Source organism: Somniosus microcephalus, chromosome 12, assembly GCF_052327205.1.
Source record: "Somniosus microcephalus isolate GS21.2 chromosome 12, FLI_Smic_1.0, whole genome shotgun sequence".
NCBI classification, from domain to species: Eukaryota; Metazoa; Chordata; class Chondrichthyes; order Squaliformes; family Somniosidae; genus Somniosus; species Somniosus microcephalus.
This window is the reverse complement of record NC_140998.1, coordinates 226,579,059-226,867,416: the sequence shown is the minus strand read 5'-3', so window position 1 is coordinate 226,867,416 and position 288,358 is coordinate 226,579,059. Positions and strand designations below refer to the sequence as shown.

Below are 288,358 nucleotides of genomic sequence, written 5' to 3'. Positions count from 1 at the left end.
GGGAGGCCGCTTCGGGAAACGAGGCGAGGCGAATCGGGGAGGCCGCACGGAGACGCAGCGGCAGCCGGAGCGAGGTGACTCGGGGAGCCCGAGCGGCGAAAGAGACACGGCCCGATCGGCGGCCGCAGTCCAGCACCCGAGCGACGGCCGCAGTCCAGCACCCGAGCGACGGCCGCAGTCCAGCACCCGAGCGACGGCCGCAGTCCAGCACCCGAGCGACGGCCGCAGTCCAGCACCCGAGCGACGGCCGCAGTCCAGCACCCGAGCGACGGCCGCAGTCCAGCACCCGAGCGACGGCCGCAGTCCAGCACCAGAGCGACGGCCGCAGTCCAGCACCCGAGCGACGGCCGCAGTCCAGCACCCGAACGGCGAACGAGGCACAGCCTGAGCGGCGGCTGGGATAGAAAGCCCGGAAAAGGCCCGAGGAGCCAGGCCCAGAGACATCGGAGGAGAAGGGGAGCAACCAGAAGGCTCCCAGAAGCAATCCAAGACTGTGAGTACAGGGCCCAGGGAGGGAGACTGAAGCCAGGGAAAGGCCCGAGGAGCCAGGCCGAGACAGAGGCCCAGAGACCTCTGAGGGGGAGGGGAACAGCCCGAAGGCACCGGGAAACAGCAGCTCACAGACTCAGACCTGAGAAGGGTGAACTCAGGAGCCGAGGCTCAGGGACCACGGGGTCGGAGAGGGGGACCGGGAAAGTTCGCGAACTGGGAGAGGGAAACACCAAACCCGGGGCCCCAGAAAAGCTTATTCTAAGATCAACAATACTTTACCAAAAATGAGCGAATCAGAAGATCCACAACAGCCCCGCTTCCAGATTCCCCCCAACACCGCAAAAAAAGCTATAAAAGCGATCAAGCATGATCAGATGAGAGAAAAACCAGAAACTCTTTTTGCTGACTGTTACAACAATGGGACAAAAAGTAACCTCATTTTCTACTCACATCAGCCAGCGGCTTGGATCACAGCAATAAAATCACACTATACCAATGTTAAGCTAGAAAATACCGCAAATGCGTCCATAATGAAAATTAACACACCAGGAGACAGTTCAACCACGACGGTCAACGCGTACAATACCGGAACAATATTAGTGCAAGGCAACCTCGACAGATTTGCAACGACCTTCAGGACACTGAAAAGATTAACTAAGGGGGGAAGGAACAGCCCCAGAGTGGCCCGCACTCCCCCCAACATTGACAACTTACCAGGAGAAAATCTGCCTGGTCAGGAGGTGAACGAGCCACACAGTTCAAACCAACACTAACCCCGGGGAACCACAGCCACACGATACAACTGACAAACCCCAGCATAACTACCAGGGAGGAAGCCACACATAGTCCCCCTAACATTCCCAGCTCACCAAGAGAAGAGCAGCATAGCCAGGAAGTGAGTGAGCCTTCCAGGGCCGACCAGCCTAGCCAGGAAGTGAGTGAGCCTTCCAGGGCCGACCAGACACATACCCCGGGATCACACAGACAGATACAACCAAAAGATAAATTTAATCAATTAGAGATAGAGATGGTTAAACTTAGAGAGGAGTTCCTCAAAATGAATGACGAACAAAATCAGGAGAGGGAGAGACACAAGAGAGAGCTGAATCTACTTGAGAACCAGGTGAATCTACTTAGGAATCAGGTGAAAGAGCTGCAGGAAAAAGAAGAGAGCCATAGAGGAGAGATAACACCATTAGACCAGCAACCAGAGGCTAGAGATAAGACAAGACAGAGCCGGACGGAACGGCTGCATTCCCACACGGAACAAAAGCAACAGACACACAATACAAGGGGTGCCACACAGACCGACCAGCATACTGATTCGCAATCTTCCCCCACCACCGTGAAACCACAAGCGAGCCGCTCACAAGAGATACGCACACACCAGACACCCCAGCCCAGCACACACACTATGAGTCCAAGCGAAAGCCACCAGACAGTAAACACAAACAAGGCTGACGTCGTAATACTCATAGACTCAAATGGGAAATTTCTATGGGAGAAAAAGCTTTTCCCTAGAAGTAAAGTAGAAAAGATCTGGTGCCCAACAACAAACAGAGCCATGGGATGGCTGACCAAAGCCAGATTAGGCTCCCCCCAACACATAATAATACACACGGGCACAAATGACCTAAAGGCCCAACAGAAAGAGGTAGCAACATCGCTCAGAGCAATGATTAGGAAGGCAAGCAGTACATTTCCAAACACTAGAATCACTGTTTCCACAATATTGCCGAGAACAGACTTCAACAACAACACAATTCATGAGATAAATGCCAGCATAGCAAGAGACTGCGAATCAAATCACAACGTACACCTGGCCCAACACCCCACCCTCGATGAGGAATGTCTTTACGACCACGTCCACATCCAAAGGCAAAGAATATCGATCTTTGCTAAAGCCCTGAAGGACGTCGCTTTTAACCGGGTCCATACCCAGACTCCAAGAGGACCCCCCCCCCGACCACCAGAGATCAGCGGGGTACATATCAGGAACACTACAAAGACCACCAACACACCAACCGAGACCAGAGAGGATCCCCATGCAAAACAACAATATCAGACCTGCACCACTCCTGTCCCACAGGGGAATAGGACCGCTCCCAGCCAGACAGAGGGAGAGATGCACAGGACGTACGCAATACCTCAGACAGAAACAATCCATTAAGAGACAATAAGCAGATGTGCAGCAGCATCTACTTCCGCCTTATGGATCAAGGACTAATTAATAGAAAGAACTGTAACCAAATTGTATTAACTTTTATAGACAACTGAAGTGATCTTTTTTTCCCCACACTTAGACACGACAAACACGTACCACTCTTTAACCTATCATAGTAAAAGATCAAACTTAACATGAAATCCTTATATATTTCGACCTGGAATATCCAAGGTCTACGCTCTTCAGTGCGAGACGTGAAGAGTAGGACCCCAGAGTTCATAGATGAAACTAAAGACCTAGATATTATCATTTTACAGGAAACTTGGTATAAAGGAAAAGGACACACTGGCTGTCCCCAAGGGTACACTGAGCTGGTGGTCCCCTCCAATAAATTACCAAGTGTAACCCAAGGCAGAGACTCCGGAGGCATACTGATCTGGTTTAAAACAGAACTTAAGAATTACATCAAATTTATAAAAAAGGGCGAAAACCATATGTGGCTCAAACTTGAGAGGGAGATTATCTCAAACACCCAAGATGTTTACATTTGCGCACTTTATATCCCCCCAATCGATTCCCCGTACTTTAAAGAGGACACCTTCTCCAACATGGAGGGGGAAATTATCCAATACCAGGCCCAGGGGAACGTGTTGATCTGTGGGGACCTCAATTCAAGAACGGGCGAAGAACCAGACTTCACCAATAATCAGGGAAACAATTACGTTTTCGGGAATAACCACTTTGACATCCCTTCCCTTCCATACAGGCATAACTGCGACAAGCAGTCAAATACCAATGGAAAACAGCTACTACAGCTCTGTCGAAACCTGGGTCTGTACATTGTCAATGGTAGGTTCATAGGAGACCTCCTAGGAAGATCGACCTATTGCTCACCTCTTGGCTGTAGCACAGTAGACTATATGATTACAGACTTAGACCCATCCTCTTTCAGAGCATTCACAGTCAAACCACAAACAACACTGTCAGATCACAGTCAAATTACTATGTTCCTCAAAAAGACAGAAACAAACAACATAGAAACACAACCCAGTAAACTGTACAACACCAAAAAATCGTACAGATGGGCCAAAAACGACACGGAAAAATACCAGAAAACAATTAGCAATGCATCAACTCAAGCTCTCTTAGACACCTTTCTGGATAACATATACACTCACAATAAAGAAGGCGTAAACCGGGCAGTTATTAAACTAAACAATATTTTTGATAATTTGGCAACAAATGCAAACTTGAAAGCTTGCAAGAACAAACCCAAAACAAAAAACTATGAAAAATGGTTTGACCGAGATTGCCATAACATGAGGAAAAAACTTAGAAAAATATCAAACCAAAAACACAGACATCCAGAAAACAAGGAATTACACCTTATTTATTGTCAGACACTAACACAATACAGAAACACACTCAGAACCAAAAAAGAGCAATATATTAAGAATACACTCAGCTCCATGGAGGAATCCATTGATTCCAATTGTTTCTGGGAAAACTTGAAAACACTACACAAAAAACAACACGACGATTTGGCCATTCAAAATGGGGACACATGGGTAAACCACTTTGAAAAATTATACCAGAAAAACACACTAAGACCAGAGCAACACCAAATATGCCAAAAACTGGAAAAGCTAGAAATGGCCATAAAAGATAACCAAAACCCGCTAGACGCCATAATAACAGAAAAAGAACTTTTTGAAAAACTCAAGGACCTGCGACCAGGAAAAGCCTGCGGGACAGACGGCATACTAAACGAGATGATTAAACACACAGACAACAAAATGAAACTGGCTATCCTAAAACTCTTCAACTTGGTTCTGAGTGTCGGTTATTTCCCTGATATCTGGAACAAAGGACTCATAACGCCCATATACAAAAGTGGGGACAAAATCGACCCAAACAACTATCGAGGCGTCTGTGTAAACAGTAACCTGGGGAAGGTATTCTGTAGCATCATAAACAAAAGACTTATAAACTTCCTTGAGGAGCACAATGTCTTGAGTAAAAGCCAAATTGGATTCCTGCCAAACTATAGAACATCCGATCATATCTTCACCCTACAGACCCTAATTGACAAACACGTTCACCATAACAAAAGCAAAATCTACGCATGCTTTGTAGATTTCCAGAAGGCTTTCGACTCCATCTGGCATGACGGTTTATTCCTGAAACTTATTGAAAGCGGGGTAGGAGGGAAAACATATGATGTAATTAAATCAATGTATACAAACAACAAATGTGCAGTTAAAATTGGAGACAAACAAACAAAATACTTCCCACAGGGGCGGGGGGTGACGCAGGGCTCGCCAATCTCACCGACACTCTTTAATATTTACATAAATGGATTGGCAAAACTACTTGAACAATCTACAGCACCCGGCCTCACCCTATATGAATCCAAGGTTAAATTCCTCCTCTATGCAGACGACCTGGTTCTGCTGTCACCAACTAAAGAGGGTCTACAGCAGAACCTGGACCTGCTGGAGTTGTACTGCCAGACTTGGGCCCTGACAATAAATCCCCAAAAAACCAAAGTCCTTGTGTTCCAGCAAAGATCCAAACATCAGGGACCCAAAATAAATTTCACAGTAGGAACAACCAAAATTGAACAAACCACTAACCACACATACTTGGGCTTAAAAATCAGTTCTACGGGAAACTTCAAACTGGCTGTGAATGAACTGAAAGAGAAAGCAAGAAGGGCTTTCTATGCCATCAAAAAATCAATCCAAATAGAAATCCCAATTAGCATTTGGCTCAAAATTTTCAAATCAGTAATTGAACCAATTGCACTCTATGGCAGTGAGGTATGGGGACCGCTAACTCAGCAAGAATTCGCAAAATGGGACAAACACCGAATTGAGATCCTACATGCAGAATTCTGTAAAAGTATCCTCCGGACTCAAAGGAAAACAGTAAACAATGCATGCAGGGCGGAACTAGGCCAATATCCATTAATAATCACTATCCAAAAAAGAGCCACCAAATTTTGGAATCGCCTACAAATGCGCAACCCCCAATGCTATCACTACGACGCCCTGAAATGCCAAGAGCTGACCATAAAGAAGAATACCCTCACTCAACTAGTCCTGGGACTCAGTGAAGTAACTTCTAACACTACTAACAATAACCAGCCACAGGACAGTGACAGCGTAACACAAAGAATTCGACCCAACACAATCGTCGCTAAGCAAAAGGAAAAATATCTGACATATTGGGCAGAAAGAACAAAAACCCAAAGCAAACTCAATTGCTACTTGGCCCTAAACAGACAATACAACATAGCTGATTACCTGACCATGGTAAAGGATAACAAACTGAGAAGAACCTTGACAAGGTACAGACTTAGCGAACATAGCCCAGCGATCGAAAAAGGCAGACCAGGCTGCCAAGAGAAGACAGGATATGCTCTCACTGCAGTCAGGGAGTAGTGGAGACAGAGATGCACTTCCTCACAGCCTGTGGAAAATATCAGGACATCAGGGAGAATTTCTACCAAAAATTCTCACAAATATGCCCTGAATTCAGAAATCTGAATGACAACCAAAAACTCCCATTCCTACTGGGAGAGGAGAGAAGCTGTGTAACACTGGCGGCACACTATGTTACAGCTTGCCATGAACAGAGGGACAACCAGTAAACTAAGAAATGAATATATATAAACAATGCGAATGTATATTTATACACTCAGGGATATACCTGTTTATACACTGTATGAATAGAACTGCGTTTATGTGCTCAACCATAAATGTATTTTGATGCTTTGGCAACATAAGATGTAACTTATCATGCCAATAAAGCGATTTGAATTGTGAATTGTGAATTGAGAGGTGTGACTGAGTACAGTGATACAGAGAGACACCAACAGAGGGAGATAGAGAGAGGTGTGACTGAGTACAGTGAGTGATACAGAGAGACACCAACAGAGGGCGATAGTGAGAGGTGTGACTGAGTATAGTGAGTGATACAGAGAGACACCAACAGAGGGCGATAGTGAGAAGTGTGACTGAGTATAGTGAGTGATACAGAGAGACACCAACAGAGGGAGATAGTGAGAGGTGTGACTGAGTACAGTGAGTGATACAGAGAGACACCAGCAGAGGGAGATAGAGGTGTGACTGAGTACAGTGAGTGATACAGAGAGACACCAGCAGAGGGAGATAGTGAGCGGTGTGACTGAGTACAGTGAGTGATACAGAGAGACACCAGCAGAGGGAGATAGTGAGCGGTGTGACTGAGTACAGTGAGTGATACAGAGAGACACCAGCAGAGGGAGATAGAGAGAGGTGTGACTGAGTACAGTGAGTGATACAGAGAGACACCAGCAGAGGGAGATAGTGAGCGGTGTGACTGAGTACAGTGAGTGATACAGAGAGACACCAACAGAGGGAGATAGAGAGAGGTGTGACTAGAATTAAAATGGGGGGATGGAGCTGTAGAATCCAGGACGGGAGTGAAACGTTCCCTGTTATCCTTTGTGTACTGGGTTCAGGGCGTGGAGAAGTGGTGCAGGGCATGGAAAAGTGGAGAAGGGGTTCAGGGGTGGGGAAGGGTTTGGGAATGGAGAAGGGGTTCAGGGGTGGGAAAGGGTTCAGGGGGTGAGGAAGAGATTCAGGGGGTGGGGAAGGGGTTCAAGGAATGGGGAAGAGATTCAGAGGGTGGGAAGGGGGTGGGGAAGGGTTCAGGAGTGGAGAAGGTGTTCAGGGGTGGGGAAATTGATCCATGGGGTGGGGAAATGGATTCAAGGGGTGGTGAAGTGGTTCAGGGGTTCAGTAATGTGGTTGACTCTGAACTGCACTCTGAAATGGCCGAGCAAGTCACTCAGTTGTAATCTTATTGTACAAAAAGATACAATAAGAATGAAATAAACAGACAGACCACCCGGCATCGACCTAGGCATCAGGTTAGGACACAACAAAGGCACACCCAGCCCAGTCGATCCTACAAAGTCCTCCTCATTAATATCTGGGGACTTGTGCTAAAATTGGGAGAGCTGTCCCACAGGCTAGTCAAGCAACAGCCTGACGTAGTCATACTCACAGAATCATACCTTTCAGCCAACGTCCCAGATTCCTCCATCACCACAGGGACTGCAGCGGTTCAAGAAGGAGGCTCACCACCACCTTCTCGAGGGCAACTAGGGATGGGCAATAAATGCTGGCCTTGCCAGCGATGCCCAGATCCCAGGAATTAATAAAAGAAAAATTAAAGCTATCCAGAGATAGTTCTGGTGGCCGTATTAAAAAAAAACTGCCAGTTTTGCTCCAGAATCCTGGATGGAAGACTTGTGGTTGTGGGAGATCCCTCTCATTCATCTGGTACTTGCCACAGTGGCCTTTGAAACTTTCAATTGGATGCCTGGCTCTTGAACACGCAGCGACTGGTGGTAGAGATATCGGCAGCAAAGGAAATTTGTATCTAGCATGGCTGTACTGGGCTTTATGGAGCTGTTTTGCCCACTACATCCTTGTTGCAGTTTGATCTAATTGTAGGTGATGTGCCTTGTCCTGTAATCTTGGTCTGGTGAAACACGACTGTCACCAAGTTTCCTCAGAATATGGGTTTCAGGGTGAGGCAGCAGGGCAGCATGTGATCTCAATGAAGGAGAGTGTCGTCAAATGCACATCCGTTATTTGCACTTTCCCAAGCATGTTGGTAATGACACTTTGAATCACATGAGCTCCTGTGAGGTTTATTTTATTTTTTCAAGACAGCAACTTCTGTGAGCAGGACTCAGTGAGTTGCAGGCCTTAATGGCAGATTTCTATCATCTTCTATGTCGTGTGGATAGGGAATGCCTTAGGCTTCACTGCCTTGTTTTGTTTAAGATTGTATTTGGTTCTCACTTGTCTGAGATTACGGCATGAAGGTTCCATCTGGACATCGCTGCAGGAGTTATTCAGGATGCAGGATCCTTGGCCCAGATGTTTCGCCAACAACCTCGCTTCTGTCATAAGGTCTTGAGTGGGGCCATTGTTTTGTTGTATTCATTCACGGGATGTGGGCATCACTGGCAAGGCCCGCATTAATTGCCCTTGAGTGGCTTGCTGGGCCATTAAGAGTCAACCACATTGCTGAGGGTCTGGACTCACATACAGGCCAGACCGGGTAAGGGCGGCAGATTTTCTTCCCTAAAGGACATTAGTGAACAAGCTGAGTTTTTACGACAATCCGGTAGCTTCATGGTCACAATTACTGATTGTAGAGTCCGCGCCTTAATAACACACGGACTGGACTGCAGGAGAACGATAATAATAGATGTTTACTGCACAGAGAGTCTGCTGAACTGAAAGTACAGAAGCCTGCTACTGCTTTATATACAGGTGTGGTCACTGCTGGTACTACAGCATAAAAGCAGTTCTCTCTTAAAGGTACATACACAACAATTCTTCCCCTTTTAGATAACCAGTACATAACATTCATTTAACAATTGAATAATAACTAATTACAATTACAATTTTCTTTGTACTATATACATCAGCTGAAAGTAAACATTTATAAATTCAGTCTTTGAGGAGGCTTCCTGATCCTGTCTGGATAGCGCCTTTCTCGAGTATACTGTTCTTGCGGCGGAGTCGATTCTGGCTCATTGTCATTGGTTGGTTCGTCAGCTTCCAATACCACTGATTCTGAGATAGACTTCGGTTTCATCACCAGGTGCGCATGCTCGTGGTATGGGTTTGACTTTTTCCTGTGACTCTAGAATCTGGTCAGCATGGCGTCTCACGATGCTCTCTCCAACGTCCACTGTGTACATTAGTGGTCCCTGCCGTGTGCATATCGTTCCTGGCTGCCATTTTTCTGTTCGGTAGTCACGGGCCAAGACTGGTTGCCCTATCTTGAAGCTCCTGGTTGGCCTTTCATTGACGTGCTGGAATTGCTTATTCTCAACATCTCGTCTTATGTTTGGTTTGAGCAAGTCCAGGCGACATCGTAACCCGCGGTTAAAGAACATCATGGCTGGAGATTGGTTGGTGACTGCATGTGTCGCATTTCGGTAAGCGAACAAGAAATTACCCACCTTGTGTTGCAGTGGTATGTTGTCGTTATACATCGCCTTTACTGCTTTTTTAAAGGTTTGAACAAACCTCTCGGCCAATCCATTTGTGGCTGGATGATATGGGGCGGATGTGTAATGTTTCACCCCATTATTCCTCAAAAACATCCGGAAATCCTCGAACACAAACTGTGGTCCATTGTCGGAGCAAATCTGTTCTGGCAAGCCATTCCTGGTGAAGATGATCCATAGGACTGCAATAGTTTTCTCCGTGGTGGTGGAGGACATTTTGATGACCTCTGGCCATTTCGAATGTGCATCCACGGCAATTAAAAACATTGAGTCCATAAATGGACCAGCAAAATCAATGTGTACCTGTTGCCATGGAGATGAGGGCCACTCCCATGGGTGTAGCGGGGCCTGTGGTGGAGCGTTTTGGACTTTCTGGCATCCTGTGCATCTCTTGGTCATTTCCTCGATTTCTTTATCGATTCCCGGCCACCACACAAACGCCCTGGCTAGGCTCTTAATTTTTACCCCTCCCAGATGACCCTCATGAAGCTCATTGAGCACTCTATCTCTCAACTTGGGTGGAATTACCACTCGGGATCCGCACATCAAGGTCCCACGGCACACTGACAGCTGTTCTCTCTTTGGCGAGAATGCTGGCAACAGTGAGTCACCATGTGCTGGCCATCCCTTCACCGTCAAATCATAGATCCGAGAGAGTGTCGGGTCATTTAGGGTTTCCTTCTCTATACTTGAGTTTGTAACAGGTAGACATTCGACTATGGTCGAATGGAATATCTCAACAGGGTCCACTGCAGGTGCTTCCTCCACCGTAGGCAGCGGCAGGCGCGACAGCCCATCAGCGTTTCCATGCTGTTTCGTGCCCTTATACTCTATGTCGTATTGATGTGCTCCTAGAAAAAGGGACCATCTTTGCAGCTGTTGCGCCGTCATCACCGGAACGCCCTTCTTTGGGTTAAAAATGGAGACAAGAGGCTGGTGATCAGTCAGTAAGGTGAATTTCTGCCCGTGCAGGTAGTGATTGAACTTCTTCACCCCCCACACCAGGCTGAGGGCCTCCCTGTCAATCTGGGCCTAGTTATGCTCGGCTGATGTTAACGAGCGTGACGCAAAGGCTATTGGCTTCTCTGAACCGTCAAGGAATTTGTGCGACAGCACCGCTCCAATGCCGTAGGGAAATGCATCACATGCCAACCGAATCAGTAGTGATGGATTGTAGTGAGCCAATACTTCTTTTGAAGTAATTAGGCATTTACATTTCTGAAAGGCACGCCTACACTCATCACTCCACTTCCATGCTACTCCAGTTTGCAGCAGGGCGTTCAGCGGGTGCAGAATTGTAGACAAATTTGGCAAGAACTTATGGTAGTAGTTCACCAACCTGAGGAACGACCTCAGTTGTGACACATTTTCCGGCGCTGGAGCCTTGACTACTGCCTCAATCTTGTCTGGGGACTTATGCAACCCCTCTTCATCAATCACGTGGCCACAATACGAGATGTGTTTCCTGAAAAACTCGCATTTGGGGCGGTTGGCTCGTAGTCCATATTCTTGTAATCTAGTGAGCACCTGCTCCAGGTTGGCAAGGTGTTCACTGTCATTTCCGCCCATAACCAGGATGTCGTCCAAATAACACTGGGTCCCCGAGATCCCTTGCAGGACTTGTTCCATCGCCCTCTGCCAAATAGCCGGAGCTGATGCTACCCCAAATACCAGTCGATTGTACTGGTAAAGACCTCTGTGAGTGTTTATCGTGAGGTATTTTCTAGATGATTCATCTACCTCCATTTGTAGATAAGCTTGGGCCAGATCAATCTTCGTAAAGCATTTCCCCCCAGCTGGTGAGGTGAAAATATCCTCTATCCGCGGAAGTGGATATTGTACCGTGTGAAGGACTGGGTTCACAGTAACCTTAAAGTCCCCACAGATGTGAATCTTCTTCGGTTCCCCAGGCGTGCTGCTCAATGATTTCTTCATTACAGGGACGATGGGTGTGTCCCACTCGCTCCAGTCCACCTTGGACAGCACACCCGAACACTCCAGACTCTCCAGCTCTGCTTCAACGGCTGGGCAGATCGCATACGGTACCGGTCTGGCCTTAAAAAAATTTGGGTTTACATTATCTTCAATTTTTATCATTGCCGTTACGCCTTTTAGAGTCCCAAGTCCTTGCTGGAACACCTCTTTCGCATCAGTTAGAATTTTTGACCATCGTCCAGGTGTGGCGTCGTCAACTTTTTTGTCAGCCACAGTTAGTGCCTGAATGGAATGCCAATCCAATTGTATTTTTCGGATCCATTCACGTCCCAATAATGGTGGTCCTCCATCTTGTAGTATATATAGATACAGTTCCTGTGTATCCTTGCCGTTGTATTTAACGGGCACCCTTATTTTTCCTCTGGGGTAGACTTTTTTGCCCCGTATAAGTCTTCAAGAGAATGGATATATCCTTCAAAGGAATGTGTGAGAATAGCCGCTCGTAGTCTCGTCGACTCATGACTGTTAGGGCTGATCCTGTGTCCAATTCCAACTTTACTTGGGACCCTGCTATCACGAGGGTGATCCAAATGGTTTGGTGATCCTCCTTTGCGATCACGTTGTGTAGCTTTAGACAACTTAGTCCCCTGCTCCCGGAGTCATTGTCACTACTCTGGTCTTCTGAACTACCGTCCGTCATCTTTTCTACTTTCTTGTACTTTTCCTTAGTAGTTCTTTTAGTGTTGGTTTTCGTTCCCGACCTGCAGACTCGTGCTATGTGTCCCATTTTTCCACATTGCCTGCATACTTTGTCCTTAGCCCAGCAATCCTTCTGGTCATGGGTTGTTCTGCCGCAGCGATAGCACTTTTCTGCTCCATATGCCATTTCATTAGTGCTATATTCTTGCGGTTTCTGTTGTATTTCCGCAGCTCCCCGTGATGCTGCTTCGTAGGATACTGCAACGCTGAAAGCTTTTTCTAGCGTAAGGTCCTTTTCCGAAAGTAGTCGTTTCTGGGTTCCTTCACTCTGGAGCCCGCAGACAAACTTATCCCTTAAGGTATCTGCCAGTCCTGTTCCGAACTGGCAGTGTGTCGATAACTTGCGTAGTTCCGTAAGATAGTCAGCATTACTCTCGTCTTTGTGCTGGTTTTGTTTATGGAACTTGAACCTTTCTGCTATCAGCAGCGGTGTAGGGTTTAGATGTTCCTGTAAGATATTGACAATCTCTTCAAAATTTTTCTCCATTGGTTTAGCTGGGGTAATTAAATTTTGCAATAGGCCGTACGTTCTCGCGACCATCAAATTTAATAATATCGACGCCTTCTTTTCAGCGGCCACCTCATTTGCCCTGCAGTTCACTTCAACTCTTTCCACATACGTGGTCCAGTCTTCTATTTCGTTATCGAAAACAGTGATGCTGCCACTCTTCGGCATCTTGGGTGGTTTAAAATGGCGCCTCCCGTGCTTTCCTTCTTCCCCAATGGATTAAAATGGTGCCTCCGCGCTTTTCCTTCTTCCCCAAAGGATTAAAATGGCGGCTCCTGCACTTTTCCTTCTTCCCCTTGCTGCCAATGCTGCTCCTCGCGTTCTAACAGGTAATGGCGGCGCCCCACGGCTTTCTGCGCGTCTCTTTTTCAACGCTGCCCGACTCTTCAGCACCGGCCGCGCCCTGTGCGCTCCACCCTCTCTCTCTCTGTCTTCCCGATGACGCTGCTCGGCCCCCTTACAGAGCCGCTCGCCCGAGCTCTAGCCCGCCGTAGTCCGGGGAGGGTCAGCGCACGACCTGCTACCAGTCCGATTTGCTGGGACACCTTGATTGGAGAACCAGGCCCAGCTCGCCACAGCTTCCCCTGCAACTCTCTGGACTCCGATGGATCACTGGGCGGTTGCCCCCGGTCGACGCCCATTGCTCTGGCTTCGACCTCCAAGAAGCTTCTTCCCAGGGATGGATCCCCGTGAGGTGATGCAGTACTGCAGGTGAGTTCAAACCTGCTCGTTGCCACTGTAGTGTCCGCGCCTTAATAACACACGGACTGCAGGAGAACGATAATAATAGATGTTTACTGCACAGAGAGTCTGCTGAACTGAAAGTACAGAAGCCTGCTACTGCTTTATATACAGGTGTGGTCACTGCCGGTACTACAGCATAAAAGCAGTTCTCTCTTAAAGGTACATACACAACACTGATACTAGTTTTTTATTCCAGATTTCTTTACTTAGCTGCCGAGGTGGGATTTGAACTCTTGTCCCCTGTGTTATTAGTCCAGGCCGACAGGATTACTGGTCCAGTAACATTACCAGTATAACACCGTTACCATTAGCTGACAATCTCCAAATGTTCAGCTCCATTCACATCTTCTAAGATATTGTTGCACCCTGTGCCAGCCTACAGCAGGAGCTCGGCAACATCCAGGCCTGGGCTGACAAGTGGCAGCTAACAGTCAAGCTTATCAATGCCAAGCAATGACCAACTCCACTGAGAAAGGACCAGCTACCTCCTGATATTCAACGGTACAGCCATTGCCAAGTTCGCCCGCCATCAGTATCCTGGGAGTTACCATTGCCCAGAAGCTTAACTGGACCTACATATCAACAATGTGGCTACAAGAGCAGGGCAGATGCCGGGTGCTCTGTGATGAGTGACTCATAGCCTGACTCCTCAAAGCCTCTCCACCTTCTACAAGGTGCAAGTCAGGTGGGATTTCAAAATGTTAACATAAGAACATAAGAAATAGGAGCAGGAGTAGGCCATATGGCCCCTTGGGCCTGCTCCGCCATTCAATAGGATCATGGCTGATCTGAATCTAGACTCACGTCCACTTCCCTGCCCTCTCCCCGTAACCCCTAATTCCCTTATCTGCTAGGAAAATGTCTATCTCCATTTTAAATTTATTTAATGTTGCAGCTTCCACAGCTCTCTGGGGTAGCAAATTCCATAGATTTACTACCCTCTGAGTGAAGAAGTTTCTCCTCATCTCAGTTTTGAAAGGGCAGCCCCTTATTCTAAGATTATGCCCCCTAGTTCTAATCTCACCCATCAGTGGAAACATCCTCACCGCATCCACCCGATCAAGCCCCCTCACAATCTTATATGTTTCGATAAGATCGCCTCATTCTTCTGAACTCCAATGAGTAGAGTCCCAACCTACTCAACCTTTCCTCATACGTCAACCTCCTCATCTCTGGAATCAACCGAGTGAACCTTCTCTGAACCGCCTCGAGAGCAAGTATATCTTTTCTTAAATATGGAAACCAAAACTGCACGCAGTATTCCAGGTGTGGCCTCACCAATACCCTGTATAACAGCAGCAAGACTTCCCTGTTTTTATACTCCATCCCCCTCGCAATAAAAGCCAAGATTCCATTGGCCTTCCTGATCACCTGCTGCACCTGCATACTAACTTTTTGTGTTTCATGCACCAGGACCCCCAGATCCCTTTGTACTGTAGCACTTTGCAGTTTCTCTCCATTTAGATAATAACTTGCTCTTTGATTTTTTTTCTGCCAAAGTGCATAACCTCACACTTTCGAACATTATATTGCATCTGCCAAATCTCTGCCCACTCACTTAGCCTGTCTATGTCCTTTTCAGGTTTTTTATGTCCTCCTCACTCACTGCTTTCCCTCCCATCTTTGTATCATTGGCAAACTTGGATATGTTGCACTCGGTCCCTTCCTCCAAATCGTTAATATAGATTGTAAAGAGTTGGGGTCCCAGCACTGACCCCTGCAGAACACCACTAGTTACTGATTGCCAGCCCGAGAATGAACCATTTATCCCAACTCTTTGTTTTCTGTTAGATAGCCAATCTTCCACCCATGCCAGTATATTACCCCCAATCCCGTGATTTTTTATCTTGATCAGTAATCTTTTGTGTGGAACCTTGTCAATTGCCTTTTGGAAGTCCAAATACACTACATCCACTGGTTCCCCTTTATCCACCCTGTATGTTACATCCTCAAAGAATTCGAGCAAATTTGTCAAACATTACTTCCCCTTCGTAAAACCATGCTGACTCTGTCCTATTAAATTATGTTTATCCAAATGCTTTGTTACTGTTTCCTTAATAATGGACTCCAACATTTTGCCAACCACAGATGTTAGGCTAACTGGTCTATAGTTTCCAGCTTTTTGTCTACTTCCCTTCTTAAATAAGGGTGTTACATTAGCAGTTTTCCAATCTGCCGGGACCTTTCCTGAGTCCAGGGAGTTCTGGAAAATGATCACCAATGCATCTACAATCCCTACCGCCACTTCTCTCAAGACCCTAGGATGTAGGCCATCAGGTCCGGGGGATTTATCCACCTTAAGTCCCATTATTTTACTAAGTACCATCTCCTTAGTGATTTTAATCGTGTTTAGCTCCTCCCCCCCCCCCCCATTGCCCCCTGTTTGTCCAGTGTTGGGATATTTTTAGTGTCCTCTACTGTAAAGACTGATACAAAATATTTGTTCAGCGTCTTTGCCATCTCCATGTTCCCCACCACTAGTTTCCCAGTCCCATCCTCTAAGGGACCAACGTTCACTTTAGCCACCCTTTTTCTTTTTATATAGCTGTAGAAACTCTTGCTATCTGTTTTTATATTTTTTGCTAGTTTACTTTCATGATCTATCTTCCCTTTCTTAATTAATCTTTTAGTTATTGTTTGCTGGCTTTTAAATGCTTCCCAATCTTCTATCCTCCCACTAGATTTGGCTAATTTATATGCCCTTGTTTTCAGTCGAATACTATCCTTTATTACTTTACTAAGCCACGGATGGCTGTCTTTTCTTTTACTTCCCTTTTTCCTCAGTGGAATATATTTATCTTGAAAGATGTGAAATATCTCCTTGAATGTAGACCACTGCTCTTGTACCGTCTTACACTTTCATCTGTTTTCCCAGTCCACTTTAGTCAATTCTACTCTCATACCTTCATAATCTCCTTTATTTAAGCTTAGTACGCTGGTTTGAGATCCAACTCTCTCACCCTCAAACTGAATTTGGAATTCAACCATATTATGGTCACTCATTCCAAGGGGATCCTTTACTAGGACATTTTTTATTAATCCTGTCTCATTACACAGGACCAGATCTAAGATTGCCTGCCCCCTGGTTGGTTCAGTTACATACTGCTCAAGGAACCCATCCCTAATACACTCTATGAACTCTTCCTCAATGCTGCCATGCCCAATTTGATTAGTCCAGTCAATATGAAAGTTAAAATCCCCCATGATTATAGCTGTTCCCTTATTACAAGCCCCAACTATTTCCTGATTTATACTCTGACCAACAGAGTTGCAACTGTTAGCAGGCCTATAGACTACGCCCACTAGTGACTTTTTCCCCTTATTATTCCTTATCTCCACCCAAACTGTTTCACTATCCTGATCCTTTGACCCAATATCATTTCTGACTATTGCAGTGATTCCATCCTTGATTAACATAGCAACCCCACCTCCCTTTCCTTCCTGTCTGTCCTTCCTAATTGTCAAATACCCTGGTATGTTTAGTTCCCATTCATGATTATCTTGCAGCCATGTTTCCGTAATGGCCACCAGATCATACCCATGTGTAGTTATTTGCACCGTCAACTCGTCAATTTTGTTACGAATGCTGCGTGCATTCAGATAAAGAACTTTCAAATATGTTTTCTGACAATTTATTCCTGCTTTTACCCCTTTTACTACTTTACCTTCATCATTATACATTCTGTCCCTTCCTGACACGCTCTGGTTTTTAATTCCCCCACTGCTACCTTGCTCTATTGCCTTCTCCGCTGTCATTTTTATTTTTCGCTCTCTTAAAACCTCCCCCCCCCCCCACTAATTAGTTTAAAGCCCTCTCTACAGCCCTAGTTATTCGATTCACCAGGATTCTAGTCCCAGCACTGGCCAAGTGAAGTCCGTCCCAACAGAACATCTCTCTCCCGTCCCAGTACTGATGCCAGTGTCCCAGGAAGCAAAACCCATTTCTCCCACACCAGTCTTTGAGCCACGCATTTAACTCTCTAATTTTATTTACCCTAGCCAAATTTGCACGTGGCTCAGGTAGTAATCCAGAGATTATTACCCTTGTGGTTCTGCTTTTTAATTTGGCCCCTAGCTGCTCAAACTCCCTCAGCAGAACCTCCTTCCTTGTCCTATCTATGTCATTGGTACCAACGTGGACCACGACAACTGGATCCTCCCCCTCCCACTCCAAGTTTCTCTCCAGCCCAGAGGAGATGTCCTTAACCCTGGCACCGGGCAGGCAACACAGCCTTCGGGACTCTCGCTCTCGGCTGCAAAGAACACTAACGATACTATCCCCTACCACTACAACATTTCTTTTAACTCCCCCCACTTGACTGGCCCCCCGCTCCACGGTGCTGTGGCCAGGTTGCTCATCCTCCCCGCAGTCCCTGTTCCCATCCTCACAGGGAGTAAGAGCCTCAAACCTGTTGGACAAGAGCAAGGTCTGCGGCTCCTCCAACACTACCTCCTGGATCCCCGTACCTGCCTCACTTCTAGTCACACCATCCTGACCCTGGCCACGGACTACATCTGCATTAATTAATCTAATTGGTGTGACTACCTCGTGATACACAGAGTCCAGGTAACTCTCCCCCTCCCTGATGTGTCTCAGTGTTTGAAGCTCGGACTCCAGTTCTTCAACACGGAGCCGGAATTCCTCAAGCAGCCAACACTTACTGCAAATGTGATCACCGTGAGCATCAATGGTGTCCACCAGCTCCCACATATTGCAGCAGCAACACATCACCTGATCTCCCATTCTATGTAATTAATTAAATTTATTAATATTATTTTTAAATACCCTCTGCCCCGATTCTAGATGATGAATATCGCACCTTAGAAACTATAAACCACAGAGTTTAAGCTTAAAAAAGAGAGAAATACCTACCAACCAATCACTTACCCGCTTTCTGGTGACGTCACACTTGGATTACTTTTTACCTCTCTCCTTCCCTCTGACTTCGGAGACTGGAGATTGGTAAAAGAGGACAAATGGATGATCCCACTGCAGATAAATGGAGCATTAGTTACATTGAAACTGGACACTGGCAAAAGCAAACTTAATCAGTATGAGTGACATTAAAAACATGAAAGAAAAGCCCAAAATACAGAAAAAGTCAGTACTACTGAAGGACTATAATGGACAGAAAATAGATAGCTTAGGTGTATGCAGACTTAAAGTGACAGTCAAAGACAAAGTGCATCATCTCATGTTTTCTGTTGTGGCTGAAGGACTTGATTCACTACTGGGTGACAAAGCTTGTGAGGACTTAGAACTGGTCAAGAGAGTATACCGTATAAACTGTGCCATAAGCAGACCAGATGACTCGGTGGATTCTGTAGTAAATAATTTCCAGAATGTGTTCAAAGGTTTTGGAGTTCTACCATTCACTTACAAGATCCAGCTAAAGGAGGATGCTCAGCCAGTGGTACATGCTCCACGAAGAGTTCCAGCGCCCCTGCGTGACCAGCTCAAGAATGAACTGGACAGAATGACCACACTAGGAGTCATCAGGAAAGTCGAAGAGCCAACTCCATGGTATGTGTAAAGAAAAAGAACAATGATCTAAGAATATGCATGGATCCAAAGGACTTAAATGCAAACATAAAATGTGAACACTACCAGATTCCCAAGCGAGAAGAAATCACCAGTGAAATGTCAGGTGCCAGATAATTTACAAAGCTCGATGCCTCACGAGGATTTTGGCAACTAAAACTGGATGAAGAGAGCACCAAATACTGTACCTTCAACACACCATTTGGCAGGTATTGTTTCCTCAGAATGCCTTTTGGGATAATATCTGCATCTGAAATCTTTCATAGAGTGATGGAACACGCAATTGAAGGTCTGGAAGGAGTTCGTGTCTATGTTGATGACATCATCATCTGGGGCTCTACACTGAAAGAACACAGTGAGAGACTGACTAAAGTGCTACAGAGCATACGCCGGAATGGACTGAAGCTCAACAAAGCCAAGTGTCAGTTTGGCGTCCAGGAAGTCACTTTCCTAGGAGATAATCTATCTGGTAATGGAATAGAGCCAGATATGGAAAAAGTAAACGCCATACTCAAAATGCCCCGACCCACTGACAAAAAAGGAGTGCTACACATCATGGGGATGATAAACTTCATTGGAAAGTTCATTCCTAACTTGTCAGCCAAGACAGCCTGTCTGCGAGATCTGCTACGCAAAACAAATGAGTTCGCATGGACAGAAAGACATGAACAAGAGTGGATAAACCTCAAAACAGTGCTGACAACCACACCTGTACTCACCTTCTTTGACCCAACAAAAAGAATCAAAGTGTCAACGGATGCATCAATAGATGGCCTAGGTGCGGTCTTGCTACAAGCAGAGGGTGAAGATTGGAAGCCTGTTGCCTATGCCTCCAGGTCTATGACTGATACTGAGTGTCGATACGCCCAGATTGAAAAGGAATGTCTAGGCTTGGTAGATGGACTGGAAAAGTTTCATGGCTACATATATGGACTTCCCACCTTCACAGTTGAGACAGACCACAGACCACTGGTTGCCATCATAAAAAAGAACCTGAATGAGATGTCTCCAAGGATTCAATGACTCATGATGAAGCTGCAAAGATATGACTTTGAACTGATCTACACACCAGGCAAATACATAGTGTTAGCAGATGCACTATCCCGAGTACCCACAATGAGTCATGTGAGCTCTACTGAAGAAGACGTGGATGTTCATGTGAGTATGGTCACTGCTGCGCTGCCCGTGTCAGACACAAAATCAAAGCAAATAGCAGAAGAAACAGTAAAAGATACAGTATTACAAACAGTAATAGAGAACATTCATCATGGTTGGCCAAAAGGTTCCTGTCCAAAATATTTTCACATAAGGTCAGAATTGAGTGTCGCAAGTGGACTATTACTAAAACAGAACAGAATAGTAATTCCACAGGCTCTACGTCAAGACATGCTCAAAAGGATTCATGAGGGACACCTCGGAATTGAAAAATGCAAAAGGAGAGCAAGAGACACTGTTTATTGGCCTGGCATAAATAAGGACATTGAGAACATGATAGGCAAATGTGAGACATGTCAGAAACACCAAAACAAACAAGCAAAGGAACCAATGATAGTAGCTGACATACCAACAGCACCATGGCAAAAGGTTGGTATGGACCTTTTTCATTTAAATGGTAAAGACTATCTAATAGTGATTGACTACTATTCTAACTATCCTGAGATGGCGCTGCTCTCAAGCACCACAGCAAGCAGTGTCATAATGCATGTGAAATCCATCTTCGCCAGACATGGAATTCCCAGGATTGCCGTTAGCAACAATGGTCCGTGCTTCAACTGTAAGGAGTGGCAACAGTTTGCAGCACATTATGACTTTCAACACATCACATCCAGTCCTTTGTATGCTCAGTCAAATGGTAAGGCAGAGAAAGGTGTTCAAGTTCTCAAGCAGCTACTGAAGAAAGCGACAGAAAACAAGTCTGATCCTTATCTCGCCCTGCTGAGCTACTGAGCCTCACCTTTAGACTCTGGTTCTTCACCTGCTGAACTCCTAATGGGTCGCAAGTTGCGTACCATGCTACCCTGCTGTGCAAAAGAAAAGCAGAGTAAGGAACTGAGACAGAGACTTCAACTGTTAAAGCTGAAACAGAAATCATACTATGGCAAGTCATCCAAAACTCTTAAACCATTGACAAGGGATGATGTTGTCAGGATTGAGGATCCAGATGCATGGAACAGGAAAGCTACAGTTCTTGAGGAAGTAGGACCAAGGTCATACACTGTTAGAACTGAGGAAGGACAGATTCTCAGGAGGAACCGCCGTTCCCTCCTAAAAACACAAGAGACTATCGAAGAGCAAATCGATGACAATGCCGCAACTGAATCTTGTCACTCACCACCAGAACAATCTAACACAAAAACACATATAGGCTCTCATGAAAACACATCAGACTTACCTGTGCTGAGAAGATCCACACGTGAAGTAAAAAAGCCTGATAGACTTAATCTTTGAGTACAAAGAAAACTACATTGAAAATGTATTGACTGTTGAAGATGTTTATGTTGTTATTGATTGATATTGATTGATACTGATTTTGTTTAACCGCAAAGAAGGGGGATGTAATGATCAGTAACCTGTCATTCTGGAATGGTACACTAGGTGGTGCTGTATGTATATAAGAGTGGGCTACCCACAATGCACTAGGCTACCCACAAGGCAGCAGTCAAGATGGAGGCCTCTACAGATACTGTACCTAGTCCACATGTGCTCAATAAAGTGTCTAGCAAAAGCTAGCTGTTCTTTATAAAAATGACTAGTTATTAATGAACATAACACAGATGATCAGTAAAATGCAGTTATGGTAGTTTTCAAAGTTTAAGAAAGTATCGACGAAAGTTTAAGCAGAAGCTGAATTTGAAAATTGAAAAGTTGTAAGTGTTGAAATGTGTAATTTATTTGACTCAGGCTCGACAGACCAAAATGTATTTTAATTTGTATTATTCAGTGTTGTATTTAAAATATTTCCATGCAAACTGATTGATGTGTGTCTACATTGTCCAAGTAAAATCTATGTTGATGTACAGTGTTATTCAAACATTATTAAACAAGCAAATTGTGTCTGATTCATTGTCATTGAGCAGTTTATTTAACATATTTTAGTCTTTAGCCGGTTATAGATAGCAGCCGAGGGCACAAAATTGTGCTTTGTAAATCTGAGGCAGTGTTAAAGTGATGAGACGGTTGTGTAATACAATGGCCGGAAATGATATACCGTCCGAATAAATTCTGAAAGATCAGTGCAACTTAATGGCCTCCGATGTCATTTTAAACTCAAGTGAAATGTGAGCGATTTAGGTCGAGCATTTGATCACTGCCTTAAATTCACTAAATACAACCAAATAAAGTCAGTAATGAGCATCAGTGGCCAAGCCCGGGGTCCCAGAACACCACTCCCCAAATACAGACAGTGCTGAGTAAACGGAGGGTGGAAACATAAGATCCCAGAAGAATCGAATGTCACTGGTACAAAAGCGAAGCTCGAACCCGAGCTTGGAAATACCCGAACAGGACGGTGAGTTTTCGTGTCAAAGAAACACTGAACAAAACTCAAAGTAACAGCGACTGTTTCACTCAGGTCCAACTGGCGTCACCTCACTCCAAGTAACACTATTGGCGGGGAGTTTGAGGAAATGACTATCGTCTTATGAATTACATATAAATATTCTATATATATAAAGCGGCTCTTCTGTCTGTCTGTCTGTCTGTCCGCCTGGTCTCTATACGTTTGGAAGTTACAGAGCGTACCGACGCGCGCGTCGCCTCAAAAGAAAGCTTGCGATTCCGGACCGGTCATAGGCGTATTTACGTTTTGGCCGGACAAAAATCCCACCCGCGGTATCCCAAAAACGTTCAGCGTTCCGCTCATTAACATCTCATTAGCGACCGTGTGACATCGAGGGCTTCCTACAGTTGAGTGTCGAGTGACTCGACGATTGACCAATCCTACACTTCGGTGACCTGACCGGTCGACCAATGCGTGTGTGGGCGGGCCTTATCCTTCTGAACCGAGGTGAGTGGCCGCCATCTTGATTTTCCACGGTTTTTCCCCCACACTTTCTGTGTGTTAGGGAACTAAGGTAAATATTTCAATTATGTGTTAGGCAATTAATTAACAATTTATTTGAGTTTTATATTGTGTTTAGCAACCCCCCCCCTCCTCCTCACCCTCGCGCAGGGGGGACTCGGGGCCTGAAGCTGAAAAAATTTCTCTCTCTCTCTCTCTCTTTCTTCCCTCTCTCTCTCTCCTTCTCCTCTTCCCTCTCTCTCCTTCTCCTCTTCCCTCTCTCCTCTTCCCTCTCTCTCCTCCTCTTCCCTCTCTGTCTCTCTCTACTTCCCCCTCTCAGGTGTCGCGGACGGAGCGCGGGCGCGCCGCCCGAAGTTTCCCGCTCGCTAATGGCCTTGCCGGCTCCCGCGGGCCGCTTGCACTGACCGCGCATGTGCCGCCCGCACTCACCGCGCATGCGCCGCCCGCCCGCCCGCCCGCAGCGGCCGTCCATCAGCCGCGCGATACGCGGGGGACCTCAGCAACGGCACCGGACCTCAGGCGCTAGGCAGGGGGAGGGGCCGGAGAGAGGGACAGGTGGGAGGGGGGGAGTGGGAGACAGGGGAGGGGAGGGAGGGAGAGGGAGTCAGGGGAGGGGAGGGAGGGAGAGAGGGGAGGGGAGGGAGAGAGGGGAGGGAGGGATAGGACAGGGAGAGGACATGACAGGGAGAGGGGGGACACACGGGCAGGGAGACCAAACGCCCCAAAATTGCCCTCGCGCCCCAAAATTGCCCTCGCAACGCGGGGCTCCCCAGCTAGTATCTATATATATAAAGCGGCTCTTCTGTCTGTCTGTCCGCCTGGTCTCTATATGTTTGGAAGTTACAGAGCGTACCGACGCGCGCGTCACCTCAAAAGAAAGCTTGCGATTCCGGACCGGTCATAGGCGTATTTACGTTTCGGCCGGACAAAAATCCCGCCCGCGGTATCCCAAAAACGTTCAGCGTTCCGCTCATTAGCATCTCATTAGCGACCGTGTGACGTCGAGGTCTTCCTACAGTTGAGTGTCGAGTGACTCGACGATTGACCAATCCTACGCTTCGGTGACCTGACTGGTCGACCAATCGGTGCATGTGTGGGCGGGCCTTATCCTTCTGAACCGAGGTGAGTGGCCGCCATCTTGATTTTCCACGATTTTTTCCCCCACACTTTCTGTGTGTTAGGGAACTAAGGTAAATATTTCAATTATGTGTTAGGCAATTAATTAACAATTTATTTGAGTTTTATATTGTGTTTAGCAACCCCCCCCCCTCCTCCTCACCCTCGCGCAGGGGGGACTCGGGGCCTGAAGCTGAAAAAATTTCTCTCTCTCTCTCCTTCTCCTCTTCCCTCTCTCTCCTTCTCCTCTTCCCTCTCTCCTCTTCCCTCTCTCTCCTTCTCCTCTTCCCTCTCTGTCTCTCTCTACTTCCCCCTCTCAGGTGTCGCGGACGGAGCGCGGGCGCGCCGCCCGAAGTTTCCCGCTCGCTAACGGCCTTGCCGGCTCCCGCGGGCCGCTCGCACTGACCGCGCATGCACCGCCCGCACTGACCGCGCATGCGCCGCCCGCACTCACCGCGCATGCGCCGCCCGCCCGCACGCAGCGGCCGTCCATCAGCCGCGCGATACGCGGGGGACCTCAGCAACGGCACCGGACCTCAGGCGCTAGGCAGGGGGAGGGGCCGGAGAGAGGGACAGAGGGGAGTGGGGGAGGAGAGGGAGACAGGGGAGGGGAGGGAGAGAGGGGAGGGAGAGGAGGGAGGGAGGGATAGGACAGGGAGAGGACATGACAGGGAGAGGGGGGACACACAGGGGCAGGGAGACCAAATGCCCCAAAATTGCCCTCGCGCCCCAAAATTGCCCTGGCAACGCGGGGCTCGCTAGGCAGGGGGAGGGGCCGGAGAGAGGGACAGAGGGGAGTGGGGGAGCAGGGGAGTGGGGGAGCGGGGGAGTGGGGGAGGGGTGGGGGGAGAGAGGGAGACAGGGGAGGGGAGGGAGGGAGAGAGGGGAGGGGAGGGAGAGAGGGGAGGGGAGGGAGGGAGAGAGGGGAGGGGAGGGAGGGAGAGGGGAGGGAGGGAGAGAGGGGAGGGAGAGAGAGAGGGGAGGGGAGGGAGAGAGGGGAGGGAGGGATAGTCACCTAAAGGACATCGAAAGGGATCAAAGAAGGAATCTCATCCTGTGCCTGATCGAAGCATCGCAGCAAACAAAGGAACCAGGTCCCGGAACAGAGACGCACCCAGGGCTCAGTGCAGGAGTGTCCTGGAGGATCCCTGCAGGAGTGTCCAGGGACTGACCAGGGATGGGACGCTATTGTTCCATAGACAACAAAGAGATTCGCAATTATATAGCGACTTTCACATCCTCGGGACATCCCAAAGCTCTTCACAGCAAATGATGTACTTTTTCAAGTGTGGTCACTGTTGTAATGTAGGTAACAGAGCAGCCAATTTGCGCACAGCAAGCTCCCACAAACAGCAATATGTTGGGAACACCACCACCTCCAAGTTTCCCCTCCAAGTCACACACCATCCTGACTTGGAGATATATCGCCGTTTATTCATCGTCGCTGGGTCAAACTCCTGGAACTCCCTACCTAACAGCACTGTGGGAGTACCTTCACCACACGGACTGCAGCGGTTCAAGAAGGCGGCTCACCACCACCTTCCCAAGGGCAGTTAGGGAAGGGCAATAAATGCTGGCCTTACCAGCGACGGCCACATCCCATGAATGGATTAAAAATAAGACCAGACCATTTGTTTTTAGTGATTATTGGTTGAGGGGTAAATATTGGCCCAGGACACCTGGGATAACTTCCCCTGCTCTTGTTCCAATAGAGGCTGCAGAGTCTTCTACGTTCACCTGAGAGGGCAGATGGGGCCTCGGTTTAAAGTCTCATCCGAAAGACAGCACCTATGAAGTTCAGCGCCCCCTCAGTGCTGCCCCTCTGACAGTGCGGCGCTCCCTCAGTGCTGCCCCTCTGACAGTGCGGCGCTCCCTCAGTGCTGCCCCTCCGACAGTGCGGCGCTCCCTCAGTACTGCCCTCCGACAGTGCAGCACGCCCTCAGTGCTGCCCCTCCGACAGTGCGGCGCTCCCTCAGTGCTGCCCCTCCGACAGTGCGGCGCTCCCTCAGTGCTGCCCCTCCGACAGTGCGGCGCTCCCTCAGTGCTGCCCCTCCGACAGTGCGGCGCTCCCTCAGTGCTGCCCCTCCGACAGTGTGGCGCTCCCTCAGTGCTGCCCTCCGACAGTGCAGCACTCCCTCAGTACTGCTCCTCATTTACTCGATCAAAACCCCTCATGATTTTGAACGCCGCTCTTTAGGAGAATGGTTCCAGGGATGAGGGACTTCAGTTATGTGCAGAGACTGGAGGAGCTGGGATTCTTCTCCTTAGAGCAGAGAAGGTTAAGGGGAAGATTGTGTTCAAAATCATAAATGGTTTTGAGAGTAAATGAGGAGAAACTGTGTCCAGTGGTAGAAGGGTCGGTAACCAGAGGACACAGATTGAAGGTGATTGGTTAAAGAACCAGAGGGGAGATGAGATTAATTTTTTTTACACAGCGAGTTGTTGTGATCTGGAATGTGCTGCCCGAAAGGCCGGTGGAAGCAGATTCAATAATAACTTTCAAAAGGGAATTGGATAAATACTTGAAAAGGAAACATTTTCCGGGCTCTGGGAAAGGGCAGGGGAGTGGGTCCAAAGAGCCAGCACAGGCACGATGGGCCGAATGGCCTCCTCCTGCGCTGTATCATTCTATGATTCTGTTAAATCTGCCCTAAACCTTCTCTGCTCGAAGAACAATCCCAGCTTCTCCAATCCTCCACCTCACTGAAGCCATGGGGAGGAGGTTGAGGCCGAGACCATGGCTTCTGTGAAAGGGGGAATTTGGGATCAATATTTGTCAATGGAGAGAGTGGGGCAGTGGGATGGGTTTGGGGATTGCTCGCGTACAGAAGGAGGGCAGGCTGGAGGGGCCGACTGGCCTCTGTCTGTGCTGGGAAGGAGCCTGCGGGTTTGACTGATCGGCCCTTGCTTTCCAGCTGGTGGAGAGGGGGGGCTGCGGGGTCTTCGGGGTCGGCCTGCGTCGCGAGCGTCACTCCGCCACGCCCGCGATCTCACCGCGCTGCCCATCGCAAAGCGCCTTGGCGACGCTGCAGTTTGACTGGGGCCCTCCCTGGGCTGTGTGAGACGGGAGCGTCGACCGGGCATCCTGATCCCGACTGCGATCCAGTGACCTCCTTTGTCCTCCCCTCACCCCTTTCCACCCCCCTCCTCCCTCCCGGCATGGTTTGAAAGGCCCGCCCGTGTGCGAATGGACACACATGCTGCACCGGTTGCGATGGCCCACATGGTGGATCAGCCCGCTGGATTAAATGGACACCTTGGCATCAGATTTACAAACGCCCTTTCGGCTCTTCTCTTCCCACTCTTGTTCTAAATACCCAGTTGTGAGTGGTTTTTGTACAGAGCTCACTCCCCGACCCCCCACCCCACCAGTCCTGCAACCCTGGGCTCCAGGCTACTGACCAATCAGGCGGCTCCGCACAGACCGGGAACTTTCAATCTGCTGCACAGCAAGTCACTGATCCAACTCGCCCCGAGTGAGCCTTTGATTGAAGAAAGAAAGACTTGCATTTCTATAGCGCCTTTCACTACCTCAGGACGTCCCACAGCTCCTTACAGCCAATGAATACTTTTTTTTGAAGTGTAGTCACTGTTGTAATGTAGGAAACCCGGCAGCCATTTTGTGCACAGCAAGCTCCCACAAACAGAAATGTGATCATCACCAGATGTTGGTTGAGGGATAAATATTGGCCTTAGGACAGCGGGGAGAACTGCCCTGCTCCTCTTTGAAATAGTGGCTGCGGGATCTTTTATATCCACCTGAGAGGGCAGATGGGGCCTCGGGTTTAACCTCTCATCTGAAAGATGACACCTCTGACAGTGCGACGTTCCCTCATTACTGCCCCTCTGACAGTGCGGCGCTCCCTCAGTACTGCCCCTCCGACAGTGCGGCACTCCCTCAGTACTGCCCCTCCGACAGTGCGATGCTCCCTCAATAGTGCCCCTCCGACTGTACGTCGCTCACTCAGTACTGCCCCTCCGACAGTGCGGCACTCCCTCAGTACCGCCCCTCCTATAGTTGCACCCTGCTCTCCTTGACCATTGTCTGTATAGAACCGAGCCCCCGTCATTCAACTCTACTCTACACGAACTTTATTCTTTACCTTTCCCCTTTCAAGGTGCAGTATGCATGTGGTGGGGCCACTGAATCCAGTGGCACGGGTGCAGACCGAAAAAACATGGTGCTTCATTGTTTTGAACATTGTGTGGGCTGTCTAGGCTGCACCTATTCAAGTGAGTGGGAAGTATACACCATGCTCCTGAAGAGAACTTTGTAAATGGTGGAGAGACATTGAGGGGGAAAGTGGTGAGTCAATCCTTGCAGAGTACCCAGCCTCTGCCCTGCTCTTTAGTCACTGTGTTGTTACACTTGATACAGTTAAGCTTCTCCGCAATGTTGTCTTTCAAGATGCTGTTGGGTCATTCGACAATGTTGGTGCTGTTGAGGGCCCGGGATGGTCGCTGGGCTTATTCTTGTTCGAGACGGTGATAATCTAGGAATTAAGCACCGTGAATGTTGTCTACCCCTATTGATGGTGAAGCCAAGTCTTGATGTTGAATCTAACGATTGAAGTTAGTGACTGAGGAAATTCTAACCAATAATCACGTGACCGAGCCTGATAAATATTTTTAACAGAAGGAAACGAGAACTTCCTCTTGCTTCGCTAACTAACACGTTCGGTCATTTCTCTCTGTCCAGTTCAGACTCAACAGCAGCAAGTATGAGGTGTTCCGTTCTCGAGGTCTCCCTTCTACTGGCCGTTCTAAATCCAGGTATGATCTATAATCACATTCAATTTTATTTTCAGTCGAGTATTGACAATCATAGTCTCCAGCACTGTTGCTTGTGTAGATATATCTGTCCCCATCGGTCTAATGCCTCCGTGTTGTGGTCTCCAAACGGTAGCTGCATTTCAAAGTGGACTTTGCTTATATTCCGTGCGGTATTGGCAAACGTGTAGCAAGAATTATCAAATTAATCACAAAGTTATTTTGAATGTAACAATGACTGACGATATCACTTGTTTGATAAGATTGAGGATCTGTGTAGAAGCGGCATTTGAAACAGCGCGAGGCACAAACAGTTCATGACCCCGCCATTTTCCTTATTCGCTAAGTTTACTAAAACAACACCATCGTTAATAATGGATCAGCAATTCAAACTACCGTAAATTATGCCCAGAAATGGCCATCAGTCTCCATGTTAGATTCACTTGCTCCCGCTGGGTGATCGTCTGCTGTTGAAACACGAGAATGAGCAACAGTATTCGACAAAAGACAAGACTGTAGAGAGGGCTTTAAACTAAATACTGGGGGGGGGGATCAGGTGAGCGGGAATTAAAAAATTCAAAGAGAAAGGAGAAGGCAATAGAGCGGGGTATTGATGGGGTAATGGTGGCCAGAGTGTGACAGGAAGGGACAGAACGTATAAACATAAGAGTGCATCAGAAAGTGGGGTCAAAGCACAGGAAAATAATAAAAAGACAAAATTAAAAGCTCTTTATCTGAATGCACAGCATTCGTAACCAGATAGATGAGTTGATGGCACAAATAGATATACATGGGTATAACCTGATTGCCATTACAGAGACGTGGTTGCAAGGTGACCAAGGCTGGGAACTGAATATTCAGGGGTATTTGACATTTCGGATGGATAGACAGAAGGGAAAAGGAGGTGGGTGGCTCTGTTAATAAAGGATGAGATCAGTGCAGTAGTGAGAAATGAAAGTGGCTCAGAAGAGCAAGATGTAGAATCAGTTTGGGTGGAGATAAGAAATAATAAGGGAAAGAAGTCACTGGTGGGCCTAATCTATAGGCCCCCTAACAGCAGCTATACTGTTGGACAGAGTATAAATCAAGAAATAATGGAGGCTTGTAAGAAAGGTACAGCAACAATCATGGGCGATTTTAACCTTCCTATTGATTGGACAAATCAAATTGGCCAAGGCAGCCTCAAGGAAGAGTTCATAGAGTGTATCCGAGATGGTTTCCTAGAACAATACGTTGTGGAACCAACCAGGGAGCAGCCTATCTTAGATCTGGTACTGTGTAATGAGACAGGATTAATAAATTATCTCATAGTAAAGGATCCTTTAGGAAAGAGTGATCATAGCATGGTTGAATTTCAAATTCAATTGGAGGGTGAGAAAGTTGGGTCTCAAACCAGTGTCCTGATCTTAAATAAAGGCAATTACAATGGCATGAGGGCAGAACTGGCTAAAGTGGACTGGGAAAATAGATTAAAGGGTAAGATGGTTGATAAGCAATGGTAGACATTTAAGGAGATATTTCATAACTCTCAACAAAAATATGTTCCAGTGAGAAGGAAAGACTTTAAGAGAAGGGAGAACCACTTGTGGCTAACTAAGGAAGTAAAGGATGGTGTCAAATTGAAAACAAAGGCATACAATGTTGCCGAGATTAGGGGAAGGCCAGAGGATTGGGACATTTTTAAAAAACAGCAAAGGATGACTAAAAAAGTAATAAAGAGAGAGAAGCTGGATTATGAGAGTAAACTAGCAAAAAAATATAAACAGATAGTAAGAGCTTCTACAGGTATATAAAAAGGAAGAGAATAGCTAAAGTAAATGTTGGTTCCTTAGAGGATGAGACTGGGGAATTAATAATGGGGAACAGGGAAATGGCAGAGACTTTGAACAAATATTTTGCATCAGTCTTCACGGTAGAAGACACTAAAACCATCCCAATAACACATAATCAAGGGGCTATAGAGAGGGGGAACTTAAAACAATCATTATCACTAATGAAAAAGTACTCGGTAAAATAATGGGACTAAAGGTGGACAAGTCCCCTGGACCTGACGGCCTACATCCTAGGGTCTTAAAAGAAGTGGCTGCAGAGAAAGTGGATGCTTTGGTTGCAATCTACCAAAATTCCCTGGATTCTGGAGAGGTCCCAGCGGATTGGAAAACCGCAAATGTGACGTCCCTATTTAAGAAGGGTGGGAGACAGAAAGCAGGAAACTGTAGACCAGTTAGGCTGGGCCTATACTCATTGGAGTTTAGAAGAATGAGAAGTGATCTTATTGAAACATATAAGATACTGAGGGGGCTCGACAAGGTAGATGCAGAGAAGATGTTTCCCCTCATGGGGGAATCTAGAACTAGGGGGCATAGTTTCAGAATAAGGGGTCACCCATTTAAAACTGAGGTGAGGAGGTATTTCTTCTCTCAGAGGGTCGTGAATCTGTGGAATTCTCTGCCCCAGAGAGCTGTGGAGGCTGGGCCATTGAATATATTCAAGGTGGAGAGAGACAGATTTTTGAACAATAAGGGAGTGAAGGGTTATGGGGAGCGGGCAGGGAAGTGGAGCTGAGCCCAAGATCAGATCAGCCATGATCTCATTAAATTGCGGAGCAGGCTTTAGGGGCCAAATGGCCGGCTCCTGCTCCTATTTCTTATGTTCTTATGTTAAGACACAGTTTCAGAGCTCCTGTGATACTGCTGTCTTCAGTGTGCAATCGCTGTATCGGGTCGCTGTGGTTCCGGGCTCCGTTCAGTGAAATGCGGGGGCAATTTATAATTTAAATATTGACATAGATAGAATGATCTGAAAAGTTTCAGCTCACGTTGGACAAGGCTGCACATTGTGCAAAGCGATCTTAGTCCGTGAGGCTCCGCAATATTTACTGAAAAAAGGGAAAAATGGCGTCGAGATGGATTTAAGGAAGTAACTTCTTTACCCAGAGAGTGGTGAGCATGTGGAACTCGCTACCGCAGGGAGTGATTGAGTCTAGATGAATTTAAGGGGAGGCTAGATAAGAATATGAGGGAGAACGGAATAGAGGGTTATGCTGATACACTTAGATGAGGAAGGATGGGAGAAGGCTCAAGTGAAGTATAACCGCTGGCATGGTCTGGTTGGGCCAAATGGCCTGTTTCTCTGCTGTACATTCTATGTAATTCTATGTTGTGGCAACACGCCACCATTGGACATAATCCGCTCGCGGCAGCACGGACAGTTTACGCAAGCGCACTGCCGGCAGCAGCCGCCCCCAGCCGGGGGCCCTTTCCTCCGGCAACTTGTTTCCCGCAGGGACAGGCTGCCGGGAGCACTTCCTGTCTGGGGAGTATTTAAGTGGTTGCGCGGGCTTTTCAAGCTCTCTCTTTGCCATGATGTGAATTAAAGCAGTTGTGTTCCACCAACTCTGGTCTCGACTCCCACGTTTGCCGCGATATCTCAACACTGGTGACCCCGATGCTCAGGACGAATCCTAAGCTAGCATGGCGGATACAAACGCAGTCACGGTTAAACTACCGGACTTTTGGGAGAACCTGGCCGAGGCCTGGTTCATTCAAGCCGAGTCCAGATTCCGGCTGAGAAGCATCACAGTCGACGCCACGAAGTACGACTACCTCGTCGCCTCGCTCACCTACGCCACAGTCCCCAAGGTTTGGGCAGCGCTGCAGGATCCACCAGTGGAAGGCAAGTACAAACATCTGAAGGCAGCGCTTCTTAAAAAATTTCAGGCGCCCTCTTACCAGCGCAACTGCCAACTCCTCGACCTCCCAGGCCTTGGTGATGCTTCACTGTCGGACCTGCTTTCCCACATGCTGTCCCTCTCGGACGACAAAAACTCCGGCGCCCTCTTTCGCACGCTTTTCATTCGGCAGCTCCCCGCCAGCATCCACCCGCTCATTGTGGAGTCTGGCTCCACGGACCTGAATGAGATAGCTGAAAAGGCCGACCGGCTGCTCTCCGCGCAGACCGCCCGCGACGTCGCGCCCGACCTCACGGCAATGACCACGCGGTCTCCCCGGCCCACTAGGCCCGACCACCCTTCCACTCTGGGTCACTGCTACTACCACACCCGTTTTGGCACTAGGGCCCAACGCTGCAAGCCACCGTGCACTTTCAAACCCCCCCCCCGCACCGGCCCCCACGATGGCCGCGGGGCAAAAGGGGCCCCTACTGTACGTCACCGACGACAGCACCAACCGCCGATTCCTGTGCGACACAGGAGCCCAGCACAGCATCACCCCCGCCTCCGCCCTCGAAATCCAACGCGGCGCACGGGGTATCACGCTGGCCGCAGCCAATGGCTCTGACATCCGCACATACGGCACCCGCATGGTCACGCTCGACCTCACAGGCCGCCGCTACCACTGGGAGTTCCTCACAGCCAAGGTCCTCTGCCCACTCATCGGCGCCAACTTCCTACGCGCCCACGGCCTCCTTGTCGACATTCCGAGGCACCGCCTCATCGACATCAACACTATGGCCCCCATCCCTGGCGCATTCACCCCGGCCCGTTCGGCCGGCCTGACGACCTACTGCCTCGCCAGTGCCACGGACGACTACTCGGCACTTCTAGCCGAGTTTCCCGCCCTCACTAACCCGACCTTTTCGGCCAAAGCCGCCAAACATGGTGTGGAGCACTATATCCCCACCACCGGCCCCCCGGTCTCTGCCCACGCCCGCAGACTCAACCCGGCCAAGCTGGAAATCGCGCGGGCCGAGTTCACCACCATGGAGCAACTCGGCATCATCCGCCGCTCCAGCAGCCCTTGGGCCTTGCCCCTCCACATCGCCCCCAAGCCCGGCGGAGGCTGGCGCCCCTGCGGGGACTACCGCCGCCTCAACGGCGCCACCACCCCCGACCGATACCCGATGCTGCACATCCAGGACTTCTCGGCCCGACTGGCCGGACGAACCGTCTTTTCCAAGGTCGACCTGGTGCGCGGTTACCACCAAGTCCCCGTACACCCCGCGGACATCCCCAAAACGGCCGTCATCACCCCATTCGGCCTGTTCAAGTTCCTGAGGATGCCCTTCGGCCTCAAGAATGCAGCCCAGGCTTTCCAGCGCCTTATGGACTCAGTCCTCCGGGACCTGAACTTCCTATTCATCTATCTAGACGACATTCTCGTGGCCAGCTCCACCAAACAGGAACACCTCGAACACCTTCGCATCCTGTTCGGGCGCCTAGCCCAACACGGGCTCATCCTCAGCCCGGCGAAGTGCCAATTCGGCCTAGCCGAGATCGATTTTCTCGGCCACCACATCAACCCTGCTGGGGCCGTCCCCCTGCCCGACAAGGTGCAGGCCATCCAGCAATTCCCCCGCCCCAAAACCATCAAGGGCCTCCAGGAGTTCCTCGGGATGGTGAACTTCTACAACAGGTTCATCCCCAGAGCTGCAGCCCTCATGAAGCCCCTATACGACTCCCTCCGAGGTAAATCCGGCAAGATGGCCATAGCCTGGACCACTGACACGTCAGCCACCTTCGACGCCACCAAAAACGCGCTCGCCGACGCCACCCTGCTCGCGCACCCGAGGGCCGATGCCCGGGTCGCGCTCACCACCGACGCCTCCGACCATGCGGTCGGAGCCGTGTTCAAGCAGTGGGTCAATGGCGCGTGGCAGCCACTTGCCTTCTACAGCCGCCAACTGCGCCCCCCGGAGGTCAAATACTCTACTTTCGACCGCGAGCTCCTCGCGCTCCACCTGTCGGTCCGCCATTTCAGGTTCCTCCTGGAGGGCCGCCCCTTTACCACGTACGTGGACCACAAGCCGCTCACATACGCGATGGCCAAGCACACCAACCCTGGTCTGCTAGGCAGCAACGCCAGCTCGCGGCCGTGTCCGAGTTTACCACGGACATCCAGCACGTCTCCGGTAGAGACAACATTGTCGCCAACTGCCTTTCCCGTCCCGCCATCTGCGCGAATCACCTAGCAGTCGACTACGCGCAACTAGCAGCGGCCCAGCTCACGGACCCAGACCTCCTCTCGGCGGCTACCAGCCTGCCAGGGCTACGCCTAGCCAAGGTCGCGCACGGGCCCGAAGCCACGGCAGTCACTTGCGACGTCTCACTCGGCCAACCCAGGCCGGTCATCCCTGCAACCTGGCGCCGCCGCATCTTCGACGCGCTCCACGGGCTCTCCCATCCGGGTTCCCGCGCATCTGTCAAACTCCTCTCCCAGCGCTTTGTCTGGCGTGGCCTCAGCAAAGATGTTCAGACTTGGGCCAACACCTGCCTCGCCTGCCAATGGGCTAAGGCACAGCTGCACACAAAAGCACCCCTGGGAGACTTCGAGGTACCCAGCCGCCGCTTCGACCACGTACACGTCAACATCGTCGGTCCTCTGCCGCCATCGCAAGGCCGAAATTATCTCCGCACGATGGTCGACCGCTGCACACGCTGGCCTGAGGCAGTGCCGCTGACCTCCACCACCACAGCCGACATCGCCAGGGCGTTCGTTAACACCTGGGTCGCGAGGTTCGGCGTACCGGCCGACATAACCTCCGACAGAGGCGCCCAGTTCACCTCCGAACTCTGGACGGCCACAGCACGCAACCTCGGGGTGACGCTCCACCGAACCACGGCGTACCACCCGCAGGCCAACGGGCTGTGTGAACGCTTCCACAGGTCACTCAAGGCCTCACTCCGCGCCGGCCTGCAGGACAGTACCTGGACTGACCGACTACCGTGGGTGCTACTAGGCCTATGCACCGCGGTCAAGGAAGACCTCCAGTCCTCAGCAGCGGAGTTAGTCTACGGACAACCGCTGCGCATACCAGGCGAATTCCTCCCGGAGGCTACCACACCTTGGTCGGCCGAATAGCAGCGGATCAACTCTTTCTCTTCCGCTCAACAGTTCGCCCCACTTCCGGTCAACCGACACGGCGAACTCGCACCTCACGTCCCGCCAAACTTACAGCAGGCACGCTTCGTCTTCGTGCGACACGACGCGCACCGCGGACCCCTGCGACCCCCGTACGATGGACCGTACGAGGTACTACAAACCGGAGACAAGGTTTTCAAGCTGCGACTCGGCGACAGGGTCGAAACAGTCTCCATCGACCGACTCAAACCAGCACACACAGAACCAGGGGAACAGGTCCCCGTGGCCCGACCTCCAATTAGAGGCCGTCCCGCCAGCAAGCCAGCACAGCCGGCGGCGAACCGCCCGGCCCCACCAACTAGACCGGTGACCACTCAGAGCCGCTCCGGCAGAACCATTAGACCACCGTCACGACTCGTCCACTCCTCCTAAGCGGATTCTGGATGGAGCTCTGTGGCGACACGCCACCATTGGACATAATCCGCTCACGGCGGCACGGACAGTTTACGCAGGCACACTGCCGGCAGCAGCCGCCCCCAGCCGGGGGCCCTTTCCTCCGGCAACTTGTTTCCCGCAGGGACAGGCTGCCTGGAGCACTTCCTGTCTGGGGAGTATTTAAGTGGTTGCGCGGGCTTTTCAAGCTCTCTCTTTGCCATGATGTGAATTAAAGCAGTTGTGTTCCACCAACTCTGGTCTCGACTCCCACGTTTGCCGCGGTATCTCAACAATGTAACATTTTCAGCCAATAGTCCTGCTTCCTGGTTCGAGCCAAGACCCGCTATTCTCATGCGAGTGGAATCGCATTATGTGATAACACATCAACATTAATTGTAAGATAGCATCGGGGTAACATAGTGGCCAGGGCTGGGGGAGGGGAGCTGACACCAAGCGACTGTCAGCCCCTTAGTTCCGCCTCCTCTGACCACACAGGACACAGCTCTCTGCATCTGAAAGGCTCGCAGTGAAGCACAAAGTGTAACAGATGGTTGAATGAGCAACGACTAAGGAAATAAACTGGATGAGGAGACACTGGGATCCGCTCGATGCGAGTGTGGGGAGGGGGTGTGGTGGCGGGGGGATAGTGGCGGGGGGAGGGGCGGTGCAAACAAGTCAAAATTTGCCCGGGAATTTGGCTCCTTCCATCAAAAGGGCAGCACTTCACCGACGGGGCGGCGCATTGCTCCAAATATGTGAGAGCAACAAAACAAAGGCCCCTCTGGAAGGCAGGGCCGGGGCTGGGAAAGCAGCGGGAAATTTGAAAGCAGGAAATTATTGCGTCAAGTTTAACACCGTCACGTTTACCTGTTTGTTTGGCGTTAATGCATCCACTATTTTAACTGAACATTGATCCCTTTTTCTCCTTGTTTTTTTATTGGTGTAAAGGCTCGGTTTAATTATTGGACACAGTAATGTCACATCGATGAGCTGAGTGCCTCTACGATAACATATTCAGTTTTCTGCGAGTTAGAGGTCGGCCGGGGGAGAAGTGGAATAAATGGGTTTGGAGGTAACAAAGGCCTGGCTGACGGTTTCAGCAGCAGGTGAGGTGAGGCAGGGCGGAGTCGAGTAACGTTACAGAGGTGGGTGTTGGCGGCCTTGGCGATGGTGAGAATATGGGGCGGGAAACTCAGCTCAGGGTCCAATAGGACGCAAAGGTTGTGAAAAGTCAGCTTCAGACTCGGGCAGTGGCCAAGGAGAGGGATGGTGTTGGTGCCCAGGGAACAGAGTTTGTGGGTAAAGGTGGATATTTATCAGGCAGTGGCCAGGGAGAGGGATGGTGTTGGTGCCCAGGGAACAGAGTTTGTGGGTAAAGGTGGATATTTATCGGGCAGTGGCCAGGGAGAGGGATGGTGTTGGTGCCCAGGGAACAGAGTTTGTGGGTAAAGGTGGATATTTATCGGGCAGTGGCCAGGGAGAGGGATGGTGTTGGTGCCCAGGGAACAGAGTTTGTGGGTAAAGGTGGATATTTATCAGGCAGTGGCCAAGGAGAGGGATGGTGTTGGTGCCCAGGGAACAGAGTTTGTGGGTAAAGGTGGATATTTATCGGGCAGTGGCCAGGGAGAGGGATGGTGTTGGTGCCCAGGGAACAGAGATTGTGGGTAAAGGTGGAGGTTTATCGGGCAGTGGCCAGGGAGAGGGATGGTGTTGGTGCCCAGGGAACAGAGTTTGTGGGTAAAGGTGGAGGTTTATCGGGCAGTGGCCAGGGAGAGGGATGGTGTTGGTGCCCAGAGAACAGAGTTTGTGGGTAAAGGTGGATATTTGTTGGGCAGTGGCCAAGGAGAGGGATGGTGTTGGTGCCCAGGGAACAGAGTTTGTGGGTAAAGGTGGATATTTATCAGGCAGTGGCCAGGGAGAGGGATGGTGTTGGTGCCCAGGGAACAGAGTTTGTGGGTAAAGGTGGATATTTGTTGGGCAGTGGCCAGGGAGAGGGATGGTGTTGGTGCCCAGGGAACAGAGTTTGTGGGTAAAGGTGGATATTTATCGGGCAGTGGCCAGGGAGAGGGATGGTGTTGGTGCCCAGGGAACAGAGTTTGTGGGTAAAGGTGGATATTTATCGGGCAGTGGCCAGGGAGAGGGATGGTGTTGGTGCCCAGGGAACAGAGTTTGTGGGTAAAGGTGGATATTTATCGGGCAGTGGCCAAGGAGAGGGATGGTGTTGGTGCCCTGGGAACAGAGTTTGTGGGTAAAGGTGGATATTTATCGGGCAGTGGCCAGGGAGAGGGATGGTGTTGGTGCCCAGGGAACAGAGTTTGTGGGTAAAGGTGGATATTTATCGGGCAGTGGCCAGGGAGAGGGATGGTGTTGGTGCCCAGGGAACAGAGTTTGTGGGTAAAGGTGGATATTTATCGGGCAGTGACCAGGGAGAGGGATGTTGTTGGTGCCCAGGGAACAGAGTTTGTGGGTAAAGGTGGATATTTATCGGGCAGTGGCCAGGGAGAGGGATGGTGTTGGTGCCCAGGGAACAGAGTTTGTGGGTAAAGGTGGATATTTATCGGGCAGTGACCAGGGAGAGGGATGGTGTTGGTGCCCAGGGAACAGAGTTTGTGGGTAACGGTGGATATTTATCCAATCTCATACAGTCCGGTTTAATATCACACTTTGCTCCCTGTGCAGGTACCACGGGGGATGGAGATGATGGAGATATTCCGGAACTGGTTCTTTCGAACGGGTCCAGCCCGGTTTTGCTGCCTTGTTTCTCCCGGTCTCCGACTCAAATTGATGCGATTCAGTGGACATTTCAACCTGCCTCAGGAGACAAAGGGATGGCACTTTGTGCAATTGATAAGAACAACACTGAGTGCAGCTCCCCGCGGTTCCCACATATAACACTGGCTGAGACTGAGGGTTTCAGGACGGGGAATTATTCTCTCTTGTTCACGGCGACAATGGAAGATGCCGGAAATTACGACTGTTTGCTGTATTCTGGACACAAGGAGAAGAAGATGTTAATCCGCCTCATAGTGATTAATGGTGAGTTACTGAAAGCAGTTTCTGCTGTAGTTATATGTGTATGATAGTCTCACACAAACTGTTTCACCATTTTCCGTATATCCGCCACTGCTCCATTAAATTCCGTGCCTTTAAATGCCAACATCTTGACAATTTGTGATGTGGAAAAACGCAGCATTAAAACAGTGTTGCTTTCTTGCTGGGCAGGTTATTGTAGGCCTCGAAAACACTTTCTTGTTCAGTAAATGTAAATTCTCAGCAATTTATTTATCTTTATTGTGAAAACTATGGGAAATCCCGCAGTAAAGTTTCAACCGGTAAAGATCAGATCCATTTCCGGAAAATTCCCTCAGCACTTCTGCTCAAATCTCATTGAGGTAGAAACTGACTTCAGTGGAGCTGAATATCGGGCGGCGGGTGTAACAGGCGGACAATACATGACCACACGTTCTACACTGTCGGTTAAAATGAATTTCCAGCCCACAGGCTCGGACTAGTAAGGTCCCAATATGGCGGGCAGGAAATGTGTACATTTGCGACTGAAAGTGCGCCTCCTGACATATTGGGTGAGAACAGGCGAGGGGCATCCTTTGCCAATGCCTGAAACAGGCGTTAGGCTCTTTGCATTTGCTAATTTGAGGCCAATTCTGTAAGATTGGTTTATCATGAGGCGGCCAGGCCCCTCTCCAGATGCACTCTTGGAAACCAGCTCTAGGAATTGCCTGCTACAAAGAAGCAAACTAATGTAAGATCACATATTAAAGGGCCCCATTGCACCTCCCAACACCCCCTCCACGTTGCTCCAAACACGACCTGCTTATCCCGGGACCCCAACATTGAACCCCGCAAATCCTGATCCAGGCCCTGAACCCTGACTCGGCTCAATCCCTGATCCCTGGCTCAGACATCTATCATCAACCCCCAACCATGGCTGTGAACCCGATCCCCGACACATGCCCCCATCCCCGATTCTCGAGTCCGGCCCCAATCTCTGACACTTGAAACAGGCCATGTTCACCGAACGCTGAATCCCGTCCCCAGCTCCGACCCGAGACCCCAGTCTCATCCCCGACCCAGGCACCGACCCCTGAAGCCCGACCAAGGCAGTGATTCCTGAACCTGGTCTTCACCGGCGAGCTGCCTCTGGACGCCCAGCATGTGCCTGCAGCACATTGGTCTGACATTAATGAGGCCCAAGGCCCGATAGGCCTGCCTGTTTTGAGGCTATGCCTTTCTTGATAGAATAGTGATTCTGCACTGTGTAATAGTGGTGAGTTTGAGGAGAAGGAGCCAAAGTGGTTTGCTGCATTGATTTGCGGAGAATGAAGGGAAGCGGGGTGGTTGTAATTGTGAGTATTTTGAATAATGATCTTGTTAGTGGTAGAGCTGTGAGCAGGGAGAAAGAGCAGTATCGCTACCTTGACAACTCTCCTGAGGTCATTGAACGTCTTTCAGTGTGGCAGCCATGTGCTGGGATGAACGTTCCTTGCCTTGCTCTCCTCACTGGCGGTGGAGGTGTTTCGGGAACAGGATGTCCCCCCTCCCGTCCACTGTCTGCATTAATGCCACCAACGTGACAATGAAGCAACTTGGGGCCCTAATTGGATCTTTTGCAGCAACGTTATCCCTCTGACAACGTTTCCCGCTGTCTGTAGACAAAGTGCACCTCCCCTTTAAGAGTTGCTGTCTCCCGTTAAGGGTCGGGAGACACACCCGATTTCCGGACCTAACCCGAAACAGGAAAAATGCCACTGCACAGCGAGGGAAGGGCTGGCGGCACGTGTATCATTTTAATGAGTTTCAAGCAGGAATTTAAGGTGGTGCCTGGGACTATGTGACATGACGTGTGCAGCATATGCGCCTGACCCTGTGCGCAAGTATTCGGCCGCGAATGTAGTTCTAGGCCATAATTTAATCTATGGTGTCTTTTGTCAGTTTAACCAGTTATCCTCTTCCCACAGTGTCTGTGATCCCAGCCGGCCCGATTCCCCTGGGAAGCTCCGTAAATCTGACCTGTGAGATGCCCAGGCTGTCCTATTTCAACAGTGTCGATTGGAGCATTGAAAATACCCGAGTAACTTGGAAAGGGATTGAAATCCTGTGGAAACTGAACAATGCGCTGATTCATAAAGACAAGCGGCACAAGTTCGATTTCATAAGTTTAATCATCAATAATTTTCAACTCCCTGATGCGGGATGCTACACATATACTGTAAGATTGAAGAGTGGAAAGATTTGCTCTTATAGTCGTCTCTTGGAGATATCAGGTTGGCCCGCATCTCAAACAAAACTTCCATTTGCCCGCATGATTGATGTCAATATCTCGCCAGTATCACTTGTAGAAAGTGGAGTTGGCAGGCTGCTCTGTCCTGCTTGGTGCTGAGCTGCCCGAGTGCTGTTGTGACTGCACACAGCCGGTCAGCTGGTGAGTCTTTCATTGAACTCTCGACTTGAGCAATGAAGGCAGTGAAAAGGCTTCAAACAGTCAGGAGGTGATCCAAATCACCGCACAGTAACCAGCCTCTGCTGTCCTCCTGGATCCAGAGTGCTCTGTTTAAGCTTCTGGCCAGGATTCTATTAGTTGGTTCGGAAGTTGCAGCACTGCTGAAGGTCATGGGGAGGCGGTGGTCTTTCTGTTGCTTGAGATGGTCGTCAACAGGCACTCCTGTGGTATCAATCGTACCAGCCATTGTCCTGCTTTAAGTGTGAAAGGAGCTGGCCACGGCAGAATGGTCAGCGAATAACCCCACTCCCTATCTTATGACAGAGAAAATGTTACTGACAGAACATCTGGATGGTGGTTGGGCCAAGGATGCCTGCCTGAGTTACCCCAGATGTGAAGTCCTAACGCTGTGATGATTGGCCTCGACACCAGCTGCCATCTTCCTGTGTGTCATCCAAAACTCACTCAGTAGAGTGTTACACCTGACTCCCATTGACATTAGATTTTTTTTCTATGAGGATTTGATGTTATTCTCAATAGAATGTTGCATCCTGAAGATTGACAGTGCAGCAGCACATGGTGAATGTGGGTTTTTGTACCTTCATACACTTCCCTTGGAGAACAGTGTGCAGCAGTGGAAGGATTCGCAGGCAGATTAACAGTCTGATAGGCCATCACCTGAACATTCCTTCCATGGCTGTAACCATCCTTACACCAGCCAATAGGGAGGTTCGTTCCAGAGGGCGAACTCTTATGGGCTTCCTAATGGAGGTCACTCACACCCACCGGACCCGTGTATCCTACTGGATGTCAAACTAGTGATCCTCTCGCATTGTTCAATCCCATACCACTTCTGACTCAGAGGTGGGAACGCTCCGACCAAAGTCTAGTAACTGCAGGAATGAATCAGGAGATGAGACATTGTAAACCATTCAATGTTGGTATGTATGTGTGAGGCGGGGGTCGGTGAGCTGTAAATACGGTGAAATTTGTACCAGAATTATGGATCCTTTCAACAAATGGGCAACAGTTGATTGCGGGTATTGTGCAATGTTCCAAATCTGTTAGCAATAAACCCAAATGCTCTGTGTAAAGTAGCAGTGGGTGGGAGACTGTTTCTACAGAATCCATTTACACACTGACAGTACCTGACTTATACTTGGGGAGATCCCTGTCCATACATAATCTTGCTGAACTTCGCTCCAAGCAGGTATTTGAAAGCAGGGAGTGAATGTGTCATGTTTATCCCAATGACATTTACCTTCTTTGTAAAACATTGCTATGTCCAGTACTTTAATTGCCGTTTGAGCAGGTCGAAACATCTCCGTGATATTATTGGACAGGGTAATGACAATTAATGAGTTTTCCACCCGTACTTTAACATGGCTGTTTTATGTTGAAACTTTTTCAGTGTTAGTATAACCCTAAGCACATTTCAAAATCTATCCAGAACCTATTGGAAATTTCCTACCAAATCTTCACATGCATTGAACCCCAATCACTACCTCCAGAAACACCTAATTGTTCAGTTTGTTCTTAAGCTGCAAATGATGTTGGTAAGACCGTGTTTATTGTCCATCCGTGGTTGCTTCAGGGCAGTAAGATTGAGCCAAGTAGTGTGGGACGGGAGTCCCCTGTAGCCCAGGTCCCTCCCTGAAGGACATGAGTCAACCATTGGGGTCGTTTTTGCAACGACCTTCATCGATAATTTTCAGCCTCAGTATCTATTTTGATCAAATTCTTTTATTTATGTTAATTTGTTGTCATTTTCTGTAGGAACTGCACCTACTTCTCTCGTTACAGATAATCCACTGACAGCAACATCAGGTGAAACTTTAATCTCATGAACTCCACGGTTACTGTTTGTTTACATAAGAAACAGGAGCAGGAGTCGGCCAATCAGCCCCTCGAGCCTGCTCCGCCATTCAATAAGATCTTGGCTGATCCAATCTTGGCCTCAACACCACTTTCCCGCCCGCTCCCCGTACCCCTCGACTCCCTTGTAGTTCAAATGTCTGTCAATCTCCGCCTTGAATATGTTCAGTGACTCCGCCTCCACAGCTCTCCAGGGTCGAGAATTCCAAAGATTCACGACCCTCTGAGAGAAGAAATTCCTCCTCATCTCCGTCTTAAATGGGCGACCCCTTATTCTGAAACTGTGCTCCCCTAGTTCTAGATACCCCCACTAGGGGAAACATCCTCTCAGCATCCGCACTGTCAATCCCCCTCAGAATCTTATATGTTTCAATAAGATCACTTCTCATTCTTCTAAACTCCAATGAGTATAGGCCCAGCCTGCTCAACCTTTCATCATACGTCAACCCCTTCATCCCAGGAATCAACCTCATGAACCTCCAGTGCAAGTATATCCTTCCTTAAATATGGAGACCAAAACTGTACGCAGTACTCCAGGTGCAGTCTCACTAGCGCCCTGTGAAGTTACATCAACCTTCCCTCAACCTTTTTATACTCCATACCCCTTGCAATAAAGGCCAACACTCCATTAGCCTTCCTAATTACCTGCTGTACCTGCATGCTAACTTTGTGTTTCATGTACTAGGACCCTCAGATCCCGCTGTACCGCAGCATTTTGTAGTCTCGCTCCATTTAAATAATAATTTGCTTTTTCATTCTTCCTTCCAAAGTGGATAACCTCACATTTTCCCACATTATACTCCATCTGCCAAATGTTTGCCCACTCACTTAACCTCTCTATACCCCTTTCCAGACTCCTTGTGTCCTCCTCAAGACTTGCTCACCCACCTATCTTTGTACCATCAGTAAATTTGGCTACAGTACACTCGGCCTCTTCATCCAAGTCATTAATGTAGATTGTAAATAGTTGAGGCCCCAGCACTGATCCCTGTGGCACCCCACTAGTTACTGATTGCCAACTGGAAAATGACCCATTTATCCCGACTCTCTGTTTTCTGTTAGTTAGCCAATCCCCTAACCCTGCTAATATATTATCCCCAACCTGTGCACTCTTATCTTGTGCAGTAACCTTTTATGTGGCACCTTATCAAATGCCTTCTGGAAATCCAAATACACTACATCTACTGGTTCCCCTTTATCCACCCTGTTTTTTACATCCTCAAAGAACTCTAGCAAATTTGTCAAACACGATTTCCCTTTCATAAAACTATGCTGACTTTTCTTGATTGTCTTATGATTTTCTAAATGTCCTGCTATTAGCTCCTTAATAATGGATTCCAGCATTTTCCCAATGACAGAAGTTAGGCTAACTGGCCTATAGTTTCCTGCTTTCTGTCTCCCTCCTTTCTTGAATAGGGGCATTACATTTGCAGTTTTCCAATCCGCTGGGACCTCTCCAGAGTCCAGGGAATTTTGATAGATTACAACCAACGCATTCACTATCTCTGCAGCCACTTCTTTAAGACCCTAGGATGCAGGCCATCAGGTCCAGGGGACTTGTCGACCATTAGCACCATTAGTTTGCCTAGTACTTTTTCTCTAGTGATAGAGATTGTTTAGGTTCCTCTCTCTCTATAGCCCCTTGATTATCTATTCTTATTGGGATGTTTTTAGTGTCTTCTACCGTGAAGACCGAGCCTAAATAATTGTTTAAAGTCTCTGCCACTTCTCTATTTCCCATTATTAATTCCCCAGTCTCCTCCTCGAAAGGACCAACGTTTACTTTAGCTACTCTATTCCTTTTTATATACCTGTAGAAGCTCTTACAATCTGTTTTTATATTATTTGGTAGTTTAATCTCGTATTCTAACTTCTCCCACTTAATTTTTTTTAGCCTCTGGCCTACCACTAATCTTCGCAACATTGTATGCCTTTTCTTTCAATTTGATACCATCCTTAACTCCCTTAGTTAGCTCCCACAGCCCATCTGAGGGGGGGGGGGCCACCCACACCCACGGACGCAAGTATCCCGCTGGATGTCCACCCAGAATTTATAGTTGGAGCTCCGACTCCACTTGCCGGGACTGTCTGGAGTGGGGTTCGAAACCCTACTCCTTCTGGCCCAGCGGCGGGGATGCTTACTGCTACGCAAAAGGCCCACTCCGCACAAAAGGTGACACCCATACGTTTCCTGCGCCTTTTCCCTCCCCGTGACTGGAGCCCTATGCTGCCACTTGAAAGACCAAGCTATCATCTGCCCTTTTTGCGGCGCCTTTGACTTCTCATTACCAATGATGAGCAGGCGCTGCGCCTCCACCTCCTTGAGGAGATTGCTGAGGTCATCATCAGTTCAATTGTGAGTTCTTTTAATGCCGTGAATTGTGCTCATTCCAGCCATTTCACGTTGCTAATTGGATTGGGCCTTTGGCATAGCTGTAGGATCCCCGCCGCTGGGCCAGATCAGGGTCGGGTTTCGAACCCCGCTCCAGACAGTCCCGGCAAGTGGAGTCAGAGCTCCGGCTCTAAATTCTGGGTTGACATCCAGTGGGATATTTGCGTCCGTGGGTGTGGGTGGCCCCCCCTCCTTGTATAGCGTGTGGGAGCCCGTAAAACCCTCCCGCCATAGGACTAACCGCCCTAATGGCTGGTTCAAAGATGGTTACGGTCACGGAATGAGCGTTAATCATGGCCATAAATCCTTCCACCACTTCATACAGTTCCCCAAAGGGAACACTGTGAAGACACGTATGACGACGACATTGCTAAATAAATAAATGGAATTAAAAAAATTCTTTTAGGGCTTTTAAAAGTCTTTAAATTGCTTTAATTCTGTTTAAAACTACTTCAGATTCTTCAAAATAATGTAAACGTTTTTAAAAGTTTATAAAAGTTACCAAAAGCTTCAAAAAACTTCCAAAAACCTATTTAAACTGCTGCTTTGCATGTAAAAATGCTTAGCAGCTTGGCAGAAACATTGGGGGCGTGTCCTGTTAAACTGAGACCTCAAGGGGCGTGTCTCAGTTGCACAGCGCGCTACAGGCTTCGCGCTGGCTGCACTCCTGGGCGGCGTGACGTCAGACGCTGCCCGGGAGTCAACATTTTAAAACAGCAATTCCAGGCGTCCCTGAAGCTCAATGGCCGGCGCGTCGAGTAAGTGCAGATCGGGGGCTTACACGCGCGGCAAGCCCCCGACTCAAATTTCTGGGCCAATGTATGCCTTTTCTTTCAATTTGATACCATCCTTAACTCCCTTAGTTAGCCATGGTTAGTACATCCTTCTTGTGGAGTCTTTCTTTCTCACTGGAATACACCTTTGCTGTGATTTATGAAATATCTCGTTAAATGTCTGCCACTGCTGATCTACCGTCTTACTCTTTAATCAATTTTCCCAGTCCACTTTAGCCAACTCTGTCCTCATACCATTGTAATTGCCTTTATTTAACTTGAGAACACTTGTTTCAGTCCCAAGTTTCTCACCTTCAAACTGAATTTGAAATTCTACCATGCGATGATCACTCTTTCCTAGGGGATCCTTCACTATGAGATCATTAATTAATCCTGTCTCATTACACATTACCAGATCTAAAATCACCTTCTCCCTGGTTGGTTCCTCAACGTATTGCTCTAAGAAACCATCCCGAATACATTCTATGAACTCATCCTCAAGGCTATCCTTGCCAATTTGATTTGTCCAATCTATATGATGATTAAAATCACCCATGATTATTTCAGTACCTTTCTTACAAGCCCCCATTATTTCTTGATTTATACTCTGCCCTACAGTATAGCTACTGTTAGGGGGCCTATAGACTACTCCCACCAATGACTTCTTACCCTTGATATTTCTTACCTCCACCCAAACTGACTCTACATGTTGAGCTTCTGAGCCAATATAATTCCTCACCACTGCAGTGATCTCATCCTTTATTAACAGAGCTACCCCACCTCCTTTTCCTTTCTGCCTGTCCTTCCGAAATGTTAAATACCCCTGAATATTCAGTTCCCAGCCTTGGTCACCTTGCAACCACATCTCTGTAATGGCTATCAGATCATACCCATTTATTTCTATTTGTACCGTCAACTCATCTATCTTGTTATGAATGCTGCATGCATTGAGATAAAGAGCCTTTAATTTTATCTTATCATTTTTCCTTACTCTGACTCTATTTTCTAGTGCACTCTTACGCATGTACGCTCTGCCCCTTCCTGATGCATTCTGGTTATCGTTACCCCTGTCGTTGCCCTGCACTATTGCCTTCTCCTTTCTATTTGCCTTCCTAAATACCCCTTCACCTGAACCCCTATCATCTATTTCCAGCTTAGCTTTTCTCCCTTCTGCTTGTACCCTCAGGTTCCCATCCCCCTGCCAAGCTAGTTTAAACCCTCCCCAACAGCACTAGCAAAATCCCCCGCGAGGACATTGGGCCCTTTCCCGTTGAGGTTCTACCTGTCTGGCTTGTAGAGGTCCCACCTCCCCCAGAAACGGTTCCAATTCCTCAGGAATCTAAAGCCCCCCCTCTGACACCATCTCTCCAGCCACGCATTCATCTGCTCTATCTTCCTATATCTGTACTCACTAGCACGTGGCACTGGTAGTAATCTGGAGATTGTTTGTTACCATCTGGCAGTCAATTACACCTGGGGAAAGATGGGTGAAAAGTCTAACATGATTTGCATTCAACCAAGATTTGCATTCACGTACCGTCCTGAAGGAAGTTTGTGTTAGAAATGAAGTGTGCAGAAAAGGAGGGAAATTCAACAATAGCGCGCCCCCTAGAGGCCGGAGCAGGGGTGAAGTGGAGGTTAGAAATAAACACTATAATCTTATGCTTTTTTTTAACTACCAATGGCTTGGCACCAGTTTGCCCGAGTGAGCCTTGACTTACTGGTAGCATTGTGGCCTCTGAGCCCAAAGGAGTCGGTTTCCAGCCCAGTTTCCAACAATACTGGAGAGTGGAAATTTGAGATCTGGCTCACAATTCTAGGTTGATTCCAGCCGAATACTCTTTTCTGCTGGGTGTGGGCGTCAGACCCATAAGACTCTCCGGCCTCATCGACTGGAATAAAGATGTTTACGGCCATGGAAAGAATAGACACGTGGCGGCCCGTCAGACTCATAATCCGCCGCCGACAAATCCTTCCACAATGACACACTATTCTACTAGGGAAGAGTGGGGAAAATCTCATTTGTTTCCAACAAGTTTTCATCCAAAGTCAGTCTGTAAAAACACACGTCAAAACTGGCAGAAACCCCGGAGATAAGCTTTAAGCACGAGCCTTATTTCATCCTTCACTGCTACAATCTGTAAAGTGGAGCATTTGATCAGAAAGAGAATGCAGTTCAAATTAAACATGACTGTAAATTTTCGATGATGCATATGAAAGTTGCAATATTTAGTGTAAGCATAAGGACTTCCATTATTAGCCATCTCTGCAGACCACCCCACCCCACCCCAGCACACCCCCCCAGCAGACACCCCACCCCCCAGCACACACCACACCCCAACCCCAGCACACACCCCACCCCACCCTCAGCACACACCCCCCCACCCCCCAGCACACACCCCCCACCCCAGCACACACCCCCCCACCCCAGCACACACCCCACCCCACCCCCAGCACACCTCCCCCCCAGCACACCCCCCCAGTACACACCCCACCCCCCAGCACACACCCCACCCCACCCCCAGCACACACCCCCCAGCACACACCCCCCGCACACACCCCACCCCCCCAGCACACACCCCACCGCCCCCCAGCACACACCCCACCCGCCCAGCACACACCCCACCCCCCCAGCACACACCCCACCCCCCCAGCACACACCCCACCCCACCCCCAGCACACACCCCACCCCCCAGCACACGCCACCCCACCCCCCAGCACACGCCACCCCACCCCCAGCACACACCACACCCACGCCCATCACACACCCCACCCCACCCCCCAGCACACGCCACCCCACCCCAGCACACACCCCACCCCACCCCAGCACACACCCCACCCCACCCCAGCACACACCCCACCCCACCCCCAGCACACACCCCACCCCACCCCCAGCACACACCCCACCCCACCCCAGCACACACCCCACCCCACCCCCAGCACACACCCCACCCCACCCCCAGCACACACCCCACCCCACTCCCAGCACACACCCCACCCCACCCCCAGCACACACCACACCCCACCCCACCTCCATGGTGTTGCTCACCAAGTGTCAGTGGATACAGTGATACAGGACGCTGGGACGTTGAAACACGACCAACTAGCTGTAAAATGCAACTACTGCATTTCAGCACATCCTTACACTGAGAATTCACATTCTGACGTGACGTGACGGTGGGGAGGAGGTCAGGAAGTTGGGTGGGGAGGTCAGGAAGTTGTTTGGGGGTTGGGAGATGGTCTTCCCCCGCGAGGGTGAGCCCTGTCTGTTCCAAGTGAGCTCTGTTCTGTCTGGAGTAAGTAGTCAGAATGGCTCGAATTACACTTTGCAAAGTAACTGATTACGTCGGCTGGGAGGATCTAATTACACATTCCAGAGAAACTGCTGGGTGTGTCTTGTCCTCCAAGGGGACCAACCAGCAATCAGGACTTGTCATCCAAGGGAACCAATCAGAGCTTCTTTAGTCTCTATACATAACATAAGGACATAAGAGTTCTTACGAAGGGTCATCGACCTGAAACGTTAACTCTGTTTCTCTCTCCACAGATGCTGTCTGACCTGCTGAGCATTGCCAGCATTTTCTGTTTTTATGTTATACTATATAAGACATAATAAGAATTAGGAGCAGGAGTCGGCCATACGGCCCCTCGAGCCTTCTCCACCATTCAATAAGATCATGACTGATCTTCAACCTCAACTCCACTTTCCCGCCCGATCTCCATATCCCTTGGTTCCCCTAGATTCCAAAAATCTATCTGTCTCAGCATTGAATATACTCAATTACTCAGCATCCATAGCCCTTTGGGGCAGAGAATTCTAAAGATTCACAACTCCCTGAGTGAAGAAATTGCTCCTCATCTCAGTCTTAAATGGCCGACCCCTTATCCTGAGACTATGCCCCCTAGTTCTCGACTGTCCAGCCAGGGGAAGCAGCCTCTCAGTCTACCCTACAATCACCCTCAGAATCTTATATGTTTCAATGAGATCACCCCTCATTCTTCTAAACTCCAGTGTATGGGCTCAATCTACTCAATCTCTCCTCATAGGATAACCTGCTCATCCCAGGAATCAATCCAGTGAACCTTTGTTGCACCGCCTCTAAGGCAAGTATATCCTTCCTCAGATAAGGTGACCAAAACTGTGCACAGTACTCCAGGTGTGGTCTCACCAAAGCCCTGCACAATTGTAGCGAGACTTCCTTAATCTTGTACTACAGCCCCCTTGCAATAAAGACCGTCTTGCCATTTGCCATCCTAATGGCTTGCTGTACCTGCTTGCTAACTCTGTGCTTCCTGTATGAGGACACCTAAATCTTTCTGAACACCAACATTTAATAGTTTCTCACCATTTAAAATATTTTCTGTTTTTCTATTCTTCCTACCAAACTGAATAACCTCAGATTTCCTCACATTATACTCCATCTGCCACCTTATTGCCCACTCACTTAACCTGCCGATACCCCTTTACAGGCTCTTTGTGCCCTCCTCACAGCTCACTTTCCCACCTAGTTTTGTAACGTCAGCAAACCTGGATACATTACACTCGGTCCCTTCATCTAAGTTATTAATATAAATTGTGAATAACTGAGGCCCAAGTACTGATCCTTGCGGCACCCCACTAGTTACAGCCTGCCAACCCGAAAATGATGCGTTTATCCCTACTCTCTGTTTTCTGTCCGTCAACCAATCCTCTATCCATGCTGATAAATTACCCTCAACCACATGAGCCCTTATCTTGCATAACAACCTTTTATGTGGCACCTTATCGAATGCCTTTTGGAAATCCAAATTTACTATCTACCCTGCGAGTTACATCCTCAAAAAACTCTAATAAATTTGTTAAACACGATTTCTCTTTCATAAAACCATGTTGACTCTGCCTAATGATATTACGATTTTCTAAATGCCCTGTTACCACTTCCTTAATAATGGATTCCAGCATTTTCTCGACAATTGATGTCAAGCTAATTGGACGGTAGTTCTATGTTTTCTCTCTCCCTCCTTTCTTGAATAGCGGTGTTACATTTGCTACCTTCCAATCCGCTGGGACTGTTCTAGAATCTGGGGAATTGTGGAAAATCACAACCAATGCACCCACTATCTCTGCAGTTATCTCTTGTAGAACCCGAGGATGTAGGGGTCCAGGGGATGTGGTGGCTTTTAGTCCCATTATTTTCTCAAGTACTTTTTCTCTACTGTTCTTAATCATTTCCCTTCCTTTCATTTGCCCCTTGGTGCCCCACTATTTTTGGTATGTTTTTGTGTCTTCTACTGTGAAAACAGATACAAAATATTTGTTTAAGGTCTCTGCCATTTCCTTATTCCCCATTATAATTTCTCCTGTCTCAGCTCCTAAGGGATCAATGCTTACTTTTGCTCCTCTCTTCCGTTCTACATACTTGTAGATACTCTTACAATCTGTTCTTATATTTCTTGCTACTTTACTCTCCTATTCTATTTTGTCCCTTTTTATCAATGTTTTGGTCATTCTTTGATGGTCTCTAAAGCTTATTACTATTCTTTGCAACATTATAAGCCTCTTTTAATCTAATACTATCCTTAACTTCTTCAGTTAGCCAAGGATGGATCAGTTTTCAACAGGAGTTTTTAATTCTCAATGGAATGTATATTCACTGAGAATATTGGAATATGTTTTTAAATGTTTGCCACTGCTTATCTACCATCAGATCTTCTAATCTAATTTCCCAATCTACCATAGCCAACACACCACTCATACCTATGTAATTGGCTTTATTTAAGTTTAAGACACTAGTTCAGACATAAGTATTTCACTCTCAAGCCCAATGTGATATTCTATCACATTATGATCACTCTTTCCCAGAGGATCCTTTACTATGAGATAACTGAAGTCTCCCATCCCTGGTATGATTCTGGTAAATCTCCTTTGCAACTTCTCTAAGGCTTCTACATTCCTTCTAAAGTGTAGTGCACAGATTTGGGCACAATACGCTAGCTGAGGCCTAAACAGTGATTTATAAAGGTTTACCATAATTTCCTTGTGTTGGTACTCCATGCCGCTATTGATAAAGCCTAGGGTCCCAAATGATTTATTAGTAGCCTTAACAATATGCCCTGCCACCTTCAAAGATTTGAGTATGTGAATCCCAAGGTGTCTGTTCCTGCACCCACTTTGAAATGTTATCATTTAATTTATGTTGCTTCTCCTCAGTTTTCCTTCCAAAATGCATCACTTCACACTGTTCTGCATTAAATTTCATCTGCCATGTGCCTTCGCATTTCATTACTCTATCTACATCTTCCTGAAAACTTCTACTATCCTTTTCACTGTTTACTATGTTTCCAAGCTTTATGTCATCTGCAAACATTGAAATTATGCCCCCAATTGTCAAAGTCCAGATCATAAATATATATGAGAAAGAGCAGGGGTCCTAATACTGACCCCTGGGGGATACCACTGTATACTTCCCTCTAGTCTCAAACAACCATTCAGCACTACTCTTTGCTTTCTGTCTCATGGCCAATTTTGAATCAACGCTAACATTCCCCCTTTGATCCCATGGGCTTCAATTTTGCTAATAAGTTTATTACGTCACACTTTATCAAACACCTTTGAGACTGTAACAGAAAACAAATGATACTTTGGCTACAGTTCCCAATTTTGGTCAGAATCCGTACATTTTGATTCTTGTTATGACACCGACATTGTGGTCCATTTGATACCGAGTTCCTTGGCATATTCATCACCATACCAGACCAGCAGCTCGCACCGAGGAGGAACAGGCTTGCAGGTCCGGTAATAAATTTTGCCACAGTGCTGAAAGGCTACCAGGTTCTGCTCCTCCTCCTTTCTGGCACAGTTAACAAACCTGGAAGATAACACACAAATATTTAAGTGTCCAAAAATAAGTTAATATTGTTAAATGAATACAGAATGTTTCGCGAGTTAGAATGAGAGAACATGCCCCCAGCCATGGACAAATTTCAATTTCAAACATACTGTCAGGAGAGGACACTCAGTGGGGACCAATCACTTCAGTGTAGATACGAAAGATAATGGCCCCAATATTTCTAAGGAGGGAGTGTCTGACGGGGGGGTGGGGGAGGTGCAGCGATCCAGAAATACAGGTTTCCCGGAGTTCCTGCTGAATTTAATGCCTAGAGCTGATTTTAAAAATTGGCTCGTTTTTCCAGCCACAGCCACCTAGAATGAAAGGCTGACTGGCTGTTGGGTGGGATATTGTACTGGATGGATCATATAAAATGGGACAAATGATCTTCTTCATCCGTTACTATCTTGTGATCCTCACAATATGGTATCAGTCTTCCCTCACCTCATCCAATTTGATGTAGATTCATCCTTCGCATCAATGTATTCAAAATCCTTGTTGGATTTGCTGATCTGCAGAAAGGTATTTTGATAATGGATTAATAAAAATTTTAAAAGCAACTTTATCTTTATATTAGACTGTCATAAGGCTTAACACGTATTGCAAGATTCTATTACATCGCCTCCCACGTCTTTGAGTAAAAATTGACCTTCCTCTTACCTGTGTTCTGTGATTATACCTTTTTATCTGAGTGCCCAGTTCAACAGGATGGCTGGGACTGAAATGATGCAGCATCGGAGCTCGAAAAATAGTATAATGGTGCTGAACAGTTTCAGGAAGCTTTGTAAAGTCAGGAAAGGTCCCTGAATTACTGTATTGTCAGAGCGCCCAGGATTTGGCAACTGCTGTTCAATGCATTCTAAAACTAGGAATGATGAGAGTTTGTTGAGGTGATGCCTGACTCACCTCTGTCCATAAATACAATGACAGCAGGCTCTGGGAATCTCCTGGAACTGCTTTAATAGGATAATACCTGAATTAGAGCAGCAGCACTAAATTAATCAGAAGATGAACAAAGTACAAGGGACTGGAATGTAGGCTCATTCTTAGTTGACCTTGGCTCCAGTACAAAGCCATTGGATTAAAATGATAACAGCTACAAGGTCACCCAATACCAACAGGCTCTATTCCTCAAAAACAGGAGTGGGGAATCAAGCTAAGAATGCAATAGACAGAGGCCTAGAAATTGGATAAGGCCCAAAAACAGGCGCGGACAGCACGATGTGCCCACGCCCGTTCAAAGTAGTGCAGGCAGCACATAAAATTCATGCTGCCTGCTCATTATAATGATTGTAGCGCTGAAATGTGCTGCTGATTGTCTTAGTGCTGATTCAGGGGCTAATATTGGGTGGAGTCTTGTGGCCACTAAAGTTTGTTCAAGGCTCTAATACAGGGGAAGTGCTTTTTTGCACAAACACCTCATTGTCATTGTGGAGAAAACCATGGCCCAATAGCCAAGAAAAAGGGCAAGGAGATTTTCTGATGTGGCACTGGAGGCCTTGGTCCTGGAGGTTCTATGACATCCTCAGGTCCTCTACCAACAGGGGGCAGGAGGCCCGCGGACACAAGAAGGCTGTGGGTGGAGACTGCTGAAGCCGTCAGTATGATGAGTGTTCTCCGCAGAACCTGGATCCAGTGCTGCAAAATGTTTATTGACCTCACACGACTGGTCAAGGTGAGTAAATGCATCTTCAAATACCATATCCCACTATCTGTGCCATGAATCGCAAACACTGTTCAATGCACCACACCCCCATCAGTCACCTACCAACAATCTCTAGCCAGCACCACTCATACCTCACACACTTACCACTGCTGCAAGACTTACACCCACATCTCACACCTTGCACAAATTGCCAGCTATTCAACCATGGCAGGCACATCACCCAAACATATTGTACCACACTCACTGACACTTCCCTTTCTCTTGCAGGCCAACTTGCCGCACAACCTCCGGGAGCACCAGCAGATGGGTGAAGGGTCATCGGGTGGCAGTTCTGTCAACAAGGGCAAACGGCGATGACAAAGTCCAGCACCGCCTTCAGTGTGCCAGTGCAGCCTTCGGTCGCCTCAGGAAGAGAGTGTTTGAAGACCAGGACCTCAAACCCAGCACCAAGCTCATGGTCTACAGAGCAGTAGTGATACCCGTCCTCCTGTATACCTCAGAGATATGGACCATTTACAGCAGGCACCTTAAATCACTGGAGAGGTACCACCAATGCTGCCTCCGCAAGATCCTGTAAATCCATTGGCAGGATAGGCGCAGCAACGTTAGTGTTCTCGCTCAGGCCAACATCCCCAGCATCGAAGCTTTGACCACGCTCGATCAGCTCCAATGGACAGGTCACATCGTCCACATGCCCGATACGAGACTCCCAAAACAAGCGCTCTACTCGGAGCTCCGACACGGCAAGAGAGCCCCAGGCGGGCAGAGGAAATGCTTCGAGGACACCCTCAAAGTCTCCTTGAAAAAGTGCAATGTCCCCACCGACAGCTGGGAATCCCTGGCCCAAGACCACACAAAATGGAGGAGACGCATCCGGGAAGGTGCTGAACACTTAGAATCTCTTCGCCGGGAGCAAGCGGAAGCCAAGCGCAAGCAACGCAAGGAGTGTACGTCAACCCAAGCACCCCACCCACCTGCCCGCCCCTGCAACCACCATCTGCCCCACCTGTGACACAGACTGTCGGTCCTGCATTGGACTGATCAGTCACCTGAGAACTCATGTTTAATGTGGAAGCAAGTCATCCTCGGTTCCCAGGGACTGCCTAAGAAGTAAGAAGAAGGGCAAGTCAGAATTGAGAACCTCATGGACTTGAGGGAAGTACTGCTCGCAATAATTGTTGGGGCAGTGACAGAGTCCGTGGAGTGCGGGGAAGTGAAAAACATTGCTGATGATGACGGTATGCTTATACCTAATCCTTCTTCTCTCAGCCCACTATCCCTCATCCCACAATCTCTTTTCACTTGCACGCTGCTGATGGTGTATGCATGGATATCTGGCTTTCCCTCCTACCTCAACACAACCCGACCCTTGTGCATTTCTCCTTTCAGATACCCAAGCACTTTCAGCAGCCCAGCCTGACTCTGAAGTTCTGGAGGAGGAGAGTGATGGAGGAGAAGCAAATGGCACTGTAAAGTAGCAGAAGTGCCAGGAGGCGGGAAGATGTGCTGCTTCGGGTCCCGTCTCCTGGAGGCGGGAAAGGCATTAAATACTTTTAACTGCCTGTTAACAGGCAGAAGAAAGGATTAGTGCCATTTTACCTTCACAGCTGAAGGCTTCCCGACCTCGGAGAACCCCGCCGGGTTGGAGGTGACGTGGAGGAGGTCTTCGGCAGTCGGAGGTACCTGGAAATATGATGTAGAGGTGAGTGATGGGTGCAAGTGTGGAGTGGTAAGTATGTAAGGTGAGTGACAAGTGTAAAAAAATGGTCACTTACCTTGTTTTCTTCCTACAGCCTTCATCCTCTCTGGATCGGGAGACCCGACATCCTCCTTGTCGATTTCACAGACTGGCTGTTGGATCCTCCGAACCAACAGCCATGTGAAATCTACAAATTGAAAGGTTTGATGAGTATTGAACACAAGCACTCATCAAACTAGAGAATGTCAGTGTTTGACAGCCTCACAGAGCTGTCAAACACTGTCAATTCTTCTTTCAAGTCTTGACAGATAGCACGTCTGACGATGACGTGCTGTCAGTGACTTCCTCGCTAATTGGCCTGCTGAGCCAGCAGGGCAGGCTTAACAAGGTCAATCAGGGGAAAATCCCTCTGGTTGGTCAGACGAGGGTAGAGACGGGACATTGACACAAGCAACAGTCCCGCCTCCAACTTGTCTCCATTGAGAAAATCCATCCCATTGATGTGACGATCTGTCTCATCTAACTATCTGGGGCATGCGCAGGCAACGGCAGCACTACCGACCTCGCAAAATGGCGGCCACCGCAGGACCCACCGAAAGCAAGGCAGCCACCATTTCTCAGCAAAACCAGCCTGACCGGCCAGCGCTGAAACTTCAGAATTCGCGGTCACGGAGTTCAATAATTGCCTCAGCTGGCAGGGGGGTGGGGAGGAATTCTAGTGAGGGATTTTGTTTCAGAGTGTGAACATGCTGCCTCAGCTGGGGGCGGGGTGGGTGGCAGAGTTTTTATAAATAGTTGGGAGTCTGCTATGGCCTCAGTGGTGTGAGGGGATTTTTCTCTCAGCACTGACACTATCAGCTGTGGGGAAGGTGCTGTGAACTTTGATACACCTTTGGTCTCAGTGGGGTGAATTGCAATTGTTTCCTCTGTGGTGGTGTTTGGTGGGTTTCAGTCAGATAGAAGCATGTTTGCTTTCTTGCTTCCTGATGGTGGTGAGTCATGTTCGGGTAGTTCCGTGGCTGCTCCCAGCCCTACAATAAACACACCCAGTAATCCATTCTTCATTTGTGAACATTTCCATGTGTTGACAGGCTAGTTGAACACAAGAGGCCTCACAGCAAAGACTAATTCTGTCTTCACTCGCTGTCTACTTACCAGTAGGACTCACTGAATAGCAACCAGGAATGGGAACCTTGGATAATTTATAGAAAATAAATTCCAGTAAGTCCTGAACTTTATTATAAAATAAGGAACTTGATAACGACAGTAGTCACTTACCGCCCATGAATACCCACTGACAGCCTCTGCTTCTTCATTTGATACTACTCCTTCATAGGGTCCAAAGTGAACGCCTTTGGGAATAACCTGCCTTTCATTCCATACACCAAGACCAGCTTTTCGAACTTTTGAAGTCGCTATGCTGAGACCCTCCGGAAGGGTTAAACGTGCTCTGTCTGGCTGACCGAATTCCACCACCGTGTCCTTTAGGAACACTGCAGGACCATGCACAGGGCATTCTTCAATAAAAAATGTCTCGCAGTCTTCACAAACTAACACATAAAATACAAATTAAACATGGATCAGGATCTCAATTCATTATTCAGTGTTCATGAAGGTAAAAGGTGCTAGTACTGAGAAAGGATAGATTACCTATCGTAGATTGATTTGCCTCATTGTTTGATTGCAATTCAGTCTACACACACGATATTTCCATGATCTATCAGCTGGTGAAAACACTTGGGGCATCTTCCCTCTATGAAAATTACACCCAGTGCCAGTCAGATCTTCCCCCACTCTGTTGTATACAAGGGCTTGTTCTGGGCGACATGTTCGGTTCTTTACTCCAAGAAGGCAGTACTGACCACAATTAATAACAGCATTGCAAAAACTGTCAACAGTATCTCCAGGCTGTGCCGCACCAGATAAGATTGGAGTGGGCAGGAAGGGAATTTTGCACAAGGAGGCTGAATTACCTCCTATAGCTACCTCATTCTTTGCATGAAGTTCAACCTGCATATCCAGTAACAAAAGTCCCTGTAAACTATCAGGCAAATCACACTAGGGGACAGTGGCACTTCTCAAATTTGCCCTTTCAGTTATGCCATCATCTTCTTCCCACACCCCTTCCCAAACCATGCTGACTCCCAACTTAATTCTGGCTGCACCGTCAATTCTTCGGAGATGGTCATTGCTTGCTGTTCATAAGTTTGAATGCTAGCTGCCGCTTGTCAGCCCAAGCCTGGATTTTGTCCAGGTCCTGCTGCAGGCTGGCATAGGATGCTTCAATATCTTAGACAAGGGGGCTGCTATTCCCTGTAATCAGGGGCCATTAGTTTATAATTACTGAAAGTCCTATTCTATTTTATTACAAGATTCCAGAATTATTATCAATAGTTTGGGGATCATATTTGTGATTGTTTTTCCTCAGTGAAAAAGAACAATCGGTGCCTGTTTGTGGGCAAACACAGGCCTGCACTCCTGTCCCACCACTCTGACATGCTGTATTGCTCCACCAATCCCCCGGCCTACCAAGGCCATGTGTCATCACACCAAAACGCCCAATAAATTATTCCTGCCCTGAGGAAATGGATAGGTTACTTTGCACATACACAGGTAATCATCGTCACAAAGTTCCCTTTCTTCAGTATCAACTTTTCTCTCTCTATTTCTGAAACTGTATCTTCTGCTTTCAGTCTTTTTGGTTGTTTCTTCATTTGCTGACCCCAAGATCTTTCCAGTACAGACAACTATGAAATAAATCAAAAATATCATGAAGAAAAATTGAACCAATTAATTTTAATATTCTTGCATGTAAGGTTTGTTTCTGGTTGCACAGAAGATGCTGTAGACATTTACATAATAATGCAAGACACTGTGTTAATCTGATTTGAATGACTACGGTAGTGGTCACATTATCAACATAGAGCATCTCTTCCTCATTAAAAAAAAAAATTATTCAAAATAGTAATACTTAACTGAAATCCTTTATTCCAGGACAAATACCTTTATTGGATTTGCTACAAGATTCATTTTCACAAAGCAAGGTGCTCGTTTCTCTTTTGATCTTTTTAACTGGAGCTGTCTCTTCCATCGCTGAGGCATTGTCCTCAGTGAAGCCCCTGGAAACTTCAGCTTTATCCTCTTCTGAATGGGATGCAATCTGTGATGGGGCTTTTTGGTTCTGAAATGCAGAATTTGACGGTAAAACTGTCTCTCACCGCTTCTGAATGAAAGAATAGCTGCCTCAAGACTGCCTGTATTACTAAAGAGATTGTGTACAAGTCAAAGTGTTTGTCTATTTTTCCTCTCCATTAGTTGTTTTCGAATATTTAATAAACAAACCTACCCAACTACCCGTTGGATAAATGCAGCTGCTCCCCAGTGTAGTACTGACCACACATATCAGAAAGTTCCCATGTTTGATACTGTACTCCTCTGTTAAGTTTGCTGATCTCAGCAAATGTGGTAAACTTAATAGAATCATAGAATGGTTACAGCACAGAAGTAGGCGATTTGGCCTGTCGAGCCCATGCTGGCTCTCTGCAAGAGCACTTCAGCTAGTCCCACTCCCTGCCCTTTCCCCAGAGCCCTGCACATTTATTTTCCATCAGGTACTTATCCAATTCCCTATTGAAAGCCACAATGAATCTGCCTCCACCACCCTTTCAGGCAGTGAATTCCAGATCCTAACCACTCGCTGCGTAAAACAGTTTTCCTCATGTCGCCTTTGGTTCTTTTGCCAATCACCTTACATCTGTGTCCTCTGATTCTCGACCCTTCCGCCAATGGGAACAGTTTCTATCTTCTATGTTTCTATGTTTCTCTCTATCTACTCTGTTTAAACCTCTCATGATTTTGAACTCTTCTATCAAATCTCATCTCAACCATCTCTGGAATGAGAAGAACAACCCCAGCTTCTCCAGTCTATCCACATAACTGAAGTCCTTCATCCCTGGAACCATTCTCTAAGGCTTTCGCATCCTTCCTAAAGTGCGGTGCCCAGAATTGGACTCAATACTCCAGTTGAGGCCGAACCAGTGTTTTATAAAGGTTCATCATAACTTCCTTGCTTTTGTACTCTATGCCTCTATTTATGAAGCCCAGGATCCCTTATGCTTTTTTAACCACGTTCTCAACCTGCCCTGCCACCTTCAACGATTTGTGTACATATACCCCCAGGTCTCTGTTCATGCACCCCCTTTAGAATTGTACCCTTTACATTATATTGCCTCTCCTTGTTCTTCCTTCCAAAATGTATCACTTCGCACTTTTCTGCATTAAATTTCATCTGCCACGTGTCCGCCCATTCCACCAGACTGTCTATCTTCTTGAAGTCTATCACTATCCTCCTTACTGTTCAGTATACTTCCAAGTTCTGTGTCATCTGCAAATTGTGCCCTGTACACCCAAGTCTAATTACAATTTACCTCAGCACCCTTTTGCAAGGGAGGGAATAAAATTAGCCAGGATTCCCACTAAATACTAACTAATAATCAGTTGTGGAAAGGGTCTCTGCGTGTATACAAAAAAGGGACAGATCTACTCCAACAATGATGAGTCTAACACATGAAGAACAGCCATTTAGGAAATGCCATCAGGGCTGCACATTAAGTCAGCCTAGACATAGGAAGCATGAATCAGTGCATTCAGGAAAATGAGAGAGGAGGTTAGATGCATAGTTTTACTACTTCAGCTTTGGTCTTCACAAACCACCCACAATCCCTAAAAGAGAGGTAGGGCTCAAAATTCGGTAGCCTCCAAAAATGGGTGGTTGGATTGCGCAGTGGAGTCACGAACCAGGTGGTCAAGAGATAGCCCTTGTCGCCCAGTAGTCACCCACTGGTTTGTCTTGGTGTCTCAAAGACCGAAGGAGTAGCGGACTGGCGCAGAATAAAAGCATCATGACTGCTGCCAGGATACTGGGCATTCACCATCATGATATGCTGAGCATGGTCACACACCAACTGCACATTTAGCGAGTGGTAACCTCTGCGGTTGTGGTATAACTCAGCATTATACAGATTAAGTTAATGGCCAAAACTGTGGCAAATGGATTTCAATGTAGGCAAGTGAGAGGTTATCCTCTTTGGACCTAAAAAGGATAGACCAGGATACTTTCTAAATGATGAAAAGCTAAAAACAATGGCGGTCCAAAGAGACTTGGGGGTCCAGGTACAAACATCATTAAAATGTCATGAACAGGTGCAGAAAATAATGAAAAAGGCTAATGGAATGCTGGCCTTTATATCTAGAGGACTAGAGTACAGGGGGTAGAAGTCATGCTGCAGCGATACAAAACCCTGGTTAGACCACACTTGGAGTACTGTGAGCAGTTCTGGGCACCACATCTTAGGAAGGATATATTGGCCTTGGAAGGAGGGCAGCATAGGTTTACCAGAATGATACCCAGACTTCAAGGGGTAAGTTACGAGGAGAGATTACACAAATTAGGGTGGTATTCCCTAGAATTTAGAAGGTTAAGGGGTGATCTGATCAAAGTTTTCAAAGTATTAAGGGGAACAGATAGGGTAGATAGAGAGAAACTATTTCTCCTGGTTGGGGATTCAAGGACTGGGGGCATAGTCTAAAAATCCACTCACCACCACTTTTAAAAATTATTCTTCCTCTCTTTCTTTAAGCGCACACGCACATTCCACAGCCAATTGCAACCAAATAACCTACAGCAGGATTTCGGTACTTGTTTTTGAGCGATTTAAGGACACCCAGTGAATGCCTCCGATTCCTCTCAGCTCAGTACAACATTATTCACACTCACCTGAACGTCATGGTCGAGATCAGTCTCGTAACTTCAGGGAACACAGGAACAGGAATCGTCCACTGAACATGTTGTTAAGTATGTTAGATAAAACCCTTTAACCCCATTCATGTTTTGCCACCATCACCATTCACTTAATATCCTGACAACCCAAGAATCTATCACCTTTTAAATAACTGAATTAAATCTGCATCAATGGCCTCCTGTGGTAGTGCATTTCACATTCCCATAACATTTTGCTTTAAGAATGTTTTCCTGGATTACCTTTTCAATAGCTTAGTTTTAAATTTATGTCCCTTTCTTACAGATTTCACGATCAGCAAAATTACTTTTGGAAATCATCTATCTTGTCAATTCCCTTTTTAATTATTACACAGGATGTGGTCAATGCTAACAAGACCATCTTTAATGTCCATCCCTAGTTGCCTTGAGAAGATGGTGGTGGACCTTCTTTTGAAACACCTCGATCAGATCACTCACGTTTCGGGAGATTTGCTCAGTCTCTGATCAGACCTAAGGTAATACATGGAACAGGAAAGACAAATCCACAGCAGTACTTTCAGTTAAATTGTAACTACAAGACTAGGATAAACCTGGTAAGAGAGAAGTTCAGAACGAAGGTCACAGCAGGAATTATCAGTACCTGAAATGGTCGCCTGGGGAGGGTAGTAGAGGCAAAAAACAAAAATGAATTAATTTAAGCAGTTCGATATTGTGATAAGGGAATCTTAAGTTTCGACTGGAAGGATAAGTTCGATGGGCCAAATGGTCTCACTGCTCAATACTAATGTTAGTGATCCAATCTAAACACTGGGGAACTCAGCCACTCCCTACTGACAGTATTAATGTGATTGGTATCTTTTGGGACTGAGCAACTGAATCTTCCCCATCTCAAGTTGTAAACAATACATTTCTCCAGCATTTTCTTTCTGGTTTCCATTTGAAATCTGCCCTCATCTCACCTCCGATTTGCTCTTCTCAGACATGGCCTTGCCCTCTTCACTATCTTCCTTGTCACTCTGAGTTTTGCCCATCCCTTCCTGAGGTTGGCCACCTTATTTACTCAACTTTTCTCTCGACTTTTTGTGCCCTTCTCGATCCCTCGGTCTTTTCAATGGTTTTGCCCCCGGGTCTACTTTTTTCTTCCTTTTTTCTGTCACCTCACGGGGCTAAAATGAAGCCCAATGTGAGTGAAAGGCTTTCCTGTCAGCAGCAGTGTTTAGTTTATGTGGCACTAATATCTGAGGCGGTCTTTTCTTCTGACTTTCCCTCAGACTAACACGACCTGAGTCTCTTTCTCACTAAAAGTAACCCTGCCAGCTCCTGGGTTTTCTTCAGGATATTTTTTCTTCCTTTGCTGGTCAGAAATAATGTTTGACCAGATTATTTTTTGTTCAGCTGCAATCCCTCAGCATTTGCCCTAAAACATGTGAAGTGAGTGAGAATGTGCTTTCCCCGCCCAGTCCTCCTCCTCCTCCTCCCCCCCTTTGAACCAAGATGGCAGCGCGGGGACGTCCCACATTCCTTCACCAAGATGGCGGCGGGTTGCCGGAGTAACCCGGGTTTGTAGCTGGGGAGAAATCCTTCAGCAAGATGGCGGACACCGCCCCGCTCACCCGGGGGCGGGGCCGGGCCTGGCGCTGCGACGCAAACACGAGGCCCCGCGGGGTCTTATTCCCGCCCTTTGTCTTTGGGCCTTGGTTCAAAGGGCGCGCGCTCGGCCTCCCTGGGCGCGTGAGGCGGGCTGTCTCGTCACGCCGGCACTCGCGCCTTGCTCAACCCTCAGCCGCAGCGCTCTGATTGGCCGCAGCGCTGCTCACATGTCGCCCTTCTGTTGGCCCCGCCCCGGGGGAGGCGGGGCTATAAATAGAGGCGGCGTCGCCTGACAACGGGCAGAAAGCGGGAGGTTGCAGGAGGGGGAGGAAGCGTGTGGTTGGGCGGGCCTTTCACAGGGCGGGCGGGGAAAGCACATTCTCACGTTTTAGGGCAAATGCTGAGGGATTGCAGCTAAAAAATAATCCGGTCACAAATTATTTCTCAAGAAAAGGAACAAAAATATTCTGAGGAAAAACCAGGAGCTGGCAGGGTTACTTTTAGTCAGAAAGAGACTCAGGGTGTTAGTCTGAGGGAAAGTCAGAAGAAAGGACCGCTTCAGATATTAGTGTCACATAAACTAAACACTGCTGCTGACAGGAAAGTCTTTCACTCACATTGAGCTTCATTTTAGCCCCGTGAGGTGACAGAAAAAAGGAAGAAATAATCGTCCCGGGGGCAAAACCATTGAAAAGACTGAGGGATCGAGAAGGGCACAAAAATTGGAGGGAAAAGTTGAGTAAATAAGGTGGCCAACCTCAGGAAGGGATGGGCAAAACTCAGAGTGACAGGGAAGATACTGAAGAAGGCAAGGCCATGTCTGAGAAGAGCAAATCGGAGGTGAGATGAGGGCAGATTTCAAATGGAAACCAGAAAGAAAATGCTGCAGAAATGTATTGTTTACAACTTGAGATGGGGAAGATTCAGCTGCTCAGTCCCAAAAGATACCAATCACATTAATACTGTCAGTAGGGAGTGGCTGAGTTCCCCAGTGTTTAGATTGGATCACTAACATTAGTATTGAGCAGTGAGACCATTTGGCCCATCGAACTTATCCTTCCAGTGGAAACTTAAGATTCCCTTATCACAATATCTAACTGCTTAAATTAATTCATTTTTGTTTTTTGCCTCTACTACCCTCCCCAGGCGACCATTTCAGGTACTGATAATTCCTGCTGTGACCGTCGTTCTGAACTTCTCTCTTACCAGGTTTATCATAGTCTTGTAGTTACAATTTAACTGAAAGTACTGCTGTGGATTTGTCTTTCCTGTTCCATTTAGTACCTTGGGTCTGATCAGAGACTGAGCAAATCTTCCGAAACACGAGGAGTGATCTGATCGAGGTGTTTCAAAAGAAGGTCCACCACCAGCTCCTCAAGGCTACTGGGGATGGACATTAAAGATGGTCAAGTTAGCACTGACCACATCCTGTGTAATAATTAAAAAGGGAATTGACAGGATAGATGATTTCCAAAAGTAATTTTGCTGATTGTGAAATCTGTAAGAAAGGGACATAAATTTAAAACTAAAAGTAAGCTATTGAAAAGTTAATCCAGGAAAACATTCTTAAAGCAAAATGTTATGGGAATGTGAAACGCACTACCACAGGAGGCCATTGATGCAGATTTAATTCAGGTATTTAAAAGGTGATAGATTCTTGGGTTGTCAGGATATTAAGTGAATGGTGATAGTGGCGAAACATGAATGAGGTTAAAGGGTTGGATCTAACATACTTAACAACATGCTCAGTGGACTGTTCCTGTATTCCTTGAAATTACGAGACTGATCTCGACCATGACGTTCAGGTGAGTGTGAATAATGTCGCACTGAGCTGAGAGGAATCTGAGGCATTCACTATGGGTGTCCTTGAACTCGCTTAAAAACAGAGGTACCAAAATCCTGCTGTAGGTTATTTGGTTACAATTGGCTGTGGAATGCGCATGTGCGCATAAAGAAAGAGGAAGAATAATTTTAAAAAGTGGTGGTGAGTGGAAGCATTTTTAGCCATTTTGTTTTGCCTCTCCAGGCATTCTCTGGCGCATGTTAACACCACAATTAGTTGTAGAAGGTCTTGTGAGGCAACTTCCCTTCAAGACATTTCAACATCATGATGCCATAATAATTACTCTGCTCGTAATAAAGATTGACTGTGCCCTTGGAGCAAATGTCAATGGCCCAGAAATTAGGTTCCCAATGCGTGAGTACGCACGGGGTATTCACGCTTAGACCCAACGACAGTGCCAGTTTTGTGCATGCACTGCGAACGCGCGGGAAACCGGCACTTCCATTCCCCTGAAAGAAGGGGTTGACAGGTGGAACGCGTGTGCTGGAGGGCAGCGCTTACGCATCGAACTTACGTTTTTTTTGCAGGTTTCTCCGGGAGGGTAAGTCTCCAGCGGTTACACTTTTAAAAAGCAGGCGCAAGACCTGCTTTTAACAAGGCAAGTGGTGAATTAATTAAAATTAAAACATTTTTTCTACAGGTTTATTATTTTTAAATACTTTAAAGAAAGGTAAGTTTATTTTTAGCCCCGTTAGAAAAAGTAATTAATTTTTTCAAAAATTTAAATTATTGTTTAAAATAGTTATTTCATGTAATTTATAGTTTATTTTAAAAATGTGATTAAAAAAAAAAAAAATTATTTGAGATTTTAGTGATGTTTTGGGGCTTATAGTATTTATAGGTTTGACAGCTCTTCCTGTCAAACTTATGAATGAAGCATTCCCTGCTACCATTGGCACTCCATGGCCCACGTGATCCCAGGGGGCGCATCGAACTAACTTCGCCCCTGGGATATGCAAGCACTGCGCGCTGGCAGTTGGAGGAGGCCTAGGATCAGAATCCCACGCGGGCCCACAGCTCAATGGGCAGCGCGCTAGCTAAGTGCAGGTTGGGGGCTTGCACCCGCGGGAAGCCCCCGACCCGAATTTCTGGGCCATTGTCTTCACTGGACAAAAAAGACGCCAGTGGATTTGTTGTTAATTATGTTTTCAAGAACCAAGCTCAAAGAATGATAGAATTGTACAAAGACTTTGACCCCAGCAGATCTTCCATCAACACAGTGCCCTTAAATAAACAATCACTCTTTTGGTCTCATCCTGAGGAGGTCATATCTGCAAATCTTGACTGTAAATGATTCTCCCCGGTGCCATAGATATTCAAGGCTGGGCCTTTGATTGCCCCCAGAGAGCTCCACATTGTCAAACTGACCAATGTTGAGCCATTGGATCCCAGCAGAAGCTTGTGACTTGGGAACACATCTCGTTCAACTCTCAGGTCCTACTGAGTGGTTTCTTCTACTGAATGGTGAACTCTGCACTGTTGGTGAAGTGCAAGATCCTCACAAGTTTACTTCCTTTCTGTGTCTTGTATTGCCATTTCATGGGCACCTTTTGTCAGTCTGCTCTTTACAACTCCTGAGGGCCATCTGTGCTTTCATGATCTAGAGTCTGTGGGGGATTGAGTGCTCTCATAGTACATTCTGAATGACGGGAGCTGATTTTGGTGGGTGTGGGAGTTATTCTATCAACACCTTTATTTATGAGTGTGCAGCAAGCATTGTTAACCTGGTTCCTACTCTGAACTAATTTCAAACATCTCTGAGGCAGCATTCGCTATGACAATACTGGTGGCCTAGATACCAGCACACAATGGTGTTTTTTAACCTTTATTTAGCTATGCTTGTGTGAAATGCCTGTCTGTCTTGTATAGTCCTTATAAAGCTGTTACTAGCACCTTATCAACAGGTGAACAAGTTCCTGGAATTTCAGATTCTCTATTAATTGAGACATTGTCGAACTAATACAGAGCCCTAATGTTTGTAGCTGCCTTGTATCAGACAGCCCCAGGAAAGTTCTTGTCTCCATAACTGCACAGTTACTTAGATACTGATGTACCTTTTGCGTGAAGAGACTCAGATTACACCAGAGCTTCCTTTATGTTCTTGGACTGAAGATGTTCTATTTGTCATTCTAAGTGATTGACTATGACAAAAGTAAACTATCACACCTTGTCCTTCCCGACCTGTCTCCAGCCTTTGACACGGTTGACCATAGCATCCTCCTCCAGCGCCTCTCCACCGTTGTCCAGCTGGGTGGGTCTGCACTCGCCTAGATCCATTCTTATCTATCTAATCATAGCCAGAGAATCACCTGCAATGGCTTTTCTTCCCGCTGCCGCGCCATTACCTCTGGTGGCCGCCCAAGGATCTATCCTTGGCCCCCCTCCTATTTCTCATCTTCAAGCTGCCCCAAGGCAACATCATCTGAAAACACAGCGTCAGTTTCCAAATGTACACTAACAACACCCAGCTCGACGTCACCACCACCTCTTTCGACCCCTCCACAGCCTTTAAATTGTCAGTCCGCTCGTCCAATATCCAGTACTGGATGAGCAGTACTTTCCTCTCACTAAATATGGGGAGGACCGAAGCCATTATCTTCAGTCCACGAAACAAACTCCATTCCCTAGCCACTGACTCCATCCCTCTCCCTGGCAATTGTCTGAGGCTGAATCAGACTGTTCGCAATCTTGGTTTCATATTTGACCCCGAGATGAGCATCTGATCACATATCTGCACCATCACCAAGACCGCCTATTTCCACCTCTGGAAGATCGCCCGACTCGGCCCCTGCCTCAGTTCATCCGCTGCTGAAACCCTCATCCATGCCTTTGTTACCTCTAGACTTGATTATTCAACGTACGCCTGGCCAGCCTTGCACTTTCTACTCTCCTCAAACTTGAGGTCATCCAAAACTCTGCTGCCTGTGTCCTAACTTGCACCAAGTCCCGGTGACCCATCACCCCTGTGTTCGCTGACCTACATTGGCTCCCCGTTAAGCAACGCCAAAAATTCTCATGCTTATTTTCAAATCCCTACATGGCCTCACCCCTCTCTATCTCTGTAATCTCCTCCAGCAATGTGGAAATATGATTTTGCCCTTACTAGTGCATGATGGGATACTTGACATCTAATGTATTTTTGTACTATTGCCTGTGGACTAAAACCGAGTCAGCAGCAACTAACGTAATCTTCTGACCTATTGCAATTAAGTTAATCACAACCTGCCAGAACAATACATTGCAGAACTATTGGGTAACCGCACTGCTAATGACATCTGGCCAAAGAATGAAAACAATTCTGTTAAAGGTCAATCTCGTTTCTCTTTATCTGCATGAATACTGAAATAGCTTTGTACAGAGTTGACTAGCTAACTTTTATACATGATCATATTGAACTTGTGTTCTTCACTGTATAAATATGATAATCAGACATGAGTGAGCAAATCATTTTTTTGGTAACAAGATTCAGACAAAACCTCCTGACAGAATATAATTAACTAACTTTGTCTGAAGACATTTCTGTCCTGCTGACCTTTTGATTGTCCTTGTTTAAACTCTTAATGTGTTTAAGATGATACAATACCATTACATGTGATCGATGGAACGCTTGCTTGTTTGAGTGTATAAATATGCTGGATTCGCTGATGTCCTTTAGAGATGTTGGCCTAGCCTTTGTCCAGGCAGCTCTCTCCTTGTATACACTTGTATGCAAGTAAAATAAAGCTTTGCTTATCTGACGGTACAGTTTGTTTCAGAGTCTTACTCGGAGTCGAGACTTCGACAAGCCCCACAAAATTCCGAAATATCTACACTCCTCTAATTCTGGCCATCCCCAATTTTAATTGCTCCACCGTTGGCGGCTGTGCATTCAGCTACCAAAGCTTTAAGCTCTGGATTTCCCTCCCTAAACCCCTCTGTTTCTCTACCGCTCTTTCCACATTTAAGAAGCTCCTTAAAACCTACCTCTTTGACCAAGCTCTGCCCTCATATCTGTTTATGTGTCTCGGTGTCAAATTTTGATTAAAAATGCTCCTGTGAAGCACCTTGGGATGTTTAACTACATTAAATGAGCTATATAAATACAATTTTGTTGTTGTGATACCTCTTCAGCAGAACTTGTGTTGTCAATGGTCTCTTCATCCGCCTCCATTGGGCCAGCTGGTAGAGGTGGGCTGGGCCTCTGCTCTGGAGTTGAAGATGATTGGAGCATCAAAACCTTCTCTAAAGGTTTCTGCTGTAGTCACTTCCTTCTCAAATATAGCTGGTGACAGATGCTTCCCTTTCGAAGATGGCTACTGAAGATTCATCCTGGCATATGAGCTGGCTACTACTCTGTTCCCTCAGAGTCTGGCATGAAAGAAGTGTATCATATCCTTCTCTACTAGGCAGGCTTTTTGGGTGAAATGAACTGATAGTTGGGCTTGTCCAGCTTTATTTTTAGTGTACCATAGTACAAAGATCATATGGACAACAACCACACCATCATGACATTGATGTGTTTTGTAGGGAGGCTGCCCTTTATGTGATTTTCTACCAGCGATTAGTGCCAGCCCACTCTAGTGATGGCAGGATAGTCTTGTAAAGAATGGCAGATCTGACTGGGCAGCTAATCCCACATTTGTAGAACTTTAGTTTGTGGAGATTACAGATTTTGATGCCTAGATGTAACAGGAATCACATTCATTTTATTTTTTCAGATTATAGACAAGTTTAAAGACATTGCCGTTCATTTTTCCAAAGATGAATGGGCAGAGCTGAGTGAATGGGAAAAGATTCGTTATAAGAATGTGAAGCGGAACTATGAAGCCATGCTTGCAATAGGTTTGTACAGAATCCATTTTTAAAATTCCTTTCTACATTTCTCCCTTCCTCTCCTGAACACTTTGATACGTACTGGCATACGTTCCTTCCAATATTGCACCCAAGTAGATATTCTCCTCATGTGAGGTCAGACATTTTGTCTGGGATTTTCCATTTCACCATTGCTTGCACACATTAGGAACACATATCAGGAAATCCTCGGCCTGTGATACTCTGAATATTAATTTAATGGCTGTAAAGTTACTGGCTGATGTTCAGAATTTCCCAATATATGCTCCTTTATGAGGGTCAGGAGTGCTGAAGCAAAAAATCCTGTCTGAGAGTTGGTGGACAGCAAAGCTGATCCTGAACCTGCCTTCATCTGACCAGCACACATGTATTTTTCATCAGAAAAACTGGATAGTGACCAAGGGTGAAACTCCTGACTGATATTTTTACCCCTTCCTAACCTGAAGTGAGGCCACTTTTAACATTTCTGTTGTCACTGTGGCTGAGATGAGCTAACTGCACAGGTCAGGCATCAAACCTGGGTCTTTCTGGTCTTTCTGACCCTGTTCCATTCTTAGACAGTACATTTTACCAAATAAGTTATTTGGAGAGCCTGATAGTATTCAGCTTCTGGGATTCATTCCAATCCTACTAATTCTCCCAGGCAAGCACTGAATGTTGCTAAAATGGCAATTGAGTGCCATTCTATGCACCAGTCGTTGCTGTTTTGAACCAGGCGATAGAATACGTACACTTTTTCCTTTAATTTTCCCTTCCCTGAGAGAACAGTTTCCAAACCAACCCTGCAACACAATCTCCATTAACTGATTTCCAATAGATATTGGAGATTTTACACTGCAATCAAAAGCAATGACTTATCTCAATGAGATGATGGTGTTCATAGATAGCACAAAGCCACATTCAGTGGCCCCCGGTTACCCCTTATTAGCATGAGTTTAAACTTTAGAACTAGTTGCTAGACACAGCCTGGCAACATATTTGTGTGGAAATTGCCCTGAATGGAGAATGTGCCCACAACTCAATGCTCCTATTCATATAGGGAGGGATTGCCCTGGTTAAGGTTATGGTTGCATAGTGGTTCTGTTACTGGACTAGTAATCCAGAGGCCTGGACTAATGATCCAGCGACATGAATTCAAATCACACGATGGCAGCTGGAGAATTTAAATTCAATTAATTAAATAAATCTGGAATAAAAAGCTAGTGTCAGTAATGGTGACCATGAAACTACCGGATTGTCATAAAAACCCATCTGGTTCACTAATGTCCTTTAGGGAAGGAAATCTGCCATCCTTACCCGGTCTGGCCTATATGTGACTGCAGACCTACAACAATGTGGTTGACTCTTAACTGCCCTCTGAAATGACAGCTCACCACCACCTTCTGAAGGGCCATTAGGGATGGGCAAAACATGCGGGCCTTGCCAGCGACACCCACATCCCGTGAATCAATTAAAAAAGGGTTGCTATATGTAGTGGCATCAGAAGCACATTGATGTTCAATGCATTTACAGTATCGCACAGTGACACTGTCACTGGAGGTAGCAAAAGCAGAGTTATTGTGTGAAACCAGTAGCAGTGGAAAGAAGTGTACTGTTCTGTTTTACTTTATGTAGAAATGAGTGAAACTGGAAGGAAAATAAGGATTGCATTTTTGTTCCCTTTAAAAAAAATTTGACTGGTCTCCATCCAGTGTGGCTTTTCCCCCATTCTTTGTGCTAAACCATTACATTATTATCATTAAATACTAAACCATGAATAAAATCAATAAATATTGGAATAAGGGAGGTGAACTCTGCATCTCAGATGCTATCACTGCCCTGCCTTTCCCTTGGTCCTGTGAGTGACCATCAGCTGTCACAAATGTAAAGCTCCTTCCTTCGGACTCTCCAATGGGTGCAACAGGGATCAGTGACATACTACTAAAGAAGAACTGTGAAAAGATGACTCTTCGAGGTCCAGGGTCTGAGTGCTGTGCTCCCAGCACCCCAGCATAACATAAAAGCTCCTTTTCATCTGATGAGTCCGAGTTGGATTTAAATCCAGATGCCATCAATGAAAGGAAAGCCTCTGTACTGCTCTTACCTGATATTATTCTAAAGTGGTTAGATTCAACAGATGCCTTACATCAGTAAGTTAAATACAGGCAATTACCAACTGTAGATGATTGGAATATTTTAATTTTCACAGGATTGAATGTACCAAAGCCAGCATTCATGTCAAGACGTAGCAGGGGGTGCCAACCCCGTGTGTATGAATCGAGTGACTCGGATGAGGATTGGACGCCTAAACCTCTTGTGAAAAACCCACCACGTAAATTGAATGTGTTTTCTTCATTAAAATATTAAGTGTTTCTTTTTTTAAACCTGATTGCAACCAGTTTGGCCAGGAGCTCGTACAAATTTGTTGTCAGGAGGCAGTTACTTTTAGGTTTTGCCTAACTGGAAAGATAAGTAAATTGACTTATATTTTTCCTGGCTGAAATATATACTTAATGCAAGTTTTCTTTTTCTAATTTTTATCTGCATAATGTGTTGATTCTTCTTTGGGCTGGAATACACTCGATATTTTTAGAATCATCATGCTGTTAACTTAACTAAACTAAATTCGATTATCCAAATCACTGACATTACTTTTTTTTAAAGAGGTGAGAATCTTTAAGCCTCCCTTTAAGAATGAAGATACCAAGAAGACTAAGAAAGAGAGCACCAGAAAGGTAATTCAGTGTGAACAGAAATTCTTATCAGACTAATGTGTCAAGGTGGAAACAAACTGCTAGAAAGTCACAGCAGGCCTGTCAGCATCTGAAAGATATATTGATACAGGGTCCTCCTCAAACATTAACCAGTCTTTCTCCTTCAGACACGAATTTACCTGCTACACACTTCCAGCATTTTCTGTCTTTATCTCTCATTTCCAGCAATTAATTTTCTTTATAATTCTGTTGGATGAGTGCCCAATCTGTGGCCGATGACCTTGGCAACTTGACTCTATTGGTAATTATATTTCTTACTTTCTTTCTTTTCCTATTTGAATTTCATGACTTGGAGATTTGGAAATGAACTATCCTTAACACTGTTTGTGGATAAATCCTCCATCAGCATCTCAAAATATGTGAACAGCAGCAGCTTGAAATATTGGCAAATTAATTGGAACTTGGATTAAACTTTATGGGGGAGAAATTCAGTTGTTAGCGCCAGCCGCTAGCGCCTTAAGAGGGCGATAAGTGGGGCGCGAAACGGCTAGCGCCTGGGCGCGGTGTGACCTGTGCCTCTCGCGAAATTGAGCGGACATTTAGCAGCGGCGCAAAACCGCAACGCCCGCTCAGCTGCGCGCGCAGATCCTGACGTCATTTCATGGTGCAACGCCCTTGGTGCGCCCCGAACCGGAACTTCAGTGGCGCCCCCTTCTTTCCGCCTGGCGCTCCCAGCGATTGGTTGACTGGAACGGTTCCCAGTTGCTGTGGGGCTGGGGGGGGTTGCTATTTAAAGGGAGCTCTTCCTGGCTTCTTAGTGGTAGCCATTTTTGGACCACTCCTTCTGTGTGACAGAGAGAGAGATTTGCAGAGAGACAAAGGGAGAGAGCTTTCTGCATTGACTCAGCGCTCGCACAGGTACTTCTGGCTTCAGCCCAGAACTTTGCAGTTGGATTGATTTTTCAGTGCCACAGCCTTGAGTGGCCACATATTATGGGGGCTGCAATGGGTGGAAACATTGGGTTTCTCCATTGCATTGAGAGGGCTCAGAGACGCCGAGAGAGAGTGCCAATCATGGCCAGATGGAGGAGGGCCAACAGGCGTCGGCACAGGAGGCCTTACCCTCCCAGGGTATACCGCCAGCAGTTCTCATACCTCAACATGTCTGAGGAGCAGTGTATTCGGAGGCTTCGATTCAGAAGGGAGGTGGTCACTGAACTCCGTCACCTGCTTCAGACAGATCTGCAGCCTCAGCTGAGGAGCAGGACATCTCTGTCGGTGGCAGTGAAGGTGACAGTGGCTCTCAACTTCTATGCCACCGGCTCCTTCCAATCCGCTACTGGGGACATTGCCAATGTCTCCCAGTTCGCGGTGCATTGCTGCATCCGCCAAGTCACGAATGCCCTCTTCAAAAGGAGACGTCAGTACATTTCCTTCCCCATCACCCTGGACAAGCAGCAAGAGCGCGCAATGGGATTTGCAAGGATAGCGGCTTCCCCATGGTCCAGGGCGCCATTGACTGCACGCATATGGCTTTGCGGGCGCCTCTAGAGAATGCTGAGGATTACCGCAACCGGCAGGGGTTCCATCGTTGAATGTGCAGTTGGTGTGTGACCACAGACAGCTGATACTAGCTGTCAATGCCCGCTTTCCAGGCAGCAGCCAGGACGCCTTCATTCTGCGCCAGACTTCTGTGGCAGACCTTTTCAAAGCCCTGGCTCACCTAGGAGGTTGGCTTCTCGGGGACAAGGGCTATCCTTTGTGCACCTGGCTGATGACCCCGCTCCGTGCGCCCAGCACCCCTGCTGAAGAACGATACAATGAGAGCCATCAAGCAACCAGGAACATCATTGAGCACACAATCGGCATGCAAAAGTAATGGTTCCGCTGTCTGGACCATTCTGGGGGAGCCCTTCAGTACTCGCCTGAGCGAGTCTCCCATTTCGTTGTAGTGTGCATGCTACACAACCTGGCTATCCTCAGGACTCAGCCACTGCCAGCAGACATTGGAGGTCCACCAGAGGAGGAGGAGGAGGAGGAGCACCAAGACGGGAGGGAGGCACAAAGTGCAAGGGCCGTCCGTCAGCGGCTTATTGCAAGTCGGTTCTAGGCCCCCTCTGAGGGAATGGCTTGTGCCATTGAAAGAACATGAATGGAACCGTTCCGCAAACCTTGAGCCGGTCAAGGCAACAAATTGTTCAAAGAGCAAACATGCACAATCTGAATAAAGACAATTATTTATTTAACAAACTCTGTGCCCTTCCTGCATGACAAACAAATACAGAGAAACCCCCCAAAAAACAGTCAGACTCATAACTGGCTCTCACAACCTGGAGACAATGAACAAAAGAGTTAACCAAAAATGATCCTCGGCCTTCACTAAAAAAAATCACACCATTTTGCCACACCTCCTACTTTTTGGTCTGCGAGGGTGATCTGCCTCGCTTGCGAGATTGGCCCCTTCCCACCCTGCAGCTCCTCCGCAATGGGACCCCAGTGGCTGCAGCAAGGCTGGGGGAAGGCTGCCGAGTGTCAGATAGTGAGTCGGCAGATGCCCTTGGGGGACGGCCTGGACCAGCTCTGGGCCTGGAGGGCTCGGCTGCTGACTGCTCCAACTCTGCATGGGCGGCAGCAGTCTGTCCTACGGGTGGTGGCAGCTGCAGTGGAGGAGTGACAGTGTTGGCAGCAGGAATGCTGCCATCCTGACAGAGCACAGGCACTCTCTGGTCGGACGACACACTGGCACTCGCATGGGGCAGCGCTGAAGCATGCGCAGCAATCTGCTGAAGCACAGACTGCTGGCCTGCTGCGGCGCGGCGAGGGCCCCGGCGAATCCTGCCCGATCTGGCGAGGGTGGCAGCAGTCAGTGCTCGTGTAGCCCTAATCTGTGTCTGCATCAGACCAGCCACTGACTGCATGGCACCACTAAGCACTTGTGTGGAAGCCGCCTGTGCTGCACCGAAGTCCTGCAGACTCCTTGCCTGTGCTGACCCGAATTCCTGTACACTCCTTGCCAGTGACTCTATGGAGTCAGGCATCCTTGCCACTGCAGCCATGAGCTCAGTGTGCCTGTGCTCCGCCTGGGCACCCATTTTAGCGAGGAGCCGCACCTCCTCTGCGCTCACTGTAGCAGGACTGGAGGCCAGACTCTCCCTCCGGGGAGAAGGCCGCCGAGCTTCCCTACCACCCCCCCGCATTGCTGCAGCCCGCTGGCCCCGGAGCTTCACCCTCCTCAGACCCTTCCCCCCCTGCTCCCCTCTAGGGAAGACGTGTCCCCATTATGGCCATGGGCTGCCTTGGCTGAGGGTGGCACTGATGGTCCGGCTTCCTCTTCCTCCTCCTCGCCTTCTGAATCACTCACAGTGGCACCTTGAGGGCCTGCCTCCTCACCTGGCAAATCAGCATCTGAAAGCATGAAGGTACAAGAGTTGCTTTAGCGTGAGGACAGGGCGGCAGCGAGGGAGGCATGAGTGCTGCAATGCACTGCATTGGTTCGATAGTGGCAAAGGATGCTGGTGTGAGGCACAAGTGGAAGGGGAGAGGTCAAAAAGGTGATGACCTTACCATTGCTGTCCACAACAGGGTCGGCATCTCCAGTGGCGACGGGGCCAATCATCCGGCCTGCCATAATCCGTTCCACTCGCTGCTCCAGATCGCTGAGGTCTTTAATTTCAGGACGGCCTCCCCCGGTCCATTGCTGCTGCCTCCTATTGTGCGCCAGCTTGCCCTGCAAGAGAAAGGACGGGCTCTCAGTACAGTGTGAAGCCCTGATCTTGGCTGCACTGCCTCCCATGGTGGAATAGCCCTGACAGTGTCAAGCCCTGATCTTGCCTGCACTGTCTCCCATGGTGGAATAGCCCTGACAGTGTCAAGCCCTGATCTTGTCTGCACTGCCTCTCATGGTGGAATAGCCCTGACAGTGTCAAGCCCTGATCTTGGCTGCACTGCCTCCCATGGTGGAATAGCCCTTACAGTGTGTAAAGTGGTGAATGTGCATGTGAGTTTCATGAAAGGCCCATAGGTGTTGGATGAGGGCTGTGCATTGGGGCTTTCAGGACCCTTTGGCCATAAAGTGATGTGCACATGCAGGGATGAAGAGGATACTGGAAAGGGTACTCACCCTGACAACCCGAGTGAGGTCGTTGAACTTCTTCCTGCATTGCACAGGGGTCCTAGGTACCATGCTGCTGGAGGTCACTCTGTGTGCCACCTCCCTCCAAGCTTTTCGATATTTGTTGGGCAACGGCCTCCTATCACTGTCCGGAAACAGGATAGATCACCTGCGCTCCACTGCGCCAACCGGAACCTTCAGGGCCCCCTCACTGAACCGCTGCGCTCGCTCCCTGGCCCTCTCGATAGTTGTAGGCGTAACAATGTCGCAGCAGGTCTGTCCAGGCCAAGAATCAGGGCTCCAATGTGCAGGGCGTGGCTGCAAGCCAAATCGACCCTCCCCCTTTAAGAGGTGACCGGCGCCAGCGTGTCTGCCTGCAATCGCTAACTAGCCGCACCTGCGCTGCGCCCGCCCTCGGTGGTAGTGCCTCGCCTCTCCGGCTTAGCGCCTTAGGATAGTCGTGCTGCGCCTGCTTTAGCGCACCAAGAACCTCTTGGGACGAAGCAAGTCAATTTCGCTGAAGGTGGCGATAATTTGCGCCGGGCGCTAAATTTATCGCACGCTCGACTATAGCGCCCCAAACGTGGCGATACTGAATTACTATGTTAAAAAATCAAAAGGTTAAATTATGAGAATAGGTTGCATAGACTAGACATATTCCCTTGAGTATAGAAGATTAAAAGGTGATCTAGTTGAGGGGTTTAAGATGATTAAAGGATTTAATAAGGTAGATAGAAATAAATTATTTCCTGTGGTGGGGGGAGTCTAGAAGAGGTGGGCATAACGCTAACATTAGAGTGAGGCTGTTCAGTGGTGCTGTCAGGAAGCATTCCTTCACACAAAGGGTAATGGAATACGGAACTCTCCCCTCCTTCACACAAAGGGTAATGGAATACGGAACTCTCCCCTCCTTCACACAAAGGGTAATGGAATACGGAACTCTCCCCTCAAAAAACTGTTGTGGTCAATTTGAAAAATGCAAAACTGAGATAGACTTTTCTTAAGCAAGCATATTAAGGGATACGGCGCAAAGGTGAGTGCATTTGAGGTACAGACCAGCCATGGTCTAACTGAATGGCATAACAGGCTCATGGGGTTGAATGGCTGCCTCTTGTTGCTATGTTGCTTGTTCCTAAAAGAAAAATACAGCGGCATTTGGACATTATGAATGAATTGTTTATTTTGCTGTAGTGTGTATTCATTTGTTCCAAGTACCGTGTCATGTAAGCAAGAATTGAAATAGTGTTTCATTATCACCAAGTTACTTGTGCAGAGCATTCATAAAGCTGATTATTTTGATGATCTCCGGGTGCTCCGGTTTCCTCCCACAGTCCAAAGATGTGCAGGTTAGGTTGATTGGCTATGATAAATTGACCCTTAGTGTTAGGGGGGTTACAGGGATAGGGTGGGATATGTGTTGGTGTAGGGGTTACGGTGATCGGGTGGGATATGTGTCGGTGCAGGCTCGATGGGCTGAAATGGCCTCTATCTGCACTGTGGGGATTCTGTGATTCTTCTGTGATTCTGTGATACATGAATCATGGAGCAAAAGACCCTGTAATGATGTCTTTGAGAGACATTCAGAAAGTGTATTAAACCAAGGGACACATTAGATAGTATTTTATGTGGTTTCGCTATTAAGGTGAAAGCGATAAACGTGTATTAAATCTTGAGGATATGCTACTCTATATTAGTGGAATAGTGAGAGGACATTGTTACAATTTCTGAAAATACTCATAACATGTCATGTGAATGACTCCTGATAACCTGCAGAAATACATGTAAATATGCTTGCAGATGGTTTAGTTCATTAACATGAAACAACTATCTGCGAGTCGTATCGGTAAGATGCTGTGCTCAATTGGACATGTGTTACACTCATGGTATCTTCGCTGATCGTCTTGGTCCTTTTAAGTTTAGGCTAAATATATTTGATATATATTTTATATATTATAGTTAAAATATCAAAAGATTAAATTATGAGAATAGGTTGCATAGACTAGACTTGTATTCCCTTGAGTATAGAAGATTAAAAGGTGATCTAGTTGAGGGGTTTAAGATGATTAAAGGATTTAATAAGGTAGATAGAAATAAACTATTTCCTGTGGTGGGGGGGAGTCTAGAAGAGGTGGGCATAACGCTAACATTAGAGTGAGGCTGTTCAGTGGTGCTGTCAGGAAGCATTCCTTCACACACTTCAATTCAATTCAATTCAAATCGCTTTATTGGCATGACAAGTTACATCTTATGTTGCCAAAGCATCGGAAAACATTCATGTTTGTTCACAAAAATACAGATCTATCCATACAGTGTATAAACAGATATATCCCTGAGTGTATAAATATACATTCATATAATTTATATATACTCTTTTCTTATATTTAGTGGTTGTCCCTCTGTTTATGGCAAGCTGTAACATAGTGTGCCGCTAGTGTTACGCAATTTCTCTCTTCCCCTAGTAGGTATGGGAGTTTTTGGTCGTCATTCAAATTTCTGAATTCCGGGCATATTTTTGTGAATTTTGGGTAGAAATTCTCCCTTATGCCCTGATATTTTCTACAAGCTGTGAGGAAGTGCATCTCTGTCTCCACCACTCCCTGACTGCAGTGAGAGCATATCCTGTCCTCTCTTGGTAGCCGGGTCTGTGTCCAACTTTTTCGATCGCCAGGTTATGTTCACTAAGTCTGTACATTGTCAAAGTTTTTCTCAGTTTGTTATCCTTTACCATGGTCAGGTAATCAGCCATGTTGTATTGTCTGTTTAGGGCCAAGTAGCAATTGAGTTTGCTTTGGGTTTTTGTTGTTTCTGCCCAATATGACAGATATTTTTCCTTTTGCTTAGCGACGATTGTGTTGGGTCGAATTCTTTGTGTTACGCTGTCACTGTCCTGGGGCTGGTTATTGTTAGTAGTGTTAGTAGTTACTTCACTGAGTCCCAGGACTAGTTGACTGAGGGTATTCTTCTTTATGGTCCTCTCTTGGCATTTCAGGGCTTCGTAATGATAGCATTGGGGGTTGCTCATTTCTAGGTGTTTCCAAAATTTGGTGGCTCTTTTTCGGATAGTGATTATTAATGGATATTGGCCTAGTTCTGCCCTGCATACGGAACTCTCCCCTCCTTCACACAAAGGGTAATGGAATACGGAACTCTCCCCTCCTTCACACAAAGGGTAATGGAATACGGAACTCTCCCCTCCTTCACACAAAGGGTAATGGAATACGGAACTCTCCCCTCCTTCACACAAAGGGTAATGGAATACGGAACTCTCCCCTCATAAAAACTGTTGTGGTCAATTTGAAAAATGCAAAACTGAGAGAGACTTTTCTTAAGCAAGCATATTAAGGGAAACGGCGCAAAGGTGAGTGCATTTGAGGTACAGACCAGCCATGGTCTAACTGAATGGCATAACGGGCTCATGGGGTTGAATGGCTGCCTCTTGTTGCTATGTTCCTTGTTCCTAAAAGAAAAATACAGCGGCATTTGGACATTATGAATGAATTGTTTATTTTGCTGTAGTGTGTATTCATTTGTTTCAAGTACCGTGTCATGTAAGCAAGAATTGAAATAGTGTTTCATTATCACCAAGTTACTTGTGCAGAGCATTCATGAAGCTGATTATTTTGATGATCTACATGAATCATGGAGCAAAAGACCCTGTAATGATGTCTTTGAGAGACATTCAGAAAGTGTATTAAACCAAGGGACACATTAGATAGTATTTTATGTGGTTTTGCTATTAAGGTGAAAGCGATAAACGTGTATTGAATCTTGAGGATATGCTACTCTATATTAGTGGAATAGTGAGAGGACATTGTTACAATTTCTGAAAATACTCATAACATGTCATGTGAATGACTCCTGATAACCTGCAGAAATACATGTAAATATGCTTGCAGATGGTTTAGTTCATTAACATGAAACAACTATCTGCGAGTCGTATCGGTAAGATGCTGTGCTCAATTGGACATGTGTTACGCTCATGGTATCTTCGCTGATCGTCTTGGTCCTTTTAAGTTTAGGCTAAATATGTTTGATATATATTTTATATATTATAGTTAAAATATCAAAAGATTAAATTATGAGAATAGGTTGCATAGAGTAGACTTGTATTCCCTTGAGTATAGAAGATTAAAAGGTGATCTAGTTGAGGGGTTTAAGATGATTAAAGGATTTAATAAGGTAGATAGAAATAAACTATTTCCTGTGGTGGGGGGAGTCTAGAAGAGGTGGGCATAACGCTAACATTAGAGTGAGGCTGTTCAGTGGTGCTGTCAGGAAGCATTCCTTCACACAAAGGGTAATGGAATACGGAACTCTCCCCTCCTTCACACAAAGGGTAATGGAATACGGAACTCTCCCCTCCTTCACACAAAGGGTAATGGAATACGGAACTCTCCCCTCCTTCACACAAAGGGTAATGGAATACGGAACTCGCCCTCAAAAAAAACTGTTGTGGTCAATTTGAAAAATGCAAAACTGAGATAGACTTTTGTTAAGCAAGCATATTAAGGGATACGGCGCAAAGGTGAGTGCAGTTGAGGTACAGACCAACCATGGTCTAACTGAATGGCATAACGGGCTCATGGGGTTGAATGGCTGCCTCTTGTTGCTATGTTTCTTGTTCCTAAAAGAAAAATACAGCGGCATTTGGACATTATGATGAATTGTTTATTTTGCTGTAGTGTGTATTCATTTGTTTCAAGTACCGTGTCATGTAAGCAAGAATTGAAATAGTGTTTGTTTATCACCAAGTTACTTGTGCATAGCATTAATGAAGCTGATCATTTTGATGATCTACATAAGTCATGGAGCAAAAGACCCTGTAATGATGTCTTTGAGAGACATTCAGAAAGTATATTAAACCAAGGGACACATTAGATAGTATTTTATGTGGTTTTGCTATTAAGGTGAAAGTGATAAACGTGTATTAAATCTTGAGGCCATGCTACTCTATATTAGTTGAATAGTGAGAGGACATTGTTACAATTTCTGAAAATACTCATAACGTGTCATGTGAATGACTCCTGATAACCTGCAGAAATACATGTAAATATGCTTGCAGATGGTTTAGTTCATTAACATGAAACAACTATCTGCGAGTCGTATCGGTAAGATGCTGTGCTCAGTTGGACATGTGTTACGCTCACGGTATCTTCTCTGATCATCCTGTTCCTTTTAAGTTTAGGCTAAATATATTTGAATGTGTTGCTTTACTTTTTGGGTCTTTTGATGGTACCTAGCTCTTTGTGTTAGTATAGCCCATACATCTTTAACTATAGCCTTGCACGCATGCCACAATGGATCAGGTCAAAGCTGTGTAGTCCTGTTACATCCAGTCTTGAATGGTGAAGAACAGTTAAGCAACTAACGGGGGAGGAGTGAACATCCATGCACATTCCTATCCTCAGTGATGGCGAAGCCGAGCATGTGAGTGCAAAAGACAAGGCTGAATTGTTGGCAACCACATTCACCCAGAAGTGCCGAGTGGATGATATTTTTCGCCCTCCTCCTGTGGTCCCCAGCATCACAGATGCCAGTCTCCAGCCAATTCAATTTACTCCACATGATATCAAGAAATGTCTGAGTGCACTGGACACTGCAAAGGTCCCAGCAACATCCCGGCTGTTGGGCGGAAGACCTGTGCTCCAGAACTAGCCACGTCTCTCGCCAAGCTGTTCCAGTACAACCACAACACTGGCATCTACCCGACAGTGTGGAAATTTGCCTGTCAACAAAAAGCAGGACAAATCCCAAACTGGCCAATGACCGTCCTATCAGCCTACTCTCAATCATCAGCAAAGTGATGGAAAGAGTCGTCAACGGTGCTCTTAGGCAGCACTTACTCACCAATAACCTGCTCACCGACGCTCAGTTTGGTTTCTGCCGAAATCACTCAGCTCCAGACCTCATTACAGCCTTTTGTCCAAACGAACTGAATTCCAGAGGTGAGGTGAGAGTGACTGCTCTTGAGATAAAGGCAGCATTTGACTTAGTGTGGCACCAAGGAGCCCTGAAGTCAATTGGGATCAGGGGGAAACCTCGCCAGTGGCTGGAGTCGCAGCTAATACAAAGGAAGATGATTGTGGTTGGTGGAGGCCAATCATCACAGCCCCAGGACATCGCTGCAGTGGTTCCACAGGGCAGCGTCCTAGGCCCAACCATCTTCAGTTGTTTCATCAATGACCTTTCGTCCAAAATAAGATCAGAAGTGGGGCTGTCCACTGATGATTGCAGAGTGCTAAGTTCCATTCACAATTCCTCAGATAATGAAGCAGTCTGTGCCTGCATGCAGCAAGACCTGGACAATATCCAGGCTTGGGCTAATGAGTTGCAAGTAACATTTGCGTAACACAATTGCCAGGCAATGACCATCTCCAGCCAGAGAGCGCCTAAGCTATTCACAATATATATAAATGACCTAGACGAGGGAACTAGATGTAATATCTCCAAGTTTGCAGATGACACAAAGCTGGGTGGGCGTGTGTGCTGTGAGGAGGATGCCGAGAAACTCCAGTTTGATTTGGACAGGTTGGGTGATTGGGCAGAAGCATGGCAGATGCAGTATAATGTGGATAACTGTGAGGTTATCCACTTTGGTGGCAAAAACAGGAAAGCAGATTATTATCTGAACGGCAATAGATTGGGAGAAGGGGAAGTGCAACGAGACCTGGGTGTCCTTGTGCACCAGTCGCTGAAGGTAAGCATGCAGCAGGAGTTTAGAAGAATGAGAGGGGATCTCATTGAAACTTATAAAATTCTGACAGGACTGGACAGACTAGATGCAGGAAGGATGTTCCCGGTGGTCGGGGAGTCCAAAACCAGGGGTCACAGTCTAAGGATAGGGGGTAAGCCATTTAGGACTGAGATGAGAAGGAATTTCTTCACCCAGAGAGTGGTGAACCTGTGGAATTCTCTACCACAGAAGGCAGTTGAGGCCAATTCATTAAATATATTCAAGAAGGAGTTGGATATATTTCTTAAGGCTAAAGGGATCAAGGGATATGGGGAGAAGGCAGGGACAGGGTACAGAATTTGGATGATCAGCCATGATCTCATTGAATGGCGGAGCAGGCTCGAGGGGCCGAATGGCCTACTCCTGCTCCTATCTTCTATGTTAACCACTTCCCCATGACATTTAATGGCATCATCATCGCCGAATCCTCCACCATCAACATCCTGGGGGTTGCCATTGACCAGAAACTCAACCGGATAAGTCACATAAATGCCGTAGCTACAAGAGCAGGTCAGAGGTTGTGTATTCTGTTGCACGTGACTCACCTCCTGTCTCACCAAAGCCTCTCCACCACCTACAAGGCATCTCAGGAGTGTGATGGATTACTCTTCTTGCTTCAATTGGTGCAACTGCAACAACACTCCAGAAGCTCAACACCATCCAGGGCAAAGCAGTCCCCTTAATCGGCAGCCCATCCACCACCTCAACCATCCACTCCCTCCACCACTGACGCACCGTGGTTGCAGCGTTTACTACCAATAAGATGCACTGCAGCAGCTTGCCATGGCTTCTTCGACAGCATCTCCCAAACCCGTGACCTTCACCACTTAGAAGGACAAGTGCAGCAGGTGCATGGGAACACAATCACCTCCAGATTCCCCTCCAAGTCACACACCATCCAAACCTGGACATATGTGGCCATTCCTTCATCGTTACTGAGTCTAAATCCTGGATCTCCCTATCTAACAGCATTGTGGAAGTGCCTTCACCACATGGACTGCAGTTGTTCAAGAAGGCTCACCACCACTTTCTTGAGAGCAACTAGGGATGGGCAATAAAAGCTGGCCTTGCCACCGACGCCCATGCCCCAAGAATGAATAAAAGAAAAAAATTAACATCCATGTCTGCAGTGTCTTGACAAATTGAACAATGTTGGATCACTGAAGTACAAGTCAGTCAGTCTTCCAAGCTAGTCTCAATTGGAAAGATTATGCAGACAAAGTGTTTCATTCATCATATTTTATGAAACTTCTACAGTTTCTGCACTCCCTTTCCATGTACGTATGTAGTTGAGCCTGGCTGGAACACTGAAACTGGCATTGTCAAATTTTCTTCACTTAGCCCAGTTGCTTGAGGAATTTTAATGTTTAAAAGGAGTACAGCTTCAATTGTATACAGTCAAGGTAATGTGTGATCATTATTCCAGTAAAACCCTGTTGTATAACTTCCTGAGATCATTTGATCAATTAAACTTGGTTTGAGTTATTATCAGTTGTAATTTGGACATAGTTTTTAGTGAACTATTCAAATTCCAAGTTACATGTTATAGTTACTTTCATGGAGGAATCTTGTATTCCAATAAAAGTTAAACCATGTTTAAAGCAAAAATGGTGTGAATTTGATGTGGAATTATTAATGTTTTTATACTTCCTGTTACAGCATTTTCATAAATCTAATTTTACTTTCTCATGCAGGAAATAGATTGCCTCATTTATTTTGACACTTAATTTGCAATGCATGAAAATGTGTGTACACCTTGGGGTGACTATGATAGAAAATACCAGGAAAAACAAAACAAACACGAAGGAACTTCAGAAATTGTGCACATTTTGGTTGCCAAAAACCACACTGAATAAATTCCAAAATACACATTTCCAGCGTGCCATTGATTTTCAATACCCTGTTCAAAACAAAAATGTAATTTATTGACTACACATCTAATTTATAATATTACATTTTCTAGATGGCACTCCCTGTGTTTACAGGAAAGTCACATCCAACATTCCCACTCTGTCGGTCCCACGCAGCCCAGGACCGGCTTTTCAAATGTGAAATTTCACGCATGCGCGAACCTTTGAATGGGCCACGCAACCCCTTAAAGGGACCGCGCACCCAAAAAAAATTTGGGGTAACATTGGTCACATCACACTACTTCTGTCATTCTGTCACACCTGGGTGTCATGCTATTTCTCTCATGCTTGGGAGTTAATTTAAAAATGTATGGTATGTATGTTTATCCGTGTATTTGCGTTTGAGTTGTCCAAGTGCTGGGGGTGCTGCTGCTGCTTCTCCCAGCTCTATTCCTCCAGATGGTGCTGCAGCTATGTTGTATTGTATTTTATGTTTATTTTTTCCTTTCCTGCACTGCTTCCTGTAGGTAAATCTTATTTTAAATGTATTTACCTTTTAACTTTTATATTTGCTGTCTTCCTAACTTCTATTACCTGTCTCCCGGTCCTCATTGTCACAGAGCTCCTCCGCCGTCCCCAGTCCTGCTGCCTTCTCTTCCCACTGCCACCGGGCCTGTTAAAGGGGAAGTTGTTGAACAACGCTTCAGTTAAAGTGGAGTGACACAGCGTTTAAGGTATAATGCTGAGCAAGCAGGATAAGTACATGGGAGAACAGCCAGCCTCCCATCTTCTACCCTCCATAAACTTGGGCTCATCCAAAACTCTGCTGCCCGTATGCCCTGGAATTCCCTCCCTAAACCTCTCTGCTTCTCCATCTCTCTCCTCCTTTAAGACCCTCCTGAAAAACCTACCACTTTGACCAAGCTTTTAGTCACTTGTCCTAATATCTCCTCCTTTGACTTCTGTAGATTTTTGTCTGATTATGCTACAAGAAGTGGCGTGGGATTTTTTTTATGTTAAAGGCTCTATATAAATGCAAGTTGTTGTTGAGAGGAGGGAAAAATAGAAAAAATCTTAAGTAATTACTGCAAACCACTGTTGGAGACAGGGTTGGATAATTGAAGAACAAACAGCTATTCGCATTTTAAGGAAGTTCTGTGATGTGTTGGGTAAATATTATAACAAATATGTCTGTGAGCCCTTTATCTTTCAGTATTTTAGGGCATGTAATAATTTGATCTTGTCCTGAGTCAAGTTTCAGTAAATTTGCTGTGTTGCATTTATCTACTGTGTGACTGTAATGCACGACCCAGACAACCTGTGAACAATGCCGAGGGAAACCTTCTAGTTTTTATTTATTTATTTTTAAAGTTTGTATTTTTCCCTTTTATCATAATTTAAAGTGATCTTGTATTGAGAATTGCTGCATTAAAGATGAGCACTAAGGTTTTAAATATACACAATGGCCCAGAAATTCGGGTCTCCACGGGTGAGTACGCACGGGGCACTCACCCGTAGGCCCGATGGAAGTGCCGGTTTCCTGCATGCACTGCGCGTGCGCGGGAAACTGGCACTTCCGTTCCTCTAAACGAAGGGGCTCAGAGGTTGAACGCGTGCGCAGGAGGGGCTGCACGTGCGCATCGAACTTCGGTCTTTTTTACAGGTTTTCCCGGGAACGTAAGCCTGCAGAATTTAGAAATGTAAAAAGCAGGCATAAGGCCTGCTTTTTACAAGGTAAGTGGTGAATTAATTAAAATTAAAACATTTTTTCCACAGGTTTATTATTTTTAAATACTTTAAAGCAAGGTAAGTTTATTTTTAGCCCCGTTAGAAAATAAAATTATTTTTTTCAAAATTTAAATTATTGTTTAAAATAGTTATTTCATGTAATTGATAGTTTATTTAAAAAATGTGAATTAAAAAAATAAACTATTTGAAGATTTAGTGCTATTTTGGGGCCGTAGTATTTATAAGTCTTGGCAGCACTTCCTGTCAGACTTATGAATGGAGCATTCCCTGCTCCGATTGGCTCCCCATGGCCCACGTGATCCCAGGGGACGCATCGAACTAACTGCGCCCCTGGGATACGCAAGCACTGCGCGCCGGCAGCTGGACCAGGCCCTGGATCGGAATTCCACGGGGGCCCACAGCTTAACGGCCGGCGCGCAAGGTAAGTGCAGGTCGGGGGCTTGCACCCGCGGGAAGCCCCCGACCCGAATTTCTGGGCCAATGTTTTGAATTTTAAACGTTAGCTTTAATTGGGAACTCATCAGTGTCAAAATTATTAAAGTACAATATCAGCTTGGGGATAGAATTCATAATCCAAAATTAATTCTCCTAAAAGCATTGAAGTTCCTGGAAATGTAGTTAGGTGCTTATCGAGATTCACCTACATTGTGTTAATTGTCAACAACACTGTAGGTAATTCATATCGAATTCAGTTTATGTTAACACTGATTGAACTCTTCTGTAGAAATTGTATATTGTCTTAGTGTGCTTATCTGAGCTGGTTATTCCTTTTGCACAGTTATTTTCTGGCCAGCAGCAAATCAGGCATGATCAAATTAAAATGAAGAACAGGGGACTGCATGATGAGTAAGTTATAACACCTCGGTGAATTGGGTTTAAATCTAGCCCAGACAGATGGAACGAAATTCTCCCTTATGTGAGACCTGTTAAGACTCCTAAGCGAAATGAAGCCCGATAGCTTCCAGTTCTATACAGCACAAAACCCAGTGGATGAGAGTTCTCCACAGAAAAGTGTCTTCAAACTCAGCACAATCAACACCATTTTAACCCAGTGATGATGAAGGAACAGCGATACACTTCTATGCCAGGATGGTGTGTGACTTGGAGGGGAACTTGGAGGTGGTGGTGTTCCCATGCGCCTGACACCCGTGTGCTTCCAGGTGGTAGAGTTTGCGGGTTTGGGAGGTGTTGTCAAAATAGCTTTGGCGAATTGCGGCAGTGAATCTTGTAGATGGTACACATTACAGCCACGTTGTGCCGGTGGTGGAGAGACTGGATGTTTAAGGTGGATGGAGTGCCAATCAAACGGACTGCATTGTCTTGGATGGTGTCGAGCTTCTTGAAAGTTGGAGCTGCACTAATCCAGGTAAGTGGAGAGTATTCCATCACACCCCTGACTTGTGCCTTGTAGGTGATGGAAAAGTTTTGGGGAGTCAGGAGGTGAGTCATTCGCTGCAGAATACCCAGCCTCTGTCCTGCTCTTGTAGCCACAGTATTTATGTGGCTGGTCAAGCTAAGTTTCTGATCAATGGAGACCCCCAGGATGTGGATGTTGGTGGAGGATTCGGCGATGATAATCCCGATGAATGTCATGGGGAGGTGGCTAGACTCTCTCTTGATGGAGAGGATTATTGCCTGGCACTTGTGTGGCGCCAATGTTACTTGCCACTTATTAGCCCAAGCCTGGATGTTATCCAGATCTTGCTGCATGTGGGCACGCACTGTTTAATTATTTGAGAAATTGCGAATACAACAAAATACTACAATCATCAGTGGACATCACTACTTCTGACCTTATGATGAAGGGAAGGTTATTGATGAAGTTGATGAAGCAGTTGAAGATGGTTGGGCATAGGGCACTGCCCTGAGGAACTCCTACAGTGATGTCCTGGGGCTGAGATAATTGGCCTCCAAAAATCACAAACATCTTCCTTTGCTATGTATGACTCCAGCCAGTGGAGAGTTTTCCACCCTGATTCCCATTGACTTCAATTTTACTAGGGCTCCTTGATGTCACACTTGGTCAAATGCTGCCTTGATGGCAAGGGTAGTCACTCTCACCTTACCTCTGGAATTCAGCTCTTTTGTCCATGTTTGGACCAAGGCTATAATGAGGCCTGGAAGCCGAGTGGTCCTGGCAGAACCCAGACTGAGCATTGGGGAGCAGGTTATTGGTGTGAGTGCTGCTTAATAGCGCTGTCAATGACATCTTCCATCACTTTGCTCATGATTGAGAGTAGACTGATTGGGTGGCAATTGGCCGGATTGGATTTGTCCTGCTTTTCATGGACAGGACATACCTGGGCAGGGCAATTTTCCACTTTGTCAAGTAGATGCCAGTGCTGTAGCTGTACTGGATCAGCTTGGCTAGAGGCGCGGCTAGTTCTGGAGCTCAAGTCTTCAGCACTACAGCTGGGATGTTGTCGGGGCCCATAGCCTTCACTATATGCAGCGCGCTTAGCCATTTCTTGATTGGCTGAAGTCTGGCTTCTGTGATGGTGGGGACCTCAGGAGGAGGCCGAGATGAATCATCCACTCGACACTTTTGGCTGAAGATGGTTGCGGACACTTCAGCCTTGTCTTTTGCACTCATATGCTGGGCTCCACCATCGTTGAGGATAGAGATGTTCGTGGAGCCTCCTTCTGCTGTTAGTTGTTTAATTGTCCTCCACCATTCACGACTGGATGTGGCAGGACTGCTGAGCTTTTTTGATCCTTTGGTTGTGGGATCGCTCGGCTCTATCTATAGCATGCTGCTTTCATTGTTTAGCAGCATGTAGTCCTGTGTTATAGCTTCACCAGGTGAACACCTCATTTTTAGGTCCACCTGGTGCTGCTCTTGGCATGCCCATTGAAGCAGGGTTGGTCCCCTTGCTTGATGGTAATGGTAGAGTGAGGGCTATGCCAGGCCATGAGCTTACAGATTGTGGTGGAATATCATTCCGCTGCCGCTGATGGCCCACAGTGCCTCATGGTTGCCCAGTTTTGAATGGCTAGATCTGTTCCGAATCTATCCCATTTAGCACAGTGGTAGTGCAAACAATACAATGGAAGGTCTCCCCAGTTTGAAGACGGGACTTAGTTTCCACAAGGACTGTGCAGTGGCCACTCTGACCAATACTATCATGGACAGATGCATCTGCGGCAGGTTAATTGGTGAGGATAAGGTCAAGTAGGTTTTTGCCTTCGTGTTGGTTCTCTCACCACCTGCCACAAGCCCATTCTAGCAGCTGTGTCCTTCAGGACTTGGGCAGCTCGGTCAGTAGTGGTGCTACCGGGTCACTCTTGGTGATGGACATTGAAGTCCCCCACCCAAAGTATATTCTGTGCCCTTGCTACCCTCAGTGCTTTTTCCAAGTGGTGTTCAGCATGGAGGAGTACTGATTCATCAGCTGAGGGAAGGCGGTAGATGGTAATCAGCAGGAGGACTCCCAGGGCCACTCCCTCCACACTGTATACCTCTGTGCCGCCACCTCTGGTTTTGTCTGTCTTGCCAGTGGGACAGGGCACATTCAGAGATGATGATGGAGCAGTCTGGGACGTTAGCTGATAGGTATGATTCTGTGAGTATGACTATGTCAGGGCATTGCTTGTCTAGTCTATGGGACAGCTCTCCTAATTTTGGTATAAATCGTCAGATATTAGTGAGGAGGACTTTGCAGGGTCGACTGTACCATGTCCGAATCCGATACCGGATTGTCCATCTGGTTTTATTCTTACTGTAACTTTTTGTAGTGGTTTGATACAACTGAGTGGCTTGTTAGGCCATTTCAGAGGGCAATTAAGAGTCAACCACATTGCTGTGGGTCTGAAGTCACATATCGATCGGACCGGGTAAGGATGGCAGGTTCCCTTTAGTGAACCAGTTGGGTTTTTACGACAATCCGATAGCTTCATGGTCACCATTATTTTTAGTCCAGATTTTTCGAATTAGCTGAATTAAAATTCACTGCCATGGTGAGATTTGAACTTGCGTCTCTGGATTATTAGTGCAGGCCTCTGGATTACTCGTCCGGTAACAACTAGTAAGCTGCCGTACCTCGTTCCAGGGAAATCGACCCGTTGTGCAAATCAAGCATAATGGAGCTGATTGGTTGATAGAATATATGCTGTGTATGTTATTTACAGAATATGAGATATGTACAAGATATTTATGGAAAGCTTTCCTTTGGAGATTAAATCATTGAAAGATTGCTTCACTGTTTGATTAATTGCCTATCAAGGAAACATAGATTCAGGATTATCAGTGGGAAAACGAAGGGAAGTTGGAATGAATTGTTTTTACACTGTGATATTGGAACATGGAATGCTTTAGCACAAGTGACTGTTGAGGCAGAATCGATAACATCATTTAATAAGGAACTGGAGAAGTACTTGAAAGGAATTGTATAAAAGATGTAAAAATAGTATAAAACTTAGCCGTGGCGCAGTTTGTAGCACTCTCGTCTGTAAGTCAGAAGATTGTGGGTTCAAGTCTCACATCAGTGACTTCAGCACAAAATCCAGGCTGGCATTCCAGTGAAGTACTGAGGGAGTGCTGGACTGTCGGAGGTGCTGTCTTTCAGATGAGACTGTAACAGGCTCCCTCCTCAGGTGGATGTAAAAGATCCCATGGCACTATTTTGACTAAGAGCAGTTCTACCCGGTGTACTGGCCAATATTTATCCCTCAACCAACATCACTAAAACAGATTATCTAGTCATCATGAAATTGCTGTTCGTGGGAGTTTGCTGTGTGCAGAATGGCTGCCGCGTTGCCTACATTACAACAGTGACTATACTTCAAAAGTACATCATTGACTGTAAAGCGCTTTGTGATGTCCTGAGGTCATGAAAGGCGCTATATAAATATCTAGCTTATAGGGAGAAAAGGCAGGAAAATGGAATCAGATAGCTGTAGTTACAGAACTAGCTGAGGGACAGGCACAATGGTCCGAATAGCTACCTCCTATCCTGTAATTTCTGAATCTATAAGCAGTACAATAAATGATAAAGCAGATGTTATGTGCTCTTCGGAAGGAATAGGCTTGATGGCCCGAATGGTTTTTCCATGCTTTTTTGTGTTTTGTTTACTGGATGGTTTCCAGGTAAATATGCACATTCAAAATGACTTGCCTATAGTAAGGTAATGGTTCCTCTAGACACGACTATCCCAATGCTATCCTCGCCAGGCTCCCCAAAATGACTTGCCTATAGTAAGGTAATGGTTCCTCTAGACACGACTGTCCCAATGCTATCCTCGCCAGTCTCCCCAAAATGACTTGCCTATAGTAAGGTAATGGTTCCTCTAGACACGACTATCCCAATGCTATCCTCGCCAGGCTCCCCAAAATGACTTGCCTCTAGTAAGGTAATGGTTCCTCTAGACACGACTATCCCAATGCTATCCTCGCCAGTCTCCCCAAAATGACTTGCCTACAGTAAGGTAATGGTTCCTCTAGACACGCCTATTCCAATGCTATCCTCGCCAGTCTCCCCAAAATGACTTGCCTATAGTAAGGTAATGGTTCCTCTAGACACGACTATTCCAATGCTATCCTCGCCAGTCTCCCCAAAATGACTTGCCTATAGTAAGGTAATGGTTCCTCTAGACACGACTATCCCAATGCTATCCTCGCCAGTCTCCCCAAAATGACTTGCCTACAGTAAGGTAATGGTTCCTCTAGATATGACTATTCCAATGCTATCCTCGCCAGTCTCCCCAAAACGCTGTTCAGGCTAGTTCATTTGAAAATCTCAAAACTGAGATTGATAGATTTTTGTTAGGCAAGCGTATTAAGGGTTACGGAATCAAGGCGAGTCAATGGAGTTACGATACAGATCAGCCAGGATCTAATTGATTGGCAGAACAGGCTCAAGTGAGTGAATGGCCTTCTCCTGTTCTGGTGTTTCCACCTTGCAGCCTCTGTAAATTTGAGCTCATCCAAGACTCTGCTGCCCAAGTCCTAACTCACACCGAGTCCTGTTCACCCATCACCCCTCTGTTCGCTGACCTACATTGGCTCCCGGTCCGGCAACACCTTGATTTTAAAATTCTCATCCTTGTTTTCAAATCCCTCTATGGCCTCACCCCTCCCTATCTCTGGAATCTCCTCCAGCTGTACAACCCTCAGCTCTCTGTGCTCCTCCAATTGTGGCCCCTTGCGCATCCCTGATTTTCATCACTCCACTGTTGTAGGCTGTGCCTTCAGCTGCCTAGGCCGAAAGCTCTTGAATGCCTTCCCTAAACCTCTCCTCCTCTCTACCTCTCCTCCTCCCTACCTCTCTTTCCTCCTTTAAGATGCTCCTTTAAAACCTACATCTTTGACCAAGCTTTTGGTCATCTGTCCTAATATCTTGTTATGTGGCTCGGTGTCAAATTTTGTTTGATAATGCTCCTGTGAAGTGCCTTGGGACATTTTACTATGTTAAAGGCACTATAAAAACACAAGTTCTTTTTGTTATATAACCTCTATTCACTGGAATCCTAATGTACCTCAAATCAAGGGGTTTTGTTCCTAATTGCAAACAACATTGCTTTGTGTGTTTAATGCAACAAGATTTACAAACCTGTTCTTTTCTGTGCAATATCTTTATTAAAACAAGTAATTCAAATGCTTTGAAGCATCCTTTGTGGTAAAAGCCAACTGTATTGGAGCACATTACAGGACCCTTCATGTTACCATTTTCTTTCATTAATGCAGCATCTGTATTTTTTGATTTTTAAGCTTTATTTTCTGTACTGAATTTGGTATGATTTCATGCAGAATTTGCATATTAATCACAAATGATAAATTAATCAACTTGAATACAAACACTAATACGATAGCAAAATACTGTGGACGCTGGAAATCCAAAATAACAACAGAAAATGCTGGAAAGACTCAGCAGGCCAGGCAACATCCGTGGAGAGAGAAACAGAGTTAACGGCCCAGAAATTCGGGTCGGGGGCTTCCCGCTGGTGCAAGCCCCCGACCTGCACTTACCTAGCGCGCCGGCCATTGAGGCCTGGGCCTGCGTGCATTTCCGGTCTGTGGCCCGCTCCAGCTCCCAGCACGCTGTGCTTGCGTGATCCAGCGGCCTGTTTCTGTGCTGCAGACTCCATGTAATTCTATTGTGATAGATCTAACAATGTGTTTGTATTAAAGGTGTTGCTATGGGTACCCGCATGAGTCCCAGCTATGCCTGTCTTTTCGTGGGATAGAACTTCAAGATCTTAAAACAAACAGTGCTAAGTTATATTGCCAGATACAGGTCAAGCCTGAGGCTGTCATGCTGAAACTAGAACGTGCTCTGCTAGGCCACACATTAAAATTCTGCTTTTAGTTCTAGCCACTGAGGCACAAGGGAGCCATCTGAGCTCTGGAAGGGGGGCAAAGAATGGCAATAAGGCTGATCCCTAATGTCACAGTGTTAGGAGGAATGGTTAGAAAATGTGGACTCTAGCCTTTAAAGAGGGTGTATGAGAGACAACCGTATAAAGGTATGGAAAGCACTAAGTGGAATTGAAAAGGTTAATATTGAGCACTTTCAAATTATACCACAAATCCACAACATTGGAGCCTAGCTACAAAATGGTAAAAGAGGATTGATACTAGGAAGCAATTCTCCACACGAGCACTGATTAATAAGATGCCAGGTTAGTCTAGTTGGTAGTACTCTTGTCTGAGTCAGAAGGTTCTGTGTTCAAGCCCCACTCCAGACTTGAGCAAATAATAAAGGCTGATACTTAAGGGCCATACTGAGGGAGCGCTGCATTATTGGAGGTGCTGACTTTCAGATGCAACATTAAATTGAGGCCTTGTCTGCCTGCTTGGATGAATTTAAAAAGTGTCTCAGTATGCAGATACACAGATCATTAAAGGTGGCAACACAAGTATACACAGCCGTAAGGACGACAACCTGAATTGTTTGTTTTGTACCTAGAGGCACAGATTACAAAAGCAAGTAAATTATGTTGAATATGTATAAGATTATAATTTAGCTGCAGTTGGAGTATTGTATGCAGTTTTGGGCAATTATAGGGAGGATATAAAACCAATGTAAAAGTTACAGTATAGATTCACTGGAATGTTATTGGGAATGAGCAGATATGGTTACTTGAGAAGTTAAGGCTTTTTTCACCCCACTAAAGCTGAGAAGGTTAAGAAGTGATCTGATAGAGGATTTCCAGATCATGAAGGGCTATGATGCGGTAGATCATAAACATTGTTTCTACTGGTTAGAGAGTTTAAGATAATCCAACAAAGAATTTGGGTGGGGTGGGGAAGGGGGGAGAATGTTCTTTCCACAGAGGATGTTTAGATTGTGGAATATGGAATGCTCTGTCATAAATCATTGTTGAAGCAGAATCCATAAATTCTTTAAAAAGGGAATTAGATAGTTGCTTGAAAACGAGGAGTATTAAAGGGTACGGGGGGTGCGATTAGATTAGGTGGCTCCCCTCTCCTCTACCAAACTCCTGCCCCCTCTGACTCCCTGCCACACCTGCCCCTCACGCAATTTTAATGTTCTTTGATAGATACTGGCAAGGGGACTTGCCATCTCCTCAGCCAATTCCACCAGCATCCTTGGATAGAAATTGTCAGAGTTCTTCATTTAGTTTAAGCATTCTTTAACTTGTTGACTATGCTTTCCATTGTGATGCTAAAGATTTCCAGTTTGTCCTGTCCCATATGCTGTGCCCTCAATTCAGGAATCTCCTCCACCTTTAGTAGTGGTAAAAGTGACCACAAAATAATGATTTAATAATTCTGTCACTTTTCTGTCCTCAGCCACCACTTCTATACTGCCATTGGTAAATGGTTCAACTTCACTATGCACCTTTCTCTTGATGTTGATGTACCTAAAGAATGTTTTGTTGTTGTCCTTTATATGTTCTGATGTATCCTGCCCATGCTTCCTCTTTGTGTCTCCTCTTGGCATTCCTCACATTGATTCTGTAGTCCTCCCTAACCTGTTCCTTCCCTCTACAGTTAGAATATTTTCTTGGAATAAAACAAAGTCCTGAGTAGGCAAAATAAGTATTAATAGTACTTCTCATGCTTCTTGATAACAGCACCTGTCATATCCCTCATACCTGACATCACCTGTCATATCCTTCAGGTAGGAGCTTTCATATGAAATATGTAAACCATATGCTCCATGCATAGCCATCAGAATTCAAAAAGACCTACAGAATCTGAAGATAGACTTTACTTTTATTCTCTTTGTTGTGGCGAAATAAAATTAATTAAATCCGCACACTAGTCTGTAAACGGTAAAAAAGCCAAGCAGTTTATTTAAAACACAAAACTATTCAACAGTACAATACAAACAGTCCGCAGCGGTATCTAAAGGCTGATCAGGGAGTACAGCTAGAGCTCCTTAGCTCGTTCCTGGCTGTCTCCTCGATTGACTTCAGTTTCTGTTATTTAAGTGTACAAAAGCCGTGGATATCTCATGCACAGCTCATGACATTGTTCTAATTGGCTTAAAGCCCACATGCACAATTTGTTACATTGTTCTAATTGGCTTGAAGCCCGCATGCACAATTGCTGATTGTCACATGATCTTTATGATCTCATCAGTTGTTCCCTACGTGATTTTACTTCCCTAGTTCACGGCTGGTGCTTCTGTCTCCGCTGTCATCCTGTGTGCAAGCTGCACTGTTAACCCGTTAAGTCCTGAAGGGCACCTATGTTACCCTTCACTAAAATTCCACTTCACTCTTATTTTCTTTGAAGAAGAAAGGCAGCTGCTTTAAAGCTAATACCAAACAAAAATACAAGGGAAATGATGCTTTGTAGCTTTAGGACAGTCCATGCCCACATTCACACATATTAGTTAGCCTTTTAACCACAAAGAATCTGCATTTGAATCCAATATCACAATGCTGAAATTAATATAAACAATTCCTAATTCTGAATTTAATGGCTGGGGCTACTTTACTGTGTCCCATCCTGTTAACAAAGTACTTTGCATTCACACTTACTGCATTAATCCAGTAAATTAAGCAAAGAAAGAACTTGCATTTATGTAATGCCTTATCGTTTCCTCAAGACGTCCCAATGCACTTTACAGCCAATGGATTACTTTTGAATCATGGTTATGTAAACAATCGTGGCAGCCAATTTGCCCACAAGATTCTAAAACCAGCCAATGAATAACCAGAGAATCTATTTTTTGTGGGGTTGGCTGAGGGAGTCTATTGGTGACTACACTGGAAGAATTTGCTGTGTTTCTTGAAATAGTAGCATGTGATGTTTTACTCCCACATGAGCAGGCCTTGATTTTAATTTTAATTTGAAAGCTGTCACCTCTAACAATGCAGCACTCGCGCAGTAAGTACTGCACTGAAATGTCAACCGAGGTTATGTGCACAAAACATAATGGGCTTGAACCCAACATTTTCTGATTCAAAGGGGACAGTACAACTAAATGAGCCAAGCTCAGCTTAACTTTTAGCAGGATTGCCAACACAAAATCTGTTTCTATAGAAACCGATAAAGGCCATAAAGTAGAGAAACATTCTGAGGAATTCTGCATTTTTTTTCTTCTTCATATATACAGTTAGGTCAGTGTTGTCCAATAGAAATCACTGATTACCCACAGGTGTGGCTACGGTGACACCATTTTAGCCACATGCACTAATTTTAAAAGAAAGACTTGCATTTATATAGCGCCTTTCACGACCTCAGGACATCCCAAAGTGCTTTACAGCCAATGAAGTACTTTTTGAAGTGTAGTCACTGTTGTAATGTAGGAAGTGTAGGAAACATTAGTGGAAAACACCTTACACATAATATAAGTAGATGTACTCCCGCATCTTTGCACTCTTTCTCTTTCACCAAAGTTTGGAGTTCTGATATGAATTTACCAGACACAGTACATCTTAGTGCAGCTTCTTGGAGCTGTTCTTCCAATTCATCAAACTGACCATGTTGACAGCTCTCCTCTTTATATAATGTTGCTGGTGTTTCCCGTGTTGCACAACATTTTAGCGGATATCCAGTAAATGGTAACTAAGGAAGTAAAGCACACCCAACAATCAAAAAACACTTGCACACTCTGCTTTTAGTCTTACCAATTTTATCAATACATGTCCAGAAAGGTTAAAGTACAAGTGCATACGTTGTGTGGATATGAGTATTGAGATGCCCAATAAGGGTGTCTATTTATTTTTTATTTACTAATCAAAAATGCAGTTAGCTGGATTCCCAATTAACCACATGTGGCTAGTGGATAACATATTGGACAGCACTGAACTAGGAGAACTGTTATTTTCACAACAAAGGTCATCTCCAGATATTGCCCTTAAAATAGAATGTGCTATGTGCCTGATGATCTTTTCCACTTGGCTGCGTATAGGTCCTCAACTGGCTACATCCTTCTTCTGTTGCCAGCAGCTGCTTCAACTGTTGTATCAGAAAGAGTTGTTGTCACTAGGCTTATTTAGCACATGGTTACCAATACAGGGGAAGTGGTATTTAAGGCAATACAGTTTAACATTGTGAGATATGCTCATTGTGCAATGCACTTAATCACCTAAAATGGCTCCTGTTCACTACTACCGCTAGTGACAGACCTATAACCACAGTACTTTATCTTAATGTTGTGCAATTGAAAATATTTTCTCCAGATGCAACCTAAGGGCAATCGAAGGGCAAAATCTTAATTGTACTATTGGCAATAAGAGACCAGAGTACATGCACGTTTCATATACCCCTTAGCAGAGGGGTCAAAACCCGGGGGCACAGATTTAAAGTAATTGGTGGAAGGTTTAGAGGGAATTTGAGGGGAAATTTCTTCACCCAGAGGGTTGTGGGTGTCTGGAACTCACTGCCTGAAAGGGTGGTAGAGGCAGAAACCCTAACCACATTTAAAAGGTACTTGGATGTGCACTTGGGATGCTGTAACCTGCAGGGCTATGGACCAAGAGCTGGGAAGTGGGCTTAGGCTGGATAGCTCTTTGTTGGCCGGCACGGACATGATGGGCCGAAATGGCCTCTTTCCGTGCTGTAACTTTCTATGATTCTATGATACCAACTCTAGTGCTTCACTGAAATCCTACTGATACCAATGGAAAGTTTGATTTCCATCATGTACTAGTCACAGATTTTTCAGGCTTTTTCTTAATTCTGCTGTTTTTGTTTTGCAAGTTTCAATATGTTTAGGACCCCTTTACTGGGAAACTTGAGAAGGAATTTCTGGAGGCAGTGGCTTCAGTTATTATTACTAAGCTCTTCAAGCAAATGGCAGGTTCTGTTGGCAGCTATTGTCTCAACCTCTGCACCATGCATGATACAGACGAGCACTGACATCAGTGTTTAAAGTCATTAGATGGTCACTGAGTCTGATGCTGAAGAACCAAGTCAATTCACCTGGGGTTTAGTGTTTATTATCCTGAGCTACCAGTGCTTATTCTATCTTGAAACATGATGAGGAAGCAGGTGAGGAAGAAGGGGAATGTACCCTCTGAGTAGTCAAGGCAGACGCAGGCAACTATTTTGCAGTACATTTATATTCTTGACTCTAGTAACATTTCCTTTAACTCTCTCCCCAGTTGTGGATCCAGATAGTGAGAGCCCTTCTTTAAGAAATCATTTCCTTATTTTTTCCTTCTGTCCTCTTCTGAAGCCACTGACTTATGTTGGAGTATAGTTCCATGAACACCAACTGTGCTCTAGTATCTTGTCCAAGTAGCCATTCCTGATGTGACCCTAGATAGTAAATGTCAACAGATTATTCAACTATAGGGACATCATAATGAAGCTTTATCCTGTCTTCACTCCACATTCACAACCATGCACTTTTTAGCAAGAGACTCTGGATAATGACCAGGACTGGGGATCGAGGCTAATATTTTTCACTTCTCCAGCCTAAAGGCACTGAGGCCAATTGTATCGTCCCTTATGATGCCCTGGCTGAAATCCCCTAACTCACCACAAACCAGAAATTGAATCTGGACCTTCCTGTTGGTCTGATTTAGTGACTCAGCATTTTTACCAACTGAGCTAATGAGGAACTTAGTTGACCTATGACCTAATGGAGATTCTGCTGTGTCAAGTCTTTTCAAGCTTTCAACTCCCTCTTCCGATGTGGGCTGTTAAAATTATTATTTCTGCCTAGGCTGCTTCAGCGGCAGCAACTCCTGACAGTTTGTATCGGAATACTATGATATCAGAAGGAGGCCCTATTAATACAACCTATTGCTGAATATCCAGTGGTTTTCCATGTTTTTATATAATGTTAAAAAAATCTGGCATGCAAAATGTCTATGACTTTACCTTCTGAGACTGTGTTGAAATGTTTTGGATTCATGTGGTCGATATATTCAAAGGTGCATACACTTTATTCAAGGACTTCTGGTACAAATTATACATAAGCAGACTGCCTAAGAGGGTAGCTCTAGTTCAAGCTTCTCTGGTTAGTCATAGCCAAATTGGTTAAGCTTAAAACAAAATTATGCCTGGATGTTTTAGACACAGGTACCTGAAGTTAGAACAGCAGCTCATGAGTATTTCAGGTTCTCACTTGAATTATCTACAATGCTGTTAAGCATTTCTACTTACAGGGAAGAAGGTAATCCGCAAACAAGCCCAGTCCAATTTACAGCTCTAAACAACAGCTCTAAACAACATATGCAGAGTGTGAATGCTACTTGTGGCACAGGGCCCAAGTCCAATCCAGATTATTATCTGAACGACAATAGATTGGGAAAAGGGGAAGTGCAATGAGACCTGGGTATCCTTCTGCACCAGTCGCTGAAGGTGACACATGCAGGTGCAGCAGGCGGTTAAGAAGGCAAATGGTATAAGAACATAAGAAATAGGAGCAGGAGTAGGCCAATCGGCCCCTCGAGCCTGCTCCACCATTCAATAAGATCATGGCTGATCTGATCCTAACCTCAAATCTTCTATCACTCTCCATCCACCCGAACCCATGTGATCTCCCGGGAGAGGCGAAAAACCAGGTAAAAGACCCAATGGCCAATTTGGGAGAAAAAAATCTGGGAAATTCCTCTCCGACCCATCTAAGCGATCGAAATTCTTCCAGGAGATCACTCTGTCCCTATATTTTCTACAGTACTTAACTTCTGTAAAGGCGATCTCCACCCCAGGCAGGAACAGGAATAAAACCATCTCCTGAAATCTAACACAGAATTAGAACACAGTAGGAGCAGAACCAGGCTACACGGCCCCTGTGCCCACTTCACTACCCACAGGGCTATGACCATTCCGAACCTAGACTCATGTCCAATTTCCTGCCCACTCCCCGTAACCCTTAATTCCCTTTACTTCTAGGAAACTATCTATTTCTGTTTTAAATTTATTTAATGATGTAGCTTCCACAGCTTTCTGGGGCAGCAAATTCCACAAACCTACCACCCTCTGAGTGAAGAAGTTTCTCCTCATCTCAGTTTTGAAAGAGCAGCCCTTTATTCTAAGATTATGCCCCCTAGTTCTAGTTTCACCCATCATTGGGAACATCCTCACCGCATCCACCCGATCCGACCCCTTCACAATCTTGTATGTTTCAATAAGATCGCCTCTCATTCTTCTGAACTCCAATGAGTAGAGTCCCAATCTACTCAACCTCTCCTCATATGACCACCCCCTCATCCCCGGGATTAACTGAGTGAACCTTCTTTGTACTGACTCGAGAGCAAGTATGTCTTTTCTTAAGTATGGACACCAAAACTGTATGCAGTATTCCAGGTGCGGTCTCACCAATACCTTGTACAACTGCAGCAATACCTCCCTGTTTTTATATTCCATCCCCCTAGCAATAAAAGCCAACATTCCATTGGCCTTCTTGATCACTTGCTGCACCTGCATACTAACCTTTTGAGTTTCATGCACCAGGACCCCCAGATCCCTTTGTACTACAGTACTTTCCAGTTTCTTGCCATTAAGATAATAACTTGCTCTATGATTTTTCCTGCCAAAGTGCATAACCTCACACTTTCCAGTATTGTATTCCATCTGCCAAATCTCTGCCCACTTATGTTGGCCTTCATAGCGAGAGGATTCAAGTACAGGAGCAAGGATGTCTTGCTGCAGTTGTACAGGGCCTTGGTGAGACCACACCTTGAGTATTGTGTGCAGTTTTGGTTGCCTTATCTGAGGAAGGATGTTCTTGCCATGGAGAGAGTGCAGCGAAGATTCACCAGACTGATACCTGGGATGGCAGGAATGACATATGAGGAGAGATTGGGTCGATTAAGCTTATATTCGCTAGAGTTTAGAAGAATGAGAGGGGATCTCATTGAAACTTATAAAATTCTAACAGAACTAGACAGACTAGATGCAGGAAGGATGTTCCCGATGGTGGGGGAGTCCAGAACCAGGGGTCACAGTCTAAGAGTAAGGGGTAAGCCATTTAGGACTGAGATGAGGAGGAATTTCTTCACCCAGAGAGTGGTGAACCTGTGGAATTCTCTACCACACAAGGCAGTTGAGGCCAATTCATTAAATATATTCAAGAAGGAGTTAGATATATTTCTTAAGGCTAAAGGGATCAAGGGATATGGGGAGAAAGCAGGGACAGGGTACTGAATTTGGATGATCAGCCATGATCTCATTAAATGGCGGAACAGGCTCGAGGGGCCGAATGGCCTACTCCTGCTCCTATCTTCCATGAATCTCAGTGCCCCACTCAAGCAGTGCCTGAAAATTTTGGGGGGGTGGGGGCGGTAATTCCTGTGTATCCCTGGAGCCAAGGGGGTCAAACAGAGTGGATAGCAATAAGCCGGGTACAGTGTTTGAAGCATTTTATTTGTCTGTCAGTCAAACTCATCCACAAGTTTCTTCGAAGGGAACAACGTTTTACAATTTTTTCTTGCTCCCACTCCAAATGCTTGTTTTTTTAATCCAGTTATTTGTGTTTCTTAAATCCTGTTCCCCCTCTCACATTTATTTCTTTATTTTTAAACATTAATGTTCCACACTTTAACTATACCATCACAATTAATACATCCTGCATTAAACCATATAATCCTCCTCATCAAACATATCCTCCAACTTCCCATGAGAAATGTTATGACAGATCAACAATAACAACAGCAACTTGAATTTATATAGCACCTTCAAAATAGTAAAATGTCCCAAAACGTCCAAAAATCCACACAATATAAAGAAAACGTATATGTTTACATTTTATCATACTTATACTGTCTACTCCACTTAATTCAGATTTGTTTTTTGCTAGTAATTTGAATTAAGCAATGTAAATGAAACTGCACATGACATTTTGTGCTTGAAAAAAATTCTAATAAACAGATAGTTTGAATTAAGTTTGAATTAATGGTAGGTGTATTTAATTTTATGTAATTTCACAGTGATAGGGCCATACCAATTTCTTCATTTTTCTTCAACAGCGATGCCTAGTACTTAAAAAAAAAAAAGATAAATGTTACTATTTTTAAAAAGCAGCAAATGCTTTAACTGTTGGGAGATGTGCCTTGCTGCTCGCCTGGTTCATAACATTGTTGATTCAGAGCTATCCTAGAGGAGCTCTGTTGATTGTAATGAGGTCCACATCTTTGGCCCAACCTGGGAACTGACCCTAAACCATCACATCCAGGAAGAGCATGCTATCAGCTGAGTGTGCAGGCCAGTCTGAAGTTAAGGCACTAGCTGTTTTCAATGGAGCGACTCTAAGCACAAAGAATTGATTCCTGTTACTAACAGTACCAGAGCGGAATATTAGGTGCCTCACCTCTTCTGGTCTTTGTTTGAACCCTCGTTAACTGTACCCTTTCTTAACTTCACCATTTAGGCACCATCTGGTAGAGTGTTTGGCTTGCATACTTCACTCATGTCCTAAGGTAAAATAGCAAAATTACCGCAAGAACATGTCAAACAGTAAGTATGCCTGATCACATGTTTTATGGAGGAGGCCGGTAGTTTTACCCCTTTAACTTAAATAATGAGCTCCAGTAAAATCTCACCTGACATATTTCAGAGAGCTTAGTTATAGCCACCTCCTTCTACAAGCGATGAATTGGCACAAATTTTGGATAATGGGTCTTTTTAATTTATTTCTAATCAGAAACTTTTAAAACTTTGAGTTTTTATGAATTAGGGATTTTGCCTAATGTATGAGGATATCTACATGAAGGGAATAATTATAATGAGAGACTAGTTACATTTGGGTTATATTACCTGGAGGTGAATACAGCTAAAGGTGATTTGATCTCAGTGTTTAAAATAATGAAGAGAATCAATAGGTAGAGAGGAAATGATTGACCTTTAATAGGAGAATCCAGAACAAGGGAAAAGAATCTTAAATTTGAGCAAAGATTATTTAAGTGAACCGAGGCCAAACATCAAACAACGGGTTGTGAGAATGTGGAAAACACTGCCACAGAAGACCATAGATGCAAAATCGAGGTTTTTAAAAGTCGAATAGGTACTTGGGAAGTAATGGAATTAAGGGATATGGAGAAAGGGCAAGGAATTGTATTTAAAACGATATGCTGCCATACCTAACAAAATGATAAAGCAGACTTCTGTTCCTGTGTATCTATCATTGCTAATCATGATCATCTTATGCAATTTTTTTATTTCGAAAGCCACAGAGAGTGAAGCTGGGGACATGGACCTGAGTGGCCTGCCAGTAGACGCTGAAGATGATAACAAGGAGGACATTGGGAAACCATCAGATCCACTGATGAGCATGGACATTGTCAGAGACTGCCTGGCGAAAGATCCTATTGACAGAACAGATGATGACATTGGTGAGTCAGTATGAAATTGGGAATAGGCAACGAGATCTAAATTTGAAAACAAGGATAAATTTGGATGATCAGCCATGATCTCATTAAATGGCGGAGCAGGCTCGAGGGGCCGAATGGCCTACTCCTGCCCCTATCTTCTATGTTTCTACCCTAAAGCCCTCCCCCATTACAGCATCCATTTGGTTATTAAACAGTTCCAGAGTTTTCATCTCCAATACTCTATTTGAAAGATCATTACATGTATTGATCACTCTTGAAGTGAAGAATAACTTCCTGATATCAGACTGAACTGTACTTTTTCTAGTTTGAACCAGTATCCACTTGTCTTACTCACGCAATTTGCTTCAAAGTGGTTTTCTGGAATTAGTTTTTCCATACTGTTAACTATGTTACATCCTTCCATAAGCTCATCTCTTAGATGTTTCATTTCCAGATTGAAAGGCCCACATTGCTCCAATCTTTCCTCGTAGCTCAGGTCTCTGACACCAGGAATCGGCCTTGTGGCTGTTGGCTGCATTGCCTCCAATACTTGAATGTCTCTATGTTTCTTGGCAACCAAAATGGACACATTACTCAAGTTGTGGTCTGACCAGAGCATTGTACAGTTGGATCACATCTTCCTCTGACATATTCTTCTATTTCAGCTATGTAATTCAGCATTCTATTGGCTTTGTTGACTGCTGCTCTGCATTGAGTATTGAGGCTATGAAGGCTCCTAGGCCTCTTTCAACCTCATCCGTAACTATTTCAGTACCATTCAAGGAGTGTATGTGATTTATTCATGTGTGAGCTTTGACGGTGAATGGAAAGTGACTATTTTAACATGGGGATATCACAGCCAAGCCTGATCCTGTTTTCATCTGATGTCCACATGTGTGTACTTCCAATATGCCCTTTATGAAATGTGTATCCTCACACGAGCAAATATACAAAAACCAAATGTAAAATGAATTTCCTTAACACAGTTTGTAGTGCAGGTCTATACCAGAATACACACAATCTGGTTTTAAGTTTGGGTTGGGAGCAAAGTGATTAAACTGTATGTGGTGTGATGTGATGCAATGTGTATATATCAATTTAATTAGTTTGCTGCCAAGTATTTTTCTAGTATATGTTTATTTTCTCCTGTCTGTGTGGTGCGTTAATGTCCAGAAAGAGTTAGGCTGCGATTTTACAAACCTCAGCGAGACCGTGGCGGGTGACATCGGTGGCGGGTCCCGACCCTGCTGCTGGCTCCATCCTGGCCTCTGAAATTAATTTCCCCTGATTGGGCTTGTTAAGCCAGCCCAGCACGTTCCCCGGCCAATTAGAGGAAGCGGGTCTGGTGACTTCATTTGATGACGCGTCATCAGCCGGTTTCCTTAAAGGGACCATGGCCAACTTTATTTTGCCGTTGTGCTGTCAGTGTTCTACAGCATTGAGGTGCTGCAAACACTGACAATCACTGCACAGAGGTGCAGGGCTACACCAAGGCTCTCCCATGACTCCCTCCATATGCTTATGGAGAGAGTCACAGCACGCAGGGAGGTCCTCTTCCCTTCCCATGGGTGGTAGAAACCTCCCCAGGAGATCAACACATTGCAGAGGAGGGCACAAACAGGGACGTGGTCAGGAGGACCTGGGTGCAGTGCCGCATCAATGATCTTATTAGATCACAAAAAGCCACACTCAACCTTATCCTGCTGTGCCTCCCATCACTCCTTACTCACACCAACTTACCTTGCACCTCCACCCATCCCTCTCTACCTACATTGTCACATCCCCATCTCACTAGCCACCTCTCACACTCACCCTCATCCTAGTGCAATGATACCAACTAACAACACACAAGGGTAGGCACTTGGGTGTTTTATGCAATGTTCATGTAAAGTTTCTGTTAATGTGGTGTCAAACATTGAAACCTTTATTTTCAACACTTTGTGTTCTTAGACAGATTTGTGTGCTCCTTTGGAAGTGGCTTAGTGAGTTGCAGTGAATGGTGAGACATAACGGTACCCCCCGCAATGGTGATGAGTGTAAAAGGAATGGCTTGGGCATTGTAGGGAGGCTTTATGGTGTTGGTGTGGGGTGGTGCCAACCTGGCGCATCATGTGGCAGCCAGGGTGTACAAGTGTCAAGTGAAGTAAATCTGGCCATGGTGAGGCCATCCCTGGCCTGCCGGGCAGCAATGTGGTCGGGTGCTGATGCCCTCTGTCCTGTACAACATCAGATGATTACGGAGAAGGTTGGTGGTGGTGTTGTTGGTGCTGCTGGTGTGCATGGTGCTGCTGATGTTGGGGCTGATCGTGGTGGGATTCTGAGGACCAAGGTGAGAGGGTATAAAGGGCAACCATGCTGATGGAATACATGGCAGGTGAAGCAGAGATGACAGAAGTGATCTGTCAATGGTGAGAGAGGTAATGAGGTCAGACTGGATGGAGACTTGTGTAAAAACTTGCAGCATAGTGAATCTGTTGTGGAAATGCAGTGAGGAAGAGTTTGTGGCTGAGGGAAGATATCTGTGTAAGGTGGGAGCTTTTACTATACATTTGAATCTCTCAACTCAACAACTGATTCAATGGCCACTGACCTCCTGCCTCAGCTTGACAGACACGGTCCACGACTCATGGACGAGTTGTCAAATGCAGAAGGTGAGCAGATATTCATTCTTAAGTGGCTCTAAACAAGCCACTAATTACCTGAATTGGGTCCCTGGCTGCGAACCCGCCGCTGCGTGTTGGGTCTGCCCAGCGCTGACAGACCCGACATTGGGGAAAGGCGTGTGGCGGCGGGTTCACAGCGGGGTCCTGACCCATTGGGGAAAAAAACACTTTCCCACCCAAGCCATCACTGATCGCGCCCGCTGACCCCCCGCAAAATCCAGCCCTTAGTAATTGGTGAACACAGCCGAAGATGATCTAAGCCTAAATGCTAATTCTATGTCTTGATTTACTGTATGTACTTTTATTTTTCAATTATTTTTTTCATGTCTTTCACAAGTTTAACCAACAGCTAACACCTCTTGCCTTGATAGCTCCACTCTTAGGCCGGAATTTTGCCAGTCCTCAGAGTGCGGGATTGGAGGCGGGACTGCTGTCAACCTGCCTCCAATCAATCTTCCCAAGTGTCGGGTCCCCGATTTGCGCATGGACCCGGCACCTAGTGGCGGGAAGAGGATTATAACCACTTACCTTCCTGTTAACAGGTACTTGATACTTGTTAACAGGCTCTTTTTCAATTTTGCTGCTTCTGCCTCGGGTTCCCCGCTGTCCGGACACCACGCCAGGTAAGTGTGGCATGTTGTGAGTGTGCTGTAATGTTTCTGCATTGATGACAGCTGCAGAAGTGTTGTGAAGGATCCAATGGTGCACTGGTGAGTTTCAGAGGTAAGAAAATGTTGGGAAAATCATTTTTAATGCATTTACACTTTTCTGTAGGTAACAAGTTTTGAATTGGCTGTCTAGTCCCACCTCATTGGGAGAACCTCTCTCACCAGTGACAGATCGCTTCTGTAACCCCACTTGCAGCTGCCATCTGTTCTAGCCTATGGAGGGAGTCATTGGCAAGCCTGGGTGCAAGAGCTCACCTTTGTACAGTGATTGTCAGTGTTTGCAGCAGCTCAATGCTGACCCGTTCCCAAGCCATATCCATTTGCAAAATCATGGCCTTAGTCTTTCTTCATATATTGACATTCCTGGCCTCACTGTCTCCCTGACCTCAAATGGAACTTCCACATCCCTTCCATTTTTAAAGCTGCCTCCGAGTAGAGGCTTTCCTCATTCATGGCTAGCATTGCTTTTCGTCTTGACCTTTCTTCACTTTTTATAAAGCCCATGTCTGTTCAAGACTTGAATACGCTGTATGGAGGCTCTTCTTGTGCCTATCTCGCATTCATTACTAGAACAAAAAAAAAAGCCTGTCCTCTGATGGGCATTCCTTCTCTTACATCTAGCTTCTGAACTCCCCTTCTTCATCAGAGCCTCTTCTGTCTTTATTTTATCAACACTATTATAATTTATGCTCCTTTATCGCTTGTTCCTTTTAAAATGGAAAGATGCTGTTGAACACACTCTTCTCCTGTGTTTCAATCCAGATTAATCGCACCATCTTCTACTTTAACTCATTATTTTCCTCGGAGTTCAAAACTGTGGAACACCTTTAGTCTTTCACTCCACCTACATTCTGTAGGCTTTTAAAACTCGAGCTTGGCATCACCCAGTTGCTACTTCCTGGTTTACTTCATCTTTTTAATTCTTTTTGGCCTTGGTGACCTGCACTATTGATCTTTACCCTTCACTTTTGTTTCTCAGTTTTGGGGGGAAAAGTCCTAGAAATTGTCAGGTCTTTGTACACTTTTTTTAAATGTTCTATTTTTATGCATCACAACATCACTGCACAGTGAAGTAAGCGATTACCAATGAGAAGAGAAACACTACCCATGAGAATGGATGAGTTGTGTAGTGGGAAATTCCATAATTAGAGATTAGCAACTGTGACTGGGGTCGCAAATGATATGTGTCCTCCCTGGTGCCAGGGTAAGAGATGTCGTGCAACAGGTGGAAACATTTCTAGAAAGGCAGGGAAACCAACCAGAAATTGCCCATCAAAATGATTTAGGGAAGAGTAGGATGGCGATGTCGGACAGATGTAGGATGGAGTTTGAAGAGTTAGGTTCTAGATTAAAGTGTAAGTCGTTGAGAGTGGTAATCTCACGCTTCTTTGCCATCTCACATGCTGAATGAGTAATGGAGGAGCAATTAGATATTAGAAAGATGGTGTAGAGGGGAGGGTTTTAGATTCCTAGGACATTGAGGCAAGTTTGGGGCAGGAGGAGGCTTTTTGAGTTAAGATGAGAGTCACCTAAACTGGATGAGTACCAATATTTTTGCAGAAAGGGTAAATGAAACAGTGGGGGAGGATTTAAACGAGTAAGGCAGGCCTAGGACAAACAAAAAAAAAGGAAATTAATAACACTATCAGAAAGGTCAATTAAGAATTTTTTAATATTTATGATGCAAAGAGCATTAAGAATAAAGTAAATAAAAAATAAATGACAGCAGTAGGGTTTAGGGATAGGAGTTAATAAAATTGTGATGATAGAGAAGCCTAAAACAACTCCCATTTATGTAAGTGCCCCCCCTTAATCATCGCGACACGACCAAAATTCAGGCTGGATCTGGCTCACCTGTAACTTGAAAGGGTTCGATTTCATTAGGCCAATGGAATTGTGGGTTCAGGCAAACCAAAGCCCACAAGTGTCTCCCCTGATAAGGGAACACCACTAAAATTCAAGAAGGGTCTGGTCCCACCAAGCTGATTTGTAAAACAAAAATAACAAATTAAATTAGAACAGTAAGGCAGACAGTTGGCTTTTAAGAGTCACCCGAGCACAAACTATAGCTCAAAAATGCACAGGAAAGAGTTCTTTTTTATGTAGGTGAGTGAAGTCATAGGGCTAGATTAGCTTTTCCCCTATGGGATCTGTCCAAGTTTCTTCCCTTAAAATGGGCAATACCAAAAAAAATGAAAGAGTCCCCAATGGCAGAGACTAAAAAAAGAAAATGATTGGTGGGTGGTCATATTTATCAGAATCACACAGAATCACAGAAACCCCACAGTGCAGATAGAGGCCATTTCAGCCCATCGAGCCTGCACCGACACATAACCCACCCGATCCTCATAACCCCTACACCAACACATATCCCACCCTATCCCCGTAACCCCACGTATTTAATCCCCCTAACACTAAGGGTCAATTTATCATAGCCAATCATCCTAACCCGCACATCTTTGGACTGTGGGAGGAAACCGGAGCACCCGGAGGAAACCCACGCAAACACGGGGAGAATGTGCAAACTCCACACAGACAGTCACCCGAGGCCAGATTCGAACCCGGGTCCCTGGCGCTGTGAGGCAACAGTGCTAACCACTATGCCATATTTTGAAAGCATCTGGTTAGTGTGAGGCATTTGGCTAATAAAGCTGATCAGATGCTGGGTTACTTCTGAAGTATATTATGATCAATGATGAGGGCAACTCTGGAGTATGAGGTGCAGTTTTGAACCACTCTATGTCAAAGAAAGACCTGAAATGCTTTCAAAAGGATTCAGTGAAGAATGGTCAGAAGGATTGCAGGCCTCCAGGGACTAAGACATAAGTAAAACTCGAGCACTAACTTATTGTCACTAGCAAAAAGACAGGAGGGATATGAAACAGGTATTCAAAATAACAAAAGGCACAGGTGAGGTGGAAGAAAAAATGCTATTTAACTTGGAGTTAGTGTTGGACTGGAGGACACAAGTACAAAATTCACAACCCTAGAAATTAGCAACAACAAAGAAATTCTCAGATTAGATAGCTTATTTCAGTGCAATTTGCAGATTTAAAAAGGAGCTGAATCAATATTTGTGAAGAAGCAGGATTGACAGTTGTAGAGACAATTAACAAAACTGTCAGGAGAAGTCGGGAAAGAAATTTAGTGCTTCCTTAAACTGGGGATCAACAGGTGATGTGGGAGAGAAGTCCATGATGGAATAATTGTAAATGGACTGTAGATGGAGTGGGCTTGATTGGCTGAAAGTCCTTTTCTTGCTCTAGATTTTCTTATTTCTGCTTTGCCACACTGATATTGAGGGCCTACTTATGTTCTTGTGAATTATAAAGTTCATAACATTGGTGATAGTAGGATATTGTAACATCCATCTGTTGTGTTCTTCCCTAGGGCAGGTCCTAACACATTAGACTCTTGAGCCACTTACTGGAGAAGAGTAGCTAAGGTGGTTTCTCGTTGTGATCTTCATAGTTTTTATCTTCAGAGTTCTTTCCATGTCAGCCGTGGCTAAGTTGATAGCACTTTCACCTTTGAGTCAGACGGTTGTAGGTTCAAGACCCACCCCAGAGATTTGAGCACCAAAATCTAGGCTGACACTCCAGTACAGTACTGAGGTAGTGCTGCACTGTCAGAGGTTCCATATTTCAGATAAGATGTTAAACTGACCCCTCAGGTGGACGTAAAAGATCCCATGGCACTATTTTGAAGAGGCACTGGGGAATTCTCCCCGGTGTACTGACCAATATTTATCCCTCAATCAACATCAATTAGAAAAAGATGATTTGGTCATTATCACGTTGCTGTTTGTGAGTGCTTGCTGTGTGCAAATTGCTGCCGTGTTTCCTACATTACATCAGTGACTATACTTCATTGGCTGTAAAGCGCTTTGTGACTCCTGAGGTCGTGAAAGGCGTTATATGGCCTTAGAGAGAGTGCAGAAAAGATTTACGAGAATGATTCCAGGGATGAGGGACTTCAGTTACGTGGATAGACAAGAGAAGCTGGGGTTGTTCTCCTTAGAGCAGAGAAGGTTGAGAGGAGATTTGATAGAGGTGTTCAAAATCATGAGTGGTCTACACAGTAGATAGAGAGAAACTGTTCCCATTGGCGGAAGGATCAAGAACTAGAAGACACAGATTTAAGGTGATTGGCAAAAGAACCAAAGGCGACATGAGGAAAAACTTTTTTATGCAGCGAGTGGTTAGGATGTGGAATGCACTGCCTGAAAGGGTGGTGGAGGCAGACTCAATTGTGGCTTTCAAAAGGGAATTGGATAAGTACCTGAAGGAAAAAAATGTGCAAGGCTACAGGGAAAGGGCGGGTGAGTGGGACTAGCTGAAGTGCTCTTGCAGAGAGCTGGCACAGGCTGAATTGCCTCCTTCGGTGTTGTACCTATTCTAGGATTCTATATAAATGCAAGTTTTTCTTTCTCCTAGGTGGGCTGCAACCAAGGCTAAAGAGCCCCACATACACTTTACAATATTGGGGGGGGGTAGTTTGGAGGGCCACCTGCACCCATTGGAAGCTGGGTGTCAATTCAGTATTCAGATCAGTGCTCTGGTCTTCGCTCCCCGTGGCTGGCTGGAGTGGGGCATGAATCCTTCACCTTCTGACTCAGAGGCAGGAATGCTACCATTAAGCCAAAGGCTCACTCCTACTCAGACATACATCCATAATTTATTAAAATTCCTGAGTTAATACTGTCACACCCACAAGTCCATTGAAATCACAGGGCAACCCTGTAACAGTGATGTCTTTTGTTCTTACTCCACAGGTACTGCTGTACCCCCTCTCAGGATGTTTAAAAAAAAAAAATGTATTTGTTTATGGGATATGGGCATCACTGGCAAGGCCAGCATTTATTGCCCATCCATATTTGCCCTTGAGAAGGTGGTGGTGAGCCGCCTTCTTCAACCGCTGCAGTCCGTGTGGTGAAAGTTGTGATTGATCTTCAACCACCACAACCATCTTCCTTTGTGCTCGGCATGACTCCAGCCAGTGGACCGTTCCGCGCCCCCCCCCCCCCCCCCCGATTCCCACTGACTTCAGTTTTACTAGGGCTCCTTGATGCCACACTCGGTCAAATGCTGCCCTGATGTCAAGTGCAGTCACTCTCACCTGACCTCTGTAATTCAGCTCCTTTGTCCATGTTTGGATAAAGGCTGTAATGAGGTCGGGAACCGAGTGGTCCTGGCGGAACCCAAACTGGGCATCAGTGAGCAGGTTATTGGTGAGTAAGTGCCGCTTGATAGCACTGTCGACGACACCTTCCATCACTTTGCTGATGATTGAGAGTAGACTGATGAGGCGGTAATTGGCCGGGTTGGATTTGTCCTGCTTTTTGTGGACATGACATACCTGGGCAGTTTTCCACATTGTTGGATAGATGCCAGTGTTGTAGCTGGAACAGCTTGGCTAGAGGCACGGCTAGTTCTGGAGCATAAGTCTTCAGCACATTAGCTGGAATGTTGTCGGGGCCCATAGTCTTTGCTGTATCCAGTGCGCTCAGCTGTTTCTTGATATCACGTGGAGTGAATCGAATTGGCTGAAGACTGGCTTCTGTGATGGTGGGGCCCTCAGGAGGAGGCCGATATGGATCATCCACTCGGCACTTCTGGCTGAAGATGGTTGCAAATGCTTCAGCCTTGTCTTTTGCACTCACGTGCTGGGCTCCACCATCATTGAGGATGGGGATATTCATGGAGCCTCCTACTCCCGTTAGTTGTTTAATGGTCCACCATATTCACGACTGGATGTGGCAGGACAGCAGAGCTTTGACCTGATCCGTTGTTTGTGGGATCGCTTAGCCCTGTCTATATCATGCTGCTTCTGCTTTTTAGCATGCAGTCCTGTGTTGCAGCTTCCCCAGGTTGGCACATCATTTTTAGGTATGCCTGGTGCTGCTCCTGGCATGCTCTTCTGCACTCCTCATTGAACCAGAGTTGGTCCCCTGGCTTGATGGTAATGGTAGAGTGAGGGATATGCCGGGCCATGAGGTTACAAATTGTGGTGGAATACAATTCTGCTGCTGCTGATGGCCCACAGCGCCTCATGGATGCCCAATTTTGAGCTGCTGCTGGATCTGTTCTGAATCTATCCCATTTAGCACGGTGGTAGTGCCACACCAGACGATGGAGGGTGCCCTCCGTGTGAAGACGGGACTTCGTCTCCACAATGGCTGTGCGGTGGTCACTGTTAACAATACTGTCATGGACAGTTGCATCTGCAACAGGTAAGGACGAGGTCAAGTAGTTTTTTCCCTCATGTTGTTTTTCTCACCACCTGTTGTAGGCCCAGACTGGCAGTTATATCCTTCAGGACTCGGTCAGTAGTGGTGCTACTGAGCCACTCTTGGTGATTGTCATTGAAGTCCCCCACCCAGAGTACATTCTGTGCCCTTACTACTCTCTGTGCTTCTTCCAAGTGGCGTTCAACATGGAGGAGTACTGATTCATCAGCTGAGGGAGGGCGGTAAGTGGTAATCAGCTGGAGGTTTCCTTGCCCATGCTTGGCCTGAACCCATGAGACTTCATGGGGTCCGGAGTCAATGTTGAGGACTCCCAGGGCCACTCCTTCCCGACTGTATACCACCCCTGGTGGGTCTGTCCTGCCAGTGGGACAGGACATATCCAGGGATGGTGATGGAAGAGTTTGGGACATTGATTCTGTGATTATGACTATGTCAGGCTGTTGCTTGACTAGTCTGTGGGACAGACTCTCCCAATTTTGGCACAGGCCTGTAAGATTTGCAAAATTTCTGCATTTCCCCGAAGGCTGTTATTAATAAACGGGACCCTGCGTGGACATTTTAATTCAAAAAGGGTACCCAAGATGGCGTCTGTGCCTCGTGGCAGAAAGCCTGTGAGATTTTAAAATGGACTCTGCAACGCAGACAGCTTGTGGTTCAAAACCAAAGCTGCAGGCTTCTGTGAAGAGAGACTTTGTATTTTGGAACCAGACAGGAATCTGAATTATGCATTAGACCGAATTGGAGACAAATCTAAATTCAGTTTAGGCCTATAGTTAAGGCCATCAAGCAGTCTACATATATTATCGGAAACAGATTAACAGAGCCATCGAGGCCGGACAGGCCCTTCAAGGAACTTTCAGGACAATACAAGTCAATTATCGGGCCGGTAGATGCGAATACCGGCCATCTAAAAACAGTTAGTATGGATTGCTACCATTATTTAAAATAGCCTGCCAAGATTAAAACAAAGAACTAACCTGATTTGGCGCGCAGATAAGGGTTTTCGATGAAGGTATAATTGAAGGCCCCCGGGTAGCAATCGGTGTGGTCGGTGGTGTGTTCTTTGTTGGTTGGTGTGCTGGTGCTGCTGCACTTCGGTCCCTCGCCCTCGTGGCTGCCGCTCTTTCCCCGTCCCGTGCTTACCCCCTGACCTTTGCCCGTGCCCTTTCACACTCCATCTGGAACTAGCCCCGGCACCGGGTCGGGCGGACACGGACAATTCAGGCCAGGCGAGGCGGGACGCGACGAGGGGAGGAGGGAAGACCACCGGAGGGAAGGCCACCTGAGGAAGACCGGCTGAAGAAGACCAACTGAGGAGACGAACTGAGGGGAGGCTTCGAATTATCGGGCCTTCAGCCTCAGCCGACCAACTCAATCTGGCGGCTGGCGGCGAAGAATCATCCCTGCAAGGTAAAGTACCCAAACAGAGACTTTAACTTTGGGGTACTCAAACCTGGACAACACCCTTGCAGCACCTGGAGGCCACGTGACGACGGCAGGCTCCAGAGAGCACCAAGAGCGAACCCCGAACCCAACCGCTGTTTTGAGTCTAACAACCCTTTTGATTGGTGAGCATGAAGTTCTGACCCCTCATAGCTTAATCTAGTTAGGTATAGGAGGTGGGATAAGGATAAGGGGATTGTTAAGATAGTTGTTTTCCCTCGATGTGCCGTGTGTTCCCCATTCCCTGTCTAAGTATATAGTTATTCTTCTTTTGTATTTTTGCCTGTAGAAGTGTACACCAGTAATTTTTCCCATAAGATTGTATCAAGTTTTTCCTCTTCAATAAAATCTTGGTTTTTGTTTACATCCAACCACCTGTCTCCTCGAGTCTTCTCTGTACCGCCGCCTTGTACCTAAGTCCGGTGTCTAGAACCCAGGGGCGTGGGAGCGATTCGAACCGCTCACAAAACAGTCAGGGGCATAACTGACTGGGCGCACGTGCCAAACAACACCACCACACGCCACCCCCTACAGGTCCCCAGATACTGCTGAGGATTTTGCAGGGTCGGTCGGGCTGGGTGTGCCGTTGCCGTGTCTGTAATCCGTGTTGGGTGGTCCATCCAGTTTCATTTTTATTATTGTGTTTCGTAACAGTTTGTTACAACTCAGTGACTTGCTAGGCCATTTCAGAGGGCAGTTAAGAGTCATCCACATTGTTGTGGGTTTAGAATCACATATAGGCCAGAACAAGTAAGGACGGCAGATTTCCTTCCCTAAAGGACATTAGTGAACAAGATGGGTTTTTACAACAATCCGATTGTTACCATTACTGATACTTGTAATTATTGCAGATTTATTTAATTAACTGAATTTAAATTCCCCAGCTGCTGTGGTGGGATTTGAACTCACGTCTCTGAATCATTAGTCCAGAAGTGTTGTGGATTACTAGCCCAGTGACATTACCACTGTGCTACCATTCCCTAGATGTTACAGCAAACACAACTGAAAACATACTATTGCCACTATCTAACCATGAGCACTGCCACAGGAGAAATAAAGAAATGTTACGATTTGTTAATATAAACATATAATCTGTAAATGCATAATATCTTAGCACTCTGCACCAGACATGCCTAATACTGTAACACTTTCTGTGCTCCTTGGCAATTGCTGTGCATAGCCCACCAAGACTATTGTCGAATCCTCAACCAGGTGGAAAAGAATATGCGGAAAGTCGAGAAGGAGGGAGAGATTGTTATACCTGTAGTGAAAGAACACCGAGAGTTGGATCGGACTGGAACCAGGAAAGGCGATAAAGTCATAAAGGTAAGCAGAATGTTTAAATACATCAGAAACTAACACTGGTCTAAAAAAAGTGCTCATGATGCCCATTGTATTTCTCATGTAAAAGTTTATTCTGCAGCTCTAATTAAATGTAGTTTTACTAATGATCTGTTCCGTTGAACTATATTAGGGAACACCTGAGCAGTTAACAATGCACCTGCTGGAAGTGCACTCAGTGGTGGATCCCACATATATAGAAGATTTTCTTTTAACCTGCAGAACCTTCTTATCAAGCCCAATGGAAGTTGGGAAGAAATTGCTGGAGTGGTTTAATGACCCAAGTCTCAGGGACAAGGTTAGCTAAAACTTTTAAGATTGTAATAATTCAGTACTTAACAAGCAATTTATTTTAACCAGTAAACTGTGTGGTGATCTTTCCCCTCACCAGCTGTTAATATGTCAAGAATCCAATATGTACCTCTGAGTAACGAAATATAGATGCACATAAATTGGAAAGAAAAAGGTTCATTTGTAATTGTGTTCATTGATAGTATACCTTCGGCAGGGAAAAAATCTACACCGCTTCTTATTTGACTTGGAATAAATATTCATTTGTCATGACTTATATATATATATAGATAGATAGATAGATAGATAGCTTTATCACTCCTGTGCAGTATTCGCGTTGATCAGTCACTTGGCAGCCATTTTCAGGAATTATGCAACTGTAGGAGTCTCTGCACTCCTAGCAAAGATACTATAAACTCACTGGTAGTTAACAAGCTGAGTTGAATGCACTAAAACTTTAACAAAACAAGAAAATGCAGGAGAAGCTCTAAACAGGTCTATACACTATCACTCCCCACGAGGACTAACTGGAAACGCCCTCTAACCCTGACGTCATGACATCATCACGTTTCCCGCCGTTGGGAACGTCACATGACCCACGTGATGATGTCATCGCGTCAGATCGCGATTTTGTCGATCTAGCTCTGTTTAACCAGAACCAACATTAAAAGGCAATAAACATGATTAAAGGCAATTGTACAAGTTACTGTGAGAGTCTCTTAATGGCTTTGCCACACAACCCTGTTTTTAAATAATGTGCATGTCTCTTGTCATTACTGTAAAAGTTGTAGAGCTATTATTTACTCTGCATTAAAATTTAAAAAAAATAACAAAATAATTTCATCCGTCTACCTTCTGTCCTAAATTAAACTGCAACTTCCTTCATAAGACCCTAACCTCAAACTAAAATATTTCACTAAACTTCTAAAGATAAATTAAGAGTAGGAATAAATGCTTCTGTAATTGAGGCAATCAAGCTTCATTTGCAATAAAAACAGAAAATTCCCGAAATACTCAGCCAGTCAGGCAGCATCTGTGGTGAGAGAAACAGAATTAATGGTTTAGGTCGATGACCTTTTGTCAGAACTGAAAAAAGTTTTCGAGATATAACAGGTTTTAAGCAAGTGTAGAGACAGGGAAAGGGGGGAGGGGAGGAAAGAACAAAAGGGAAGGTCTGTGATAGGGTGGAAGGCAGGAGAGATTCAAAGACAAAAGGGATGATGGTGCAAGGCAAAAGGAGATGGTAACGGGACAAGTAAAAGAACAAAAGATGGGTCTAGAAGAAGAGTAAATGGGAATAAGAAAATCATCAACAGCTGTTGTTGGAAAAAATGGGGGCAGAGGTTATGGTCTGAAATTGTTGAACTCAATGTTGGCTGTAAAGTGCCTCATCGAAAGACGAGGTGCTCTTCCTTGAGCTTACGTTGAGCTTCATTGGAACAGTGTAGGAGGCCGAGGACAGAGAAGTCAGAGTGGGAATGGAGCGGAGAGTTAAAGTGACAGGCGACCGGAAGCTCGGGGTCACGCTTGCGGACTGAACACAGGTGTTCCACAAAGCGGTCATTCAATCTGCGTTTGGTCTCCCCAATGTAGAGGAGACTGCATCATGAGCAGTGAATACAGTCTACTAAATTGCAAGAAGTACAAGTAAATCACTGTTTCACCTGGAAGGAGTGTTTGGGGCCCTGGACAGTGGGAAGAGAGGAAGTAAAAGGGCAGTTGTAGCATCTCCAGCACTTGCATGGGAAGGTGCCGTGGGAAGAGGAGGGGCTTTTGGGGGTGATAGAGGAGTGGATCAGGGTGTGGCGGAGGGAGTTGTCCCTTTTGGAATGCTGAAAGGGGAGGGGAGGGGAAGATGTGTTTGGTGGTGGGATCACGCTGGAGGTGGCGGAAATGGCGGAGAATGATCCGTTGAATGTGGAGGCTGGTGGGGTGGAAGGTGAGGACAAGGGGAACCCTATCATGGTTCTGGGAGGGAGGGGAAGGGGTGAGGGCAGAAGTGCGGGAAATGGAACAGACACGGTCGAGGGCCATGTCAAGCGCGGTGGAGGGGAATCCTCGGTTGAGGGAAAAGGAAGACATATCGGATGCACTTGTGCGGAAGATGGCATTGTCAGAACAGAGGCAACGGAGATGAAGAAACTGGGAGAATGGAATCGAGTCCTTACAGGAAGCAGGGTGGGAATCAGTGGGCTTAGAGTGAATATTGGTTGATAGCCGATCCCCAGAAATGGAGACAGAGAAGTCGAGGAAGGGAAGGGAAGCTTCATTTGCACATTCTTAATTCTCTACATTGAAGTTAAGTCAGCATATGTTGCATACATCAAGCATACAATGCCTTTAATGGTGCAAAATACATTTCTCTGAACACTTTCCAGGTTACACGGGTAGTATTGCTGTGGGTAAACAGTCACTTCAATGATTTTGAAGGCAATCCTGCAATGACCGCATTTCTAGAAGAATTTGAAAACAATTTGGAACAAGAGGTTAGTTATCTCATTTAAGGTAGTTAACACCTGATTATTTTTGAAGCCCCCTCTCTTAAGAAACATTAAACAACTATCATCAGAAGTTGAATTTCAGTTTGTAAATGATATTTTTTTATGTTGTGTAGAAAATGGGTCATCAGCTCAGACTGTTGAAAATCGCTTGTACAGTTAAGGCCAAACAGCGGCTAATAACTCTCATGAAGCCATCACAAGAAGCCCCTTTGCCATTTATCCTGTTGGGAGGCACTGAGAAAGGTTTTGGGATTTTCCTAGACAGCGTAGAGCCTGGTAGCAAAGCTACTGAAGCTGGGCTGAAACGTGGTGATCAGGTTTGTCTTGCTTTTTCTTTAAATAATTTTTATGGAAAAAAATAATTTCTGCCAACAAATGTATTAAATGTCTGCACAGAATGTCAGCGGCAAAACTTCACACCTCATTGCTGTTGACTGTTGAATAGTCTCTCAGACCTTGTTGTCTGGAGCTCTGAGCTTTTCTGATGCAGAATTAAATATTCCATTGATAACCAGAATTACTGGAATATGCATCAGTCTATAAGATAACTGTGACAGCCCATTGATACCCAAGCATAATTTTACCACAAGTTTCTGTGCTCCTGCTAACTGTAAGTATGAGATTTGAAAGACGTCATCCCTTGTTATCATTTTCTCCGGGGATGGTGTGGTGAGCTTGTGAAGGAATAAGCCACAAAACCTATTCAGAAAAATACACCATTCGATGAAAGAATTCTGGCCTTATTAAAACATGACAAACTGGGTTTGGAAATCTAGAAACCTTAACTATGGAAAAGCTGTGATAGCATTCTGGCTATAGAGATAAGACAGTTGTTGACACTGAATCAATAACCTTATTGCAACAGAAGGTTAAAGGGTCCTGACAGTCTGAATCTTTGGAAACAAACAATGGTTCACCCTGTACAAGGTGTTCTAATTTACACTTCGTAAAGAAGCACAAACATCTGCCTTAGTAAAAATGACATCAAATAAAACGCACCTGCTGTTACACCGTTTTTTATGGTAAACTTACAACACCTAGAGAAGAGACATGATTCTGTATTGCTACCAGCTGAGGTGGCTAAGAATTGCAGAAGTCAGCAGAAAAATGACTAAAGATAATTAGCTTACATCAGCAGAAAACCTTAAAGGAAATACCACTGGAAAAGGGTATAAATATTGAACTCTCAAATGGGATAGTAGACTCGCTGTAAAGGGGCAAAGTGATTCTCGACTGCAGAGGCAGGCTCTGTAAGTCTACAACTCTTTGTACCTTGGGGATCAAAGGTACTGTATTTGATTTTGGTGGATATCCTGAATAAAACGAAGAACTACAAAGCTGTAGCAAAGTTAAGATCTGAGAGTAAGGATCTCTGATAAGATTGTAAAGCTTTCTCTTTTTGGAACTGTTAATGTTGCGATTGATTCACCAACTGTAAATTACATGTCGGTTCTTTAATAAATCTATATATTTTTAGAATCGTCTCATATAATACTTCTGTATCAAACTCGTGAACTCAATCTCTGTACACTCTTTGGTGAGGAGTTACAGAATTCTGGGGGAGTTTTCCGGACGCTCATCATATCTGGAACGTTACAGTCTAGCTAAACTTATTAAAAGTGTCCGGACGGTAACATTTTCAGGTTGTTCCTTTAGGGAGAGATAGTCCGGACTTTTAGACCCAATTAAGCGTCTTTAGGATTTGGCAAGCACAAACTTTAGTTGAAAGTGAATATCCGAGGAATATGCCTGCTCCGGGGTATGACTAGTAATTATCCCTTCAAGCTGACCATTCACTTATCAATACAGGAAACTTTTTTTATCCGGCACGGACGGGACTGACGTGGTGCCGGTTCATCAAAAATTCCGGATAACCGAAAGCTATAGTAAAAGATACGGAGCTGAGAGCTCCGTATAAAGCAACAAACCCTGTTGCTTCAACAGGTTCAAAACAATGGCCACAAGTTGCAAGCATCTCTGTAGCTTAGCAACAGCTGCAGCCACACCTTTGCACAGCAACACATGGAGGAAGGCAAGTAATAAAAGTTACCTGAACCTACTCCTGAATTTTGCCGGTTAACCGACATTTCCGGTTATTTAGGTGCCAGTTAATCGAAAGTTTCCTGTATATGTTTCCCTATCAGAAAGGTGTCAGCATCGACTATAGGCTCCTGCGCGCCATGTCAAGTCTTCATTTACTAAAGGTCATTTACAAAAGAATAAATGCCAGGGCAAATGCTCAGGAGGATACAAATGGTTGAAGGTCTGGCAAATTTTGGGACTTTTTGGTTGCTGGCTTTGAGAAAGATTGGGAGACCACTGATTTGAAAAAGAAAATCTTTGTTTTATTTATGAAAAGGCCTACTATCTCTTGAGGGTCGATTTTCATCTGGTCAACTTCCTTTGTGCACCAGTTCACAGTGCTATGGCACAGAAAAAGGCTCCGAGATCTGCAATGCTGGGTCTCTGCCCCTTTTGCATGTGGCGTGCATGGCCAGGCAGTGGGTGGTATAATAATGCCTCCCATGTCTTTTTAAAGTCTTCACACTGGGTGCATGGCACTTCCAAATTTTGCTTATATAAATAGACATCCACAGTTCCTAGGGAACTGAATTGCACAGGAAAATAAGTAGAAAGAGCCAGTAAGAGAATTCATTCAGCAGTTTTTAGACCGTTTCTGGCCTGTTTTATTTTCCTTTTTGGCACTTAGCTTGTCATACGTTTTTGTGCCATTTATTCTATTTTTGTTTCCCCCAGTACCATTACTGGTACTAATGGAGGAAAACCACTGAAGTGATGCAAAGAAGGAAAGTCTGCACAAACGATGATCTGTGCTCACCCACCTATGCAGCTACATCCTCCAAGATGCAGCAAAAGATTGGCGCAGCCATTAGTGCCAGTCTGGTGCGACTTCAAACTTACCTCTAACACCTTTCAGGCATGCTGCAATATGAACTTTAAAGGATGCTGCTGTGGAGTGGCACAGTAGGCAATCCTTCCTTCCTACCATCTTATGCAGTGCTATTTCCAATTAGCAGCCATTAAACAGAGAGTTGGGTGTTGGCTGCTCTTTCACTTGCCTGCAGATTCCTGCCTGTGTATGGGGTTTCTTTTCCTTTCAATTTTCCCTGTCATTTCTTAATCTTCTGTTGGTTAAGTCTTGGCAAAAGTCTCTTAATGGGTTGAAATCATTTCAAGATCGGATGGCCTCGATTTTACAATTCTCCTCCTTGTTTCCAAATCCCTCCATGGCCTTGCCACTCCCTATCTCTGTAATCTCTTTCAGCCCCACAACCCTCCGAGAGATCTGTGTTCCTCTAATTCTGGCCCCTTGAGCATCCCCGATTTTAACCACTCAACTATTGGTAGCCGTGCCTTCAGCTGCCTAGGCCCTAAACTCTGGAATTCCCTCCCTAAATCTCTCTGGCTCTCTACCACTCTTTCCTCCTTTAAGATGCTCCTTAAAACCTACTTTTTTGACCAAGCTTTTGGTCATCTGCCCTAATATGCTCTTATATGGCTCAGTGTCCAATTTGTTTTATAACGCTCCTGTGACGTGCCTTGGGACATTTTATTATGTGAAAGGCACTATATAAATACAAGTTGGTATTGAGATATTTTTGAGCCTTTCTAAAGCCTTTCAGAATTTTGTCTCCCTATTGTGACATTTACCTTGAATTGTCCTGTTCCTTTCAAATTCATTTGCATGCAGTTTTCTGCTTCCTAGAATGCTCCATGCACCTGCCCAAAATCTGCATTGGAATCTGTGAATAATTATGCAAATGTGGATCTGTGAAACTTGAGTGCTATTAGCACAATCCCAGTCTGGCACCATTAGTACCAATTCCTAACCATTTAAAACTGATTTAGATCAGTCGGCCCTATGTCCCTGCACTCATGAAATGAAAGCTGGAAATTCATTGTTGATTTTATCTTCTGTTTCTAGCAGTAGTGGTGTTTAGAATGATATTTTTGTAAGTACAACCATCACAATCACAAAGTGACATCATAAATCAGACTTTCTTGGGTGACAAAATTGAAAAAGCACTAATTGAAGCACGTTGTGTTTGGAAACTTACAAGAAGTATTATGAAGAGAATATATCACGTAGCCGACCATTTGATGTAATTCTGTCACCACCTTCATACTGACTTTTTCACTAATCAACTAGAAGAATGTTGTTCCCATAAAGTAACAGCTACAATAAGCTTCACTTGTGAAGTTATTCATTGTATTGCATGGTGAGCTATGACTTGTCCTCTCTTTATGATACATTTTAAGTTAGGGTCAGTCTTTATTACCTTCTTGAGGAGCCAATGGGCCCTATTTTCCGATCGGAGGCTTCCTGCGTGCGGAAGCCTCCGATCTGGAAAAAATCTATGCACTTACCTGAGGGCTCCCGAGGTTTGTATAGTTCCAATGCTGGGCCTCTCGAACTCCAAGTGTGCAGGGCCTACGTATCCCAGGGGTGCATGTGGTTCGCAAGTGTCCCTGGGATCACGTGGGCCATGGGGAGACAATCAAAGAAGGGAATCTCCCTTCATACACTTGACAGATAGACCTGTCAAATATATCAATGGAGATCACCCCAAAAACACTTCAAAACATTAAATACATTTTTTTAAAGCACATTTTTAAAATTAATTGAAATTACAATAAATTTAATATTTTAAACAAATAATTAAAGTTTTTTACAGGGCTAAAAATAAATTTCACTTTTTTAAAAGTATTTTTAAATGATAAATCACTGAAATTAAAAAAAAAAAATGTTCATCTCTTATCCTGGTAAAACGAGGCCTTACGCCTGCTTTTACCAGGCGTAAGAATTCTAAAGGTTATCTGCGGGCAGAGGGGCTCCAGAAAACGATTTGCCCGCAGAGGCCCTTCTCCAGGGCAGGCGTCCGATCTGTTGAGAGCAGTCTGCATGCCTGAAACAGGCATTTCCGATGTCCCTACGGGTGGGTATACAGCGTGTACCCACCTGTAGGGATCGGAATGTCTGCGCCAATGTTTTTAGAATTATGCTTTTGGGATTTTCTCGCTGACCTATAACAGTTCTGAAGGAGAAAATGGAACGCAGGAATGGCAATGTTAGCTTGTATGACAGTCTTTTGAAATTTAATTACACATTTGACGCCAATCAAGAGTAAAGGCTATCTTGTTTTTCAGATACTGGAAGTCAATGGACAAAACTTTAAGAATATTCAGCTACCTAAAGCCTTGGAAATTCTTAGGAACAACACTCATTTGTCTATCACTGTGAAAACAAACTTGTTTGGTAGGTTTTTATAAACAGCTATAATTTCATAGATGCAATTTACATGAACAGTTTTTTTTAATATACATTATTTTCACAGTAGCTGCATTTCTTAAGACCAGCAAAGATATATGGTTGACTGAAATAATGATGCAGTGGTGTGAAGTGATATTCTGGGCTATTGCAGATATTGTAAATTAAAGAAGTATTTATTTCCTGCCTCGTTTCCTGGTCTCTCTGAGGCTCAGTGGATAACCAGTCCCCTTCAGTTGTTGCTCTAGAAGACCCAGTTAAGATTTTTTTGTCCAATCTTCCTTCCCTGTGGTTTAGCCTGTGTTTGGCTGTTGAATCATTTTAATATTTAGCAACTGTTTATAAATCAGTTGTACCCTGATACCAAAGCTTTGTTTAGTAATGATTGTAGTGCATCCAAAAAGCCTCCGCACAGTCGCACTTCGGTTGCTGTGTTTGCAGTGCATTGATAAGGAACGGCCTCAGGGGTTGTTCAGCAATGTCTGGACTGGATGCTGCATTAATGTAGCACATAATCATTCCACTTCTAGGACCAGGATTAAAATCCACGCTGGACTGACGGACTGAGTCGTTACTGCTGAATGTAAGGGGCCTACACAAAATGAATTTAGGCCATCTTGATCCAGTTCCAAGAAGTCTATACCACAGAAAAACCCATCACTCACACCCTGTTGGTTCATCTTTTTGTATTCATTCTCAGGATGTGGGCGTCGCTGGAAAGGCCAGCATTTATTGCCCATCGAATTGTCCTTGAGCCACCTTGAACCGCTGCAGTCCATGTGGTGAAGGTGTTCCCACAGGGCTGTTGAGGAGGGAGTTCCAGGATTTTGATCCAGCGACGATGAAGGAACGATGATATATTTCCAAGTCAGGATGTGACTTGGAAGGGGTGGTGTTCCCATGCGTCTGCTGCCCTTGTCCTTCTAGATGCGAGATGGCACGGGTTTGGGAGCTGCTGTCGAAGAAGCCTTGGCGAGTTGCTGCTGTGCATCTTGTAGATGGTCCACACTGTAGCCTGGTAGTGCTGGTGGTGGGGGGAGTGAATGTTTAACGTGGTGGATGGGGTGCCAATCAAGCAGGCTGCTTTGTCCTGGATGGTGTCGAGCTTCTTGAGTGTTGTTGCCGCTGCACTCACCCAGGCAAGTGGAGAGTATTCCATCAGATTCCTGACTTATGCCTTGTAGGTGGTGGAAAGGCTTTGGGTCGTCACGGGGTGAGTCACTTGCCGCAGAATACCCAGCCTCTGACTCTTATGTTCATTAATAAATAGACATTCTTATTATGAACACAGCGAGCTTTTGCTAGACACTTTTATTGAGCCCATGTGGACTAGGTACAGTATCTGTAGAGGCTTCCATCTTGACTGTTGCCTTGTGGGTAGCCTAGTGCCTCATGGGTAATGTAGTCTTAATATATATACAGCTGGGTAGTGTAGTCTTATACATACAGCTATATACAGTTCTACACAGCTCTACGGCTCCACCTAGTGTCCACTATAGAATGACATGTTATTGATCATTACACTGACCTGCTCCTGTAGCCTCAGTATGTGGATGGTCCAGTTAAGTTTCTTTTCAAGGGGGATCCCCAAGTTGTTGATGGTGGGGGTAATGCCATTGAATGTCACAGGGTAGTGGTTAGACCATCTCTTATTGGAGATGGTCATTGCCTGGCACTTGTGTGGCATGAATGTTACTTGCCACTTATCAGCCCAAGCCTGGATATTGTCCAGGTATTGCTGGATGTGGCCACGGATTGCTTCATTATCTGAGGAATTTCACTCATTATAGAAGGATAATGCATAAGAAGTTGTTGAATGCAGTGAGTGAGACCACCTAACTCGTACTCCGTTTTCCATTCAATTATTATATTGTGCTTTGCACCAGAGCACGTGTAATAAATTGAGTTTCAAGTCTTTTCAGCTTCAATGTCAATGATGTGCATTGCACCTGTCAGCTATTGATTGTACTGGCCATATAAATTCTATGGTTCTTGTATGAGTTCCGAATATAGCATTGTACAGATTTTCCCCCCTGAAATCTGTGTTGTAGCAGAAACCTCTTTGGTTATAAAATCAAAAAAATCATCAGTGATCAGAAAACTTCTTTGGTTAATTCAATGTTATGCCTTTTACACAGTATTTAAAGAACTTCTGTCCAGACTTGCAGAAGAGAAGAGAAATGGTTCTCCACACTTCCCTAAAATTGGTGACAAGAAAGGCAGCCATTATTCCATTCCACATCTTGCTGAACAGGTGATTGGGTTTGATAAAACAAATAAGAAGGCAAAGGCAAACACAGTGGCAGGACGGAACAAATTGAAGAAAAAACTGGACAAGACTCAAATCCGCATTCTTCCGCAAAAACCTTACAAGTAAGTGGATGTTTTTTGCTGTGAATTTCAGTGAAAATGACTGATTCATAAATGTTTTCATAAGCACTGTGTAATTTTCAATAAGTTGAGGCTACATAATGGCAACCGTAAAATACTCTGACTGTTCCACAAGTTAGCAAGACCTGATAATTGATAATTCATGAATGACTAAGGTCTTTCTCTGGTGAAATAAATAGGTTATTAGTAAGGTTGAGATGGTCCAGTGGAATTATTTCCAAATATTGATCTTTCAGCAATATATCAAGGAGTTAATAGAATCATGGAATTTGCAGCACAGAAAGTGACAATTAGACCAATCATGCTAGCTTTTCACTGCAGCTGTCTGTCGATTTCACTGCCCTTTCCCCATATTCTTTTATATTTTCAAAACTTATTCAATTTGCTTTTAAATGACCTTATTGACTCTGCCATAATAGTCACTTGGGGTAAATTATTCCACGTTGTAATAACCCGCTATGTGGCAAAAATGTCTTCTAACTTCCTCCTCTATTGAAATAATCCTATCCTTTCCTTGGCTCTAATATACTTCCTGTAGTGGGGTGTCCAAAACTGCACGCAATGTTCCAACTGTGGGCCTAACCAATCTCTTGTACAAATTTTACATTAGATAATCAGCAAATTCTGTATAAAGCTCAATATCCCTTTTGTCTTTTTATCGCCATTTTTCCCCATCGTTGGAGCTCTGTATATCTGCACTCCTCGATCTCTCTGTTCCTTCACTCTGTAAGAGGCTCACTGTTGGGGTATACTTGCTTTCACTTTTATTTCATAGAAATCATAGAAAGTTGCAGCATGGAAGGAGGCCATTTCGGCCCATCGTGTCCGTACTGGCCAACAAAGAGCTATCTAGCCTAACCACACTTCCCAGCTCTTGGTCCATAGCCCTGCAGGTTACAGCATCCCAAGTGCACATCCAAGTATTTTTAAATGTGGTTAGGGTTTCTGCCTCTACCAACCTTTCAGGCAGTGAGTTCCAGACCCCCAAAGCCCTCTGGGTGAAGAAATTTCCCCTTCACCCCCCTCTAAACTTTCCACCAATTACTTTAAATCTGTGCCCCCTGGTTTTTGACCCCTCTGTTAAGGGAAATAGGTCCTTTCTATCCACTTTATCTAGGCCCCTCATAATTTTATACACCTCAATAAGGTCTCCCCTCAGCCTCCTCTGTTCCAAGGGAAACAAACCCAGCCTATCCAGTCTTTCCTCATAGCTAGATTCCCTACTCCCGGCAACATCCTTGTAAATCTCCTTTGTACCTTCTCTAGTGCAATCACATCTTTCCTGTAATGTGGTGACCAGAACTGCACGCCGTACTCTAGCTGAGGCCTAACTAGTGTTTTATACAGTTGAAGCATATCCCCCCTGCTCTTGTATTCTATGTCACAGCTAATAAAGGCAAGCATTCCGTATGCCTTCTTAACCACCTTATCTACCTGGTCTGCTACCTTCAGCGATCTGTGGACATGCACTCCAAGGTCCCTTTGTTCCTCTACACTACTCAGTGTCCTACCATTTAAATGTGTATTCCCTTTCCTTGTTAGCCCTCCCCAAATGCATTACCTCACACTTCTCCGGATTGAATTCCATTTGCCACTGTTCTGCCCACCTGACCAATTTATTGATATCTTCCTGCAGTCTACAGCTTCCTTCTTCAGTATCAACCACACAGCCGATTTTAGTATCATCTGCAAACTTATTAATCATACCCCCTATATTCAAGTCTAGATCATTGACATATACCACAAAAAGCAAGGGATCTAGTACTGAGCCCTGTGGAACCCCACTGGAAACAGCCTTATAGTCACTAAAACACCCATCAGCCATTACCCTCTGCTTCCTGACTCTGAGCCAGTTTTGAATCCAACTTGACACTTTGCCCTGGATCCCATGGGCTTTTAACTTCGTGACCAGTCTGCCATGTGGAACCTTATCAAAAGCCTTGCTAAAGTCCATATACACTACATCAAATGCACTACCCTCATCTACCCTCCTTGTTACCGCCTCAAAAAATTCAATCAAATTTGTCAGACACGACCTTCCCTTAACAAATCCGTGCTGACTATCCCTGATTAATCTGTGTCTTTCTAAATGAAGATTTATCCTTTTAGCAACCTTTTATGTGGCACCTTATCAAGTGCCTTTTGGAAATCCAAATGTACTACAACCACTGATTCCCCTTTATCCACCTTGTTAGTTACATTCTCAAAAAAATTTGTTAAACACAATTTCCCTTTCATAAATCCGTGTTGACTCTGCCTAATCATATTATGATTTTCTAAATGTCTTGTTACTACTTCCTTAATAATGGATTCCAGCATTTTCCTGACGACTGATGTCAGGCTAACTGGCCTGTAGTTCCCTGTTTTCTCTCTTCCTCCTTTCTTGAATAGCAGGGTTATATTTGCTACCTTCCAATCTGCTGGGACTGTTCTAGAATCAAGGGAATTTTGGAAGATCACAACCAATGCATCCACTATTTCTGCAGCTACCTCTTTAGAACCCTAGGATGTAGGCCATCTGGTCCAGGGGATTTGTCGGCTTTTAGTCCCATTAGTTTCTCAAGTACTTTTCCCCAACAGATATTAGTTTAAGTTCCTCATTCCCATTAGCCCCTTGGTTCCCCACTATTTTGGTATGCTTTTTGTGTCTTCTACTCTGAAGACAGATACAAAATATTTGTTTAAATTCTCTGCCATTTCTTTATTCTCCATTATAATTTCATCGGTCTCAGTGTCTGAGGGACTAACATTTACTTTTGATACTCTCTTCCTTTTTACATACTTGTAGAAGCTGTTACAATCTGCTTTTATAGTTCTTGCTAGTTTACTCTCAATCTATTTTCTCCCTTTTTATCAATTTTTTGGTCATCCTTTGTTGGTTTCTAAAGCTCTCCCAATCCTCAGGCTTACTACTATTCTTCGCAATATTATAAGCCTCTTCTTATAATCTAATACTATCCTTAACTTCTTCAGTTAGCCACGGATGAAGTACTTTTCCCGTGGAGTTTTTACTTCTCAATGGAATGTATTTTCATTGAGAATGTTGATGTTTAAATGTTTTCCACTGCTTATCTACCTTCATACCTTTTGATCTAATTTTCCAATCTATCTTAGCCAACTCGCCCCTCATACCTATGTAATTGGCTTTATTTAAGTTTAAGACTCTCGTTTCGGACTGAAGTATTTCACTCTCAAACTCAATGTGAAATTCTATGATATTATGATTACTCTTCCCCAGAGGATCCTTTACTTTGAGATTACCAAATAACCCTGTCTCATATGTAGTGTTTCTGTCAGCCAGCTTTTAAGTCCTCCACTCAATGCATAATTTTTGATGGGTATACATCACTTGTAACTGCTGTTTTAATTTCATATTTAAAATATCCTTAACCCTTACAGGATAAGTTATTTTTAGCGCAAAGTGTACTCCAAAATTTTTGATAGTGCATCAAAAAAAGTGTGAAAAATCAAATTTTTCCAGAGGTGGCACGCCCCTAGATTCCCTGCAGAAAATAAATCTTACACCTTCAGCACTTGCAAATGCTTTCCGCAATGTCCAATTTCGCCACTGTTGCAAAATACATTTCCATGGAATTATATTTTTTCTGTGCACTAGAAGTGATGAAACTTTTCATCTGCAGCTTAAGTTACAAAAAGCAAGTGTCCCATTGCAATTTCAGTACAATTACTTGTTTTCAGACTTGATTCCCTATAATCAGGGGCTGTTCTTGAATTGTCAGCTTTTCCGAGACAACATCATTTTTTTTGAAACTGATGGCCAGCTTTTGCTGGTTTTCTAGGTTGGCAGAAGTGCAAAGATATCTAATGAGAGGAAAGAAAAATAAATTAATTTGTATGATTCACAACCTCATCACCCATTCCCAGCTAGACTCATACAGCAATTGGTAGGGCCCATGAAGATGAATTTGGTGATTGTTAGAATATCTTAAAATAGTCGAAGTATCCCAGCAAGCTTTGGTTAGCATTTTTAGCTCTCTAGCTAATGTATGACCAAAGACCGTTTGGAAAGTAGACAGAATAATAAACACCCAGGTCAAGAAATGGCCAAGACACCATATACCACAGTAAAGGATAAAGATTGGCCTACATACTTAAAAGTACAATAAACAAAACTTGTGGAACAGAATTGGAGGCCGAAAAGATTAGAAGTGGGGTAAACACCTAAATATGCGGCCTCTGCAAACGTGCACCTACATATTATGTTGTACGTAGGCACAGCCCAAGGTATCCGATAGTATAAGAATAGAACCTGTCTCCCTCCGACCTGCTCCTCCCACCCTCCACGAGCAGAGCATTATCGGGGTGGTCAGGAGCCTGGAGGGCTGGAGCTGGTCGCTTGAGGCCTTAGGAACCAAAATCTGTTGTTCTCTTGGGGTTCGGAGCACTCTCAGGGTCAGTCGGAAGCCACAGCAATGCAGGCAGCCTAGAGAGCCAAACGTGATTACTCCAGGCCTGGGAACCAGTTTATATTATTTGCATGTCACCTTGTTCATTTAATATAATATTGTAGAACAGTTATATAAAACCTAATACTCTTATTAGTCAATGCAAATAAAGCTTGTTGATTATAAAACTACTCGGGCTAAAAGCTAAGCAGAGTTATTGTCGCTGGACTAACAACCCTTTATTACGACAGTTACTACGGGAAAATCCGCTAACAGTGATCCATTTATATTTTCATGGTGGGTGGCACAATATACCATGAAGGAGAGAAAATGAACATTTTCAAATGGGTAAGGCTGCAGCATTTGGCACCATACTAAAGTACTTTGGTGCCATGCTAATACAAAACAAAACTAAGATATATACAAATAATGATGCAGTTTAAAATTTCATAATAGAAATAATTAAATTGCATTTCCTACACCTATAAGCAGAGGTGTTAAATATAACAAATGTTCATAGTATCATCACTAAACTGCTCACAAATTTTCATATAATTCACACTTAAAATGTAACATTTACACTCAACATATTAATTGAATCAGGTGTCATTATTTTGTGAAGGTGACACCCTTGTAAAACTGTATTGGCCTCTGTGTCATTTGAGAACAGTGAGATCACTACTAGAATAGTCCAAGCATTTTCAATGGGAATTTTTGAAAATTTATGCTAACAGGTTGAAAGCAAAGGCAAGTCCCTACATACAGAGACAAGAGGACAAAACATTGTCCTTTAAGCTTATGAAGCTAATCTTGTGAATAATTTGGCTGCTTATATAATAATCACACTAATTAAGAGATTTCAGCACTGAGAAAAGCTGAGCTCACCTAGCAATTATTAGGTTATTATGCTATGGAGATGTTCACATAAAATTCCCTCAAAATACAATCGATCATAGATCCTTTTTCTTAAGTACCATTTACTCATCCTTAATTCCAGGGTGAACAAAAAGCAGATTATTTATGGAAGCACTATGCACAAGTTGCTACTGAACACAATTCTTTATGAATGAAGGAGAACACAACTCATAATGAATTGTACAGGTCTTTGTCACAAGAGCAAATATGCAGTATTACATTTATACAATGTGTATGTGACCTTCATTTCAATTTTAAATTTATCTTTTAAAGTCTTGGTCCAGTATTTATTTATTTTTTCTCTTGCATAGTACACATCACCACAAAGCAGTGTTCTCAGATACACTATATAAGCATATGATGGTCACTATATGGCGAGGGTGCTTTGCTTCTGAAAGCGACACCACAAAAAAGCTTATTAGATTGGCACAGCTGCGCTTACAGCTAATGTTAGTTGCCATTGAGCTTTAACATTGAGCTTCACTCCTTTCTTAAATATATGGTGGCCTGAGGTGAAGTAGCTCCATGTGAGGTTGTTATCTCATGTCACAGAGTCATAACAGCACATCGAGTCCGTGCCGGCTCTCTGTAGAGCAATCCAGTCAGTCCCATTCCCCCGCTCTATCCCCATAGCCCTGCAAGTTTATTTCCCTCAAGTGCCTATCCAGTCTCCCCTTGAAAACATTGAGGGCTAAAAATTCAGTTGGGCGCCGTTTGGGGCGCCAAGCTCGCCTGGGCGCCGGAATTACCGCTGCGAGCGGAGCCACTTGCGCCATCCCGATATTCAGTTTCTGCGCCCCAAACGGAAGCGGGCCGCTACTCGAGGCTCCCCGCACCCCGCTTGGGGCGCTCACCCTGAATATCGGCGCGCTAAGGGCTGCAGCGCCACACGCTGCGGCATGGCACGCTGCGGTACTGCAGGCCTTCCTCCCACTGTTAAGGGGGAGGTGCCTGCAACAGCGCGATCCCCGATCGCGAGTGCCGGCAAATGAGCCTGGCACCAAGGAGAAGTGCCGGGCTCTCGGGAAACAGCCGGCAATGCCGCGGGGGGGGGGGGGGGGGGGGGGTTTAGGAGGCCGGGGACGGAGGTGCTGGCAGGCGGACGCCGAAAAAGCGGCCGCCCCGCACCTCCACCTTAAGTAGCGCCACTACCGCCACAGGTAGGCCCTGTGAACCGGTCGCGATTTGCGACCGGCGTTAAAGAGGCGGGCGCGACCAAATATGGTCATCGGGGCGGGAGTGGGGTGCTGCGCACACCAATGACGTCATCGGTGGCGGCGCAGCGCTACAGGCTAACGCCGCCATTAGCGCCCCGCTAAATATCGCCGGAGGTGTGGCCAGTGGCGCTAAAGCCAATGAGTGCCCTCTTTGGGCGCAAACTGGTGGCGCAGCCCACTGAATTTCTAGGCCTGAGTGTCTCCGCTTCCACTACTTCCGTCGGCAGTGAGTTCCAGATCCTCACCACTCGCTACATAAAAAAGTTTTCCCTCACGTCCCTCCTGTATCTCTTGCCCAAAACCTTAAATCTGTGTCCCCTAGTCCTTGTAACATCAACTAGTGGGAACAGCCTTTCCCCGTCTAGCCTATCCAAACCCATCATAATCTTGTACACCTCTATCAAATCATCCCTCAATCTCTAATGAAAACAAATCCAGCTTCTCCAACCTGTCCTTGTAGCTAAGATCCCCCATGCCCGGAACCATTCTGGTAAATCTCCTCTTCACCCTCTCAAGGGCCTTCACATCCTTCCTAAAGGGTGATGACCAGAACTGGATGCAACACTCCAGTTGTGGCCTAACCAGCGCTTTATAAAGGTTCAGCATAACTTCTCTACTTTTGTACTCATTACCTCAATTTATGAAGCCCATATGCTTTGCTAACCACTCTCTCAATATGTCCCGCCACCTTCAGGGTCCTATGCACATTAACTCGCAGGTCCCTCTGTCCCTGCACACTCTTTAAAACTGTGCCATTAAGTGTATATAGCCTCTCCCTGTTCCTTCTGCCAAAATGCATCACCTCACACTTCTCTGTATTAAATTCCATCTGCCACTTGTCTGCCCATTCTGCTAGCCTTTCTATGTCCTGTTGCAGTCGATTGGTATCATCCTCACTGTTTGCCACACCCCCAAGTTTGGTGTCATCGGCAAATTTAGAAATTCTACTCTGTATTCCAATATCCATGTCATTTATATATATCAAAAAAAGCAGTGGCCGCAGCACTGACCCTTTGGGAACACCACTGTCTACCATCCTCCTGTCTGGAAAACAGCCATTTACCACAACTTGCTGTTTTCTGTCCTTAAGCCAATTCCTTATTCAAGCTGCCACTGACCCACCTATTCAATGAGCCTCAATTTTGTTAACCAGCCTTCTATGTGATACCTTGTCAAATGCCTTCCTAAAATCCATGTGGACAACATCCATTGCATTCCCTTCATCAATCCTTCCTGTTACTTCATCAAAAAATTTAATTTGATTAGCCAAACATGATCTGCCTTTTACATATCCATGTTGGCTCTCCTTAATTAGCTGAAACCTATCCAAGTGCCCATTATCCTTTCCTTGATTATTGTTTCTAAAACTTTACTCACCACTGATATTAAACTGACTGGCCTGTAGTTACTAGGATTGTCCTTACACCCTTTCTTGAACAATGGTGTCACATTTGCCACTTTCCAATCCTCAGGCACTTCACCCGCATCTAGGGAAGATTTTAACAGGGCTAAAAATAAACCTACCTTTCTTTAAAGTATTTTAAAATGATAAATCTCTGGAAACATTTTTTAACTTTTACTTTCTTCACCTCGTACCTTGTTAAAAGCAGGCCTTGCGCCTGCTTTTCCAGGCGCAGCTGTTTCAGACTTACCTGGACTGAAGCACTGCTGAAAAAAACGGAAGTTGCAGCCGTACGCGCTGCCTATCCGGTGCAGGCGTTTGACCTGTGAAGACCTTTCTCCTTTGAACGGAAGTTCCAGTTTCCAGCGCATGAGCAGTGCATGCGTAAAACTGGCACTTCCGTTGGCCCTACGGGTGAGTACACATTGCGTACACACCCGTAGGGAACGGAATTTCAGGACCAATCATTGTGTTTCCTTTGAAGTTCTACATTGATTTGCTTTGGAAAATGTTTCTAACTCTCGTATTTCTTCCAAGTTCAAAATGAATGAAAAATATTTTTAAATGAATGCAGTAGAACTTCAGGGTTTGCCTGTATATTTTGCTTTCTTTATTTTCTCAATTTTCTCCTCCATCTCCCTTCCTTCTTTGAAAGTGTCATCGGTCCTCACATTGGCTATTCTTCTTGTGTCAGCCTAAAGAGTGTGACAGGTGGTTTATTAGCCGGAACATCATTGTTCTTATCCGGTGTCCACACATCTGCCCATTTCAGCAAGGGTCACTGAAGAGGTCTTGACAGTGGAAAGTCTGGCTGATTGTTTTTCATCTTGCTAGTCTAGGAACACAGAAGCCAGTTGTCACATTTTTCTGGGAAAACTGCATAAATCTAGGAATTAAAACAATACAACTTAACTGTAGACACAAAGGGAGAGATAGACACTGGGACTTAAACAAAGTTGCCATATGTGCTTTAGATTAGAGATTGTGGATGTATCAATGCAGGAAAAACAAATGAATGTGCTGCTACTAATGACTTTGCAAGTATGAATTAAAAGTTGCTGACAGTTTAAAAGAAGTAGAATCAGATATACCTGCCATAAAAAATTTAAACAAACCTCTGGTTCATTTCTAGAGGAATAGAATTCAAAAGTAGGAAAGTTATGTTAAACTTATGTAGAACCTTGGTCAGATCACAATTAGAGTACTGTGCTCAGTTCTGGTCTCCATTTACCAAAAGGGTATAGAGGCACTGAGGAAGGTTCAATAATGATTTCCAAGGATGATACAAGAACTGAGAGGTTATAACTATCAGCAAGGACTGAACCGTCTTGGGACTCTTTTCTCTAGAGAAGGCTGAGAGGTGACCTGATGGGTTTGATTGGGTAGATGTAGAGAAGACGTTTCCACTTGTGGGGGAGTCCAAAACTAGGGGCCAGAAATATAAGATACAGGTACAACACCGGTAATCCGGCACCCAACGGTCCGGCACCTTCAGTGGTCCGGCACGAGGAAGGTTCTGCTGTCACATTACCTCCCTGGGATGGGTCCGGCTCGGGTCCCGGGACCGCCGCCGGGTCAGGATCAGCGCCTGGACTGCGCAGCATCACCGACGGCTCGGCGGAGCGATGGAGCCCAAGCCCGAGCAGCCCGTGGGCGGCGGGGTCGGCGGCGGCACAGGAAGGGCAGCAGTAGGAAGAGGAGGAGCAGGTGGTGGCAGTGTTTGTGGTGACTTTCGACACCTTCAGTGGTTCGGAATTTTCAGTGGTCCGGCACCGGCCTGGTCCCGAGGGTGCCGGATTACCGGTGTTGTACCTGTAATCATCTAAACTTTTGTAAGAAGTCACACAACACCAGGTTATAGTCCAACAGCTTTATTTGAAATCACAAGCTTTCGGAGCGCTGCTCCTTCGTCAGGTGAAGTGGAGAAATGCATAAAGACACAGCTTATATAGTCAGAGAATAATGTCAGATGTTTACAGGTAATCTTTCTGTAAACATCTGACATTATTCTCTGACTATATAAGCTGTGTCTTTATGCATTTCTCTACTTCACCTGACGAAGGAGCAGCGCTCCGAAAGCTTGTGATTTCAAATAAAGCTGTTGGACGATAACCTGGTGTTGTGTGACTTCTTACATTTGTCCACCCCAGTCCAACTCCGGCATCTCCACACCACATCTAAACTTTGTTATTCAGAGGTGATTAGAATGTGGAACTTGCTACCACATGGAGTAGTTGAGCGAATAACATTGATGAATTTAAGGGGAAGCTAGATAAGTACATGAGGAAGAAAGGAATAGAAGGATATGTTGATAGGGTGAGATGAAGTAAGGTGAGAGGAAGCTCGTGTGGAGCATAAACACCGGCTTGGACCTGTTGTGCCAAATGGCCTGTTTCTGTGCTGTAAATGCTATGTGATATGTTTTTTTTACATTAGATTTGTGGTTTAAGATTTGCAACATTGATCCATTATTTACTTGTGTTTCTATTGCTTCTTACAGTGATATTGGTATTGGTCAGTCCCAGGATGACCGCATAGTAGGGCTGAAGCAGTCTAGAAATATAGCACCTGCACTGCCTGTAAGCAGCACCTCATCGTCCAGTAATTCTAACCTGCTGCAGTCTCATAATTGCATTCTTGATTTTAACACCACACCAGGTGAGTGTTAGTTTAACTCCAAAATGAGATTACTGCTTGTTGTATCAGTTGGACAGATGTTCCATATGCATTCTCTTATGTTATGAGGGGGAAGAAACCTCGTTCTCACTAAATTTATTCTATGTGGTACATAGAAAGTTATTTCAAATCAATGTTTGTGAATTTGAACATAAGAAGTAGGAGCAGGAGTAGGCCATACGGCCCCTCGGGCCTGCTCCGCCATTCAATAGGATCATGGCTGATCCGAATCTAGACTCACGTCCACTTCCCTGCCCTCTCCCCGTAACCCCTAATTCCCTTATCTGCTAGGAAACTGTCTATCTCCATTTTAAATTTATTTAATATTGCAGCTTCCGCAGCTCTCTGGGGTAGCAAATTCCATAGATTTACTACCCTCTGAGTGAAGAAGTTTCTCCTCATCTCAGTTTTGAAAGGGCAGCCCCTTATTCTTAGATTATGCCCCCTAGTTCTAGTCTCACCCATCAGTGGCAACATCCTCACCGCATCCACCCGATCAAGCCCCCTCACAATCTTATATGTTTCGATAAGATCGCCTCTCATTCTTCTGAACTCCAATGAGTAGAGTCCCAACCTACTCAACCTTTCCTCATACGTCAACCCCCTCATCTCCGGAATCAACCGAGTGAACCTTCTCTGAACCGCCTCGAGAGCAAGTATATCTTTTCTTAAATATGGAAACCAAAACTGCACGCAGTATTCCAGGTGTGGCCTCACCAGTACCCTGTATAACTGCAGCAAGACTTCCCTGTTTTTATACTCCATCCCCCTCGCAATAAAAGCCAAGATTCCATTGGCCTTCCTGATCACCTGCTGCACCTGCATACTAACTTTTTGTGTTTCATGCACCAGGACCCCCAGATCCCTTTGTGCTGTAGCACTTTGCAGTTTCTCTCCATTTAGATAATAATTTGCTCTTTGATTTTTTCTGCCAAAGTGCATAACCTCACACTTTCCAACATTATATTGCATCTGCCAAATCTCTGCCCACTCACTTAGCCTGTCTATGTCCTTTTGCAGGTTTTTTATGTCCTCCTCACTCACTGCTTTCCCTCCCATCTTTGTATCGCGGCAAACTTGGATATGTTGCACTCGGTCCCTTCCTCCAAATCGTTAATATAGATTGTAAAGAGTTGGTGTCCCAGCACTGACCCCTGCGGAACACCACTAGTTACTGATTGCCAGCCCGAGAATGAACCATTTATCCCAACTCTTTGTTTTCTGTTAGATAGCCAATCTTCCACCCATGCCAGTATATTACCCCCAATCCCGTGATTTCTTATCTTGATCAGTAATCTTTTGTGTGGAACCTTGTCAAATGCCTTTTGGAAGTCCAAATACACTACATCCACTGGTTCCCCTTTATCCACCCTGTATGTTACATCCTCAAAGAATTCGAGCACATTTGTCAAACATGACTTCCCCTACAGCAAATTCGGCATTGGATTAATATTGCAATTTTTTAATACTCTCTTACAATAAAAAATGGGCTATTATAACTGAATGATAATATGATTAACTCTTATCCGTAGGGGAAAAAAATCCCTGAGAATTGTTAGAATTTAAACACTAATGGTAAAAGTGAGGCACCACATGAACCCAAACGGCTACTTGAATTATTAATGTAATTATTCTACTTCTTTTGACCTTGCCGACCAGTAAATTATTATTCAATTGGCAAAAAAAGAGATTAATAGCCTTGAGACAAAAAATTTATAAATATTTACTGGTAAGTACATCAGAGATATAGATTTAGAGTAACATGTAAACTTTGGTTTTACTGAATCGTGATGTTGCCGCAGGTTAGAATGTTGTGTTCTCACTTCATTTTTGAGTCCAGTGTAGACTGATGGGGTTAGAATGATCTCTCTTACCTGTATAGGGTTTAAGTGTTTGAACCTGCGCAGGCTATGCTTAGTGGCTGCAAATCGGCAGCACAAAACATTCAAACTGGGCAAGCTCACTAAAATGGAGAAGTATAAGTAGTGTCTGAAATAGAAAAACTCACGCTGGTGCAGTAAAGGGTGTTCTCTTGAATAGGGTTACAACATATTTGGGGCTGATTTCTTTTTTGCTATTTGTTGTAAAATCATAATTGCATTTTTTACACTCTTGTTTACAATTTCACAAATAGTGATGTAAGGGGTGGTGTGTATGGTCAGCTTTGCCTCTGACTCGCTGAGCGGTTCGAATCGCTCCCACTCCCTTGGTTCTAGACTTTGGACTTATTTGGGGGTTGTAATGAAATTGCAACAGACAACTGAGTTGGTGAAAAGAACTTGGATTTTTATTTGAGACAGGAAAATATACAATACAATAATCTTATCACTTTAAAAGGGGGAACACTTCGGAATATACGAGGGAGAATGACAATAGACAAAATACTTCGCCCCTCTCAATCCCACGACACTAACTAGGTTGGATTCCAGAGGACCAGGGAAATGCTCACCAAACGACTTTCTTGACAGTTGTAGAGGTTCGCGATTTCGGGGTTCTCTTTAGGTGTGGCGGTTGGGGCCTGCCGTACCCCAGACGTGGTGGAAGACTTCACCTGCATTGGTTTTTCGGTCTTCGCGTGTCCGCTGATGCGGTCGGGTGTGTATTGGATCTATCGGGTAAGTACCCAATTTCCTTTGGTTAGGTATAGGGTTTAGAGTCTTTTTCAACAAATCTTACCCAGGGGTAAGTCAGGATAGCTTGTAGAGTGGAAACAAACTTGCGAATCTTCGGTTTCTTCCAGGTTGGTTTCTTGTTGGTTGCGGTGGCCCAATATTACCGAGTTGTTGGTAATATTGTTAATTGTTGGTTACTTGGGGCCCTTGGTTGCCGCGATTCCTTTCTCCTTTCCTCAAGCCTCCGATTCTCCGACTGCTGTGATGATGAGGATGAATGTTCGATGATGCTGGATGAACTGTTTTCTGTTTAAAAGCAGGCTTCAATTATACCATTTGAGGCTTTGCTTATCTGCCGCCAAATCTTCTCTGGCCCATTGTTAATTTTGGCGGTCTCGTTAACTTTAATAGTTTTAAATTCTTTACTGAGTATCGACTTGGTCCCATCTACATTTAATTGATTTTACACTAGTTTCGGGATTGCTTCGAAATCGGTTTAAGTGTGTGAAATGGTTTTGGATGTTTCTCTGAGTGGTTTAAACTGTTGTTCGATTGTCTTCTCCTGCTGGGGCCAGGGTCCCCTTTGTTGATTAGTGGCATGAACTGTATTATTCATATTCTTGATGGTTCTGTAATTTTGGCGGGGACTGTCCTTCCGTAGGCCTATTGTCTTTATGTATGAATGACTGAGACGGTCCAGAACATTCCCAGACAATCTGGCCTATGCCAAATACTCAAACTGTTTGTTTTACAGTGCCTCATCCCAACTCCTTTGTCGCAGCCTTCCACAGGCCTGGACATGCTTTTTAAAATAGCCAAAATCCTGGGATTTTGACTTTAAGCCCCTTTTGGCCCATTATTCTTTTAAACAGTCCAAAAATCTCTTCTCTTCTTGATTTGGGGGAGTCTGTAGAATTTTGTGAACCTTACAGTGAAGAGAGGAAATCTTCCCCAGTGTTGGAGCAGAACAGAAGAATTTTTACTCTACATCTACCACATGCTATATCTGTAAAGATTGCCAAATGCCTAATTATTTATTCCCTAGTAATCCAATTTCTCACCTTAATGAGCTTCAAAAATCTGTTTAGCTAGCTTTTGAATAACTCACCATCATTTTATGCTTTTGACCTGTTAAATTGAAGAAGAAATAAATTATTAATTTCACATACTAACGAACTGAATTGCTTGCAGTCCAGGGTGAGAAGTGTTTGATGTGACCTTAATAAACAGCCTTTTACTGGGTGGGATGTTAGCACACAGACTAGACATTCAAGATCTCCATATACAATATCTGTGCTCTAAATGCACCCGCGTCACAACAAAATATAGTCATGTTCTGGAAAGAACCACTTTTCCGTAAAAGTAGATGCATTTGTTGCTTAATGTGCATTTAGTCCAGGAATCCATTCTACAGGTTATCCTACTAGATAAGAACACTCTGCTTATCACAGAAACACAGTGACATCACCATGTATTTCTTCTACTTTTGTAGTGTAACTAGTGACCTGCTATTTTATAATACAGAAATCCTTCATGGAATTTTTTTGTGGAAACGAAACCCTAATTCTAGAGTTTGATCAAGGATGTTAAAAATAACATAGAGTGGTGTAAGTTAGAAGTAATTGAAAATAAAATCACTGTTGATAATGAATGTTTTTAAATCTTGAAACATAAATATAGTCAAGTGTCACTTATCTGCATATCGAATTACCATGTGTTGAATTATACGCATAGCATCCCTTCCTGACAATCCCATTCCTTGCCAGACCTGTAAATGTCTCACTCCTGGCAAATATGCCTCGCCCTCTCGACGTGATCAATGTACTGTATAGAAAGCAAATGATTTACACTGTTTTGTGTTTTCACTTTTCCTCAATTGAATTTCATGAACACATGAATAACCCTGATAATCACTATTTCTGCCATGCCAACTACTGCTTCTGCTGTTTTTAATCTACCATTTCTTATGTAGCTAACAAGCCCAAACCTCCAAACTGATCCTGTTGCTGCTCCATCCAGCTGATTACTTTGGCTGCCCTGCTGACTCCATTAGTATGTATGGGGGGAGCAGCAATATGACTGAGCAATATTGACGGAGTATGTTTGGGGAGTTTGTCATATATGAAGTAGTAGGTGCCTGTTCTGTTGAAACTGCTAATGGACTGTCATCCATCTTTAAAAAAAAGTTATTCATGGGATGTGGATGTCGCTGGCAAGGCCAGCATTTATTGCCCATCCCTAATTGCCCTTGAGAAGGTGGTGGTGAGCTGCCTTCTTGAACCGCTGCCGTCCGTGCAGTGAAGGTACTCCCACAGTGCTGTTAGGGAGGGAGTTCCGGTGACGATGAAAGAACAACGATATAATTTTAAGTCAGGATGGTGTGTGACTTGGAGGGGAACTTGCAGGTGTGGTGTTCCCATGCGCCTGCTGCCCTTGTCCTTCTAGGTGGAAGAGGCCGCGGGTTTGGGAAGTGCTGTCGAAGAAGCCTTGGGGCAGTTGCTGCAGCATCTTGTAGATGGTACACACTGCAGCCAAGCTTCTTGAGTGTTGTTGCGCTCATTCAGGCAAGTGGAGAGTATTTGATCACACTACTGACTTGTGCCTTGTAGATGGTGGAAAGGCTTTGGGGAATCAGGAGGTGAGACACTCGCTGCAGAATACCTAGCATCTGACTTGCTCTTGTTGCCATGGTATTTATGTGGCTGGTCCAGTTAAGTTTCTGGTCAATGGTGACCCCCAGGATGTTGATGGTGGGGGATTCGGCGATGATAATCCCGTTGAATGTCATGGGGATGTGCCGAGACTCTCTCTTGTTGAAGATGGTCATTGCCTGGCACTTATGCGGCGCGAATGTTACTTGCCACTTATCAGCCCAAGCCTGAATGTTGTCTTGGTCTTGCTGCATGTGAGCATGGACTGCTTCATTATCTGAGGAGCTGCGAATGAAAACAGTATGCAATCATCAGCGAACAACCCACTTCTGAGCTCATGCTGGAGGGAAGGTTATTGATAAAGCAGCTGAAGATGGTTGGGCCTAGGACAATGCCCTGAGGAACTCCTGCAGCGATGTCCTTGGGCTGAGATGATTGGCCTCCAACAACCACAACCATCTTCCTTTGTGCTAGATATGACTCTAGCCAGCGGAGCGATTACCCCCTTATTCCCATTGCCTTCAATTTTACTAGGGCTCCTTGATGCCACACTCGGTCAAATGCTGCCTTAATGTCAAGGGCAGTCACTCTCACCGCACCTCTAGAATTCAGCTCTTTTGTCCATGTTTAGACCAAGGCTGTAGTGAGGTCTGGAGCCGAGTGGTCCTGGTGGAACTCAAACTGAGCATCGGTGAGTAAGGTCCGCTTGATAGCACTGTTGACGACACCTTACATCACTTTGCTGATGATTGAGGGTAGACTGATGGGGCGGTAATTGACCGGGATGGAATTGTCATGTTTATTGTGGACAGGACATACTTGGGCAATTTTTCACTTTGTCAGGTAGATGCCAGTGTTGTAGCTGTACAGGAACAGGATGCAAGTCATGACATATCTGCACATTTACTGTGAGTTGCTGCGCAGTTCTTTTTACCCATCCTAGCCAAAGACAACTGCTACTGGGAAGCATAATACAACTTCCTTAGTAACTCAGGTACTCATGGCTATCTTCCTCTTACTTATTTTCTAATAACCTTTGATTAATATCTATTAAATTCACATTGATATTGTCCATAGCTTACAGAGATGAACAATTTTGGGAGATTACCTGATAACCATATTATTCTCACGTCACAAGGGATGTGAAATAAGCAGAGGAATTGCAGGACTTGATTGGAAAATACTAACACAGACAGATCAGGAAAGGGATCTGGGGTCATAGCCGATTGATCTTTTAAAACATCAAGCCAATATCTGGCTGGTATCAAGAAAACAAATGGTACGTTAAGTTGCAACGTTCCCTATAAGCTGTGCGGCTGCGCAGCTCTCTGTCGTTCCCGCACTGCCCAGGACTGGCTTTTGCAATGTTAAAGTTCAGACATGCGCGAATCTGTGAATCCTGTGCATCCAAAAAAATGTTACGGGGAACATTGTTAGGTTGTGTAAATATTTGAATAGAATGTCGATCAAAGGCGGTTATGCTGTCACTATATAGAGTGCGAATCAATTCGCACTTGTGGGAGTATTGTGTGCAGTTCCTGAAGCGTTACTACAGGGAGGATGTAACTGACCTTGAAACGGCGCAGGAAATCAGAGATAAAACATCTGTATAAATTTGCAGAACTAGGACTTTTCTTGTTGGCGAGGAGACAACTGAGGATGAATATAGTGAAGGTATTCAAATTAATAAGACTCAGGGATATAGAGGATCAGTTAGGACTGTTTGATTTGGTGCAGGATTGCAGAACAAGAGTGCATTAGTATAAGCTGAAAAAGGGAAGACTCAAGTGAGACGTAAGAAAGCATTACTTAACTGTGAAGATGGTCAGTTTTTGGAATAGCTTACCACGGGAGGTTGTAGGGACAAGTAGGTTTGATCTCTAAGCTCAAATTGGACAAGCATCTTGAAGAGGAATCCATCATTGATTACAACTGCAAGGACAGCAGGAAAACTGATTAAATGGAGCTATGGAGGAGTGGATCACCTACCCTTTACAGACACTGTCCAATTTCCATTCTGTTGTTTTCAATGGAATGAAAATCAAGCGGGTGCTCCAACGGGTGGGTGATCCATCCTGCCAGATTACCACTGGGGCAGTGAAAGCAAAAAATGTCCGCGTGGCTTTTGCTGGTCTTGAGGTTTTCTGTTTCTGAGAGCCCAGATCCCATATTACTGACAAGTGATTTTCTGTTGTATCCCATTCAATTATTTTCAGGCCAGTTCATTTATTTTACAGTAACTAAAAAACAAAATACTGCAAATGCTGGAAATCTGAAATAAAAACAGAAAATGCTAGAAATATTTAGCAGGACAGGCAGCATCTATGTAGAGAGAAACAAAGTTAACGTTTCAGGTCGATAACCTGAAACAATTCTAGCGACAGGTCATCGACCTGAAATGTTAACTTTGTTTCTCTCTCCACAGGTGTTGCCTGACCTGGTAAGTATTTCCATCATTTTCTGCATTTATTTCACATATTTAGGAAATCATACCATTTGCTGCAGAATGCCTATAAAAGTACAGGTTGGAATGGTCTATTTCAGATCTTTAAGAATAATTACTGTGGTGCAGCAGGCAACTTCGAGCAAAAAGAAGCTTGTACAGTAAATGTATTCTGCAGTTGTGCTGCAAAATTGTTTCACTTGTAGCGAATTAAGTCATAAATATTCAATTGTTTATAAGCATTTCAATGCATTCTCTGCTTTTATGAAAAAATAGCTCTCAACTGTGATGATTCAAATGACTAACTCAATACAGCTAAGCCTACCTCTCTACTGCTGTGGTGATTGAAGATTTGATTGAATTGATAAAAGGAATACTTAATCAACACCATCTTTAAATACCTTTTAATGCTGGTTACTAGTGCTAGTTTGTGTTGAAACAGCAATGTTTTTGTGTGCACCGAGTCTAGGTTTACACTTCATTGCAGTATTGAGGGAGCTCTGCTGCACTGTCAGAGGTGCCATCTTTCAGATGAGATGTTAAACCTCTCTCAGGTGGACGTAAAAGGTCCTACGGCACTATTCCAAAAGAGATGGGGAGTTCGCCCAGTGTCCCGGTTATATTTACCCCTCATTGAACACCTGAGAAACAGACAATCTGATCATTCATTTAATTGTTGTTTGTGGGAGCTTACTGTGCGCTTATTGGGTGCCACATTTCCTGCATTACAATAGTGACTACACTTCAAAAGTACTTAATTGGCCCTGCCTTCTATTACCTGGGCCCTAAGCTCTGGAATTCCCTGCCTAAACCTCTCTGCCTCGCTACCTCTCTTTCTTCCTTTAGTACGCTCCATAAAACCTAACTCTTTGACCAAGCTTTTGGTCACCTGCCCTAATTTATCCTTATGTGGCTCAGTGTCAAATTTTTTGTTTAAAATATTCATGTGCAACGCCTCCTGACGTTTTACTACGTTAAAGGTGCTATATAAATACAAGTTATTGTTGTTGTAGTAGTTGTTGTTGTTGTAAAGTGCTTTGGGACATCCTGAGGTTGTGAAAGGCGCTATGTAAATTCCCCTCTTGTTGGGTCTTTATATGACATTGTGATGACTGCATTTGCTGGATTAAAGTTGGGGCTAGAACATTGACCTTGTCCACTTGTGTGAGGTCATTAAACTTCTTGCAGCACTGCACCCAGGTCCTCGGGGCTAGACTCCTGGCATTGACCTCCACGGCTATCTGCTCCCACTGCCTTTTCACTGTGTGTCTGTGGCGCCTCCTTGCCCCTTGCGGATACAGGACATCTCTCCTCCTTTCCATCTCCTCCACCAAGGTCCCCAGAACAGCATCGCCAAATCTGGGTGCCCGTTCTTTCCCATGTTCAGCCGTTAATTCAGTCTTTCCCAGGTCAGAATGTCTTCCACAATGACTTCCAGTACCTGCTCCAGCCACAATGCACCTCCTCTTTAAGTGGTGCAGGCTAGCTTTAAGCAGTGCAGGTTAGCTTTAAGTAGTGCGAGCAATTATCGATTTTGGGTCCCACGCTGATGCATGCAGCCAATCAACAGCGCATTTAACGCTGGTTGCACGCAGAAATCGTGCAAATGAGCAGGCAGCATGAAAATGGCATCCTGTCTGCATTACATCCAACAGACATGGGTTAATCGCGCAGCGTGATCCCCGCACACGTTTTTCGGGGCTATCCAATTTAGCCCCCAGTGTTCCTTTTCAGACTGTTTTCCTTTGAGTTTGTATAGCATAGCCCATTTAATGATGAATAGAGGCAACCAATTGTGTGGGATTATTCTTGGCATTTAGATTTATGTCCAGCCAGATTGCTTTATAGATTGATGGTTGAAAACCAATTTGATTTTTAACATAATGCGTGTAATTTGTTCTGAAATTTTACTCAAATTCTATTGTGTGCTCACCGTATTGGCAACAGAGATTTCACACCTTAACGTGTGAAACTACTGCTCTCTTATTAGATACTGCCATACATGTATTCAGGCCCTTTGTGGCAGTAACATCACAGTTACTAGCCAGTTGTAGGAAACTGAAGTGATAGGAACAGCTTTTGTTTCTATACATCAGCCAACAATGAATTTTGAAAATAGTTCTCCGTGTTTTTTGTACCTCGGGTCATGGAGTGATGTTTTCACATTGGCTCCTTAAGTCACTGAGACATAGAAACGTAGAACATAGAAAAATAGGAGCAGGAGTAGGCCATTCGGCCCTTCAAGCCTGCTCCGCCATTCAATCTGATCATGGCTGATCATCTCAATACCATATTCCCGCTCTCTCCCCATACCCCTTGATGCCTTTTGTGTCTAGAAATCTATCTATCTCCTTCTTAAATATATTCAGTGACTTGGCCTCCACAGCCTTCTGTGGTAGAGAATTCCACAGGTTCACCACCCTCTGAGACAGCACCATTAATATTATTTGTCTGGGGAACTTTAAAGATGGACATCAGAATATCTTGAGGAGAGAAGCAATTAGCATTGAAGTATCCATTTCACATTTTAATGATCCACCTTTAGCACTAAATAAGAAAATGATTATCCCATGAGTGAACTTAATATACAGTAGGAAACAATGGAATACTGTACTCAGTTTATTTTATTCATGAGAAAGAGCTCACTCAAATTCACAGATCTTGCTCAGTCATAGAATGAAGTCGATGACCCACTGGTTTGAATTGTGTATAGGAACAATTAATGCAGTGAGCAGAATTAGTTTTAATTGATTTTCTGAATTAATTTACGAAGAATTGTACTGGGTTATATTTTAAAATATAAAGCATAAATCTAAATATTTCTTTTCTTTTCTATTCCGCCAGCTGCAAGTTCTTATAGTGAGTATTGTGGCATATGTGTGTATTAATGTTATTCTGGTCTAAGTAATGCAGTGTTTGCTTTTAGCTCGCAGTGGTTTCTGAAATTGCGCATTTAGTCCTTGTACCTGTTTTCTCTGCTTTAGTTACAAAAAAGCTTTTTGGGGAGTAAAGTTGGGAAGATGCGTCCATAACTCCACATAAGTCAACAGAATTCATGTCATTACATGGGCAGTCGCATTTACACTCCTGGAGTTGTAATATCTAATTGCAGGTCAATACCAATTTATTTGGTACGATTATCAACACCATTAATTGCCAAGTAGGGTTGCTGAATCTTAAGTCAAGCTAAGCAAAATCAGCCACTTGGTACCCCAGTACAATTTCTCCAGTTGCTTTGTGCTCCCTACAACAAAAAAGGTTCAGATTTATAGAAAGACTTTCTTGTTATAGTTGTCTCAAGCTGCACACTATTGTTATTCCACCTAATCTATATAAAAAGTACATTTTAGAACAATAAAACAGTTCAAGTGTGTTGTTAGCAATGTAACAGAAGCACATAATGGGGTCGATTTTCCTGGAGCCGTCGGGTGGGGTTTCAGGCGTGTGGGGGGGAAAATCGCAAAAATAGGGGGTCACGACCCCCCCGCCTGATTCCCTGACCCGACCAGAAATATTTAGATTTATGCTTTATATTTTAAAATATAACCCAGTACAATTCTTCGTAAATTAATTCAGAAAATCAATTAAAACTAATTCTGCTCACTGCATTAATTGTTCCTATACACAATTCAAACCAGTGGGTCATCTACTTCATTCTATGACTGAGGCGGGACTGGTCGTCGGGAGCCTAATCACCAATAATTGACATCTTTAATGCCATTTTAAGGGGCCCTTGCTATTTTCAGCCTTATCCCACGCTAAACACGCCTGGTGGGAACCCCGCTGATGAAACCTGGCGTGAACAATGTCGGCTTGCTTACTTTCAGCTGCAGGTCAATCAGGAAAGAAGAGATTTAATCAGACAGCATTTGTAGGTTGCAGGACCTTGTTGTTTCAGGCTTGGGGCAACTTGTTCAAGGCTTAGGCACAGCAGTGGAAGGTTGGAGCCTCACACACTTCTCCAGTGTGAGCTCCTGGGAAGCCCCTCTCGCCACCCTCACTCAGCGCTTCCTCAACTGAGGCACCTACCAGAAGCATGGGAGGCCTTTTTTTCCTTCCCCTCTTGGCATTAGAGGACCTCCAGCCCCAATCGCGAAATGACACAACCCACAACTGCAGAAGTTGCCATCTGAAATTTTATTTACAATAACCAACTGATGGCATTTTTAAAATAAACATAACATTTCACCCAAGTGACTACCCTTGTGATTAGTGGTGCTTTATTTTTCTCTTACGCGTGCTCCTACGTAGTGGATTCCCTGTGGCTTCAGCAGATGTGGAGGCCCCTTGCTCACTTTCCTGCTGCTCCTGTCTCGACACCTTTGGCGGGCGTCCTCTGGGGTGGCGAGCCTGTGAGGGTTCACCAGCAGCCTGCTGCTCCTGTGGCTGTGCAGGAGTTGAGACGTCTATCTCCGTTGGGTGTGGACTCCGGCGGGGCTCTGACCGAGGGCTCTGCAGTGGCATGGAAGTGTGAGCGCTTGGAGAGGAGCCCCCACTTCCTTGAGGTCTGCCACCAACCTCCCTCTCATGGGTCAGGTCCCCCTCAGTGCCTGCAAGTGGCTTGAGAGCAGCTTGCTGCACATCAGGGGGGCCATGGGGACCCGTTTCTACAATGGCAGTCCTACTCAGAGGGCCTGCCATGAAGGTCTGCTTTCTCTGCTCAATAGCTGACCATCGCTCCTCCAGAGATGGCAGTCTATTCTGAGCACTCACCATGTTTTCAACACTCTGGCGACTTAGCTCCTCCATAGCCGTAGCCATCCTCTCCTCTACTGTAGCCATCCTTTCCGCGGAGGTTGCTATCCTTTCTGTGGCGATGCGTTCATGCGCCAATGACTCCACAAATGCTCTGCTCATGTTCGCTATGGACTCTTCCATTCGCTCCACACTCGCAGCGACCCTGGAAACAAAACCTGCCAGACACTCCTGCATCTGTGCATGGAGATCCATCACCTCTTCTGTTGCTGATGGACCCAGAGGCAGAGGGTTGACATGCAGCAGAGCTGAGCTGGCAGAGTCCTGCGCCCTCCGACGAGGACTCTCCACTACTGTCCCTGTCTCCACCATCTGCTGATGCTCACTTGTGAGCTGTGATACACCAGGTGACAACACTACTCTATCTCACGAAGGTCCCACCGAGGTGTGAGTGTCTGCGCTGGTGCTGGGTGCACTGAATTCTGCTGACGCTGCGCCCTCAGAGGTCGGAGCTTCCTCTGAGGCGTCTGGCTGCTCAGCCTCTTCCTCCTCCGCAGTGGGGACGGGGGCTTCGGATGGTCCTGTGGGGGAGTAAAGGAAAGAGTTAGAGATGTGATGCCAAGGTTACATGCACATTGGATTTTGCAGATGTTCATAAGTCCAAATGATGTAGCTTCAGAATCATAACAGCGACTCATGCTATGTCAATGAGAGAGATGGAAAACTATTCTGTCACCAGCTTGCGGGCCTGCCCCTGTCTCTCCTTCCCCAGCTTCCACAGCCACATCAGCCCCGACAATTTCCAGGACTCTGTCCTCCCAGGGGGTCAGGTGGGCTATTGAGGGTGGGCCTCCTCCAGTCCTGGCTCGCTCTCTGTTGTTGTGAGCTCTCTTTTCCTGCAATGAGGGAGACAAGTGGAGTTTGAGTGAGAATGAAGGAGTGAGTGTAGAGATTGCATAGCATAGATACTTAGAGGGAGACAAAGATGGTGTGAGGCTGCAAGACCAAGGGCCCTCCCTGTGTGTTGTCAGTTGGGCTCAAAGCATCAGAGTGAGAGGGAGTGTGAGGGCTGCATGGTGGAATAGTTATGTGAACGTTAGCATAGAGAGAGGGGGAATGGGTAAGGGTGCATGGATGTGACTGTGAAGTGGGATGTGGAGGAAGAGAGTGCTAAAGCTGAGTGCTGGTGGGGAAAGGCAATGGGGATCAGTTTGAGGGTGATGGAAACTTCATACTTACTTTTCCTGTACGGTGAAGGTCATGGAATCGCTTCCGACACTGTATCCAGGTTCTTCTGGTGACTCCTAGCGAGTTGACATCTGCTGCCACCTGCATCCATGCAGCCTAGGTCTCAGTGGGAGGCCTCTTCCTCCCTGACCTAGGGAAGAGGACCTCCCTGTGGGCCCTCACCCCATCCAATAATGCCTGCAGTGAAGCCTCATTGAATTTGCTGCCAGCTCGGGGTCTGGCACTGGCCACAGCTGCTGCAGGCTCCTCTGCCATCCTGTGTGGTTCGTATGGAAGCCTGCAGAGGTTGCAATGCTTGCTATAGATTTTAAAAGCACCACGAATGATGACATCATACTGTGGGGCTTTCTGACTGGAAATAGTCAATTAGCAAGGGTTCCCACATGCTGGAAATGAATTGGCCAATTGAGGGAAAATTGCATCAATCTGGCAGACCCATTTACATTCGTGTGGGGACCCTGACATTCGGGGAACCCGACAATTCCCCGCACCTGCGGGAAAATTGACCCCAATATGTTTAGGCAACCCCTCCCTGAGAATATGAAGTGTAAATTTGACTATGAAAAAGTAACACAAACAATATTGCATCTATATTAGTTAATGTTTACTGATATGAAAGGACTTCTGATGAGAAAAACAGAAAATGTTACAAGCACACATCTGGTCAGTTAGTGTCAGAGAAAGAAAGAGAATTCGAATGAAGGGTCTGACTTGGAACGTCGAGCTGTCTTTCTCTTTCTGATGACCTGCATTTTCTACTTTTCTTTCAGGTTTCCAGCATGCACTGTTTTTCTTTTTAACTGAATCTGCCAGTGGTGCTCATGAGTTATTTCCCTTTCGAACACATGATTTAAAAGCTGTAAGGTATAATTAGAGATACAGCAGTAATATCATCTCAAGAAAAAACATCATTGCATTTTAAAAGTTGACTACAGCTGATTGTATAGTAAGAAAAATTCAAAAACTACTTGTAAAACATCCCCTAGCTATTACTAAATAATCACTGCTGCCATCTTGACATACTGGTTTCAAGGGAATGTGATGGCCCAGAAATTCAGGTCAGGGGCTTCCCACAGGTGCAAGCCCCCGACCTGCACTTACCTTGCGCGCCGGCAGTTGAGCTGTAGGGCCCCGTGGAATTCCGCTCCGGGGCTTGGCCCAGCTCCCGGCGCGCTGTGCTTGCATGTCCCAGGGGCGTAGTTAGTGCGATGCGTCCCCTGGGATCACGTGAGCCATGGGCAGCCATGAGGAGGGAAAAGCCCATTCATAAGATTGACAGGAAGACCTGTCTAAACTTATGAATACTATGGGCCTCAAAATAGCAGTAAACCTTAAAATAATTTTTTTTTAAATCACACTTTTTCAATAAATTACAAATTACATTAAATAACTATTTTAAACAATAATTTAAATTTTTGAAAAATATAATTTTATAAAAAAAGGGGCTAAAAATAAACTTACCTTGCTTTAAATTATTTAAAAATAATAAACCTGTGGAAAAAATGTTTTAATTTTAATTAATTGACCACTTACCTTGTAAAAAGCAGGCCTTACGCCTGCTTTTTAAATGTGTAAATCCTACAGGCTTAACCTCGCATGAAAACCTGCAAAAAAAAACTAAGTTCAAAGCGCACGCGCAGCCTCCCCTGCGCGCGCGTTCGACCTCTGAACCCCTTCGTTCAGAGGATCGGAAGTGCCGGTTTCCCGCGCATGCGCACTTCCATTCGGCTTACGGGTGAGTACCCCATGCGAACTCACCTGTGGAGAGCCGAATTTCTGGGCTGATGTGTTTTTTTATACCTATGACTGACATTTAGTCTTGTTTGCTCCATTGTTAGTCTCAAGTGAAAAGGATTGAGTGGGCTCAATCCAGTTTCCTATGGACATTCCTGCACAGCACTCTGCTACTCTGAATTAGGCATTAATTCAACAATTCTTTTTTAAAGGATAAAAGAAAGACCCAGTGGTAAATGGAAATCTTATACTAACTTAGTAAAATGGTTGCTTTAAGATGCATTTTGAAGAAAGCTGGTAGAAGAGAAGCTGTGCTTTGCACGTGGCCTACAGTGATTGAGGTTGTAATTTTGGTTGAGAAGTATTGTATATTGAACGGTAATGTTCTCCAGTTTCAGCCAGTAAAGTCGATCAATATTAGTTCGGCACTAAATTTATTCTCTGTAAGTAGCTGCCCATATTTTATTCACTATCCCATCCCGCAGACAAAAATAAAAATGAAAAACATACAGAGACAGTAACAAGAATACTATATTTCAATACTTTTCAAAGAATAATACTTTTCAAAGAATAACTCTTGAGATTATAAGTATGATTGCATAATCTGAGACTTCCAACAGGGAACATTGCTCACAGTGAGTGCATTTCAGGAAATCACGGGCGCACAGTGCATGAGTTCCCAAGATGTGCACCCTGTGAGGAGTGCTGAATCATGGAATTAGTCTGTATGGAATCATGGAATTAGCCCGTACGTTCTTAGGGCAAATGTCAATCACATTTGTGTCAATCACAGATAAGGCCATCTCTGATCACTTCCTTGTATCGCTCTCCACCCACATACCCCTTTCCCCTCCCAACCCTACTTCCTTCTGTGTCAGCCCCTGGAATAAGCTCTCTCCCAATTCACTTACAACTGCAATTTCAAAATCCCAACTGTCTAGTCTTTGGTCCTCCATTCACCATGACATTTCTGCAGCTACCGATCTGATCAACCATACCCCCAGCACCACCTTTGATGCCCTAATCCCCATTAAAACCATTACTCTCTCTCATCCTGGCCATTCCCCCTGGCATGGCCTGCATCTCCATTCCCTTAAGTCCAAGGGACGCAAACTTGAACAGATATGGCGAACAATTGGGTTAGCAATTCACCGCCAGATCTGGCCGGACCACATAAAGCACTAAAGGGTCCTGCTCTCATCTGCCAAAACTGCTCACTATTCCAGGATCATTCTGGAATTCAAAGATAACCCCGGCTTCTTTTCTCCACGACAAACCATCTTCTTAAACCCCTCTCCCCGTCTCCTCCGCACTCACCTCCAACAAGAAGTGTGAGGAGCTCATGGACTTCTTTGTCACTAAGATTGAGACCATCTGATCAGCTGCCTCTGCCACTTCCCTCTCTTCCACTAGCCCACTGGGCCAAACTTTCTCTAAGGTTCCCCCCTGCACTAGCCCTGAACTCACATCTTTCTCCAGTTTCTCTCCGATCTCCCTTCATGCCCTCTCCGAGCTCATCTTGTCCATGCGACCCACTTCATGCTCCCTCGACCCTATTCCCACTGAACTGCTGACCACCCAACTTCCTTTCCTGGCTCCCATGTTAGCTGATATTGTTAACGGTTCTCTCTCCTCAGGTACTGTCCCCCTCTCCTTCAAATCTGCCGCCATCACCCCTCCCCTCAGAAAACCAACCCTTGACTCGTCCGTCCTTGCAAACTACGCCCCATCTCCAACCTCCCTTTCCTCTCCAAAGTCCTTGAATGTGTTGTCGCCTCCCAAATCCATGCACATCTTTCACGGAACTCCATGTTTGAATCTCTCCAATCAGGTTTCTACCCCTGCCACAACACCGGAGTGGCTCTTATCAACGTCACAACTAACATCCTATGTGACTGTGACAATGGTAAACTACCCCTCCTCATCGTTCACTGCCCATCTGCAGCCTTTGACAAGGTTAACCACACCATCCTGCTCCAACGCCTCTCCACTCGCCTGGTTCCATCCTTATCTATTTAATCGTAGCCAGAGAATCACCTGCAATGGCTTCTCTTCCCGCTCCTGCACCGTTACCTCTGGTGTCGCCCAATGATCTATCCTTGACCCCCTCCTATTTCTCATTTACATGCTGCCCCTTGATGACATCATCCGAAAACACTACCTCAGTTTCCACTTGTACGCTGGCGACACCCAGCTCTACCTCAACAACACCTCTCTCCACCCCTCCACTGTCTCTAAGTTGTCAGACCGCTTCTCCGACATTCAGTACAGTATGAGCAAAAATTTCATCCAATTAAATATTGGGAAGACCGAAGCCATTGTATTCAGTCCCTGCCACAAACTTTGTTCCCTAGCCACTGACTCCATCCCTCTCCCCGACAACTGTCTGAGGCAGAACCAGTTCACAACCTTGTTGTCATATATGACCCCACATGAGCTTCCGACCACATATCTGCAGCATCACTAAGACCACCTTTTTCCACCTTCGGAACGTCACCTAACTGTGCCCCACCTCAGCTCACCTGCTACTGAAACCCTCATCCATGCCTTTGTTACCTCTAGACTTGACTATTCCAACGCACTCCTTGCCGGCCTCCCACGTTCTACCCTCCGTAAACTTGAGGTCATCCAAAACTCTGCTGCCCATGTCCTGACTCGCACCAAGCCCCGTTCACCCATCACCCCTGTGCTCGCTGACGTACATTGGCTCCCGGTTAAGCAACAACTCGATTTTAAAATTCTTATCCTTGTTTTCAAATCCCTCCATGGCCTCGCCCCTCCCTATGTCTGTAACCTCCTCCAGCCCCGCAAGCCCCCGAGATATCTGCGCTCCTCAAATTCTGGCACCTTGAGCATCCCTGATTTTAATCGCTCAACTATTGGTGGCCGTGCCTTCAGCTGTCAAGGCCCTAAGTTCTGTAATTCCCTCCTTAAACCTCGCTACCTCTCTACCTCTCTTTCCTCCTTGAAGACGCTCCTTAAAACCTACCTCTTTAACCTTATCTGCCCTAACATCTCCTTATCTGGCTCGAAGTCAAGTTTTGGATTTTTAACACTCCTGAGAAGCGCCTTGGGACGTTTTACTATGTTCAAGGTGCTATATAAATACATGTTGTTGAATGTGACTTCATCTCTGCTGCTTGTTATTTTACAAACTTTTTCTGCTTTGTTATCCTTCATCTTCACGAGTGTATATCAAATTTAAATTTAGTGAGAAAATTGCTATTACCTCCTTAAAATTAGATGATTTCTCCAGAGTAATTAAAAATGAGTTTTACTAAATGCAGACCAGAATGTACATGATGCTAAAACTGCAGGAAGGTAGCATAGACAATATGGCTTTTTTTTTAAAGTCTAGTACCAAATTTTAGATGACCAACAAAGGTTACTTTAACAGCCCAGATTTTGAGGTCAACAGTGAAGGAACGGTGCTTGCCGTTCATTACACTTACAGCTGCCCACAGACTTTTCATGGGCTTTTGAGTGGCAACTTACGGTTACTCGAGATCCTTTTCAATATGGTGCCTTTTAGCGGGGATCTGTAGTGCGTGTGAGTAAAGCAAGCAACAGTGTGTCTCTTCATCCAATCAGATTGAAGAATCCTCACCGAGACACGCAGACTAAACCAGGAAGTATAAATTAGAAGATTCAATATAAAATCATGTACAGAAAGTACATTAACGATTTGGAGGAGGGGACCGAGTGTAACACATCAAAGTTTGCAGATGATACTAAGATGGGAGGGAAAGTAGTGAGTGAGGAGGACATAAAAAACCTGCAAGGGGACATAGACAGGCTAAGTAAGTGGGCAGAGATTTGGCAGATGGAACACAATACTGGAAAGTGTGAGGTTATGCACTTTGGCAGGAAAAATCGTAGAGCAAGTTATTATCTTAATGGCAAGAAACTGGAAAGTACTGAAGTACAAAGGGATCTGGGGGTCCTGGTGCACGAAACTCAAAAGGTTAGTATGCAGGTGCAGCAAGTGATTAAGAAGGCCAATGGAATGTTGGCTTTCATTGCTAGGGGGATAGAATATAAAAATAGGGAGGTATTGCTTCAGTTGTACAAGGTATTGGTGAGACCACACCTGGAATACTGCATACAGTTTTGGTGTCCATACTTAAGAAAGGACATACTTGCTCTCGAGTCAGTACAAAGAAGGTTCACTCGATTAACCCCGGGGATGAGGGGATGGACATATGAGGAGAGGTTGAGTAGATTGGGACTCTACTCATTGGAGTTCAGAAGAATGAGAGACGATCTTATTGAAACATATAAGATTATGAAGGGGTTGGATCGGGTGGATGCAGGGTGGATGTTCCAGATGATGGATGAAACTAGAACTAGGGGGCATAGTCTTAGAATAAGGGGCTGCTCTTTCAAAACTGAGATGAGGAGGAACTACTTCACTCAGAGGGTGGTAGGTCCATGGAATATGCTGCCCCAAAAAGCTGTCGAAGCTACATCATTACATAAATTTAAAACAGAAATAGACAGTTTCCTAGAAGAAAAGGGAATTAAGGGTTACGGGGAGCGGGCAGGAATTTGGACATGAGTCTAGGTTCGGATAGGTCATGGCCCTGTGGGTAGCGGAGTGGGCCCAGGGGCCGTGTAGCCTGATCCTGCTCCTGTTTCGTGTGTCTAATTCTGTTAGATTCAGGAGATAGTCCTGTCATAGTGGATTGGCGGTTAGGATCAGATCAGCCATGATCTTATTGAATGGCGGAGCATGCTCGAGGGGCCAATTGGCCTACTCCTGCTCCTATTTCTTATGTTCTTATAAGTGAAACAAAGTGAGGGAAAGAGAGATGGGATTGAGAGAGAAAGATAAAAGAGACAGAAGGAAAAAGTTTTTTTTTTTAATTCTAAAATCTGATGGAATGAGACTCTACACTTGTAAAAGTACGTTTTCAGTGCCAGAGAGGTTGTTCAGCAGTAACTAAGATTTATCATGCTGTTAAAATTTTACTTGCACCTGAATGCACAGGCCCTGACTCTTTCTGGCATGTTTAGTGGGTAACTGGTGGGCACATACGGAAACTTCATGCCCTTCATGTATTTTAATGCCGAATCTATCTGTGAGGTACTGGTGTAGTGAAGCTTGTGGAGGAGTGGAGCAAATCGGACAGCAGCTTCTGGATTTCTGCGTTTAATTGCGCATGTGTGGATGCCAGAACTTGCTGTCCGATTTACTCCATCATAGCGGTGAACGCTGATAGTCTTAATGGAAAATCCGGGCCATGATGTATTGGAAATTGGATCTTTAAGAAAATAATTTTATGTAAAGAATGGGTTTACAAAAATAAATTGTTCTGTTGCTAACAAAAAATCGTCTATAACAACATAGTTTTATTTGCAGCAATATAGTCAGATATAGAAGTAGCACCTAAATGATGGATTCGTTATTGAAGGTTATCAGCATCTGACTAGAGTTCAAATGGAATATTCAGCCCCATGACCTCACTGTGCCATTAACTGACAAACTGATGTAGTCTTTGTCCTGTTTGTAACTGCGTACTAATGAACAAAAAGAAAATAATATTGTTGTATAATATAGTGTGGGGCAGGCTTGATAAACCAGCTGGTCTTTTCCTGCCCGTTGATTACACATGTTTGTATAATAATCTTAATAAAGCGGTCTTTCTTTATGCTTCTCACATATTTAGTTTATTTTGTTTTTCGAACAGAGCTACCAGATCAAGTTTTAAGAGTTTTCAAGGCAGACCAACAAAGTCGCTACATAATGATCAGCAGAGATACCACTGCAAAGGAAGTGGTAATTCAGGCACTTCGAGAATTTGCAATGACTGCTGCTCCTGAATCATACTCGCTATGTGAAGTCTCCGTTACTCCTGAAGGTGTTATCAAGCAAAAACGACTTCCGGATCAACTATCAAAGCTCGCTGACCGAATCCAACTTAGTGGCAGGTAAGGATGACTAAAATGCCAGAATCAATGTTCCTGCAAGGAAACCAATTAAAATAAACTTTTATTTACGTTGGATTTGGATGGGGAAACACCAAGTTTGAAGATATATTTAGAGCATTATCTATAGGTGTAATGCATACAAGCATAGCAGCATGTCAACCTCTGAATCAAATCGGTCACTACTTTGGGTGAATTATTTTTTGTCTCATTTTGTAAAGTGTTCTTTTCCCCCTCCGATTGCTCCCAACCCAATGTTCCCAGTCCTCTTTTCAGGGGCTGGCCACTGGGAGGTGCATAGAGGCACCTGAGTTCATTTACTGCTTGATGTTTTTTTCAGGGCCTGCCCCTCATGGAATTCAAACTCAGTTTGGCAAATCATCAAGAAGAAGGTTGCAGACATCAGGCAAGCTGTTGCTGCCGATGTTGCATAAGAAAATGTATGGCTGCAAATCCAGTTTGAGGATAGCATAGTGGGTGATGTGAGAGATTTCTAAAAAGTTGTGAGAATGTTAGAGCATCATGGGAAGTTCTGTTTCTGCTCGACGATTGATCTGAATGCAATGCAAAAAAAGTTGGGACGGGGAGGATGACAGTTAATTGCTCGCTGGTATAAAATAAATTGAAAAGAGAAACGATTTACACACCTGGAATAAGTCTGATCAAAGTGTTGTTGCTGTATTGTTTTCCTTTCAGTTAATGTAATGTTGATTATTTTTGCCTCCCTAAGGTACTACCTGAAGAACAACATGGAGACAGGGATACTCTGCTCAGATAAAGATGCTCAGGAATTGCTCCGGAAGAGTCATATCATGCTGCTACAACTAAGCACTATTGAAGTTGCCACCCAGCTCTCCATGAGAAACTTTGAACTATTTTGTAACATTGAACCCACCGAGTACATGGATGACTTGTTCAAACTTAAGTCAGAAACTGAATGTGTCAATCTGAAGAAATTTGAGAACATTATCAATCAGGAAACATTTTGGGTTGCAACAGAGATTCTTCGAGAACCAAACCAACTGAAAAGGATGAAGATAATTAAACACTTTATCAAGATGGCACTGCGCTGCAAGAACTTTAACTCCATGTTTGCAATTATCAGGTAAAAAATATATATACCAGTAAGAGAAACTTTTACTTCTAAAAAATGTTTTTTTTAAATCACGTTTAATTCTTGTATTCACAGAACAGAATCACAGATACCCCACAGTGCAGATAGAGGCCATTTCGGCCCATCGAGCCTGCACCGACACATATCCCACCCGATCCCCGTAACCCCTACACCAACACATATCCCACCCTATCTCCGTAACCCCACGTATTTAGTCCCCCTAACACTAAGGGTCAATTTATCATAGCCAATCAACCTAACCCGCACATCTTTGTAGGAAGGACTAAACTCTGATAATGGTACAAGTTTCTAATCACCTTTTGCTGTAAATAGAATGCAAGTAGCATAAATGTTCGATTTTAGTACACAATCCAACTCTATCATTAAGTTCAGCAAAAATGTACCCCTACCCCAACTACCTTTGAGTTTAGAGCTGGTAACTAAGGCCTGGAAATTCGAGTAGGCCGAAAACGTGCCGGTAACCGCGCAGGCCAAAGCTAATGGCCGCCCGCTGAAAGAACGCAGACAGGTATTTTGGTGCTGCCTGCTAATTGACATGAGCAGAGTGGAGAAGCTGTTGTGCAACGTGCTCTTTCCGGCGCTAACCTCAGCAGGAGGCTGAAGATCGCGTCTGAAGGATCGGTGCGGGGTTTTGACTGCTCCTGGGTTTTGCTATCGAGTCTGCTGATGGTGCTGGAGAGGGATGGTGATGCACCAGCTTGCAGCTAGCAGTGACAATGCACTAGCCTGCATACCACATAGGTGATTCACTCCCTGGTGAGTGGGTCTTATAGCACAGGCTCAGATCTGGAGTGACCGTGACTGGAAACACCACATAAAGACTGTGATACAGATGTCCTTAAATCGTTGCATGAGGCATCAATGGAAATAAATTTTAAAATGGGGAACATGAACTCTTGGTCAGGAGTTTACTGGTGTAAATAGTGCAGAAGAGAGTTCAATTAAATTTTTAACAACAGCAGACTTTTGAGAAACTCTTGGTGAGAATATGCTGTCAAGCTTTTTAAAAGCAGACTTCCAAACTTTGCATCTCATTTTATCAGTTCCTACACTAGAAAAACCCAATGTTTAAAACTTAAGGAAATGCAGCTTTGATTTTTCTTGATATTATTACAATTGTAGTACAGTAGAGTTTATTTTAAAAGTATTTATCTCTGATACTGTTTGACTGACATGGGGGGAGATTTGATGCATCTCATTGGAAGCAATTTTCACTCCAATAGCGCTGCATAGTTAACAGTTATCCAGCAGCAGCTGTTTACTGTGTGGATTGTAGCACACAGCCGCTTTCTCCCGCCTCTACTCGCTGTCAACGTCTTCACACACTGGCGTGCTTTGGAGAGGGCTGTAAGAAGAGTGGCAAGCTCCAAAATGAATAGCGTGCGTCAATTCAGTGTTGCACGGCAATTGACGTCACAGTTCCGCTAATTAAAATACTTGCCTGAGCACAGGCAACGGCAGTGCTGCTGACCTGCTGAAAATGGCATCCGCCGTGGGATCCGCCAGAAGTGGGGTGGCCGCCAATTTTTTCAACAAAACAGGCCTTAACGGCCAGCGCTAACACCTGCAATTTCTAGGCTTAAGTATTCAGCCATGTGGCATTGCAATATCTGTCAACAGAGAAGCTTAAGATGGTTGAAATATGGTGAGGTGTCTGGCAATAGGTACTTTGGAGACAAGTTCAACAGCAACAGCACAACAACTTGCATTTATATAGCAGCTTTAATATAGAAAAACATCCCAGGGTATAAAACTGAGCGAAGGCTTCATTGGCTTGAACTGAAAACTGTAACAGTCTCAAAGTAGCACTTAATGAGGTGGGTGTTGAGCTGGAGCACAAGGCCTCTTTGTACCGTATTCAGAGCACTAACATTTTTCTCTAAAGCCCTTTTTAGTGTTTTACTGGCATGTATGAATGTTTATTTTCAATTTCACCAGGTACTTTGTGTGATAATTTGTAAACCTTGCAAGGCTTTATTGAATTTAATGGGCAGCAGATTATGAAAGGACAGTGGAATGGTGCAGTTGGCCCAGTAAAGAACCAACTAATACAACTATAAGGATGGAAACAAGAGCAGAAGGGGATTAGGGAGAATGTAAAAATGATGGCGAGAGAGGTAGCAAATGGAAACTGAGCCATGCTTGATATATGACTCAGGCTGAAATTAAACATCTACTACATGCTACCACAACACAAAAGCAAAGCACTGCGGGTGCTGGAAATCTGAAGTAAAAACAGAAAATGTTGGAAATACTCAGCAGGTCAGGCAGCAGCATCAACATCTACCTCTACACATATGTAGGAGAAGCCTGCAGAGAGAGCTGTAAATTTAAAATACCTTCTTTTGTAGTTCACTTTGCCACGCTGGGATCCTTGAACCACAACACAGTGCTGGGAGCACTTGCATAAAAATGAATTTTCATCAAAATTGTATTATGTAGAAGTTGTAACCGAAATCTATCGTTATTCTGTGTGTTGTATTAAAAAAAACGAATCATATGTTAGTGGAAATATCACAGAAGATGGAAAGACGTTGCGGTACTGTAGACTTTAATAGCAGTCCTATATTGGTTTGAAATTACTCTGTTGACAAAAATTTAAATGCATCACTATCCTTTCCAAATGACTCTAATGTGAAGCTTGACCTGATGAGCATCATATATTCCTTCAAATGATGACTTACTAGAGTAATCTGAAGGAGTTGTAATTCTTCACTTACAAAGCTGCAGTAAAGCTTGATTCGGCAAATGTGTTTCTTTCTATTGGAAATGGAACAATGGCAATGATGAGCTTCTAAATGGAGGGACACAAATGTATCCTTTGCTTTTACTATTGTAAGAAAAGGGAATTAGTGTTGAATAGAGCATTTTCAAATGTGAAATGTTATTCCTTTTTATAAGTTTCAAAATTGTATTGAAAAGTAACAAAAGCTGAAAAACATTAAAAAAAACAAGATTTATTGTTAACACTAAAAGTTGTTCAAGTGCATATTGTGCAAAGATTGCAACCCTACTTAAGGATGTTTAGTGTACAAAATTTTAATGAGTTACATAAATAGTAAATCTCTGACATAAGTTAAAATATTTGCTTGGAATATATCTTTTATTATGATTGAAATATTTAGATTATGTAACTAGTTTCAGTTACAAGGAAAAAGTTTGTAAATTGTAGTCCCAGTGCTAGAATATTGTAGGGGCAAAGGATAAGTGGGTTAGACCAGCAAAGGAAGTCTCCTGTGTAGGGTTCTCAAAATTCCCACATTCCCCCAAAATTATGGATCAAGGGACCCTGTTTGGACAAGTTATTAAAAACAGGGTCCCCAAAATGGCTTCTGTAACCTCGTGACCAAAACCAACAGGATTTTTGAAAGCAAGGCCCTGCAGACAGGCAGGCCCCGAAACGAAACTTAAAATGCAGGAATCTGTGAAAAGGACACTCTGGAGCCAGACAGCTAAAGTATACACAGAATATGCATTCATTCGCCTTGAAATAGATCAAGCTAGAATGGGCCTAGAATCGAGGCCATTAGGCTTCTGCATATTTAATCAGTAACAGCTCACAGTAGCCATCAAGTCAGGATGGGGACAATTAAGCTTCATCCATGACAAACAACCAGGACATCGGGGCCATTAGACCTGGAGACAACTGCTCCAGTAGTCGTTAAAATAAATGGCTGTAATCATTTAAACAAGCCCGCCAAAAGTTAGACAAAAGGACTGACCTGATTTGGCGCGCAGATAAGGAGTTGAAGAACGGGTATAATTGTAGGCCCATCAGTGGTGATCGCTCTCTTGCTCTGCCCTCTTATCGTTTGGCTTTTGGCCTGCTGCCGCTCGTTCTCGTACCCTGGCCTCATGGCGGGCTCTCTTCTCGCTCCCCGCGCTGCTCAACAACCAAGGATGCCCATTACACCGGGGCCAAACGTGGGAGAACAAAATCCGATTCGAAATCGCACAGAACACACAGGCCACAAACGGGCAGACGAGACGAGACGAAGAAGAAGGTGAACCGGTAAAGGCAGAGAAGGGCAGTGGAAAGACGCATTGGGGGACAAACGCCCAGTTATAAGCTGGCGTTTGGTGAATAAGTTGGCATTGTGTGTATGGACAGTAAAAACCCCAGTGTAAGAGCCCAGTTTTATGAATAAGCTGGTATTTTAAGCATGGGTAGTGAAATCATCTAGACGGTAAAAACCGCTAACCGACCCCCAACCGCAACGTTACCGCTGACGGCCGCCCAGGGAAGAAGACCCATCACGACTCGACGACGATGGTAGCTGAGGAAAAAGGAGGGTGCTACGCATCAACAACTTCAGCGCCGCGCCCTGAGACCACGTGGTGATGGGATACCCCAAAGGACAGCAAGAGCGGACCTCAAAATCAACCCATTTAAAGCAACAGGGTTTGGATTGGTGAGCATGAATTCCTGGCCCCTCATAGCTTAATCTAGTTAGGTATAGGGGGTGGGGTAAGGATAAGGGGATTGTTAATGTAGTTGTTTTCCCTCGATGTGCCGTGTGTTCCCCATTCCCATATAAGTGTAATTGTTTATGCCTGTATTTCATACCAGTAATTTTCATAAGATTGTTTTATTCTGCTTTTAATAAAATGTTGGTTTTCTTGCACCAAACCACTTGTCTACTCGATTTTCTGTATCGCCGCTGTTGTGTATGTAATATGTGTGCTACTTTGAACCTATGGACAGGACTGCACTGCTTGTAGGGCGTAGTGATACGCAGTACCACTCCTGGCCATAGGGGTATAAATAGTACTGTGGGTACTGATCTCCCCTCAGTTCCCGCCTGTGGGCATGAAGTAAAGACCTATGTATAGTCCCTACCTCCAACCAGTAAAGACCTGTTTGAGTTATACGTTTAAGTCTTTGTGTTAATTGTTCAATACAATACACATACTTAACACTGGCGACGAGTCAGGTTCTTACCCTGCGGCAGTTGAAGAGAGGTTTCAAACATCACCACCCCACTAGAAGCGACAGGCTTTAGGACTCTGAAGCCTCCATCAGCGACTGAGCACTGGAGTGCAGCAAACATCCTGACAGCTTCCAGCGACTGACAGAAGTCTTTCTGCAGTTTCCTTGTTCAACCTAGGTGGTGGGGTAAGCCGTGCAGTGTTGGCTGCAAAGACAGGGCTGGGGAAGTTGGAGAAGATAAGGGCGATCGCAATCCCTGATAAGAGCCGCGGTGAAACGCGCGAGCGGGTAAGCCAGAGCCCGGGAGGGAGCGAGCAAGAGCCGCACGAGCGGGTGAGCCAGAGGCCGGGAGCCGCTTCAAGTGCGAGGCGCAGCGCGGGCCAGCGATCGGAACCAAAGATAAGGGCCGCACTCGGACTGAAAGGCGCGGCGGCTGCAGAAGCTAAAGGTGCGAGAGCCGCGGTGCACAGCGCGGGCTATCGATCGCGGCGAAGATAAGGGCCGCACTCGGGGGCTGAAGGGAGACGGCGTCGGGGGACGGGTGAAGACCGCCAAGCGCGGGAAAACCGCCATTTTGTGGGCGGAGGACGACGGCAAGAGCGGGAAGCCGCCATCTTTGATAACAAGTAAACAAAATAAAATCTGAGAAATTGCAAATCTACAATGCCTAAACATGGGAATATTAGTACCTTTGATAGTGACCTCGAAGATTGGGCCATATATGTTGAAAGAGTAAAAAATTATTGTAAGGCCAATAAAATTCATGACCAAGATAAAGCTCTAACATTATTAAATTTAATGGGTGCGAAGACATACGGGCAATTGAAACACCTGTTATCACCAGATGAACCGGCGGATAAGACGTTCGATGAGATTGTTACTGTCCTGAAAGATCATCTAAACCCCACGCCGCTGATGCTAGCGGAACGATTTAAATTTTACGACAGAAGGCAGCTACAGCATGAAAGCAATGCTGATTATTTGCTGGAATTGCGTAAATTAGCGAAATATTGCCAGTTTGGAACGGGACTGACAGAGGCACTTCGAGACAAATTTGTGTGTGGTTTATTTAAACAGGATACACAAAAGCGACTGCTAGAGGAGAATGAGCTGACGCTTGAGAAGGCGGTCACTATGGCAGCAGCACACGAAGCCGCAGCGAGAGGCACGGCAGTAATGCAGCTACGGTCACCGGAGCTCAGTGCACACAAATTGGGTGTGAGTTCTGGCAAATGTTATCGTTGTGGAAAGACAACGCATGATCAGAACCAGTGTTGGTTTAAAAACCAAGAATGTAGAACTTGTGGTAGGCTTGGACATATAGCTAGAGTATGCAGGTCAGGGAAGAAGACCAGCAACAAGAAGTCACCGCAAGGAAAATACGCAAAGGTACACAAGGTGACTGAACAGGAGTCCGATTCAGACGCTAGCAGTAATGAACTGGCTAGCTTAAGCTGTAATGAACTGGCTAGCTTAAGAGTACTCAACGCTGGTAAGGGTGCAGACCTCCAGACAATTTGGGTCACTCTTCAGATAGAAGGAGTCCAAGTAAAACTGGAATTGGACACTGGATCGGCATTGACGGTCATAAATAAGAAAGATTACGGAAAGTTATTCCAACATATTCCCCTACAGGATACGGGGATTATATTGAAAACATACACGGGGCAAAGAGTGTACCCCATCGGGAAAATAGAGGTTGCAGTGGTCCACAAGGGCGAAGACAGTCAAATAATGGACTTATATGTGATATCTGAAGGAGGTCCTCCACTACTAGGACGGGAGTGGATTAGGAAAATGAATATGGACTGGCATTTCCTACAAACAATAACGAGTGAGAACTCGGTGAAGATAGTCGGCCCAGACTCTGGAACGGATGATGGTAAGCCCAACTCAGGTGCAAAAGACAAAGTTTCAGCACAGAATTCCACTGAGCAACAACAACATAGTTTAACTGTGGATTCTGAGTCTGGCAAGTCTACTGATGTGCCCATTTCTGAGGGACACCGGGCTCGAACTCAACTCCATTTCAAACTACAACAGCAATTAGAACAAATGCTTCGCCGTTGTGAGCAAGAGTTGAATGCAACGAAAGAGTTCTTTGATATAGAGTTGGAGAATCTGGAAAGACAACAGAAGCAGCTGATGGAGAAAATGGAGCAGGAGCACACAAAACGTCTGGTGTCAGAGGAGTTAACGGTCAGCCAACTCCTGCATATGCTGAAGGACAGGACTCTGAAATGGAAAAAACTTGAACACGAACTTCAATATTCAAACGAAAGGGGTTCGGAGCTCTCAAAGGTTATTGGAAGAGCTGAGGTGGCAACACAGACTGAGATGACTGCAACAGAGCAGCCCTTGGATGCCAAAAGTACGCTGACTCACGTCAACGTAGAACAACAGACCGCTGAAACAGCTGCTCCGGTAGAGGGATTGAATAGTCCGATCAATCAATCTCCAAAAGAAGTTGAAGTAGTAAAATCTCAAATGAGGTCATTAGTAAACGACTTGCTGAAAGCCCAGAAAAAGCTGGATGAAGAGGTACGCATGAAGAAGTCTCTTCAGGAAAGATGTCTGGACTTGGAACAAAAGCTGGCTAACGCCCAGCTGGGTATGGAGGAAATAGAAGACCCTCTCGCTGGCCTAGATCAGGACGACACCGAATATTACTATGTCCTGTCCTGCCCAACTTGTAACTTCGACTCCCACCATACAGAAATCATGGAGGAGCACCGAAAGTCTACGGAACACCGGGAGAAGGTGGCTCTACTACGGAAAAAGGAGGAAGAGAAGGAGGAACTGCGCATGCAGCTGGCAGCTGACAGTGGAGCCCAGAGAGTCTCCAAGAAGCAGAAAAGGAAAAGTCGAAACAGAAGATGACCCATCTGAACCATTATTACCTCTACCAGATCACACACGTGGTCCCTCCGAACGGAGCCAATTCAGTTCGGAAGTTCAAACTGTTAAATCCATGGAAGGACTATTGAATGAGTCACTCCAGCAACGTGAACCGACTACACCACAGAGATTGAATCTGTGAACTGTTTTCCGCAGAGACTGAACCTGTGATCTGTTTTGACATGAAGTTATCTATGTATCTATGTTATTCTGTTATGTAAACCTGAAGTTATATATGTATATATGTTATTACGTTATGTTAAATGGGGAGATGACTGTAAAGCTAGGAAGGGAGGAATGTTGTGCATGTAATATGTGTGCTACTTTGAACCTATGGACAGGACTGCACTACTTGTAGGGCGTAGTGATACGCAGTACCACTCCTGGCCATAGGGGTATAAATAGTACTGTGGGTACTGATCTCCCCTCAGTTCCCGCCTGTGGGCATGAAGTAAAGACCTATGTATAGTCCCTACCTCCAACCAGTAAAGACCTGTTTGAGTTATACGTTTAAGTCTTTGTGTTAATTGTTCAATACCATACACATACTTAACAGCCGCCTGTACCTAAGTCCGGTGTCTGGAACCCAGGGGTGTGGGAGCAATTCGAAGCGCTCCAAGGCAGCCCGAGGTGAAGCTGACTGGGCGCACGCCACCCCCTACACTGGCAATCCCCAGTGCTTGCTGAAAATGACAGTGAGCCAAGGACTCCTCATTAACCAGCATTACTGACTTTCGCAATGAATTCGGGGTGGAAATGGAAAGTGGGGTGTAGCGATTGTTACATTTTTTCTGTTCATTGTTAGCAATATTAAAGCTAGAGCTGAATAATACAAACAGAGAATATATTTCTGCTTTAAACTCAGAAAAATGTAAAGTTTATTTGAATCGATCGTGGAAAATATGAAATTCTAATGGTCTAAGTTGTGCTGTGGATCTTATTGTCTTATAAAGATGCTGTGTTTACAAATGAGAAATGTTTCTGCAGGACGTGTTCACCGGTTATGTTGCTAAATGTGTGCTGCACCCTTGCTGAATGGTTTTGGCTACTGATATTGTGAATTGAAACCTACCCACAATCTTCATTTCAACCCATAATGGCAAACATTCAATGGTTCATATAAAAAAGGGGATACACATCATTTCTGTCTAGTGTTTTAGAGATTGAAACATTGCGGTTTAAACATTTTTTTTTAAAGGTGGCTAAATTTCAAGTTAAGTTGGCGGTTTACTTCTTAAAAGACCTGTTTAGATTTTGTTGTAAGTAATACATATTGTAATTTTGTTTTGTCTTCTCTCAAAACCTAGTGGTCTACAACTTGCACCTGTGGCACGACTGCGGAATACTTGGGAAAAACTTCCACGCAAATATGAGAAGTTATTTCAGGATCTTCAGGATTTCTTGGACCCTTCCAGAAATATGGCTGAATACTGCAATGTTCTCAATAACCAGAACCTGCAGTCTCCCATTATTCCTCTCTTCCCTATGATCAAGAAATATCTGACATTCCTGCATGAAGGTAGCTCTATTTTAAAAAAAAAATTGTGACTGTGGTTTCATTTTTGCAGTTTTCTCTACTTTAAATATCAGTACTTTTTTCACACCATGCTCATGATTTGTCAATTATCTTGTTACGATCGCACATCTTGCATTACCATTTAATTACTTTGTGGGGAATTTTAACCTGAAAAATCTTGGGGCGAGGGGGAAGTTAAAGTGTTAAAAGTCTAAATCCTGACCCCAACCCACCTCCGACCCGCCCACTTCTGGGTTTAACTGAGGGGTCACAGGCAGTCAACCCACTGCCAGGAGGCGGTTTGGCACTTTAACTATGATAATGAGGTCTGGAAGCCTCATGATTTAAGCTGGTGTGTAGGTTTGACTGTGGTTGGCCGGGAATCCCAGGCCCCAGGACTCCCGGTAGCTGCAGTGAGGCGAGGACCGCCATGACTGTTGCACTGACCCCTATTTATGCCACGCTATTGCGTGTTCAGCAGTAATTTCAATTTCATCTCAGGCCTTAGGTGACTAATATAAATAACTCGAGCTTTATGAATTTATCTGAACCACTCAATTAAATTACTGTGTTGTGATCATTTCTAGTTATATCCTATTCTCCACTAGATGAAGCTATGTCACCACAGGCCAATTTATTTGTTTCCCAATAAAGGTACACTTGTGTATATTGTATCTTGTATACATCGGAATGCTAAAGAAGGGAAATATTGAAAACAAAGTTTTACTCTTGTCATTGAGCTTGTGCAAGCCCATCACTCTTCAAGTATGAGGAAATTATGTAGTCACGATATGACTTGGAATTTATCAATAACAGTCTGTGATATGGGGACTGAAAATAAGAAGAATTTGAAGATCTTTCTTCTATTGGGTGAAGGGGTTCCAGGCCACTACCCTGGCCTGAACCCTACTGATGGGGCCCACATCCACCGATGTGGAAGCCAGTACTCCTCACCTCACTGGGCGTACAACTCTCCACAGATGCACCGGATCCCAACTGAGCCAAAGGTGTAGGTACTGCCGGTGTAGGAATCCCTGCCCCTGGCTTTGTCCCATTGCAGTCAATTGCCTGGTAAGGGTGAAGGAAGGTTTTGCCCCTAACAAGGCCTGGACACTCTGCACTCCACAGAAGAAAATGCCACAAATTCTTATTTTTTTAAGTAAGTGATCAGCCTCCTAACACAGCATATGGCTGCAGTCGGGTGCTTGGGTAACCCCTCCCCCCAGGATGGACAGGCACTGGTGCTTCCAGCCACCATCGTGGTCTTTGTTTTCTGGTAGATTCTGCTGGTCTCCTAGCAGAGTTGCAGCAGCAGACTCACAAACCCCCCAAAAGATTTCTGTATTGTTCTTTATCCTTTATAACAGTTAACTTTCAAAGAATACCAAAATATAGACTGAAAGATCAATGACTGTTAAGGTGACTTTTATTTGTCAAGCTGAGAAATGCTGATGGTACTGGAAACTGCACGCCATTGGGCCGCCTAGTTGAGAGGTGATGATAGAACTGAGCTCTGGAGGTTACAAACCCATTAGTTTCTTATGTTTATTTATGATGCCCTGCTTTTGAAATGCATGAATAGTAGAAATGGAAGTGAGCCCAACAAAGCTTTCTGTCCTCAGTGACATTCACTTCCACCATTCTGAGCTGAGTGCAAAACACATGAAAATCATGACTTGAAAGTAGAATTGGTTAATCTTTGCATTCAGCAAGGTAAGGAATGTTAGTGCTGGGAAATGGCTTCTTTCCTGCTTTGTGTATCGTCTCAGCATCAATTAATCCCACATTAGATGCACCACATTCAACTGCACAGTAAAGCTTCCTCTATTTTTTGGTTAACTCAAATCTTTGAAGAGAACTTTCAACTGCACTTCATACATTTTTTCCAGCATTCTCACCAAACACCCTTGTGTCCCTTCAGACTGAGCTTTGTTGAGTTGAGGTTGCTAAAGCTCATTTTACATAAAAATGTTATAAAGTTGAAGAAAGCTTTCATCCCGTCAGTCTCGGCTGAGCTCAGACCGAGGTTCCTTAGCTGAAATGACTCTATGCTGGTCCATGCTGCTACCAAATCCACTATCAAAACAATTTTTTAACTTTACATTTTTATAGTGTTTGCAGGCATTTGGATGATGTAAAATCCTGGGAAAGAAATTGAGTTTAAGAAAGTAAAACACAGGAGAATCATAGGTCTCACTACACAGTCTAATCTTTCAGAATGCCATGTATTTATAATTACAGTGTGATTTCCCTTTAACCTTCCATTTTCACTAATTAATTTGCAACGTCTACGTTAGCATAGCTGCTAACCATTAATAGCTCTATCCTGATTTACGGTCGGTGCCGTCCTCCTACCAACATCCCTATTATTGAAAGCAATACTCATCATGCAGCCTCATACTCTGACTCATTCCTTCACTGTTATAAAACTTTGGAATTCCTTATTTCACTCAGTCTTTCCTTCCTCCTACAATTTTCAGACATTTAAAACTCAAGCTTGCTGTCATCCATTCCCTACTTCCTGATTTACCTTTTCAACCTTGATGGGGTCTCAGTCCTTCGCATGGGGTTCTCTGGATGTTAAATAGACATTTTAATGTGTAAAATTGAAATCTGTTTAGCTGTCCTCGTCAGGAATCATTTTATTTTTTCTTCCCTTAGGGAATGACTCCAAAGTGGAAGGTTTGGTGAATTTTGAAAAGCTACGGATGATTGCTAAAGAAATCCGTAATGTTGGCTGTATGGCTTCAGTTAATATCAATCCTGCTTTTATGTTCAGAACAAGGTTAGTGCTATCTGTTCACAGAATAATGGAATCCATAGTGATGTAAACTGAGCCAATGAAAATTATTCATTGTACAGAATTAAATACCTCCTCAGAAAGGCTGGATGTGGATAAAATTGCTTTTTGTTCTTAAAAGAATAAGCACAATTCAGATTGTTTCAATCCAGAAAACACAGCAGCATTGGTGCTCTGAGGACACAAACACCTTGCTTTCCATTGAAGTAACCTGCCTGATACCTAAGTGCTAAGAATTGCATAATCAGCAAAAAAAGAAGTGTAATTATGTTACATTTATTTAATCATAGTTATTTTGGCGCTGTATGTTTTTGGTGTTTCATCCAGGTGTACAGTGTTTCACAAATTTTTTTGAAATGTCTCTTTCTTCTGCAGTGCAATGCAGGTCTTACATTAGCAGTCTGTAGACGACAATTCAGAAGTGTCTTATATTTTATACTATTGAACAGGAGCTAAATGAATGCATCAAATAGCTCCTATTTGTTACTATAACTGACAAAATTGTGTACAGTCCCGTATTTTGCATATGCACTGTTTTGATTTTCCAAAATCAAAAGTATTAAATCAGTTCAAGTTTGTAAACCCATGATGGTGAGAAATTGAAAGTACTGACCAAAGAACAGCTGTAGTAACTTGAATAACAAAAGCCCTCCCATAGCGTCCTTGCACTCATTTTACTAGTTCCTCTTGGAACTCTCTTTAAAAAAAGATCATGGTAAAGTACATACATGTGTATCAGCAAGGACTTGCATGCAGCAAGCTAGCATGTGCACCGTTTTCAAAAAAATTAGATTCCGATCCTGGGCCTCCTCCAACTGCCGGCGCGCAGTGCTTGCGTAACCCAGGGGCGCAGTTAGTTCGATGCATCCCCTGGGATCACGTGGGCCATGGAGAACCAATGGTAGCAGGGAATGCCCATTCATAAATTTGACAGGAAGAGCTGTCAAAAGTATAAATACTATAAGCCCCCAAAACATAACTAAAACTTCAAATAATTTTTTTTAATCACATTTTAATAATCACTATAAATTACATAAAATAACTATTTTAAACAATAATTTAAATTTTTGAAAAATTAATTACAGTTTCTAACGGGGCTAAAAATAAACTTACCTTTCTTTAAAGTATTTAAAAATAATAAACCTGTGGAAAAAATGTTTTAATTTTCATTAATTCACCACTTACCTTGTTAAAAGCAGGCCTTGCGCCTGCTTTTTAAAAGTGTAACTGCTGGAGACTTAGGCCTAGAAATTCAGTTGCTTACGCCACCAGTTTGCACCCAAAGAGGCCACTCAGAGGCTTTAGCGCCACTGGCCACAAACACCGCGATATTTAGCGGGGTGCTAATGGCGGTGTTAGCCTGTAGCGCTGCGCCGCCACCGATGACGTCATCGGTGTGCGCAGCGCCCCGCTACCGCCCCGAACGCCATATTAGGTCGCACCCGCCTCTTCCGCGCCGGCCGCAAATAGCGACCGGTACACAGGGGCCAACCTGTGGCGGTAGTGGAGTGAGTTAAGGTGAAGGTGCGGCCGGCTGCTTTTTCGACGGCCGCCTGCCCGCACCTCCGTCCCCGGCCTCCTACACCCCCCCCCCCCCCCCCGCGGCATTGCTGGCTGTTTCCCGAGAGCCCGGCACTTCTCCTTGGTGCCGGGCTCATTTGCCGGCACTCGCGAGCGGGGATCGCGCTGTTGCAGGCACCTCCCCCTTAACAGTAGGAGGAAGGCCTGCAGTACCGCTGCGTGCCGTGCCGCAGTGGGTGGCGCTGCGGCACTTTGCGCGCCGATATTCAGTTTCAGCGCCCCAAGCGGGGCGTGGGAAGCCTCGGTTAGCGGCCGGCTTCCATTTGGGGCGCAGAAACTGAATATCCCAATGGCGCAAGTGGCTCCGCGCGCAGTGGTAATTCCGGCGCCCAGGCGAGCTTGGCGCCCCAAACTGAATTTTTAGCCCTTAGACTCCCGGAAAAACCTGAAAAAACCCCCGAAAGTTCCATGCGCACGCGCTGCCTCTCCGGCGCACGTGTTCGACCTCTGAACCCCTTCAGTTAAGGGAACGGAAGTTCTGGTTTCCCACGCATGCGCTGTGCATGCACGAAACTGGCACTTCCGTTGGGCCTACGCGTGAGTACCCAGCGCGTACTCACCCGTGGGGACCCGAATTTCTGGGCCAATATATATGATAAATTGTCAGATTTTTAGCCCTGAAAAACAGTAACTGTTTAAAAAGTCTTTTTAAAGATAAACATTAAAAAAAATTGACAGTCATAATTACGTGGACAATTAAGTATTATAATTACAATATACTTCCCCTTTCCTGCAGCATTAGGGATTGAGTTTGACTTCTGGTTTCATCAGTGGTTCAGCTTAATGTTGGGTTTGTATCTCCCTTGACAGTAGTTGATAGAGATACATTTTAATAAACTTTAGGTACTTATAAATGGAAAATTGGATTTTATTTTTTTAACTTAATTTACTTTTACAGGGAAAATAACCACATATTTATACATAATTTGTTAAATACTTCCACTGTAGTGGAAAAGTTTTATTCTAAATATTTATCTGTATTTATTGGCATCCTGGTAGCTCAGATGGTGGGAGTGATTTTTGAAGTCTCAGCATTCAGTGATTTTTGGGCTAAGCTGCTGATGGATTGCAGTCCCAGTATCTGTTTATCGATCTTATGTAGAGGGAAAAGTTCCATTCTTTGTGAGTGGAAGAGATTGGCTGCTTAAATTGTACCTTCCTTCTGATCATAAAGTGGTGTAGAGAAATATTGAGTTAATTTTGTTTTCAATATTGTCAGGATTTATTATAACTGCTATTTAACATCAGTCCTGCATGAGCTTCAACTCCTGCTCCAACTGTTCTGCCGGAGCAGTAGCTTCTTTTAAACCAGTGGGCAGAGATGCTTATAGTGCTGTAAAGTTTGATTGCCAAGTTGAAGCAGGATAGGGCTATCTGCAGAGTAGTTGCTGGTTTTTATTTCCCTTTCACTCTTCATTCCGTTTCCTTCATTTTTGTCTGTCTGACTTACTGGAATGAGGCAGTGTTATTTTGAGCTTGAACAAGACTGACCTCAATCTGACTTTTGCATGTCCCAGTCATTGACCTTCCATGCTGAAACCAGCGGCATCTCTCTTTCCCCTGCAGCAGGTTGTTGAGCTACGGCAATACAAATGCTGCAATGCTGGACGAGAAACGGGTACGTCGCAGCTTGTTTCTCAATGCAAAGGAACTCTACGAAGATGCAAAGATGGCTCGGAAAGTAAAACAGTACCTTGCAAACCTTAACCTTGACATGGATGAAGGAAGCCTGCAGGCCTTGTCACTGCAGTGTGAGCCAAGTACTAAAAGATGTAAGTCACGGAACTTTTTTATATTCTTTGAGAAAACGTTAATTAATTTGCATTGTATCAACAAATGAAGCAACCAGTAGTTCAGATTTCATTAGGCTGTGGGTTAAAGGAAACATTCAATTTCCTTCCAGTTGTGAAAAACAATAAATAACAATTTTGAAATGGTTTATTAAAATACTAGTAGTCTTGACTTTAAATATGATGTTTTGTTACAAAAGAGATAATTTATAATATGGTTCTTCTGTATAATTAAAATGAGATAATCCATTATGAAGTTAGGATTTTAAATTCTTTTTGTGATAGAACATCTGGAGCAATCTATAACATTCTTTCACATGCAGTATTTTAACTAAAAATAATGCCTGAATGTTTACTTAAAACTTCAACCTTTAAGTATCAATTGAGTGCTCCCGATTCACGACTAATATGCCAATCCCATTCAGCATGTTGAAGCTGCTGTCATTGCTGTTCAATTTGCAGGTCCAGTGAAATGACAATCACCTTGGGTGAACTGGTTTAAGTATTTAGCACTGAAATATGCACTAATATTACAGTTTAAACACTAGAAAGGCTGCAATAAACCAACACTTAATTAAAAACATACTATGTTAAATATTTAATTCTTATTTATGGTATTAATGAGAAGTATTCCCATGGGGACCAATTTTGAAGTAAAACCAAAAAAATGTTTTTTGGACGATTTTAAGAGATATGATAAAGCAGTATCTTCCTATAAAAAGCATGATGAGGACTCGGATTTTGCAATCAGCGGCGAAGGAACAGCACTTGCCGTTCACCTTGCTGACATCTGCCCACAGAGTTTTGACCAGCTTTAGATTGCAGATTTGCTCTAATGCGACGTTTTTTCCAGAGCACCGCCCACTACAGGGGATCTGTGGCGTCTGTGAGCAGGTCAAGTAACAGCAAGGCTATTCAACCAATCAGATTGAAGAATCCTCACTGAGACACGCAGGGCTGGATTTTCAATGGGGCCTGGAGGCGTGATTGGAGGCATTGGGGGGGGGGTTAAAATCGCGAAAACTGGCGGGCGGGACCCCGCCGCCTGGTTCCCAACTCCGAGCAACTTTAAATCAGTGGAAGCCCTTGCGATTGACAAAAATATCTGGATTGCGATGGGGTGCCTTAAGGGCCACATGTGTGCAGTCAACGACGCCCTGCACCCTTGGAAAGCCTGCCAGATGAGCTATTCCAACCGCACGTGCCGTGACACTTGCTTGATCATTGGTGAAATGGATGTGATTGTGTGCGATGGCAAAGAGGGCATCGGTTACCTGCGTGATGCAAGTGTGTGCGGCCGCCTGGGAGATGCCGCTGATGTCTGCTGCTGATCCCTGGAATGAGCCTGAGGCAAAAAAGTTGAGTGCGGTGGTGACTTTGACGGCCACTGCTAAGGGTTGTCCACTTGGTCCTCTGGCCTGCAGGTCTTTTTGCAGCATTGCACAGATGTCACCCACTACCTCTCGTGAAAGTCGGAGCCGCCTTTGGCACTGCTGCTCAGACATGTTGAGATAGCTGACCCTGTGTCTGTAGACCCTGTTTGGGTAGTATCTCCTGCGCCGACAGGCTTCCATGCGCTGGCCCCTTCTGGCTTGTGCATCTTCAGGTGGGTGAGCAGAAGCTTGGCGCTCCTGTTGTTGCTGCTGCTGTTGGTGCTGCTGTTGTTCCTAGTTCTGCTGGTGCTGCGGCTGGTCTTCGTCCTCATCTAATGTCCAGAAGGGAAGGAAATAAATGGCTCCCATGCTTCTGGTATATGCCTCAGTTGAGGAAGCGCTCAGTGAAGGTGGTGAGAGGGGTTTCCCAGGAGGTCACACTGGAGATGGGTGTCAGGCTCCAAACTTCCACAGCTGTGGTTATGCCTTCTAAACGTTCCCCCAGACCTGAGACTACAAAGTCCTGCCACCTGCAAATGATGGCTGATCAAATCTCCACTTAAATGGTTGAGCTGCAGCTGATAGTCAGCAATCCAATTGTGCTCCCACCAGCTTTCACCATCGTGTTTCAGAACAGGCGTGTTTCACGTGGGAAAAAGGTTAAAATTGCAAAGGCCTTTCAAAATGGCATTATAGAGGCAATTTAGTGCTTGGTAAGGGCCTTAATGGCCTATCCCGCATCTTGGAGGCGGGACGGAGACTTGACCATTAGACACGAATTAATGAAAATTGCTTGGAGGCGGGTTTGGCCCGCACGCCAGTTTTTGCAATTTAACCCCCCCCCCATACGCCTCCAATCCCGCCTCCACAGCCCAATGAAAATCCTGCCCATAGTGTATAGCATCGGATGTAAGATTACATCGGTGTTCTGGTGTTTTTCTCTTTACCTTTGGATGAAACTTTGCAGGACATTCCTTTGGGGAGTTGCATGGGTTGGGTTGAGTCCACAGTAGTGCAGATTTGACATGGTTTTAGAAAGGAATGGACGAAATGGGACGTATTACCTTTCCTTGTTCCATGTTTTATCTTCTTGTGAGCATTGATCATTAATGAGGCTGCGATAATCTCATTTACATGTGCAGGTTCAACAACTCCAAGTCAGATCCCTTGACTATTTCAACAAAATGTCCATAATACCTACAGATAGATTTGAAATATGCAAAAATGTGTTAATGAGAAATCCTTTAAAGTTTTTCTTTTCGAAAGGTCCTGAGAGTGATACTTTTCCAAATTGGTGAGGACCAATATAATGACAAGGGTAGAAACTATCTAATGTAATTATCTTCATGGGCTCTGAATGTGGTTACACTAACCGTTTTGTTAATTATTTTATTTTTTTGTAAGTATTACAATTAACAAGTAATATAGAGACAGGTTATATTGTAATTGTAGATGCTATACTGCCAAAAGTACATGTTTAAAATCTCAATTTCTGGATTATTTGATAGTTAAATGGTTAAGATAATGCTTACAGAGCAGATTCATTGACTGTCTTGTACTGTAGCTGCATTAATTATGTGGAATTTTGTTTCAGCCATGGAATTTATATAAAAAATGAATAGAAACACATTTGAGTATATTATACATTGCTGATGGTGTTTCAATTGGCAAGCTGTAAACCTAAGGGATCGGGTAACAGATGTCTTAAATCATGGAGAAGTGCGGTCAATATTTCAAATGGGATTATGCAGTAAAATGAAAACGTGTTTCATCTGTATCCATAAAATGTGACTTGCAAAGAGGAGAAAAAAATGAGTTACTTGGATTAGCAATACACATCCACATTAATTCTCGAGCCAACTGGATTTGCAGTTTGGAGAACCATAAAAGAGATTTTATATTGTAAATAAAGCATGATTCATTTTTTCAGTAAATTGTTATATAAAGGCTGAATAGTACACACAAAAAGGCAGAATGCTTACTTCCATGGAACAAATAGGCACAGCGAATGTTTGCAATGGAATCTTTATTTCATGAAAAGGTTATAACCAGACTTGAAAATAACAGAAATGCTGTATTGGGACTAAGTTGGAAAAAATGGCCCTTGGTAAAGTTTTTCTTGTGTCAATAATTTGCAGGCCTCTAGTTCACATTTCCATTGATGTGACTGAAAAATAATGCCCCATAGCATTTGGACACAAATAGCACTTTAAAGCTCTATTTCCTTTAAACCATTAGCATCTACCAGAATATGTGTATCTTGAAAACAGTACAAATCAGTATAGTTAATAAATTCTATTGCTGCACTCATTAATTCAGTAAAATTTGCTCATGAGACCTGGGGGTGGTTGACACATATTATGGTGGCTTCACAAAAGTGCCAGACAGTGAAATATATGGCCCAGTATTTGATTTTTAACAGTTAACTACTGATTTCCAATGGTGTTGTTTATGGGTAGTCCAAGGTCTGGCACACAGTTGTAATGTGTAGATTCTTATGTGGAACTGTGTTCAATGTCCTTTTAAGGCCACTGCTCAGACACATCCTCTGAGGAAGTGTTTAGAATAGTCACATCCTCAGATCAATTAAAGGCTAATTATTGGTTGCAGTTGCTTAAAATTGACCGTGTTTGTAAATCCCTGATTCTTGCACTGACGGTAGGCCGTGTTAGGAAAAAAAGAGCAGGATTTGGCTAGCTTTCTTTTGCCTTTTTTAAAATACTTTTGACACTTTAAGTGCGACCTTTTAACGATGGTACATTCTCACTGGATGTAAGACGTCCATGGCAAAGCACACGGGATATTGGACATGAAAACGGGTCGGCTAAAAACCCCACAAAGATCAGCATTGAAAACAGAAAAAGGTGCATAAAATAGAAAAGAAAAATATACCAGCAAAAATATACAATAAGTGCAAGAAATAAATGTAAAATAATTTATTTAAAATAATTTATTCCTTGCACACTATTTTTAGGTATATTTTTGCTGTTTCAAAAAAAATTATTCAATGTTTATGTACTTTGCTGTTTTCTGTGCTGGTCTTTGTGGAGTTTGTTTTGCCCATCCCTTTTCCTGGCTACTTGGCTCTCTGCATGCCATAGAAACAAATTGCATATAATCCATTGCAGACTTGCACAATTGTAAAGACTGCAGTGAAAAAACATTTTGAAACTGCTGTGAAAAGAAAGAAACAATGAAAGGTTGCATGTAAAGTAAGACTAACTCCAGATGTGACAAGAATAAAATCAGGTTTGATTTCTCATCGGTGGTCGCTGGCCGACAGCTGTGTGACCCCCCTTGGCCCACAGCTGCATGACCCACCTTGGCCCACAGCTGCGTGACCCCTTGGCCCACAGCTACATGACACCCCGGCCCACAGCTGCGTGATCCCCCTTGGCCCACAGCTGCGTGACCCCCCTTGGCCCACAGCTGCGTGACCCCCCTTGGCCCACACCTGCGTGACCCACTTTGCCCACAGCTGCATGACCCACCTTGGCCCACAGCTGCATGACCCCTTGGCCCACAGCTGCGTGACCCCCCTTGGCCCACAGCTGCGTCACCCCTTGGCCCACAGCTGCGTGACCCCCCTGGCCCACAGCTGCGTGACCCCCTGGCCCACAGCTGCGTGACACCCCTGGCCCACAGCTGCGTGACCCCCCCTTGGCCCACAGCTGTGTGACCCCCCTTGGCCCACAGCTGCGTGACCCCCCGGCCCACAGCTGAGTGACCCCCCTTGGCCCACAGCTGCGTGACCCCCCCCCTTGGCCCACAGCTGCGTGACCTCCCCTGGCCCACAGCTGCGTGACCCCCCCCTTGGCCCACAGCTGCGTGAACCCCCACTTGGCCCACAGCTGCGTGACCCCCCCTTGGCCCACAGCTGCGTGATCCCCCTTGGCCCACAGCTGCGTGACCCCCCCTTGGCCCACAGCTGCGTGATCCCCCTTGGCCCACAGCTGCGTGATCCCCCTTGGCCCACAGCTGTGTGACCCCCCGGCCCACAGCTGCGTGATCCCCCTTGGTCCACAGCTGCGTGACCCCACTGGCCCACAGCTGCGTCATCCTTCTGGGCCACAGCTGCGTGACCCCCCTGGCCCACAGCTGTGTGACCCCCCGGCCCACAGCTGCGTGACCCCCCGGCCCACAGCTGCGTGATCCCCCTTGGCCCACAGCTGTGTGACCCCCCCTTGGCCCACAGCTGCGTGACCCCCCTGGCCCACAGCTGCGTGACCCCCCTTGGCCCACAGCTGCGTGACCCCCCTTGGCCCACAGCTGCGTGACCCCCCTTGGCCCCCAGCTGCGTCATCCCTCTGGCCCACAGCTGCGTGACCCCCCTTGGTCCACAGCTGTGTGACCCCCCTTGGCCCACACGCATGTTCCCTACAGAGAAAAAAGATGGAGACACAAAGAGAAAAATAAGTAAGGCTAAAACAGCAAATCGAAAAACTTTAAAATCGACCATAATATATGAATATGAAATTTAAGCCAATCAGGTGCAATTGTGACACCCAAGATATGAGGACAGGGGCATGTGCGATATGCACTATTTCTTATATATTTTGATGCAAAAGTATGGCGAATAGGTAGTTCACTGGGTTAGAAAACTGTCTTCACTCTGCTCAGGACGTATTTCTGAAGCGAGTACATGGCTGGAATTAAAAGCTCACTCTGGTACAGCTCACTGGGGCTCCAGTTCATTGCACCAGTCTCAATAATGTTTTAAAAAGTAAAACTGAAAACTATATATTTTTTATTCCCCCTCAGCTGGAAGAAAAGATGTTTCAACCTTTTTTGTGTTTATTCCTTTCCACAACTTGTAAAACTAAAGGGCAACTATTGTTTTACAAACTGTCCTTTGCAGCTGTGAGTCTTGTGACCTGCAGCATGATGACATTGTTGCACGATATGTTACACTTCTGAAACAAAAACCGCAGGGACCAAAAATAAAAATCAAATCAACTAATACCAAAGCATTTGAAACAAAGCTGAATTGCAGCATGTTTCATTCCCCCATTCCAAGAAATACATATCTTTATAAGTGACAGCAAGTTAAGTGATTTAAAAATTGTCAGTTGGAATCTTGCTTTTTCAATGAAATCTGTACATATGTAATTTCTTTCTTCATTGGTATCTAGTAGCCAAGAGCAGAGGAGAAAAGAAAGCAGGGAAACTTTCAGATACATCTCCAGTTGCTCCCAGATCAGGGGCACAGCATCAGAAGCAGCAGCAGAAAGTAAATCAGGCCCTCCAGGTCCCAGCTGTATCACTGTATCCATCACACAAGAACGTGCAATTTAAAGACCTCCCTCCATTTGGTAATAACATTTTAAAGAATAATTTGCTGCTCTGCTTTTGAACTAAGCGTTTGCTATTTCCCTTCCACAAAGTGTGCTTGAAAAATAACCTGTCTGCAGAGCCATTTCAGTAAAATATCAAGTGATTTTGTTCCAAAGACTTGTGAATTTGAATATCTTTTCTTTACAATTGTATATTTGTTCAGCATTATTTTGCTTTGTATGTGTTGAAATGAACAGGGTTACTTTAACTGCATTGCTATTCCAATTTCTGTCCTTCAGGTACCCATTCTCCTCAAGCTTTGAAGAAAATTCTGTCCTTGTCTGACGAAGCAAATTTGGATCAAAATAAAAAGCAGGCAGAAGATACTATATCAAACACATCATCCCAGCTGTCGTCTCCTCCTACATCTCCTCAGACCTCGCCAAGGAAAGGTAGCACCTTGGAAAGAAAATGCACCAGATCCAAAGATGTGCCCTTCCCAACCCTATGACAAAGCAGTGTATTTGCTAATGTGCTGTGGTACAAATACTGATAGGATTTGAGATTTCCAATCTGCTACAAGCAAATTTTTTCGTCTGCTTAGCCCATATGCCCAAATCTGTCGCATCACTCCCCTCTAGTGGTTATTCATATGTTATGTGCATTACCATGTCAATGGAAGAAGTGTGGTGTTTGCTAGTTTTAAGCAGCCCGATGCCTATCTTGCTCAAAACAGAAAGGAGCTCTGTTAAGTCCATGAATGATTGAGACACGGACTAGCAGGAGAGAAACAAACAAGTCTTTACTGGTGAAAGGCATAAACGAAACTAACCAACAGAGGCTCTCTAGCGCCTTTTATACAGGGGTGGTCACTGCCGGTATTGCAGTCTGAGACCAGTTATTCTCTTAAAGGTACATACACAACAATTCCTCCCCTTTTAGATAAACAGTACATAACATTCATTTAACACTAATGATAACGAATTACAATCACAATTACTGTTGCTAGATACATTGGTTAAGTTTAAGCAATTATAAGTTCAGTCTTTGAGGAGGCTTCCTGATTCTGTCTGGGTAACGCCTCTTTGGAGTATCAGGTTCTTCTGGCAATGTTGAGTCGGAATCAATGTCGTCGTTTGGTTCATCTGCTTCCAATATTACCGGTTCTGCGGTAGCTGCAATTGGAACGTCGATTTCATTACCAGGTGTATCAGATCGTGGTGTGGAGTTGACGTTGGTCAGCATGGCGTCTTACAATGCTCTCCCCAACGTCCACGGTATACATGAGAGGTCCTTGTCGTGTACAAATCGTTCCTGGCTGCCATTTCTCAGTGCGGTAGTCCCGGGCCAAAACTGGTTGACCTATCTTAAAACTCCTGGTCGGCCTTTCATTCATATTCTGAAACTGCCTGTTCTCCACATCTCTTCGGACGTTTGGCTTAACCAAATCCAAGCGGCATCGTAGTCTTCGATTGAAGAACATCATGGCTGGAGTTTGGTTGGTAACCGCATGTGTCGCATTCCGGTAGGCAAACAAGAAGTTGTCCACCTTGTGTTGTAGGGGTATATCTTCATTACACATTGCCTTGATAGCCTTCTTGAATGTTTGGACAAACCTCTCGGCCAATCCATTAGTTGCTGGATGATATGGGGCAGATGCGTAATGCTTAACACCATTGTTCTTTAAGAACCTCCGGAACTCTTCAGACACAAACTGTGGCCCATTGTCAGAGCAAATCTGTTCAGGCAGCCCATTCCTGGCGAATATGGTTTGTAAAACTGCGATAGCTTTTTCCGTGGTGGTTGAGGACATTTTTATTACCTCTGGCCACTTTGAATGTGCATCCACCGCAATTAAAAACATCGAGTCCATGAAGGGACCAGCAAAATCAATGTGCACCCTTTGCCATGGAGATGAGGGCCACTCCCATGGATGCAGAGGAGCTTGTGGTGGGGCGTTTTGGACCTTCTGGCATCCTGCACAGCTCTTGGTCATCTCTTCGATTTCTCTATCGATTCCCGGCCACCACACAAACGCTCTGGCTAAGCTCTTCATTTTTACCCCACCCAGATGACCCTCATGAAGCTCATTGAGCACTCTATCCGTCAACTTAGGTGGAATTACTACTCTGGATCCACACATCAAGGTTCCTCTGCACACTGACAGCTGTTCTCTTCTTGACGAAAATGCTAGCAGCAGTGGTTCGCCATGTGCTGGCCATCCCTTCACCGTTAAATCATAGACCCGTGATAGTGTCGGGTCATTCCGTGTTTCCTTTTCTATGTTTGCATTCGTCACAGGGAGACATTCGACTATGGTCGAGTGGAATAACTCCATTGGATCCACTGCAAGGTCTTCTTCTTCCACCGTCGGCAACGGTAGACGTGACAATCCATCAGCATTTCCATGCTGTTTAGTTCCCCTGTACTCAATGACATATTGGTGTGCCCCTAGGAAAAGGGACCATCTCTGCAGCCGTTGTGCTGTCATTATCGGTACGCCCTTCTGAGGGTTGAAAATGGAGACAAGAGGTTGATGATCGGTTAGTAGAGTAAATTTTTGACCGTGCAGATAGTGATTGAACTTCTTCACCCCCCACACTAGGCTGAGGGCCTCTCTGTCAATCTGGGCGTAGTTACGCTCGGCAGAAGTTAACGAGCGTGACACAAAAGCTATCGGCCTCTCCAAACCATCAAGGAATTTATGTGACAGTACCGCCCCAATGCCGTAGGGAGACGCATCACATGCCAGCCTGATTGGCAGTGCTGGGTTGTAGTGAGCCAATACTTCCTTCGAAGTGATTAAGCCCTTACTCTTCTGAAAAGCACGTTTACAATCATCGCTCCATTTCCATGCTACCCCCGTTCGTAGCAGGGCGTTCAGTGGATGCAGAATTGTCGACAAATTCGGCAAAAACTTATGATAGTAATTCACCAACCCGAGGAATGACCTCAGTTGCGACACATTTTCAGGCGCTGGGGCCTTAACAACCGCTTCAATTTTGTCAGGGGACTTATGTAGCCCCTCTTCATCAATCATGTGGCCACAATACGATATCTGTTTCTTAAAAAATTCGCACTTGGGGCGGTTGGCTCGCAGCCCATGTTCCCGTAGTCTAGTGAGCACCTGTTCTAGGTTGTTAAGGTGTTCACTGTCATCTTCACCTGTTACAAGGATGTCGTCCAAGTAACACTGAGTCCCCGGAATCCCTTGCAGGACTTGTTCCATCGCTCTTTGCCATATCGCCGGAGCCGATGCTACTCCGAATACCAATCGATGATATTGGTAAAGACCTTTGTGAGTGTTTATCGTGAGATACTTCCTAGAGGACCCTTCAACCTCCATCTGCAAATATGCTTGTGCTAGGTCAATTTTTGTAAAACGCTTCCCTCCAGACAGTGAGGCAAAGATGTCTTCTATCCTTGGAAGAGGATATTGTACTGTGTGAAGGACAGGGTTCACCGTCACCTTGAAATCCCCACAGATGCGAATCTTCCTTGGCTCTCCGGACTTATTGCTTAACGTTTTTTTCATGACAGGAACGATGGGTGTCACCCACTCGCTCCAGTCGACCTTAGACAACACGCCCGCCTTCTCCAGATTCTCTAGCTCTGCCTCGACGGCTGGACGAATTGCATATGGTACCGGTCTCGCTTTGAAAAACTTGGGAACTGCATTCTCTTCTATTTTTAACGAGGCGGTTACGCCTTTAAGCGTGCCCAGTTCTTGTTGAAATACCTCTTTGGCGTTAGCTAAGATTGTTGACAATCGTCCAGGAGTGACGTCTTCATCTTTTTTACCGTCCACCGTCATTGCATGAATGGAATGCCAATCTAAGTTTATCTTCCTGATCCATTCCCGTCCCAATAACGGTGGTCCACCATTTGGCAGTATGTAGAGATACAATTTCCGTATTTTCTTGCCATTGTATTCGACAGGCACCCTTATTTTTCCTCTGGGGTATACATTTTGCCCCATATACGTCGTCAAGACGATGGATGTCTCTCTCAAGGGTATGTGTGAAAATAGCCGCTCATAGTCTCGTCGATTCATGACGGTTAGCGCTGATCCTGTATCCAATTCCATTTTAACTTGGGACCCTGCTATTGTGAGGGTGACCCAAATGGTTCGGTGATCCTCTTTTGCGATTACATTGTGAAGTTTGAGACAGCTTAATCTCCTGTTCTCGGATTCACTATCGCTCATCTGGTCTTCGGAACTACTGTCCGTCATCTTTTGTACTTTCTTGTACGGTTCCTTAGTAGCCTTTTTGTTGTCGCTGGTCTTCTTCCCAGACCTACAAACTCGTGCAATGTGTCCAATCTTCCCGCATTGTCTGCATATTTTGTCTTTGGACCAGCAGTCCTTCTGGTCATGGTTAGTTCTGCCGCAGCGATAACATTTTGCAAATCCCCGTGTCATTTCGTGGGTGCTGTATTCCTGTGGTTTTTGTTGAATTTCTGCAGCTCCCCTGGCTGCTGCTTCATACGATACTGCCACGCTGAAAGCCTTATCTAGCGTCAGCTCTTTTTCTGCGAGTAACTTCTTCTGTGTTCCTTCACTCAGGAGTCCACAGACAAATTTGTCCCGTAGGGTATCTGCCAGTCCTGCTCCGAACTGGCAGTGCTTTGATAGCTTGTGTAGTTCCGTAAGATACTCAGCATTGCTCTCATCTTTGTGCTGAGTTCTCCTGTGGAATTTAAATCTTTCTGCTATCAACAGCGGTGCAGGGTTTAGGTGCTCCTGAAGAACAGCAACAATTTCGTTAAAACTCTTCGCCTTCGGTTTGGCTGGAGTAATCAGATCCCGCAATAGACCGTACGTTCTAGCGCCCATTACGTTTAGCAATATTGATGCCTTTTTCCCCTCCGCTATTTCATTTGCCTCGAAATATACCTCGACTCTTTCCACATACGTGGTCCAGTCCTCTAATGTATTATCAAAAGCAGTGATACAGCCAGTCTTCGGCATCTTGCAAATCTAAAATGGCGCCTCCCGCGCTTTGCCTTCTTCTCTGATTTAACAAAATGGCGCCTCCCGTGCTTTTCCTTCTTCCCCGCTGTTGTTAGCGCTGCTTTCCACGGTTTCTTGCGTGTATTCTTTTTCTTTCATTATTTTCCCGTCGTGGAGCGGGCCCTCTGGGACACTTCCCTCCCTCTTCTGAGGTCCGAACACTGCCCAGCTTCGAAACACCGGCTCCACCCTCTCTCTCTCCTTGCTTCCCGACTCGCTGCCCGGCCCCGCTGCAGCCCAGGAAGGATCAGAGCACTACCTGCCACCAGCCCGATTAGCTGGGAAACCACGGACCGAGGAACCCAGCCTGGCTCTGGAAAGTCACTCCTGCAAAGCCTTGAACCCGATGATTGATGGTCGACGCCCGTTCCTCGAGTTTCAATGGACTCTTTTTTTTTCTTCCGACCTTCAACGTCGTCGGAGCTGCTGCTGAGTTGCAGGTAAGTTCTTTCTAACTCGTCGCCAGTGTTAAGCCCGTGAATGATTGAGACACGGACTAGCAGGAGAGAAACAAACAGGTCTTTACTGGTGAAAGGCATAAACGAAACTAACCAACAGAGGCTCTCTAGCGCCTTTTATACAGGGGTGGTCACTGCCGGTATTGCAGTCTGAGACCAGTTATTCTCTTAAAGGTACATACACAACAAGCTCCTCATAGTAGCGTATGATGATAAACATGGCTGTACTGACAAATAGCAAAACTGTTTTACAATAACGTTTTACATTAAACACACTATTATTCTTAATTATTGCAGTATTAAGAATACCATAACATGCATTTACACACATCCAATAATATTATCTCTAATACAGCTGACTCCAGGTGCTTTGTAAATTTAATTCGTTGGAATGGTGTAAATAATTCAGCTGTTTTTTTCGCCTCGTAGAAATAGTTTAAATTGCCACAGATACATTTACTTCATGTTGAAAATTTGAACCTCTTCATTTCAAACTGCAACTGACCAGCATGGCACTCAACTCCCATTGTAAATTGGGAAAAAGTCCTGTTTCTCCTGTTGCTATTTGTTGGCTCAGGTCTTGTACTGCATAATTACATGACCTTGGGATACCATTAATGTTGAAATATTTTGCCACCATCGCTGCATTGACTAATAGCTGCTTAGCTAACTAATGTAGCACGATAGAATCTAGTGTTTCACTAGTGAGTTAGACGATCTTTTAATTCAGTCTGTATATTTCTGTATGGAAGGATTCAATATGTACTTGAATGAAACCATCATCTCACCAGTAACATGGAACACATTATCAATAGGAATTAGACTGAATCTCCACAAGAACACAATGGAAAGCTGTCCAGTGCTGCTTTCAGGATGTTGAAAAACATTAGATAAACGACTTTTTCCATTTTTAAGAATTCTGACCTCTCCCAAGCTGTACCTCATTCAATAAGCAGTGCTTATATTTTTCACTGTTATGTAATTAAAGATTACTCTTAAACTACAGACTGACTCCAGATATTCACCAGAGTACATGACTGTGAAAATGAGCACTCTCCTTTCAGTAATGTTTACTTCATACCTTTTTATGAATATTATATCCTTTTTCATATTTTTCATTTGTTGCTTTTAATACAAGTGTTAAAATTGGTAGTATACAGATAACGTCCAGTATGAGGGCATGTCATTTAACAGTGTAGGCCTTAACCCATGCCAGGATATGGCTGTATCTGATGCCAGTGTCGTAGCTGTACTGGAACAGCTTGGCTAGAAGTGCGGCTAGTTCTGGAGCACAAGTCTTCAGCACGACAGCCGGGATGTTGTCGGGGCCCATAGCCTTTGCTGTATCCAGTGCGCTCAGTCATTTCTTGATATCACGTGGAGTGAATCAAATTGGCTGAAGACTGGCTTCGGTGATGGTGAGGCCCTCAGGAGGAGGCCGATATGGATCATCCACTCGGCACTTCTGGCTGAAGATGGTTGCAAATGCTTCAGCCATGTCTTTTGCACTCACGTACTGGGCTCCACCATCATTGAGGATGGGGATATTCATGGAGCCTCCTACTCCCGTTAGTTGTTTAATGGTCCACCATATTCACGACTGGATGTGGCAGGACAGCAGAGCTTTGACCTGATCCGTTGTTTGTGGGATCGCTTAGCCCTGTCTATGGCATTCTGCTTCTGCTTTTTAGCATGCAGTCCTGTGTTGCAGCTTCCCCAGGTTGGCACCTCATTTTTAGGTATGCCTGGTGCTGCTCCTGCACTCCTCATTGAACCAGGGTTGGTCCCCCGGCTTGATGGTAATGGTAGAGTGAGGAATATGCCGGGCCATGAGTTTACAGTTTGTGGTGGAATACAATTCTGCTGCTGCCCCACAGCGCCTGGCTCACAGCTGTGTGACCCCCCCGGCCCACAGCTGCGTGACCCCCCTGGCCCACAGCTGCGTGACCCCCCTGGCCCACAGCTACGTCATCCCTCTGGCCCACAGCTGCGTGACCCCCCCTTGACCCACAGCTGTGTGACCCCCCTTGGCCCACGGCTGTGTGACCCCCCCTTGGCCCACAGCTGCGTGACCTCCCTGGCCTACAGCTGCGTGACCCCCCTTGGTCCACAGCTGCGTGACCCCCCTTGGCCCACAGCTGCGTGACCCCCCCGGCCCACAGCTGTGTGACCCCCTTGGTCCACAGCTGCGTGACCCCCCTTGGCCCACAGCTGCGTGACACCCCCCCCCGGCCCACAGCTGCGTAACCCCCCCCGGCCCACAGCTGCGTGACCCCCCTTGGCCCACAGCTGCGTGACCCCCCTTGGCCCACAGCGGCGTGACCCCCCTTGGCCCACAGCTGCGTGACCCCCCCTTGGCCCACAGCTGCGTGACCCCCCTGGCACACAGCTGCGTGACCCCCCTTGGCCCACAGCTGCGTGACCCCCCTTGGCCCACAGCTGCGTGACCCCCCTGGCACACAGCTGCGTGACCCCCCTTGGCCCACAGCTGCGTGACCCCCCTTGGCCCACAGCTGCGTGACCCCCCGGCACACAGCTGCGTGACCCCCCCTTGGCCCACAGCTGCGCGACCCCCCCTTGGCCCACAGCTGCGTGACCCCCCTTGGCCCACAGCTGTGTGACCCCCCTTGGTCCACAGCTGTGTGACACTCCTGGCCCACACGCATGTTCCCTACAGAGAAAAAAGATGGAAGCACAAAGAGAAAAATAAGTAAGGCTAAAACAGTAAATTGAAAAACTTTAAAATCGACCATAATATATGAATATGAAATTTAAGCCAATCAGGTGCAATTGTGACACCCAAGATATGAGGACAGGGGCATGTGCGATATGCACTATTTCTTATATATTTTGATGCAGAAGTATGGAGAATAGGTAGTTCACTGGGTTAGAAAACTGTCTTCACTCTGCTCAGGACGTATCTCTGAAGCGAGTACATGGCTGGAATTAAAAGCTCACTCTGGTACAGCTCACTGGGGCTCCAGTTCATTGTACCAGTTCAACAATGTTTTAAAAAGTAAAACTGAAAACTATATATTTTTTATTCCCCCTCAGGTGGAAGAAAAGATTTTTCAACCTTTTTTGTGTTAATTCCTTTCCACAACTTGTAAAACTAAAGGACAACTATTGTTTTACAAACTGTCCTTTGCAGCTGTGAGTCTTGTGACCTGCAGCATGATGACATTGTTGCACGATATGTTACACTCCTGAAACAAAAACCGCAGGGACCAAAAATAAAAATCAAATCAACTAATACCAAAGCATTTGAAACAAAGCTGAATTGCAGCATGTTTCATTCCCCCATTCCAAGAAATACATATCTTTATAAGTGACAGCAAGTTAAGTGATTTAAAAATTGTCAGTTGGAATCTTGTTTTTTCAATGAAATCTGTACATATGTAATTTTTTTCTTCATTGGTATCTAGTAGCCAAGAGCAGAGGAGAAAAGAAAGCAGGGAAACTTTCAGATACATCTCCAGTTGCTCCCAGATCAGGGGCACAGCATCAGAAGCAGCAGCAGAAAGTAAATCAGGCCCTCCAGGTCCCAGCTGTATCACTGTATCCATCACACGAGAACGTGCAATTTAAAGACCTCCCTCCATTTGGTAATAACATTTTAAAGAATAATTTGCTGCTCTGCTTTTGAACTAAGCGTTTGCTCTTTCCCTTCCACAAAGTGTGCTTGAAAAATAACCTGTCTGAAGAGCCATTTCAGTAAAATATCAAGTGCGTTTGTTCCAAAGACTTGTGAATTTGAATATCTTTTCTTTACAATTGTATATTTGTTCAGTATTATTTTGCTTTGTATGTGTTGAAATGAACAGGGTTACTTTAACTGCATTGCTACTCCAATTTCTGTCCTTCAGGTACCCATTCTCCTCAAGCTTTGAAGAAAATTCTGTCCTTGTCTGACGAAGCAAATTTGGATCGAAATAAAAAGCAGGCAGAAGATACTATATCAAACACATCATCCCAGCTGTCGTCTCCTCCTACATCTCCTCAGACCTCGCCAAGGAAAGGTAGCACCTTGGAAAGAAAATGCACCAGATCCAAAGATGTGCCCTTCCCAACCCTATGACAAAGCAGTGTATTTGCTAATGTGCTGTGGTACAAATACTGATAGGATTTGAGATTTCCAATCTGCTACAAGCAAATTTTTTCGTCTGCTTAGCCCATATGCCCAAATCTGTCGCATCACTCCCCTCTAGTGGTTATTCATATGTTATGTGCATTACCATGTCAATGGAAGAAGTGTGGTGTTTGCTAGTTTTAAGCAGCCCGATGCCGATCTTGCTCAAAACAGAAAGGAGCTCTGTTAAGTCCATGAATGATTGAGACACGGACTAGCAGGAGAGAAACAAACAAGTCTTTACTGGTGAAAGGCATAAACGAAACTAACCAACAGAGGCTCTCTAGCGCCTTTTATACAGGGGTGGTCACTGCCGGTATTGCAGTCTGAGACCAGTTATTCTCTTAAAGGTACATACACAACAATTCCTCCCCTTTTAGATAAACAGTACATAACATTCATTTAACACTAATGATAACGAATTACAATCACAATTACTGTTGCTAGATACATTGGTTAAGTTTAAGCAATTATAAGTTCAGTCTTTGAGGAGGCTTCCTGATTCTGTCTGGGTAACGCCTCTTTGGAGTATCAGGTTCTTCTGGCAATGTTGAGTTGGAATCAATGTCGTCGTTTGGTTCATCTGCTTCCAATATTACCGGTTCTGCGGTAGCTGCAATTGGAACGTCGATTTCATTACCAGGTGTATCAGATCGTGGTGTGGAGTTGACGTTGGTCAGCATGGCGTCTTACAATGCTCTCCCCAACGTCCACGGTATACATGAGAGGTCCTTGTCGTGTACAAATCGTTCCTGGCTGCCATTTCTCAGTGCGGTAGTCCCGGGCCAAAACTGGTTGACCTATCTTAAAACTCCTGGTCGGCCTTTCATTCATATTCTGAAACTGCCTGTTCTCCACATCTCTTCGGACGTTTGGCTTAACCAAATCCAAGCGGCATCGTAGTCTTCGATTGAAGAACATCATGGCTGGAGTTTGGTTGGTAACCGCATGTGTCGCATTCCGGTAGGCAAACAAGAAGTTGTCCACCTTGTGTTGTAGGGGTATATCTTCATTACACATTGCCTTGATAGCCTTCTTGAATGTTTGGACAAACCTCTCGGCCAATCCATTAGTTGCTGGATGATATGGGGCAGATGTGTAATGCTTAACACCATTGTTCTTTAAGAACCTCCGGAACTCTTCAGACACAAACTGTGGTCCATTGTCAGAGCAAATCTGTTCAGGCAGCCCATTCCTGGCGAATATGGTTCGTAAAACTGCGATAGCTTTTTCCGTGGTGGTTGAGGACATTTTTATTACCTCTGGCCACTTTGAATGTGCATCCACCGCAATTAAAAACATCGAGTCCATGAAGGGACCAGCAAAATCAATGTGCACCCTTTGCCATGGAGATGAGGGCCACTCCCATGGATGCAGAGGAGCTTGTGGTGGGGCGTTTTGGACCTTCTGGCATCCTGCACAGCTCTTGGTCATCTCTTCGATTTCTCTATCGATTCCCGGCCACCACACAAACGCTCTGGCTAAGCTCTTCACTTTTACCCCACCCAGATGACCCTCATGAAGCTCATTGAGCACTCTATCCGTCAACTTAGGTGGAATTACTACTCTGGATCCACACATCAAGGTTCCTCTGCACACTGACAGCTGTTCTCTTCTTGACGAAAATGCTGGCAGCAGTGGTTCGCCATGTGCTGGCCATCCCTTCACCGTTAAATCATAGACCCGTGATAGTGTCGGGTCATTCCGTATTTCCTTTTCTATGTTTGCATTCGTCACAGGGAGACATTCGACTATGGTCGAGTGGAATAACTCCATTGGATCCACTGCAAGGTCTTCTTCTTCCACCGTCGGCAACGGTAGACGTGACAATCCATCAGCATTTCCATGCTGTTTAGTTCCCCTGTACTCGATGTCATATTGGTGTGCCCCTAGGAAAAGGGACCATCTCTGCAGCCGTTGTGCTGTCATTATCGGTACGCCCTTCTGAGGGTTGAAAATGGAGACAAGAGGTTGATGATCGGTTAGTAGAGTAAATTTTTGACCGTGCAGATAGTGATTGAACTTCTTCACCCCCCACACTAGGCTGAGGGCCTCTCTGTCAATCTGGGCGTAGTTACGCTCGGCAGAAGTTAACGAGCGTGACACAAAAGCTATCGGCCTCTCCAAACCATCAAGGAATTTATGTGACAGTACCGCCCCAATGCCGTAGGGAGACGCATCACATGCCAGCCTGATTGGCAGTGCTGGGTTGTAGTGAGCCAATACTTCCTTCGAAGTGATTAAGTCCTTACTCTTCTGAAAAGCACGTTTACAATCATCGCTCCATTTCCATGCTACCCCCGTTCGTAGCAGGGCGTTCAGTGGATGCAGAATTGTCGACAAATTCGGCAAAAACTTATGATAGTAATTCACCAACCCGAGGAATGACCTCAGTTGCGACACATTTTCAGGCGCTGGGGCCTTAACAACCGCTTCAATTTTGTCAGGGGACTTATGTAACCCCTCTTCATCAATCATGTGGCCACAATACGATATCTGTTTCTTAAAAAATTCGCACTTGGGGCGGTTGGCTCGCAGCCCATGTTCCCGTAGTCTAGTGAGCACCTGTTCTAGGTTGTTAAGGTGTTCACTGTCATCTTCACCTGTTACAAGGATGTCGTCCAAGTAACACTGAGTCCCCAGAATCCCTTGCAGGACTTGTTCCATCGCTCTTTGCCATATCGCCGGAGCTGATGCTACTCCGAATACCAATCGATGATATTGGTAAAGACCTTTGTGAGTGTTTATCGTGAGATACTTCCTAGAGGACTCTTCAACCTCCATCTGCAAATATGCTTGTGCTAGGTCAATTTTTGTAAAACGCTTCCCTCCAGACAGTGAGGCGAAGATGTCTTCTATCCTTGGAAGAGGATATTGTACTGTGTGAAGGACAGGGTTCACCGTCACCTTGAAATCCCCACAGATGCAAATCTTCCTTGGCTCTCCGGACTTATTGCTTAACGTTTTTTTCATGACAGGAACGATGGGTGTCGCCCACTTGCTCCAGTCGACCTTAGACAACACGCCCGCCTTCTCCAGATTCTCTAGCTCTGCCTCGACGGCTGGACGAATTGCATATGGTACCGGTCTCGCTTTGAAAAACTTGGGAACTGCATTCTCTTCTATTTTTAACGAGGCGGTTACGCCTTTAAGCGTGCCCAGTTCTTGTTGAAATACCTCTTTGGCGTTAGCTAAGATTGTTGACAATCGTCCAGGAGTGACGTCTTCATCTTTTTTACCGTCCACCGTCATTGCATGAATGGAATGCCAATCTAAGTTTATCTTCCTGATCCATTCCCGTCCCAATAACGGTGGTCCACCATTTGGCAGTATGTAGAGATACAATTTCCGTATTTTCTTGCCATTGTATTCGACAGGCACCCTTATTTTTCCTCTGGGGTATACTTTTTGCCCCGTATACGTCGTCAAGACGATGGATGTCTCTCTCAAGGGTATGTGTGAAAATAGCCGCTCATAGTCTCGTCGATTCATGACGGTTAGCGCTGATCCTGTATCCAATTCCATTTTAACTTGGGACCCTGCTATTGTGAGGGTGACCCAAATGGTTCGGTGATCCTCTTTTGCGATTACATTGTGAAGTTTGAGACAGCTTAATCTCCTGTTCTCGGATTCACTATCGCTCATCTGGTCTTCGGAACTACTGGTCGTCATCTTTTGTACTTTCTTGTACGGTTCCTTAGTAGCCTTTTTGTTGTCGCTGGTCATCTTCCCAGACCTACAAACTCGTGCAATGTGTCCAATCTTCCCGCATTGTCTGCATATTTTGTCTTTGGACCAGCAGTCCTTCTGGTCATGGTTAGTTCTGCCGCAGCGATAACATTTTGCAAATCCCCGTGTCATTTCGTGGGTGCTGTATTCCTGTGGTTTTTGTTGAATTTCTGCAGCTCCCCTGGCTGCTGCTTCATACGATACTGCCACGCTGAAAGCCTTATCTAGCGTCAGCTCTTTTTCTGCGAGTAACTTCTTCTGTGTTCCTTCACTCAGGAGTCCACAGACAAATTTGTCCCGTAGGGTATCTGCCAGTCCTGCTCCGAACTGGCAGTGCTTTGATAGCTTGTGTAGTTCCGTAAGATACTCAGCATTGCTCTCATCTTTGTGCTGAGTTCTCCTGTGGAATTTAAATCTTTCTGCTATCAACAGCGGTGCAGGGTTTAAGTGCTCCTGTAGAACAGCAACAATTTCGTTAAAACTCTTCGCCTTCGGTTTGGCTGGAGTAATCAGATCCTGCAATAGACCGTACGTTCTAGTGCCCATTACGTTCAGCAATATTGATGCCTTTTTCCCCTCCGCTATTTAATTTGCCTCGAAATGTACCTCGACACTTTCCACATACGTGGTCCAGTCCTCTAATGTATTATCAAAAGCAGTGATACAGCCAGTCTTCGGCATCTTGCAAATCTAAAATGGCGCCTCCCGCGCTTTGCCTTCTTCTCTGATTTAACAAAATGGCGCCTCCCGTGCTTTTCCTTCTTCCCCGCTGTTGTTAGCGCTGCTTTCCACGGTTTCTTGTGCGTATTCTTTTTCTTTTATTATTCTCCCGTCGTGGAGCGGGCCCTCTGGAACACTTCCCTCCCTCTTCTGAGGTCCGAACACTGCCCAGCTTCGAAACACCGGCCGCGCCCTGTATGCTCCACCCTCTCTCTCTCCTTGCTTCCCGACTCGCTGCCCGGCCCCGCTGCAGCCCAGGAAGGATCAGAGCACTACCTGCCACCAGCCCGATTAGCTGGGAAACCACGGACCGAGGAACCCAGCCTGGCTCTGGAAAGTCACTCCTGCAAAGCCTTGAACCCGATGATTGATGGTCGACGCCCGTTCCTCGAGTTTCAATGGACTCTTTTTTTTTCTTCCGACCTTCAACGTCGTCGGAGCTGCTGCTGAGTTGCAGGTAAGTTCTTTCTAACTCGTCGCCAGTGTTAAGCCCGTGAATGATTGAGACACGGACTAGCAGGAGAGAAACAAACAGGTCTTTACTGGTGAAAGGCATAAACAAAACTAACCAACAGAGGCTCTCTAGCGCCTTTTATACAGGGGTGGTCACTGCCGGTATTGCAGTCTGAGACCAGTTATTCTCTTAAAGGTACATACACAACAAGCTCCTCATAGTAGCGTATGATGATAAACATGGCTGTACTGACAAATAGCAAAACTGTTTTACAATAACGTTTTACATTAAACACACTATTATTCTTAATTATTGCAGTATTAAGAATACCATAACATGCATTTACACACATCCAATAATATTATCTCTAATACAGCTGACTCCAGGTGCTTTGTAAATTTAATTCGTTGGAATGGTGTAAATAATTCAGCTGTTTTTTTCGCCTCGTAGAAATAGTTTAAATTGCCACAGATACATTTACTTCATGTTGAAAATTTGAACCTCTTCATTTCAAACTGCAACTGACCAGCATGGCACTCAACTCCCATTGTAAATTGGGAAAAAGTCCTGTTTCTCCTGTTGCTATTTGTTGGCTCAGGTCTTGTACTGCATAATTACATGACCTTGGGATACCATTAATGTTGAAATATTTTGCCACCATCGCTGCATTGACTAATAGCTGCTTAGCTAACTAATGTAGCACGATAGAATCTAGTGTTTCACTAGTGAGTTAGACGATCTTTTAATTCAGTCTGTATGTTTCTGTATGGAAGGATTCAATATGTACTTGAATGAAACCATCATCTCACCAGTAACATGGAACACATTATCAATAGGAATTAGACTGAATCTCCACAAGAACACAATGGAAAGCTGTCCAGTGCTGCTTTCAGGATGTTGAAAAACATTAGATAAACGACTTTTTCCATTTTTAAGAATTCTGACCTCTCCCAAGCTGTACCTCATTCAATAAGCAGTGCTTATATTTTTCACTGTTATGTAATTAAAGATTACTCTTAAACTACAGACTGACTCCAGATATTCACCAGAGTACATGACTGTGAAAATGAGCACTCTCCTTTCAGTAATGTTTACTTCATACCTTTTTATGAATATTTTATCCTTTTTCATATTTTTCATTTGTTGCTTTTAATACAAGTGTTAAAATTGGTAGTATACAGATAACGTCCAGTATGAGGGCATGTCATTTAACAGTGTAGGCCTTAACCCATGCCAGGATATGGCTGTATCTGATGCCAGTGTTGTAGCTGTACTGGAACAGCTTGGCTAGAAGTGCAGCTAGTTCTGGAGCACAAGTCTTCAGCACGACAGCCGGGATGTTGTCGGGGCCCATAGCCTTTGCTGTATCCAGTGCGCTCAGTCATTTCTTGATATCACGTGGAGTGAATCAAATTGGCTGAAGACTGGCTTCGGTGATGGTGAGGCCCTCAGGAGGAGGCCGATATGGATCATCCACTCAGCACTTCTGGCTGAAGATGGTTGCAAATGCTTCAGCCATGTCTTTTGCACTCACGTACTGGGCTCCACCATCATTGAGGATGGGGATATTCATGGAGCCTCCTACTCCCGTTAGTTGTTTAATGGTCCACCATATTCACGACTGGATGTGGCAGGACAGCAGAGCTTTGACCTGATCTGTTGTTTGTGGGATCGCTTAGCCCTGTCTATGGCATTCTGCTTCTGCTTTTTAGCATGCAGTCCTGTGTTGCAGCTTCCCCAGGTTGGCACCTCATTTTTAGGTATGCCTGGTGCTGCTCCTGCACTCCTCATTGAACCAGGGTTGGTCCCCCGGCTTGATGGTAATGGTAGAGTGAGGAATATGCCGGGCCATGAGTTTACAGTTTGTGGTGGAATACAATTCTGCTGCTGCCCCACAGCGCCTGGCTCACAGCTGTGTGACCCCCCCGGCCCACAGCTGCGTGACCCCCCTGGCCCACAGCTGCGTGACCCCCCTGGCCCACAGCTACGTCATCCCTCTGGCCCACAGCTGCGTGACCCCCCCTTGACCCACAGCTGTGTGACCCCCCTTGGCCCACGGCTGTGTGACCCCCCCTTGGCCCACAGCTGCGTGACCTCCCTGGCCTACAGCTGCGTGACCCCCCTTGGTCCACAGCTGCGTGACCCCCCTTGGCCCACAGCTGCGTGACCCCCCCGGCCCACAGCTGTGTGACCCCCTTGGTCCACAGCTGTGTGACCCCCCTTGGCCCACAGCTGCGTGACCCCCCCGGCCCACAGCTGTGTGACCCCCTTGGTCCACAGCTGCGTGACCCCCCTTGGCCCACAGCTGCGTGACACCCCCCCCCCCCGGCCCACAGCTGCGTAACCCCCCCCGGCCCACAGCTGCGTGACCCCCCTTGGCCCACAGCTGCGTGACCCCCCTTGGCCCACAGCGGCGTGACCCCCCTTGGCCCACAGCTGCGTGACCCCCCCTTGGCCCACAGCTGCGTGACCCCCCTGGCACACAGCTGTGTGACCCCCCTTGGCCCACAGCTGCGTGACCCCCCCTTGGCCCACAGCTGCGTGACCCCCCTGGCACACAGCTGTGTGACCCCCCCTTGGCCCACAGCTGCGTGACCCCCTGGCACACAGCTGCGTGACCCCCCTTGGCCCACAGCTGCGTGACCCCCCTTGGCCCACAGCTGCGTGACCCCCCTGGCACACAGCTGCGTGACCCCCCTTGGCCCACAGCTGCGTGACCCCCCTTGGCCCACAGCTGCGTGACCCCCCGGCACACAGCTGCGTGACCCCCCCTTGGCCCACAGCTGCGCGACCCCCCCTTGGCCCACAGCTGCGTGACCCCCCTTGGCCCACAGCTGTGTGACCCCCCTTGGTCCACAGCTGTGTGACACTCCTGGCCCACACGCATGTTCCCTACAGAGAAAAAAGATGGAAGCACAAAGAGAAAAATAAGTAAGGCTAAAACAGTAAATTGAAAAACTTTAAAATCGACCATAATATATGAATATGAAATTTAAGCCAATCAGGTGCAATTGTGACACCCAAGATATGAGGACAGGGGCATGTGCGATATGCACTATTTCTTATATATTTTGATGCAGAAGTATGGAGAATAGGTAGTTCACTGGGTTAGAAAACTGTCTTCACTCTGCTCAGGACGTATCTCTGAAGCGAGTACATGGCTGGAATTAAAAGCTCACTCTGGTACAGCTCACTGGGGCTCCAGTTCATTGTACCAGTTCAACAATGTTTTAAAAAGTAAAACTGAAAACTATATATTTTTTATTCCCCCTCAGGTGGAAGAAAAGATTTTTCAACCTTTTTTGTGTTAATTCCTTTCCACAACTTGTAAAACTAAAGGACAACTATTGTTTTACAAACTGTCCTTTGCAACTGTGAGTCTTGTGACCTGCAGCATGATGACATTGTTGCACGATATGTTACACTTCTGAAACAAAAACCGCAGGGACCAAAAATAAAAATCAAATCAACTAATACCAAAGCATTTGAAACAAAGCTGAATTGCAGCATGTTTCATTCCCCCATTCCAAGAAATACATATCTTTATAAGTGACAGCAAGTTAAGTGATTTAAAAATTGTCAGTTGGAATCTTGTTTTTTCAATGAAATCTGTACATATGTAATTTTTTTCTTCATTGGTATCTAGTAGCCAAGAGCAGAGGAGAAAAGAAAGCAGGGAAACTTTCAGATACATCTCCAGTTGCTCCCAGATCAGGGGCACAGCATCAGAAGCAGCAGCAGAAAGTAAATCAGGCCCTCCAGGTCCCAGCTGTATCACTGTATCCATCACACGAGAACGTGCAATTTAAAGACCTCCCTCCATTTGGTAATAACATTTTAAAGAATAATTTGCTGCTCTGCTTTTGAACTAAGCGTTTGCTCTTTCCCTTCCACAAAGTGTGCTTGAAAAATAACCTGTCTGAAGAGCCATTTCAGTAAAATATCAAGTGCGTTTGTTCCAAAGACTTGTGAATTTGAATATCTTTTCTTTACAATTGTATATTTGTTCAGTATTATTTTGCTTTGTATGTGTTGAAATGAACAGGGTTACTTTAACTGCATTGCTACTCCAATTTCTGTCCTTCAGGTACCCATTCTCCTCAAGCTTTGAAGAAAATTCTGTCCTTGTCTGACGAAGCAAATTTGGATCGAAATAAAAAGCAGGCAGAAGATACTATATCAAACACATCATCCCAGCTGTCGTCTCCTCCTACATCTCCTCAGACCTCGCCAAGGAAAGGTAGCACCTTGGAAAGAAAATGCACCAGATCCAAAGATGTGCCCTTCCCAACCCTATGACAAAGCAGTGTATTTGCTAATGTGCTGTGGTACAAATACTGATAGGATTTGAGATTTCCAATCTGCTACAAGCAAATTTTTTCGTCTGCTTAGCCCATATGCCCAAATCTGTCGCATCACTCCCCTCTAGTGGTTATTCATATGTTATGTGCATTACCATGTCAATGGAAGAAGTGTGGTGTTTGCTAGTTTTAAGCAGCCCGATGCCGATCTTGCTCAAAACAGAAAGGAGCTCTGTTAAGTCCATGAATGATTGAGACACGGACTAGCAGGAGAGAAACAAACAAGTCTTTACTGGTGAAAGGCATAAACGAAACTAACCAACAGAGGCTCTCTAGCGCCTTTTATACAGGGGTGGTCACTGCCGGTATTGCAGTCTGAGACCAGTTATTCTCTTAAAGGTACATACACAACAATTCCTCCCCTTTTAGATAAACAGTACATAACATTCATTTAACACTAATGATAACGAATTACAATCACAATTACTGTTGCTAGATACATTGGTTAAGTTTAAGCAATTATAAGTTCAGTCTTTGAGGAGGCTTCCTGATTCTGTCTGGGTAACGCCTCTTTGGAGTATCAGGTTCTTCTGGCAATGTTGAGTTGGAATCAATGTCGTCGTTTGGTTCATCTGCTTCCAATATTACCGGTTCTGCGGTAGCTGCAATTGGAACGTCGATTTCATTACCAGGTGTATCAGATCGTGGTGTGGAGTTGACGTTGGTCAGCATGGCGTCTTACAATGCTCTCCCCAACGTCCACGGTATACATGAGAGGTCCTTGTCGTGTACAAATCGTTCCTGGCTGCCATTTCTCAGTGCGGTAGTCCCGGGCCAAAACTGGTTGACCTATCTTAAAACTCCTGGTCGGCCTTTCATTCATATTCTGAAACTGCCTGTTCTCCACATCTCTTCGGACGTTTGGCTTAACCAAATCCAAGCGGCATCGTAGTCTTCGATTGAAGAACATCATGGCTGGAGTTTGGTTGGTAACCGCATGTGTCGCATTCCGGTAGGCAAACAAGAAGTTGTCCACCTTGTGTTGTAGGGGTATATCTTCATTACACATTGCCTTGATAGCCTTCTTGAATGTTTGGACAAACCTCTCGGCCAATCCATTAGTTGCTGGATGATATGGGGCAGATGTGTAATGCTTAACACCATTGTTCTTTAAGAACCTCCGGAACTCTTCAGACACAAACTGTGGTCCATTGTCAGAGCAAATCTGTTCAGGCAGCCCATTCCTGGCGAATATGGTTCGTAAAACTGCGATAGCTTTTTCCGTGGTGGTTGAGGACATTTTTATTACCTCTGGCCACTTTGAATGTGCATCCACCGCAATTAAAAACATCGAGTCCATGAAGGGACCAGCAAAATCAATGTGCACCCTTTGCCATGGAGATGAGGGCCACTCCCATGGATGCAGAGGAGCTTGTGGTGGGGCGTTTTGGACCTTCTGGCATCCTGCACAGCTCTTGGTCATCTCTTCGATTTCTCTATCGATTCCCGGCCACCACACAAACGCTCTGGCTAAGCTCTTCACTTTTACCCCACCCAGATGACCCTCATGAAGCTCATTGAGCACTCTATCCGTCAACTTAGGTGGAATTACTACTCTGGATCCACACATCAAGGTTCCTCTGCACACTGACAGCTGTTCTCTTCTTGACGAAAATGCTGGCAGCAGTGGTTCGCCATGTGCTGGCCATCCCTTCACCGTTAAATCATAGACCCGTGATAGTGTCGGGTCATTCCGTATTTCCTTTTCTATGTTTGCATTCGTCACAGGGAGACATTCGACTATGGTCGAGTGGAATAACTCCATTGGATCCACTGCAAGGTCTTCTTCTTCCACCGTCGGCAACGGTAGACGTGACAATCCATCAGCATTTCCATGCTGTTTAGTTCCCCTGTACTCGATGTCATATTGGTGTGCCCCTAGGAAAAGGGACCATCTCTGCAGCCGTTGTGCTGTCATTATCGGTACGCCCTTCTGAGGGTTGAAAATGGAGACAAGAGGTTGATGATCGGTTAATAGAGTAAATTTTTGACCGTGCAGATAGTGATTGAACTTCTTCACCCCCCACACTAGGCTGAGGGCCTCTCTGTCAATCTGGGCGTAGTTACGCTCGGCAGAAGTTAACGAGCGTGACACAAAAGCTATCGGCCTCTCCAAACCATCAAGGAATTTATGTGACAGTACCGCCCCAATGCCGTAGGGAGACGCATCACATGCCAGCCTGATTGGCAGTGCTGGGTTGTAGTGAGCCAATACTTCCTTCGAAGTGATTAAGTCCTTACTCTTCTGAAAAGCACGTTTACAATCATCGCTCCATTTCCATGCTACCCCCGTTCGTAGCAGGGCGTTCAGTGGATGCAGAATTGTCGACAAATTCGGCAAAAACTTATGATAGTAATTCACCAACCCGAGGAATGACCTCAGTTGCGACACATTTTCAGGCGCTGGGGCCTTAACAACCGCTTCAATTTTGTCAGGGGACTTATGTAACCCCTCTTCATCAATCATGTGGCCACAATACGATATCTGTTTCTTAAAAAATTCGCACTTGGGGCGGTTGGCTCGCAGCCCATGTTCCCGTAGTCTAGTGAGCACCTGTTCTAGGTTGTTAAGGTGTTCACTGTCATCTTCACCTGTTACAAGGATGTCGTCCAAGTAACACTGAGTCCCCAGAATCCCTTGCAGGACTTGTTCCATCGCTCTTTGCCATATCGCCGGAGCTGATGCTACTCCGAATACCAATCGATGATATTGGTAAAGACCTTTGTGAGTGTTTATCGTGAGATACTTCCTAGAGGACTCTTCAACCTCCATCTGCAAATATGCTTGTGCTAGGTCAATTTTTGTAAAACGCTTCCCTCCAGACAGTGAGGCGAAGATGTCTTCTATCCTTGGAAGAGGATATTGTACTGTGTGAAGGACAGGGTTCACCGTCACCTTGAAATCCCCACAGATGCAAATCTTCCTTGGCTCTCCGGACTTATTGCTTAACGTTTTTTTCATGACAGGAACGATGGGTGTCGCCCACTTGCTCCAGTCGACCTTAGACAACACGCCCGCCTTCTCCAGATTCTCTAGCTCTGCCTCGACGGCTGGACGAATTGCATATGGTACCGGTCTCGCTTTGAAAAACTTGGGAACTGCATTCTCTTCTATTTTTAACGAGGCGGTTACGCCTTTAAGCGTGCCCAGTTCTTGTTGAAATACCTCTTTGGCGTTAGCTAAGATTGTTGACAATCGTCCAGGAGTGACGTCTTCATCTTTTTTACCGTCCACCGTCATTGCATGAATGGAATGCCAATCTAAGTTTATCTTCCTGATCCATTCCCGTCCCAATAACGGTGGTCCACCATTTGGCAGTATGTAGAGATACAATTTCCGTATTTTCTTGCCATTGTATTCGACAGGCACCCTTATTTTTCCTCTGGGGTATACTTTTTGCCCCGTATACGTCGTCAAGACGATGGATGTCTCTCTCAAGGGTATGTGTGAAAATAGCCGCTCATAGTCTCGTCGATTCATGACGGTTAGCGCTGATCCTGTATCCAATTCCATTTTAACTTGGGACCCTGCTATTGTGAGGGTGACCCAAATGGTTCGGTGATCCTCTTTTGCGATTACATTGTGAAGTTTGAGACAGCTTAATCTCCTGTTCTCGGATTCACTATCGCTCATCTGGTCTTCGGAACTACTGGTCGTCATCTTTTGTACTTTCTTGTACGGTTCCTTAGTAGCCTTTTTGTTGTCGCTGGTCATCTTCCCAGACCTACAAACTCGTGCAATGTGTCCAATCTTCCCGCATTGTCTGCATATTTTGTCTTTGGACCAGCAGTCCTTCTGGTCATGGTTAGTTCTGCCGCAGCGATAACATTTTGCAAATCCCCGTGTCATTTCGTGGGTGCTGTATTCCTGTGGTTTTTGTTGAATTTCTGCAGCTCCCCTGGCTGCTGCTTCATACGATACTGCCACGCTGAAAGCCTTATCTAGCGTCAGCTCTTTTTCTGCGAGTAACTTCTTCTGTGTTCCTTCACTCAGGAGTCCACAGACAAATTTGTCCCGTAGGGTATCTGCCAGTCCTGCTCCGAACTGGCAGTGCTTTGATAGCTTGTGTAGTTCCGTAAGATACTCAGCATTGCTCTCATCTTTGTGCTGAGTTCTCCTGTGGAATTTAAATCTTTCTGCTATCAACAGCGGTGCAGGGTTTAAGTGCTCCTGTAGAACAGCAACAATTTCGTTAAAACTCTTCGCCTTCGGTTTGGCTGGAGTAATCAGATCCCGCAATAGACCGTACGTTCTAGTGCCCATTACGTTCAGCAATATTGATGCCTTTTTCCCCTCCGCTATTTAATTTGCCTCGAAATGTACCTCGACACTTTCCACATACGTGGTCCAGTCCTCTAATGTATTATCAAAAGCAGTGATACAGCCAGTCTTCGGCATCTTGCAAATCTAAAATGGCGCCTCCCGCGCTTTGCCTTCTTCTCTGATTTAACAAAATGGCGCCTCCCGTGCTTTTCCTTCTTCCCCGCTGTTGTTAGCGCTGCTTTCCACGGTTTCTTGTGCGTATTCTTTTTCTTTTATTATTCTCCCGTCGTGGAGCGGGCCCTCTGGAACACTTCCCTCCCTCTTCTGAGGTCCGAACACTGCCCAGCTTCGAAACACCGGCCGCGCCCTGTATGCTCCACCCTCTCTCTCTCCTTGCTTCCCGACTCGCTGCCCGGCCCCGCTGCAGCCCAGGAAGGATCAGAGCACTACCTGCCACCAGCCCGATTAGCTGGGAAACCACGGACCGAGGAACCCAGCCTGGCTCTGGAAAGTCACTCCTGCAAAGCCTTGAACCCGATGATTGATGGTCGACGCCCGTTCCTCGAGTTTCAATGGACTCTTTTTTTTTCTTCCGACCTTCAACGTCGTCGGAGCTGCTGCTGAGTTGCAGGTAAGTTCTTTCTAACTCGTCGCCAGTGTTAAGCCCGTGAATGATTGAGACACGGACTAGCAGGAGAGAAACAAACAGGTCTTTACTGGTGAAAGGCATAAACGAAACTAACCAACAGAGGCTCTCTAGCGCCTTTTATACAGGGGTGGTCACTGCCGGTATTGCAGTCTGAGACCAGTTATTCTCTTAAAGGTACATACACAACAAGCTCCTCATAGTAGCGTATGATGATAAACATGGCTGTACTGACAAATAGCAAAACTGTTTTACAATAACGTTTTACATTAAACACACTATTATTCTTAATTATTGCAGTATTAAGAATACCATAACATGCATTTACACACATCCAATAATATTATCTCTAATACAGCTGACTCCAGGTGCTTTGTAAATTTAATTCGTTGGAATGGTGTAAATAATTCAGCTGTTTTTTTCGCCTCGTAGAAATAGTTTAAATTGCCACAGATACATTTACTTCATGTTGAAAATTTGAACCTCTTCATTTCAAACTGCAACTGACCAGCATGGCACTCAACTCCCATTGTAAATTGGGAAAAAGTCCTGTTTCTCCTGTTGCTATTTGTTGGCTCAGGTCTTGTACTGCATAATTACATGACCTTGGGATACCATTAATGTTGAAATATTTTGCCACCATCGCTGCATTGACTAATAGCTGCTTAGCTAACTAATGTAGCACGATAGAATCTAGTGTTTCACTAGTGAGTTAGACGATCTTTTAATTCAGTCTGTATATTTCTGTATGGAAGGATTCAATATGTACTTGAATGAAACCATCATCTCACCAGTAACATGGAACACATTATCAATAGGAATTAGACTGAATCTCCACAAGAACACAATGGAAAGCTGTCCAGTGCTGCTTTCAGGATGTTGAAAAACATTAGATAAACGACTTTTTCCATTTTTAAGAATTCTGACCTCTCCCAAGCTGTACCTCATTCAATAAGCAGTGCTTATATTTTTCACTGTTATGTAATTAAAGATTACTCTTAAACTACAGACTGACTCCAGATATTCACCAGAGTACATGACTGTGAAAATGAGCACTCTCCTTTCAGTAATGTTTACTTCATACCTTTTTATGAATATTTTATCCTTTTTCATATTTTTCATTTGTTGCTTTTAATACAAGTGTTAAAATTGGTAGTATACAGATAACGTCCAGTATGAGGGCATGTCATTTAACAGTGTAGGCCTTAACCCATGCCAGGATATGGCTGTATCTGATGCCAGTGTTGTAGCTGTACTGGAACAGCTTGGCTAGAGGTGCAGCTAGTTCTGGAGCACAAGTCTTCAGCACGACAGCCGGGATGTTGTCGGGGCCCATAGCCTTTGCTGTATCCAGTGCGCTCAGTCATTTCTTGATATCACGTGGAGTGAATCAAATTGGCTGAAGACTGGCTTCGGTGATGGTGAGGCCCTCAGGAGGAGGCCGATATGGATCATCCACTCAGCACTTCTGGCTGAAGATGGTTGCAAATGCTTCAGCCATGTCTTTTGCACTCACGTACTGGGCTCCACCATCATTGAGGATGGGGATATTCATGGAGCCTCCTACTCCCGTTAGTTGTTTAATGGTCCACCATATTCACGACTGGATGTGGCAGGACAGCAGAGCTTTGACCTGATCTGTTGTTTGTGGGATCGCTTAGCCCTGTCTATGGCATTCTGCTTCTGCTTTTTAGCATGCAGTCCTGTGTTGCAGCTTCCCCAGGTTGGCACCTCATTTTTAGGTATGCCTGGTGCTGCTCCTGCACTCCTCATTGAACCAGGGTTGGTCCCCCGGCTTGATGGTAATGGTAGAGTGAGGAATATGCCGGGCCATGAGTTTACAGTTTGTGGTGGAATACAATTCTGCTGCTGCCCCACAGCGCCTGGCTCACAGCTGTGTGACCCCCCCGGCCCACAGCTGCGTGACCCCCCTGGCCCACAGCTACGTCATCCCTCTGGCCCACAGCTGCGTGACCCCCCCTTGACCCACAGCTGTGTGACCCCCCTTGGCCCACGGCTGTGTGACCCCCCCTTGGCCCACAGCTGCGTGACCTCCCTGGCCTACAGCTGCGTGACCCCCCTTGGTCCACAGCTGCGTGACCCCCCTTGGCCCACAGCTGCGTGACCCCCCCGGCCCACAGCTGTGTGACCCCCTTGGTCCACAGCTGTGTGACCCCCCTTGGCCCACAGCTGCGTGACCCCCCCGGCCCACAGCTGTGTGACCCCCTTGGTCCACAGCTGCGTGACCCCCCTTGGCCCACAGCTGCGTGACACCCCCCCCCCCGGCCCACAGCTGCGTAACCCCCCCCGGCCCACAGCTGCGTGACCCCCCTTGGCCCACAGCTGCGTGACCCCCCTTGGCCCACAGCGGCGTGACCCCCCTTGGCCCACAGCTGCGTGACCCCCCCTTGGCCCACAGCTGCGTGACCCCCCTGGCACACAGCTGCGTGACCCCCCTTGGCCCACAGCTGCGTGACCCCCCCTTGGCCCACAGCTGCGTGACCCCCCTGGCACACAGCTGTGTGACCCCCCCTTGGCCCACAGCTGCGTGACCCCCTGGCACACAGCTGCGTGACCCCCCTTGGCCCACAGCTGCGTGACCCCCCTTGGCCCACAGCTGCGTGACCCCCCTGGCACACAGCTGCGTGACCCCCCTTGGCCCACAGCTGCGTGACCCCCCTTGGCCCACAGCTGCGTGACCCCCCGGCACACAGCTGCGTGACCCCCCCTTGGCCCACAGCTGCGCGACCCCCCCTTGGCCCACAGCTGCGTGACCCCCCTTGGCCCACAGCTGTGTGACCCCCCTTGGTCCACAGCTGTGTGACACTCCTGGCCCACACGCATGTTCCCTACAGAGAAAAAAGATGGAAGCACAAAGAGAAAAATAAGTAAGGCTAAAACAGTAAATTGAAAAACTTTAAAATCGACCATAATATATGAATATGAAATTTAAGCCAATCAGGTGCAATTGTGACACCCAAGATATGAGGACAGGGGCATGTGCGATATGCACTATTTCTTATATATTTTGATGCAGAAGTATGGAGAATAGGTAGTTCACTGGGTTAGAAAACTGTCTTCACTCTGCTCAGGACGTATCTCTGAAGCGAGTACATGGCTGGAATTAAAAGCTCACTCTGGTACAGCTCACTGGGGCTCCAGTTCATTGTACCAGTTCAACAATGTTTTAAAAAGTAAAACTGAAAACTATATATTTTTTATTCCCCCTCAGGTGGAAGAAAAGATTTTTCAACCTTTTTTGTGTTAATTCCTTTCCACAACTTGTAAAACTAAAGGACAACTATTGTTTTACAAACTGTCCTTTGCAACTGTGAGTCTTGTGACCTGCAGCATGATGACATTGTTGCACGATATGTTACACTTCTGAAACAAAAACCGCAGGGACCAAAAATAAAAATCAAATCAACTAATACCAAAGCATTTGAAACAAAGCTGAATTGCAGCATGTTTCATTCCCCCATTCCAAGAAATACATATCTTTATAAGTGACAGCAAGTTAAGTGATTTAAAAATTGTCAGTTGGAATCTTGTTTTTTCAATGAAATCTGTACATATGTAATTTTTTTCTTCATTGGTATCTAGTAGCCAAGAGCAGAGGAGAAAAGAAAGCAGGGAAACTTTCAGATACATCTCCAGTTGCTCCCAGATCAGGGGCACAGCATCAGAAGCAGCAGCAGAAAGTAAATCAGGCCCTCCAGGTCCCAGCTGTATCACTGTATCCATCACACGAGAACGTGCAATTTAAAGACCTCCCTCCATTTGGTAATAACATTTTAAAGAATAATTTGCTGCTCTGCTTTTGAACTAAGCGTTTGCTCTTTCCCTTCCACAAAGTGTGCTTGAAAAATAACCTGTCTGAAGAGCCATTTCAGTAAAATATCAAGTGCGTTTGTTCCAAAGACTTGTGAATTTGAATATCTTTTCTTTACAATTGTATATTTGTTCAGTATTATTTTGCTTTGTATGTGTTGAAATGAACAGGGTTACTTTAACTGCATTGCTACTCCAATTTCTGTCCTTCAGGTACCCATTCTCCTCAAGCTTTGAAGAAAATTCTGTCCTTGTCTGAAGAAGCAAATTTGGATCGAAATAAAAAGCAGGCAGAAGATACAATATCAAACACATCGTCCCAGCTGTCGTCTCCTCCTACATCTCCTCAGACCTCGCCAAGGAAAGGTAGCATCTTAGAAAGAAAATGCACCAGACCCAAAGATGTGCCCTTCCCAAACCTATGAAAAAGCAGTGTATTTGCTAATGTGCTGTGGTACAAATACTGATAGGATTTGAGATTTCCAATCTGCTACAAGCAAATTTTTTCATCTGCTTAGCCCATATGCCCAAATCTGTCGCATCACTCCCCTCTAATGGTTATTCATATGTTATGTGCATTACCATGTCAATGGAAGAAGTGTGGTGTTTGCTAGTTTTAAGCAGCCCGATGCCTATCTTGCTCAAAACAGAAAGGAGCTCTGTTAAGTCCATGAATGATTGAGACACGGACTAGCAGGAGAGAGAGAAACAAGTCTTTACTGGTGAAAGGCATAAACGAAACAACCAACAGAGGCTCTCTAGCGCCTTTTATACAGGGGTGGTCACTGCCGGTATTGCAGTCTGAGACCAGTTATTCTCTTAAAGGTACATACACAACAATTCCTCCCCTTTTAGATAAACAGTACATAACATTCATTTAACACTAATGATAACGAATTACAATCACAATTACTGTTGCTAGATACATTGGTTAAGTTTAAGCAATTATAAGTTCAGTCTTTGAGGAGGCTTCCTGATTCTGTCTGGGTAACGCCTCTTTGGAGTATCAGGTTCTTCTGGCAATGTTGAGTTGGAATCAATGTCGTCGTTTGGTTCATCTGCTTCCAATATTACCGGTTCTGCGGTAGCTGCAATTGGAACGTCGATTTCATTACCAGGTGTATCAGATCGTGGTGTGGAGTTGACGTTGGTCAGCATGGCGTCTTACAATGCTCTCCCCAACGTCCACGGTATACATGAGAGGTCCTTGTCGTGTACAAATCGTTCCTGGCTGCCATTTCTCAGTGCGGTAGTCCCGGGCCAAAACTGGTTGACCTATCTTAAAACTCCTGGTCGGCCTTTCATTCATATTCTGAAACTGCCTGTTCTCCACATCTCTTCGGACGTTTGGCTTAACCAAATCCAAGCGGCATCGTAGTCTTCGATTGAAGAACATCATGGCTGGAGTTTGGTTGGTAACCGCATGTGTCGCATTCCGGTAGGCAAACAAGAAGTTGTCCACCTTGTGTTGTAGGGGTATATCTTCATTACACATTGCCTTGATAGCCTTCTTGAATGTTTGGACAAACCTCTCGGCCAATCCATTAGTTGCTGGATGATATGGGGCAGATGTGTAATGCTTAACACCATTGTTCTTTAAGAACCTCCGGAACTCTTCAGACACAAACTGTGGTCCATTGTCAGAGCAAATCTGTTCAGGCAGCCCATTCCTGGCGAATATGGTTCGTAAAACTGCGATAGCTTTTTCCGTGGTGGTTGAGGACATTTTTATTACCTCTGGCCACTTTGAATGTGCATCCACCGCAATTAAAAACATCGAGTCCATGAAGGGACCAGCAAAATCAATGTGCACCCTTTGCCATGGAGATGAGGGCCACTCCCATGGATGCAGAGGAGCTTGTGGTGGGGCGTTTTGGACCTTCTGGCATCCTGCACAGCTCTTGGTCATCTCTTCGATTTCTCTATCGATTCCCGGCCACCACACAAACGCTCTGGCTAAGCTCTTCACTTTTACCCCACCCAGATGACCCTCATGAAGCTCATTGAGCACTCTATCCGTCAACTTAGGTGGAATTACTACTCTGGATCCACACATCAAGGTTCCTCTGCACACTGACAGCTGTTCTCTTCTTGACGAAAATGCTGGCAGCAGTGGTTCGCCATGTGCTGGCCATCCCTTCACCGTTAAATCATAGACCCGTGATAGTGTCGGGTCATTCCGTATTTCCTTTTCTATGTTTGCATTCGTCACAGGGAGACATTCGACTATGGTCGAGTGGAATAACTCCATTGGATCCACTGCAAGGTCTTCTTCTTCCACCGTCGGCAACGGTAGACGTGACAATCCATCAGCATTTCCATGCTGTTTAGTTCCCCTGTACTCGATGTCATATTGGTGTGCCCCTAGGAAAAGGGACCATCTCTGCAGCCGTTGTGCTGTCATTATCGGTACGCCCTTCTGAGGGTTGAAAATGGAGACAAGAGGTTGATGATCGGTTAGTAGAGTAAATTTTTGACCGTGCAGATAGTGATTGAACTTCTTCACCCCCCACACTAGGCTGAGGGCCTCTCTGTCAATCTGGGCGTAGTTACGCTCGGCAGAAGTTAACGAGCGTGACACAAAAGCTATCGGCCTCTCCAAACCATCAAGGAATTTATGTGACAGTACCGCCCCAATGCCGTAGGGAGACGCATCACATGCCAGCCTGATTGGCAGTGCTGGGTTGTAGTGAGCCAATACTTCCTTCGAAGTGATTAAGTCCTTACTCTTCTGAAAAGCACGTTTACAATCATCGCTCCATTTCCATGCTACCCCCGTTCGTAGCAGGGCGTTCAGTGGATGCAGAATTGTCGACAAATTCGGCAAAAACTTATGATAGTAATTCACCAACCCGAGGAATGACCTCAGTTGCGACACATTTTCAGGCGCTGGGGCCTTAACAACCGCTTCAATTTTGTCAGGGGACTTATGTAACCCCTCTTCATCAATCATGTGGCCACAATATGATATCTGTTTCTTAAAAAATTCGCACTTGGGGCGGTTGGCTCGCAGCCCATGTTCCCGTAGTCTAGTGAGCACCTGTTCTAGGTTGTTAAGGTGTTCACTGTCATCTTCACCTGTTACAAGGATGTCGTCCAAGTAACACTGAGTCCCCAGAATCCCTTGCAGGACTTGTTCCATCGCTCTTTGCCATATCGCCGGAGCTGATGCTACTCCGAATACCAATCGATGATATTGGTAAAGACCTTTGTGAGTGTTTATCGTGAGATACTTCCTAGAGGACTCTTCAACCTCCATCTGCAAATATGCTTGTGCTAGGTCAATTTTTGTAAAACGCTTCCCTCCAGACAGTGAGGCGAAGATGTCTTCTATCCTTGGAAGAGGATATTGTACTGTGTGAAGGACAGGGTTCACCGTCACCTTGAAATCCCCACAGATGCAAATCTTCCTTGGCTCTCCGGACTTATTGCTTAACGTTTTTTTCATGACAGGAACGATGGGTGTCGCCCACTTGCTCCAGTCGACCTTAGACAACACGCCCGCCTTCTCCAGATTCTCTAGCTCTGCCTCGACGGCTGGACGAATTGCATATGGTACCGGTCTCGCTTTGAAAAACTTGGGAACTGCATTCTCTTCTATTTTTAACGAGGCGGTTACGCCTTTAAGCGTGCCCAGTTCTTGTTGAAATACCTCTTTGGCGTTAGCTAAGATTGTTGACAATCGTCCAGGAGTGACGTCTTCATCTTTTTTACCGTCCACCGTCATTGCATGAATGGAATGCCAATCTAAGTTTATCTTCCTGATCCATTCCCGTCCCAATAACGGTGGTCCACCATTTGGCAGTATGTAGAGATACAATTTCCGTATTTTCTTGCCATTGTATTCGACAGGCACCCTTATTTTTCCTCTGGGGTATACTTTTTGCCCCGTATACGTCGTCAAGACGATGGATGTCTCTCTCAAGGGTATGTGTGAAAATAGCCGCTCATAGTCTCGTCGATTCATGACGGTTAGCGCTGATCCTGTATCCAATTCCATTTTAACTTGGGACCCTGCTATTGTGAGGGTGACCCAAATGGTTCGGTGATCCTCTTTTGCGATTACATTGTGAAGTTTGAGACAGCTTAATCTCCTGTTCTCGGATTCACTATCGCTCATCTGGTCTTCGGAACTACTGGTCGTCATCTTTTGTACTTTCTTGTACGGTTCCTTAGTAGCCTTTTTGTTGTCGCTGGTCATCTTCCCAGACCTACAAACTCGTGCAATGTGTCCAATCTTCCCGCATTGTCTGCATATTTTGTCTTTGGACCAGCAGTCCTTCTGGTCATGGTTAGTTCTGCCGCAGCGATAACATTTTGCAAATCCCCGTGTCATTTCGTGGGTGCTGTATTCCTGTGGTTTTTGTTGAATTTCTGCAGCTCCCCTGGCTGCTGCTTCATACGATACTGCCACGCTGAAAGCCTTATCTAGCGTCAGCTCTTTTTCTGCGAGTAACTTCTTCTGTGTTCCTTCACTCAGGAGTCCACAGACAAATTTGTCCCGTAGGGTATCTGCCAGTCCTGCTCCGAACTGGCAGTGCTTTGATAGCTTGTGTAGTTCCGTAAGATACTCAGCATTGCTCTCATCTTTGTGCTGAGTTCTCCTGTGGAATTTAAATCTTTCTGCTATCAACAGCGGTGCAGGGTTTAAGTGCTCCTGTAGAACAGCAACAATTTCGTTAAAACTCTTCGCCTTCGGTTTGGCTGGAGTAATCAGATCCCGCAATAGACCGTACGTTCTAGTGCCCATTACGTTCAGCAATATTGATGCCTTTTTCCCCTCCGCTATTTAATTTGCCTCGAAATGTACCTCGACACTTTCCACATACGTGGTCCAGTCCTCTAATGTATTATCAAAAGCAGTGATACAGCCAGTCTTCGGCATCTTGCAAATCTAAAATGGCGCCTCCCGCGCTTTGCCTTCTTCTCTGATTTAACAAAATGGCGCCTCCCGTGCTTTTCCTTCTTCCCCGCTGTTGTTAGCGCTGCTTTCCACGGTTTCTTGTGCGTATTCTTTTTCTTTTATTATTCTCCCGTCGTGGAGCGGGCCCTCTGGAACACTTCCCTCCCTCTTCTGAGGTCCGAACACTGCCCAGCTTCGAAACACCGGCCGCGCCCTGTATGCTCCACCCTCTCTCTCTCCTTGCTTCCCGACTCGCTGCCCGGCCCCGCTGCAGCCCAGGAAGGATCAGAGCACTACCTGCCACCAGCCCGATTAGCTGGGAAACCACGGACCGAGGAACCCAGCCTGGCTCTGGAAAGTCACTCCTGCAAAGCCTTGAACCCGATGATTGATGGTCGACGCCCGTTCCTCGAGTTTCAATGGACTCTTTTTTTTTCTTCCGACCTTCAACGTCGTCGGAGCTGCTGCTGAGTTGCAGGTAAGTTCTTTCTAACTCGTCGCCAGTGTTAAGCCCGTGAATGATTGAGACACGGACTAGCAGGAGAGAAACAAACAGGTCTTTACTGGTGAAAGGCATAAACGAAACTAACCAACAGAGGCTCTCTAGCGCCTTTTATACAGGGGTGGTCACTGCCGGTATTGCAGTCTGAGACCAGTTATTCTCTTAAAGGTACATACACAACAAGCTCCTCATAGTAGCGTATGATGATAAACATGGCTGTACTGACAAATAGCAAAACTGTTTTACAATAACGTTTTACATTAAACACACTATTATTCTTAATTATTGCAGTATTAAGAATACCATAACATGCATTTACACACATCCAATAATATTATCTCTAATACAGCTGACTCCAGGTGCTTTGTAAATTTAATTCGTTGGAATGGTGTAAATAATTCAGCTGTTTTTTTCGCCTCGTAGAAATAGTTTAAATTGCCACAGATACATTTACTTCATGTTGAAAATTTGAACCTCTTCATTTCAAACTGCAACTGACCAGCATGGCACTCAACTCCCATTGTAAATTGGGAAAAAGTCCTGTTTCTCCTGTTGCTATTTGTTGGCTCAGGTCTTGTACTGCATAATTACATGACCTTGGGATACCATTAATGTTGAAATATTTTGCCACCATCGCTGCATTGACTAATAGCTGCTTAGCTAACTAATGTAGCACGATAGAATCTAGTGTTTCACTAGTGAGTTAGACGATCTTTTAATTCAGTCTGTATATTTCTGTATGGAAGGATTCAATATGTACTTGAATGAAACCATCATCTCACCAGTAACATGGAACACATTATCAATAGGAATTAGACTGAATCTCCACAAGAACACAATGGAAAGCTGTCCAGTGCTGCTTTCAGGATGTTGAAAAACATTAGATAAACGACTTTTTCCATTTTTAAGAATTCTGACCTCTCCCAAGCTGTACCTCATTCAATAAGCAGTGCTTATATTTTTCACTGTTATGTAATTAAAGATTACTCTTAAACTACAGACTGACTCCAGATATTCACCAGAGTACATGACTGTGAAAATGAGCACTCTCCTTTCAGTAATGTTTACTTCATACCTTTTTATGAATATTTTATCCTTTTTCATATTTTTCATTTGTTGCTTTTAATACAAGTGTTAAAATTGGTAGTATACAGATAACGTCCAGTATGAGGGCATGTCATTTAACAGTGTAGGCCTTAACCCATGCCAGGATATGGCTGTATCTGATGCCAGTGTTGTAGCTGTACTGGAACAGCTTGGCTAGAAGTGCAGCTAGTTCTGGAGCACAAGTCTTCAGCACGACAGCCGGGATGTTGTCGGGGCCCATAGCCTTTGCTGTATCCAGTGCGCTCAGTCATTTCTTGATATCACGTGGAGTGAATCAAATTGGCTGAAGACTGGCTTCGGTGATGGTGAGGCCCTCAGGAGGAGGCCGATATGGATCATCCACTCAGCACTTCTGGCTGAAGATGGTTGCAAATGCTTCAGCCATGTCTTTTGCACTCACGTACTGGGCTCCACCATCATTGAGGATGGGGATATTCATGGAGCCTCCTACTCCCGTTAGTTGTTTAATGGTCCACCATATTCACGACTGGATGTGGCAGGACAGCAGAGCTTTGACCTGATCTGTTGTTTGTGGGATCGCTTAGCCCTGTCTATGGCATTCTGCTTCTGCTTTTTAGCATGCAGTCCTGTGTTGCAGCTTCCCCAGGTTGGCACCTCATTTTTAGGTATGCCTGGTGCTGCTCCTGCACTCCTCATTGAACCAGGGTTGGTCCCCCGGCTTGATGGTAATGGTAGAGTGAGGAATATGCCGGGCCATGAGTTTACAGTTTGTGGTGGAATACAATTCTGCTGCTGCCCCACAGCGCCTGGCTCACAGCTGTGTGACCCCCCCGGCCCACAGCTGCGTGACCCCCCTGGCCCACAGCTGCGTGACCCCCCTGGCCCACAGCTACGTCATCCCTCTGGCCCACAGCTGCGTGACCCCCCCTTGACCCACAGCTGTGTGACCCCCCTTGGCCCACGGCTGTGTGACCCCCCCTTGGCCCACAGCTGCGTGACCTCCCTGGCCTACAGCTGCGTGACCCCCCTTGGTCCACAGCTGCGTGACCCCCCTTGGCCCACAGCTGCGTGACCCCCCCGGCCCACAGCTGTGTGACCCCCTTGGTCCACAGCTGCGTGACCCCCCTTGGCCCACAGCTGCGTGACACCCCCCCCCCGGCCCACAGCTGCGTAACCCCCCCCGGCACACAGCTGCGTGACCCCCCTTGGCCCACAGCTGCGTGACCCCCCTTGGCCCACAGCTGCGTGACCCCCCTTGGCCCACAGCTGTGTGACCCCCCTTGGTCCACAGCTGTGTGACACTCCTGGCCCACACGCATGTTCCCTACAGAGAAAAAAGATGGAAGCACAAAGAGAAAAATAAGTAAGGCTAAAACAGTAAATTGAAAAACTTTAAAATCGACCATAATATATGAATATGAAATTTAAGCCAATCAGGTGCAATTGTGACACCCAAGATATGAGGACAGGGGCATGTGCGATATGCACTATTTCTTATATATTTTGATGCAGAAGTATGGAGAATAGGTAGTTCACTGGGTTAGAAAACTGTCTTCACTCTGCTCAGGACGTATCTCTGAAGCGAGTACATGGCTGGAATTAAAAGCTCACTCTGGTACAGCTCACTGGGGCTCCAGTTCATTGTACCAGTTCAACAATGTTTTAAAAAGTAAAACTGAAAACTATATATTTTTTATTCCCCCTCAGGTGGAAGAAAAGATTTTTCAACCTTTTTTGTGTTAATTCCTTTCCACAACTTGTAAAACTAAAGGACAACTATTGTTTTACAAACTGTCCTTTGCAGCTGTGAGTCTTGTGACCTGCAGCATGATGACATTGTTGCACGATATGTTACACTTCTGAAACAAAAACCGCAGGGACCAAAAATAAAAATCAAATCAACTAATACCAAAGCATTTGAAACAAAGCTGAATTGCAGCATGTTTCATTCCCCCATTCCAAGAAATACATATCTTTATAAGTGACAGCAAGTTAAGTGATTTAAAAATTGTCAGTTGGAATCTTGTTTTTTCAATGAAATCTGTACATATGTAATTTTTTTCTTCATTGGTATCTAGTAGCCAAGAGCAGAGGAGAAAAGAAAGCAGGGAAACTTTCAGATACATCTCCAGTTGCTCCCAGATCAGGGGCACAGCATCAGAAGCAGCAGCAGAAAGTAAATCAGGCCCTCCAGGTCCCAGCTGTATCACTGTATCCATCACACGAGAACGTGCAATTTAAAGACCTCCCTCCATTTGGTAATAACATTTTAAAGAATAATTTGCTGCTCTGCTTTTGAACTAAGCGTTTGCTCTTTCCCTTCCACAAAGTGTGCTTGAAAAATAACCTGTCTGAAGAGCCATTTCAGTAAAATATCAAGTGCGTTTGTTCCAAAGACTTGTGAATTTGAATATCTTTTCTTTACAATTGTATATTTGTTCAGTATTATTTTGCTTTGTATGTGTTGAAATGAACAGGGTTACTTTAACTGCATTGCTACTCCAATTTCTGTCCTTCAGGTACCCATTCTCCTCAAGCTTTGAAGAAAATTCTGTCCTTGTCTGAAGAAGCAAATTTGGATCGAAATAAAAAGCAGGCAGAAGATACAATATCAAACACATCGTCCCAGCTGTCGTCTCCTCCTACATCTCCTCAGACCTCGCCAAGGAAAGGTAGCATCTTAGAAAGAAAATGCACCAGACCCAAAGATGTGCCCTTCCCAAACCTATGAAAAAGCAGTGTATTTGCTAATGTGCTGTGGTACAAATACTGATAGGATTTGAGATTTCCAATCTGCTACAAGCAAATTTTTTCATCTGCTTAGCCCATATGCCCAAATCTGTCGCATCACTCCCCTCTAATGGTTATTCATATGTTATGTGCATTACCATGTCAATGGAAGAAGTGTGGTGTTTGCTAGTTTTAAGCAGCCCGATGCCTATCTTGCTCAAAACAGAAAGGAGCTCTGTTAAGTCCATGAATGATTGAGACACGGACTAGCAGGAGAGAGAGAAACAAGTCTTTACTGGTGAAAGGCATAAACGAAACAACCAACAGAGGCTCTCTAGCGCCTTTTATACAGGGGTGGTCACTGCCGGTATTGCAGTCTGAGACCAGTTATTCTCTTAAAGGTACATACACAACAATTCCTCCCCTTTTAGATAAACAGTACATAACATTCATTTAACACTAATGATAACGAATTACAATCACAATTACTGTTGCTAGATACATTGGTTAAGTTTAAGCAATTATAAGTTCAGTCTTTGAGGAGGCTTCCTGATTCTGTCTGGGTAACGCCTCTTTGGAGTATCAGGTTCTTCTGGCAATGTTGAGTTGGAATCAATGTCGTCGTTTGGTTCATCTGCTTCCAATATTACCGGTTCTGCGGTAGCTGCAATTGGAACGTCGATTTCATTACCAGGTGTATCAGATCGTGGTGTGGAGTTGACGTTGGTCAGCATGGCGTCTTACAATGCTCTCCCCAACGTCCACGGTATACATGAGAGGTCCTTGTCGTGTACAAATCGTTCCTGGCTGCCATTTCTCAGTGCGGTAGTCCCGGGCCAAAACTGGTTGACCTATCTTAAAACTCCTGGTCGGCCTTTCATTCATATTCTGAAACTGCCTGTTCTCCACATCTCTTCGGACGTTTGGCTTAACCAAATCCAAGCGGCATCGTAGTCTTCGATTGAAGAACATCATGGCTGGAGTTTGGTTGGTAACCGCATGTGTCGCATTCCGGTAGGCAAACAAGAAGTTGTCCACCTTGTGTTGTAGGGGTATATCTTCATTACACATTGCCTTGATAGCCTTCTTGAATGTTTGGACAAACCTCTCGGCCAATCCATTAGTTGCTGGATGATATGGGGCAGATGTGTAATGCTTAACACCATTGTTCTTTAAGAACCTCCGGAACTCTTCAGACACAAACTGTGGTCCATTGTCAGAGCAAATCTGTTCAGGCAGCCCATTCCTGGCGAATATGGTTCGTAAAACTGCGATAGCTTTTTCCGTGGTGGTTGAGGACATTTTTATTACCTCTGGCCACTTTGAATGTGCATCCACCGCAATTAAAAACATCGAGTCCATGAAGGGACCAGCAAAATCAATGTGCACCCTTTGCCATGGAGATGAGGGCCACTCCCATGGATGCAGAGGAGCTTGTGGTGGGGCGTTTTGGACCTTCTGGCATCCTGCACAGCTCTTGGTCATCTCTTCGATTTCTCTATCGATTCCCGGCCACCACACAAACGCTCTGGCTAAGCTCTTCACTTTTACCCCACCCAGATGACCCTCATGAAGCTCATTGAGCACTCTATCCGTCAACTTAGGTGGAATTACTACTCTGGATCCACACATCAAGGTTCCTCTGCACACTGACAGCTGTTCTCTTCTTGACGAAAATGCTGGCAGCAGTGGTTCGCCATGTGCTGGCCATCCCTTCACCGTTAAATCATAGACCCGTGATAGTGTCGGGTCATTCCGTATTTCCTTTTCTATGTTTGCATTCGTCACAGGGAGACATTCGACTATGGTCGAGTGGAATAACTCCATTGGATCCACTGCAAGGTCTTCTTCTTCCACCGTCGGCAACGGTAGACGTGACAATCCATCAGCATTTCCATGCTGTTTAGTTCCCCTGTACTCGATGTCATATTGGTGTGCCCCTAGGAAAAGGGACCATCTCTGCAGCCGTTGTGCTGTCATTATCGGTACGCCCTTCTGAGGGTTGAAAATGGAGACAAGAGGTTGATGATCGGTTAGTAGAGTAAATTTTTGACCGTGCAGATAGTGATTGAACTTCTTCACCCCCCACACTAGGCTGAGGGCCTCTCTGTCAATCTGGGCGTAGTTACGCTCGGCAGAAGTTAACGAGCGTGACACAAAAGCTATCGGCCTCTCCAAACCATCAAGGAATTTATGTGACAGTACCGCCCCAATGCCGTAGGGAGACGCATCACATGCCAGCCTGATTGGCAGTGCTGGGTTGTAGTGAGCCAATACTTCCTTCGAAGTGATTAAGTCCTTACTCTTCTGAAAAGCACGTTTACAATCATCGCTCCATTTCCATGCTACCCCCGTTCGTAGCAGGGCGTTCAGTGGATGCAGAATTGTCGACAAATTCGGCAAAAACTTATGATAGTAATTCACCAACCCGAGGAATGACCTCAGTTGCGACACATTTTCAGGCGCTGGGGCCTTAACAACCGCTTCAATTTTGTCAGGGGACTTATGTAACCCCTCATCATCAATCATGTGGCCACAATACGATATCTGTTTCTTAAAAAATTCGCACTTGGGGCGGTTGGCTCGCAGCCCATGTTCCCGTAGTCTAGTGAGCACCTGTTCTAGGTTGTTAAGGTGTTCACTGTCATCTTCACCTGTTACAAGGATGTCGTCCAAGTAACACTGAGTCCCCAGAATCCCTTGCAGGACTTGTTCCATCGCTCTTTGCCATATCGCCGGAGCTGATGCTACTCCGAATACCAATCGATGATATTGGTAAAGACCTTTGTGAGTGTTTATCGTGAGATACTTCCTAGAGGACTCTTCAACCTCCATCTGCAAATATGCTTGTGCTAGGTCAATTTTTGTAAAACGCTTCCCTCCAGACAGTGAGGCGAAGATGTCTTCTATCCTTGGAAGAGGATATTGTACTGTGTGAAGGACAGGGTTCACCGTCACCTTGAAATCCCCACAGATGCAAATCTTCCTTGGCTCTCCGGACTTATTGCTTAACGTTTTTTTCATGACAGGAACGATGGGTGTCGCCCACTTGCTCCAGTCGACCTTAGACAACACGCCCGCCTTCTCCAGATTCTCTAGCTCTGCCTCGACGGCTGGACGAATTGCATATGGTACCGGTCTCGCTTTGAAAAACTTGGGAACTGCATTCTCTTCTATTTTTAACGAGGCGGTTACGCCTTTAAGCGTGCCCAGTTCTTGTTGAAATACCTCTTTGGCGTTAGCTAAGATTGTTGACAATCGTCCAGGAGTGACGTCTTCATCTTTTTTACCGTCCACCGTCATTGCATGAATGGAATGCCAATCTAAGTTTATCTTCCTGATCCATTCCCGTCCCAATAACGGTGGTCCACCATTTGGCAGTATGTAGAGATACAATTTCCGTATTTTCTTGCCATTGTATTCGACAGGCACCCTTATTTTTCCTCTGGGGTATACTTTTTGCCCCGTATACGTCGTCAAGACGATGGATGTCTCTCTCAAGGGTATGTGTGAAAATAGCCGCTCATAGTCTCGTCGATTCATGACGGTTAGCGCTGATCCTGTATCCAATTCCATTTTAACTTGGGACCCTGCTATTGTGAGGGTGACCCAAATGGTTCGGTGATCCTCTTTTGCGATTACATTGTGAAGTTTGAGACAGCTTAATCTCCTGTTCTCGGATTCACTATCGCTCATCTGGTCTTCGGAACTACTGGTCGTCATCTTTTGTACTTTCTTGTACGGTTCCTTAGTAGCCTTTTTGTTGTCGCTGGTCATCTTCCCAGACCTACAAACTCGTGCAATGTGTCCAATCTTCCCGCATTGTCTGCATATTTTGTCTTTGGACCAGCAGTCCTTCTGGTCATGGTTAGTTCTGCCGCAGCGATAACATTTTGCAAATCCCCGTGTCATTTCGTGGGTGCTGTATTCCTGTGGTTTTTGTTGAATTTCTGCAGCTCCCCTGGCTGCTGCTTCATACGATACTGCCACGCTGAAAGCCTTATCTAGCGTCAGCTCTTTTTCTGCGAGTAACTTCTTCTGTGTTCCTTCACTCAGGAGTCCACAGACAAATTTGTCCCGTAGGGTATCTGCCAGTCCTGCTCCGAACTGGCAGTGCTTTGATAGCTTGTGTAGTTCCGTAAGATACTCAGCATTGCTCTCATCTTTGTGCTGAGTTCTCCTGTGGAATTTAAATCTTTCTGCTATCAACAGCGGTGCAGGGTTTAAGTGCTCCTGTAGAACAGCAACAATTTCGTTAAAACTCTTCGCCTTCGGTTTGGCTGGAGTAATCAGATCCCGCAATAGACCGTACGTTCTAGTGCCCATTACGTTCAGCAATATTGATGCCTTTTTCCCCTCCGCTATTTAATTTGCCTCGAAATGTACCTCGACTCTTTCCACATACGTGGTCCAGTCCTCTAATGTATTATCAAAAGCAGTGATACAGCCAGTCTTCGGCATCTTGCAAATCTAAAATGGCGCCTCCCGCGCTTTGCCTTCTTCTCTGATTTAACAAAATGGCGCCTCCCGTGCTTTTCCTTCTTCCCCGCTGTTGTTAGCGCTGCTTTCCACGGTTTCTTGTGCGTATTCTTTTTCTTTTATTATTCTCCCGTCGTGGAGCGGGCCCTCTGGAACACTTCCCTCCCTCTTCTGAGGTCCGAACACTGCCCAGCTTCGAAACACCGGCCGCGCCCTGTATGCTCCACCCTCTCTCTCTCCTTGCTTCCCGACTCGCTGCCCGGCCCCGCTGCAGCCCAGGAAGGATCAGAGCACTACCTGCCACCAGCCCGATTAGCTGGGAAACCACGGACCGAGGAACCCAGCCTGGCTCTGGAAAGTCACTCCTGCAAAGCCTTGAACCCGATGATTGATGGTCGACGCCCGTTCCTCGAGTTTCAATGGACTCTTTTTTTTTCTTCTGACCTTCAACGTCGTCGGAGCTGCTGCTGAGTTGCAGGTAAGTTCTTTCTAACTCGTCGCCAGTGTTAAGCCCGTGAATGATTGAGACACGGACTAGCAGGAGAGAAACAAACAGGTCTTTACTGGTGAAAGGCATAAACGAAACTAACCAACAGAGGCTCTCTAGCGCCTTTTATACAGGGGTGGTCACTGCCGGTATTGCAGTCTGAGACCAGTTATTCTCTTAAAGGTACATACACAACAAGCTCCTCATAGTAGCGTATGATGATAAACATGGCTGTACTGACAAATAGCAAAACTGTTTTACAATAACGTTTTACATTAAACACACTATTATTCTTAATTATTGCAGTATTAAGAATACCATAACATGCATTTACACACATCCAATAATATTATCTCTAATACAGCTGACTCCAGGTGCTTTGTAAATTTAATTCGTTGGAATGGTGTAAATAATTCAGCTGTTTTTTTCGCCTCGTAGAAATAGTTTAAATTGCCACAGATACATTTACTTCATGTTGAAAATTTGAACCTCTTCATTTCAAACTGCAACTGACCAGCATGGCACTCAACTCCCATTGTAAATTGGGAAAAAGTCCTGTTTCTCCTGTTGCTATTTGTTGGCTCAGGTCTTGTACTGCATAATTACATGACCTTGGGATACCATTAATGTTGAAATATTTTGCCACCATCGCTGCATTGACTAATAGCTGCTTAGCTAACTAATGTAGCACGATAGAATCTAGTGTTTCACTAGTGAGTTAGACGATCTTTTAATTCAGTCTGTATATTTCTGTATGGAAGGATTCAATATGTACTTGAATGAAACCATCATCTCACCAGTAACATGGAACACATTATCAATAGGAATTAGACTGAATCTCCACAAGAACACAATGGAAAGCTGTCCAGTGCTGCTTTCAGGATGTTGAAAAACATTAGATAAACGACTTTTTCCATTTTTAAGAATTCTGACCTCTCCCAAGCTGTACCTCATTCAATAAGCAGTGCTTATATTTTTCACTGTTATGTAATTAAAGATTACTCTTAAACTACAGACTGACTCCAGATATTCACCAGAGTACATGACTGTGAAAATGAGCACTCTCCTTTCAGTAATGTTTACTTCATACCTTTTTATGAATATTTTATCCTTTTTCATATTTTTCATTTGTTGCTTTTAATACAAGTGTTAAAATTGGTAGTATACAGATAACGTCCAGTATGAGGGCATGTCATTTAACAGTGTAGGCCTTAACCCATGCCAGGATATGGCTGTATCTGATGCCAGTGTTGTAGCTGTACTGGAACAGCTTGGCTAGAAGTGCAGCTAGTTCTGGAGCACAAGTCTTCAGCACGACAGCCGGGATGTTGTCGGGGCCCATAGCCTTTGCTGTATCCAGTGCGCTCAGTCATTTCTTGATATCACGTGGAGTGAATCAAATTGGCTGAAGACTGGCTTCGGTGATGGTGAGGCCCTCAGGAGGAGGCCGATATGGATCACCCACTCAGCACTTCTGGCTGAAGATGGTTGCAAATGCTTCAGCCATGTCTTTTGCACTCACGTACTGGGCTCCACCATCATTGAGGATGGGGATATTCATGGAGCCTCCTACTCCCGTTAGTTGTTTAATGGTCCACCATATTCACGACTGGATGTGGCAGGACAGCAGAGCTTTGACCTGATCTGTTGTTTGTGGGATCGCTTAGCCCTGTCTATGGCATTCTGCTTCTGCTTTTTAGCATGCAGTCCTGTGTTGCAGCTTCCCCAGGTTGGCACCTCATTTTTAGGTATGCCTGGTGCTGCTCCTGCACTCCTCATTGAACCAGGGTTGGTCCCCCGGCTTGATGGTAATGGTAGAGTGAGGAATATGCCGGGCCATGAGTTTACAGTTTGTGGTGGAATACAATTCTGCTGCTGCCCCACAGCGCCTGGCTCACAGCTGTGTGACCCCCCCGGCCCACAGCTGCGTGACCCCCCTGGCCCACAGCTGTGTGACCCCCCTGGCCCACAGCTGTGTGACCCCCCTGGCCCACAGCTACGTCATCCCTCTGGCCCACAGCTGCGTGACCCCCCCTTGACCCACAGCTGTGTGACCCCCCTTGGCCCACGGCTGTGTGACCCCCCTTGGCCCACGGCTGTGTGACCCCCCCTTGGCCCACAGCTGCGTGACCCCCCCGGCCCACAGCTGCGTGACCCCCCTGGCCCACAGCTGTGTGACCCCCCTGGCCCACAGCTACGTCATCCCTCTGGCCCACAGCTGCGTGACCCCCCTTGGCCCACAGCTGCGTGACCCCCCCGGCCCACAGCTGTGTGACCCCCTTGGTCCACAGCTGCGTGACCCCCCTTGGCCCACAGCTGCGTGACACCCCCCCCCCCGGCCCACAGCTGCGTAACCCCCCCCGGCCCACAGCTGCGTGACCCCCCTTGGCCCACAGCTGCGTGACCCCCTTGGCCCACAGCGGCGTGACCCCCCTTGGCCCACAGCTGCGTGACCCCCCCTTGGCCCACAGCTGCGTGACCCCCCTGGCACACAGCTGTGTGACCCCCCCTTGGCCCACAGCTGCGTGACCCCCTGGCACACAGCTGCGTGACCCCCCTTGGCCCACAGCTGCGTGACCCCCCTTGGCCCACAGCTGCGTGACCCCCCTGGCACACAGCTGCGTGACCCCCCTTGGCCCACAGCTGCGTGACCCCCCTTGGCCCACAGCTGCGTGACCCCCCGGCACACAGCTGCGTGACCCCCCCTTGGCCCACAGCTGCGCGACCCCCCCTTGGCCCACAGCTGCGTGACCCCCCTTGGCCCACAGCTGTGTGACCCCCCTTGGTCCACAGCTGTGTGACACTCCTGGCCCACACGCATGTTCCCTACAGAGAAAAAAGATGGAAGCACAAAGAGAAAAATAAGTAAGGCTAAAACAGTAAATTGAAAAACTTTAAAATCGACCATAATATATGAATATGAAATTTAAGCCAATCAGGTGCAATTGTGACACCCAAGATATGAGGACAGGGGCATGTGCGATATGCACTATTTCTTATATATTTTGATGCAGAAGTATGGAGAATAGGTAGTTCACTGGGTTAGAAAACTGTCTTCACTCTGCTCAGGACGTATCTCTGAAGCGAGTACATGGCTGGAATTAAAAGCTCACTCTGGTACAGCTCACTGGGGCTCCAGTTCATTGTACCAGTTCAACAATGTTTTAAAAAGTAAAACTGAAAACTATATATTTTTTATTCCCCCTCAGGTGGAAGAAAAGATTTTTCAACCTTTTTTGTGTTAATTCCTTTCCACAACTTGTAAAACTAAAGGACAACTATTGTTTTACAAACTGTCCTTTGCAACTGTGAGTCTTGTGACCTGCAGCATGATGACATTGTTGCACGATATGTTACACTTCTGAAACAAAAACCGCAGGGACCAAAAATAAAAATCAAATCAACTAATACCAAAGCATTTGAAACAAAGCTGAATTGCAGCATGTTTCATTCCCCCATTCCAAGAAATACATATCTTTATAAGTGACAGCAAGTTAAGTGATTTAAAAATTGTCAGTTGGAATCTTGTTTTTTCAATGAAATCTGTACATATGTAATTTTTTTCTTCATTGGTATCTAGTAGCCAAGAGCAGAGGAGAAAAGAAAGCAGGGAAACTTTCAGATACATCTCCAGTTGCTCCCAGATCAGGGGCACAGCATCAGAAGCAGCAGCAGAAAGTAAATCAGGCCCTCCAGGTCCCAGCTGTATCACTGTATCCATCACACGAGAACGTGCAATTTAAAGACCTCCCTCCATTTGGTAATAACATTTTAAAGAATAATTTGCTGCTCTGCTTTTGAACTAAGCGTTTGCTCTTTCCCTTCCACAAAGTGTGCTTGAAAAATAACCTGTCTGAAGAGCCATTTCAGTAAAATATCAAGTGCGTTTGTTCCAAAGACTTGTGAATTTGAATATCTTTTCTTTACAATTGTATATTTGTTCAGTATTATTTTGCTTTGTATGTGTTGAAATGAACAGGGTTACTTTAACTGCATTGCTACTCCAATTTCTGTCCTTCAGGTACCCATTCTCCTCAAGCTTTGAAGAAAATTCTGTCCTTGTCTGAAGAAGCAAATTTGGATCGAAATAAAAAGCAGGCAGAAGATACAATATCAAACACATCGTCCCAGCTGTCGTCTCCTCCTACATCTCCTCAGACCTCGCCAAGGAAAGGTAGCATCTTAGAAAGAAAATGCACCAGACCCAAAGATGTGCCCTTCCCAAACCTATGAAAAAGCAGTGTATTTGCTAATGTGCTGTGGTACAAATACTGATAGGATTTGAGATTTCCAATCTGCTACAAGCAAATTTTTTCATCTGCTTAGCCCATATGCCCAAATCTGTCGCATCACTCCCCTCTAATGGTTATTCATATGTTATGTGCATTACCATGTCAATGGAAGAAGTGTGGTGTTTGCTAGTTTTAAGCAGCCCGATGCCTATCTTGCTCAAAACAGAAAGGAGCTCTGTTAAGTCCATGAATGATTGAGACACGGACTAGCAGGAGAGAGAGAAACAAGTCTTTACTGGTGAAAGGCATAAACGAAACAACCAACAGAGGCTCTCTAGCGCCTTTTATACAGGGGTGGTCACTGCCGGTATTGCAGTCTGAGACCAGTTATTCTCTTAAAGGTACATACACAACAATTCCTCCCCTTTTAGATAAACAGTACATAACATTCATTTAACACTAATGATAACGAATTACAATCACAATTACTGTTGCTAGATACATTGGTTAAGTTTAAGCAATTATAAGTTCAGTCTTTGAGGAGGCTTCCTGATTCTGTCTGGGTAACGCCTCTTTGGAGTATCAGGTTCTTCTGGCAATGTTGAGTTGGAATCAATGTCGTCGTTTGGTTCATCTGCTTCCAATATTACCGGTTCTGCGGTAGCTGCAATTGGAACGTCGATTTCATTACCAGGTGTATCAGATCGTGGTGTGGAGTTGACGTTGGTCAGCATGGCGTCTTACAATGCTCTCCCCAACGTCCACGGTATACATGAGAGGTCCTTGTCGTGTACAAATCGTTCCTGGCTGCCATTTCTCAGTGCGGTAGTCCCGGGCCAAAACTGGTTGACCTATCTTAAAACTCCTGGTCGGCCTTTCATTCATATTCTGAAACTGCCTGTTCTCCACATCTCTTCGGACGTTTGGCTTAACCAAATCCAAGCGGCATCGTAGTCTTCGATTGAAGAACATCATGGCTGGAGTTTGGTTGGTAACCGCATGTGTCGCATTCCGGTAGGCAAACAAGAAGTTGTCCACCTTGTGTTGTAGGGGTATATCTTCATTACACATTGCCTTGATAGCCTTCTTGAATGTTTGGACAAACCTCTCGGCCAATCCATTAGTTGCTGGATGATATGGGGCAGATGTGTAATGCTTAACACCATTGTTCTTTAAGAACCTCCGGAACTCTTCAGACACAAACTGTGGTCCATTGTCAGAGCAAATCTGTTCAGGCAGCCCATTCCTGGCGAATATGGTTCGTAAAACTGCGATAGCTTTTTCCGTGGTGGTTGAGGACATTTTTATTACCTCTGGCCACTTTGAATGTGCATCCACCGCAATTAAAAACATCGAGTCCATGAAGGGACCAGCAAAATCAATGTGCACCCTTTGCCATGGAGATGAGGGCCACTCCCATGGATGCAGAGGAGCTTGTGGTGGGGCGTTTTGGACCTTCTGGCATCCTGCACAGCTCTTGGTCATCTCTTCGATTTCTCTATCGATTCCCGGCCACCACACAAACGCTCTGGCTAAGCTCTTCACTTTTACCCCAACCAGATGACCCTCATGAAGCTCATTGAGCACTCTATCCGTCAACTTAGGTGGAATTACTACTCTGGATCCACACATCAAGGTTCCTCTGCACACTGACAGCTGTTCTCTTCTTGACGAAAATGCTGGCAGCAGTGGTTCGCCATGTGCTGGCCATCCCTTCACCGTTAAATCATAGACCCGTGATAGTGTCGGGTCATTCCGTATTTCCTTTTCTATGTTTGCATTCGTCACAGGGAGACATTCGACTATGGTCGAGTGGAATAACTCCATTGGATCCACTGCAAGGTCTTCTTCTTCCACCGTCGGCAACGGTAGACGTGACAATCCATCAGCATTTCCATGCTGTTTAGTTCCCCTGTACTCGATGTCATATTGGTGTGCCCCTAGGAAAAGGGACCATCTCTGCAGCCGTTGTGCTGTCATTATCGGTACGCCCTTCTGAGGGTTGAAAATGGAGACAAGAGGTTGATGATCGGTTAGTAGAGTAAATTTTTGACCGTGCAGATAGTGATTGAACTTCTTCACCCCCCACACTAGGCTGAGGGCCTCTCTGTCAATCTGGGCGTAGTTACGCTCGGCAGAAGTTAACGAGCGTGACACAAAAGCTATCGGCCTCTCCAAACCATCAAGGAATTTATGTGACAGTACCGCCCCAATGCCGTAGGGAGACGCATCACATGCCAGCCTGATTGGCAGTGCTGGGTTGTAGTGAGCCAATACTTCCTTCGAAGTGATTAAGTCCTTACTCTTCTGAAAAGCACGTTTACAATCATCGCTCCATTTCCATGCTACCCCCGTTCGTAGCAGGGCGTTCAGTGGATGCAGAATTGTCGACAAATTCGGCAAAAACTTATGATAGTAATTCACCAACCCGAGGAATGACCTCAGTTGCGACACATTTTCAGGCGCTGGGGCCTTAACAACCGCTTCAATTTTGTCAGGGGACTTATGTAACCCCTCTTCATCAATCATGTGGCCACAATACGATATCTGTTTCTTAAAAAATTCGCACTTGGGGCGGTTGGCTCGCAGCCCATGTTCCCGTAGTCTAGTGAGCACCTGTTCTAGGTTGTTAAGGTGTTCACTGTCATCTTCACCTGTTACAAGGATGTCGTCCAAGTAACACTGAGTCCCCAGAATCCCTTGCAGGACTTGTTCCATCGCTCTTTGCCATATCGCCGGAGCTGATGCTACTCCGAATACCAATCGATGATATTGGTAAAGACCTTTGTGAGTGTTTATCGTGAGATACTTCCTAGAGGACTCTTCAACCTCCATCTGCAAATATGCTTGTGCTAGGTCAATTTTTGTAAAACGCTTCCCTCCAGACAGTGAGGCGAAGATGTCTTCTATCCTTGGAAGAGGATATTGTACTGTGTGAAGGACAGGGTTCACCGTCACCTTGAAATCCCCACAGATGCAAATCTTCCTTGGCTCTCCGGACTTATTGCTTAACGTTTTTTTCATGACAGGAACGATGGGTGTCGCCCACTTGCTCCAGTCGACCTTAGACAACACGCCCGCCTTCTCCAGATTCTCTAGCTCTGCCTCGACGGCTGGACGAATTGCATATGGTACCGGTCTCGCTTTGAAAAACTTGGGAACTGCATTCTCTTCTATTTTTAACGAGGCGGTTACGCCTTTAAGCGTGCCCAGTTCTTGTTGAAATACCTCTTTGGCGTTAGCTAAGATTGTTGACAATCGTCCAGGAGTGACGTCTTCATCTTTTTTACCGTCCACCGTCATTGCATGAATGGAATGCCAATCTAAGTTTATCTTCCTGATCCATTCCCGTCCCAATAACGGTGGTCCACCATTTGGCAGTATGTAGAGATACAATTTCCGTATTTTCTTGCCATTGTATTCGACAGGCACCCTTATTTTTCCTCTGGGGTATACTTTTTGCCCCGTATACGTCGTCAAGACGATGGATGTCTCTCTCAAGGGTATGTGTGAAAATAGCCGCTCATAGTCTCGTCGATTCATGACGGTTAGCGCTGATCCTGTATCCAATTCCATTTTAACTTGGGACCCTGCTATTGTGAGGGTGACCCAAATGGTTCGGTGATCCTCTTTTGCGATTACATTGTGAAGTTTGAGACAGCTTAATCTCCTGTTCTCGGATTCACTATCGCTCATCTGGTCTTCGGAACTACTGGTCGTCATCTTTTGTACTTTCTTGTACGGTTCCTTAGTAGCCTTTTTGTTGTCGCTGGTCATCTTCCCAGACCTACAAACTCGTGCAATGTGTCCAATCTTCCCGCATTGTCTGCATATTTTGTCTTTGGACCAGCAGTCCTTCTGGTCATGGTTAGTTCTGCCGCAGCGATAACATTTTGCAAATCCCCGTGTCATTTCGTGGGTGCTGTATTCCTGTGGTTTTTGTTGAATTTCTGCAGCTCCCCTGGCTGCTGCTTCATACGATACTGCCACGCTGAAAGCCTTATCTAGCGTCAGCTCTTTTTCTGCGAGTAACTTCTTCTGTGTTCCTTCACTCAGGAGTCCACAGACAAATTTGTCCCGTAGGGTATCTGCCAGTCCTGCTCCGAACTGGCAGTGCTTTGATAGCTTGTGTAGTTCCGTAAGATACTCAGCATTGCTCTCATCTTTGTGCTGAGTTCTCCTGTGGAATTTAAATCTTTCTGCTATCAACAGCGGTGCAGGGTTTAAGTGCTCCTGTAGAACAGCAACAATTTCGTTAAAACTCTTCGCCTTCGGTTTAGCTGGAGTAATCAGATCCCGCAATAGACCGTACGTTCTAGTGCCCATTACGTTCAGCAATATTGATGCCTTTTTCCCCTCCGCTATTTAATTTGCCTCGAAATGTACCTCGACTCTTTCCACATACGTGGTCCAGTCCTCTAATGTATTATCAAAAGCAGTGATACAGCCAGTCTTCGGCATCTTGCAAATCTAAAATGGCGCCTCCCGCGCTTTGCCTTCTTCTCTGATTTAACAAAATGGCGCCTCCCGTGCTTTTCCTTCTTCCCCGCTGTTGTTAGCGCTGCTTTCCACGGTTTCTTGTGCGTATTCTTTTTCTTTTATTATTCTCCCGTCGTGGAGCGGGCCCTCTGGAACACTTCCCTCCCTCTTCTGAGGTCCGAACACTGCCCAGCTTCGAAACACCGGCCGCGCCCTGTATGCTCCACCCTCTCTCTCTCCTTGCTTCCCGACTCGCTGCCCGGCCCCGCTGCAGCCCAGGAAGGATCAGAGCACTACCTGCCACCAGCCCGATTAGCTGGGAAACCACGGACCGAGGAACCCAGCCTGGCTCTGGAAAGTCACTCCTGCAAAGCCTTGAACCCGATGATTGATGGTCGACGCCCGTTCCTCGAGTTTCAATGGACTCTTTTTTTTTCTTCCGACCTTCAACGTCGTCGGAGCTGCTGCTGAGTTGCAGGTAAGTTCTTTCTAACTCGTCGCCAGTGTTAAGCCCGTGAATGATTGAGACACGGACTAGCAGGAGAGAAACAAACAGGTCTTTACTGGTGAAAGGCATAAACGAAACTAACCAACAGAGGCTCTCTAGCGCCTTTTATACAGGGGTGGTCACTGCCGGTATTGCAGTCTGAGACCAGTTATTCTCTTAAAGGTACATACACAACAAGCTCCTCATAGTAGCGTATGATGATAAACATGGCTGTACTGACAAATAGCAAAACTGTTTTACAATAACGTTTTACATTAAACACACTATTATTCTTAATTATTGCAGTATTAAGAATACCATAACATGCATTTACACACATCCAATAATATTATCTCTAATACAGCTGACTCCAGGTGCTTTGTAAATTTAATTCGTTGGAATGGTGTAAATAATTCAGCTGTTTTTTTCGCCTCGTAGAAATAGTTTAAATTGCCACAGATACATTTACTTCATGTTGAAAATTTGAACCTCTTCATTTCAAACTGCAACTGACCAGCATGGCACTCAACTCCCATTGTAAATTGGGAAAAAGTCCTGTTTCTCCTGTTGCTATTTGTTGGCTCAGGTCTTGTACTGCATAATTACATGACCTTGGGATACCATTAATGTTGAAATATTTTGCCACCATCGCTGCATTGACTAATAGCTGCTTAGCTAACTAATGTAGCACGATAGAATCTAGTGTTTCACTAGTGAGTTAGACGATCTTTTAATTCAGTCTGTATATTTCTGTATGGAAGGATTCAATATGTACTTGAATGAAACCATCATCTCACCAGTAACATGGAACACATTATCAATAGGAATTAGACTGAATCTCCACAAGAACACAATGGAAAGCTGTCCAGTGCTGCTTTCAGGATGTTGAAAAACATTAGATAAACGACTTTTTCCATTTTTAAGAATTCTGACCTCTCCCAAGCTGTACCTCATTCAATAAGCAGTGCTTATATTTTTCACTGTTATGTAATTAAAGATTACTCTTAAACTACAGACTGACTCCAGATATTCACCAGAGTACATGACTGTGAAAATGAGCACTCTCCTTTCAGTAATGTTTACTTCATACCTTTTTATGAATATTTTATCCTTTTTCATATTTTTCATTTGTTGCTTTTAATACAAGTGTTAAAATTGGTAGTATACAGATAACGTCCAGTATGAGGGCATGTCATTTAACAGTGTAGGCCTTAACCCATGCCAGGATATGGCTGTATCTGATGCCAGTGTTGTAGCTGTACTGGAACAGCTTGGCTAGAAGTGCAGCTAGTTCTGGAGCACAAGTCTTCAGCACGACAGCCGGGATGTTGTCGGGGCCCATAGCCTTTGCTGTATCCAGTGCGCTCAGTCATTTCTTGATATCACGTGGAGTGAATCAAATTGGCTGAAGACTGGCTTCGGTGATGGTGAGGCCCTCAGGAGGAGGCCGATATGGATCATCCACTCAGCACTTCTGGCTGAAGATGGTTGCAAATGCTTCAGCCATGTCTTTTGCACTCACGTACTGGGCTCCACCATCATTGAGGATGGGGATATTCATGGAGCCTCCTACTCCCGTTAGTTGTTTAATGGTCCACCATATTCACGACTGGATGTGGCAGGACAGCAGAGCTTTGACCTGATCTGTTGTTTGTGGGATCGCTTAGCCCTGTCTATGGCATTCTGCTTCTGCTTTTTAGCATGCAGTCCTGTGTTGCAGCTTCCCCAGGTTGGCACCTCATTTTTAGGTATGCCTGGTGCTGCTCCTGCACTCCTCATTGAACCAGGGTTGGTCCCCCGGCTTGATGGTAATGGTAGAGTGAGGAATATGCCGGGCCATGAGTTTACAGTTTGTGGTGGAATACAATTCTGCTGCTGCCCCACAGCGCCTGGCTCACAGCTGTGTGACCCCCCCGGCCCACAGCTGCGTGACCCCCCTGGCCCACAGCTGTGTGACCCCCCTGGCCCACAGCTGTGTGACCCCCCTGGCCCACAGCTACGTCATCCCTCTGGCCCACAGCTGCGTGACCCCCCCTTGACCCACAGCTGTGTGACCCCCCTTGGCCCACGGCTGTGTGACCCCCCTTGGCCCACGGCTGTGTGACCCCCCCTTGGCCCACAGCTGCGTGACCCCCCCGGCCCACAGCTGCGTGACCCCCCTGGCCCACAGCTGTGTGACCCCCCTGGCCCACAGCTACGTCATCCCTCTGGCCCACAGCTGCGTGACCCCCCTTGGCCCACAGCTGCGTGACCCCCCCGGCCCACAGCTGTGTGACCCCCTTGGTCCACAGCTGCGTGACCCCCCTTGGCCCACAGCTGCGTGACACCCCCCCCCCCGGCCCACAGCTGCGTAACCCCCCCCGGCCCACAGCTGCGTGACCCCCCTTGGCCCACAGCTGCGTGACCCCCTTGGCCCACAGCGGCGTGACCCCCCTTGGCCCACAGCTGCGTGACCCCCCCTTGGCCCACAGCTGCGTGACCCCCCTGGCACACAGCTGTGTGACCCCCCCTTGGCCCACAGCTGCGTGACCCCCTGGCACACAGCTGCGTGACCCCCCTTGGCCCACAGCTGCGTGACCCCCCTTGGCCCACAGCTGCGTGACCCCCCTGGCACACAGCTGCGTGACCCCCCTTGGCCCACAGCTGCGTGACCCCCCTTGGCCCACAGCTGCGTGACCCCCCGGCACACAGCTGCGTGACCCCCCCTTGGCCCACAGCTGCGCGACCCCCCCTTGGCCCACAGCTGCGTGACCCCCCTTGGCCCACAGCTGTGTGACCCCCCTTGGTCCACAGCTGTGTGACACTCCTGGCCCACACGCATGTTCCCTACAGAGAAAAAAGATGGAAGCACAAAGAGAAAAATAAGTAAGGCTAAAACAGTAAATTGAAAAACTTTAAAATCGACCATAATATATGAATATGAAATTTAAGCCAATCAGGTGCAATTGTGACACCCAAGATATGAGGACAGGGGCATGTGCGATATGCACTATTTCTTATATATTTTGATGCAGAAGTATGGAGAATAGGTAGTTCACTGGGTTAGAAAACTGTCTTCACTCTGCTCAGGACGTATCTCTGAAGCGAGTACATGGCTGGAATTAAAAGCTCACTCTGGTACAGCTCACTGGGGCTCCAGTTCATTGTACCAGTTCAACAATGTTTTAAAAAGTAAAACTGAAAACTATATATTTTTTATTCCCCCTCAGGTGGAAGAAAAGATTTTTCAACCTTTTTTGTGTTAATTCCTTTCCACAACTTGTAAAACTAAAGGACAACTATTGTTTTACAAACTGTCCTTTGCAACTGTGAGTCTTGTGACCTGCAGCATGATGACATTGTTGCACGATATGTTACACTTCTGAAACAAAAACCGCAGGGACCAAAAATAAAAATCAAATCAACTAATACCAAAGCATTTGAAACAAAGCTGAATTGCAGCATGTTTCATTCCCCCATTCCAAGAAATACATATCTTTATAAGTGACAGCAAGTTAAGTGATTTAAAAATTGTCAGTTGGAATCTTGTTTTTTCAATGAAATCTGTACATATGTAATTTTTTTCTTCATTGGTATCTAGTAGCCAAGAGCAGAGGAGAAAAGAAAGCAGGGAAACTTTCAGATACATCTCCAGTTGCTCCCAGATCAGGGGCACAGCATCAGAAGCAGCAGCAGAAAGTAAATCAGGCCCTCCAGGTCCCAGCTGTATCACTGTATCCATCACACGAGAACGTGCAATTTAAAGACCTCCCTCCATTTGGTAATAACATTTTAAAGAATAATTTGCTGCTCTGCTTTTGAACTAAGCGTTTGCTCTTTCCCTTCCACAAAGTGTGCTTGAAAAATAACCTGTCTGAAGAGCCATTTCAGTAAAATATCAAGTGCGTTTGTTCCAAAGACTTGTGAATTTGAATATCTTTTCTTTACAATTGTATATTTGTTCAGTATTATTTTGCTTTGTATGTGTTGAAATGAACAGGGTTACTTTAACTGCATTGCTACTCCAATTTCTGTCCTTCAGGTACCCATTCTCCTCAAGCTTTGAAGAAAATTCTGTCCTTGTCTGAAGAAGCAAATTTGGATCGAAATAAAAAGCAGGCAGAAGATACAATATCAAACACATCGTCCCAGCTGTCGTCTCCTCCTACATCTCCTCAGACCTCGCCAAGGAAAGGTAGCATCTTAGAAAGAAAATGCACCAGACCCAAAGATGTGCCCTTCCCAAACCTATGAAAAAGCAGTGTATTTGCTAATGTGCTGTGGTACAAATACTGATAGTATTTGAGATTTCCCATCTGCTACAAGCAAATATTTTCGTCTGCTTAGCCCATATGCCCAAATCTGTCGCATCACTCCCCTCTAGTGGTTATTCATATGAAATTTGGGTCCCCACGGGTGAGTACGGGCTGGGTACTCACGCGTAGGGTCAACAGAAGTGCCGGTTTCGTGCATGCACTGCGCATTCGCGGGAAACCAGTGTAATGATATCAGCAAATAGTGATGGTATTTGCCTGTTTGATTATGATGCCTTACCAGCATATTTGCCTGTGTGATTACTTATGCCTTACCAGCAGAGGGCATGTGAGAGAGAAGCAGTTTAGTTTTAGTTTTGTTTTAGATAGACCTCTAAGATGGTGTCTCCTGTAATGCTGTTAAGATAGTTAAACAAACTTTAGATTAAAATAGAATCTCTTTCATCAATGTGTCGTCATTGAACCCACAAAGAAATCAATACAACCAGAACTTCCGTTCCCTTGAAAGAAGGGATTCACAGATCGAACGCATGCGCCGGAGAGGCAGCACGTATGGCTGGAACTTAGAGTCATAGGCCTAGAAATTAGCTATAGCCCCGCCAGCTCGCTGGCGGCCAGAATTTACCGCTGGGCGCGGAGCCACTCGCGCCCAGCCGATATTCAGTTTCAGCGCCCAAAGTCGAGGACGGCCGCTGTTCAAGGGTGTGGCCGCCCCTGCTTGGGGCGCTGAAACTGAATATCGGCGCGCTAGTGGCCGCAGCGCCACCCGCAGCGGAGCGGCAGGCTGCGGTACTGCAGGCCTTCCTCCCTCTCTTAAGGGGGAGGTGCCTGCAGCAGCCGGAGCCCCGATCGCGAGTGCCGGCAAAAGAGCCCGGCACAATGGAGAAGTGCCGGGCTCCCGGAAACCAGCCGGCAATGCCGCGGGGGGGGGGTGGGGTGGAGGAGGCCGGGGAAGGAGGTGCGGGCAGGCGGCCGCCGAAAAAGCGGCCGGCCGCACCTTCCCCTTAAAGCGCCCCACTAAGGTTGCTGTACGGACCCGGTCTCCGAATGTTATTAGCGGCTGCCACGGAAGAGGCGGCCGCTACTGAAGATGGGGATCGGGCCAGTGTCGGGGCGGAACCGGGGCGCTGCGCACACCAATGACGTCATCGGTGGTGGCGCAGCGCTAACGGCTACCACCGCAATTAGCGCGTCAATGAAGTTCGCCCGCAGTTTGCAGACTGGCGCAGAAGCCCTCTTTGGGCGGTAACTGGGCGCAAAGCCCACTGAATTTCTAGGCCAAAGAGTCATAGAGTTATACAGCACAGAAAGAGGCCCTTCGGCCCATCGTGTCTGCGCCGTCCATCAATCCCTGTCCAGTCTAATCCCATTTTCCAGCATTTGGTCCGTAGCCTTGTATGCAATGGCATTTCAAGTGCTCATCCAAACGCTTCTTGAATGTTATGAGGGTTCCTGCCTCTACCACCCTTTCAGGCAGTGAGTTCCAGATTCCAACCACCCTCTGGGTGAAAAAGTTCCTCCTCAAATCCCCTCTAAACCTCCTGCCCCTTACCTTGAATCTATGCCCCCTTGTTATTGACCCCCCTACTAAGGGGAAAAGTTCCTCTTTATCTACCCTATCTATGCCCCTCATCATTTTGTACACCTCAATCAGGTCCCCCCTCAGCCTTCTTTGCTCCAAGGAAAACAACCCCAGCCTGTTTAGTCTTTCTTCATAGCTGAGGCGCTCCATCCCAGGTAACATCCTGGTGAATCTTCTCTGCACCCTCTCCAAAGCAATCACATCCTTCCTATAGTGAGGCGACCAGAACTGCACACAGTACTCCAGCTGTGGCCTCACCAGCGTTTTGTACAGCTCCATCATAACCTCCCTGCTCTTATATTCTATGCCTCGGCTAATGAAGGCAAGTATCCCATATGCCTTTTTAACCACCTTATCTACTTGTTCCGCTGCCTTCAGGGATCTATGTACATGTACACCAAGGTCCCTCTGACCCTCTGTACTTCCTAGGGTCCTACCACTCATTGTGTATTCCCTTGCCTTATTTGTCCGTCCAAAATGCATCACCTCGCACTTTTCAGGGTTAAATTCCATTTGCCACTTTTCCGCCCATCTGACCAACCCGTTTATATCGTCCTGTAGCCTGAGGCTTTCCTCCTCGCAATTTACCACCCCACCAATTTTCGTGTCATCTGCGAACTTACTGATCATACCTTTTACATTCTCATCCAAATCATTTATGTAGATCACAAACAGCAAGGGACCCAGCACCAATCCCTGAGGTACCCCACTGGACACAGGCTTCTAGTCACAAAAGCAACCTTCGACCATCACCCTCTGCCTCCTGCCACTCAGCCAGTTTAGGATCCAACGCGCCAAGGCACCCTGGATCCCATGGGCTCTTACCTTCTTGACCAGTCTCCTATGCGGGACTTTGTCAAAAGCTTTACTGAAATCCATGTAAACCACATCCACAGCATTTCCCTCATCCACACACGTAGTCACCCCCTCGAAAAATTCAATCAGATTGGTCAGACATGATTTACCCTTGACAAAGCCATGCTGACTATCCCCGATTAATCCTTGCCTCTCCAAGTGGAGATTAATTTTGTCCCTCAGAATTATTTCCAATAATTTCCCTACCACAGATGTTAGGCTCACCGGCCTGTAATTCCCTGGTTTATCGCTGCTACCCTTCTTGAATAATGGTACTACGTTAGCTGTTCTCCAGTCCTCTGGCACATCCCCTGTGGCCAGAGAGGTTCTGAAAAATTGTGTCAGAGCCCCTGCAATCTCCTCCTTTGCCTCACACAACAGCCTGGGATACATCTCGTCCGGGCCTGGGGATTTATCCACTTTTTGGCCTGCTAAAACCGCTAGTACCTCCTCCCTCTCGATGCTAACATGTTCAAGTATGTCACAGTCCCCTTGCCCGATTTCTATGTCTATATCGTCTTTCTCCATAGTGAACACAGATGCAAAAAATTCATTTAAAACCCCGCCTACATCATCTGGCTCTACACACAGATTGCCACTTTGGTCCCTAGTGGGCCCTACCCTTTCCCTGGTTATCCTCTTGCCCTTAATATACTTATAAAACATCTTAGGATTTTCCTTTATTTTGCTCGCCAGTGTTATTTCATGGCCCCTCCTCGCCCTCCTAATTTCTTTTTTAAGTATGCCCCTGCACTTTTTATACTCCTCTAGGGCTTCCTCTGTCTTTAGTCTTTTGTAACTGCCAAAAGCCCCCCTTTTTTTTCCTAATGCATTTTTGTATATCCCTTGTCATCCAAGGTTCCCTTTGCTTGTTGGTCCCACCCTTGACCTTTACAGGAACATGTTGGCGTTGTACTCTCTCTATTTCCCTTCTGAAAGTCTCCCACTGCTTTGATGTGGATTTTCCTATAAGTAGCTGCTCCCAGTCCACTTTGGCCAGATCCTGCCTTATCATATTAAAATCGGCCTTCCCCCAATTTAGAACCCTTATTTCCGGGCCGTCTTTGTCTTTTTCCATGACCACCTTAAATCTCACCGAATTATGGTCACTGTCGCCAAAATGCTCTCCTACTGACACTTCCACCACTTGCCCGGCTACATTCCCTAGAATTAGGTCCAGTACCGCCCCCTCTCTTGTAGGACTTTCTACATGTTGGCTCAAAAAGCTCTCCTGGATGCACTTTAAGAATTCTGCACCCTCTAAGCCTTTCACACTCTGACTATCCCAATTAATATTGGGGAAGTTGAAATCCCCCACTATTATTACCCTATTATTTTCGCACTTCTCTGAGATTTGCCGACATATCTGTTCCTCTATCTCCCCCTGACTGTTTGGGGGCCTATAGTACACTCCCAGCAAAGTGCTTGCCCCATTTTTGTTTTTAAGTTTTACCCATATGGCCTCATTAGAGGAACCCGCTAATATATCATCCCTCCTTACAGCAGTAATTGATTCCTTAATTAATATTGCAACGTCCCCTCCCCTTTTACACCCGCCTCTGTCTCGCCTGAAGATTCTATACCCCGGAATATTGAGCTGCCAGTCCTGACCCTCCCTCAACCATGTCTCCGTGATAGCAACAATATCGTACTCCCATGTGTTCAACAACAACTTCAGTTCATCCACCTTATTTGCAAGACTCCTTGCATTAAAATAAATGCCTTCCAGCCTTGCCATATTCCCTTTTGCCTTCACATATTTGCTCTGCCTTCCCAGCTGACTTGTTTTTTCCTCCGTATTTGGCTGTAAATCACCCCCTACTATAGTTCCACTCTGTATCCCATCCCCCTGCCAAGTTAGTTTAAACCCCCCCCAGCAGTTTCCCGCAAGGATATTGGCCCCCCTCTGGTTCAGGTGTAAACCGTCCGACTTGTACAAGTCCCACCTTTCCCAGAAGCAGACCCAGTGATCCAGGAAACTAAAGCCCTCCCTCCTGCACCATCCCTTTAGCCACGCATTCATCTGTTCTATCTTCCTATTCCTATACTCACTAGCACGTGGCACCGGGAGTAATCCAGAGATTACAACCTTTGAGGTCCTGCTCTTTAATCTTCCACCTAGCTCCCTAAATTCTTGCTGCAGGACCTCATCCCTCTTTTTACCTATGTCGTTGGTACCAATGTGGACCACAACCTCTGGCTGTTCACCCTCCCCCTCCAGAATGCCCTGCAGCCGCTCAGTGACATCCTTGACCCTGGCATCAGGGAGGCAACAAACCATCCTGGATTCACGTCTACGGCCACAGAAACGCCTATCTGTTCCCCTTACTATAGAACCCCTACCACTATTGCTCTCCCACTCTTTTTCCTCCCTTCCTGGGCAGCAGGAGCACCCCCAGTGCCAGGAAGTTGGCTGCTGCTGCCTTCCCCTGGTGAGTCATCCCCCTCAACAGTATCCAAATCGGTATACCTGTTTCATCTTTCTTCTTTTTTACAGGTTTCTCCAGGAGGCTAAGTCTCCAGCAGCTACGCTTTTAAAAAGCAGTCGCAAGGCCTGCTTTTAACAAGGTAAGTGGTGTATTAAGTAAAATTAAAACATTTTTTCCACAGGTTTTTTATTTTTAAATACTTTAAAGAAAGGTAAGTTTGTTTTTAGCCCCGTTAAAAAGTGTAATTAATTTTTTCAAAAATTTAAGTTATTGTTTAAAATAGTTATTTTATGTAATTTATAGTTATTTTTAAAATGTGATTTAAAAAAAAAAATGTATTTGAAGTTTTAGTTATGTTTTGGGGCCGATCTCTAATTCATAGATTTGACAAGTCTTCCTGTCAAATCTATGAATAGAGATTCCCTGCTACGATTGGCTCTCCATGGCCCACATGATCCCAGGGGACACTTCGAACTAACTGCGCCCCTGGGATACACAAGCACTGCGCGCCGGCAGTTGAAGGAGGCCCAGGATCGGAATCCGATGCGGGCCCACAGCACAACGGCCGACGCGCTAAGTAAGTGCAGGTCGGGAGCTTGCACCCGCGGAAAGCCTCCGACCCAAATTTCTGGCCCATTATGTGCATTACCATGTCAATGGAAGAAGTGTGGTGTTTGCTAGTTTTAAGCAGCCCAATGTCTATCTTGCTTGAAACAGAAAGGAGCTCCTCAGAGTATGATGATAAACATGGCTGTACTGACAAATAGCAAAACTAGGTCCTTTGCAGTCAGAATCAGGGGAATTTATAATGGGGAACAAAGACATGGCAGACCAATTAAGTACATACTTTGGTTCTGTCTTCACAAAGGAGGGCACAAATAAACTCCCAGAGATGTCGGGAAACATAGGGTCTAATGAGAGGGAGGAACTGAATGAAATCAGTATTTGTAGGGAAATGGTGTTAGGGAAATTGACGGGATTGAAGGCCAATAAATCCCCAGGGCCTGATAATCTACATCCTAGGGTACTTAAGGAAGTGGCCCTAGAAATAGTAGATGCATTGCTGGTCATCTTCCAAAATTCTATAGACTCTGGAACAGTTCCCATGGATTGGAAGGTAGCTAATGTAACTCCACTATTTAAAAACGGTGGGAGAGAAAAAAGGGGAATTACAGACTGGTAAGCCTGACATCGGTAGTGGGGAAAATGCTAGAGTCCATTATAAAAGATGTAATAGCAGAGCACTTGGAAAACAATGACAGGATCGGACAAAGTCAACATGGATTTACAAAAGGTAAATCATGCTTGACTAATCTACTGGAATTTTTTGAGGATGTAACTGCTAGGATAGATAAGGGAGAACCAGTGGATGTGGTGTATTTGGACTTTCAGAAGGCTTTCGATAAGGTCCCGCATAAGAGACTAGCATGCAAAGTTAAAGCACATGGGATTGGGGGTAAGGTACTGACTTGGATAGAAAACTGGTTGGCAGACAGGAAGCAAAGAGTTGGAATAAACGGGTCTTTTTCCGAGTGGAAGGCAGTGACTAGTGGGGTACCGCAGGGATCGGTGCTAGGACCCCAGTTATTCACAATATATATTAATGATCTAGACAAGGGAACTAGATGTAATATCTCCAAGTTTGCAGACGACACAAAGCTGGATGGGCGTGTGTGCTGTGAGGAGGATGCAGAGAAACTCCAGTATGATTTGGACAGGTTGGGCGATTGGGCAGATGCATGGCAGATGTAGTATAATGTGGATAAATGCGAGGTTATCCACTTTGGTGGCAAAAACAGGAAGGCAGATTATTATCTGAACAGCAATAGATTGGGAAAAGGGGAAGTGCAATGAGACCTGGGTGTCCTTGTGCAGCAATCGCTGAAGGTAAGCATGCAGGTGCAGCAGGCGGTTAAGAAGGCAAATGGTATGCTGGCCTTCATAGCGAGGGGATTCGAGTACAGGAGCAAGGATGTCTTGCTGCAGTTGTTCAGGGCCTTGGTGAGACCACACCTTGGGCTAGAAATTCGGTATCGCCCCATTTGGGGCGCTAGTCCTGGCGAAGCGCAAAGTTTAGCGCCAGGCGCAATTTAGTGCCACCTAGAGCGATATTGGGTTGCAGCACCCCTGAAGGTGATTGCGGTGCTAAATCAAGTGCTGCACGAGACTCCTAAGGCGCTAACCCGGCGGCGCAATCCAATTTCGCGGCGGCGGGGCGCAGCGCAGGTGCTGTCAATAATCACTTTCCCTGAGACACACTGGCGCCGGCCAGCTCTTAAAGGGGCTGGTCAATTGGCATCACCAGACACACTCACTGCCTTGTAGGCCTTCAAATCGGTGGGAGCCTACCTGTGGCGCACCAGCCTAGCATGACATGGAAAGGGTGAGGCAGAGGGCGGAACGCCTCACTGATGGGGCATTGGATGCTTTGGTTGGCGCAGTGGAATCAAGGCCAAGGAAGATGGTCGGAATGTGATGTATGTTTTAGACAGTCTCCCGGGTGTGAGAGGCAGTTATGTGTCAGTGTATTAGTTTTGCTTTCTGTTGCCACAGCTTTCTCATGTTTGAAGGAACCACATTTTGTGTAATGAAACACTTTCTTCATTTACAATGGCCATGTCTGCAATTTACATGCATCTTGCCCTTCACAGGCTTGGGGGTATCAGACCGGTTCCATTCCTGTTCTTGGAATGGCAGCAAGCATTCCGTGAGAGGGGCCTAGAAGCTACTTCTGATCAGCTTCTGACGCGCAGCCTGAGAAGAGCCGCTCGCGTAGAAGTTCAGGCTAGCAGGCATCTTCTCAGCCACCGACAGAGATGTCCTGCACCTTATCTGAGGCTGCAGATCTGGCTGAAGCAGCTGGCACAGCTCAGTCACCACCTCCTTTCTAAATCACAGCCTTCTGACACACTGCTCCTCCGACATGTTCATGTAGGAAAACTGCTGTTGGAAAACCCTGCCAGCGTAAGGTCTGCTGTGGCGACGTCTGTTGGCCCTCCTCCGTCTGGCCATGCCCATCCCCCTCTCCCAGCGTCTCAGTGCGCTTTCCAGATGATTCAGCAGCAGGACGTTCCCCTCCAATGCAGCCCCCATAATAAGTGCCCACAGGAAGGTTCCCCGTTGGTAAGGCTCACCAACAGCAAGGTGATGGTCAGAAGGCTGAAGTTCGTCTGCCTGCGCTGGCTCAGTGGTCAAATGGCTCGCAGTGTGCAGCTCAGCAACTCTTTGTAGCTCTTGAGGAAGTTGTGCTCCAAAAATGGCTGCCGGTTTTGAACCACACCAGTCCCCTTTAAATAACGCTCCTCCAGCCCAAGAGCGACTTGGTAAGGTTCCAGGTAAGCTGTCACTATTAGCGCCAGGCGCTACGGAGGGGGGCGCCACTGAGTTTCCGGTCCGGGGCGCCCAAAATGCGTTGCACACTCAAATGACGTCATAATCTGCCTGCGCCCATGAGCGGGCGCTAAGATTTAGCGCTGGCGCTAAATGCATGCTCAATATGGGGCTAGGCGCCCTGCGCCCGCCCGGAAATTGGTTAGCGCCCCACTTTTCGGCCTCTTTAGGCGCTAATTGGTGGCGCTACCAACCGAATTTCTAGCCCCTTGAGTATTGTGTGCAGTTTTGGTCGCCTTATCTGAGGAAGGATGTTCTTGCCATGGAGGGAGTGCAGCGAAGATTCACCAGACTGATACCTGGGATGGCAGGGATGACATATGAAGAGAGATTGGGTCGATTAGGCTTATATTCGCTTGAGTTTAGAAGAATGAGAGGGGATCTCATTGAAACTTATAAAATTCTAACAGGACTAGACAGACTAGATGCAGGAAGGCTGTTCCCGATGGCCGGGGAGTCCAGAACCAGGGGTCACAGTCTAAGGATAAGGGGTAGGCCATTTTGGACAGAGATGAGGAGGAATTTCTTCACCCAGGGAGCAGTGAACCTGTGGAATTCTCTACCACAGAAGACAGTTGAGGCCAATTCATTAAATATATTCAAGAAGGAGTTAGAAATATTTCTTAAGGCTAAGGGGATCAAGGGATACGGGGAGAAAGCAGGACAGGGTACTGAATTTGGATGATCAGCCATGGTCACATTGAATGCCGGAGCAGGCTCGAGGGGCTGAATGGCCTACTCCTGCCCCTATCTTCTATGTTTCTATATTTTACCATAACTTTTTACATTAAACACACTATTATTCTTAATTATTGCAGTATTAAAAATACCATAACATGCATTTACACACATCCAATAATATTATCTCTAATACAGCTGACTCCCGGTGCTTTGTAAATTTAATTTATTGGAATGGTGTAAATAATTCAGCTGTTTTTTTTTGCCTCGCAGAAATAGTTTAAATTGCCACAGATACATTTACTTCATGTTGAAAATTTGCACCTCTTCATTTCAAACTGCAACTGACCAGCATGGCACTCAACTCCCATTGTAAATTGGGAAAAAGTCCTGTTTCTCCTGTTGCTATTTGTTGGCTCAGGTCTTGTACTGCATAATTACATGACCTTGGGATACCATTAATGTTGAAATATTTTGCCACCGTCGCTGCATTGACTAAGAGCTGCTTAGCTAACTAATGTAGCACGATAGAATCTAGTGTTTCACTAGTGAGTTAGACGATCTTTTAATTCAGTCTGTATGTTTCTGTATGGAAGGATTCAATATGTACTTGAATGAAACCATCATCTCACCAGTAACATGGAACACATTATCAATAGGAATTAGACTGAATCTCCACAAGAACACAATGGAAAGCTGTCCAGTGCTGCTTTCAGGATGTTGAAAAATTAGATAAATGACTTTTTCCATTTTTAAGAATTCTGACCTCTCCCAAGCTGTACCTCATTCAATAAGCAGTGCTTATATTTTTCACTGTTATATAATTAAAGATTACTCTTAAACTACAGACTGACTCCAGATATTCACCAGAGTACATGACTGTGAAAATGAGCACTCTCCTTTCAGTAATGTTTTTATGAATATTATATCCTTTTTCATATTTTTCATTTGTTACTTTTAATACAAGTGTTAAAAATTGGTAGTGTACAGATAACGTCCAGTATGAGGGCATGTCATTTAACAGTGTAGGCCTTAACCTATGCCAGGATATGGCAGTATCTGATGCACTGTGAATTTGTTGGTTAGAGTACATGGCATAGTTATTGTGTAAAAGTGTGGAATGGTTGCCTTTGTATGTACCGGTATTTCATGTCGTAGACAATCTTGTAGCTATTATTTTTAATGGGTGGGAGAAAAATTGGGCTTTCTGCTAACTAATTATTTCTGGTTAAAAGTCCCGAAGAACCTCCTCTGAATAAGTCAGACTAACTTCACCACTGAAAAAGTTGTCTGGATAAATGAGAGCCTGCTTCTGTTCAAGGGAGATACAGCAAGCGTCAGATTTGGTTTCTAAATTGGTTTTCTCATCCTGTTTGTCAGGTGCCAGTAAGCTGAGATCTCATTGGCTCCAGGCAGTCGGACCTATCAGGCTCTTCATCCTCTCTTGGAAGTGAAAACAGGAACAAGAATAACAATGCCCCATGGACCTATGGGATAAGTGGGGTTGCTGTGCAAAGCCAGATTGGCGAGGGGATTCAGCAACCTTTTACAGTATTCAACTGAAACATGATAGAACAGGAATCTAATTAGCCAAGATAAGTATGACTAGATGTTACAGGGATAGGGGGGGATATGTGTTGGTGTGGGGGTTACGGGGATCGGGTGGGATATGTGTCGGTGCAGGCTCGATGGGCCGAAATGGCCTCTATCTGCACTGTGGGGTTTCTGTGATTCTGTGTGATTCTGTGACAGTATAATACATAAGAAAATAAGAAATAGGAGCAGGAATAGGACACTTGGCATTTCAACTGTCTTACCCTTTAACTGGCTAAAGTGGACTGGAAAAATAAATTAGTCATAGAGTGATAGAGTTTTACAGCACAGAAAGAGGCCCTTCGGCCCATCGTGTCTGCGCTGGGCATCAAGCCCTGTCTATTCTAATCCCATTTTCCAGCACTTGGTCCGTAGCCTTGTATGCTATGGCATTTCAAGTGCTCATCTAAATGCTTCTTGAGTGTTGTGAGGGTTCCTGCCTCTACCACCCTTTCAGGCAGTGAGTTCCAGCTTCCAACCATCCAGGGTGAAAACATTTTTCTTCAAATCCCCTCTAAACCTCCTGCCCCTTACCTTGAAACTATGTCCCCTGGTTATTGACCCCTCTACTAAGGGGAAAAGTTATTTTCTATCTATCCTATCTATGCCCCTCATAATTTTGTACACCTCAATCAGGTCCCCCTCAGCCTTATCTGCTCTAAGGAAAACAATCCAGTCTCTCTTCATAGCTGAAACGCTCCAGCCCAGGTAACACCCTGGTGAATCTCCTCCGAACCCTCTCTAATGCAATCACATCCTTCCTGTAGTGTGGTGACCAGAACTGCACACAGTATTCCAGCTGTGGCCTAACAGCTCCAGCATAACCTCCCTGCTCTTGCCTTCATTAGCCGAGGCATAGAATATAAGTATCTCATATGCCTTCTTAACCACCTTATCTACCTGTCCTGCTGCCTTCAGGGATTTATGTACATGCACACCAAGGTCCCTCTGATCCTCTGTCCTTCCTAAGGTCCTACCATTCGTTGCGTATTCCCTTGCCTTGTTAGTCCTCCCAAAATGTATCACCGGACAGTTTTCAGGGTTAAATTCCATTTTAACATTGAAACAGATGTTTCAGGACCATCAGTTTTTTACACCTTCTGCCTCAGTTCGGGTATCAGTTTTCCTTGTGGCCTTATTGCCTTTGTATACCCTTCTCATATAGTGTCCGTCACTGCCCCATTAATGGTTTCTTCTTTTAATTCAGGATATATGATAATACCCGTTTATATGTGTCTCTTCTTGTGGGGTAAAGCAGAAGTCAATATCCGTGATGGCACAGGAGGTGAGGGCGGGAAATTCGGTTGACTTGTGCCTCCTGCAAAGCAACTAGCGCCTGCGTGCGGCGCCACCAACGCCCCCCGCGAAATTCAGCAGGAGGTTTGCGGCGGTGATGACCGTTAGCGCGGCGCTGCGCTGCCGGCAATGACGTCATCGCCTTGCGCAACGCCCCACTTACGCCCTGGCCGCGCTCTTCGATAGCGCCCCCTGACTTACCACCAGACATTATGTCCGACAGGGTCAGGGGGGCCTACCTGCTGCTGGGGCAGCACAAGTTAAAAGGGAGGTGCCAGGCAGCCATTTTTGTTGCTTGCCGTCTGACAGCACCTGCCCCCGCTGCTGTCCCCAGCCTTCTATGTAGCCCCCCCGCAGGGTGCCGGCTGCATTCCATGAGTCCGGCACTTCTCTTGAGCGCCGGGCTCTTTTGCCGGCATTCTAATCCCTGGTTGCCCAGCTGGGCCCCGGGTCGCGCTGCACTAGGCCCCCCCCTTTAATAAAGGGAGGAAGTCCTGCAGTACTGCTGCACGTAGCGCTGTGATATTCACCCGCAGCGCCCCAAGAGGGAGGCGGGGCAATTCCAGTAGCACCCCGCTCCCCTCTTGGGGCACTACCAGTGAATTTCGGGCGCAGGGGCGCTAATTTTTTCAGGGCGCAACCCAATTTTACCCCCTCGGTGTCTGTAGATGTGTTTGGACCTGAATGGCATTGTTTTTGTTCAGTGGAGATCCTTTATTCGGGTGGCTTCCTCCAGTATACTGATTTTATAACAGTCCAGGTTTAATGAATAAGTTAATTAGTGCGCTGGATATGAAGCAATACTTTAATACTAATGAAATTCAGATTATTTCTCTTCCCCAGCTCTTCCATGTACATAACTGGTATTAAAATTTGGCTCCTGTCTAATTCGAATCTTTCTATTTCCCAGGTTTTGCTTTGGCACCAAGTACTCCTGCGGATAATTTTTCAGCCTCTGGTCACAGTGAAATTTCCTCCCACTCCAGCATTGTCAGCAATTCCTCCTTCGACTCAGTATCTGTCAGCCTCCATGGTGACCGGCGACAGCGACAGTGTGTCAGTGTTATAGATTCACATTTAGGCTTGGGTATAGAAAGAAGACTGGAAAGGCCATCAGCAGTTGACCCAGATCAATCCTGTATCAGGTTGGAGCAAGTTTTTGTTGTTTTTCAAACACTTAGCTATGGTTTGAAGTGCTGCAATGATAAAAAGTTTGCTATTCTAGTGTTTGCTGCATTCGAGTCTAAGGTGACGGCTAATTCGGCCTCATTTAGTTTCCAACTAGCTCATTAAGTAGGTGGTTTGCTGGAGGTGAAAACATGCACTCTGTCCTGTACTTGTAGCCTTTAGCCAAGCATATGAGGAACATTGCCACTGCAAACAGTGGCAGCTTCTGCAGAACAACTCACTGGCTATTATCTTAATTATGAGGGGTAGGAGCCAACTTTGGCATTCACTGTTATAAACGGTAGCGTAGTGGTAGTGTCAGTAGTAATCCGGAGGCCTGGACTAATGACGTGAGTTCAAATCCCACCACGGCAGCTCGGGAATTTAAATTCAGTTAATTAAAACAATCTGGAATAAAAAGCTAGTATCAGTAATGGTGACCATGAAACGATCAGATTGTCGTAAAAACCCATCTGGTTCACTAATGTCCTTGAAGGAAATCTGCCGTCCTTACCTGCTCTGGCCTATATGCGACTCCAGACCCACAGCAATGTGGATGACTCTTAACTGCCCTCTGAAATGGCCGAGCAAGCCACTCAGTTGTAACAAACCGCTACGGCACACAATAATAATTCTTTCTCTCCCCTCCCCCCCCCCCCCAATAATTTGACTGAAGATCAGGAAATCAGTGATTTGGGAATTGTGATGTGACCACATGCCTGCACTCCATGGTGCTGACGCTCCGATAGTAATTTAAATTGAAGGGGTCCAATCGGGAGCAATGTGATAATTATACTTTTTTCCTTTAATGAATATTGTAACGGTTGAGCTAACTTTCAATCTGTGGAATATCATTTAAATGTGAGATTGTAATTTTCATTATTTTTTCCCAACATTTAAATCAGTGCTTTCTCTTATTTAGTTCCTGTACATCAACAAGCACAGAGGGCAGAGGAAGTCTGTCTGCAGGAGCGGCAGTACTGTCTTCACCGAGTATGGAGGAGTTAACCCAGGACCAGGGAGATCGAACTTCTCTTGATGCAGCAGACAGTGGTCGAGGAAGTTGGACTTCTTGTTCAAGCGGATCTCATGATAATATCCAAACAATTCAGCACCAGAAAAGCTGGGAGATGCTCAGTAGTTTGGGGAATCTTCATTATGAGAGCTCTGCTGAAGGAACAGGACTAACAAACATGTGGGCTACAGGTGTCGAGAATTCCAAAGATTCACGACCCTCTGAGAGAAGAAATTCCTCATCTCCGTTTTAACTGCTTTCTCAACCTGCCCTGCCACCTTCAACGATTTGTGCACATATACCCCCAGGTCTCTCTGTTCATACACCCCCTTTGGGATTGTACCCTTTAGTTTATATTGCCTCTCCTCGTTCTTCCTACCAAAATATCACTTCGCACTTTTCTGCGTTAAATTTCATCTGCCACGTGTCCGCCCATTTCACCAGCCTATCTATGTCTTCTTGAAGTCTATCACTAGCCTCCTCACTGTTCGCTATACTTCCAAGTTTTGTCAATAACCAGTGGTCATAGATTTAAAATCATTGGCAAAAGATTTTGACAGGACATGAGAAATGTTTTCACTCCGGGTGTTGTCGGGATCAGTAACGCTCCACCTGAAAAGATGGTGGAAGCTGATTCCATAACTAATTTGAAAAGGGAGTTGGACAGGTACTTGAGAATGGGGAACTTACAGGGTTCTGGATATAAAGCAGGGGTGTGGGACTAAACACGGCTGACCTTTCAAAGAGCCAGTATAGGCACGATGTGCCAAATGGCGGCCTCCTGTGAGGCAAGTTTCTGTGATACTATGAAACCAGAGAACTGAGCGGAATGGATAATGTAGATCAAGCAGGTTATTCATTTAACTTGTGAGCATATAACTAGGCCACGCTATCCTCCTTCCCCTCCCCGTATCCAGGAAAATATCCTGATCCTATCAGCTGTCAACACTTAAGTGCTAACAAAATTCTAAACTCTTTAAGATCCTGACTGTATTTACCCTGTACTGTGCCATACTTGCAACTACTATGTAATGCAGCCTGTAATAAGCCAAAGTCAAGAAAGTGTATGAACTTTACTGAATTTAGTTTTTCAAAACTTTAAAAATAGCCTTAAATAAGACTTTAAACAGAAAGGATTTTCCCTGCACAGTTGTAGATTTGTATCAGTATATCAGTTAACATTAAAAAAAACTGGCGAATTATCTGGTTAGGAATGGAATTAAGGGCTCCAAGTACAGATTGAGATGATCAAATGTTCTGTGGATCATTTTGACCATGTGAAAAAAGACTAGTAATCTAATATGGGATGTAAGATTAGGTAAGTAGTTAGAAATATTATGGGGGTGGGGGTGGTGGGGTGGGATTAAACGGGTAGGATAAGGTATGTGACACAATGAATTGTACATGGACTGTAGAGGAATTGGACTTGGTGGGTTGAATAGCCATTTTTGTCCCATAGTCTCTTGTTTTTGTTTTGTGTGTCTCCAGTTCTCCATTGTGTCTTCTAAGATTTTTCCAAATAAAAGGATGTGATCTTAAAATCTGAGTCTGTATCACCAGATCATTTAAAGATTTTAAAATGTTAAGATTAAATAAAATAGTGAGCCAGTGCCAAGGAATTGAAAAGATATGGAAATGGGCTGCCAGAAACCAGATTGTGACAACAGATGTCCAGTAATTTTGTTCTGAAATAATGGCAAACTTACTTAGAAAATTAATAACTTAGTGGCCCATAATTTGCTGTCAGCAGCAAATGAACAGTGCCAGCTGTTCATTACACTTACAACTGCCCACAGGCTTTCTATGGGATTCAATGGTGGTCGGGGGCAGGTGGCAAGGTCCAATGGTGGTCTTGAGGGGTGGGGGGGCTGCTGGGGAAGGTCCAATGGTGGTCAGGGGCGGGTGGCGAGGTCCGATGGTGGGGTGGGTTTGGGGGGGCTGCTGGGGAAGGTCCAATGGTGGTCGGGGGCGGGTGGCGAGGTCCGATGGTGGTCTTGGGGGGTGGGGGGGCTGCTGGGGAATGTCCAATGGTGGTCGAGGGCGGGTGGCGAGTTCCGATGGTGGGGGTGGGGGGGCTGCTGGAGAAGGTCCAATGGTGGGCGGGTGGCGAGGTCCGATGGTGGGGGTGGGGGGTGGGGGAGCTGCTGGGGAATGTCCAATGGTGGTCGGGGGCAGGTGGCGAGGTCCGATGGTGGGAGTGGGGGGTGGGGGAGCTGCTGGGGAAGGTCCAATGGTGGTCGGGGGCGGGTGGCGAGGTCCGGGGGTGGGGGAGCTGCTGGAGAATGTCCAATGGTGGTTGGGGGCGGGAGGTGAGGTCCGATGGTGGGGGTGGGGCGGCTGCTGGGGAAGATCCAATGGTATTCGGGGGCGGGTGGCGAGGTCCGATGGTGGGGGTGGGGGGCTGCTGGAGAAGGTCCAATGGTGGTCGGGGGCGGGTGGCGAGGTCCGATGTTGGGGTGGGGGGGCTGCTGGGGTATGTCCAATGGCGGTCGGGGGCGGGTGGCGAGGTCTGATTGTGGGGGTGGGGGAGCTGCTGGAGAAGGTCCAATGGTGGTCGGGGGCGGGTGGCGAGGTCCAATGGTGGTCTTGGGGGGCGGGGGGCTGCTGGGGAAGGTCCAATGGTGGTCGGGGGCGGGTGGCGAGGTCCGATGGTGGTCGTGGGGGGTGGGGGGGCTGCTGGGGAATGTCCAATGGTGGTCGGGGGCGCGTGGCGAGGTCCGATGGTGGGGGGTGGGGGAGCTGCTGGGGAATGTCCAATGGTGGTCGGGGTGGATGGCGGGGTCCGATGGTGGGGGTGGGGGGGCTGCTGGGGAATGTCGAATGGTGGTCGGGGGCGGGTGGCGAGGTCCGATGGTGGTCGTGGGGGGGCTGCTGGGGAATGTCCAATGGTGGTCGGGGACGGGTGGCGAGATCCGATGGTGGTCGTGGGGGGCTGCTGGGGAAGGTCTAATGGTGGTCGGGGGCGGGTGGCGAGGTCCAATGGTGGTCGTGGGAGCTGTGGGGTGGGGGAGCTGCTGGGGAATGTCCAATGGTGGTCCGGGGCGGGTGGCGAGGTCCGATGGTGATGGTGGAGGGTGGGGGGGCTGCTGGAGAAGGTAAAATGGTGGTCGGGGGTGGGTGGCGGGGTCCGATGGTGGGGGCTGGGGGAGCTGCTGGGGAATGTCCAATGGTGGTCAGGGGCGGGTGGCGAGGTCTGGTGGGGGGCTGCTGGGGAATGTCCAATGGTGGTCGGGGGCAGGTGGTGAGGTCCGATGGTGGGGTTGGAGGGTGGGGCAGCTGTTGGGGAATGTCCAATGGTGGTCGGGGGCGGGTGGCGAGGTCCGGTGGGGGGGCTGCTGGAGAATGTCCAATGGTGGTCGGGGGTGGGTGGCGAGGTCCAATGGTGGTCGTGGGGGGTGGGGGAGCTGCTGGGGAAGGTCCAATGGTGGTCGGTGGCGAGGTCCGATGGGGGGTGGGGGGGCTGCTGGGGAATGTCCAATGGTGGTCAGGGGCGGGTGGCGAGGTCTGATGGTGGGCGGGGGGGCTGCTGGGGAATGTCCAATGGTGGTCGGGGGTGGGTGGCGAGGTCCGATGGTGGGGTTGGGGGGTGGGGCAGCTGCTGGGGAATGTCCAGTGGTGGTCGGGGGTGGGTGGCGAGGTCCGATGGTGGTCGTGGGGGGTGGGGGAGCTGCTGGGGAAGGTCCAATGGTGGTCGGGGGCGGGTGGCGAGGTCCGATGGTGGGGGTGGGGGAGCTGCTGGGGATTGTCCAATGGTGGTCGGGGGCGGGCGTCGAGGTCCAATGGTGGGGGGTGGGGTTGCTGCCGGGGAAGGTCCAATGGTGGTTGGGTGGTGGTGGGGAGCGTTGAATGGTGGCCAGTTGCAGGGGTTTACCGGGTAGCTTGTTGGACCTGTAGGAAGCACTCCTGCTGCTCCTAGCCCACAAAGAGTGCTGGAAAGGCATTTACCTCATGGATTCAGCCCTTCTCACCTCCTTTCATCTGCCAGGTTTCCCGAAGCCTGGGAAACCTGGCTGACACGAGTTTAAAAATAGGATGACTGTTATAATGAGGCTGCGGGCCTTCATTTTAATATTTAAAAAACCAACCCTGCTCCTGGGAGTGTATTGGTCGCGCGCCCCTCGTCCCGCCTCCGCTAAAACTGGAAGTGGGCGAGTTGTGTTCCTTTTCACAATTTTTGAATTTTAACCTCTGACCTGACCCCAAACCCACCCCCACCCCCCCCTGTTTTTGGGAATTGAGGTTCAGCCGGCAGAGCCTGAACTAGGAAGTGTAAGTTAGAATAGTTAATTCAGTGCCAAATCATTTACAGAAATTAAATAAAGAGAGGGAAAGAAAATTGGGATTAAGAGAGAGCGATAAAAGAGACAGAAAGAAAAAGTTTTAAAAAATTATTTGAGGTTTTTAATTTTTTTAAATCTCCAAAAGTAATTAAAATCTGAAGGGATGAAACTCCACACTTGTAAAAGTTCGTTTTCATTGGCAGAGGTTGTTTGGCAGTAATTAAGACTTGTCATGCAGTTACTGGCAAGTTTAGTGGGTATCTATCAGGTAGGTACCGCAACTTCACTCCTTTCCATGTGTTTCAGTACTGAGTCTCTCGATGAGATACCAGTATAGCGCAGCTTCTGGAGGAGCAGGGCAACTCGGACGGCAACTTCCTGATTTTAGCGTTTAACTGCATGTGTGCAGTCACTGGAAGTTGCTGTCCAATTTACTCAAGAACGTGAGTGCTGTGATAGCCTTACTATTTACCGCAAAATCCAGGCCATTAAAAACACTAATTAGGGATGTGAAGGTATAAGCCATATTCAGAAAAAATACCCCATTCTATGAAAGAATTCTGGCCTTTGTAACATGACAAACTGGGATTGAAAATCTAAAAACCTAACAATGGAAAAGCTGTGAACAGCATTCAGGCTATTGAGATAAGGTAAGTTGTTGACACTGAATCAATAGCCTTGTTGAAACAGACGGTTAAAGGTTCCTGAAGTCTGCAGCTTTGGAAAGAACACAATGGTACACCCTGTAAAGGTGTCTTAAACCAACACTTCAGAAAGAAACACAGAAAATTAAGAAACATATGCCTTCATAAAAATGACATCAAATGTAACACTGGAGACACGAGTCTGTGTTACAACCAACTGAGGTAACTAAGAAGACAATGGTGCACCTGGTTGAGGTGTTTTTAATTTACACATCGTAAAAAGACACAAACAGAAGACTTTGGTAAGAATGACATCAAATAGATACACCTGCTCCACACCGTTTTTTATGCTAAGCTTCGAACACCTAAAGTTAGAGACACGATTCTTAATGCTACCAGCTGAACTGACCGTAAGAATAGCAGGGGTCAGCAGAAAAATGACTAGAGATAATGAGCTTACATCAGCAGAAAACTTCAAAGGAAATACCACTGCAAAAGGGTATAAAAATTGAACTTTCAAATGGGATGATAGATTCGCTGTAAAGGGGCAAAGCGATTCTCGGCTTCAGAGCTAGCTCTGTAAGTCTTCAACTCTTTGTATCTCGGGGATCAAGGTATTGTATTTGATTTTGGTGGATATCCTGGAATAAACTAAGAACTGTAACAATGTAGCGAAGTTAAGATTTGAGAATAAGGATCTATGATAATAGAATTGTAAGCTTTTAGTATTTGGAACTGTTAATGTTGCGATTGAAACACCTACTGTACTTACATGTTGGTTCTTTAATAAATCTGTATATTTTTAGAATTGTCTCACATAATACTTCTGTATCAAACTCAATCTCTGTACACTCCTTGGTGAGGAGTTGCAGAATTCTGAGGGAGTTTTCTGGACCCTCATAATATCCGGAACGTTACAGCCTAGCTAAACTTAATAAAAGTGCTATCTGGAGGACGGTAACATCTTCAGGTTGTTCGTTTCCTTTAGGGAGAGATAGTCCGGACCTTTAGACCCAATTAAGCGTCTTTAGGATTCAGCTACCTCAAACTTTAGTTGAAAATGAATGTCTGGTGAATACGCCTGATCCGGGGTAGCCCTAAAGGGGCTAGGACTAGTAATTATCCCTTCAGGGAAAGTGCAGTTTTAAAGAGAAAAATAAGTCAGTCATAAACATTTTATACCTGTCCCTAGGCCCACTCTTTCTTGACATTTCTAATAATAATTCAGCATTAGAATTGCCAGTATTACTTGGAGACGGAGAGTGTTTACCTAATGACCATAAAAAATCACCAAAACATGTATATTTTAAAAACATATTCATTACGGTATATTTACAATGTTTGAGTTTAAGTGAAAATTTGAATGAGTACCTTCAAGGTTGGTTGTATAGAGAGGCTAACATTCACCCAGTAATGCTGAAGTTGTAACTAGAAATAAAGCCAGCATTTTGGAAGTCACACTGGCCTCCTTGGTTTATAGGTAACTATTGACAATGACTTGGAAACCGTGAATGAGTGATAGATTTTTTTTTAAAGAAATTCTTGCTATTGGATGACCTTTATGGCAGTCTAGTGGCTATCTATGAGGATAGTAGTCCTCCTGTTATTTACATATTTTGTTCCCACTTGCAACCTATACCCCCAGCTGTACTACTGTACCTGAGCCTTCATTTTCATTAGTTTTCAGGTAGATTTTATGTATCTAATAAATCTATTTCTGGGACAGATTGGGGTTGGGTTCTGTTGATGAAAGTCTCTGAGCTCCCACTAACCATATATGTGTCAAAGCAATATACTTTCATGATAGCCTATAGATTGTAAGGGAGTAGAGGGAGACTATCCACAGTCGAGGGATATTGTATGCGCCTTCACTGTGCGATGTCTGTAGGTCCAGATCAACTTGATATCCGTGAATTAGTGTCCACTCAAATTGCAGCCAGTGGTCCCCTTTCTCGGGAGCATCTTCCATAAGTTAGGCTGCTACCTACTGCATAGAGCTGAAGTATACAGATCACCTTTAACTCACTCCTGTAGTATCTGGAAATATATATATATATATCTTTACTGAAGTGTGAAATATGCTCTCTTTAAAGTTAGGCTATAAGACAATAATTGCAGAATTACTAGAATCCCAGTAAAATAACTCTAGGCCTACACAGTTACACTTAATTAATATTTAGTCTTTATGTTCAGATATGTAGTTCATCCTGAAGCTTATGCTTAAAGTAATGCAGAATTATATTAGCAACTGCTCAGATGTGTGTAATATGAAATAAATGGTGTTGTACTTAAGAGGTGTTCAATTAACAAAATTGTGCTGAATCCCTCCCTCGGGTACTGTGATATGTCGTGGTTAAGTTAGTAAAGATATCAGAAATGTTAGAAACTGGAGCGGTTGTGTGAAATTGGTATAAGAATGAATACTAATCCATGGAAATGAAAGATCCATAAATAATGAGGAATATATGTGAAATACAGCTCAAAATTAATAGCAAAACCAAAACTATTAGTTCTTGGAATACATGCTCAAGGCACTGTGGCACCACATGTATATTCTGCAAGCTTTCTATAATCTATATATCCAACCTGTATATACAAAGTATGATAAGTGTACTTTTTATTATCGGACTTAATAGTTGCTACTCCACACTAATGATTGATACACCAAGACAGAAACATGTTTCTGTACTTCCTGTTAGAGCAGCCAGGGCACCGGCTCCAGATCTCATCAGTGAAGCTCTGAAAATGGCCACTCGGAGATGCACAAAAAGCCCAGCATTATCCATGTACCAATTCCCTTCCCCATAGAGGTAGGCAGCTGAGGGTGAGAATCTAGTAGTATTTAGAATGACATGTTTTTCACAATACATTGATGCTGTAAGGCTGCTGTCCAAGAGAAGTGAAGAATAAGGAGAGGCAATATAAACTAAATAATACTGCAGAGGTACTGGTCATAACCTTCCAATCCTCCTTAGATATGGGGGTGGTGCCAGAGGACTGGAGAATTGTAAATGTTACACCCTTGTTCGAAAAAGGGTGTAAGGATAAACCCAGCAACTACAGGCCAGTCAGTTTAACCTCGGTGGTGCGGAAGCTTTTAGAAACAATAATCCGGGACAAAATTAACAGTCACTTGGACATGACATCACTGCAGGAGTTCCTCAGGGCAGTCTCCTAGGCCCAACCATCTTCAGCTGTTTCATCAATGACCTTCCCTCCATCATAAGGTCAGAAGTGGGGATGTTCGTTGATGATTGCACACTGTTCAGCACCATTCGAGACTCGTCAGATACTGACGCAGTCCGTGTCCATATGCAGCAAGACCTGGACAACATTCAGACTTGGGCTGACAAGTGGCAAGTAACATTCGTACCACACAAGTGCCAGGCAATGACCATCTCCAACAAGCGAGACTCTAACCATCTCCCCTTGACATTCAATGGCATTACCATCGCTGAATCCCCCACTATCAACATCCTGGGGGTTACCATTGATCAGAAACTGAACTGGACCAGCCATATAAATACTGTGGCTACAAGAGCAGGCCAGAGGCTGGGAATTCTGCAGCGAGTGTCTCACTTCCTGACTCCCCAAAGCCTTTCCACCATCTACAAGGCGCAAGTCAGGAGTGTGATGGAATACTCTCCACTTGCCTGGATGAGTGCAGCTCCAACAACACTCAAGAAGCTCGACACCATTCAGGATAAAGCAGCCTGCTTGATTGGCACTCTATCCACCACCTTCAACATTCACTCCCTCCACCACCGGCGCACTGTGGCTGCAGTGTGTACCATCTACAAGATGCACTGCAGCAACTCGCCAAAGCTCCTTCAACAGCACCTTCCAAACCCGCGACCTCTACCACTTAGAAGGACAAGGGCAGCAGATGCATGGGAACATCACCACCTACAAGTTCCCCTCCAAGCCACACACCATCTGACTTGGACCTGTATCGCCGTTCCTTCACTGTCGCTGGGCCAAAATCCTGGAACTCCCTTCCTAACAGCATTGTGGGTGTACCTACACCATATGGACTGCAGTGGTTCAAGAAGGCAGCTCACCACCATCTTCTCAAGGGCAATTAGGGATGGGCACTAAATGCAGGCCTAGCCAGCGACGCCCACATCCCATCAATGAATAATTTTTTTTTTTTAAAGTGTGGATTAATTAAGGAAAGCCAGCACGGATTTGTCAAAGGAAAATCGTGTTTAACCATCTTGATCAAGTTTGTTGATGAGGTAACAGAGAGGGTTGATGAGGGCAAATGTGGTTGATGTGGTGAACATGGACTTCCAAAAGACATTTGATAAAGTGCCACATAATAGGCTTGCCAGCAAAGTTGAAGCCCATGGAATAAAAGGGACAGTGGCAGCATGGATACCAAATTGGTTAAGTGACAGGAAACAGGGAGTCGTGGTGAACGGTTGTTTTTCGGACTGGAGGAAGATCTACAGTGGTGTTCCCCAGGGTCGGTACGAGGACCACTGCTTTTCTTGATATATATTAATGACTTGGACTTGAGAGTACAGGGCACAATTTTAAATTTTGCAGATGAGAAATAACTTGGAAGTATAGTGAACAGTGAGGAGGATAGTGATAGACTTCAAGAAGACATAGACAGGCTGGTGAAATGGGCGGACACATGGCAGATGAAATTTATTGCAGAAAAGTTCGAAGTGATACATTTTGTTAGGAAGAATGAGGAGAGGCAATATAAACTAAAGGGTACAATCCTAAAGGGGGAGCATGAACAGAGAGACCTGGGGGTATATGTGTACAAATCGTTGAAGGTGGCAGGACAGGTTGAGAAAGCGGTTAAAAAAGCATACGGGATCCTGGGCTACATACATAGAGGCAGATAGTACAAAAGCAAAGGAAAGGGGGAAAATTTGCAGGGCTATAGGGAAAGTGGGACTAATTGGATTGACATATTGAGTTTGATCTGATTTTTGGTAAAGTGAGCGGCCAATGGACATAGAGCCTTGAGGGTATATGCTCTGGCCAACCATGAGATGCAGTTTACAATTACATTAATGAGAAAGATATATTGAGGATACATTGGCTGGGAATTGTAGGACTCAGAATGGACCCTGATTTATGGCGAAGAGGAGGAGGATATAATTGAGGCGAGCCACCAAAATGAATGTAAGTTGTTGGAGTTACATTTGATACTGACGAGATGGGCATTCAGGGTGCCAGTAAGTTCCTGTCATCAAGTCAGAGAGAAGTCAGGCTGGGAAAGTATAGAGGTGCAGGAGGTGAGTTGTGAGTGTAATTGGGAAGTTTCATCAATGAATGGAGATGTGAATGGGTGGCAAACTGTATACAAAATATATTATAGGAGAAGCTTGTGGAGCCTGTAATGGAGCCAAGGAGGAGCGAGGAGGGGCTGTGTGTCCTGCTGAGGAGCAGGAGATGAGTGGTTGTTGGGCTGATGGCAGGAAATGGAAGAAAGGGAAGAGTAAGCCTTGAGAGGGAAGTGGGAACTAGCAACGGTGAGGTTGCGGTTAGCAGGCGCTAAGATTTGGAGTAAAATGCTTGGATAGAAGGATGACTAGAGTGGGCATATGGTATTAGGAACATAGGAACCAGAGTAGGCCATTTAGTTCCTCGCGCCCGTTCCACCATTCAATGATATTATGGCTGATCTGTGACCTAACTCCATGTACCCACCATTGCCCCATATCCCTTTATACCACTGGTTAACAGAAATCTATCAATCTCAGATTTAAACTTAACAATTGATCCAGCATCAACTGCCGCTTGCGGAACAGAGTTCCAAACTTCTACCATCCTTTGTGTGTAGAAATGCGTCTTAACTTCACTCCTGAAAAGCCTGGCTGTAATTTTTAGGATATGTCCCCTAGTCCTAGATTCCCCAGCCAGCAGAAATAGTATTTCTCTATCTATCCTATCAGTTGCCCTTAATATCTTGAAATCTTCGATCAAATTACCCCTTAATCTTCTAAATTCCAGAGAATATAACCCTAGTTTGTGTAATCTCTCCTCATAATTTAACCCTTGGAATCCAGGTAGCGTCCTAGTAAATCTACGCTGCCCTCCCTCCAAGGCCAATATATCCTTCCTAAGGTGTGGTGCCCAGAATTGAACAGAGTACTCCAGGTGTGGTCTAACCAGGACTTTATATAGCTGCAGCATGACTTCTAACCCCTTGTATTCTCGTCCTCTAGATAGAAAGGCCAGCATTCCATTAGCATTTTTGATTATTTTTTTGTACCTGTCCATGACGTTTTGATGATGCATGGAACCTGTAGCAGTCGGCGCAGACTCCATGGAGTTTTAGATTATGAAATCTTATTAAAAACTAGACAGGCTGCTTGTGGGGGGGTGGGGGGTGGGGGAAGCAGTGAAAAACCACTCAAGCTGAAGATGACTCATTCGTATGGAAACAAACTGTCCTTGGCAACACTGGCCCGAGAGGCCCACTCCCAAGTCTTGATTAACAAGGCTGACAACTCATTGTTCTGGTCAAGATCAACTCGTTAAGTTAATCGGCTGGAAGATCGAAATGAGACCAAAAACCATTCAAACCTGGAAGGAAGCTTAAAAATCATCCTGCCCAGTAAAACCACAGACAGCGGTCTGTGTATTGAAGGGGTATATTAGAGAGCAGTTTGGAAAGCTTTCTCTCTCTCTCTCCTGCCCTCCACACAACAGAATGTCAAGAGGAGCAGAGCCTTGCTCTTCCAACCGAGACGGACTTCGACCAAGGCTGGGACTCGCATGCTGCAAGGCCGGTACGGAACCAGGTTGAAGAGATAATTACTAGTCCTAGCCCTTTTTGGGCTACCCCAGATCCGGAGTATTCCCCAGACGTTCACCTTCAACTAAAGTTAGAGGTAGCCGAATTCTATAAGTTGCTTAATTGGGTCTAAAGTTTCAGGTTATCTCTCTCTAAAGGAAAGGAACGACTTGAAGATGTTACCGTCTTCCAGATAGCACTTTTAATAAGTTTAACTAGACTGTAACCTTCCGGATATTTTGAGGGTCCGGAATACTCCCCCAGAATCTGCAACTCCTCACCAAAGAGCGTACAGAAATTGAGTTTGCGAGTTTGATACAGAAATACTATTTGAGACAATTCTAAATATATATCAATTTATTTAAGAGCCAACATACAGTTAACAGCTTGTGAGTCAATCGTGACTTTAACAGTTCAAAATACAAATAGCTTACATTTCTAATTCTCAGAGATCCTTATTCTCAAATCTTAACTTCGTTACATTTATACATTATGTAGGGGGTGGTGTGTGGGTCAGCTTCACCTCTGACTTATGAGCAGTTTGAATCACTCCCACTCCCTTGGTTCTAGACCTTGGACTTATTTGGGGGTTGTGACAAAAGTGCAGCAGACAACTGGTTTTGGTGCAAGAAACTTTGATCTTTATTCAAGAAAGAAAATACAACACAACAATCTTATACTCTAATAAAATTGGGGAACACTTTCAATACATACGAGGGAAAATTACAGTATAAAGTACCTCACCCCTCCCAATCCCACTCCCTAGCTAAGTTGAACTCTAGAGGACCAGGGATAATGCTCACCAAAACAAATCCTTGACAGTTGAGCTGGTTCACGGTTTCGGGGTTCACTGGATATGTTGGTCAGTGGCTGCCATACCCCGTACGCGGTAGAAGACGTTGACTATCTGCTGGTCAGTCTTCACGAGTCCGCTGATGTGGTAGGATGCATTTTGGATCTATGGGGTGAGTACCCACTTTTCTTCGGTAGAGATAGGGTTTAGCGTTCCTTTTTAAGTAAAAATCTTACCCAGGGTAAGTCAGGAATAGATTGTAGAGTGGGATCTTCGATTTTCTCCTGAGTTGGTTTTCTTTGGTCGTGGCGGCTCAATATTTAGTTGGTTGGTTAGTGGTAATATTTTGTTGGTAGTTTCGTAAGGCTCTTGTTGCCGTGATGTGTCAGACGATGTCCTGGGTCACTGAAGCTGTTGAACTTGGGTGTACGGTGGAAAGCTGCCCCGTCTCAATGCTTCTTGAGTCTGTTTCCTGAGTTGAGTAGTCTCCGAGTTGTTTTTCTTTAGAAAACAGGCCTTCAATTATACTTTTGGAGGCCTCTTAATCTGCGCGCATTTTCAGTCCCGGTTTATTGTCTGATTTGGGCAGGCTCGTTAAGGTAACTTGATTAAAAATGTGAAAATGGTTTCGGGATGTTGTACTGTTTAGTCAATGAGTTGTTGATTGCCTAGTTCATTGTCATAGCTATACTCAGGTTTCGAGTTTCCTGTCTGGGCCTAAGATTTCTATGTAGGTTAGCGAGGTGATTTGCATTATGCATGTTTTGGATGGGTCCTGTGTTTTGGGTGGGAACTGTTCCTTCGTGGGTCGATTGTTTAGGATGTTAATGTCTGATAGTGGCTGAATTGAGGTTACACAGTTCCCCAGACAATTTGATTTACTCCAATATCCAAACTGTCTTTACAGAGGTCAATCCCTTTCCCTGTGGCAGTCTTTTCTCCCTGTACAGGTCCAAACATGCCTTTTTATTTTATCATCCTGAAACTTGTTTAAAAGAGTCCAAAGTAATTTTCCTTAGGATTTTCTTCCAGCTTTGGGGGATCTGTGAATTTTGAGAATCTTACAGTCCCCCCTGTGATACTTGCTAGAGTGTCATACTAAGTGAGCAAAATTCTTGATCCCTGAGAGCCAACCTTCCCTCTGTAGTTTACCTATCTAAGACCCACAGCATACATTCCCCTTTAAAATGTAGTGCTCAGATGCATACACAGGTAAAATTCAGTTACATTCATATCCAAGCACGGAGGGGGGTCCAGCACCCCTGCACCACTTGGAAAATACGGTACATACATAGTAAAATAATACGCGGTCACAAACTTTATTACAATGATGGTTAAGGCTCGTCCAATACAAGATCAAAAACTTTATTGTAATGCTCGCCCAATACCCTCTCATGTCGGGATCGGAGCTTTCTGCCCTTTCCCTTACACTTTGTGCATAGTAAGTAGAAAACTATACCGAGCTGGCAGACCACTAAAATATGGGAAGCCATTCTGATCCAGGAAGTGACCTCTATATTTTTGAAAATATCCCACCAGGGTGGAACTATGATATCCGAAATCTCGCCCCCCTATCTCGACTGTTTTTTGTTCTACAGTATAGAAATGTTTTTGTGATAGTTCTACGGCTTTGAGTAGAGTGGTAAGATGTTTGGGTAGAGGGGGAATTTCATAGCCAAAGTATGTAACATAGCCTTGCGGGTTGGTTATTTTTTCAGTTACCGTGAGGTGAACATTGGAGGGTTCAGGAATGGGGACAATCCGTTCCTGGGCCACGTGAACTTCTGCCTCGGGTTTAAAGCAGAAACTGCGGTCACTTACCAGACACCAGATGTGCTGTCCAAGCTGGTAGTGGGGCGCACTTGTGGTGACACAATATGCCCCACCCCCTATGTATGCTACCTGTGGGGGAACATGGTCTTGTGCCATTACCTCCATGGTACAGTTTATAGGTCGTGCGCCAGCAGTTTTAAACCCGCACTGTGGTCTAGAATAGGCATTCAAGTGCTGGGGACACAGTATTATGTGTGCACCTTGGCTCCGGCACCCAGAGAGGTCAGTACCTGTCATAACGTGCTCCCACTTTATGACATAAGGTGGGACCGCTGCGAAACAGACGTGTGCACCCCCTTGAATGATCCCAATGTTCTCCACCCTGCATACCGGTGCGGGTCGGGCTGTCCCACCCATGACCGGCATCCTCACTACTATCCCCATGATAGTATGGTTTGAACGTCCACAATCTACTGGGACTGGGTAGGCTTCAGAGGCTAGGCGGAGCTGACACGGGCTCAGCGAATTGCTAAACGAGTGGAGGGCTGCGAGGAGCTTGTTGCTGATCCAGGAGGGTACTAAACCTTGGTTTAAATCCTCCAGATTGCTACGGCCCTCGCCCAGCAACCATGCCCCGTATAGCACACACACCTCATTTTGTGCAGCCTGGTCCGAAGCATTCCTATCATCCCGTATGAGTGCATTTACTTTTTTTGCATGTCTTTCTAGCTCAGCAATAATTTCCTTTAAATGGACCGTCATAGCTTGATCCTTGTGTAGTTCTGAGCCTACCACTGTCTTTTCTTCCGTTAGGATCTTTCGTAGTTGGGTTTTTAGACCATTTATTTGTGTTTGCAGTTCTATATCGTCCAGGCTATTTATTACAGAGGAGCCTGTATTGTAGGTAGTGAAAATATCATTCCTGGTTCCCCTTCTTTGTCTCCCCGCGCCCATAGTGTACTCAGCGTGTAATGTGTATAGTTCTGCTTTGTCTACGTTGGCAAAGTCGAATTCATAGAATTTCCTGAACATTTCTTTTAGTAGGGCCTGGCATAGCTGTTCTGTCTCTGTAGGGCACCATCCAGGTAAGTGTACTTCGGTAAGGTTTAGGATAACTGAAGCTACTGCATAGTGTAGCCCCTGGTATAGTACCTTATCGGTCGGTACTAGCACTAACTCATTCCCTGGTCCCTTGCTGGTGGTAGGACACCTCTCTATTACTGTCCGTGCTGTCGGGGTCGTGGGCAGGGGCTTTCGGGTGTTTGCTATGAGTTCAGTGGCATTGACTGGGATCGGGGAGTGTGGGACCGCGCACGCATGCAGGCTAGAATCCCACCCCATCCCCTTCCCAGTATCTTGCCATTGTCTGGAGAAGATGATGGATATGCCTGTGGGGCCGGCTCTCTCTGATCCCCACATGCAGATGTAAAATCCCTGTTCTGACTCCCACCACTTATCCAACACACACTCACTCCCCCTTGGGTCCCCGTAATCGTCCGGTAGGTGTCATTCCCCAGTCGTTCCCAGTCGGCTGTACGTTCCCCTATGTCCCTGCTCAGCTTCCTGAGCCATCACCACCTATCCAGGGGAATCCGTCCCTTGCATGTCAGACACACACATTTCCCCTCAGTGACACTGAACTGTGTAGCAACAACCTGTACCCTGGGGCACTGGATGGAGGCCTCCCTGTAGGTGAACCAGGTCTGGCTGGAGTATTGTGTGGAGTTAGACCCCAGCCACCCTGGCCACCTTCCCTCATGGAAATAAATAGCGAGCTCCTCCACACCCAGTTCGCCACCCCCAGCGGTAACGATCGGCGCTCTCTCTCCCGAGCACCCATAAATGTGGGAGTCCTCCACGTCACCTCGGTCACCGATGCTCACCCCTACCAGGGTGAGCAGGAGCAGAACCTTTCTCATGCCGATTTCCTCTCTGTAAGGACACACAAAACAGATAGCCAAGTCCCGAGAAGGTTCTCTGGCTTGACAAAGTGATCGAGTTTCAAAATTTAAACTTACTTCGAAAATAATTAAATAATAAACCTAAAGCTACCAAAAACTGTAAAAAAAAAGCTAAATACATCAGAAACGCTATGTACATCCGCCGCCAGTCTCCGGGCAGCCAGGCTAATTCCTGTTCGGCCTCTGTCTTCTGCGGCTTCTGGGCAGCTTGTATGCCTGGGCGTAAGGTGGCCTGTACCACAGGACCCAGAGAGTCCTTCTTAAAACAACTGGGGTTTTCCCTGAATCCCAGATGATTGGGGGTGCATCCCCTCCTGTACTACAGCACACGACCCCCTTCTGTGTGGCTGCTGAGTCCCTGTCCTGTCCTGTGGGTTCCGCGCAGCCTGAAGCCGTAGGCTGGGGACCCCTCTCGTTCTCTTTGCCCACCGCTACCTCTCCTGTGAGTCCCTCACCATTGGAGGCTGCAGGCTGGGGATCCCTATTCCTAGAATGATCCCTGACCTTGGGCATTCTTTTACGGGTTGCGACCCTTCCGGGGCTGAACCATTGAAACTGATGCGCTGGTGACCACGGTAGTTTTGGCTGTGGTGTGCAAGGAGACCTTCTTAGGGCTCCGGCTACCAGGGGCGTGTCCGAGTCCCAAATAATTGGTGGGATATCCCCTCCAGTAATACAAGCCACTGCCCCCACCGGTGCGGTCTGTGAGTCTGCCACAGCTGCTGGCTGAGGATCCCTGTCCTTTCCTGTGTGTTCTGCGCAGCCTGAGGCCACAGGCTGGGGACCCCTCTCATTCTCTTTGCCCACTGCTACTTCTCCTGTGAGTCCCTCACCATTGGAGGCTGCAGGCTGGGGGTCCCTGTCCTTAGGACGGTTCACCCTTGCTGGCCGTTCCCCTTTCACTTTCTCCACCTCCAGCTGAACATACGGTCTCTTCCATGCATCGTAATCAAGGGGACACTGGTAGACAGGCTGCACTGGTTCTAGTCATAGGTCTGTGTTGTATGGGGCAGATGGGGTTAAAACACCAGTGGTGGTGGCTACCTTCCCTGGGCCATTTAATAAAGTTCGGAGCGCAGCTATGAATGAGTCAAACGTGGGGGGAGAGGTCGGTGTCTCGGTCTTTTGGGCAGGAACTGGGGAGTTCTTTCCTGTGTTATCCTTCCACGGATTCCTACAGTCCCTTCTCCAATGCCCATTCTTCCTGCACCCGAAGCAGTTACGCTTCGTATCGGAAGGGTTACCTCCTTCCTGGTGCCTCTCTTTTTTATTCTGACTAGGCTTTATTTCATGTACTTTTCCTTTAGGTTGGTGCTCTTCTGTCCCTCTACCGTTCCGGTAAGCCAGGGTCAGTTGTCTGACCACTTTCTCCTCGGTGACCCGGGGGTCCTTCGGGTCAAACCAAAGCTCAGCCTTGGCTCTGATCCGCGGCAAGCTGTTTGCCACCAGGCTTCGGAGCCAGTGGGCCAGCTCGTCCTGGTTCAGGTGAGCCCGGTCGAGAACCCCACTACAGGCACTCCTGTACACAGGCCACAGTCTGTCTGCGAAAGCCTGTGGGGTCTCCCCTGCGAGCTGTGTTGTCCTCTCCACCCGGGAGAAGGGACTTCCATCATTCATGCCCATGGCCTCCAGAACTTCCTCCCGGATAACAGCGTATCTGCCCTGCCCCTTCTTGCTCTCCACAGAGAGGGACTGGTAGAGTTTGCTATCCAGGGAGAAAAGTAGCATCTTTGCCATTTCGGAGTCATCGCACTCGTTAATACCCGCTGCCTGTTCCACTTCCATGAAGTGGACCGAGCGGTCCCTGTTTTGAGTGAGCTTACTCAGGTGGCTTACCATAGCCCTAAGCTGTTGGGTACCATGGGGAACCACAAATTGGCTTTCAAAGGATCCTTGACCCCCACCACCGCCGGGCAGGCCAAACTTTTGCTGCTGGACCAGGCACATCGGCCCCAGCTCCGGCCCTCCTTGCATTGGCTCGCCCACCTCTCCCTGCTGCCAAACCGAGTTAAAACCCGACGCCACAGGTGGTGGTGGTGTGCACTCCCTGCCGGCCTCACAAATCGTCCGTCCCGCCTGCTGCCCAACCGGGTCATTCCCTGGCGCCACAGGTGGAGTCCAAACAGTTTCCCCTTGCTCTCCCAGGTCCACCCGGGCTGCACCCGGGCTTATTAGGCATACCATGCCTTTGGCCCTTGACAGAGCAAGGTTCAAACTGGCGATTTGTTTCTGACAGGGGCCGTGATCTACCCCCTCAAACCCACTAGTGTTTGCTATTTTGTAAGCTACCTGGACGTCTCTCAACCTCTCCTCCATCTCTCTTACTTGCCTGGCGAGGCAGGCGTTCTCTTCCCTTACCACCAATTCATTATTTTTGGCTTTGGTGACCTGTCACTGAAAGTATTCCTGTCTGTTTCTGTGTGTTTCCACTAGCTGCATTTTACCCCGGTTTTGTGCGTTTAGTTCTTCCAATAACCTTTCCCCTGCTAGAGCCCTTGCGTGAGACTGGTGAACTGATTCCCGTAGTTCTGCTGCCAGTGCCTCAACGCGTTTATCCAAAAGCTGGATCTGTCACTGGAAGCATACCAACCAGATTGCTTTCTCCTCAGATTTCTTATGGTCCTTGCTCTCAGTCCATTTGGCTGCAGCGTCTATTGGACGCTCAGCGCGCAACAGACTGAGCATCCATTTCTTGGTGATATTTACTCTCTTGAGCACGTAAGAGGAAATCCTCTCTTCCATCTTAGTTTCTTCCTCAAAAACAGTGTCCACTGTATCACATCCCTTTTGCGAAGGTCCTGCTGCGGTCGCCATTATGTAGGGGATGGTGGTGTGTGTCAGCTTCACCTCTGACTTATGAGCAGTTCGAATTGCTCCCACTCCCTTGGTTCTAGACCTTGGACTTATTTGGGGGTTGTGACAAAAGTGCAGCAGACAACTGGTTTTGGTGCAAGAAACTTTGATCTTTATTCAAGAAAGAAAATACAACACAACAATCTTATACTCTAATAAAATTGGGGAACACTTTCAATACATACGAGGGAAAATTACAGTATAAAATACCTCAGCCCTCCCAATCCCACTCCCTAGCTAAGTTGAACTCTAGAGGACCAGGGACAATGCTCACCAAAACAAATCCTTGACATTTGAGCTGGTTCGTGGTTTCGGGGTTCGCTGGATATGTTGGTCAGTGGCTGCCACACCCCATACGTGGTAGAGGACTTTGACTATCTGCTGGTCAGTCTTTGCGAGTATGCTGATGCGGTAGGGTGCGTTTTGGATCTATGGGGTGAGTACCCACTATTCTTCAGTAGAGGTAGGGTTTAGAGTTCCTTTATAAGTAAAAATCTTACCCGGGGTAAGTCAGGAATAGATTGTAGCGTGGAACCTTCGGTTTTCTCCTGAGTTGGTTTTCTTTGGTCGTGGTGGCTCAATATTACCGGATTGGTTGGTGCTAATATTTTGTTGGTAGTTTCATAAGACTCTTGTTGCCGCGATGTGTCAGACGATGTCCTGGGTCACTGAAGCTGTTGAACTTGGGTGTATGGTGGAAAGCTGCCCTGTCTCGATGCTTCTTGAGCCTGTTTCCCGAGCTGAGTAGTCTCTGAGTTGTTTTTCTTTAGAAAACAGGCCTTCAATTATACTTTTGGAGGCCTCTTAATCTGCGCGCATTTTCAGTCCCGGTTTATTGTCTGATTTGGGCGGGCTCATTAAGGTAACTTGATTAAAAATGCAAAAAATGGTTTCGGGATGTTGTACTGTTTAGTCAATGAGTTGTTGATTGCCTAGTTCATTGTCATAGCTATACTCAGGTTTCGAGTTTCCTGTCTGGGCCAGAGATTTCTATGTAGGTTGGCTAGCTGATTTGCATTATGCATGTTTTGGATGGGTCCTGTGTTTTAGGTGGGGACTGCTCCTTCGTGGGTCAATTGTTTAGGATGTTAATGTCTGATAGTGGCTGAATTGAGGTGACACAGTTCCCTAGACAATTTGATTTACTCCAATATCCAAACTGTCTTTACAGAGGTCGATCCCATTTCCTGTGGCAGCCTTTTCTCCCTGTATAGGCCCAAACATGCCTTTTTATTTTATCATCCTGAAACTTGTTTAGAAAGAGTCCAAAGTCATTTTCTTAGGGTTTTCTTCTAGCTTTGGGTGATCTGTGAATTTTGAGAATCTTACAATTTCTTATTATTTCTAATCCAGAATATCCACCAAAATCAAATAAGAGTACCTTTTTGATCCCCGAGACTCAAAGAATTAAAAACTTACAGAGCCTGCCTCTGAAGTTGAGAATCGCTTGCCCTTCCCAGCGACTTCTGACTTTCCATCTGAAAAACTCTATTTTTATACCTTTTTTTAGTGGTTTATTCTTTGAAGGTTTCTGCTGATGTAAGCTAATTATCTCTAGTCATTCTCTATTTAATCTTTTCTATTCTTACTGTCATTTCAGCTGCCAACTCGCAGACTTCTGTCTGTTGTTTAGGTGTTCAAAACGTATCATAAAAAATGGTTATAACTTATGTATCTATTTGATGCCATTCTTACGAAGTGCTTTCATTCAATTCTTAATATTGGCCCAGAAATTCGGGTCTTCACGGGTGAGTACGCGCCGGGTACTCACCCATAGGCCCAACAAAAGTGCCGGTTTCGTGCATGCACTGCGCACACATGGGAAACCGGAACTTCCGTTCCCTTAAAGGAAGGGGTTCAGAGGTCGAACGCGTGCGCCGGAGAGGCAGCACGTGCGCCTTGAACTTATGTTTTTTTTGCAGGTTTCTCCGGGAGGGTAACTCTCCAGGAGTTACACTTATAAAAAGCAGGCGCAAGGCCTGCTTTTAACAAGGTAAGTGGTGAATTAATTAAAATTAAACATTTTTTCCACAGGTTTATTATTTTTAAATACTTTCAAGAAAGGTAAGTTTATTTTTAGCCTCATTAGAAAATGTAATTAATTTTTTCAAAAATTTAAATTATTTTTTTAAATAGTTATTTTATGTAATTTATAGTTATTTTAAAAATGTGATTTTTAAAAATTTATTTGAAGTTTTAGTTAGGTTTTGGGGCTTAGAGTATTTATAGTTTTGACAGCTCTTCCTGTCAATTTTATGAATGGGCATTCCCTGCTACCATTGGCTCTCCATGGCCCACGTGATCCCAGGGGATGCATCGAACTAACTGCGCCCCTGGGATATGCAAGCACTGCATGCCGGCAGTTGGAGGAGGCCCAGGATCAGAATCCCACGCGGGCCCACAGCTCAACGGCCAGCGCACTAGGTAAGTGCAGGTCGGAGGCTTGCACCCGCGGGAAGCCTCTGACCTGAATTTCTGGGCCATTAAATGTCATTTTTAAACCATCATTAAATATGAAACTTTTAAGGGACTATGGGCCATGGGCTTAACTGGTTATTATCAGAAGTTGTGTCTCCTAACTATTCCATTTTCAATACAAAAACCATGTGATTGCTTGGTGTCATATTTTCAAAGTCTTCTGTAGGTACTTTTTACAGCATGTAAATTGAAAACACGTCAACTAGGGTGTTTGTTTTCCCAGCCATCTTAGTTGGTTATATTACTGACTTATGTTTCCTGTCTTTCATTTGATGTTACTTTTATCAAAGGCACATGGGCCTAGAAATTCAGTCGCGTTTGTGCCCACTTATTGGCTAAAGAGTGGTTTGCGCCGGAAGTTTTTTAGCGCCCGAAATTCAGTTGGTCCCTAACATCGGCGTTAGCCGGTAGCGCTGCGCCGGCACTGATGACATCATCGGTGTGCGCAGCGCCCCGGTTCCAATGCGATTCCGTGCCGACCGCCAAATTCAGTTGCGGCCGCCTCGCCCGTGGCGGCCGCAAACAGCGTTTGAAAAACGGGGCCTTGCAGCTCCGAGAGGCCGGCGCATAAAGGTGGAGGGGCGGTCGGCCGCTTTCCCGGCGGCCGCCTGGCCGCACCTCCCTCCCCGGACTCCTGCACCACCCCCCCGCGGCATTGGTGTCTGACTCCCGCGAGCCCGGCACTTCTCCGTGGTGCCGGACTCATTTGCCGGGGGAATCCAGCGGCGATCTCACGGCTGCAGGCAGCTCCTCCTTAAGAGAAGGAGGAGGCCTGCAGTACCCCAGCCTGCCGCACCGCATCGGGTGCCGCAGCGGCAGCTGGACGCTTGCAATTGACTTTCATCGCCCCAAGCGAGGCGGCCAAACCCTGCAATAGCGCCCGCCTCCGTCTTGGGCTGCCGCAACTGAATTTCAGGCGGGCGCTACGGGAATCCGGGCGAGCGCTAAATTTCGGGCGCTAAAGACCTGGCGGGGCCTTACTGAATTTCTAGGCCCTGGTTTTTTAATATTCTGTGTTTCTGTTTGAAGTGTTAGTTTTTAACACTTTACTTGGGCATTGCTATTGTGTTGGTTCCAATGTTCAGACATAGAGGAACCTCCAGCCTGCTGTTTCAATAGGGCCATTGTCTTAGTATTAACAATCAATTCCCAATTCAAAAGCTTGTGTGGTGTTTACAGCTTGTGTTAACAACTGATCTTATTTCAAAAGCCTGTATTCTGTTTGCAGCCTGTGTCATTGAGGCTTTTAGATTTTTAAACCCAGTTTTCATGTTTTAATAATATCAGAATTCTGTTCATAGGATGGTGTATCTTTCTGAAATATGGCTATTTCCTTTACAAGGTAGCCGAGACGTACGGGAGACGCTGCAAGCAAGATCAAAAGGGCAATCTAGGTGAGCATTGCCAAGCCTACACACCCACAAGATCACTTAGCTGTGTGAGGGGGTGCCTGTATGTTCCTACCAAACCAAAGGGGGTTTAGCGTTGGAAGGGTCCTGTGATAGTTTAGTTCACGGGAGGGTGTTTTTAGGGCATGGTAAGTCAGCACAGCAGGGGCTTGTTGGACAAGTCAGGGTTGTACCATTTTAAACTGTACTGTTGTGTTCACACTGCTCACACTGTATGCGAGTGGAGTGGTTTTTGTCAACCTTAATAAACATGGTATGGGTGGGCCCGAAAACGTTGTCCATGTTCAAATCTGTCCTCAGTAATCCCTATCCTCCGGAACTTGTAGTAAGGGGGTTTGCATGCTCGCTACGGGTGGGGCAAAACCACTTACAATAATTGGCAATTACGGCAGGGGCCATAGGAAAGTGGCCATCGCAAAAACCGGCTACAGACCCTAAGTCTCTTTGGACCTCCACTGCTTCTAGCTTTTCACCATTTAGCAAGTACGCTGATCTAACCTTTTTAGGTTTAAAGTGGATGACCTCACACTTGCCTATATTGAATTCCATTTGCCACAGTTTTGCCCATTCACTTAATCTATTAATTTCTCTTAGTGATTTTATGCTTCCATGTACACGGCTTACAATGCCGCCTATCTTTGTGTCATCGGCAAACTTGGATATGTGGCTTTCCATCCCATCATCTAAGTCGTTAATAAATACAGTGAATAGTAGGGGCCCCAACATAGATCCCTGTGGGACGCCACTAGTCAGATCCTGCCAATTAGAGTACCTGCCCATTATCCCTACTCTCTGCCTCTTGCCGCTAGGCCTGGTATTGCAGAGCTAGAAATGTTCTAGGCCCATTTTCGGGTCTGAAGAGACAGCGTGCGTGGAATGTGCGCCAGAAGCTGGAGGCCCAAAGCTCACCCGAAATTGGGCCTTGGGCTATTAATAACTGCGGCGAGCTGCAGACACCTGTCATGCCTTCAGAAGCAACACGCCGGTCATGGTGGGACCAATTTGGGCTGATTGCCTTATCATGGAGTCATAGAATGGTTACAGCATGGAAGAAGGCCATTCGGCCCATCAAACCCGTGCTGGCTCTCTGCAAGAGCACTTCAGCTAGTCCCACTCCCCCGCCCTTTCCCCGTAGCCCTGCAAATTTTTTTCCTTCAGGTACTTATCCAATTCCCTTTTGAAAGCAGTGATTGAGTCTGCCTCCACCACCCTTTCAGGTTTTGCATTCCTGCTGAAGCAGCCTTCGGGTAGATCATGGGAAGGAGTTAGTGAGGGCCTGGATCAATTTCTCTGCTGATGTCTCCATGCTTTCACATCTACCCGGTGGTAGTAGTGCGAGCTTTTCCTATCCTCATCCAAAGCTTGAAAACTTGAAATTTCAGCTTTCTAAAGTCCCCAGATGGATTCCCAATGGTGCAAAAAACCTGCTGCTTGATTAGTTAAAATCCACCAATCAGAGAACAGTCTTTTCCAGTCCTCCAGGCCTCGCAACTTTGAATAACTGAAGTGAAATTAACTTCATGTATAAGTGCACAAAGCAGAAAGGAACCAAAACGGGCTGGTTTGAACAAGCTCATGGGCAGCATTTTGGATTAGGCTACAAACTACTAGTCAGATTTATTGAATTAATAAATGAATAGCACTAAATACAACAGTAGGCACAATTTTAAAATTAGAGCTAGGAAATTCAGGAGTGGAATGAGGAAGTGCTTTTTCCACACAGAGGGTGGTGGAAATCTATAATTATCTTTCCCCAAAAGACTGCGGATGCTGGATCAATTGAAATTTTCAAAACTGAGATTGGCAGATTTTTATTAGGTAAGGATATCAAAGCATGTGGATCAATGGCAGGTAAATGGAATTGAAGTACAAATCAGCCATGCTCCAATTGAATGGTGGAATAGGCTCGAGGGGCTAAGTGGCCTGCTTCTGTTCCTATGTTCCTAGATTCATAGTAATTACAGACTTTATTATTCTCCTCAGAATATCAAAATCAATTAAAGCAGTCACCTGCGCCTGCACGCAACATAGAACTGGTCCTTGAATTCTGCTCCCTTTTGTGTTATGTCGCTGTTTGCTACCACAGAATCGTTGGTCTGCCCTGTCACTAGTCGTCTCAGACGCACTGCTGAGCGGTGAAAGATGTTCCACAGAGACACAAATGAACAAAATAGATATGCGTTACTGTTCAGTGTATACAGTGCTACTTCTAAAAGAAATGTTAAACTTTATCAAACATTAGTGTTTGTACAGAAGCGTTAATAAATTAAGACTGGAAGTAGGTGTAACAAAAGAAAAAACCTCAATTTTAATTTATTATAGATATATTTTAAACCCATTAATGAACTGAAAAATAGAGAAGCGTTTTAGGTTTGAAGATAATGGATAAACAGAGAGACTTTCCCTGAGAGTGCAAGTTCAGGTAGATAAAGACATAAAAAAGACCAACAGCATTTTGCGTTTTATTAATAGGGATATGGAGCACGAGAGAAAAGCATTAATGATAAATTTGTACAAAACATTGGTTAGGCTACAGTTAGAATACTGTGTGCAGTTTTGGCCACCCCATTTTATAAAGGACATTAAAGCTGTAGGACACAAACGGCATAGCTTAACTGAGATGATGCCAGGACTGGAAACTATAGTTATGAGGAGACACTTGAGGTGTAGGACTATTTCCACTGGAACAAGAGGAGGAGGGGTCATCAATTTAAAATTGTCACTGGCAGAGTAAGGAGAGAGGTTAGTAAAATTCCTTGTGCAAAGGATTGTTGGAGCATGGAATACTGTACCACAGGGAATGGTTGAGGCAGAGACCATTGCATCTTTTAAGAGAAAATTGGATAAATATTTGAAACAGAGGAAGATACAGAACTATGGGGTAATTCCAGAGCATTGAGATTAGTTTTGGATTACTCTAACAAAGAGCAGTCAGATATGATGGATGAATAGCCTCCTTTTGTGCTGTGAACTTCTATGGGTGTAATTTGAGAGTGCTTGATACTGGAGCTGATGGGCTAAGGCCGGAATTTTGCAGGGGGTCAGCGGGCGCGATCGATGGCGGGTCGGGTGGGAAAGTGCTTTTTTTTAAAAAGTGTGTCGGGACCCCGCTGTCAACCCACCACCACGTGCCTTTCCCAATGTCGGGTCTGTCAGCGCTGAGCAGACCCAACAGGCAGCGGCGGGCGACCCAATTAATCTCATAAACATCTCGTTGACAGATCATTAACAGGCTTTTTTAACTTACCTTTTCATTTTAACTTCATGGCCATGGGAACCACACTGTTTCGGGACCACAGCTGTCAACCTGAGGCAGGATTTCAGTGGCCATTGCTCCAGCTGATTTACTTGACAGCTTCGAATGTACAATAAAAGCTCCCACCTAATGGATTTTCACTTTCCTCAGCCACAAGCTGTTTCTCAGTCTATTTCCAGCACAGATTCTACAGGCTTTCCACTTTCCACTCTCCATCCAGTCTTACCTCATTATATGAACTCTCTCACCATTGACAGAATGCTTCTGTCATCTCTACATCACCTGCCATCTTTTCCATCAGCATGGGTGCCCTTAATACTCTTTCATCTTGATCCTCAGAAACCCACCACGATCAGCCCCAACACCAGCAGCACCAGCAGCACCAGCAGCACCAACAACAACACCAACCTTCTCTGCAATCACCTGATGCGGCACAGGACACAGGGCATCAGCACCCGACCATACTGCTGCCCGGGAGGCCAGGGCTGGCCTCACCATGGCCAGATTTACTTCACTTGACACTGTACACCCTTGCTGCCACCCCACACCAACACCATAAAGCATCCCTAAATTGTCCAAGCCATTCCTTTCACACTCGTCACCATTGCGGGGGGTACCATTACGTCTCACCATTCACTGCAACTCACTAAGCCACTTCCAAAGGTGCACACAAATCTGTCCAAGAACGGAAAGTGTTGAAAATAAAGGTTTCAATGTTTTGACAGCACATTAACAGGAACTTTACATGAACATTGGATAAAATACCCAAGTGGCTACCCTTGTGTGTTGTTAGTTGGTATGATTGCACTAGGATGAGGGTGAGTGGGAGGGGTGGCTGGTGAGATGGGGATGTGATGATGTAGATAGAGAGAGAGGGATGGGTGGAGGTGCAAGGTAAGTTGGTGTGAGTAAGGATGTGCAGGAGTAGGGTAGGGAAGGCAGAGTGATGGGGATGTGATGATGTAGATAGAGAGAGAGGGATGGGTGGAGGTGTAGGGTAAGTTGGTGTGAGTAAGGATGTGCAGGAGTAGGGTAGGGAAGGCAGAGTGATGGGGATGTGTTGAGAGGTACAGCAGGATGAGGCAGAGTGTGGCTTTGTACAGGTACTAACGTTTCGTGATCTAATGAGATCATTGAAGCATTTGCGCCACTGCACCCAGGTCCTCCTGACAATATCCCTGCTTGTGTCCTCCTGTGCAATGTGCAACCAGGCTGTGTTGACGTCCTGGTGAGGTCTCTTCCGCCCATTGGAAAGGAAGAGGACCTCCCTGTGTGCTGTGACTCCCTCCATACGCATATGGAGGGAGTCATGGGAGAACCTGGGTGCAAGCGTGCAGTGATTGTCAGTATTTGCAGCACTTCAGTCCTGTAGAACACTGACAGCACAAATGTCAAAATAAAGTTAGCCATGGTCCCTTTCAGGAAACCAGCTGATGACTCGTCATAAAATGACATCACCAAACCCACTTCCTATAATTGGACTGGGAAACGCGCTGGGCGGGCTTAACAAGCCCTATCAATGGAAAATCATTTCAGACAGCGGGATGGAGCCAGCAGCGGAGTCGGGACCCCCGCCCGCCCCGGACCCGCCGAGGTGAGCAAAATCCTGGCCTCTGTGTTCCGTTTCTTGGTACTAACATCCCTCACCTTAAGCAAAATAATTCACCAAAAAATATGAAGGGTAAAATACACTGGGCCAGAACTTCAGGTCCCCATGGGTGAGTACGCGCTGGGCACTCACGCGTAGGCCCAACGCAAGTGCCGGTTTCGTGCATGCACTGTGCATGCGTGGGAAACCGGAACTTCCGTTCCCTTAAAGGAAGGGGTTCACAGGTCGAACGCGTGCGCCGGAGAGGCAGCGCGTACGCCTGGAACTTCTGGTTTTTTTACAGGTTTCTCCGGGAGGGTAAGTCTCCAGCAGCTACGCTTCTAAAAAACAGGCACAAGGCCTGCTTTTAACAAGGTCAGTAGTGAATTAAGTAAAATTAAAACATTTTTTCCACAGGTTTATTATTTTTAAATACTTTAAAGAAAGGTAAGTTTATTTTTAGCGCCGTTAGAAACTGTAATTAATTTTTCAAAAATTTAAAATATTGTTTAAAATAGTTATTTTATGTAATTTATAGTTATTTTAAAAATGTGATTAAAAAAAAAAATTATTTGAAGTTTCAGTTATGTTTTGGGGCTGAACTCTATTCATAAATTTCACAGGTCTTCCTGTCAAATCTATGAATAGAGATTTCCTGCTACCATTGGCTCCCCATGGCCCACATGATCCCAGGAGTCACATCGAACTAACTGCGCCCCTGGGAAACGCAAGCACTGCGCGCCGGCAGTTGGAGCAGGCCCAGGATCGGAATCCCACGGGGGCCCACAGCTCAACGGCTGGCGCGTCAGGTAAGTGCAGGTTGGAGACTTGCACCCGCGGGAAGCCTCCGACCCGAATTTCTGGGCCAGTTTTTTAAAGCAAGTCTTGGATTGAAAAATTGACGTCAGATGGTTTGGGTAATATTTAGTTTCAATATAAATGTTAAAATAAATGTTTGCATGGTGTTTCTCTTTATTGGTAGGACAGATTTTTATGTAGCAGTAATGATTATTTAAGCTTATTACTGCCGTATAATTGTATACAAAATTATCAGACCAAATTTTTAAATTGTTCATTCTAGTTATCCTCCACATACCACTAGGGTAAGCCCAGGTAACCAAGGAGAAGCATTGCAAAATTAACACGCATTTAAAACCACCCCAGATTAATGTTTGCATTATTTTCCTTTCTTACACAATATGGGGGAGAAATTCAGTTGTGAGCACCACCCGTTAGCGCCTGAAGAGGGCGCTAAGTGGAGCGCTAACCAACTAAAGCCCGGGCGCGGCGATACCTGCTCGCGAAATTGAGCAGACATTTAGAGGCGGCGCTAAAACATACCGCCCGCTCTCCTGCGCACGCAGATCTTGACGTCATTCCAGAGTGCAACGCCCTTGGGGCGTCCCGGACCGGAAATTCAGTGGCGCCCCCCTCCTTTCCGCCTGTCGCTACCAACGACAGGTTGACTGGAACGCTTCCCAGTCGCTGTGGGGCTGGGGGGGCGCTATTTAAAGGGGGCTCTTCCTGTCTTCTGTGTGGTAGCCATTTTTGGACCACTCGTTCTGAGAGAGAGAGAGAGATTTGCAGAGAGACAAAGGGAGAAAGAGAGACTTCTGCATTGAGTCAACGCTGTCTGAGGTCGTTTTGGCTTCTGCCCATAACTTTGTAGTTGCTTTGCTTTTTCACCGGCATAACTTTGATTGCCCATATATTATGGGGGCTGCAATGGATGGGAACGTCGTGCTTCTCCATCACATTGAGAGGGCACAGAGACGCAGAGAGAGAGTGGTAATCATGGCCAGATGGAGGAGGACCAACAGGCGTCGGTACAGGAGACCTTACCGTCCCAGGGTTTTTCGACAACAGCTCTCATACATCAATATGTCTGAGGAGCAGTGTTTGCGAAGGCTGTGATTCAGCAAGGAGGTGGTCACTGAGCTTTGCCACCTCCTCCAGCCAGATCTGCAACCTCAACTGAGGAGCAGGACGTCTCTGTCGGTGGCAGTGAAGGTAACAGTGGCTCTCAACTTTTATGCACCGGCTTCTTTCAATCTGCTACTGGGGACATTGCCAATATCTCCCAGTTTGCGGTGCATTGCTGCATCCGTCAAGTCATAAATGCCCTCTTTAAAAGGAGACGAGAGTACATCTCTTTCCCGATGACCCCGGACAAGCAGCAAGAGCTTTGCAAGAATAGCGGGCTTCCCCATGGTGCAGGGCGCCATTGACTGCACCCATGTGGCTTTGCGGGCGCTGCAAGAGAATGCCGAGGATTTCCGCAACCGAATGGGCTTCCATTCCTTGAACGTCCAGTTGGTCTGTGACCACAGACAGCTGATACTCGCTGTCAATGCCCACTTTCCAGGCAGCAGCCACGATGCCTTCATCCTGCACCAGGCTTCTGTGGCAGACCTTTTCGAGGCCCCGCTTCACCCAGGAGGCTGGCTTCTCGGGGACAAGGGCTATCCTCTGTGCACATGGCTGATGACCCCGCTCCGTTCGCCCAGTACCCCTGCAGAAGAACGATACAATGAGAGCCATCAAGCTACCAGGAACATCGTTGAGCACACAATCGGCGTGCTCAAGCAACGGTTCCGCTGTCTGGACCACTCTGGAGGAGCCCTGCAGTACTCGCCTGAGCGAGTCTCCCACTTCGTTGTTGTGTGCTGCATGCTGCATAACCTGGCAATCCTCAGGACCCAGCCAATGCCACCGGGCCTTGGAGCACCACCAGAGGAGGAGGAAGAGGAGGAGGAGGAGGAGGAGGAGCAGCAGCACCAAGATGGGAGGGAGGCACAAAGTGCAAGGGCCGTCCGTCAAAGGCTTATAGCAAGTCGCTTCTAGGCCCCCTCTGAGGGAATGGCTTCTGCCATTCAAACAACCTGAATGGAACCATGCCGCAACCCCTAAGCCGGTCAAGGCAACAATGAGTGCAAAGAACAAACATGCACATTTTGAATAAAGACACTTCTTTATTTACAAAACTGTGTATCCTTCCCGCATGACAAAGTAATAGAAAGAAACACACAAAGAAACAGTCAATCACATAACTGGCTCTCACAACCTGGAGACAATGACCAAAACAGTAACAAAAATATGACCACGATCCTCGGCCTTCAAAAAAACAATGAACCACATTTTGCCACACCTTCTACTTTTTGCCCTTCGAGGGTGATCTGCTTTTCTTGCGAAATTGCCCCCTTCCCACCCTGCAGCTCCGCCGCACTGGGACCCCAGTGGCTGCAGCAAGGCTGGGGGAAGGCTGCTGAGTGTCAGAAACTGAGATTGCAGATGCCCTTGAGGGATGGCCTGGACCAGCTCTGGGCCTGGAGGGCCCGGCTGCTGACTGCTCCAACTTTGCATGGGCGGCAGCAGTCTGTCCTACAGGTGGTGGCTGTTAGATCCGTGTATCTTGATGTTGTGTGTCCTTCAATAACTAGACAGAGACTGCAGGGGAACAATCAACAGGTGTTTACTGAATGAGGGTTACTCTAAAACTAACAGTACAGATCCCTACTCAGGGTTTATATACAGGTGTGGTCACTGCCGGTACTACAGTATACAGGAGCTGTAAAAAGTAGTTCTCCCCTTAAAGGTACATACACTACAATTCCTCCCATTTTAGATTAACAGCACCAGAACATTAATTTAACAATTAACACTTTTAACATGCAACATTAACTGAAAATAGTCCATTTATAAATTCAGTCTTTGGGGCTGCTTCCTGATCCTTTCTGGATAGTGCCTTTCCTGAGTGTCTTGCTCTTGGTGCGGAGGCAATTCTGGCCCCCTGTCGTCGGTTGGTTCATCAGATTCCGATGCTACTGTTTCTGGGGTAGATGCTTCCTATATGTCGGGTTCATCAACAGGTACGCGAGACATGGGGTTGACTCGTTCCTGTGACTCTAGGATCTGGTCGACATGGCGTCTCACAATGTTCTCCCCAACATCCACTGTGTACATTACTGGCCCTTGCCGTGTGCATATCGTTCCTGGTTGCCATTTCTCTGTTCGGTAGTCGCGGGCCAAGACTGGTTGCCCTACATTGAAGCTCCTTGTCGGCTTCTCATTGATGTGCTGGAATTGCTTATTCTCAACATTTCTTCGTACATTTGGTCTGAGCAAATCCAGGCGAGATCTCAACCTTCGGTTAAAGAACATCATGGCCGGGGTCTGGTTGGTGACTGCATGTGTCGCATTTCTGTAGGCTAACAGGAAATTGTCCACCTTATGCTGCAGTGGAATGTCGTCATCGCACATGGCCCTTACTGCCTTTTTAAAGGTTTGTACGAACCTCTCAGCCAATCCATTTGTGGCTGGATGATATGGGGCAGATGTGTAATGCCTTACCCCATTCCTTCTCATAAATTTCCGAAACTCTTCGGACACAAACTGTGGTCCGTTATCAGAGCAAATCTGCTCTGGCAAGCCGTTCCTGGCAAATATGGTCCGTAGGACTGCAATCGTTTTCTCCGTGGTGGTGGAGGACATTTTGCTCACCTCAGGCCATTTCGAGTGCGCATCCACGGCTATTAAAAACATTGAGTCCATGAATGGACCAGCAAAATCAATATGCACCCGTTGCCATGGAGAGGAGGGCCACTCCCATGGGTGTAGAGGGGCATGTGGTGGTGCATTTTGGACCTTCTGACATCCTGAGCAGCTCTTTGTCAGGTCCTCAATTTGCTGATCGATCCCCGGCCACCACACATAAGCCCTAGCAAGGCTTTTCATTTTCACCCCTCCCAGATGGCCTTCGTGAAGCTCATTGAGCACTCTCTCCCTTAACTTGGGTGGAATTACCACTCGGGATCCACACATCAAGGCCCCCTGGCATACTGACAGCTGTTCTCTTCTGGATGAGAATACTGGCAACAGTGAGTCGCCATGTGTTGGCCATCCCTTCACCGTCAAGTCATATACCCGAGACAGTGTCGGGTCATTTTGGGTCTCCTTCTCTATATCCGCGTTAGTTACTGGCAAGCGTTCAATTATAGTCGAATAAAATATTTCGACAGGGTCCACTGCTGGTGCTTCCTCCGCAGTAGGCAGTGGCAGGCACGATAGCCCATCAACACTTCCATGCTGTTTCGTGCCCTTATACTCTATTTCATATTGGTTCGCCCCTAGAAAAAGGGACCTTCTTTGTAGCCGTTGCGCAGTCATCACCGGAACGCCCTTCTTTGGATTAAAGATGGAGACAAGTGGTTGGTGGTCAGTCAGCAAGGTGAACTTCTGCCCGTGCAGATAGTGGTTGAACTTTTTCACTCCCTACACTAGGCTGAGGGCCTCCCTGTCAATCTGGGCGTAGTTACGCTCGGCTGAGGTTAGTGACCGAGACGCAAAGGCTACTGGCCTCTCCGAGCCGTCCGGGAATTTGTGCGACAGCACCGCTCCAATACCATAGGGTGATGCATCACACGCCAACCGAATTGGTAGTGCTGTGTTGAAATGAGCCAACACCTCTTTTGATGTGATCAATTCTTTGCACTTCTGGAAAGCTCGTTTACATTCGTCATTCCACTTCCATGGTACCCCCGTTTGCAGTAGGGTGTTCAGTGGGTGTAGTACTGTCGACAAATTCGGCAAGAACTTATGGTAGTAGTTCACCAGCCCGAGGAGCGACCTCAGTTGTGACACATTTTCTGGTGCTGGAGTCTTGACTGCTGCCTCAATCTTTTCAGGGGACTTATGTAACCCCTCTTCATCAATAACGTGGCCACAATACGAGATCTGCTTCTGGAAAAACTTGCATTTGTGGCGATTAGCTCGGAGCCCATATTCCTTCAATCTAGTGAGCACCTGCTCCAGGTTGGCAAGGTGATCACTGTCATTTTCGCCCGTGACCAGGATGCCGTCCAAATAACACTGGGTCCCTGGAATCCCTTGCAGGACTTGATCCATTGCCCTTTGCCAAATAGCCGGAGCTGATGCTACCCCGAACACCAGCCGGTTGCATTGGTAGAGACCTTTATGAGTGTTGATCGTGAGGTACTGTTCGAGGCTTCTTCTACCTCCATTTGCAGGTACGCCTGGGCCAGATCAATCTTAGTGAAGCGTTTTCTTCCAGATAGCGAGGCGAAAATATCTTCAATCCGTGGAAGCGGATATTGTACCGTGTGAAGGACTGGGTTCACTGTCACCTTAAAGTCCCCACAGATGCGAACCTTCTTTGGTTCCCCAGGCGTATTACTCTACAACCTCTTCATTACAGGAATGATGGGTGTAGCCCACTCGCTCCAGTCCACTTTGGACAGTACTCCAGAATGTTCCAAACCTTCCAGCTCTGCTTCGACGGCTGGGCGGATCGCATAAGGCACCGGTCTGGCCTTAAAAAACTTTGGGCTCGCATTTTTCTCTATTTTGATCATCGCTGTTATGCGTTTTAGTGTTCCGAGTCCATCCTGGAACACTTCTTCTGCGTCAGTTAACATTTTTGACAGTCGTCCAGGTGTGACGTCATCATCCTTTTTGGCATCTACCATCAGTGCTTGTATGGAATGCCAATCTAACTGTATCTTCCGGATCCATTCATGTCCTAGTAGTGGTGGTCCTCCATCTGGCAATACATATAGGTCCATTTTTGGTGTTTCCTTGCTGTTGTGTATAACGTTCACTCTTATTTTTCCTTTGGGGTAGACTTTTTGCCCCGTGTACGTCTTCAAGACAATCTCTGTATCTCTCAAGGGTATATGTGAGACTAGCCGCTTGTAGTCCCTTCGGTTTATGACTGTTAGGGCTGATCCTGTGTCCAATTCCATTTTCACTTGGACTCCTGCTATCTTGAGCGTGACCCAGATAGTTTGGTGATCCTCCATTTTGATTACATTATGTAGTTTCAGACAACCCAGCTCCTTGCTTCCGGAGTCTGTATCACTTTTCTGTTCGTCTGAACTACTCTCCGTCACCTTATGTACCTTCTTGTACTTCTCCTGTGGAGATTTCTTGCTGCTGGTTTTCTTTCCCGACCTGCAGACTCTTGCTATGTGTCCTACTTTTCCACACTGTCTGCACACTTGGTCCTTGAACCAACAATCCTTATGGTCGTGTGTTGTTCTGCCGCAGCGATAGCACTTCACTGCTCCATATGACATTTCATTTGTGCCATATTCTTGCAGTCTCCGTTGTATCTCTGCAGCGCCCCGTGCGGCTGCTTCGTGTGATACTGCCATGCTGAAAGCCTTGTCCAGCGTAAGATCCTTTTCTGATAGAAGCCGTTTCTGGGTTCCTTCACTTTGAAGCCCACACACAAACTTGTCCCTTAAAGTATCTGCTAGTCCCATTCCAAAC

At 45.8% G+C, this 288,358-nt stretch overlaps 3 protein-coding genes across 3 annotated transcripts; 2 read left to right on the top strand and 1 right to left on the bottom strand.

The window, feature by feature from the left end:
* The first annotated feature begins 28,955 nt into the window (after positions 1 to 28,955).
* Positions 28,956 to 42,095, top strand: LOC147110221 (uncharacterized). The gene is made up of 3 exons (XM_086004127.1): positions 28,956 to 29,138; positions 39,068 to 39,424; positions 41,365 to 42,095. Exons 1-3 carry the CDS (start codon positions 29,087 to 29,089, stop codon positions 41,784 to 41,786), a joined length of 831 nt encoding a protein of 276 aa, XP_085860253.1. The 5' UTR covers positions 28,956 to 29,086; the 3' UTR covers positions 41,787 to 42,095.
* A 10,542-nt stretch (positions 42,096 to 52,637) lies between these two features.
* Positions 52,638 to 63,930, bottom strand: LOC147110220 (histone-lysine N-methyltransferase PRDM7-like). The gene is made up of 6 exons (XM_086002497.1): positions 63,859 to 63,930; positions 60,124 to 60,301; positions 59,730 to 59,867; positions 58,399 to 58,670; positions 54,200 to 54,267; positions 52,638 to 53,734 (listed from the first exon to the last, which is right to left on the bottom strand). Exons 1-6 carry the CDS (start codon positions 63,928 to 63,930, stop codon positions 53,557 to 53,559), a joined length of 906 nt encoding a protein of 301 aa, XP_085858623.1. The 3' UTR covers positions 52,638 to 53,556.
* A 41,926-nt stretch (positions 63,931 to 105,856) lies between these two features.
* LOC147110219 (rap guanine nucleotide exchange factor 2-like) lies at positions 105,857 to 254,816 on the top strand. Its single transcript, XM_086002496.1, has 20 exons — positions 105,857 to 105,998; positions 118,143 to 118,327; positions 118,476 to 118,640; positions 121,012 to 121,119; positions 121,248 to 121,451; positions 126,304 to 126,412; positions 128,563 to 128,797; positions 139,256 to 139,413; positions 160,505 to 160,745; positions 161,473 to 161,847; positions 171,013 to 171,224; positions 173,883 to 174,006; positions 177,172 to 177,374; positions 183,898 to 183,995; positions 188,070 to 188,078; positions 191,068 to 191,079; positions 193,026 to 193,116; positions 211,859 to 212,011; positions 251,999 to 252,233; positions 253,178 to 254,816. Exons 1-20 carry the CDS (start codon positions 105,857 to 105,859, stop codon positions 253,521 to 253,523), a joined length of 3,405 nt encoding a protein of 1,134 aa, XP_085858622.1. The 3' UTR covers positions 253,524 to 254,816.
* The last annotated feature ends 33,542 nt before the right edge of the window (positions 254,817 to 288,358 follow it).

Coding starts and splice junctions, on each gene's coding strand:
- LOC147110221 (XM_086004127.1), top strand. CDS start 29,087: ATGAGGTGTTCCGTTCTCGAGGTCTCCCTTCTACTGGCCGTTCTAAAT. Junction 29,139..39,067: donor ACTGGCCGTTCTAAATCCAG/GTATGATCTATA, acceptor CTCCCTGTGCAG/GTACCACGGGGGATGGAGAT. Junction 39,425..41,364: donor CCGCCTCATAGTGATTAATG/GTGAGTTACTGA, acceptor CTCTTCCCACAG/TGTCTGTGATCCCAGCCGGC.
- LOC147110219 (XM_086002496.1), top strand. CDS start 105,857: ATGGACCTGAGTGGCCTGCCAGTAGACGCTGAAGATGATAACAAGGAG. Junction 126,413..128,562: donor TGTGAAAACAAACTTGTTTG/GTAGGTTTTTAT, acceptor CCTTTTACACAG/TATTTAAAGAACTTCTGTCC. Junction 139,414..160,504: donor TGATTTTAACACCACACCAG/GTGAGTGTTAGT, acceptor TTTTTCGAACAG/AGCTACCAGATCAAGTTTTA.
- LOC147110220 (XM_086002497.1), bottom strand. CDS start 63,930: ATGGGCAAAACTCAGAGTGACAAGGAAGATAGTGAAGAGGGCAAGGCC. Junction 60,302..63,858: donor CTGAGAAGAGCAAATCGGAG/GTGAGATGAGGG, acceptor TCTGCATTTCAG/AACCAAAAAGCCCCATCACA. Junction 58,671..59,729: donor TTGTGACGATGATTACCTGT/GTATGTGCAAAG, acceptor TTTATGTGTTAG/TTTGTGAAGACTGCGAGACA.